Source organism: Phyllostomus discolor, chromosome 10, assembly GCF_004126475.2.
Source record: "Phyllostomus discolor isolate MPI-MPIP mPhyDis1 chromosome 10, mPhyDis1.pri.v3, whole genome shotgun sequence".
In the NCBI taxonomy this organism is placed as follows: domain Eukaryota; kingdom Metazoa; phylum Chordata; class Mammalia; order Chiroptera; family Phyllostomidae; genus Phyllostomus; species Phyllostomus discolor.
In genome coordinates, this window is record NC_040912.2 from 41,172,096 (window position 1) to 41,460,453 (window position 288,358).

Consider the following 288,358-nt stretch of genomic DNA (forward strand, 5'->3'; position numbering starts at 1 on the left):
TTGCTGGGCAAGGTAGCCTTGGTTTCAGGTCCTTGCTTTTCATCACATTGAATATTTCATACCACTCACTTCTGGCCTGAAGTGTTTCTGTTGAGTAGTCAGATGACAGTCTAATTTTTGTTCCCTTATAGGTAACTATCTGCTTTTCTCTTGTGTCATTTAGGATTCTCCTCTTGTCTTTAAGCTTTGTCATCTTAATTTTGATATATCTGGGTGTTGATCTCTTTGGATCCAACTTGTTTGGGACTCTGAGCTTCTTAGACTTGTGCATCTTTTCCCTTCACAAGATTAGGGAAATTTTCAGTCATTATTTTTTCAGATAGGTTCTTGATCCCTTGCTTGCTTTCTTCTCATGATGTGGATATTGTTATGTTTCATGTTTTCCAAAATGTTTCTTAAGCTCTCCTCATTTTTTAAAATTCTTTTTTCTTTCTGTTGCTTTGTTTACTTGTTTTTTTTTTTCTACCTTGTCTTTCAAAACACTGATTCAATCCTCAGCTTCATCTAACCTACTGTTTATTCCTTCCAGGGTATTATTTATCTCAAACATTTCATTCTTTTTTTCTTTCCACTCTAAGTGAAAAGAGTGGCCATCTTTGCCTTTTTCCTGATTTTAGAGGAAAATCTTTCAGCCTTTCATCATTGATATAATGTTAGCTGTGGGCTTGTCATATATGGCGTTTATTATATGAGAGCCTTTGTTTGAAATCTAGCTTGACTGATATCAGTATATCTACCTCAGCTTTCTTTTAGGTTTCATTTGCTTAGAATATCTTTTTCAATTCCTTCACTTTCAGTCTGTGTGTGCTCTTATATCAGAAGTGAGTCTCTTTTTTTTTAAGATTTTATTTATTTATTTTTAGAGAGGGAAGGGAGGGAGAAAGAGAGAGAGAGAGAAACATCAATGTATGGTTGCTGGGGGTCATGGCCTGCAACCCAGGCATGTACCCTGACTGGGAATTGAACCTGCAACACTTTGGTTCACATCCTGCGCTCAATCCACTGAGCTACACCAGCCAGGAGAAGTGAGTCTCTTGTTGACAGTATATGAATGTCTTATTAATACATATATGTGTGTGTGTGTGTATACACACACACACACACACACACACACACACACATTCGGTCACTCTATTTTGCTTTTAGTCCACATATTTAAATTTTGTCCATTTAAATTTAATTATTGACAAATATGTACTTATTGACATTTTATAAATTATTTTTGAATGTTTTGTGGTTCCTCTTTGTTCTTTTCTTCTCTTGCTCTCCTTTTGTGGTTTGATGACTTTCCTAAATGGTATGCTAAAATCTATTTCTCTTTATACTTTGTGTATATATTAAAGGCTTTTGCTTTGTGGTTACCATAAAGCTTACATATAACAATTTATATTTATAACAGTTTAATTAAGTTGATAACTACTTAAGTGTGAATGCATTCTAAAGTTCTATATTTTTACTCTCTCCCCCACTTTTCACATTATGTTACAGTTTACATTTTTTATCTTTTATATTCCTTAACTAATTATTGTTGTTAGTTATTTTTATTGCTTTTGTCTTTTAACCTCCATACCACCTGTATAAATCATTATTCCACTATATCCACTATGTATTTACCATTATCCATGAAATTCATACTTTGATATATGTTCTTGTTACTAATAGCACCCTTTCTTTTCAGTTTAAAGAATTCCCTTTAACGTTTCTTGTAATGCCGATTTAGTGGTGATTAACTTCTTTAGCTTTAGCTTGTCTGGAAAACTTTATCTCTCTTTCAATTCTGAACAATAACTTTGCCAGGTAGACTATTCTTGGTTGGAAGTTTTTTTTTCCTGTTTTCAGCAGTTTGAATATATTGTGTCACCCCTTTCTGTCCTGCCAAGTCTCTGCTGAAAATTCTGCTAATTTTACAGGGGGTCCACTTGTATATAACATATGTTTTTCTCTTTTTCTGTTTTTAAGATTCTTTTGTCCTTCATTTTGGCATTTTAATTATAATGTGTCTTAGTGTGGGGTTATTTTGGTTTTATCTTATTTAGACTTATCTTTGCTTACTGTAGCTTGTTGTCATCATTTCCAGGAAAGTTTTTGGTAAGTTTTTTATTCAAGTTAGTTTTCTGCCCCTCTCTCACTGTCTTCTTTTTCTGGGACTCTTATAATGTGAATGCTAGTCTGCCATGTGTTGCTACATAAGTCCCTTTAGTTATCTTCACAATGTTTAATTCTTTTTTCTTTTTGCTGTTCTGATTTGGTCAATTCTGCTACCCTGTCTTAGAGTTCATGGATGCTTTCTTCTGCTTTATACAGACTAATGTTGAACCTCTCTGGTATATTTTTCAATTCAATTACTATATTCTTGAGCTCTGTGGCTTTTATTTGGTACTTTACTATATCTTTGTTAAAGTTCTGTGTTCACTTATTCTTCTTGTGAGTTTCATGAGCAACTTTATGACTATTACTTTGAACCTTTATCAGGTAAAATACTTATCTCCATTTAGTTAAATTTTTTTCTTTCCCTGAGGTTTTATCTTATTTTTTTTTCTTTGACACAACCATTTATTTCTTCATTTTTCTTGACTCTCTGTATTGGTTTCTATGCATTGGATGAAATAACCAGCATCTCTCCCAGTCTTAAAGGAGGGTTTTGTGTAGCAGATGAAACATATCACTCAATGTTACCCTAATTCTTGTTTGCCTTGCAAAGCTTTGTTATTGTCCAATCAGCCTATTTTATTTTTAATGTCACCCAGTAATTGAGGGTGTGCTGAGGCACGTCAGTGTCCCAAAGGGGGGAATCTCTTTGAGCAACTGGATTTAGGCTAACTGGGAGCCATACTACAAGCTGTGGCTTTTAAAGTGTGCAAATATACACAGTCCTGTGGGATCACACATGTCAACCCCACTGGCCAAATGGCCAGGTGCTCTAGTGGTGTTCCCTGGGTAGCAGTGTCAAAAGTCAGGGCTCCAGACAAATGTATAAGCTCCTTTCTTGGAGATGCCAGCAAGCCGTATTGAAACAGAGGGAGAATGCAAAGGTGGTGTTCACAGGCCTTCATTTCCTGAGGGTATATTTATATTCCTCTAGATATGTACCAAACTTGAGCCTGCACCTTAGGCCAAAGCATTAGGACAAGCAAGTAGGTCTCTTTCACAAAAAGCCTGGGGGTAGGTTTCAATCTTCTGTCTGTACAATGCCCAGGGGTGGTAGTCTGCCAAGAGCTGTCACTCCGATTGGTTCAGTGCCACGGGAACACAGGCCCCCCTGGTTTCTAGAGCCCAGCAATCAAGGGAGGTCCAATGGGCAATAGCCTAAAAAACTAGGGCACCAGAAATAAGCTAGGGTTACAGATGTATGCAAAATCTCCCCTGAGAAGCTGCCAATGCTCTGTAGCACAGCACAGGAAGAACGTTAAATTGGTGCCCATAGGCTGGAGTGAAGCGGATGCAGACTATAGAGATAGTGCCAGTCCAGGGGTAAAAACAAAAGATGGAGCCTGTCATCCTCTGTCCCTGGAGAGTACCCCAGCAGGCCCCTAATGTGTGTTCAATGAGATGCCTGCCCCTCAGGCTGATATGTTAAGATTGAAAAATGAGCTTTTTTTACATAAATTCTGGATGCCTCTTGACTGGCTACTTCTGAACTGGTCTTTGGGTCAGGTGAGTCCTAGTATGCAGCCCTGAAAAGCTGTTTCTCAGTGTGCTATAACCTAGTAGGTCTTACGGATGAGATACCCACTAGCTTTTACAGCTATATGTTTTGGGAGTTCATCTCTCAGGTACAGGTCTTAAAAGCTGAAGTGTCTGATGTAGGGTTCAAACCCTTCATCATCTGGGGAGAAGCTCCAGGTGTTGAGGGCCCTCTTGAAAGTGCATCACCATGCCAAGTGGCATTTATGGCAAGTTTGGGTCTTAGCTTTTCTTGTCCTCTTCAATGTGATTTTTGTTTGTTTGCCCAAAGTGTAGGAGTTGGCTAGCTAGTTTTTTTTTCCAGAGGAAATTTTTCCATATGTAGCTATGGATCCAATATGTCTGGGGTAGAAGGTGAGTTTAGGCTGTCACCATCTTAAACTGGAACCACGGATGAATATTCCTAAATAACAGAGCAAACATAATAATACAGCAAAAGAACATATTTCAGTCCAAAGAGATTTGCAGGAGAAATTTCAAAATCCATGTGATCCAACTGTCCATTTAGTGGGTTGCTGCACTGTCATCCCTGTTTCTACTTGCAGTTCTACTAAACATGCTGCATAGTGCATTCTGGCGGCAGGGGAGGGGTGAACAGAGAGTGGGGAAAGGGAAATTACTAAATTAGTATGTGATACAGAGAACATTTTCTCAAACTTATAGGAATCATTATTTTTATCATTTATTTATTTAATTATTTTTAGAGAGAGGGAGAGAAACATTGATCGGTTTCTTCTCTCACATGCCCCATCTTGGGACTGAACACACAACCTAGGCCTGTGCCCTGACCAGAATCAAACTAGCAACCCTTCCCTCAACACCCAACCAACTGTCAGGGCAGGACCATTATTTTTAAATGATCAGTCATGAATCATTTGGGAATCCTGTTATGCTGCAGATTCTGAGTCAGTAGGTATGGCATAGAACCTGAGATTCTGCATCTTTAACAAGCCTATAGGAGATCCTGAGGCTGTTGGCTCAGATTTAGTGCAAAGGAAAATATTTTAAAACATTTGTGTTAATCCTAGCTCTGTCACAGTTTCCATTCATGAGTGTGTACAGTGGAGCATTTCTGAAGTGTGTAAACATAAGCTTACTAGCATCTGAGAACAGTTGGCAAAAGAATATAGGAGAAATATGTAAATAACCCATAAATAGATAATAACAGCTACTATAAAGTTATAGTAGCAATATTAAATAACATTGAAGTTACATATATTCAAAAATTAAAAATGAAAGCAAACTTTTTAAAATTAGAAAAGTATTTACAGGTATATCTCAGAGATATTGTGGGCTCAGTTCCAAACCATAGTTATAAAATGAGTGTTGAAATAAAAGTGACTTGTAACTTTTTTGCTGGTGGAGGGGTCTTGCCTTCAATTTATTAAAAAATGCAATTTCTGAGGAAATTCTGGCCAAGATGGGGGTATAGGGAGAAAAGCTTCCCTTCCCCACACAACCAAAAGAAGGATAACAACCAATTTAAAAACAAAAAACAACCAGAACTGCCAGAAAACCAAACTGCATGGAAGTCCCACAACCAAGGAGTTAAAGAAATAGTCATAGACTGACAGCACCAAAGGCAGTGAAGAGGGTTGCCCTACCCTGGCGAATATCTAAGACTCTGCCCTTTAGAATGTAACAGGTACACTGAGACAAAGGAATATAGCCCAAAGGAAAGGACAGACCAAAACTCCAGAAAAAGAACTAAGCAACAAGGAGATAGACAACCTATCAGATAATACAGAGTTCAAAACACTAGTAATCAGGATGCTCACAGAAATGATTGAGTTCAGTCACAAAGTGAAGGAAGAAATGAAAGCTGTATACAAAGTGAAACAAAGGAAAATATACAGGGAACCAACAGTGGAAGGAAGGAAACTGGGATTCAAATCAATAATTAGGAACAAAAGGAAGAAATAAACATCCAACAAGAACAGAATGAAGAAATAAGAATTCAAAAAAATGAGGAGAGGCTTAGGAACCTCTGGGACAACTTTTAATGTTCCAACAACCAAATCATAAGGGTGCCAGAAGGAGAAGAGGAAGGGCAAGAAATTGAAAACTTATTCGAAAACATAATGGAGAACTTCCCCAATCTGGTGAAGGAAGTAGCTGTCCAGGAGCCCAGGAAGCTCAGGGAGTCCCAAAGAATTTGGATCCAAAGAGGGACAAACCAAGACACATCATAATTTCATTAGCCAAGATTAAAGATAAGGAGAGAATCTTAAAAGCATCAAGAGAAAAGGAGACAATTACCTGCGAAGGAGTTCCATAAGGCTATCAGCTGATTTCTCAAAATAAACCTTACAGGCAAGAAGGGGCTAGAAAGAAGTTTTCAAAGTCATGAAAGGCAAGGGCCTACATCCAAGATTGCTCTATCCAGCAAAGCCATCATTTAGAATGGGAGGGCAGATAAAGTACCTCCCAGATAAGGTCAAGTTAAAGGAGTTCATCATCACCAAGCCCTTATTATATGAAATGTTAAAGGGACTTACCTAAGAAAAAGATCAAAACTATGAACAGTAAAATGACAACAAACTCATAACTATCAACAACTGAACCTAATAAACAGAAACAAAAAACAAACTAAGCAAACAACTAGAACAGGAACAGAATCATAGAAGTGGAGGTCACATGGAAGGTTATCAGCAGGGAAGGTGCAGGGAGAGAACGGGGAAAAGGTACAGGGAATAAGAAGCATACATGATAGGTATAAATTAGACAAGGGGGAATAGTATAGGATTGGGTAAGCCAAAGAACTTATGTGTATGACCCATGGACATGAACTAAGGGAGAGAATGCAGGAGAGTGGAGGTACAGGGAAGAGGGAGAAAAGGGGAGAAAATCTTGGAACAACTGTAACAGTATAATCACTAAGATATAATTTAAAAAATAAAGTATTATTGTAATATACACAAAAAATTAAAAAACACAACTTCTGTGAAGCATGTTAAAATGAGATATGCCTGTAGTTTCACAAATACTTAAATATGCAGATACCTTTGAGCTGGAAAAGGAAAAAAGCATGTATGTATTGGATACAAATATAAAACATTCATATTTCAGTTCATTAGCTCAGATCACGTCAAATAACTCAGAAAAACCAATCATAGGTAATTCTGTTGATCTGTACAGAAAAAAATGAACAGTGATTATTTAAGTACAGTTCAAAATCCATTTAGAATGGCAGATGAGCCAGAAGAAGGGGCAAATGGAGAGCAGCCACAGTGTCGCAAACATTAAACTTCCCCCAGAAACACTGAATTGTCGGTTAGAATGTACCTAAAACAACTTCAGCTAGAAAGAGATTGTATAACTCTGACACTGAAAACATGTTAAGAGATTGACAGAATATTTCACACATATGAATCCAAACACAAATATCCTGAAAGTCCAGAGTGAATATTCAGGGAAAACTGTTTTCTTCCTGACATGATACTCACTTTAGTTCTTTTTTCTGCTAAAATCCAAAAGCTTTGTTCTCTTCATGCACTTGTCAGCAACAGTAAGCAAATGTATTTGCAGGTGCTGTCGGTTCTCTAACTTATGTTAAGCCCTTTGCCCATGCTATAGATTTTCAAACTTGATATAAGCAACAATTATAGCTCGGTGATGGTTAAACATAGCTTGACATGAAAACATCACTGTCTTAGGGGGATATGTTTCTCCACTCCCAATTAAATGGGAAGATATAAGTCAGTATGCTTTGAGTACCTTTGGGTTTCCAAAACATCCATCTGAATTGGAGGTGTCTTGCTTGGGGTTTTATTATTGCTCTGTAAGCTAACATGAGAAGACAAGTAATTCTTAATTTTAATATGCAAACAAACCAGTGTCTATAAACCTCTGTATGTAAAACACAAGACAGAACACAGCCCATCTTTTCTTTCTATGAGGATCTTTTCAGGCAGACCAGTACTCTGCAATAAGTAAACTTCTGCTAAAGAAAGCAGGACTACTTAATAATGTCTGATAAAAAAGGAAGACTTTCACAGTCTAGGACTAAAGTCACGCTGCTATAAAATATGAAACCAAATCTTTTTTTGCTTTTCCTTCAGTTGACTAAAATAGCCTGGGACAAGATGTCAATATTGAATTAAAAAGAATATTGTAAAAGGAAATGTGGATTCATAAAGAAGTATGGATTCAAAGAAAATACTTCTGACAGAAAATCCAGGTAAATGTTTTGTGGCACAACAGGAACTATGCAAAGTGTAGGGGTTTAAGGAAGAACATCTTTTAATGGTTGAAATTGGTGTTTCTGAGGCGACCATAAAGACAAAAAATTACAACAAATAATTATTAATGCAGTCTCTTCTTTGTCGTGTTTCATGCAATAATTCCTTTATTCTCATTTACATCTTTTAATACCACACAGCACTCTGAAGTTGTGAAGTACAAGTTGTAGAAAGATCAAAGTTTACTCAGATTTCCAAAAGAGATGCAGAATGTGGAAAATGACAAAGTCCTTATTATGGAGAGCCAAAATTGCAAAAAATGACTTCCATTTGCATAATCGGTGACAAAATAGAAGCCCATGTTGTTATAAAGTAAAAACATAATTATAATGCTTGCTGTTTGCTATACAAAGAATTCCATAGATAAAGAAACTTAAGTAATGTATAGTAAATGACTCAGAAGCTAATAATTTATCTTCCATCCTTAAATGTCTTTCAAAAACAATGGATGTTCATGAGACGCAATGTACTGGCAGGTCCTGGGGTCTGCTGCACCTGAATGGGGACACCGCTTGAGCGGGAGAGTGTTTTCCCTTGATGAAGAAGATACGAGTTCAGGATCCAGAATTTGTTTAGAATGTCCACTTCTCTGCTGAATTTGTCACCAGGGAACCAATTAGTGAGTCAGTACCAAATAAAAATAATTGGTTTACACTTGATCCTGGTCCGTAGACACTGAAATCAATTTGACTGTACTGTACATGATACATTTTAAAAGGTGCTGGTTTCTTGCTTAGATTGTGGATTTTAATGACACTTTAATAATCCTTCAGAAATGTATTGCTGCTTATTGCAAAAATGAATAGTGCCACTATTTCTTCAACTATAAAATTAGGTATGTTTTGTAAAAATAAAGCATATTAAATCTTCATTTTGTAGGTCAGTGTTAACAAAGGTCCTGATGTTGCTGGTGCATAAATGCAAAGGCTCATTTGCTGTCTAGAAAGTAGAAGAAATGTTACTGTTTTTCAGAAAGCAGTGGGACAAGAAAACAGGTAATACTCAAATTTCATATCTCCAAGACACCACACTTTTGTTATTAAGCCCAATTCGTCAAGCTGCAGAGAAAAGTTCTCTGGTAGACTTCATAGATAAGGCAATACATGTTCCCATTCAAGAAGGACGAGCTACTCAACTCTCAAGACCTGCACATAGCCAGACAAGGAGTGCTAACTAGTTAATCTGCTCCAGGCAATCATTTCTACTCTTGGTTCTCCCTTAAGACCACCTTCCCTTGAGAGGTGTATATACTACTATTTTTGAGATAACTATTTGCTTATTCTCTTTGTGATCCATTGAATAAAACTACTCTTCAGTTCCACTGTCTAATCTTTTATTTTATTTTGTATATCTATCTCCTGTTTTTCCAATTGTTTACAAATCTTCCCAAAGGCAAAATTTTATAATATTCAAAACTGAGACTTGTTAAAGAAAATACACATCTCCTGTGATTCTTTTAAATCTAGTGAATCAAGTCATCTTCAAGGAAAAATTTTCTCTCTACTTACACAGGAAAAAAAAAGGCATGTGAGAATCCAAGGAATCTGACATTCAGGGCTCATTAGGCAGTAACAAGATTTTAATAGAAAATAGTTACTGAAAAAATTTTGTAACTACTATGCTCTCTTTTGAAAACATGCTTTCCCACTAAAACACATATTTTAAAATTGTTTAATTTTCAGTGGATTATTTTATTTCTCTATTACATAAATGGTTATATGAATACTTTGTTTAATCATAAAATTCATTACTGAGCTAATTATCTTAGAGACAATGCAATATTTCCTTCATTTATTGTAATATGAATATATTAAGTTAGCATTTTGAATATATCCTATATATGCATAATTGTTCAGTCTTCTTTATAGTGGCAGAAATGATCAGAACAAAGGATTGTGTTACTTTCCTACATGCAAGCACTCAATCTCACAAAAAAAGAGAGAAATACTCATCTGAAGATTCTACTTTACAAAAATCATCAATTTGACTGATTCACAATTTGAAAATGGACAATCCTGCACTGTTAAGTTTACAGTTTTCTAGACCTTCTGCAGAAGATAGAATGGATGCAGATGAATCCCTGGCTATTGGGATCTCATGAAATTGTATAAGGTATCAGATGTGATAGTATATGTAACATATTTGGCATAATCTTGGCACATAGTAAAAGCTTCAGAGTTAGCAGCAGCTCCAGAATCTCTGTGTAAAACAGCTTAGGATCATCAATCTGATTGAAAGTAAAATAAGAAGACATTCTGACCTGTGGTTTTTAAATAAGTGTATTGCTTTTATCTTTTTTTTTTTATGTGCCTGGGAAGGGGGGGCTGGTGAAAACTATGGGTGAAGTGAAAAATTCTCCCCCACAGGCCACATCAATGGCACCTATAATTATTTTTAAAAAGGCTTCCACTTAGGGAAGATAGGATCAGGCATTCATTCATTCCTGTTTATGTACAAGGTGACACGGACACTAATATCTAAAACACAGAGGCCTGAACCACCTCTACAGTTTTGCTAAAACTCCACTCAAACACTGTCCACAATTATATTATTTTTTCTCTATACTCTGAGTAATTTAGTTTTACTGTGGTGAACACTATTTTATTCTATTCTTTTGTGTTGTAATAAAATTTTAGCTCACAAATTTTAACTGTTCAGCTGGCTTCCATATTAAACATCCAGGGTACACACCTTGGTTTTGGACAGTACGTGTCCAGCCTGTCTATATGTAGCAATCCTGTATTTATATTACGGTTATCTTCATTTTAAATTTCATTTTACTTCAGTGTTTACTCGAAATGGCATATTTTATCTCTATCATATATTATTGGGTTTTTAGTTTCTTATTAATTTCTAGCTTGTCTTTTTATTTTCCCCAGTAAATTTTAATCTCCCCAATATCTACCACTTTCAATATTACAAAAGCTTTTCTAGTCAACATGTTAAATTATTATTTTTATTTTTTAAGTAATTAACTAGAAATTATCAAGAAATGAAATCAGTATTTTGAACAATACTGTATGTTGTAACTTTTCAAAGGTGACAATTTTATCTTTTATCTCAAATTTCATATCTCTCAGAATAAAGATATAATACAGTGATCTGCTTGATATTCATAGGTATTATTTACTCATTAGTCTTCATTTATGTCTTTGTTTATAATAAGCATCTCAAAACTTCAAGGACATATTTAAAAATGATAATTGGCTTGATGTGTCCAGAAAGAGTTACAACCTAATTTATAACCCCTCTTTGATAAAATGAAAACAAGTCATATATAAACTAACATTACAGAAGCAATATACATATATAAATATATGTATTTAGTATATACTTACTTATTTTGTTTTCTTTGATCTGCAGGCACAGTATGAAATCATGAAAGCAACAAACATCACCATACCAACACTGAGTAAGGCAATTTCTACCGCACCAAGGAGTTTTATTTTTCCAGTCACTTTGCTTCTGAACATTGCTGCCTTCTCATCACCAATGGTACCAGTCTGTAATCAAGTTAACATGATTATTAGCATTATTAGCATTATTTGTGTAGATCAGTGGAGCAAAATACTTAAAATTCTCTACTTATGTATCACTCTTTTCTCCAAACACTCATATAGTTATTAGTCATCTGTATCTATAATACAAGCCACTGAAATCCCCTTCCCTTGTTAAAGAAGACAGTAGGTGCCAAGGTAGAATACAGAGTGAAATATAATCTTCTTCCTTTTAGACATGTTCTCTGGCACTCCACAATACACTAGTCTCCACTGATCTTTAGAACTGTCTTTTTAAAATCTTTCACAATTTTCCAAAGTATATTTTCTAGTGACAGAGGAAAATGACAAGGGTCTACTATTTCATTCCCTCTAAAGACTTATGTAATGCATTTCCTAATTCTATGGCTAATCAATTTCATTTGTTTACACTAAAAATAATCTTGTCAGGCAATAGGAGAGAGACCTAAACCTGCTCTAACCTGGCTTTTTTAAGCTTGGTTGGCTTTTATTAACTATAATATTCAGTGAGTCTTGAATTATTTGGAGTTAGGTGAATTCAATGACTCTTTCCTAACACAAGTACCATGAGAAGAAAAATCTGTTTAATAGGTGCATTTTGAAATTAATCTAAAATGATAAAAAAGTGCTTCATCTTTCTAAAAGTAAACTGAAAACTAACACAAATTTGGTGCTTCCGTGTGGGTTGGTTCTCTCAAATAGCTATAATTAATAATATATAAACTCATCTATATAGCCAATGAAAACATACAACTTCAAATACTATACATATACAGCATGGGGCAAAAGTAGGTTTACAGCTGTTTGTATGGAGAACAATACAATAATTAATAAATAATAATACAAGAATAAACTCTCTGTTTCATGTACTCACAACTATAAACCTTTCTGCCTCATGCTGCATATTCAATTTTGAAAGATTAGAAGCATGTTTACATACAACAAGGTTTACTGTCTTTAATGACTCATAGATTAAAAATACCAACCTCATTAAGCCACAGAACAGGCACTATGTAGTTCCTAGTCAGATGCTTTAAAGCCCTGAAACATAAATAAAAAATAAAAGTATATTATTATATATAACAGAAATTTTAGTAGTTATCAGTGTAAAAATATTCAGAAATTAGTTGTTCTTGCAACTTGATTGAGTTCCTTGGTTTTTGTTCCCTGTAATGAGTCTTGTAAACTTTAATAAGGCTGTTTCTTAGACATATTTCTTTCTAAAAACCTTTATAACACATATTTATAATTAGGTTCACTTTTTCTAAGCACACATTTTAAACAAATTTGTTTAAAGGGGAAGTGCATGTTCTAGAAACTATTGTCACACAAATATTTGGAAAGCTAGCAAAATGAGAGGTGCCACCAAATACTTCAAATCAGCCCTGGCTGGTGTAGCTCAGTGGATTGAGCATGGGCCTGCAAACCAAAGGGTCAAGGTTCAATTCCCAGTCAGGGAACTGGTTGCAGGCCAGTTCCCAGCAGGGGGTGCATGAGAGACAACCATACATTGATATTTCTCTCCCTCTCTCCTTCCCTTCCCCTTTAAAGATAAATAAAATCTTTTTAAAAAATACTTCAAAACATTCCAAAATATACATAAATATCATTTCAGTGAACCCCATATATACTTCTAAATTACAAATGAAAGTTATAAGCATTTAATAATTATAATTCAATGGCATTCAAGCCAAAGAGAAGTTGAATTTTTTATTATTTCCACTTACTTTCATAGATTTGCTCATCATATTTTTAAAAGAAAATACTAAGAATCACCTGGCTGGCATAGCTCAGTGGACTGAGCGTGGGCTGCGAACCAAAGTGTCACAGGTTCGATTCCTAGTCAGGGTACATGCCTGGGTTGCAGGCCATGACCCCCAGCAACCCCACATTGATGTTTCTCTCTCTCTCTATCTCCCTCCCTTCCCTCTCTAAAAATAAATAAAATTTTAAAAATCCAAAAAAAAAAAAGAAAATACTAAGAATCACGTACTGATAACCTTGGTCAGGAGACTTACTCAATTTTTTTTGTTGTCTTGACCAATATGTTGACCTGCAGCCGTTTTGCAAATTGTAAAGTGAATCCAGTTATCTAAAGAAAGAACAAACTAAAATTATTATTAAGTTAACTTTAAAACATCCTTTTATAATATCCAAAATATATTTCTACTGCTATATAGAACTTAAGGTGAAACTGTTCTACTTGAAACTTGTAAAATATATTAAATAATTAGCTGGACATACTAAATATTTCCTATATAACTATCCATAATCCCATCAGCTGCATAAGCATATAGACAGGCACCTGCACACACGCGCACACAGACATGCACATACAAGTACATACACATAGAACTCCTTTGCCCAGCCTAATTTCAAGCCCTCATTTAGATTTGTAATATTTACCAGAAATGGTTTTGGGGAATCAACAACAACAATATCAGTACTGAAACATAAGAGCTTATTCAGTTTATTTAGTTCCTAAACTATGCATAGTCAAATATATATTCAGTTAGAATCCATGCATCATCAGTTTAATACTATCATTATTTCAAATAAAATATTACTACTAAAATTCTGGCCTTTCATTTAATTTTTGAAAATGGAAATATAAACGCAATTTGAAAATGGGAATATAAAAGCAATTTAAAAATTAAAACTATGTGCTCATAGGATTTTTTATATTTTGACACTAAGTATAATAATTCTTGCCCTAAATTCATACATATACCCATAAAATTTCCTTTGATCCACATAATATACTGTCTCTTCATACAAGCAATACTTGCAGTTAACTATAAAATAAGCATAAACTAACAATTTATATCAAACTGTTGTAAGCCAATTAGAATTATTACTATAAGGGGTACTAATAGGTACTTCTGACCTATTAACCATTGAAAGTGCTTAAAAAGTTCTTTAATTTTAAAAAGTAAAATTTTTTGCTGTATTTTCCTGTATATAATGTGCACCCACATTTTAGTACTACCCATGTACAATGTGCAACCTTATTTTTCCTTCAAAACTTCAGGCAAAAGAATGTGCATTATACACAGCAAAATATGGTAAATTCCCTTGATATGTTATAAAAGCAATTGAAAAAAATTAATGTAGTTTTCACTGAAATAAAGGTACTAATCAAGACTGTGATTCAATAAATGTGATTGACAAGGAATTTATTTTTTCTTTAACTTCATTTTAAAAAACAGCATTAAAGAAGGCAGATCAATGGTATATTTGCTTACAGGTTCAACATCTAAGTATGTGCTGTGATCTTCTTCAATTGGGTTGAGACCGACAATGTTTTCTGAAATTTCAGGACTTGCATGTAGGAAATGAGGAAGCGAAATGATCACAGGTTTTCCTGAAAACAAGTTTTTAAAATAATTAGAAATAAATTATTTTCCTGATTTCACATACCACTCATAAAAGATTCCTTGAAAATACAACTTTTAAAATTTTAAAAATGCATAGTTGTGTTTGAACACAAATTTCAGGGGTGAGGGTGAAGAATTATAACATCTGATTACTATTGTACAAAAGTAAAGTACAAAATTCTACATCATCCTACTAACCAGTCAGTTGATATCTGCTGTTTGTTCCTTAAGTGTTAATTTTTACTATGTAAGTTTTGGCTGATGAACACAGTTTCAACCATATATGTTCATGTTATAGGCAGTAATATTTCTATGGATTGAGAATTAATTAATTTAAGAGGTTTTTCTTTCTTTATTCACACTTCTCCAATATGAAGAAGGTGAATAAAACAAGACAGATCCCAAATTATGCATAAGTCAATTTTTGTCTTGGAGACATACTAAAATATATATTTATTATTATTTACTATTTTCAAGAAAAGAAAAATGGCAGATGCATAAATTGGGATGCTCAAAGTATTTTGGGAATTATTTTTCTTTTATTCTAAATCTAAAAAAAGCACAAGTATTCTACATAGCAAAGGAAACCATCAAAAAAAAAATAGAGAGAATGGGGAGAAAATATTTGCAGACCAGATATCTAATAAGTATATAAAATCTAAAAATCCAAGATCTACAAGGAACCCATACAACTCAAAAAGAAAAAGAGCAAATAAATGTATAAATACACAAATACATACATAAATAATTTAAAAAATGGAAAAGAGCCTAAACAACCATTTCTAAAATAGCACAGGGGTATATTCGTATGATTTTACCTAATAATTAATTTTTGCTGCACTGAAATGCAATTGGAACCTCAAACACAACATCAAAACAGAAATTGCCTACCATCACCCTTACTTTCTGTCCTTATTGCATTCTCGCCTTAAATTTTTGGTGGAAAGGGATCCTGGGTAAAGGCAATATTTTAAAGATGCTGTAAAGTATGCCATGAACTGCAATATTGAGAACATTTACTCACCTTGTTTGCATTTGCTAATGTCTAACAAACCAGAATATGTACAATTATTTGTGGTCTGTATGTCTAGGCAGAAACAATGGTTATCCGGATTTTGAACTGGAGATGCAAAGGCCTTGGGTGGAAGACCAAATCTATACACAGAAATTCCTTTCAGATCATGTTCGGCTGTGAACACAGCATAGATGGACCTAAATGCAGAGAAGACAGAGCTTCATTCCAGGGAACTGAACTACAATCTGGAGATTCACTTTATCTTATTTTCAGATTTATGTTCTTGCTTTAACTTAGCAAAATCCAATAAACTCATTAGAATTCCTTATTTCTTTTTAAGAAATTCTTATAAAATTTTAAGGCATATCAGAACCCAACACCTTAGTATGAGCTATTTTTACCTTTATTTTCAAAAGCTTCTAAAAATAGTTTTTGCTTGTGAAGTACCATGGTGTATTGATACTAAAGCCATTTCTCACAATTTATTTTCTTTATAGATTAAATACCTATATGACTGCTTCACATCATTTTTCTGTGTGCAATGAAATAAAAATAAAATGTCTGAGGCCCTGGCTGGTTTGGCTCAGCAGATTGAATGCCAGCCTCCTAACCGAAGGGTCACTGGTTCAATTCCCAGTCAGGTCACATGCCTGGGTTGCAGGCCAGGTCCCTGGGGGCCTGCGAGAGGCAACTGCATATTGATGTTTCTCTCCCTCTCTTTCTTTCTCCCTCCCCTCTCTCTATAAGTAAATTCTTAAAAAAAATAAAATGTCTTTCAAAACCATCATGGAGAGAAAGGCCATTTGCTCGCAGTGGTGTGTGCATATTAGTACTTGATATATCCTATAGTCCATCACATACCAGGTGTCCACCATAACCCAGGTAACATGCTGGGGCTCAATAAGTATTTCTTCCAATCTCCATATAACTTGATATGAAAAAAATACTGCTTTAATTTCACAGATGAGGAAAAAATTCAAAGATTGTAAATACTTGCTCACAACCACATAACCTTTGGGAACAGGGCTAGGATTCAAGCATATTACTTTGGGATCCAATGCTGTGTGGTATCTACTAGGCCCCGTCAGTTTGAAAAAGATGCTGTAGTAAAGGTGGAGCACATTAATCAACATAGTTCTATGAGTGACATCATCTTCTTTGGGCATCTTTAGAAAAACTGGGCATGGAAGGCTAGACTTGACTGTGATTAAACATAATACTAGTTTAATGAAAGAAAGAAAGAGTCCTAGCTTAGAAATGATAAGAAGAGAATGATTTATATTATGCAAAATATCCTATAATTTTTATTGTATTTTGTTGCTTATGCTATTAATAAACACATTATGATTTCCATATTGTATTTGTTCTTAATAAGTCAAGAGAAGTTTCACTAAGTGTATCTCATTTTTCTCAAGTAATATCACTAAGTATGAGATTCTTGTTCTGTATTTTGTTACCTGGAGTATAAAGTTCTGACTCAGAAATATATCAGTGTCTTTGTCTTACCTGCAAATGTCAGAGGAAAAGAATCGCAGAACCCGAGTCTTCTCCACAAAAGGAGGAAATGAGGCTGCATCTATTTAAAAATTAATCCAGTGACAAGGGGTTAGATGTAATGTGTATCTTCAAAAAATCTAGAAATCTCTATTTCATCATGAACAACTAAATAATGCAAATATTATTTGTAATTTTAAAACTCTCTAGTAGCCACATTTTTAAAAAATAAAAAGAAACAAGTATGCTTTATTTAACCCAATATATCCAAATACTGTCATTTAAACATGTAGTACAGTGGCATCATTGTTACCATGAAATTGATTTAGAACTCCTTTTTGGTTTGCATTATATGTTTTATAGTAATTCATTCATCTGCTCTAAGGGCTAATTTTTTTTAAATCATTTTTTAAGTTTCTCTCATTGAACAAAATTTTTTGCAAGTGGTTTGAAAACATATCCATCAAGTTAGAAAGGACATTTTTTTAATTTATTGAATTTCTGCTATGTTTATGCTTATGGCACACACTGGGTATATGAAGAAATAAGGAGATAACCCCTCTGATTCCTCCTTAAGAAAATATCACCAAAATCAGCCACTACTGAATGTTTTTATTTAAAATGATAAATTCTATCCTTAAATTATGAATTTCAGGTTCTTTTTCTGCTAAGTCTCCAACCTTATAATGTCATTGCTTTTCATTTATAGTCTTGAGATAAGTAAAGTATAACAAGATCACAGTGAACTTGATCCTGGCATTCAGAAAATTGGATATTAAAGATTAGCTTAAACTCCTCAGATAGGTCCCTGAATGGGCATTGTCCACAACTGCTTTCCCAACACCTAAACCGTGAAAGAAAAATAATGCACTGAAAAGCTTTAAAAATCTATCTGAAATATCACTGAAGATGATATCATAATAGTACCTGCCATTACCATTGGCCATGGCTGCCAAAGATAGCTGATATTAGAGGGCATTAAAAAACATTTAAATGTATATCAGTATTTGTATTTTATGTCTCTTCAAACTTACTGAAGAAGGTAGAGGAAGCATTTTTAAATTATGATGAAAACACATTGGAACTTCTGTTTCATTTGTCTCTTTTTCCCTAGTGCCATTACCAAGAGTCTGTCTCACAGGTATCACATCAGAGTACCCTGCACTCCCCAATTTACCTCCACTCCTGGTTTGTTTTACTTCTGTTTTCTTCTTGGATACTTTAATTTCATTCCAGTTGCTCATTTATTTATACTATTGTCATTAATGATTTCTCTAGCTTCTTTTTTAAAACTTCTCTACTTCTTAGCTTTGGACAGAAATGTTTAATGACATTTGTTTTTCTTAAAGCCAAAAAGGACCCTTTAGTATTTAGGAAAAGCACAGCATATTTCACTCTGCATCTAAGACTGGAGTATTATACTCATACAAATACAAGAGCTAGTAGTATTGGCACACTTTACAATTTGTCTGCAGAAATGCTCTACTTAGAAATTTCTTCCTTTCTTTCATTTACCCCCATGGCTCAAAGCTTTACAAACAAACCTCAGTGTTTTGGGGTTTTTTTTCCTGTTTTTCTGTAGGGAAGTGATAACAACATTAAATAAAACTGCCAAAGTCAACAATACTTAGGTATCCTTTTTTAGTCCCTATTTTCTGCATAACTTTGTATTTAATGTTCATCTTTATTATATTGTTTTCCTACAGGGTATTGCCTCATCAACTTTGTGAACATCATTCTTCTGCCTCTACTTAGTTGTGAAAAGCTTACCTCTGATTTTAATTACTCATGGTATTCAATTCCCATTGCTCTTTAAAATCTTAATTATTTTTTTAAGATTTTATTTATTTATTTTTTAGAGAGGGAAGGGAGGGAGAAAGAGAGAGAGAGAGAGAAACATCAATGTGGGGTTGCTGGGGGTCATGGCCCACAACCCAGGCATGTACCCTGACTAGGAATGGAACCTGCGACACTTTGGTTCACAGCCCTAGCTCAATCCACTGAGCTACACCAGCCAGGGCTAAAATCTTAATTCTTAAATTAATAGGCATTTGTGTGCTTTGCTTTTCTGCAAGGAGTACACTCGGCCATATTTAACCACACTATAAGTTCATAGTATTGTCTTTTTCCCAATTCTAATTCAGAGTGTCCATCTTTTCATACATTTGTCATGGCTCATAAACATTTAAACTTGTTTTGTGTCCTTTTCTCTCTTAGAATAACCACCTTATTCAAAATAGATGGCTCTGTTTCGCAACTTCATTGATTCTACCTCAGCTTGAGGTTTAAAACCTCACTTGGAATTATGATGTACCTTTTATAAGTATTTTGGTATTTTTTATATTTTTCAATGTTCAATTATTACCTATGCAGTATTTGCAAAAGATGTGAATAGTAACCAGTTGTCTAAGTTTTTTTTAACACCTTCTATCACCAAAGAGGAAATTCATTAAGTAAAGTTTCTACAAAGCAAATATTTCCCTAGTAATTCAATAAAGGTTAATCCTTGATGGTTAATCTTTAGAAATTTTATCACATTAAACAGGTATTTACTAAACCTATATAAGAATAGAGAGTCTGAAGTATATTCTGGGGATATAAAGTTAGGTAAACATGTAATCTAATCTTCAGAATCCTGTGGGTATTGATGGTGAATTTGTGGGAGAGGGACATGGGTTCATTGTGATTATTACAAAAGAAATGCTCTTACCTGTACCATTAACCATGTCACAATAACTTGACCAATAACCGAGAGTCCTTATGAATAAAAAGAAAGAAATAAACAAACATTCTCATTTCAAGAGCACTTTTCTCATGTTACTTCATCTATTATGATGCAATACTTCTGCTAAGATAAAGTTTAGGTGTGACAAATGCTAAGTTTAAGAAATGTTCTAAATCTTTCAGTCCATATTTTCTTTGAAGTCTTCATCTTATTGAAATAGATTAAGTGACTGGTACCATTAAGTAGCTAGATTATAAAATAAACTGCTTAAATAGAAACCATTTGGAATAGACAGTTCTGAAAAAAGAAAATGGAGAAATGTTGATCAGAAATTCAGATCTCTTCTTAAGAGATTTTTTTCCAATTGTAGAAATAAATTATTTGGTATTATATTGAGTGTTCAAACTGAATAGGAGGAAAATAGTAAGTGCTAACTGATGTAAGCTCTGTATGAGGGAAAACAGGGGAGTGGGTAGGAAGAAAGAAAGAGAAGCAGATGGTTGATCAATAGGGATAAGAACCATGTAGATAATCAATTTATATATTTGCCTCCTTTTAACTCTGGCATGAACTGGCATTAAAGTAGGACAGAGTTTATTAATTTATACTGAGCTGTCTAGATAAGATTGAAAGCTATATATGTATGCGTGTGTATATGTATATATATATGCAATAACAAACATAGTAGTAATAGTTTCTCTGTATCCTCAGCCACCTTTGGTGATGGAAAAATGTTTTTTTTTCTTATTCCTAACATATCAGCCAGTGAGATGTCAGTGCAAGCTGATGCTTCTTTTTAAAAACAGAATAAGCTGTCAATCATGCTCAGTGTTGCTGTGACCAGTTAAACTAACCTTATCATCATCTTAAACTGATGGAAAATTCTTCCTCCAATTAGGAGCACTTAGTAACCAGAGGGGAGGTGGGAGGCGTTAATGGGGGGAAGCAGGGAAGGGACTTTAGAAACGACTATAAAGGACAGGTGGACAAAACCAAGGAGGGGTGGAATCAGGGGAGGGAGGTGGGAATGGCTCGGGGTAGAGCGGTGGGGGGGAAATGCAGACAACTGTACTTGAACAACAATAAAATTTAAAAAAAAAAAACTACAAAAAAGGAACACTTAGCAACCCCCCTCAAAATCTTGCTGTAATATTGAAATGGAGAAAATGTTCATGTTCCTCAATATATAAACAGTGATGTGGTTTCCCCTGAAATGAACATTGAGAAGTGTTTGTTTTGCTCTACTGGACTTTTTTATAAAAATATGTGACTATGGACTCTGTAGAAGAAAAAGTACTACACTAGTGAGTATGTAACTGTTGTAGTAAATTTTTATGTAGGGACTCTGGTATGAGGAAATGATTAATATTAACAAAAATATTTAATCTCTTCCAAATTTGAATATTTTTTTCAGGAAATAAGTGATTAAAAGCATATTTATTAACTTTGAGGAGAAGAAAAGCCTTTCTTCCCTGACATTTATTAGGGTTCTTCTTATTTACACATATGATAAATAACCTATATTTCAGCTGCACAGGCAGGACTGAGGAAAAGAAAATCATGACTATAAGAACATGTCCCATTCCATTACTACTTTAAAGGAGACATGCTCTTTATTTTCAGGTTTAATATGTAAATTTTAAGACTACTTGAAATGCTAATTTTATATTGGAATTGATAAGAATTTTAAAAAACTGAGTTACCATATAAGAACTAATTTCAAGAAATTTTTGAAGGGGAAAGTTGCATGGATTCATTAAGCTTTTATCTTTATAGACACATTAGGTCATGACAATGAAATGAACAATTTTTACTTGATATGCTGAGTAAAAAAGTTAAACAACCCAGTGAAGATATTTTATACCTACTAGATGATCAGTTCATGTATTGATTTTCTCCCTTTTTGCTTTGTGGTTATCTAATTGGCTGGGTGCTCCATAGGGCTGGTTATGCAACAGAAATGGAAATAGTCCCTTTGGATTTCTTGTGTAAGAGAACCTGTGCACTAGAGTGTGACTAGCTGTCATATCTGAAGGGTTAATGCCTGGTAGAACAGGAGTTTTCGGGGCTGAGACCCAGGTAGATTTGTTTCATGGATGGGCATCTGTGCTGTGCCTTCCCAGTGAAGTGAATGCCCCTCCTGCCTTAGAGTACCTTAGCAACACACACACGCACTTAACCTGGATACTTACTTGTTACCTTTGTAAGTGTCAATTATGGCAACTTTGCTGATATCATCTTTTCCATTGAAAATTGTATAAACTCCATCTGCAGTGTCATTGTACTGAAAAGACAAGAAAAAATACCTTTAAAACAACCCATACTCTCCAAGTTATAAAATATCTAATTAACTCACTTTTGCATTTTTCAAAGACTGGTTATTCATAATTTTTATATGATTTAAAACATATATGCAATGAAGTTTCAAAATTATTGGTCTTTAACATGTTAAAAAGATAGAATATAAAATATGCCTAGAAATATGTGCTAGATGCTGAGACAAAGGAAGAAATCAATCAGAAGTTTATATAATTCAGACTCTAGTGCTCTTTGTCATAATTAAGCTAGCAAGACTATTTTGATTACTACTATTTTATTGAGGTGAGGGGGTATTGAACAAAACCTTTGAGAACAATGATAGATACTAGGGGTATTCTGAATGTTAAGATCTTGAATAAGTAGTTACCAACCAAAAAAATTAGGTATACAAAACTAAAAACAGAATTACCCAAGGAAAGAGTTATGAATATTTGAATTAAAAAATAATAACTGAGCCTGATCCCTTAAGGCTCTCTACAATGATACCTAATTTTAATTGGTAGATAATGTTGTAACCATAAATACTATTTGGATGTATAATAACAGCAATGCACTGGAGAATATAACTAATATCACATAGAGTACTAAATCATAGTCAAAATTCCAATTGAGGGGTCAGCTTGTCCTATTTATAATTCAAAACATTAAGCTGTAGGTAAGTCTATCATTAAATTTCTGTTTTCCTTAATGTACAAACTGCCATTTCATGACATTTATAGACCACTAGACGTTCTTACTAACAAACTCCATAAAGTAGGACATTTTATCAATCTAGTGTGTGCAAATTTAGGCTTTTAAATTTACATTTAAACAATTTATAATAGGTGTAGAAAAGAAGGAATGATAGAATGAATACATTTAACACAATAAAAAATATGGTATTAAACGACTTTTTTGAGGAGGTAAATTAAAACTGAAAATAGTGCTCAAAGACTTACCAGCTTATATCTAATTTTAGACAAATTTCATATTTATTAAACAATGAAAACTGATTAAATCTCAGCTTCTTAATTTTAAATTTAATAGTTAAATTTAATAGATAACTAAATTTTCTGAACTTGGAAAACTGAAGCCATGTGAGATAAAGACTTTCTAAGAATTAGAATATATATTCCAAGATAATAAATAGGGTTAGCACACTAAATTATAATATTATGAATTTCAAATGCCATTATATTTATCCAATTAAAGTACAACAATATCAAAAGGACAAGAAAAAATACCTTTAAACAACCATACTCTCCAAGTTGTAAAATATCTAATTAACACACTTTTGCATTTTTCAAAGAGTGGTTATTAATATTCATATTTGGTACTCACAGGAACGAATACACCAACTATTTTAGAAACAGCTTTCGGCACGATTTTCAAGAATGGGTCCTCGTAGCCCCACAATATTTCTCTCACAGTTCTCCTTTGAAACATACTTGACTTGGACTTTTTGATAAGTGAATTCAATAGTGATTGCATAAACAAATTTGTATAGAGATGGGGTATAGCCTATAAAAAAACACTATATAAGACATCATTTGTATTATTAAATATTTAACAGATAAATAGATTAAACACTAGAATTAAGTTTAATGAAATTTTAAAAACTGTATCTCCAAAATTACTGTCAAATCTTGCCAGAACTAAAAGTAGAATTTGTCTAATCCCTAGATGAATACATTTGAATGCAGTTTCAACCACAAGGAAAAGACATTCAAAGCCCCATTTTTTTTAATACTACACTTTAAGTGGTTGATTCAGTTGATTATTTCATTTTTTTCTAACGATCAAAATTTCATTCATATAACAATCTAGGAATAAATAAATACTATCTATTGATAGTTCTAATAATGAGATTTTAGAGTAATTTAAAAGAAATAATTCTGTTTGCCTACTCACAGCTACAGCCAAGTTGAGAACAGTGTAAGTGTCATTCTCTGTTCCAAATGACATTGACGGTACGAAGATGGCACCATTGGGCTGCATAAAAGAGACTGTGTTGTTCTCAGAATCATGGGTTACATTTTCCTTGGCTAGGTAGCGAACTCTGAGATACAAAAGTAAATAAAATTCAAAATTATTGTTTAAAGTGAACATTAGTTCTCAAATGCAACATTAGTGCAACATTTTTTTTAGTATGTAGAATATGTCAAAAATAATGCTAAACAATTAGGTTCAAATGGTAAAGATGCCAATGCTGAGTCTCTAGCAAATTAGAAAAGGGACTCTTAAATTTGCCTAGCAAGGAGAATTAATGTAAGTAAATACAGAAGTTTACACAGAGGCCATGGTAAAAAACAGAACAGATAGAAATCCAGACTTGGGACAGACTTTAGGTACAAATAAGGGTCAGTACACATTTTGTAGCAATTCCATGTAAGTGGTCTGAATTACAAAGAGAAGTTCAGTTAGGTGAAATAGGTTAGAAAGTGGAACATATAAGATAAGAAGAACATAGCATATTTTTAGAAATTTGAATGATTGAATTTGGTTGAATTATAAAGTGAGAGGAAGGATAATTTCCTTGCTCAGACCAATTTCCCTCCCATTCCCATATATTAAATACTGATTAGTTCTAAGCTCTTGGCTCTAATGTCTCTAGGCTTCAAAGTACCAACTACATTTTGTAAGTGTGTTGAAGAGTGATTATTATGGAGAAAAATATTTTAACTTACAAGATGATCACTGAGATAAAATAATGTACACATCTTTCATTGTACTAAAATAATGTATACATCATATATTTGAATGTGTATGATGTAAGGTAAGTAGATAACTAAGGTAAAGACTGAAAAAAAAACATGGGAGTGAAATGTAAAAAACAATACTCTTTGCTCAGGTATAATAAAAATGTAAATTTCGCCCTGGCTGGAGTAGCTCAGTGGATGGAGTGCGGGCTGAGAACCAAAGCATTACAGGTTCGATTCCCAGTCAGGGCACATGCCTGGGTTGCAGGCCACGGCCCCCCGCAACTGCACATTGATGTTTCTCTCTCTCCCTCTCTCTTTCTCCCTCCCTTTACTTTCTAAAAATAAGTAAATAAAATCTTTAAAAAAATGTAAATTTCTGTAGGGTGTGAGTTATGAGTGTGTTGTGACCTCAGCACAGTGCCTGGTGCATGATGAGTTCTTATTGAATACTTTGGAATGAATAAATTAATTAATGGGCCTCATTCTTTCCAAAGAGAACTGCTCCTGGCTGGTGTAGCTCAGTGGGTTGAATGTCTGCCAGCCTGTGAACCAAAGGGTCACTGGTTCAATTCCCAGTCAGGGCACATGCCTGGCTTGTGGGCCAGGTCCCCAGTAGTGGGTGTGTGACAGGCAACCATACATTGATATTTCTCTCCTTCTCTCCCTCTCTCCCTCTCTATCTAAAAATAAATAAAAATCTTAAAAAATAGAACTGCCAATTATCTAGAAATATTTTGTTTTTAATATAATGTTATCAAAACTTTATTATTTATTTTTATTTAGGTACTGAAGACAAACAAGGAATATAAAAATCTAAAATAGCACCCAGGACAGTTTATTACTAGACGATTACTATTTTACTCTTATATAACTGTATTTTAAAATTATATTACATATTATTAATATTTAGAATTGAAATACTACAATCTTCAGGAACATATATGTGTATATATTAGCTAAAATATTTTGACCTAAATGCTAGAGCTTACTTACATTGTATTTATAACATTATACCAGTAGATGGCACTCGCTGAGAGAAAATCCTTTAAACTGAAGCCTGTTTTTAGAATGTGCTTTTAAAACAAGAACATAATCAGTCATTTTTTTTTGTTTAAAAATTACAGTGTATATAGGTTTTGGAAAGTGTTGGCTAAGAAAGTCAAAGGAAGAGATTGCCCTTATATTTTGCCTGAAACTGCTTTCTTTGTATTCCTGCCAAAACAAAGTATCTAAAATAAATAAATAAATAATAAATAATAAAAGTTTGATCTGTGAATATCCTGAAGGAACTACTAAATATTCATAGAGATTATAGAAATGGTGTAGGTTGGGATATATGTAATTAAGACCTCAATCCAGAAAATTATATGCTTTGACCCATGTCATATTTGTCAACAAAATTTCATGAAAGTCACTTAAGCAGCCATCATCCAAATAAGAGAAAGAATACCCTTCTACACGTCTAATTTACATTGGATTCCGAGCATAATTTAGGAGGAGGTAGGGTCACCTCAACAGGTGGAAGATTCTCAAGCTATTAACTTTTTCTGAAACGTGGTTTTCCCATTGTTTAAGGCATCCTAACAGACACGAGTGACTCGATTTTGGTGACATGGAGACAAGATGACCCCAAGATGATCAGAAATCCCTGTAACATTATTACATAATTAGAAGATTATTGTTTATAAACGTTAACGGCAAATCCATCTTCCCTTCTTCAACCATCCCACCACTGCCTCTCCAAATGAATCTGGTATCTCTAATCTCACACTCCCCATTTTGTCCTTTAGAGACAGAGGTTAAAGTCTCTAGGAATAATAAGTACTTGTCAGCTTTCAGAGGAGGACTAGCACTAGATTCAATATTGTGATTGTTTCCCCATGTTATGAGTAAAATCTGTAAAGTAAAAAAAAAATAACGTCCCCACAAACATATAAAAATATAAACGAAAAACATAATTTTTCAAATTCTAATGATTATTCTCTTTCCTCACATGTATTCAATTCATCAGGTTATAATTTTTAAATAATATGCTTTTATGTTCATTAGGTCACATGTGAATTCTAGATTTTCAAAGGGACACATCATAGCTACAACATTTTTGTTTTGAATAAGATATTCATATAGGCTTTCGACAGTAACATAACACTATAAGCCCATGAAGAAATAAAAAGACTTTCTAAGGTAAGCTTTTGCTTTCTAACAAAAACCAAGTTTTTTTTGCAGAGTTGTAAATAGTCACAGACACGAGCACAGAGGAGACTGGGGCCCTCTCTATGTCATGTGCTACTGCAACAGGCTCCACCCTCGCTGCTCTTGTTATTCCATTAGGTTTGGAATGTGAGTTATCAGTTGAGAACCATAATGCATAGAGAGAGAAACATTATACAAACAATGTTCTAAAACAAATAATGTACTAAAATTACGAATTGTAAGAAATGATTAAGATATCTATTTTGTGGCAAGAACTGATCATGGTATATAACTAGTTGTAATCCTTGAGGAAAAATCACATATTTGTCTACCAAGTGATTCAGTGGAAATTGTGTTCCCATGTGGATCTATGAACATGCACCTGATCCTTGGTTAAGGTTAGTGATTTAGCACCTCATTCTCTCCCATTTTTTATTTTGATAGTGGGGGGAAAAAGATTGTCTATAACTTAATAAGGAGAAAATATATACAAAAATCTAGGAGTCACCAGTTTCTAGGTCTGTGTGAACACAAACAAATCAATCACATCACATCCTTTGGTGTCAGTTTTATTTAATTACATAATGAAAAGCTCTGGCTAATTGTTTCCTTTTAATTCTAATAGCCCAAGATGCCATTCAAAAGTATGCTAAACTCTTAGGAACATAGAATAAAGATACAGCATATTAAGTGTCATTACTGGAAAAATATATAATAGTGACTATATAATACTGACTATGTAATATATATTTTATATTTATATATGTAATATATGTATTTACATGTATTTATATGTTTACTTATATAATATATAAAAATATATAATACTGAATAAATAGAACCTTCCATTTGACACGGAAATTAGATTGAATAGAAATCTTTAGCATGTACTGTAGTTATGTAAAATAAATATAATGCTCTGGTTCTCAAATTTGAGTGTGTACTGGAGTCACCCAGAGGGGTTTGTAAAGATTACTACTGGTTTCCAAGCCAAGAGTCTTTGATCCATTTGGTATGGTGTAGAGTCTGAGAATATGCATTTCTACTAAGTTCCCAGGTGACTCTGATGCTACTAGCTGTGGGACCACACTTGGAGAACCTATACAATCTATACATTTAATTTAAAAATTAACAATTTTTAAATTAAAAAATTTAAAAATACTCCAGTTTTTAAAGTTCTGATAGATTTTTTTCTGATAGATTTTTTCCTATCAACCATGCACATTTCACAGGTGTAGAGAGTATATTCCACAAGTTTAAAACACCTATAACTTCTCAAATATAGGACAGTTATTAGATGGTAGTCAATTTACACTAAAATCTGTATTTCTTATAAGCATTAAATCCTTACATAAGGGTTTTATATAGACAGAAACAAAATATTCTATGTATACCATTGGCAAGATAGAATGAGTGCATTTCAAATCAATGGCATTTATTAAGTGGAAGTCTTTGTCACAGATCCATAGGATCCATGGAAGAGTGCTTGTGGGGACTTACTCACCTGTACGTGTAAGGCCCCATTTCCTTAACCTTAATATTGCTGCCGTTAAGTGCCACTTCATCTGGATTTTGCACATCATAGATCCAAAACTGTCTGTAAACATCTGTGCCAGTTTTAACCCAGTTTTTATAAGCAGTTGTACCTTCTTCAAGAACAACTTCCTATTAAAAAAGAACAAAAACAAGTTTGGGTTATTTCTTTGTAGTAAGGAAGGGCACTTCTGGGCATTTTAACCTCTAGTTAGCCAATGAAAAAACCATGATTAAGTACCATGTACATGAGAATCTTTGCAATCTTGCCACACACTTGCAATAGAGATGTTTCAACAAAGAATATTATAGCAATTTCTTTAGTTAACCTTTTACACAAAGAATCTGTGTGTAATACTACACACGTCTGTTGATCTTAAGGCCAAGTATTGGCAAGCCTTAGAGAGTGACTCTATGGCAATATTGCAACAGTTAGTAACACAATTTATTAAACAAATTTTATTAAAGCTGTTCCAAAAAGTTCTTATCTGGTAGAACATTAACTTTTCTTCTGCCCTCAGTGCATTGGATTGATGAGGCAAAACAGAAAAACAGAGAAAAATTTAGTGGTAATAGAAGCTTTTTCATTTTCTTCAAAACTTGGACACTTCAGGAGATACTCACTTAACATTATTAAATTAAGAAAACAGATGCTTCCAAATTAAAAAAAAACCACAAATATGACTCCCCCACTTCAAAATCCTGCTCAATATGGCTTTCCAAACTCTCAATATCCTTGCAGCAACCCAATGGTACCTTTTCAAAAATTATAAAAATCTAATTAATTTTTCAAATCCTCACCTTAGGACATATTTATTGATTTCAGAGAGAGAGGAAGAAAGAGAGAGAGAGAGACATCGATGTGAGAGAGAAACGTCAATTGGTTGTCTCCCATAGTTGCCCCAACCAGAGATTGAACCAGCAACCTAGGTATGTGCCCTAACAAGGAATCACACCCTCAGCTGTTTGGTGCATGAGATGATGCTCCAATCAACTGGCCCACACTGCCAAGGCTAATTCATTATTATTAGATTATTATGTTTTAAATAAGAATATTAAGGAAGCTGACCTAATATTCTTTCATGAAATCCATTAAAAATTGTCAATGACCTTTTGTAGTGGAAAAAGAATGCCAATGACAGAATCAGAAACCCTACATTGGAAATCTGTTCCTTTTTTTAGGATCTGTGGGACTGAGTGGAAAGTCATCAAATCCCTTAGGGTTAATTTCATTTTCTGTTGAATAAGGGGGTTTCATTTTTTTCTCCCAAATGCCTTCTACAGCTTTCACTCTGTGAGCCAGAAGCTATTTTACCTACTGCCAACAAAGGTGAATTTGTAGCAGGCAGTATTTCCAGTTACGAACCTTGGACAAAATGCCCAGATGGAAATCTTCAACTTACCTTAGTGTGCTAGAGGAAGAGGAAGAACACTATGTCACAGAAAATGAACCTAAAGCAGCCCATGAATACAGGAAAAATCTGATCTATTTGTTTCCTTCACCTGGAAACATCAATTCATAGAATGACAGATCAGGAAAGGACATTGGACATTATTATCACATTTTCTAAGAGAACATGCTGAGGCTCTGAGAAACCAGGTGGCTGGCCCAAAGAAAACTTAGGCACATCATAGAAGAATCACACTGAGAATCCCAGGCTCTGACCCTTAGACTAGTCCTCTTTTATACCACTCTATTACTTTTTTTTCTGTCCCCTTTGTATTTAGTTGGTAAAAGTCAAATTGACTTTCATATCTTCAGGAAACTACTTATTGCTTAAAGCAAAGAAGGGAATTCCTTAGAGAAGAACACAGCACCAATCTGGAACACCATTACAAAATCCTTCTGTTGCAATCATTTACACTGGGTATTCTGGAGTTGCTGAAGTGATGGTAGACCCTATTACTTTTACAACCAATTTTCCTTGAAAAACTTGCCATTTGGTCACAGAAAGTCTGATTCCCATACTAACAAGCCCAATATTAAGACAAAATTACCTATGGATAATGTATTATGGCTATTCTTCTAAGTGTAAAGATGTTTAATGAGGATGTTGAAGGTGAAATCTATATAGAAGCTGAGAGCTGTATTAATTTACCCATTTCAAGAGACTTACACACACACACAAACCTATTCATCTACATGTTACTCTCACACTCTAAGAATCTTAAGGACTAATATAATATCAATTGTCACGTACCTCTCAAGGCACATATTTTATTTTAGTTCTTAATGAAGGAAAATCAATAAGGGCTTACAGAATTGAAAAGAGCCTGTGATAGAATGTTCTTGGCAGGAGAGAATACATTCCTAACTGTAATGCATATGCATTTAATGTAAGAGGACATGGTAAGTGTAATATGCCTTTTCTCTAAGGGCCACAAATCACTTTGCCTTAACCGTTGATCTGATGATATTTTTTAAATGGGAACACTGAAATACAAACATTTAAAGTATATGCATCGAATTATCAACTACGAAAGTTAGCATCATCTAACCCCATCCATTTTTTCAGAAGTAGAAATGGGTCCTAGAGAAGACAGACATCTGATTCCATAACATATAACAATTTAGTAGCAGATAATATAGAAACCAGATATTTTTACTACAATTTTGTGTAGTGTCCATAGCATCATGATTTGTTTAATGACAAAGAAAGATATTGAAGCAGTCAAAATAGGAATTCATTTCCTCTGGCCCCAACACTACTCTATGTATTAGGAAATTGTATAGTCGCTCCTTGACTACCAAGACTAAATATGTCACAAGTACTTTCCAAAAGGATTGAAAGATTTTATGTCCTTTGTGAATTTAAAAGGTCTTAATTTTAAATTGGATTTGGACTATCTAGCCTATTTTGCAAATCTTCACTAAATCTGAAGTATGAAGCTGATCATTATGTGCCCAGAAAAAGAATGTAATTTAAGATCACCTCACTTGGTTGACGTGTGCATCAGTATCTGTCCCTGATTTTAAGTATACAGATGACTCAGCCCCAGAAATGGCTGGATTCCAACCTGATGACTCATGTGGCATGATCTCCAGTTGGGTTTGAAAGACATTGAAACTTCTATTCTGTTTCATTAATTTGAAGGCAGATGTTTTTGACAGTAATATCTTCTATCTAGTCACATGCTCACTTGATTATTGCTATTGTAAGGAAACAGTACTACACAACTGACATTTTAATATATGTAATTATTACAATGCCTTTGATATCTTTCTATGTGTGGAGTATTAAAGGCATAGTTATAGAAAATATATTGTTCCATTTCTCAAGGATATTGTAAAACAGTAAGAGGCAAAGAACCATGTACAGCAGATTTTAATCTATGAGTTAGATTCCCTTATCCTACCCTCACACTGACCAAGCACAGTGGCTTCTTCCCTCAAAGCATAGAGTGAAGTGGTAAAGAATGAGTCTAAGATGCTGTGAGTTTCATCCTCAGTTTCGTCATGTACTAACTATTTAAACTCAGGCAGGTAATTAAATTACTTTGTGCCTCAGTTTTCTTATCTGTAAAATGGAGACAATAATATTAAACCATATGAAATTAGTACTTCTGAAAGTCAGAATTAACTGAATATAGTTTAACTAAATAATTATCCTCATAGTTTGTTACAAGTGCTAATAAATATAAACTCTCAGAATAGTGCTGACACTGTTAGCCCATGTAGCAAGTATTCATTAAACACGTTAAGCTATTATCACTATACAAATCCTATCTATTCTTTAGAGGGAAAATGCTAATATCATTTACTCGCAAACTGTTTTAACTGATCCACTTATATTACTTACTAGCTGAACAAGTCATGTGTAAATAACTCATGTAACATCCTGTGAAACTTGTTTTTCTGCTACTTAATCATTCTACATTTGTACTCCAATGGAATCAAAACTTCCTTAAAAAGCAGAAACATACTGAAGGTAATCTTTGTCTCCACACTCACTGCCACAATTTGCTCTGTTAGGACCACTACAAGCTATTTCCCCATGTTCAAAAGTATTTCTCATTTTCACATGCACCTGTGTATGTGCACTGGGAGAAAAGAGTATGTTAGAATATTAGTGGTGCCGAATCAAAAACGGGCTTTAGTCTCAGATTATCAAGTTATCGATTAAAACCCAGGATAAAATGTACTGAATCAGATTGAATTAAGTATTTCTAAAACCCCCAAAATTAGCCTGCAAGAATGTATGTAAGAACCTAAAATGGGAGATTTGTATATTTGGCATGAAAAGTAAAGTATTTTGATATTACACTGGGCTAGAGGAAGAGAATTATATACTCTTACCTGCTATTTCTTGAAATATTGCTTTTAAGTGATTTTATTATTGTTAAAATGAAAATATTTCTAGTGTTTAATCCATTGTATACTGCTACCTTAATTTAAGTTTTGTTTTGGATTCTTTCATGTACTTATATGTTGTCATTAAATTTTTTAAAAGTCTACATTCCTTAACAACTAACACTTCAGGAATTTCTATTTAAACTTTTCAGATACTATAAAATGTACAAACTATTTTGTTATATCTAGAAATACTATAAGCATATGTTATGAAATTAATATAAAAGTAAATTATTTTATATTATTAAAATATGATGTATTAATTCAAAGGCTTAATCATTTTGTGAACATAAACAGTTATTATTGTAATATATTTTACTTGAAAGCATTTATTACAAGCTACTAAAAATTATATTTTTCAAGAACTGGAGGGAGAAAAGAATGATATAATTAAGTGATGATATAACTGAATATTAGCCTTTTAATGGATAAATAAAAAGAAAGATGTATTCCCTATTTTGTGTTCTATAGTTAATATAATAGGGAAATTAAATTAAAATTTACTTAAAATTATTTATGTTACACAATATTCACTAAGCTTTTATCAAGTGATATTAACAAAGTTGAGTGACAGATTACCTTATAAATCGTGGCAGAACTTTGACCTTTTTTAAAGTGACTTGGTAATTTCCATATGTGTGTCAGCTTAGGCCATTGACTTTTAGTTTCCCTAGCAAGGTCGCATAAACATTCTGACTCAACACAAGTCTATTAAGAACCACAGGATAGAATGTTGGTAAGAAGGTTTTCTGCTATAATCCATAAAAAAAAGCATAAAGTCCCTAGAAAACATTCCTTGGAAATAAAGAGTAAAAAATATATGCATGGCCCTGGCTGGGCGGTTCAGTTGGTTGGAGTAGCACCCTGTGCCTCCAAAGGCTGTGTGTTGTACCCCCTGTCAGACCATATCCTCGGCTGTGGGTTTGATCCCTGTTCGGGGCACATATGGGAGGCAAATGATCAATGTTTCTCTTTCACATTGATCTCTCTCTCTCTCTCTCTCTCTCAAATCAATAAACATATCCTTAGATGAAAATTAAAAAATACACACACACAGGAAGGAAAATGAGCTATTTCAGACCATTTCAAATTCTAGTATTAGAGTGACATCTTTTAGAACTGAAAGATATTATAGAATTCTGACTCTATAGTTTATAAATAACAGCAATATAAGATGATTTTCTGATATTTTGCAATTAAACACTTTAATGGTTTAATGGTGCTTGTGTACAGGTAATAACTTTTCCAATGTGCTATTAATTAAATGAAGAAAATAATCTTCAATGAGTTTTAATGGTAAACAAAAAACTGACCAGTACGAAAACTTGTGTGAGATATTCACAAAACAACGGCATTAACCTAAGTGCTCCTGAGGCTGGGGTAAGACACTTGGCTCTCTGAGTTTGTACCTAATTCAGACATTTGACTTTTACTATAGCTGAACAGATACATATGCCAGTCTCATTAAAAATATAGCTTTGTAATACTAAAGAAAATAATTTATTTAAGAAAACAGTCCCAGTATCTTTATATGATGAGTAAAATTGTCAAGCTCAACATGGATAATAGAAATGTGAGAGGAAAATCAGGCTCAGCTATAAATGGACCACAGACCCTGATCATTGAAGGGATTCTTATAATGTCTTAGTCGAAGGGTACATAGCTGGGATACAGTGTATACTATTAATAGGTTTTTGGAACTCATTCTTCTCTCAAATTTCAGTTTTGTACCTCTTCCTTCTTCCAAAGCCTAGATTCATGCTATTCCCTTTGGTCTTGTAAAAAGTTGCACAGAAAGGCCTCATTTCAAAACAAGAAGGGAAAATACTCTATTCTTTATATTTCACCCCCTCTTTTTTACCCTATCCTACTGAAATTATACTCCAAAATCTTAGTGACCATGTTTTAACTATTATTTCCTTAATTTTCTTCTGAGTACATTTTATTCTTTTTCCTGGAGGGCTGGGTTCCTATTAGCTCCAAAGTATTATACTCTTGTTTTTATCTCTTCCTATAAATTTATTTCTTTCCCTTTTCTGTTTTGTCTTCAACCACCAAATTATGCACAAATCATATAATGATTTCTCTGTTCCTTTGTCTCTACATTCAAGCTGGCAAGGAAATGTACTGTTTAGTTTTATCTGTAATCTGTATAGTAATGATAAAATCTATCTGAACTCTGACCTTTGAAATAGGCACTGATGTTCATATGAAACTGTTCATAAAATCTCTGTGTCGTAGTCTCCTAAGGTGTACATTTCTCTCAGTAACTTGACCAGATATCATGTAGTTTGTACTCCTTTCTCTCCTTGGTCCCTCCATTCAAATGGCCACTGCATCTCACCACCTGCCAGTTCTTTCTATGCACTGTATCCCACTAGAACAGAGTGGCTTTGTTACAGAGTGTGCAAAGATTAAAGGAGAGTCATATACTCTCCTTGAGAGTGGTCACACCCTACATAGTTTTTTCCTTGTTTTTCTCTTTTGGGTCTTCTTACTTTCCAACACTTTCTATTGTAGATGGAGTACAAGGCTGTGTATCATCTAGTTTCTGCCCTGAGATCACCTAGGTTTGGAAACTGATTCCTCCTCCTTTTGGCTAGGTGAGCTAGTAACTTGTTCTAAGGTCTTGTGACTATAAAATGGGTAAAATAATAATAATTTCTTATAGTTATTTATGAACATTAAGTAAATTATACACATGAACCTCTTAGCAGCACTAAATAAGTTCTAGCCATTTGACGATATTGATCTCCAACTGTAGGTTTTGTTGTACTTTACACATCTACCAGAAAACATACATCAACAATGATTGCCTATACATAATTGATTAAATATTATTCTGCCTGATGTTCAAAGCATTTTAAATCTTACCACATGATGTTGTCTCTTTAATCATCCCTTGTTAATCCCATATTTTTGGTGCATCTTCAATATTCTTCCTTTCTTCTTCACAATATTTAACTGAACTTTCACAACTTTTCCATAATGTTAATCAATCCTTTCATGCCTGTAATTGCAGCCTTCTCTGAACTTTCAAAATTCTATAGTTCTTCAAAATCCAACCCAAATCTCACCTTCTTCCTGAAGCTATTGGATACACAGAGAGTTCTCTTTCTAAATAGCACTTATGTTTCCATATTACACATTATAGAATTCAGTTTCAGAGTCTCACAGGTCTCTATATTTTTTTTACAATATGCTTTTCCCCCAGTTTAATCTTAAATTGGTTGAAAAAAATTTATTTTATCCTTCCAGTCCCTATACAAGAGCAAATTAGTTATTATGAGCATGGAAACAAATATTCAACAATTAAAATAGATGCTAAAAGCTTGTCTGCCACCTAACGGAAAGTCTATATGTACTAATATTGTTGAATGAAGAAAAAATTATGATCAATAATTAGCTACTAATCATCAATTATGTATCATAAATAAACAGTCTCAGTCTATAATGCTATGCAGTGGGAGATCATTGTGATACCTCTCTTCTGGAGACCTTTCCAAAAGAGGAGTCGTCTGTGTGTTGGTGCACACACTGAGTCTGTTCTCTCTTCATGGGAGGTCCAGAAGGGAGCACCACTTACAGAATAGTCAGCAAACACAACACCCACTCACACAGTTACATGAGCTTTATCTCACTATCGTCTGTCTATCTCTATCAAACTACATCAAGAAAGTTGGGAATTCCAAAGAAATAGATGACATTCAATTTATAATATTTTTTTCAGTGAAATTCATAGGACTGAAGATTTATGATTTGTTAGTGACAGAAAGTCTATAAATGATTGTATTATTATGGAGCAAGTATATCATGCAAGCATAAGAACTATAACCTATAAAATGTCCTCTATTTTTATCTTTATAGTAAAATGCCAGCTATAATGGTACAGTGAGATGATTTCTTTTAATTTTAAAACCATAATTTTAGCTAAAGAAAGATATATCAGAAAATAGTAACTTTTATTATGAATGACTATACTTAAAATTAATTCTTCCTATTAGTCAATTAAGTCAATGGTTCAGTGAAATATAATGGTATTTATTTATATTCCTATTAAGAGCAAGATGCCAAGTGTTAATAATGAATGGGTAAGGGAGATAAACACATTGGCAGTAAGAGAAAGTTCAGTAGGAGTTGGTGGGTGTGGCCCATTTTATGGTTTAATCCTTGTCATTCTCCATTGTGCACGCTACTTATTAACACTCTGTCTAGCCCATTGACATCTAACCAGACTGAGAGCTGAGGCCAGTGCTCAGATATGTTTTATTTGGCCAGAATTATGTTTTGAAAAAAGAAACATACCTGCCTCAGGCAGGCACACATTCTCAAGTTCACAATAGTCCCTGTTCTTCATTTTATCTTGTTCTTTGTAGCTTCCCTCTTTTATTTCTCATTTTTAATTCTGTCTCTAAACTTCTGAAGCCATTTGAACTTGCCATCTCTGGTTTAGGACTTCAGCAGTCGGTATATCCTTAACCTAGTCTTCCTTCCTCCACCAGTTAACACTGGTGAGTGTGAAGCTGAGTAAAAGGAGAGAGGGTGGGAAATAAATTCTAGTTTGTTGTGCAAACCTCTCTAGTTTAGTTACAACTACAGTCTACTTGTTGCAGAAACACTGGGACATGCCCTACATAACACTTCTGAAAGTATTTCCTAAGAGTCAAACATGAAGCTTTATAAATAGGAAATATTTGTAAAACATTTGCAAGACATGTTTTATTACAAATATTATAAAAAGCAGTGGCTTACCAAATAAAAAGTTTACCAGTTTTACCAAAAATTCCTGACTCATTTTGAAACAATTGTTTCAGTGACTATATAATATGTATTTATATATTTATATATGTTATATATTATAAATATATACTTTCTTCAGTATTAACCAAAGTACATCTACTGTTTATACTTGTACCCTCACAAAATGCACTCACCTATTTTTTTATTAAAAAGCATACCATCATACTCTTCAGACAGAAACAGTTATTTCAATAACCTGTGTACCTGTTAATAGCTTTTATCAGAATTTAAATATTTATACTTAAGACAGCAATTCATTCTTGGTAAATATGCATTATCATTTGAACATTTCTCTATCACGTACCATCATGGTGGTTCATAATCGCTATTGAAGACACAAAGTTGCCAGTTACTATGAAACATAAAACAGGTACCCAAAGCAAATAAGGGGCAGAAGATAGAAAGAATCAGAATGAGGGAAAAAAATCCTTTAGACTTCTTGTACCTTTTTAATTGTCTTCTCAATCAGCATGTCTCCGACAGGCATTAGAATGCCTCCCAGCACAGCTAGAACCGCTCCAATGACAGCACCAGTGATGAGCCCACAGTTACGATCGCAGCCCATTTTTCTTGTTGAGGAGGAAAGTTAAGGTTCAGCACCTGCTTCTTTTAAATTCCCAGGTTTCCAAGAGCTCTGGTTCTATGATTAGAAAGAGATCATAAAGCAGAAGCTTAAATATCAATACAAACAGATCAAAGTTCAAAGAAAACATATTACTGAAACAGATTATTTTCCCAGTTGTCAATAAGCACATATTTTTCTATTTTGAGAAACTGATTTCCTTGATTAGGTCCTCTCCTTTCTTGCTTTTTACTACCTACCAGTGGTAGAAATTAAAGATATCATATACAGCACTTCTTCAAAAATTCTCCTCTTTAATTTTCTTCTTAGGGATATGTAATGTCTAGGTCTTATCTCAGGACAACATGCTTACTGTACTCTCACCCTCAGCTATCTTCCCTCAGCTGGTGGTGACACTTGGTTGCATCCTCACCCTGTGTCTAGCTTCTCAGCTCAAGTAGCCATCCACACCCTGCCTGGAGATCTCCTGAAAACTAAATGAGGGGAGACTGATAACTTCTCTAAGTACTAAGCAAGTATGGTAAGACTTTTTCTTTATAATACCTTATTCGCAAATGAACAGAAAGATATGGACTTTACAGAAAGTGATCTGATGAGTCTCAGAAAAAATCAATTCTTTTAATCATTTGTCAGCTGTTAAAACAAAAAAAAGCATGGGTAAATTGGGAAAATACAATACTAGAAAATTAACACTAGAATAATTGTCATTACTATGAAAGAAAATCCCATTTCATGACTACTGACATCATGCCTAAGTTGTTTCTTAAATTGTTGAAAACACTGAAATATTTTGAAGAAATGTTCTTTACTTTAAATTTTATTATTAATAATTGACTTTTGTATAGATTAAAGGTGAAAAGAATCTAAAGAAAATATACATGTAGAGAGTACTTAATTTTAATGCTAAGCATTGCTTTGTTATTAGTCTCAAAGAATTTTTTACATATTCATTTGCAATATTCTTTATATTGTCATGGCAACTGATTCATGCCAATCCATTAAAATAAACTAGTTTCTGTCAGTATGTATTTCACTTCCTCAGTTTTTGCTATCTTTTTACTATGTGGTTATTTCATAAAGATTGGAAGAAAACAGTTGGTGGAATGAGAGAATCCTCTGGTCACAAGGTTGATAAGAGTTTATTACTTGTTACTAATACTTGAAACCACATTCATCTGAGCTTTATCACTGTAACAGCATTTTAAAAAATAGAATTGACTTGCCCCTGGCTGGCGTAACTCAGTGGATTGAGCGCGGGCTGGGAACCAAAGTGTCCCAGGTTCGATTCCCAGCCAGGGTACATTCCTGGGTTGCGGGCCATAACCCCCAGCAACCACACATTGATGTTTCTCTCTCTCTCCATCTCCCTCCCTTCCCTCCCTAAAATAAATAAATAAATAAAAATCTTTAAAAAAAATAGAATTGACTTGACATAGCCTGCTTGATAAGCAGTCAGAATGTGCATTGTAGCTTGTAAACAAACCTTCCCTACTTCAAACTGCCTACAGCTAAGGAAAACATAAATGCCAACAGGATGCAGGCTACAAAAAGAAAAGAGTCATGCACAGCATATTTTTGTCAACACTGTAAATGCAATAATAAAAATTACATTTTGTCATGGTCTCAGATTTCTCTCCCCAGTTTTGTTACATCAGTTTTACCAGTCTCACAATTTTATTAGTATTTATTTCCACTTAAGGAACCATTTAATTTTTCGAAAATATTATTTGCATAGCTAAGAAAATAATGGTAAGAAAAAGAGAAAAAATAGACTTTTTTTCCTAAAATGAAGAAAGATAAATGTTACAAAATTTTCCATGGCAATTTTAGTTATTAATTTTTGGTTCTCCTTATCTATTGTGACATGCCTCTACCCATGCCTTATACCTGGGATACTTCCACTGTAAGTCAGGATGCAACAAACTCATTCACACTGAGGTCCTGGCAGCTAAGATGCCTGCATGGCCACTGGTGTCACCTGTTTCTTTGGATGTAAAAGAAAACCACAAAAACCTAAACATGTGACTTACTTTTCCTGTGGAATTTTATCTCACTGAGCAAGTGGGGTTTGTTTTTTATTCGTTGCTTGAAGGTCATGTATGAAGAATAGCTTTCCCTTCCATCTAAATCATACAACATGCTACCTCTGACAGCTTTGGCCAGGTTTTTCATAATACAACAGACCAAATTATTTAAAGTTTATAAAAGGATTGCATCTTATCAAATAGAATTACTTTGCAAAGCATAACTGTATGGCACCTTATTTTTTTCTTAAAACATAATGTTTTAAACAACCATAGTAATTGCTAAGTACAGAATATCATCTTGCTGTTCTGTATACTATAAACAACCATATTCAAGATAGCTTATTAGGGAAAATTTACTGAAAGCCTGTTTCATAGTTAATCCTCCAACACTCATTTGCAAGTTATAATCTACAGTTGCAATCAAATACAGGGATCCAAACTGGTGTAACTGAGATTAGCAGACCAAAGATTAAACCAAAAACTGATTTGCCACTCTTGACAGGTGACCATGGGCAAATCTTTTAATCTCTCTATACCTCATTTTCCTTATGTGTACAGAAGAGAGATAAAATCAGATCAGTTTTTAACTTAAGCAGCTTAACCAGTCTTCGCTCAAATTCTTACATGGAAGACCAATAGACCGAATTTTTACAATTACAGCAGTGGTGGGAACCCAGAGAATCTGATTTCTAACTTGGTTTCTCTGACACTCTCCTTTCCACCTTTAAGATGCTCTAGGACAATCCCCATAGAGGCCTATGGCTTTACACGCCCATTTAAAAACTGAGACAGGAAAGCTAGTGTCAGTTTCCAGTTTTGTTAACATCATGAATCTTTTTTAAAAATACAACTCAAAGATTAAGTCATCCTTTTAGGAAAGTTATTTTATGTCCTACATAAACTTCACTACAAAGTATATAACATCAAGGTCATTTGCAAATCTGACAAATGGAATATACAATGATTTAAAATGTGCAATTCTGTTGTTGCTTAAAGAGATAAATTTGTGCATATATTTGCTCCTTTCCAGACTCTATGCCATACTGTAGCCGTGAATCTATCTGACTTATCCAGAATCTTCCTCTTTTAATAAAGCAGCCCCTGTAGTACAAGGAAGAGTTTCTGCAAGGAGCAAACAGTCTCAAGAGTGTCCACTTCAGGACCCAGGGAGCAGCACATGTTCTCCAATGCTTCCTTCTCTAAACCTGAAAACTCACCATTATGACCTCTAAGGACACTGGGCCCAGACATGTCAAGTAATGGGGATACCTGGGTACTGCCCAGACTCTGCCTCCCGAGAACTTAAAACTGAAGTGAAAGGTACACAACTATGCTGCTGAATCAGGTTCATTAGAAAACAGAAATGTTGGGAAATTTATTCTGTAGAATCACATGGTTAGAAAGTTATTATAGTCCAACACCAGTTTGGATGATATATATGCAAAGATGCAGGTATTAATCTGACATTGCTTCAATACTAATATTTTTGAGAAAGAAAGAAAGAAAGAAAGAAAGAAAGAAAAGAAAGAAGAAAGAAAAAGAAAGAGAAAGAAAGAAAGAGATTAAGTTTATCTCTTTCAGATTTTCTGATTGATTCACTTTTGTTAACATGTTGTAAGTTTTCAACATTGTTTTCCTAAGCATAAGCAAGATATTGGACATACTTGGGTTCATTTGTTATCCTTCAGTAACTTGATATCATCATGACTATTTAAGTATTGCTACTGTAATTACACTTTAACCTTATGCTCCATACTACAAAATTATAATTGGTTTTATTAACCAGAGGCAAAGGAGAACAAAACATATTATGTAATACATGTACTGAGAACATAAGGGAAAAGTTCAGGCTAAGAGCACATTCTATTCAATGGCTTTTCCACTCCTGTTTACTCCCAGGGGAAAAAAATGTAGTTTGTTCCCACTTTTCTTTCAAAGTTAAATATTAAGAATAAGAAAATTTTGAATCTTACACATTTGGTCTTCTTGATAACACCGCTCTTTATCTATTAAAATAGGTAGTTTATCTCACTTGCTAATTTGGGATTAATTTTTTCTTTATTATTATTTTTTCCTTCATACAGAATAGACATTTGTATCTGTAGTAATCTGCATCTTACTTAAAGTACCTACATTTAGAAAGCAAACATTAATCACATGTACCTAAAATAAAACTTACTATTGAAACTCCTGTGAGGAACAAAGAAAAGAGGAAAATAAGCTGTATCTTCTCAGTTTATAGATAATAATCCAATTCCTTCTGCAGAATTAGTGAGGGCATCTTATTCCCTTGGGATTTCCCTGAAGGAATAAAGAAGAATGGAATTTTTCTTTTTCCACCGTCAGACCCCTGGAACAATTCTGGAATGAATTTATGATTATGCCTTTCCACTATGTTGAAAACCTAGCCATAGAAACTGAGAGACCGAGCCACCAGAAGTCTTTCCAATACATATGTCAGAAAGTCAGAAGATTCCCATTCCCAGGGACTCTAATTATTCCCATGTGTAGATAAAGCTGTGTTTCCTAAGAGACTCCACCCAGAAAAACATAGCCTGGCAAAATTTCCTGGGATGTGAACTGCAAAACTTAAAAAGTTTCAAATTGCAAGAGTTCTTGTACCATGAATGAATTATCAGGACCTGAAGGTCCTTTTCTTACTCATGAGCGAGCAGTACCTCCAATTTCCTATTCTATTTGTAAGCCTTCCTTCCAAGTTCCTTAACACAGAAAACCACGCAGCTCTGTTCTTCACTACACACACAAGTATTCTTTTGACACACAGTCTTCCTCACCTAATAAATACACTATCTGCTCGCAAAACCCACTTTGAACTTTTACATAGGGGGTTGATTAGCTGAACACATTGGATATCAATGATGGAAGTTAGCTTTTAAAATTAATTAAATCCCTTTTCACACTCTTGTCCTACACCACATCTAAGTATGTCGCAAAGCCGTGATTTCTTGGTAAAGAAACTTGCTAAAGAGTCTTGGTAAAGGTTCAGATTCAAATCCAAGTGACTTGAAATGGGTTTAAGTTAATCCTTTAAATCTGGTTATGTTTTATCCTGTGGATAGATAAGAGCTTTAGATAAGTACTGCATAAACTTCTGTTTTAAAGATAGAATTCTTCTTTCAAATTAAATTTTACAAGAAAAAAAAAGACTCATGGACAAGAGTGTGGTGATTGTGGAGGGAGGAAGAGGGGTGAAGGTGAGAGAGGGGATAAGGGGGATAAGTGATAATAGGAAAATACAATAAAGTTATGAAAGAATAAATTTTATCTATGATCCCAATATATAAAGATAGTTAAAAGAAAAGCCATTCTGTTAAAAGGGTGCAGAAACTGTGACCATTTCCTGTCCCAGCCACATCTCACTTGGCCCAAGAGTCATCCCTACAGAACCATGCTCTTAGAAGTGTTCTTAAAAAACTAGATTAAGAGATCTCAAACCTCTTTTCTTATTGAAGTTACCACACAATCCTTTTCATTTCTAAGCACCATTCCATTCTATCAGAATATATGGAGATAAAAATATATAATAGAAAAGAATATAAAATATAAAATAATAATACACCTCACTAAATTGTACTTTCCAAATATTACAATATAAAACTTGTTTTGATGGTTGTCTTAAAAAATTAAAACCATTAAGCATATTGGACTTCATATATTAAAGGGCCTGTCTAGAAACAAGCCTATCTTTTGGAATACTTTTTGGAGTACTTGATTACAGGCAATACTAGAGGTTTGAAATGATTGCAATCATAGATGCTTAGGTTTAGAGCCATCCTTAAGCTTTGGGCCCTAGGCAGGAATGCTATTGTCTATTTTCCACCCCAAATTCTACTATAATAATAAGATATTGTAAGATTTGTAATGGTTAAGATTTTTGACTTTGAAGTCAAATAATTTGGTTTAATTCTGAGTCTTAATATTATAGTTTCCCTATGACTCAGCTTTCTCTATAATGGGTATATTATACATTAAATAAGGTAGCAAATATCAAATAAAATTAAATGAGAGATGTATAAAAATTCCTATTATAGCAGATGTTATTGTTATTTTGAAATGTTATAAAATGTTATATTAAACCACCATAGTGGAATGTTAGTTCATATTTACTATTATCATAAACAACAGATAAATGTATATAGTTTCCACAAATAGGAATGCTTATTTGCAAAACACTTAGGTTATAATATAATTGGATGAGATGATTTATTCTTTTTATACACAGAAACTTAGAATAGCATGCAAATGAACAGAAAGCTACTAGGTTAGAAAATGCTACTTGAAACTTTTAGCCATGATTTAAGCTGGCGAACTAAAATACATTGTAATTAAATTAGAAAACAGTTATAAAATTAGTTCCTTCAGGAACAAAAAAATCCATAAGATTCAAATGTGTTTGAGTAAACATGGCCAAATATTTTCATAAGAAATAAGGCTTGCAACTATAATTTCTGAGGTAAATTCCAAAATTCTCAGTATAGCCTTTCCAAGTCCCCCTCCAGTTATAACTGTGATTTTCTTCCCAACCTAACTTATTATATGAAGACTGTAGATCTGATATGTTGTTCTGGTTTAATAATGATTCTGATAAATGAAAAAACATCTTCATATTTCTTCTCTCATAAATTTCATTGGACACCTAGAGTCTCTATATGATGAAACTTTTTAAGAATTTCATTTTGGTTGTGAACCAATATTAAAAGCAATATTGATTTTACATTCACAAGACATTACTAACAAAATTACATAGGAGTGAATTGAAAAATACATGCAAACAATTAAAAAATATATTTCAACATGTTACTCAATTCCAATAACTGAGATTTATTCTAGAAAATGTATGCCACTTACAGTTATAAATAGATTCACTTACTGTAATTAACTTGAAACTTTTAATTTCTTCAGGATGATTTATCTTTTATTTATACTTAATATCATCACTCAATAAAAAATTTTCTGATATTTGTGATAAGCTTCCTAAATAACCCAAACCATCAATTTTGGTTTATTTTTTATTCTGCTACCAAATTTTATATAATTTACACTTGGGCTAGTGATAAAACCTAGAATCATTATTTGGAATCAATATAATTTACCATTCCCAGGGCAATTATAATGCTTGCTCATTAAAAAATATTTAATAAGAACATATCCAAATACACGCTGTATATAACCATGTAGACAAAGTCAAGTTCACCAAAATTTGTCCAATTCAGATAGAGAATTAAATAAGCTAATGACTATATAAAGTAGTAAGTAATTAACAATTGCATACTAGAGAGAAAGTTGACACAGAGTGGCAAGTAATTTATAATAACTAATCCTACTATATTGATTTTTATTCATAATTTAAATTAAAAGTCATGTTTAAATAGCCTAAGTATGCAATGAAAGTTTCACAACAATCTAATTGGATTGTAAACAATTTAAAATATTAGCAAATAAATGTTTACAGAAAAACATTTTAAGCATAAAACAGTGAAATATCTTTTACCATTAAACAAGATTTTAATATTTTTTAAACATACAATATAGACTAATAACTTGGACGACAACACAAACCTAATTTTTAATAAAGCCTAGTGACTTGAAGAAAACAGCAACTGCTTTTTGTTGTTGTTACATAACTTAAGAGTGTTTATATAGTAGTGTCATCTCTTATCATTTGGGAGATAGAAATGTTTTTATTAAAAAAAATCATACGACTTACCTTTAAAAAATCTAAGAAGTATTTTTCAATTAAATGCTCCAACATTTGAATAAATAATTCTTAGTAGGACCAAGTGGTATTCTGCAGAAAAAAATCCTACACTGAAACCCTCATTACAGAAAGTGTGTGAGTTTAAATATGCTTAAACACACACACACACACACACACACACACAATGTCAAATCCCAGTGAGTGGTTGGTTGCCAGAGGAAATTAAAAAAAAAAAAAAGAGGAAAAAAACCCACACATATCACATTACAGGCACAGCTCTTAACACATCTATTTTTGTGCCCTGGAGAAGACCTATTACCTATATCTGAGATAATCAACAGCATTTTATTATAATTTTTTTTATTTTTGGCCATTTTCCCTTCCAAGTAAGTCAGAAGCCAGGGAGGAAAAAGGACCTGAAGCTGCCTCTAATGTATTTTGTTTCACTACACAATCATTACTCCAAATGATGAATTGGGCATATGAGTGTGAAAAGTATAAATTAGAAAGGTAAATCAGAGTTCCACTTCTCTGTCATAATTATCTTGCCAAACTTATGCAGTTTAGAGAAAATACACTTCTTTATTCAGCACTACTCTGAAGTACATTGAAAATACTGATTTTGAAAGTAGTTGGAGACTCTGTCACTCAACAAGGATGACAAACAGACTTTTAAAAAGGAAATAGTCTATTGTTCTAACAAGAAGTGCTTAACTGTTTATCATTTTTTTCTGTTAATTTTATAAAAGTTTCATGACTATAGCAACATCCCCCTACAAAAATCAAAATATTAAATTTCTCTTAATGTTTTCAGCCAAAATACAACTGTTAAATAACTTTTAAATACAATTACTCCTTAGAATGACCTTGTAATATAGATAAAAGTATATTCATGAATTAATTTAAAAGAAAGTCATTAATTTTAAATCTAATCAAAATAGAAGTTCTTGTGATTTGGGATGGGAGGATACTCTATAGTAAGAATCCATATTTACAATGAAATTTTTACAATCCTACAAGCAAAATCAAAATCTTCAGGTTAAATTCTCACCTATCAGACAGGCCTCTGAATAAGTGCTTCCAAGTCAAACTTGAAATAAAAAGACTTAATGAAAACAGGCAAAAATATATTTAGCTCATTACATCATATTTAAACCAGTTCTTACCACTGGCTTGCTCTTGCTGTTCCTTCTGGACATGTGGGAAATCCTATCATATGTTAGCAGTGCAATACAACTGAAGGAAGGAATCCAAAGCACTCTTTTTTTTTTCCTCAAGCATTGCTCTTTTCCAAGGTATTTTTACTGATACATTTATTTAAAAATTAATAACATGTTATAAAATACTTTAAATATTTGGGGTTCTTCCCAAATTTCAGACCACTTAATTATGGTAAAGTAGAAATGGCCTTGCACAATCTCATCATAACTTATGCTTTTCATTTTAAAAGAATAACTTAGAGATTTTTTTGCCTTAAAAAGATAATTTCTTTATAATAGTGACTTTCTACCTTTGCTGTATTAATAAAAATATTCCATAATAAATATCATACTACTACTGTGTAGTAGTATAATAGCTAACTTTGATTAAGCATATTAATTTTATTTATTTAAACTGCTTTGATTTATTTTCTTCTTAACCTAATTCTCACATGTGTGCGTACACACATACAAAAATATGAAAGAACAAATTAAAATGAAAATATGAACAATATTAGAGAAAGGTATTTCAGAATAAATACATGCACAATATCAATAGATGCCTAATTTGACACTGAACTTATTGGATACGTATTTAATCAGAAGTCTAATGCTATCCACCCAAATCCTCTGACTGTTTCTGGAGTGGAAAATGTCACACACTCCCATGAGCAGTTCAAAGAATCAAATTTACATTCCTAGAAGCAGCTGTTAAGTGTTCCATCCTATAGACAACAGTTCCTAAGTAGCTTAGCACACAAGACCTGGAAAGCACACAGCTAAGTAAAATCTACAACCACATATTTAGACTTTAAGCAAAATACACACCTTGAACAATAAGGCAGAAAAATGCTGCATCCATTTTAGAGTAAAGAATGTTGAAGTTTTCATCTTTACATATACTTTACATATATAGTATAGCCACAGTATTTTAAAGGGATGTGTTTTATTATATGACAGTAAACTCTTGCCTTATGTAAACCTACCATAAACTTTGATATATTTAGTAGAATGAAAGATAAAATTTTCAATGTAATAAAGTCAACTTAGGCACAGTGCTTTGGGAACTCTTTTTTTGTGTGAGAGACGACATAGAGCTTGCATCAGATAGACGTGAGTTAACCCTGATGTTACCAGCACTTGTTACAATGACTGGGGATTAGGAGGTAAATAACTACTTACTCTTTTTTTTTAATTAAAAAGTAGAGAAAACTCAGTGAGAGTATAATAATAAGAACTAAATGAGGTGAGTTGTGTACAACACTTGACAGGTGCCTTATTACTAGGCACTCAAATGTACGTCCCTTCCCATTGGGCTCTTGTTCCTTTTCTCCCTTCTCTGCTTTATTTTCTGTAGATGACATAACATAGCACCATGAGACATGCACTTGACTTATTTTCTAGCCCAGCCTCTGCATCTGTTAGAATGTTGGCTTTGTGAGGAGAGTGAGGAGAGAAACACATTGTTTAATTCACTGCTGAATCCCAAGAGCCCAGACCAGGCTCAAGCTGGTTGAATGAATGAACTCACACAATGATTATGACAACCATAATAATATTTCAAAGGGAGTGAAAAATAACTAGAAACCTGGAGTTATTATGCTGCTTGTTTATACCACGATATTCAATGGTTTGACTGGGATAGAGCATTTGATGTGAAAGTGAGTGAACCTGAGTTTGAATTTGGCATTCATCACTTCCTAACTACTTTGTCTCTCTTAGTTGCAATGAAATATTTCCAGTCTGAAATTTTTGTAAAGATTGAGAGTAATAATATGAAGGACTTCATGCAGAGCCTGACACTTAATATCTGTTTAATAAATCATTGATATGGTGACCATTGGCTATTAAGTGAATTTTTATTTTAGAGTTTTATTAAAGTAACACGGACAACTAAGAAATATTAAAAATTATGGAAACTTGTAAAATAGGAAGTCTCTTTTAACCCCCAATTCTATTCCTCCAAAGTAACCAATTTTAGTTATGTTCTCTCCACCCCAGTAATTTCATGAATTTTAAACTTATATGCAATATGTATATGGGGTATTACATATACTGAATTATACTTTCTGCAACTTGCCTCTTCTCATATTATGTGCCTTGGAGATACCCTCATAACATGGATAAACTTTGTCTTTTTCCAAAATTATATAAAAATCCATAATGAATAATGTATTGTCTTTTAAATGACCAATCTCCTATTTAATGGATGTTTTTTATTGTTACTAGATCTTGATTTTACAAAAACCATGCTAAATATTCATGTACATATAGTTTTGTTTACTTCTGCTAAGATACAAGTAAATAGTGAAAGGTATAACTTCTAAGTTAAAAGTGTGTACTTTTTTCTATAAGGAGAATTTTACCAAATGTCTTTTCATGCATGTATACAATATGTGAGAAAGTGTATTTCCATTCCTCACTCACGCTGGCTTATACAGAAAGTTAAGTTTGTTAGCAAGTTCTTTTTTTATTGGTAAATACCTGAGTGAAGTTTAACCCATATTCTTAAGTATGTTAGCCATATATATTTTAAAATATTTGTGATAACATCCTTATTTATCTTTTTGTATGCTTTTTGTCCATTATTAGCTAGTAAGAAAATAGTCCTCTGACATTTGACAATTTCAAAAATTTTAAATATATTTTAACTTTATTTCTATTGTATTTTTAAATTACCAAAATTTTGAATTTTTATGCCATTAATTTTCATAGTAATTTTCTTTTAAGTATTGAAGTGTAAAGGCTTTTTTTACTTCAAGGATATAAAATAATAAATAAAACTTACTCTAACATTTTTACGATCCTTAAAAATCCTTTATAACAGTACTTTTAGATAAGCTGATTCATGGAATTTAACACTTGTGAAATAAAAGAGGAAGAGTAAAGTAAATTGAGTAAGATAAATATTGCAACATATTTGGGAAGTAGGATGATAGAAGTATTGTAAGAGTTGTACAAGAGGGCTCACATGGCTCACATGCTGATTACATCTTTACTAACAACAATAGAACTGTGAATTGGGCAATGCATAGTAATCATTTTCCTGACTTCCTCTCATTAAAGAGAATATAAGTATGGATTTACCTACTCAAGTTGAAGATTAAATTAGATGGTAGATTTAAACTGAAAGTTGTAAAGATGCATGCAGGTTCTATGTAGTAAAGATTTTTAAATAGGTAATTTTTTTGCCCAGGCCAGCGTGGCTCAATGGGTTGAGCATCATCCTGCAAAGCAAAAGGTCATTGGTTCAGTTCCTTGTCAGGGCATGTGCCTGAGTTGCCAGCCAGTCCCTGGTTGGGGCATATGAGAGGCAATCAATCAATGTTTCTCTCCCTCTTTCTCCTTCCCCTTTCCCTCTCCTAAAAATAAATAAGTATAATCTTTAAAAATATAATCAATTTCATTTTTTACAGGTCAGCAAATGAATTTTATAATAATATACATTATAATTCTAGATTTTATAAGTAAGCAAAGACATAAATTATGATGATACAAGACAGAGTTAACACATATTGGGGGCTTGCTATCTGTTAGTTGTTAAACTAAGCAGTTTACATGTGTTACCTTGTTGATCTATAATATTACCTTACTAGGCTCGTTAGACTACTATCTGAGTTCACATTGCTAAGCATGCCAAAACAAGGATTAAAACCCATAGACTAACTGAGAACCTATACTCTTTTCTGAGAGAGAAAACGAAGATAAAGTCCTTGATTGATAACTAATTTTACATGTACTTTTCAACACGTTTATACAAATTGAATAACAATTTAAAATAATTGCGCAATATTTGATGTTGTATTAAGAGAAAAAATGCTATTAAACACAGCAAACAAGGAATGAATGGTGATCATATTCTGTAAGTGGCAATTAACAGAATTGTTTTGAGATTAAATAAGGTAATTAAAATTCATTCCAAAGACCTGTAAACTATCTCAAACTATTAGTTACTGCTGTAAAACTATAAGGTAAAATTTGTTTTAGCATTTTAATTCTTGTGGATAACTAACCATGGAGATTTATACATACACATATTTATAGACATAAATAACATGCTTATGATTACATGTGTGTATATATACATGAACATACATGTGTTTTTTTCAATTGCTCTCATGTTCACTTACAGAAGTGTTAAGCCAATGGCATGTTCTACCTGCTTTGTATGGTGAGGAAGAGCTTTACACAAATAAATAAAAATAAATAAATATTACAGGATGACAGTGTTCAGAGGGGAGAGGGAAGGGAATTTCAAGGGAATTTCAGAGGAATTTCAGGGGAAAAGGGGAAGGGTTTACAGGACCAAGTATAAAGGACACATGGACAAAAACTAGGGGTGGGTAGAAAGGGGAGGGAGGTGGGAAGGGTTAGGTGGGTGGGCTGGGATGGGAATAAACGATAGAAAATTGTACTTGAACAACAATTAAAATAAAATTCAAAAAATAAGTATTAAATAATTATATATGAACATAAGAGAAAGCCAAATGCATAAGACATAATGGTATAATGTAATGCCAGTGAAAGATTGACCGTTTAATGTGTAGGTTTCTATTACCTTTAAAAGAATATTTCAAGGGCATTATTAAAGATAAAATGGAGAATATCAGAGTAGTTAAAGTTTAGATTTAAACCATGTGGTCTAACAAATTGAAACACAGGATGAAAGCAAAAATACTGCATTAAAACAAAATAAACTTACCTGTAAGTTTAAAGGGAGCCATAGTATGAAATGTGTATAAAAGAGATTAGAAAGAGACCACCTCTGTGCACAGTTCTCATGTGGGTGGTGTCAGATTAATATGCAAATTTTATAGGCTATGTAAAAATGTTGGCAGACCTAATCTTTACTTGAAAAATTTACAAAGCTTACTTAACTTTCTAAGGAAAGGAGAAAAAATAGTCAACATTTAAATGGTGCTAAAAAATAATAGTTCTGGCCAAGATGGAGAAATACGTAGATACACCTCGCTTCCTCACACAATCAAAAGACAATGAATTTAAAAACAAAACAAAACAAAAAACAGAACTGCCAGAAAATCAAACTGTATGAAAGTCCAACAACCAAAGAGTTAAAGAAGAAACATTCATCCAGACTGATAGGAGGGGTGGAGATGGGCAGCCAAGGTGGAGAGAACACAGCAAGGTGGCAGCTTGTAGACTGGTAGGGTGATGCAGTGGCTGGCAGGCCAGGTGGTCCCACATTTCCATGCAGATAAACCGGGAGGAACAACTGGGGAGTGAGGCAGACCACATAATCCAGGGTTCTAGCATGGAAAGTAAAGTTTCAACAACTCCCATTGTAAAAACCCATGGGAGTTGTGGCAGCGGGGAAACTGCCAGTCTCACAGGAGAGTCCACTGGAGGGGCCCATGGGGTCCTAGAACATATACAAACCCACTGAACCAGGAATCAGCACCAGGGCGGCACTTATAAGGGCAAAGTTTGCTCATGTGGAGGAAGTGACTGAAAGTAGTGCAAGAGCCAAGCAAGTAGTATTGTTCCCTCTCTGACCCCGCCCTACATATAGCACCACAATGCAGCAAAGTTGCTCCACCCTGACGAATATCTAAGGCTCTTTCCCTTAGAATGTAATAAGTGTACTGACAAAGAAATATGGCTCAAATGAAAGAACAGAACAAAACCCTAGAAAAAAGCACAAAGCATGGAGGAGATAACCAACCTATCAGATGCAGAATTCAAAACACTGGTAATTGGGATGCTCAGATAAATCATTGAGTACAGCTGCAAAATAAAGGAAAAAGTGAAGGCTAGGCAAAAGGAAATAAAGAAAAATATACATAGAACCAACAGTGAAAAGAAGGAAACCAGGATTCAAATCAATGATTTGGAACAAAAGGAAGAAATAAACATTCAAGCAGAAGAGAATGAAGAAACAAGAATTCAAAAAAATTAGGAGGGGCTTAGGAACCTCCAAGGCAACTTTAAATGTCCCAATATCTGAATCACAGGGGTGCCAGAAGAAAAAGAAGGAGAACAAGGAATTGAAACCTTATTTGAAAAACCAATGAAAGAAGACTTTCCAAAACTAATGAAGGAAATAGACATAGTAGTCCAGGAAGCTCAGAGAGTCCCAAAAAAGTTGGATCCAAGGAAGCACATAGCAAGGCTCATCATAGTTACATTACCCAAGAGTAAAGATAAGGAGAGAATCTTAATAGCAGCAAGAGAAAAGGAGACAGTTACCTACAAAGGAGTTCTCATAAGATTATCAGATGATTTCTGGAAAGAAACCTTGCAGGCAAGAAGGGGCTAGAAAGAAGTATTCAATGTCATGAAAGGCAAGGACCTACATCCAAGATGACTCTATCCAGCAAAGCTACCATTTATAATGGAAGGGAAGGTAAAGTGCTTCCCTGATAAGGTCAAGTTAAAGGAGTTCATCATCACCAAGCCTATAATATGTGAAATGTTAAAGGGACTTATCTAAGAAAAAGAGGAAGATCAAAAATAAAACAGTAAAATGACAACTAACTCACAACTATCATCAACAGAGCTTAAAAAAACTAAAACAAATTACGCAAACAACTAGAACAGGAACAGAGTCACAGAAATGGAGATCACATGGAGGGTTATCAGTGAGGAGGAAGTGGGGAGAAAATGAGGGAAAAGGTGCAGGGATTAAGAAGAATAATTGGTAGGTACAAAATGGACATGGGGAGGTTAAGAAAAGTATAGGAAATGGAGAAGCCAAAGAACTTACATGTACGACCCATGGACATGAACTAAGGTGGGACACATAATGCCAGAGGGATGGGGGTGCAGAGTGAACAGGGATAAAAGGGAGAAAAGAGAACGAGACTACTGTAATAGCATAATCAATAAAATATACTTAAAATATAATTTAAAAATCAATAAAGAAAAAATAAGGAAATGTTATGATGAACATAGTTGTCAGTGTAATTTGTATTCATATGGTAGATGGGAAATTATTGGTGGGAAAACAGAAATATTCAGGTAAAAGAATAACTAGGCCTCAAGACATAGTGTGGTGAAATAGTAGGAAAAAAATCAATAACAAAAACAAGCATTTAGTTAATGAAGGCTGAATAAAAAAGGTTAAGAAAAAAGTTATGCAATCAATGTATTTGAAATTCACAGAGCAGAAAATAAAAAGTTCATTAAATTGAGGGTACAACAAATTTTAATGGTGGGAAATATAATCTAGACTAGAAATATTCTCTGATGTGGGATCTTAAATAAAATATTTTTAAGAAGAGTTAGAGAAATTAATCCACATTTGCATTGGCTTATGGCTTGATAAAAATGATATGCTTTAAAATGCTAAAATAATATCAGGTTTTTATTATTCTGTTTATAAATAACATTTAAAAGTGAAAGAGCATGATGAATGTATAAAAAGAGGAAAATTTAGATAAAGAAATCAGATAAATTAACCAATGAAACAAAGTGGTTTTGATCCATTTAATAAATAGACATATTAAACATACCAGCAAGTCTGTCTTAAAAAAACTTATTTATATGGGCATTTATGCCATCTGTAAGTTCGCTAAGTTTAAAGATACCCAACACTTGGGCATCTGATTTCTGAAAGAGTTAAACACACACACACACACCAACACCACCACCAACAACACCACTTTTTGGGACTTGGAAGCATACCTAATTAGATTTCTTTGTAAAGCTGAAAAAAAGAGTTTCTAAGAACCATGTTGTATAACAACAATTTATTTAGACAATCACCACATAGGAAATAATACATTTCAGATGCCTCTGTCTCTCTATCCCTTTTTTCTTTTTTGAAATGGAGAAACCTGATCCTTTTCCCTGACACTTCTAACAAACATTTGGCACAAACCCTGAACTTGAATGACACAGCAACTTTTGCTAGGAGTTTTAAAGGAATATAAAAGTCTACCAAATCCTATAGTAAATCAAACCAACATTTTCTAAGTTGATTTTCAGTGGGCTCTTGGAAAAGCCTGAATTTTCCATAATCCAAGAGACTAACAGGTTTGTTTTAAAGTGCTACTTTGCAAATGAAGAACTTGAAACATATTCTTAAGATTTCCAAGAAGCAAATCTTTTCCCGGAAATGTCATACATTGTTTAAATTGCATTTTTACATATTTCCATGAGTATATTCTAGAAACCGTAAACACTAGAATCCAGATAGAACTACATAGTAGTGGCTGACTACTGCGCTATAATGCATAAGACAGATAACATTTAAATTCAGAATAATTCTAAAATATCAAAACCTTACAGATGTCCTCCATGTGTATGTGTGTGATACTTGGTTATCTCCTTGAATGGGAGAAATTGAATATTTGTCAGAAGTAGAGTAAAACCTTCCCTTTGGAACATGCAGTTAAATTTTGAGTAATAAAGCTTGACTTATTAAACTTCATGGTAGCCCTGATATTTCCATATTTGCATTAAAGTTTGCTTAGTACTACAGAGCACTGACAATGGACTTGATAAAGGTATTTACTTTGTGGTTAAGTAGAAAGAAATCTTCCATCCTTCTAACTGCACTGGGTAGATCTGGGCAGCATCAATCTTGTCTTTATGCAAGTTTCTGTCACCCTCATTGTTCTCCAACAAACACCACAGGACTCAAAACATGTTTATGGTAACCATCCTTTTTCATATAACTGAATGTCACCCTTCTCTTTTGTTCTGACATTGTGATTTAAATAAACAATAGGTAATGGAATCTGAATTGTTATGGAATGTCAGCCTTAAATACCTCTGCTATTCCTGCTAGTTTTACACTGTAATTACATAGATTGTAGTCTCTCAATTTATCCTGAGAGACTGCTAGGATACAACTGTTTTCTTGGCTTTTGGGGCCCAAGGTCTCTCAGTTGTATTTCGGTAAGCAAATTGTCCTACTTCACAATTACTCCAGTTCATGGGGAAAGATACAAATGTGAATTGAGATGCTTATGTCTGAATGTGTTTCAGTGTACTTCTAAAACTTCCTTTGTTACCAACACAGTGCTTTCCTGTTCAGAAGAATATCATTGTTTTCCCAAGCTGTATATACAAGGCTTGGAGCAGCACCCTCCATGTATTCCAAGGACTAAATATTTTCTGGACATGATCCAAGATTGTTGCTAGGCCTGTTTTTCCTCTCATTTTCTACAACTCCTCAGGGAAAACTGGGTAATCACAGTAGGCTAGGGGAAAGAAGGCTACAGCAAGTAAAATTTGAAGGTGAAATAAATCTGCAAAAACATGGAAATAATACCATTTCATGCAACTCAAAATTTAAAACCATTAAACATTTCCCATGTTATAAAAAAACATGTCCCAAAATGTTTTTATAAGCTTCAGTATATGCTTTTCTCTTTCACAGCTTCTCTGTGTTAAGTTTTCTTTCTGTTCTTTCTTGATCACCCGACATTTACCTGTCCTGACTGACTTCTATGTGACAACTCATTTTTATCTAATATTCTTTCAAATAATAGCTTTAGGTATGTAGATTAAAATTGTGTCCAAATTAACTTATTGTAATTGCACTTACAAAAGCACAGCTATCTGTAAATCAAGAGAAGCCTTTGTTCCTTCACTTCTCTTATGGACATGCGCACACTATCCGCAGATATTCACAGGCATTTCTGTTTTGAAAGACGTCCTGCCTCCAGTGGTAGTTCCATACACAGTCATGGGTTTCCAAATGTACCAAAAATATCTTAGTCAAAACTGGATTTATTCTGCCACTTATATTTTAACCTCATATTTACCATTCTATGTAATAGAAAGTATTTAAATTCTTTAAGCTATGAAACTCAAAAAATGACAAGTTAAACTTGTGCTATTTACTAAATTTTCATTGGTTTATCTGCCATGATATATAGGTCATGGGGAAAATACCGTGGTGATTTTCTTTTTAAGTCTTTTGGTGCAAATTAATTACTTGGAAAACCTGATTTTTCTGTGATTAAAATATTCTGCCTTTGAATATGTCACTTTCAGACAATCTTCATCTAATTCCAGTTGAATAAAATTAAAACTGAGAATAGACAATGTCTGTGTTTTAAAAAAATTCCACTATATGAGTGTTAAGGTGTGTTTGGGGGAATTGGCTTTAATTTTTAATTGAAGATGAAACCAAATGAATAAGCCTGACTAAATCCAGCCATTTTGATGGACTAAATCATAATCACAAAGAGAGGCTTCCATTTCTCCTAGGGAAAAAAAAATAGTAGTGTTTCTTTAAGAATGTAATATCCTCAGATCCTTAGTGCATCCTGTGTAGAGAAGCAGCTTGTCTTCCAGAAGCCATGAATGGCTGGCTGACTTTGCTTTCAGCAGTCCCTTTTAATACTGAGTTCAGAAGAAAAGCTTCCAAAGCTGCCTTCATATTTTGATTCATGAAACATTTAGTGGCATCAATATGGTATTGCCACTAAAATACTAACATTCTATTTAATATTTTTCTTTATTTAATTAGAAAGTGAGTGTTACAAGAATATGCATTTTCCCTCATGACTCAACATTGTTAGCAATTGATCTTTCTACTATCACCTCTTCCCCACTGTGGAGAGCAAGACCAATAAAATGGCACAGGTCCAGGCAAGACAGCATAAAGTGTATAAAATGAAATGGAATCACTCATGTCAACCAACATGACTGTCAATCAGCCACGATACATTGACTCAAGAGGGAAACTATCTAAGTCAAGCTAGACACAGCCAGCAAAGAGACACACCTAAGGTAACTGCACATGTGGTCTTAACAGCTGTGTCTGCAGAGCAGAACCACCCACAGATTCCCCACTTGCCATCATGAGTACCAAGACACTTATCAACAGACCCACAAGGATGGAGCACACCACTCCCAAAGTGTAACTGAGGTAGGCTCCAGACCACTGCTGAGACAGCAGAGCTCTGCAAGGAGAGTGCTGTTCCACACCATACTGATCTCTCTTAGTATCAGCCACTGGAGGCTGTGCCCTGCTGGACTGAGGACTTCATCTGCCCTGCTGCCCACCTGGCTCCAGAGATCCTTCCTTGAAAGATGCTGACAACTCCCTTGCCCACTGTGCTAACGGACTAATACGTGTGATCACTTGCTAACAGTTTGATTCCTTTGGGTTATTTCGTGGATTTGTTCTGGACTGCTCATTTATTTTGTCAACAAACAGTGGGTCTTTATCTGACTGCAAAATGCCCCTCTGTTGAGGGTGCCAGTGTGGCCTAGTCAGTGGAGCCTTAAATAAGGACTCTAGAAATAGCTTTTCTGTTCTGACAGCAGTTAATTCAGGAAAACCAGTTTGAGGTCTGTCTCTACCCTTGTTTCCATCTGTGAGATGAGACATAACATCATTAACCTGGGTATTGCTCAGTTCAATTGCCGTATTAGAGCATTTTAACAAGTGATTGATTGCAGAATTCTGTAGAATGAGTGAGGTATAGAGAAAAACAGGGGAAAAAATCACCAAATGTCTCCTTGTAGCATAAAAACTTGAGTTAGGCTGATTTTTTTTTTACTCCCAGCATAAACTTTAATATGATGAACTCTTAAATAGCAAAACAAAATACATAAATGCCAAAACCCAGGAGAAAAGAACAGTAACTAGAATCTTGCAGCAGTCTTGTCTCAGGAGAGGCTGCTGGTTCTACCTCTGCTATTGACTGTGATAAACATAAGAGTTGGAATCAATAAGAAGATAAGGGAAATACAATGCCAACATATTAAGAGTTACAGTTTATATATAGCAGGGATATGAAAAAAATAGAAGGTATCATTAAAATCTGAAAACATGCTTAAAATCAGAAAGGGCAAACTAATTGAAAATGTACTGCAGGAAGCAAATACTCAAACTGAGGATGAGTATATAGCCCTTAATGTCTTATCATTACTACAGAAATTAGCTTTTTGAATAAACTAATCTTCTAATATGTTTGTGTGTTGGATTACATGGTATATTATTTAGGGTATAAGATTTTAAAGAAGAATAACATGGTAATACATTTATTATACTTATATGTGTGAATAAGAAGTTTATAATGTAAAATGAAAATATTAAAATGTGCTACACAAATATGGATACATTTATAAATTATTTGTTTAGAACTATTAATAGAAGTCAGATTTATAGAACCTTTTTTATTACCACATATTTTACATATGATACTAATCTTGTTTTCCCATGCTTTTAATTTAATGCAAATTATATATAAATATATATTATATATATATATACACACACACACACATTTAGACAATGGGATAATAACCAGCAGACAATACACTTAAAATAACTAAAATTACATTGTAAATTTAAGTTTAATTTATCTATTATAAACTATAAATTACTATTTTTAAAATGTAGTAAGTTATATTATTTAGCTTATGTAAATAATAAAAATACTGATATGATAGAAGAGTTGATCTACATATTTTTACCAGCAGAATGTGAAGATTTGACACAATACCAGCTAACCAACTTTTGCATTCACTGATAAATTGGGTTGCCATAGCAAGCCCATAATCACTGAGTTTCTAAGCAACTTAAGACTCCACAGACTTCCGATACTAAGGAGTCCACTGATCTTTCATCATTCTTGAGGAGGAATATGAAAACTTGTAGTATCCTAGTCAATGAAGGATTTCCCAATTACTTAGTAAATCAGTGATGCCTATAAAATCTCTCCTGTATTGATAGCCATTTAATTACTAATACTCATACTAATATTTATACTAATATTACAGTCCTTGCCTATGTTAAACATTTTCTTCAATGCCCTATCTTCACAATGAGGCAAACAATTGCTTCCAGTGCTCCCTTTCAATTCATAAGGCTCAATTTCCAACTATTTAAGATAATCAATCACATGAAATACAGTTGAGGCATATAATACTGTTTGTCTCTATAGAACATTATACAGTGATGCAGGTCAAAATAAAATATCACTACTAGAAATGGTCATATGTCACCATAAAATAATTTTGTCTGGAACCTGTAAAATTTTACTTAATGGCAATACCTGATTATCTATGCCTCCCATGACCATTCTATGTAACTCATTATTACAAAGAAAAAATATCATAGGAATGATTTGCAAATTGAAAACTGGCTCCTCTTAATGGTTAATTTTTTAATGTTATTTCCTATATCTATTGCACCAAAGATGCCGGAACCCAAGTCAGGTTTACAATATCATGATGGAGTTTTCTAACCTTGCACTAACATAAAGTTGCAAAATCACCTTTCAAGCAGGTCTCAACAGCCACCTGTTGGCTAGAGCCATTCCAGGAATTCTAGCAGTAAAACCTGCCTGTGTCCTCTACTGTTTACTGTTGATTATAAGAAGTATGTGGGGGGGAGTGGGTAGGGGGGTGGAGATAGATTCTTCTTCATGATTGGGAAGACAACCACTCTGTCTTACAATCTTAATATAATAGAGTCCAAACCAAAAGCTACATAATGATATTTATTATAATTGCATCTTCAGGTAAAAAGCAACCATCTACAAGTTAATTGTCTTCCTGAGTATGTTCTTAAGAATAAAAAATAGCTGTACAATGAATTTTCACTTTTAGTATGGTTTTCTATTAAGATATAATTGTATTGCTCAATGTATGTAAGTACATGTATGTTGGAGGGTATGGATAATTTCAAATAATCTTGAATACCTTCTCACTACTTACTACTGTAGTTATTACTGACAAGATAATAGTAAAGTTACTCCACCTGACCAATTCCTTCCATTTTCTTTTAGATACAAGTTCTCATCTCAAAGCTTGAAACAGAAGGCCTGAAAGTCTACAATATCTCATATACTCTATTTCCTGAGAGAAGGAAAAATGCAAGTATAGTTTTAAATGGACAAGAACAAAGCAAAAATCAGATCAAAGAGATTTTAGTATTGCAGGCACAAGTTTTGAGTCCTACATTGTTAGGTAAAATAAGTTTACAATGATTCCATAGGTGTAATTACCAGTTAGAAGTCCGATGAAGAAGCGCAAAGCCCCCAATGTTAATGCACCTTCAAAAGGCTGGTTGGAAGACAACAGGATAAACACTGATGACTGGTTGTGTTATCCCCAAGTACTGGGTCAAATCACTGCTGTACATCAGTCAGTCCCGCCTCCAAGTAGCCAAGAATGGCTATGGAATTTTGATTGGCACTCCAGTGAGGCAGTGGGATTTCTAAACCAAAGCAAACCCTGCAGGCAGTGTTTGCCAAGCTCTCCAGCTTGAAAAGGAGCTGCTCTTCACCCTGGTTCGTTCTTAAAAAACAAAACAAAACAAAAAAAAACAATTACTCTGTGACATTTAAAAGAACACAGGAGTAGCTCCCTCTCCAGAGATATCCCTACTTATTTTCTCATAGCAATTCCCCTGTCTTTTTTATCCTGTGTCTTAGTTATAGGACTTTATAGTCCTAGGAGGACACACATAGCAACATGCACATGGGCATTTAAGATAAGGAACAAAAGCATCAATGGATATTCTAGCTGTGGAAATCTGGAGATCAGAGTGACATTAGGGCTCTCCAAAATGAACAAGTTCAGATTTACAATAGTTACAACATTCTTTTGCCATATAAGAGAACTAAAACTGGTAATATTTGGTGGTAATACTAATATTATGCAATTCATAAGAATAAAAAAATCAAAACAAATATAAGGACACTCTCAAAACAAGTCAAACCATTACAGTCGATGCTAAATTAGACAAAAAGGATTTTTCCTATATCATTTAAGGTGATACTGTTTGGGGATTCATGTTAATGGTGTCCATTCTCATACACACATATACTCAATGAGGATTTATGATGTGGTCACTGTGTGTCCACAACTCTACCACAAAGAGGAAGAAAGCATTATCTCTACTGTGAGGTTTTCTGTAATGTACTACAAATGCTTCCATATAAAACACAATGTGTGATTATTAAGTACTTTTAATCTGCCTTCTCAATATGGGTAGCTACCTAGTTGTGAATATTCATTCAAGTCCTGTCTACTTAGACTATAACTGAAATCTATTAGTTCTTTATCTCCTAAAATCTAGAGAATTGCATAATAAATATAGCAATGGCATTTTCACATGTGAAATTAATGGTTTCAAATACTTATGAATTAGCTATAAATATTACTGGCTAACACCTCCGCCTTACATCATAGGCTATAACAATCCACTTGCCTAAGGCTCAGTTCATAAGTGGCCCATTGTCTAGCCCTTGATTTCAGGGCATTCCTTGTTGCCTGACTAGATGATTAACTTCCAAAGTTAGAGTGTGAAGTGTGTGCCTCCGATTAATCCTCCACTGAAGAACTATCGGGACGCCTAAAAGGAAAGGGAATGGAGACTTCAAGGAGCATATGGAAGAGTTGCTATTCAACGGCTTGTCAGTCAGAAGCCAGTCAGAGAGGGCTTTTCTGTTCCTGTTTTAGAGAGATCTATAAATCTTTTCTTATTATTTATTGTAGGTGCCAATATTTACTAAGAGAACCCATGTGGCCAAACTGGCTTGAATAGTTTAGCAAACCATTTTCGAGGAGCTTGTGTACTAGAGATGAAGTTCACACATGGAGACTATTCCACAGAAAGATTCTAGCTAGAAAACCACAAAGTCTCATGGGCTCATAGGACATTCACATTTATTCAGAAATAAATATCAGTTACTCTTAGTTCAAAGAACTTTTGCCCATTTTTATGTATAATACATTTTTCTCTTCTTGTTCATGACCTTTATATTGCAGGAATTGAAAGAATCTTAAGAATCAGCAAGTCCTGATCATTTAACAGATGAGGTTTCAAAGATCTAGATAGCTGGAAATTCTTGCTCTCTATTGCCTTGATTGTGACTATGGAAGAAAAACAAGTATTTCTTCTAGAATATGACTTTCTTTTTCCTTATGTTTCCATTTTTTTCCAATGATACTCCTTTTAACAGACCTTTTTTCAGGTTGTGGACTGGTATTAGTTAAAGTATTGTTTTAATTTTTTATGTATACCATTTCTCTTCTTTGTTCTTCAATAATGCTAGTCAATTTAATATTAAGTTCCTGGATAACTGGAATAATTTACACCTGTTTTTGATTCCTATTTGCTGTACCCTGTTACTAAAGTTAATTTTTTAAACTATTCTGTTAAAATGCTCTTTTGACTTATCAAATTTTGCTTTATTTTAAATATTTATATTTTAAAGGCATTTAAATTAAATTATTACATGTAAAGATAAAAATATTTCTATTTAATGAATATATTCTGTTTCTTTCCCTTAAAGTGGGACAACTTGAAAAGTTCTAGGAAAGGATAAGGAAAAGGACAAATATTTATTAACACAACACCATTGGTCCATTGTCATGTTAAAATTCTTCCTTGTGTCATTATTTAAGTAGATAAGAAACTATAATTAGGTATTGTTAGCCACATTTTTATAGAAAATATAAATGACACAGGGGAAATTAGGTAAAGGATAAGATTTCCAGAGTTAGTATGAAGCAGGTGATCTTAAACTTATGTATCCAGGTGACAAGCAGTATCAAAGCTTAGTTGAATGACATGGTCAAGCACAAGCATTTTCTTGCCCACATCAAATCCTTACCTTCTGTCAATATAAATCTCCCAGCAGATGCATTTTGCTTTGCTACTTTGATGTTTTAGAATTATTTCCATTACTTTTATATACAGATTATAGTTAAAACAACAAATTTATTCACTTGCTTGTTTAATACACTATTCTCCCTGTATACTGAGTATTTCTAGGACCAGAGATTATGAAAATCAATAAAATAAAACCCTAACTTTATGGAGTGATGATCAGACAGCCATATAGAAAAAATATTATAAAATAGCAAACTAGACGGTATAAAGGAAGGTTTATGGTGCAGAAGACCTACAAAGAGGGGAGATTTTAGGAGCGATGATAAGCTTCACAGAAGAATGAACTGATATTCCAGCTCTTTCATTGAGAATAAGTTTGAGATAAATTTCCATGTGTTTCCCAACACAGAGAAGGGTAACGGTAGAGGATAGTTCTCTATCTTTAGAAAGACAGAGATTTGTACCAGAAGCCAGTGACTTCAAGGAAGAAAGTATAAGGAGTTCCTGAAGTAATGTCAAAATAAATAAAGTGAGAGAAAATTCATTACAAATTAGTTGAGTGCCTGCTATATTCGGGAAGTGTTGTGGAAATATATATAGAGATATATATACACACACACACATATATATATATACACATATATACACATACATGTATATAGCTATATATATAGTTTTACATTAGAACTTAATAGCAGTTTATATTAAACTGCTAAAAGTTATAACTTTGCTTGTACAAAGAAACAGAAGTGAGAACTAAAACTTCCGCTTTAAAGCATGAAAATGTTACTTAAAGATGAAAAAAGAAGAAAAACATGCTGAATGAATTTTACAAGTGTCTTTGTTTTGTTATTTGGTAATTTATAGATAAATGTTCATTTAAATCTAGAAAATTAGGGAATATATATTATTATAAAACCATTCTAACTTATTTGAAAATAATAAAGACAAAGGATATATACATAATTTGGAAGCACTTTAATAACTTTTAGATCTAAAACTAGCTAGACTAAATATATCAAAAGGTAGTTTATGACAGTTACAGATGTCTTTGTTGCATTAAGTAATATAAATTTTAAAAAGATCTTGGTATATTTGTATGTCTCCTATGGATAGTCCTGCCATCTTACCCTAAATGTAGGGGATTAGAAAAGGCAAACATTTACATTCAGGCTTAAGGAAACAAAAAACCTGACATTGTATGAATACTCATTCATGATAACATGGAAACCTAACTAATGTATTCTATGTTTAAAGAAATTAAATGCAGGGGGGAATTTATTTCCATTTGAAAGCCCAGAGGAAAAATATTTTTAAATAAAATTTCTTTGTTCTCCTATTTTTCACCCTAAAACATTATTAAAATATGGCTAGCCTGTATTGTAGCACTGTTATGGAAGTCAGCTTTTCATAAGTACTGATTTTCCTCTATTCCCCTTTATTGCCCTTACTTTAAAAGTCTTTTGACAATTCCAGATCACCCGTTTATAAATCTACCCTACAGGTGCCACCAAAGGATAATAATTTTTAGTCATATTCATTTCCAAGCTCTACTAACCTTAGCCAATGCAGCCACAACTTGAGCACAGCCGACTCTGTGTGTAACCCTTGCTCTGGCTTCTGTCAGACAGTTTGTCCTGGAGTTTTTCTCCCACTTCTCTGTTGCTCAACTGGATTAGGTAATGAGAACCCGAGTCCTGCTCTCCTCTGTCAAATACATAACTTTCAAAGTCCCTGGGGGCAGGGACTAGACTCCTCTTCTGAACTTAAATGACCTTCAACATTGAAACCCACAAATAAATGTTTAGATATATAGACAACTTCCCACAATAAGACACCAAGGCACATAATTATTTTTAATCTACTTGTAAATCCCACTTAAATGGCTATCTTGTGATGCTTTCTCCTTTAGGCTAAGTACAACCAAAGCCATTTCTGGGGAGAATTTTCAAAATTCATTGTGTTTATCTCCAGAATCCCACTGAGGAACAGGGGCCATGGTCTTGTTTTATGTTGACTAACTCTGAAAATAGTCACATCACCATTTTTGTTCCTTGTAATATCACTAGGTATTTAATTCATGAAATAGTAATCTTATCAAAAGCAAATTTTTTTGAAAAACCCAAACTGTGTCATGTTATACTAACGGCTAATACTGAGAGTAGGTACTTACTACAGGCCAGATGTCATTCTAAGAACTTTATGTGGATTATTTAAATTAAGAATCCATAACATGTCTTATAGTTGTCTTCATAACAACCATTTGAGGTAAGTATTATTGTTTCCTAATATTACAAATGACAAAAGTAGCAAAGCACTGAGAGACCGAAGGACCAGGAGGTTAAGTAAATTACTCAAGGTCAGAATGCTGAGCTTCAGTTTAATCAATTGTGATGCTTTTGTCTACAAGTAACAGAACGCTCCAATGAAATCAGTGTGATATATTAGGTAATATATGTCTATTTACCAAATAATAAATATCAATAAACATTAATATTGAGTATCAGTTTCTAAAATGCTAGCTTTTCTACAAAGTAGTCATTTAAAAATTTTGGGCTGTCTTGATAACACAATTATTTGATCAAAATTGTGTGTGTGTGTGTGTGTGTGTATGTATGTGTATGTAGTCAACTCAAAATAAAGACCACAGAAATGCCACAGGATCTCCTACTACCTAGAAGGGTATTTTTCTTTAATAGGAGAAAATGTTACATGTTAAGGCTGCAAAATCAAATCAAAGTTCAGAATAAAAATCAAGTGCAAATTTCCATCATTCCAGGAAGCATAATTGTCCATCCTGACAAGGGGAATATGAAATATAAAATTAACTAACCTAGAACAACTAATCCTGAAAGAAAGAGCACAGTTGGAAACTTTAGGAATGGCTGAATGTTAGTGAAATGGAAATAAATTTCACAGTCTCAAACTCAGGAATGAAGAAATGAAATTTAATTTTTCTAAATTTAATTTTTACTCCAAGCCTCCATTCTGTCTGATTCTGCATATTTCACATATTTAAAGTAAATATCCATTTTTTTTGTACTTCTCAGTCATTTCAAATTAAAACTCAATTATATTTTTTTCTGAACACGCATTACATTCAAAAAGGAGATAAGAACACAGAGCAAACCCTCTCAAGACCTGGACAATGGCTTTCCCTTCTCTTCTCCTGACTGTGATCACTTTGGGATGATGGCACTCTTTTTTCTTAGCTCACTTTCACAAACTTTTGGGCCTTGAGCACAATTTTAGGGTCTCAGGGGCTTCATGAATCTGCTTCTAAACATAGCTGCCTACATACCGCACACAGCCCATAATACTCTACTGCTCCACTGTCATGACTGGTGCAATGTTTTCTGAGACTTGTTCTCCCTGAGCAATATCTCAGCTCTGAGATCCCCATACTTTTCCTCTGGGGTGGAAGGCCAGGAAGCTTGCCTTCAGGAATGAGTCTGCTGCAGGCCAGATCACGTAGCTCTCTGGAATTCATTTGCATCTAGGCTCCTGTGTTCCCACTTCTATCCAAGCTTACGACCTTTTTATCTATTTTGGGATTATGTTGAGGACAATTATTTTGGGTTGATCGTAGCTGCTTTCCAAATCTTTAGTAACATATCATCAGTTTCTTTTGTCCACCAAAGTCCTTCCTCAATTTGCAGCTTCCTATCTTGCAGTCCAAAAACAGAATGAAAAGGGTGGGAGGGACAAAACCACATGGATTAATACTTCACAGTCTCCTTCTATCATATTACAAACACTATAAATTGTGTGAAACAAACACATGACAGAAGTCTAGCTGACAGATTAATGGGGGCTGAAATCCTAAGAATATGTCCACAGAACTCTTAGATACTTAATCTTCCCTAGATTAATTGAATATAAATAAGTAGGAGAAAACAGGATTCTCAGCAAATAAAATTAGGTATTTACAGAAAGGATTTATCAGTGTAACTGGTTTGGTTGAAAAAAAGACATGTGAAAAACCTAAGTCTGGTGTGACATGAAGGTACAAGGAAGTACCTCTAAACCCACTTATAGGAGGCTTAAATGACGGAGCCTAATCTGGCCAAAACATTGAAGAAGGGAATGCAAGATACTTTGAAGGTTTAAAATCACGACCAAGACCTCTGGTTAAACATGGCAGACTGAATACATTTTTTTTTTTGCATCTGAAATCTCACTGAAATTAAAGTAACAGAATTTCTAAAAGTTTTGGGACATACATGTTCCCACAGTTCTTTCTGGCCACAGATTTAAATGAGAAAGAACAGAAAATGAATCAATATTTAGAAAGCAAATGAACTTATGATAATTGCTCAGCAGATCAAAAAGTGTTAGATTCTAAACATATAAACCTAAAGCAGAAAGACAATGAGAAGCAAAAAGAATGTTGTATATAATCCTAGATAGGACCATGAACTAGTACATGGTGGGGGGTGGGGAAAGTATGAACTAGATAGGGAAATCAAGGTCTAACTTGGTTGAAACCCTTTAGAAGACTCAAACCTTAGATCTTCTCCCTATATACTCTGCATGCCTGCCTGTTTTTTCTTCATCTGTTAAAAGGTGAGGTGTTGGAGGCCCAGCTGGGTGAATGAGCTAGATCCAAGTAGAAATAAGTTTACCTAAAAATGCACATACCTTCAGTATCTTTTTCACTGCTACTTTTAGAACTCTACAAAGCAAGAAAGTATAGGATTGCTTTCTGAGTGAACTGACTGGAGCAACAGAAAAGACTAATTCATACTACTTTTTCATGGAAGTGGGGTAATGAAGGAGGACAATGAAATGGTCAGAACCTTATCTGATCATGCTAGAGCAGTAATGTCCAATAGAAGTACAACATAAGCCTCATGTTATATACATATATTTGAAATGTCCAGTAGCCATTATGATATTAAAATTATTTTTAATTAATTTCTTTTTTAAGTTTTGTTTATTTACTTTTAGAGAGAAGGGAAAAGAGAAAGAAAGAGAGGGCGAGAAACATCAGCACATGGTTGCCTCTCACATGCCTCCTACTGGGGATCTCGCCTGCAACCCAGGCATGTGCTCTGACCGAGAATTGGACCAGTGACCCTTTGGTTCACAGGCCAACACTCATCCACTGAGCCACACCAGCCAGGGCTGATATTAAATTTAACATTATATATTCCTTAGTCCAATATCATAAAAACTATTATTTCAATCAATATGAAATTATTAATAAGATGCTTTATTTTTTTGTATAAAGTCTTAGAAGTCTGGTTTTTATTTCATGTTTAAAGCTCATCTCAATTTGGACTTAGTTCATTTCAAGTTCTCAGTAGCAATCTGTGGCAGTGGCTCCATATTGGACAGTTCAGCTTTAGAATGACATTTTATTTTTCTGGCCACAGTATTAAATACATGAGCAATCACCAGACATTTCAAGAACACTTCTGACATGCAACACAAAATTTAGAAACAAATGGGCAAAAAATAAGAATGCAGATAAGGAAAAAGAATAAAAATACACTAAATATTTTTGTGGTTCATGTTCTCTGACAACTAAGAGAAGATATTGCATTCATGACACTAGGGAAACAGAAACCCATGAAGTATTTAAAATGTTAAAACAGTGATTGTAGAAACAACACAGTCAGCAGAACAGTTGGGTGGGCTGCCAGAGCAGCAGCATTACAGCACAGGGTAGCCAGGAGAGCAACACAGGCTCTTAGAATAGATCCAACATCCATGTGATGGGATTTGCATAGAACACAGTAAAAACAAAATGGGGAAGTAAGAATAGAGTACATGAATATTTTCTAGAATTGAAGGATATAAGTCGCCAGAGTTCAAGATGCCACACAGGTACAGCACAATGAGTTACAAAGGTCACAGGCCATGGCCTACCTGTCTGTCTTTAGAAAGTCACAGAGTATCAAGAATAAACAGAAAATCTTAAAAATGTCTGATTGACTTGTGAGAAAGTCTCATACAAATCAGAAAATAAAAAGAAAAAAACTTTGATAGCAACACTGGGAATTTAGAAAATCAAATGAGCAATCTTTTTTAAATATTAAGGGAAATTGATTTCCAACTATTATTCTATGTACAAAAATTTTTTTAAGAATGAGAATAAAGACATTTTAATATACATGTTTCCAAATTTTACTTCTATTTTTTCCCTTTCTTAGGAAGCTCAAGGAAGTCTCAGAATACAAACTCCAGTAAAACAAGGAAGTAAACCAAGAAATCAAAGCACAGAGAATTGAGGACATAGCTGATCTGATAACTAAAGGGAATTTCCAGGAAGAAGTGGAAAGGAAGTTTCAGGGTAACAAACATGTCATGGACCTAGGAAACAAACCACTTAGTACTGGGTCAAGAGGACAGAGGACTTAAGGAAACAACTATCACCACCAGGAAAAAAATAAATTTTACCAAACACAAAGAATTCATTACATACTTCTTGGCTCTGCTGTTCAGAAAATTTATAATAATAATGTAAACACTCAAAAATGTCAAAAAAATAATTATGTTGATTGAATTGGTAGAAGAAAAGCATTGTGGAGATAGTAGGTAAAATGGGTAAAGTGGTATTGCTGTGAAACTATAAAAACCAGATGCTTTCTCCCACAAGAAGAAATAAAAGGCTAATGTGTAAGGTAAAAGAATTTTTAAAAATCAAGGAATAGCACTATAATCATGTTATCTAGAATTCATTTAAAGTGTTTTCTCCTTGAAATATGAATTCATTCAAAAGAATTCCCATTATATGGGAATGGGAGAAAGTGGGAAAAATAAGGCAATTATCTTTAAATTTTCTTTAAACTTTAAGTCACTATTTGACTTTTTCAAATAACCCTTGATGACCCTTCTCCTTTTCTCCACTATCCCCTCCCATCTCCCCTCTGGTTACTGCCAGCTTCTTCTTTATTTCAATTTGCTTGCTTGTTTGTTGTGTTGATTAGGTTCCATTTATAGGTGAGATCATATGGTATTTGTCTTTCACCACCTGGCTTATTTCATATAGTGCTCTCAGATCCATCCATGCTGTTGCAAAGGGTAGGAGCTCTTTCTTTCTCTCTGCTGTATAGTATTCCATTGCGCAAATGTATAATAATTTTTTATATTCAAATACATTTTAAAACAAGATTTTATTTGTATTGAGCTCTGCTTAATAATTGCTTATCAATCCTTTACTTTTTTCCCTATTTTGTGACTCTCACATTTATTCATAATTTTGCTGAAATGTCTTCATTTTCTAAAGCATTTCCCTAGAAATCTGTCTTCTCAGAATATAACTTTGTTTTCTACTTTTCTGAAAATATTGAGGACATCCACTCCATAATCTCAAAATCTCTACATAAATATAATGCTTGCTTTGCCTAGCCACTATAACCTCTCACCTGCAAATCCTCAGCTCTTATGAAGATATTTTCATGCATGGATACTTGTTCAAATTGATGTTTCCAGGAGAAGATGGGTGCTAGAAACTTCCAGAACTGCCATTTTGCTGACATAATTCCTATTTAGCCTAAGCATTTTATTGAAGTCTTTATAAACAGTTGTTATATAATTCTGTACATCAGAAAATCAGCCCACAAACATTTACATCTTTTTTGGTAATTTGACTGAGATATCATAGCCAGTTGCTTACCAGCTCCCATCAGCTCCACTGAAAATCTAGAACACATTCCCCTGTTAAAATTATCTTTGTCAATATTTTTAAAAACATACTTGGGGAACTTTAGTATAATAGTATTTATAAAAGAAAGGAAATAGATTCAAATTATAGATGATCAAGTAAACTTAGATTGGTTAATTATTATAGATTATCTGCTACAACTTCCCATTTTAGCTAAGAAGCAGAGATTACATTAAAAGTTCATATTGTCACAGGTAGTAAAGAACAGCGACCAAATTCATGTGTCCTCATTCTGAAATATGAGAGGGATTTTAATGATCAGTTAATCTAAATAATCTAATTTTTAGATGAGGAAGCAGAGTTCCAAATTGTTCATACAGAGTTTGGCTTTGTGGAATTATAAATACTAAAACTGACAGGCTTAGGGGAAGCCTGAAAGGCATGCCTTACAAACCCAGAGACCAGTCATCACACCGGGAGGTCTGAATATAAAAATTCCCAACTAAAAGTGGGCTATGGTGGGTAGTCAAATCTTTGGCCTGTCCGTTCCTCAGCAAAGGCCAATCTTTCACTTTGAAATTGTATATTACCTTTGTGCATCTAAGATAACATACCTTTGGAATATCAGAGTAATCTTTTCCAGAGCACAAGGCCACATTGTTATCTTCTTGGGTCATTATCTTCTTGCCCACATACCATCTCTATGTGCTACAAATGGTCATTAGCAACTACCCACTACCCACCAATGTAAAAGAAGTGTGTATCCTCCACTTTGGTTTTTTATCCAGTCTCGGGGATTTCCTCTTTGCTTTCTCCCGTCTCCATAAACTACCACCAATGAATGGTTATGTAACACATAACCTTATGGCTCCTCCATAGACTGAAATGTATAAAGTAAGCTACAAAACTGCCATTCTTTATTTTTTCTAAGATAAAGTTTATTTAGAAAGTCACAGAGGTAGGAAAAGTAAGCCAACTACACCTAGGCTCAGAAAACACATTACACAAGGAAAAAAGTGCCCTTGGAGCTTAAAGGAAGGTAAAGGTAACACACCTGGGGGAGTAAAAGGGGTGAGGGGGAGGTGCAGGTTTGCTGTGCTCACCAAATTGACATTCTTTTGAACATTCTGTTGAGATTTTGCTTCATAGCAATCATCATCAATTTGGCTCAAATCAACTCTTGTAAGACTTTTTCTTTGGCTGGTCATTCTTTTGTCAACAGTTTTTAAAATCTTAACCATAAGCTAATCTGTACCCATTTTATTATTATTTTTTTTAAATATTTTTATTTATTTATTTTTAGGGAGGGAGGGAGAGGGAGAGAGAGAGAGACAGAGAGAGAGAGAGACAGAGAGAGAGAGAGAGAGAGAGAGAGAAAAACATCAATGTGCGGTTGCTGGGGGTTATGGCCTGCAACCCAGGAATGTACCCTGGCTGGGAATCGAACCTGGGACACTTTGGTTCCCAGCCCACGCTCAATCCACTGAGCTACGCCAGCCAGGGCTATGTACCCATTTTATAGATGGGGAAACAGACATAGAGAGGTTAATAATTTGCTCAATGTCACAAGACTAATATGTAGCACTTAAATTCAAATCTATCCAATTCTATATAGCCTATAATTTCTACATTTGGGAACTACTATCAGGAAAACTCCAAGAGTTTTCCTGAAGCTTCCTCTTTAAGGTTTTTTTTGGGGGGGGGGGGTAGAAATTATAAAGAGAAAAAGTAAAGGCAAATCTAAGCTTTGGGGTAGAAGGGGGAAAAGATGTTCAAAACTTCATTTATTTATTTAAACACTTACTAACCATTGACTATATCCAGACTTTGAGCTTGGCACTAGGATAAAAAGGTAAGTGAAATACAGTCTTTAATAAGTTTTGGTTTTATTGAGAGAAGATAGACTATAAGATAATGCAAGGGCTTCAATGGATGAATAGACACTTTCTAATCAAACAAGAGGGAGGATGTTCATACAACCAGAAAAATAACATGCATAAATGCAGTAGCAGGAGGAAATAATATATTTGGAAAATCACAAAAATTATTTTTAGGAAAGTAGCAAAGAGTGAGGAAAATGACTAAAGATCAGATTTTGAGGCCCCTTGCATGATATTCTTAAAAGCTTAAATGTATTCTATAAGCACAGTAGAATCATTATTTAAGTAGAGGAAGTGGTGGGCTAAGAGTTTTCACTTTTAAGGGGCCATTTTAAAAGCAGTAAATTGGGATGAAAGTCGACATAGGAGATTAATCAAATAATATGGAGAGACATAAGGTTTTGACCCAAAACTTACATTTTGCCTAATGAAGAAAAGGTAGGCTTATTGTGGACAGAGCTTTGATTAGTGGGAGAGCACTTGTATTTTATGGCAGTGGTCATGGCCAAGAGGCTATGAAACTGAGAAGCAATCCCTAGAGTCATTTTGATGAGTGGGAGAAATACTCTTGGAAAACTTTTTTGTGGCACTCTGGAACATAACAGCAGGGGTAGAAAGAGGAAAGGTAATGAAAACTGAAAAAGAACTGAAGCAACAGTCCCAGTAAAAGGAGATAAAACACTAAAGGCCAAAGGAAAAGATGGGGGGCTCTTAGTCTTTTTTTATATTGGCTCTTGTTGAAGTGACAACTCAAGTACAAAGGTAACAAATCGTAGAGCAGACAGCAAGGGCACAGCAAGGGAGGTACTGAAGTTCCCAATTTCTCATTCTCCTCACTTCTCATTCCAGGCTTGGGTTTGGCTTCCCAGGAAGCACAGAATCAGGACACTTCCATGTCACAGCATTGGAGAAAGAAGAAGTGGGTAAGGAGAGGGAACAAAGACAGGACTCCACCGCAACGGCCCCATAAGTGAAGAGTAATCCTTAGATTTATTGAGCTGGCCAAAAAGTTCATTTGGCTTTTTTTCATAAGACAGCTCTGGTAGCACTCAGTTGTCTTTAACTTCATTTGAAACAATTTTGTTAGATTGTATTGTGGCAGCTGTCATATCAGCATGCACTTAAAAAAACTTAACAAAATTGGTGAATTTTTTGTAGCTATTTTATATTGAAGATGGGATAAAATATACAGCATTTTTGGCATATTATGTTTTATTATTTCAAGAAAAGGTAAAATTACAACTGAAATTGTGACTGATCGAACATGTCAAAAGTGGTTTGTGAAGTTTCATCCTAGAGATTTCTTGCAGGGTGATGATGATACATGGTTGGATATACCAGTTGAAGTTGAAAGCAGTCAAATTGAGACATTAATTGAGAACAATCAATATTATACCATGTAGGAGATAGGGGACATATTCAAAATATCCAAATCACTAAAGTTACTATTGAAAATGAAAAATGTGTCTTATGTTATAGAAAAAACTAAACAGATTTCTTGATCAACCCAATACTTAGTCACTGGATTAAGTAACTGGATTCAGTTAAAGAACAACCTTTTCAGGTAGAAGCAATGAAAAAAATGACTATATGAACCTGCCTTTTGGCGAACACATTTATAATTTATCTTGTTCAGCCAGCAAGTGTATAAAACATAAATGTATTATGACAGTTTAAAGAGATCTAGAAAAAAGAGAGAAAGAGAATCCAAGCCTAAAGCCAGCAGAAAACAAGGAGACACCCCAAGAAATAATCTGGGTAATTTTTATAATTAAAAACAATCACCACTGAGAGTAGCCACTGTTTACCTTTACAGCTTAGGTGCTCTGGTGAAACATGGAATAGATGTAAGAAAAAAGAAAGAGAGAGAAAGAAAGCTGCTCTTTTATTCTGACATAAATTATACAACTGTCTCAAAAATATATGTGATATGTAAAGACTTCTTAGAAACACACAAGTACAGGAAATATTTCAGGTAAGAAAACTGATTGACCATAATCCTCTTTTATTTCTCTCACACATACGTGCCTGCTGCTAAACTGGGCACACAAAGTACTCTTGTCACCATCACAAAAAGCAGTAATGAATGCTCATCTGTAGCAAACTTTCACACAGTAATGTTAAAGAATATACCGCATATCATAACCAAAAGTATATTATGCAAATTTGACCCTAAATAAAGTGAAGAATGAACTCGAAGAATGCTAACTTCCCAAGTAACTAATGGTTATTTTAATATTATTCACATTATTCTCCTGTTATTACTGTTAACAAGGAATTAAGTCAGTTTTCAGGATTCTACTATAATTTAACACTTGAATCCTTCAGATAGAAAGATCCAAAGTGCTGCCTTTGGCTGTAAAGACGAATAAAACCATGGCCATGCTGCCTATCTATAATGTAAAAAGATTTAATCCCTGTTGTTCAATTAAAAGTTAAAATATTTAACTGAAATTTAACTTCTCTATTTCAGTTACTTCTTCAGTAAATTACTGTTCTCAGCTCATATAAAACGAAACTATATGTTTTTCTAGAAAATAGGAAAGATAAAATACAATCACACAAAAGGGTAAGCTTTAAGGAGAAAGTAAAAAGTGACCTTTTTTAAGATCATGTCTTCAAGAGTAAGTAACTAAAGGGCAAACTCAATGAAATTCAGCCAAAATAACTTCCCCTTATTAGCAAGATAATGTGATAAAGCACAGGTGGTAAACAAATGACTCTCTCTTTTGCCCTGGGTGCTGTGGCTCAGTGGATTGAGTGCCAGCCTGCAAACCAAAGGGTCTCCAGTTTGATTCCCAGTCAGGACACATGCCTTGGTTGCAGACCAGGTCCCCAGGAGATGGTGCATGAGAGGCAACCACACACTGATGCCTCTCTCCCTTTCTTTCTCCATCCTTCCTCCTCTCTCTAAAAATAAATAAATAATTTTAAACATCATTCTCTCTTTTATACTGCCTTTATTATATTTTAAGACCAAAGAAACTCAATAATAGAGAAACTTAAACTACATGTGGAACTGAAACCTTGGAGTTATTATGCAGCTCTTGTTTAAAAAACGTTTATATATAAATCAAAGAAAGTGGCATATATAACAATATTCAAAGTGTCTGAAATATTACATTATGGAAAGATTTTTTTCTATGTATGATTTACCAAATGAAGCTTAATTTATGGTTTTATCTCATTTCCTTTACAGACCTATAACATGATATAAAGTGAATTATATGCATGGGACATATGTTAATATTTCTAGTCACTTTAAATTCATGTAATAAAGAAATATTGAATATTATTGAATCATGAACTTGAATCACTTACTAGATCTTGTTTCCTTTAAATGAAACTTATGATAATGGTAGTCTATTACCAAAGGTGAGATTATCCCATTTATCCTTTATATCTAGGAAGCATCAAAAATAAGTAAAAAGTTTTGCATATATATTTTTTACTATACTTATATAACTTCAACTTAGATGCATATATCCAGAAATATGTTGATTTATAATTCCTAATTAAAAGAATCTTGATAATCTCTCATCAGAGATTATTAAAATCTTTATGTAATAAATAGAAAGAGCCTTTAACTCACATGTTACTTTCACTAAGTAAAATTAAAATTTTATTCTATATATTCATATCTACCAATAGTATATATTTCTTCATTTATATAATAAATTAGTTTTTTATGGTATAAGGGCACGAAAGCTTATCAAATCCCTAAACAATGTGTATACTTTATAGTTATTATACACAGATTAATCTCTTCTTGTGTTTCTTATTGACCATCAAATTACTAGCATAAGAGGAATGAGATTTTTGTGCTAAAATACTCAGTGTGTTCAGCGTACCATAGGTTTTGGGGAGAAGGTTACAAACAAATCTATTAGAATCTTACTATCATAGTGGTGGTAAGTGGATTTCATGACAGTATGTTTATTTACTGAGATAACTTTTTTTCCCATGAGAAAAAGAAAACAGCCCCTGACATTGAGGGCTTGGCCTGTGCTATCTGCTAGTTTTATTGTTTCAGAAACTGGCCTGGCAGTTACGGTCAGGCCTTGGTTTCCTCTCAGTGAGCATAAACAGTTTCACAGAGCGTCAGCACTACACAAGGCCACATGAGCATGGTGTTCCAAGACAAAAACACAATGCTCTGTAATTCTGTTTGAACACAAATTATGAACATTGTCTAAGCCAACGGTTCCACACATTTTTGGCTATTCTCATGCACACCCACTTTTTAAGAACTACTGTTCTAAATCTAGTCCAATTTAAACAGCTGCTAAAACTGAGCTGTGTGCTCTAAGATAAAACTTCCCATTCTCCAGTTTCCAGCATTCACTTACCAGTCTCTGTTTTCCAAAAGAAAGAAGGCTTTAAAACCAGATTAGACTATGAGTTTGGCTCGTCTATCCTAGTGCATGTCCTTCCCTAATCTTATGTTGCCCTCGACCCTTTGCCTACATAGCGAGCACCTGCTGGACAGTCATGCCAGCAACTTGATGCAACGTCTCCCTTTACCACCAGGTCACAACCCAGAAGATATGCAAACCCTTGCTACAGTCTTTTTTACTGGTTCTAACATTGGTTCATTTTCCCAATAAAACTCTCTCTCATCCTTGAGTTTTTCAAATAACTTTCGAAACTACTTTTTAAAAATCATGCTCATAGTTTGAATTATTAACTTTGTTTTGTATTTATGCTTTTATTTCTCATTAGCACTGGCAAATGTTTCATTAATCAGTAGCCCTTGCAAGAGTAAAATTAAATAAATTCCTTAAGCATTCTTAGTCTGAAATTTTAATTGGACTAAAATGACAGAATCAGTAAAATGAGAACCTGATACTTCCCTTGAAGTAGCTCACAGCTAAACTAGGAAGATAGACTCATAAAGTTATAAAACACTGGGACACCCCCGCTACAGTGAGCAGAGTGAATGCTGGATTAGGGAAGGAGGTGGAAGGGTGGTTGGGGGAGGAAGTAATAGCTTAGTTGGGATTTATAAATACAGCCCCATTTTAGAGGGAAAGCTTTCAGGTTTTCACTATTGGATATATTGCCTGAGTCATAAACAGCTTTTATTATGTTGAGGCATTTTCCTTCTATAAATATTCTATTGTGTGTTAATCATAAATGAATATTGGATCTTATTAAATGTTTTTTCTGCATCTGTTGACAAGGTCATATGATTTTTATCCCCTTGTTTTGTTAATGTGGTGTATTACATTGATCTATTTACATATGTTGAATCATCCTTGTGACCCTGGAATGAATCCCACCTGATTATGATGTATTTTTTTAATTTTTCTTTTTGACTTGCTAGCATTTTGTTTAGAATTTTTACATCCATATTTATCAGAAATGTTGGTCTATAATTTTCTTTTTTGTGTTACCATTGCCAGGTTTTGGTATCATGCTTACATTGGCCTCATAAAATGTGTTAGGAAATATTTCCTGTTCTTCAGTTTTTTGGAAGAGTTTGGGAAGGACAGGTATCAAATCCTTTTTGAATGTCTGTTAGAATTCAGAGTGAAGCCATCTGGTCCTGGATTTTATTTTTAGGGAGGTTTTTGATGCTTGTCTCAATTTCTTCACCATTGATCGGCCTGTTTAGACTTTCTTTTTCTTTCTTTTCTTTTTTTGCGACTTCTTAATCTCTTATCAAAATGACATTTATTTGTATTTCTTACAGAAACTGTAAGTGGTAGGTAATTGATGGCACTAGGTAATTTGTCCCGACATGCAAGAAGGTGTTATCAGTAAATGCCTTTTTGAAGTGTCTTCTGTCACCATTTCAAGACAGGCCTGCTCAGCAAAATCCAATACTCTTCCTTCAGTTACTTTATAAATATAGATTTTCTAATCTTTCATGATTCATATGTTTCTAGGAATTTATCCATTTTTTCTAGGTTATTGAATTTGGCGCATTTGGTCTTTCATAGTATTCTAGAATGATCTTTTGTATTTCTGTGATGTGTGTAACTTCTCTCTCATTTCTGACTATGTTTATATGAACATTTTCTTGTTTTTCCTTAGTGAGTCTAGCCAGGGGTTTGTCAATTTTATTAACCTTTTGAAAGAACTACCTCTGAGCTGTATTAATTGTTTACACACAATGCAATATACAGAACATGTATCATAGAAATGTATATACTTGAAACCCATATAATATTATCAACCAATGAAACCCCAATAAATTTGAATTTTAAAAAAGTTTTAAAAAACACAGGTCTGGGTAAAGTGAACAAAGGCATTCCCCCAAAATATAGTTCCATAAGAAAACATACAACTTGGGAAATATAGGTATTTTGGTAAGGCTTTGGTACAGGGAATGAGCTGCAGAAAGACACGACAGGGCACTGGAGAGGCAGGCACAAATGTCATAGTAAAGACCTAATACGATGCCTAGTGTATGAGAGACTGAGGTTTGTGCTTGAATACCTAGAAATTCTTTTCAAGAATGCATTTTGAAAGCAATATAGGGCAACTCAAAGGTGTTTAAGGAAGGAGTGCATTATAAAATTTGGTTTTAGGAAGATGTCTCTGGCATTATGTGGAAAACGTATTGGAGGAAAGGCCAGAGGAAATCTTCTGAAATAATCTAAGCAAGAAAATACATGGTCTGAATTAAGACAGTGGCTGAGGAAGAAGAAGTTGGGAAAGATTTCAGATATATGGGGGGAGATCATTTAGAAGGTAGTGTGAATAGCTAAGCCTCATGGCAAGTGATTACCTAGGCAGTGAGAAGTACAAATCAAGAATGTATCCTAGCTTGCAGACTGGAGTGACAAGATAAAAGAATGGGGAGTGAAAGAGTAGCAGTAGGGTTGGGAGCGGGGTCAGTTAGTTCTAGCTGGCATTTTCACTAATGAGTGGCAGCATTCTGAACTAGTTTCTTAATCTATCTGAGTCTGTCCACACATTCTTAAAAAGAGAATAACACTACCCACATTAAATCTATTATGATAATTAAATAGTAATAGTCAACCCTTTTATAGTACTTATTATGTAGAGGGCACTTACATAGTTTGTATATAGTGGCTTGCTTATTTTGAAGACTTACTCTATGAAGTAGATACTTTTTTATTATTTCTATTTTACAGATGAGGAAGCACAGGAACAGAGAAGTTAACTAACTTGCCCAAGGTCACAGAGCTGGGTAGTAAAAGATCCAAGTTTCAAACCTATGGAGTCTGGTTACAGCTATATGCATAACTCATAGACACAGACAACAGTGTGGGGATGACCAGCAGGAAAGGGGGGGGAAATGGATGGAGGTGGGCAATGGGGTGGGGAACGGGGACATCAGTGATAGTATCAATGAAAACTTAATACAAAAATAAAATAATGAAAAAATAATAAAGTGTCTTGCCTAAGGTCACTAAGGCTTTAAAATCTGGGGAAAAAATAGAAAATATACTTCAAATAATAATTTATGCTTATTAAATACCGCACACTTTGCATAATAATTATCAGAGTGCCTTGCAGGGACCCAGTAGGTGATAAAGAGCTATTATAATTACTTAACCCATCCATTTATTTAAAAAGTATTTACAGAGTATATGTATGTGCATTGAACACTAGGATCAATTCAAGCATAGTCAAGAGGCATACCTATCTTGGGGATATTTACATTGAATTTTGTACATAAAAGGCACATCATGAATCAGAACATAGCGACAAGGTTATGTGTTGAAAGAGTTTAGATCATTTCAACTCAAGATGTGGACCATCCACGTGTAGAAGGTGACCAGCAGGCACACAGATATGTGACTCTGAAACTCAGGGAAGAGATTAGGGCCATGAGATGTAGCTTTGGATCCATTCAACATATAGATTATAGGAGAAGGCATAAAAATAGGTAAGATCTCTTAGGAGGTGTTGATGGGTAGGGAGGCATAGAAAAACTTCAGAAAGGGAAACTTAGGGGATGACAATCTATCTAATGGCTAGGCAGGCATGTAAAAGCTCACTTAAATTTTATGTGCCTCATAGTATTCACTTGTAAAAATTAATGGATCTTGGTTTAAGAGTATTCTAACTATTTCTACTTCTAATATTTATAGCTTTTAGTATGAATATATGTTAATGTTGGGAGAATAGCTGAAAATAGAGTTCCAGCCTTAAACCTCAGAAAACAATAATAACAACAACAACAAAAAAAACAGCTTCATAGCTGTTGCTTTGCCATGGTAAATAATTATTAAGTAGTTTTCTTTTTTCACAAAAGACCATTCAGATTGTATCAAATGCTTTTATTTATCTACAGGATTTCAGCTTAAGACATGCTCCTGCGGTTACTATGTACAGAAGTTCTGCATGGGGGACTTTAGAGAGAAAACAAAATGGCATCTTTAACACTCAAGAGGAATATTAATGGGTTAGAGAAGATCGTGCTAATAATTATTTATAGTAAGCTTTCCTTCAGTTCACCTTACATACTAGAATTTATTTTATTTCTTGACTAATCTTGCTTTTCCTGACTACTCACAGTGAAACGGAGCATTTTAGTGAACTGTTACAATAGGACTGCAATATGAGGATGCTACTCACAGAGGTGTGGAAGACTAAAGGTGAAGAAACCTTCCAGAGGCTCTCAGTGAAGTCAGGAAGGTATTCTGGCCAAGGGATTGGGAAAGACAAGAAGTGGTGATTGCACCTCTACCATTTGCCAGCCATCACCTCCACCCTCAGAGTTGTTTTGGGGGTACGTGTAGTGACTAGCCTAGCAAAGAACAATATTACCCATGCCATTGTTCCCCATAAAGTTAGAAGTAGAGAAATCATAACCCACACCTGGAGGTAAGGTTAGCATAGTGTGAAGATGACCACTGGACCCAGAGTGGAATTGACCAAGGAAAGAGTCTTTCTCTAGCTTTATCCAAAACTTGGTACACTCAACGAAGATATCTAAGAAAGCGAACACAGAAGCAAGCACATTTAAGTTTGGCACATGGATTTGGGAAAAGGATTAGGACTCCAGAGGAGTTAGGTGAAATAAACAAGCTTCTTGTACTGACTCACTGGGAAATCATCAGTGTCTCTAAGTTTAAATACTTAGTGTAAATTGAATTACAGAATATTCCTCGATTAAATTTCATTATTGATTTTAATAGATGATTTTCCCTATATCACCAAAAAACAAACAACTCAAACACTTGGGAAGGATGAAATGGTGCTAAAGATGGTTACACTCCATAAAACTACCTACCAGAGGATTCTCACATGAAAACCCTTGAACTACACAGGTTTGAATTGCATGGGTCCACTTATATGTAAATCATTTTCAATAAATACTTGTTCTGTTTTCTTTTTCTTTTCCAGTACACATCTGGGAGTCCACAGATACAGAGGGTTAACTGTATGCATTGATCTGCATTGTGTTATGTAGGAGACTTGAGAATCCATGGGTTTTGGTATCTGTTGGGGGTGTTGGAACCAATCCCCTTTGGACACCAAGGAACAACTTAAGTTTTGGGACAGTTGAAAGTTATATGCAAATTTTCAACTGAACAGGTGGTGGATGCCCCTAACCTTCATGTTGTTCAAGGGTCAACTGTAGATGTGTCTTTTTGGATATTTCAATAAGAATGCTAAGAATAAGCCCTGGCTGGCATAGCTTAGTGGATTGAGTGTGGGCTGGGAACCAAAGTGTCCCAGGTTCGATTCCCAGCCAGGGTACATTCCTGGGTTGCAGGCTATAACCCCCAGCAACTGCACATTGATGTCTTTCTCCCTCTCTCTCTCTCTCTCTCTCTCTCTCTCTCTCTCTCCCCCTCCCTCCCTTCCCTCCTTAAAAATAAATAAATAAAATCTTTAACAAAAAAAAGAATGCTAAGAATAAGAAATTCAAGAAATAGATTTTTAAATTGTTAAAATTATGAAAAAAATTTTAGTTATAGTCCTCAGTGGTAGGTGAATGTTTTAGGTTAGAAAAGATTTACACATCATATTTTTGAATAAATGAATAAAATCTACCCATTGAGTGTTTAATATGTGTCAGACATTGGGCATTGCTGATACTAAGTTGCAAATGACCCCTGTCTTCCTGGAGTTATCAGCCCAGTGGTGGGTGCCAACTCTACATAACAGCAAAGGTCTGTGCACAGTGCCCTTATCACAGCTTGTGTTCTCCTGCACTGTAATTGCCCATCTACATGTCTGCTTAAATGTAACTTTTGACCAAGCAACTTTTAAAAAGGATAGGGCTCCTAGAAACTAGAGGTTTCCATAGAAACCAGAGGTCATCCTCTTATGAAACCAAGCTAAAGTTTAGATTAGTGTTTGTTTCCCATTTCAGGCAAGACAGTTCAAGAAAATTAATTTACAAAACTACCAACCTAAGCTTAGGATGTACACTACTTTAAGTTATTTTATTCCATGTGCTGTATGTTACTTAGCATTTTAAGAGTAAATTATGTATTTAGAAACATCATGGCAAGGAGCTAAGAACGGGCAAGGGAAGCAACTTTGTAACAGGCACTAGTCTGGCTGATTTTTTCCAGGAGACTGATGGTTCATTAAGGGTTCTGTTTGTATGCAGTGATGGGGAATGTGTCCACAAAATTCTACCTACACTATGTTTTTTATCATTTATAAACTTAACCAATTTTATTTTTAACTTTCAAAAGGTTTTATTCTATATAAGCAAAATTTAGAAAAACCACCTGTGAAACTTCCTGGATTCTAATAAAAGTTCAGCACAATCTTGTTTCTAACAATAGACAAGTGTGACACATAAGTGCACATAAATATGTTTAAACAAATGTGTTAATGAATAAATGAATCTGAATGAGAGTGACCCCAATCTGTACTCAATCAAAAACTAGTGGGTTTTTTTTTTTGCTGTTAGAGGGTTAACATTTATATTTAGAAGATTAAATAAGAATGTTTGTCAAAAAGATCCTGCTTCCTTTATAAAAATGTGTGCGTGCTGTAAACAGACACTCTCCTTAGGGTCCTTGCTGTGGGACCACCAGATGGAATAAACTAACTTGTATCATTTCTAAAACTTCCTAGAATGAGGCCAAAATTGACACCTTATAATGACATCTGTTACATTTCAAATAGAGTAATAATGAATTTCCAGCATGGAATAAAATGAGCCTTCTGTTAAAGTTCTATTATACTGTGTTCTTAATTGTTAAAAATATGACATGACTATTAACAGTCTTTCTGATTTTCTACAATTAAAATGAGAGATATATAAGATTTATATTTAGAAGATTAAATGAGAAGAAAATAACATTAACTGAGAGATGAAACTATTCTTAAAAAAAAAAAAAAAAAAAAACACTGCCCTTATTCCAGTGTCCTCCACAAGCACTGAAGGGCAAACAATGCTTTTCTATCTCAGCACACTCTGGAATCCTCGGTGAGTGTAGCCAGGCGCTCTGCTATGTCCCCTCCATCTGCCTGCCAATTTTCTGTCATTTCCTCCTTCAGATGATAGGGTTTGTGTGACAATGGTCCTTGGCTATATTTCAAAACATCTTAAACTATTTAATATTGTACCACCAAGCACCAATCTTAAAGTGTTATTTATTCTCCACAAGACTAAATCTGTCAGAAGGCACAAAGCAGCATTCACCTTAGCCTCCATAAAGAAATGGCTAGAAAGCTCATCATATGGAAAGGAGCAATGGCATACTAATTGCTCTTTGTAAAAGAAAACGAGTTTCCAGTGGCTTAGCCAACTTTTGTAGTTTGACACACAACCAACAAAAACAATAAAACTAATTATTTACTATATTTCTTTTTATATTCTCCATGCACTTTTGCTAGTTTTAGACAATTTCCTTTTCCTGATAAACAATTCATTGTGAGCTGAGAGAACCACTTTGGATTAGACTTTTTTTTTTTTTTTTCAGGATTCCAGTAACCTGATATAGAAACACAGTCACTGCTGCTCTTCTGGTACCTCCCTGAGCCTCATTCCAGACCATTCCTTTTAGGTGGTAGTAAAGTGGTGACTCACTTTACAGTTTTTACCTAAAAAGCAATGGAAAACATATAGGCAAGTAGCAATAAAAATATTTCCCCTTTTCATTCATTTTAAAGCATTTCTTTTTCATTTCATCATTTTGTGAAGTTTTTTTCAAATAATTTAACTATAAAGCTTAGTTTATAAATACTAAGAATGTTAAATTACAGTCATCTTAATTAGCAATTTCTGCCCAAAGCAAAATGAGCTATAGTCATATCTACTGCAATATATTGTGTATTTCTTCAATGTAAGAAAAACAATTTTATTTAGCCCATTCTGTAGTCTTACATGGTCTTTGTCACTGATTTTTTAGCACTTTAAATTTTTTGCCTTTTTTTCTCCTAAAAATATTTTTGTGAGTTCAGGAGCTTATTTTTTTATTCCCAGGTGGAAATTGTTTGATTATCCTCAGGTGTTTGCTTGCTTGCTTAAAAGTTCAGAACAGTTCACTGCAAAGTTGCTATTGTCCTTTACAAAAGGATCTGATTCCAAATAATTACTGTTTGTGTGTTGTGCATCATTTGACAATATTTCTCCTTTTCCCTTGTTAGGATTAGAGAAGTCTCATATATTGTCCGACAAATCCCCCTTTCATTATTCAGTCAGCTGTACCTGAATATAGGTTGCCTCTTTCTCTTCACCTGATCTAAAAAACCCACCTGAATGCTGAATCTTTCTCACAGGAATGACAAGAAGTTAGCACATGTATCCAGATCAACCCAGAAAGCTTTCCCCAGAATTCAGCCCAGCTCCAAGCAACCATTCTGCAAAGAATAAAAGGAAGCAATCCTCAAAGGTAAAGCCTATCCAATTCATTTCCAGGCTTTGTAGATAGCTAAAGAGTCAGAGGGAACTTTATTTTTGGTATCAGCATTTAATTTTTGTATTTAAATGTATATATAATTCTTAAGGAAGTTTCCTTTCAGCATAAGTCACTACCCTATCATTCTTTGCAGGGCTCCCCTTCTTTTACAGCCACACCATGTTACAAAAAATCTGTGGGGCAACAGAGTCCCTGCCCCTAAAAGAAGGTACCCTGTGCCCACAGTCCATACAACTTCTGTGATCACTAATGATCAGTCAGTTTATGTACGAGAGGAACATTGTTCTCTTCTTTCCTTGTAGGAGTCAATTTGTTAAGAGGAGTGGGTCTTTTAAATTATTTGTTAAATATATTTGTCAGTCCTGACAACACTGCAAAAACATTTTCATAGTCTTATAAACAAAGGTCATTCAACTTCTAGTCCCCCTGAAAAGGTGGTCTTTTAATTTGGAAAGAAAAATCAAATTGGTCAGATTTCTAGAGCATTGTTTTTCTTTTTAAAGAGTAATATTTTTTAAAGTCTATAAGAAGGCAAAGAAAATTTTTTGAAAAAATATAAAATCAGGCTAGATTAGTATATGTCAGATCAACTTAGAGAACCTGAATAAAAATTCAGTAAAGTTTTACTTTCTGAAATAATTGCATATTTTTCTGATACTTCTAGATAAAAGGCATGCAAATATGCAAATGGAGATTTCATAGGATGAATTTAGACTAGTAGAAATGTAAAATTTATGTGTTAAATGTTTATTTTTTATGCCAGATAATCTTTTTCTTTGTTAAAGAATTAAAAATAATTATTCTTTACTAGATGATAGTCCATTAATTATTTATAGCCACATCACTGTACAAAAATAAATCTGCTCACCAGTTTCTAGAGGATCTTGCTTGCCCAGATGTAGGATTTTAAGAGTGGCTTCAGGGAGAGTCTTGGAGGAGGAGACGCAGAAAGTAAACACATGATTTCTACAGCACAGCTGCTGAGAACTCAGAAAGGAGGCATGGGGTCCTGACCATTCATCTGTCTTTAAGGTTACTCTGACATCTCAAGGCAATTGATATCCTGAGACTTCAGCACTTCAGGCGCGGGCCTAACACAAGATAAATATAGATTCCTGACACCTGAGCCAGATGAAATTAAAGTTAACTTGAAAAATCTCACTCATTTCGTGTCTTGGTTGAGGAAAATAAAACCTTTAATCCTTTTCCTGTTAAAACCTGTTATGTCCCTTAACAGATAGCTACAGTGCTTAAGAAAAATAGTACATAATTCAAATAATCAGTCACTGATAATCAGCTTGCTTCTCTACTTGACCATTTTCTATGATAGTGTTGAGACAGGTTCAAATTTTCTTTTCTTGATTAGGTATAAGAGAAAGATAATAGTGAATATTAAGTATTTATTTGACAAATTATTTTTAGTAACTTGTGGGGAAGTCCTTGAAATGTGAATATCTTTGATAAACTTTCTAGTATTTTTCTCTTTTATATAGTTTCAGTAGTAATGATATTTTTTTTTGTTTACCTCAATTCATGTGGCAGAAAGTGTTATGTATTGTCAGGGTATTTTGATTTAAATTTTTTTTTTTTACATTTGAAAAATCAACATGTGTGTCAGTTCTTTTTGTTCTTTTTGTTTGTTTGTTCATTATAGTGCTTAACTTTATATTTATTGTTTGCACCATTGCAAATGTCCCCAAAATTTTCCCCTTTGCCCACCTCCACCCCAATACTTTTTTCATAATGAAAAGGGTTCTTAGGCAGACTGGTGCAGCACTGTGGAAAGCAGTATGGAGTTTCCTCAAACAATTAAAAATGGAACTTTCTCATGACCTAGCAATTCCACTTTTGGGAATATATCCAAAGAAACCTGAAACACTAATTCAAAAGAATATATCAATGCCTGTGTTCACTGCAGCCTTTATTTACAATAACCAAGATTTGGAAGCAATCCAAGTGCCCATTAGTAAATGAGTGGATAAAAAAGTTGTGGTACATTTACACAATGGAATACTACTCAGTCATAAAAAAGAAGAATTTACCTTGTGTGACAGCCTGGATGGACATGGAGAGTATTAGGACCCTTTTAATTATATAAAAAAAGTGTTGTTTGTGTGTATAAAAGGTTTTTTTTTATTACTTGAACTAGAAACTTGTTAAACAAATGTCTTATCAAAGAAGTGAAAAACTAAAAATTCAGTGAACACAGGATCATATATATTTTCTATGAATCATAATATATATCATAGCATTTCTCCAACATTGTAAGCACTATCATTTTTAAATATAAATTATGTCCTATAAATAAGAAGAAGACATCCTGAACTTTTTTCTATAAATTATATATCCATTATCATTAAATTGTTCACTCCCTCCTGAGCATCAACTATGAGGGGTACATGGTGAAAAAAAAGAATAGGGATGGATTGAACTGAAAAAACAAACAAATAAAAAGAATGAAAAACAAGACTGTGGCTGATAGAAAACAGTCTGGTGGGTTCTCAAAAAATTAAGAATAGAATTACAATATAACCCAGCAATCCCTCTCCTAGGCCTCCACATGAAAAACTTGAAAACATGTATTTACAAAGATACATGCACCCCTATTTTCATTGCTGCATTATTCATGGTGGCCAAGATATGGAGACAACTAGAGCCCTTCAATAGATGATTGGATAAAAAGATGTGGTATGTATATACTATGGCATACCTCTCAGCCATAAGATGAAATATTGCCAATTACTGACAACATGGATGGATTTTGAGAATATTATGGTAAGTGAAATAAGTCAGCCAGAAAAAGCTAAGAACCATATGATTTTACTCATATGTGGGATATAAAATTGAAACCCATCATGCACAAGGCAGCAGTGTGGTGGTTGCCAGAGGGAAGGAAGGGCAAAAGGGGACTTAATATATGGTGACAGAAGATGGTTTGACTTTGGGTGCTGGGTACACAGTGCGATATACAGAACTTGTATCATAGAAACGTATGTTTGAAACATATATGATCTTATTAACTAATATCACCCCAATAAATTTAACAAGAAAACCCACTTTAGCTCATATGTTGCAGATATAGCAAATTATACAAAGTATTTCAAAGAGAATATTTTCAAATCTCATGGAGTAGCAACTAAATTGAACATTTTAGCATTAAATTGAGAAACACAGCAAACAGAAAGGACTACATTATGCCAGCAATAAGTCAACATCAGATCTGAACAGGTGATTAAGTTTTAGTTGGTGTCACTAATGTTTTACACTTGATTCACCTGAGTGTTCTTTTTTAAAACAAAGTAAAAGGGCTGGTGGGGAGAGGAAATGGAGAACTATTAACTTTTTCAAAATGGAAATTCCTGGGACTTCTAGCCAAGATGGAGGTGTAGGTAGACATACTTTGCCTCCTTCCACAATCAAAAGAAGGACAACAACAAATTTAAAAACAAAAAGCAACCAGAATTGCCAGAAAATCAAACTGTATGGAAGTCCAACAACCAAGGAGTTAGAGAAGAAACATTCATCCAAACTGGTAGCAGGGGTAGAAATGGACAGCTGGGCAGAGAGGACTCTTGGCAAGGTGGCGGCTGGCAGAGCAGATGGTCCCATATTTGCGTGAAGATAAACTGGGAGGAACAACTGGGGAGTGAGACCACACAACCCAGGGTTTCATTGTGGGGAAAAAAGCCTCAAAACCTCTGACTGTGAAGGTTGAGGAGGCAGGAGAAACTCCCAGCCTCAAAGGAGAGTTCATTGGAGAGACCCACAAGGTCCTAGGATGTACACAAGCCCACTCACAGGGAATCAGCACCAGAAGGGCCCAATTTGCTTGTGGGTAGTGGAGGAAGTGACTGAAAGCCGGGGGAGAGCAGATCAAGTGGCATTGTTCCCTTTTGTACCCCTCCCCCACATACATCACCACAACTCAGTGACTGGGTTGCCCCATCCTGGGGAATACCTAGGGTTCTGCCCTTTACTACATAACTGGCACATGGAGACAACAACAACAAAAAATGGCCCAAATGAAAGAACAGATCAAAGCCCAGAAAAAAAATAGAACTAAGCAATGAAGAGATGGCTAACCTATCAGATGCAGGGTTTAAAACACTGGTAATCAGGATGCTCACAGAATTGGTTGAGTATGGTTGCAAAATAGAGGAAAAAGTGAAGGCTATGAAAGTGAAATAAAGGAAAATGCACAGGGAACCAACAATGACGGGAAGGAAACTGGGACTCAAATCAATGATTTGGAACAAAAGGAAGAAATAAACATTCAACCAGGACAGAATGAAGAAACCACAATTCCAAAAATGAGGAGAGGCTTAGGAACCTCTGGGACAACTTTGAATGTTCTAACATCAGAATCATAGAGGTGCCAGAAGGAGAAGAGAAAGAGCAAAAATAATAATGAAGGAGCACTGCCCCAGCCTAGCAAAGGAAATAGAGTTCCAGGAAGTCAAGGAAGCTCAGAGTCCCAAAGAAGTTAGACCCAAGGAAGCACACACAAAGGTACATCATAAGTACATTACCCAGGATTGAAGTTAAGGAGAGAATCTTAAAAGCAGCAAGAGAAAAGCAGAGAGTTACCTACCGAGTAGTTCCCATAAGACTATCAGCTATCAACTGATTTCTCAAAAGAAACCTTACAGGCAAGAAGGAGCTGGAAAGAAGTATTCAAAGTCATAAAAGGCAAGGACCTACATCCAAGATCACTCTATCCAGCAAGCTATCATTGCTATCCAGCAATGGAAGGGCAGTTAAAGTGCTTCCCAGATAAGGTCAAGTTAAAGCAGTTCATCATCACCAAGCCCTTATTATATGAAATATTAAAGGGATTTATCTAAGAAATAGAAAATCAAAACTATGAATAGTAAAATGACAACAAACTCATAACTATCAGAAACTGAACCTAAAAAACAAAAACCAACTAAGCAAACAACTAGAACAAGAACAGAATCATAGAAATGGAGATCATATGGAGGCTTATCAATAGGCATTGGGAGGAGGGAGAATGGGAGAAAAGATACAGGGGGTAAGAAGCATAAGTGGTAGGTACAAAATAGACAGGGAGAGGTTAAGAATAGTATGGGAAATGGAGACTCCAAAGAACTTATATGTATGACCTATGGACATGAACTAAAAGGAGAATGCTGGTGGTAGGAGGGATGCAGGACAGAGACAAATAAAGGGGAGAAAAAATGGGACAACTGTAATAGCAAATCAATAAAATATATTTAAAAAAGGACAATTGTTGAAAAACTGGCAGAAATAAATTCTAACAAAGTTAAAAAAAAGAAAATTTCTGGAGATGGGTTTCAGTTCAGTAATGCACTTCAGTAAGACCCTTAAAAATAGTTAAGATGGTAAATTTTATAACTAGGTTGAGACCCTAACCTTCTTCATCCAGAGAATAGTCACTTTCTTCTGAATTTAACTTCAGAATTAAACTTTTCATCAGAAAATTTCAATTAAACCCAGGGTTCTCGCTCCAAAAAATTGGTGGCCTTTCAAGTGTTTACAGCCCTAAAATTCTGAACTATGCAAAATCAAAACCTCATGTGGTTTTTGTTGCACAACGAATGACATAACATTAAAGCAGTAAAGCCGAATCAACCCTGCTGCTTACAGCAGCTGTTGCCAGCTGTTAATAGAATATTCTTCTCAAGGTATTGCATAACTTCCCACTTCTGTGTCAAAATGCTTTCTCAGGACAAGCACTTAAATTTACTGGTACATATGCAAAGCATCACTGATACAGTGGCAGTAGTACTCATATCTTCTCTCCTTCCCAACACCTCCCCAAATCAGTTTCTCTGTTGCTTTCAGGGAGCTATTGCTTTTTCAGAGAGCATTCTTCTCCAGTCAGCCAGCATCTAGTGTACTTTGTCGATTCCTATCAGTACTGACTACGTCCTTAAGTATGTCATGATGGATGTGTTTGGGACTTTAATAATATTATGCTGTAAAAAATTCCCTTGAGAGGCCTGACAGGTATGGCTCAGTTGAGTTAGCACTGGTCTGCCAACCAAAAGGTCACACTGGTTCGAGTCCCAGTCAGGACACACACCTGGGTTGTGGGCCAGGTCCCCAGTTGGGGGCATGTGAGAAGCAACCAATCACTGTATCTCTTACACATTGATGTTTCTCTCCCTCTCTTTTTCTCTCCCTTCCCCTCTCTCTAAAAGTAAATAAATAAAATCTTTTTTTAATTTTATTTTCATCATTGTTCAAGTACAGTTTTCTCCCTTGTACTCCCAATCCAGCCCACCTACCCAACCCTCCCCACTTCCCTCCCATTACCACCCTCCCCCTAGTTTTTGTCCATGTGTCCTTTAAATTTGTTCCTGTGAACCTTTCCCATTCTCCCCTGAAATTCCCTCTTCTTGCCCCTGTGGTCACTGTCAACCTGTCCTCTACTTCAGTGTCTTTGGTTATATTTTGCTTGTTTCTTTGTTTTGTTGTTCGGTTCCTGTTAAAGGTGAGATCATATGGTATTTGTCTTTCACTGCCTAGCTTGTTTCACTTAGCATAATGTTTTCCAGCTCCATTCAAGCTGTTGCAACAGGTAGGAGCTCCTTCTTTCTTTCTGCTGCATAGAATTCCATTGTGTAAATGTACCATAGTTTTTTGATCCATTCATTTACTGATGGGCATCTAGGTTGCTTCCAGCATCTAGCTATTGTAAATTGTGCTGCTATGAACATTGGGATGCATAGGTTCTTTTGGATTGGTGTTTTAGTATTCTTAGGATAGAGTCCCAGCAGTGGAATTGCTGGGTCAAAAGGGAGATCCATTTTTAGCTTTCTGAGGAAGTTCCATACTGCTTTCCATAGTGGCTGTACCAGTCTGCAGTCCCACCAGCAGTGCACTAGGGACCCCTTTTCTCCACAACCTCTCCAACACTTGTTGTTTGTTGCTTTGTTTATGATGGCCATTCTGACTGGTGTGAAGTGGTATCTCATTGTGGTTTTAATTTGCATCTCTCTGATAGCTAGTGATATTGAACATCATTTCATGTGTCTTCGGATTTTGTGTATGTCCTCCTTGGAGAAGTGTCTGTTCAAGTCCTTTGCCCATTTTTTAATTGGATTCCTTGTCTTCTTAGAGTGCAGTAATGTAAGTTCTTTATATACTCTGGAGATTAAACTCTTGTCTGAGGTACCATTGGCAAATATGTTTTCCCATACAGTTGGTTCTCTTTTAATTTTGATACTGTTTTCTTTAGCTGAGCAGAAGCATTTAATTTTGATGAGGTCCCATTTGTTTATTCTTTCCTTTATATCCCTTGCTCTAGGGAACAAGTCAGTAAAAAAGTTTCTTCGTGACATATCTGAGATTTTCCTACCTACATTCTCCTCTAGGACTTTAATGGTGTCATGTTTTATATTTAAGTCTTTTATCCACCTTGAATTTATTTTTGTATATGGTGTAAGTTGGTGCTCGAGTTTCATTTTTTTTTTTTTTTGCACGTGGCTGTGCAGTTCTCCCAACACCATTTGTTGAAGAGGCTATTTTTACTTCATTTTATGTTTTTGCCTCCTTTGTCAAATATTAATTGACCATAGAGACTTGGGTTTATTTCTGGGCTCTCTGTTCTGTTCCATTGGTCTATGTGCCTGTTTTTATGCTAGTCCCAGGCTGTTTTGATTACAGTGGCCTTGTAGTATAGTTTAGTGTCAGGTATTGTGATCCCTCCTACTTTACTCTTCTTTCTCAAAATTGCAGCAGCTATTCAGGGTCGTTTATGGTTCCATATAAATTTCTGAAGTGTTTGTTCTATGTCTGTGAAATATGCCAATGATACTTTAATAGGAATTGCATTGAATGTGTAAATTGCTTTGGGTAGTATGGACATTTTGATGATATTAATTCTTCCAATCCATGAACATGGTATATGTTTCCATTTGTTTGTGTTCTCCTTGATTTCTTTCCTGAGTGTTATGTAGTTTTCTCAATACAGGTCTTTTACCTCTTTGGTTAGGTTTATTCCTAGATATTTTATTTTTCTTTTTGGTATTTCAAATGTGATTTTTTCCTTGATCTCTGCTTCTGCTGTTTCATTGTTGGTGTACAGAAATGCCTTTGATTTCTGGATATTGACTTTGTATCCCACTGTTTTGCCAAATTCATTTATTAGGTCAAGCAGTTTTTTGGTGGAGGATTTTCTATGTACATAGGATTTTCTATGTACACTATCATGTCCTCTGCAAACACTGACAGTTTTGTTTCCTCCTTTCTGATTTGAATGCCTTTTATTTCTTTGGATCACTGTGTCTAAAATTTCCAGTACTATATTGAATAGAAGTGGTGAAAGTAGACAGCCTTGTCTTGTTCCTGATCTTAGTGGAAAAGATTTTAATTTTTGCCCATTCAGAATGATGTTGGCTGTAGGTCTCTCATATATGGCCTTTATTATGTTGAGGAATGCTCCCTCTATTCCCACTTTGCCAAGTGTTTTTATCATAAATGGGTGCTGTACCTTATCAAATGCTTTTTCTGCATCTATTGATATGATCATGTGGTTTTTGTCTTTGCTTTTGTTTATGTGATGTATTACATTTACTGATTTGCGAATATTGTACCATCCTTGAATCCCTGGAATGAATCCCACTTGGTCATGGTGTATGATCTTTTTAATGTATTGTTGGAGGTGGTTTGCCAGTATTTTGTAAATAAAATCTTTTAAAAAATATTCCCTTGAGAGAAATTCAAATTTTAAACAAAAGTTTTGCTCTTTATTTTACATTCCTCTCCATCATGTAAAAGTTAACAGTAAATTGTCCTTGAATCCCTGGCTCTGTAGCATAACATAACAAGGAAAGAAATAGTCTGTGGCCTTGTGGGGAAATTTGGTATAAGTGTCCGTACACACTTGGAAACTATAGAATATTCACCAAGATACTTAAACACATTAACCTGCTAACTTCTTTTAGGTAAACACATTTGGAAAACACCCTTGGATTATTATCAGTTTGCATAAAGGATATATTCAGGATCTGAAAGAACTGCTAGAGCTAGTTTATAACTGATTTATTAGCATGGACTTCTTACCAGGGTTTTCTATTTGTTTGTGTGTCTGTTTACTGTACCATTTTAGCATGGAATCAATAATTCCATACACAACCTTCTTCTTAAGGAGCATTGTCCTGCTGAATTGCTATGTCAAAGGTTTAATGTTTATTTCCTCTGCTTAACTTGCTCAACTCAAATCTATACATGTGTGAATTGTCTTTATTCTAAACATCAACTTAAGGTAAAGCTTTTATTGTCATTTATTCTCAAAACTGATTTTAGGGGAAAGGGCTAGCTCTATGTTTATTATTCAAAAGGAATGAGGATTTGTGAGAATATTTACTATTGAAAATAATCTAATGGAGTAGTGCTCTTGAGTCTCTGAGGCCTAAATTATTGCTAAATATTATATTCTTATTTTTACTTTCTTCTAATATCATCTTTATTAGTTGTAAAAGCCTTATTAAAAATTTGCAGAAAATATTATAACCCACAAAGCAACATCTTTCCCTTTTAAGGTAGATGATAAATCATTTAACCATTTATTAATTCAACAGCAACATATATTGAGATTCTATTTGTTTGTACAGCATTATGCTACTCTTTTAGGAAAAATGCTAAATAAAGGCAAAGTTTATGCTCTCAAGTATCTTTTTTGGTTAGTGAAGAGAGACTCTACTGTTATCAAATCATAACATATTACCATAAACTGGGAACAATAGAAAAAAAAGCTCCATTGTGAAAGTTTCATACCACAATGCTAAGCTGTATGGTCAGGGAGGTTTTATTCACACACACAAATGCACACATATACACACACATGAGAATATATGTATATGAGTATATATCCATAGTATGCATTTATTTACATATATACAACTGTATATATGTACAATCTGAATATTTTATGTATATGTGTATAAATGAATATATATGAGTCTTATCCACAAAGTATCCAGCCATGTAATATGAAAAATATACATTTATTAAAGAAGACACAACATGCAAGAAACATTGTACAAAGGACAATGACATCTCAGTCTCCTTCAGAGTAGGCACCTTGGGACGTCACACAGTTCTCCCAGTCTCCATCAGCTACCCCATCACATTTTTATTAATATATTATTGACAGTCTGAAATTTCTGCCCTTAAAAGGTGATTTTAGTTTTGGGAAAAGCCAGAAATCACAGGGCAACAAAGCTGGGCTGCGTGGTGTGTGTGTGTGTGGTGGGGGGGGTTCTAAATCACCTGGGTGATGATGTTTTGCCCAAAATCTTTGTAGGAGACATGATGTATGAGTGGGCACATTATTGTGATGAAGCTGCCAACCTCTTGCCCATAGCTGAAGGCTTCTGAATCATCTGTATAGTTTCTATGGACAAATGTTCAAGCTTAATGCAAAATTTGATGCAGATTTGTTACTCCACTTAGTCATTTTGAATGTGACAGCCACACAGTACACATGCTCACTCAGTGGAGTCTACTGTGTCCACTGACTAGTACATTAAAGTCATCATTATTCATGTACACACATTCCAGTCCACTCTCCTTGGCTGCCTACATCGATGTTGCATAAACCATTCTTGTTATATTAACAATGGTTGGACTTTCCCTGGAGAGACCATATGTGTATATGCATGTATATTCTAAAAATGGGTAGGTGTTAAGTGTCAAAGGATTAGGAAAGTACTCAAAGGTAAGAGACCAACAATGGTAAGAAGGCTGCCAGAGCAGGAAGGAGCATAGTGGATTCAAGTAAGTGAAAGCAGACAGCAGACCAATGTGAATGGTTAAGAGAGGACTGGGTAATGTGAAATGATGGAGTTGTGTTAGAGAAGAGCCAGATGGCATAGAGCTTTGTAGAAATTTGTCTTAAGAACAATGGGAAGACATTAAAGCTTTTTATCAAGAGAGGTATATGACTAGATCTGCATTACATTGAAAAAACAATCATTCTGATAGCAGTATGACTAATGAATTGAAGAGAGGTAAGAATGGATATGGGAAAATTAATAAGGCAACTATTACTGACTTTAATTGTAGCTTGGCCTAAAATGGATGAAGGGGAAAAAAGCACGCATTCAAGAAATACTAAGGGGGTAATATCAACAGATTTTGGTGGTAGTAGTGGTGTATGAGGAAAGTCTTTAAATTGAAGCTATTCTAGAAATCATTCTATACCCTAACACGAACATTTGTTCTTCAGATAACACATGAAAATGGATCTAGCGCAGTGACTGACACATAGCTGGTGATAAAACAACATTTCTTGAATGAAATGTGATTGAGTAGAATTGAGTACAATATGAACGAGAGTCAACAGATATATTGCAACATCGATATAGCTTTTTTGTTTGGGTTGTCACAGGAAGTTTTCACAAGGCCATGGCAGGGAGAGTAACAACACACCAAGTGATAACCTTAAAGACTGGAAGCCTGAAGAGATAATTGTTACAGAGGAAGAACCACAGGAAACTGAAAGAATCCAATACTAAATGAAAGAAAATTTGAAGTGTCTTGCAAAAATCTGTCTATGTGTATAGAGTTTATAATCTAATGGAAACTTGGGTCCCTCTGGACCAAGAGCAAATAATATCCACAGGACATAAAGTCCTTCTCCAGCACAACAAAACAACAGGCCAATAGCCAATTATGGTAGCAGCCAAGCAGATGTCCCACTGGTTTTTAAGTCAGAGAGAGCCTTGGTTTGCTGTAATTATTACTACCATGCTGCAGCACTATCTGCTTATGTCTCAATGTTATCACATAATTATCAGGCAATTCATATGTACTTTCTTGGTAAACAATTGCACAAAGCAGTGTCTAGTGCATTGTAGTTTGTGCTATTTCCCTCAAGAATTGGGAAAATTGAGTAGGACAAATCTAGGGTAAATCAAAAGATTCTAACAAAGCTCTAGAATCTCCAGCCCTTAGATTATACTTTAAATGTAATTCCTCTGTTTCTATGTATGCTTTTTTATCAGGTAAAGATCAGACACTGACCTTCTTGATTATCCTTTCCCTGTCCAGTTTTGGGTTTCCCTTGCTCTGACTGCATTCTAAATGTAGGTATCTGCTAAGGTCTAGGCTTATTCTTTCTCTTTTCTCCCTGTATCTTCTCTTCCATGGCTATTTGTGTTTCTCTTGTCCTAATTTAGCTCTTCTGTAGTTAACCCCCAAAATATTTTTACCCCTAAGTTCAATACTACTAGTAAATTTAGTTGGCATTTTTGAGAATTCTTTATATACTAGTAAAACTATACTAGTGTCTATATCATTCTTCTTAATTTTTTAAAATATCTCTGGAGATAAAACTAATATTTATAATTTTACAAGCTTAAATGGAGATTTAGTAAAATAACTTACCTCACTGTTACAATGCTCCAATGCTCTTTGGGGCCCAGGTCTTCATGGCTCTAGGTCTGGAGCCCCTACACAGTGTTATGATTGACTCCACTGTGATATTACAGCATATCAACCTTCTGTGGACATCTTCACCCAGCTGCCCTAAATACACATTTCTTCTTCCCTATCTCTAAGTTTGTGTTCTCAATTTCTATAAAATTACATCATCATACTTTGCCCAGCCTAAAACTGTTCCCCATACACCCAATTATCTTCTAATTCCTAACTACTCCACTTCACCATATCTTTGTCTCCTGTGTTTCATTTTCACTGTCTCTACCTAAGTCAGGTTTTGATTACCAGCTACCTTGACTATTGCCAGAATCTCCTAATTGATTTTCCTGCATATAGGATTACTCTTTTCTCATTTGTCCTTTCTAGTGCTTTTGGACTAATCTTCTTAAAATGCAAAGTAGATTTCATGATTTATTTATTTAAAATTAAATATTAGCACCCATTGCCTAGAATATGGATTGTAAGCTTCTTAGACCATTATTGAAAGTCTTAAACTATCATTTCTATTCTTGCATAAAGTCTATTTTTCAATGAAACTGTCCCTGTATTCTCACCTTGCATTTCCCACTGCTTCAAATATTTCTTCTGTTCATAATTTCCAGTGCTTCTTCCCAGATGTTGTCATAGGAAGACCCTGAACTCACCCTTTCTACAGACAGCAATTGTCCCTGAAGAACTGAGGGCTGACTGAATGTTCTGTACAACAAATGAGGAGATCAAATAGAAACAGGTAGGATTGATGGAGACACAGTACATGAGACCCCCTCCCTCAATGCACCAGACTGAAGTAGGAAACACTCACTGAAGGACCTGGAAGCTAACTTGCCTGCCCTGGGGCTCATGAAAACTGTAAATCTAGGGCCAAGCGTAGCTTACTCCCAGAATTCCCTGAGGCTCACACCCCTTCCAGCTTCATCTCCAGAACCCAAGCCCCCCATGCAGCTTATCTTTGGGACTTCCCACAGACCACACCCACTTCAACTACAGGTTCAACTGGCCCTTCGAGGTGGTTACAGTGTAGCTTGCCCCAGAGTAACCCTTGGCCCTTGTCCACTTCCAGGTCTGGTCCTCCATACAGCTTGTCCCCAGAACTCTCTGCAGCCTGAGCCTCCTCCAACTCCAGTTCCAGCCAGCCTGTCAAGGTGACACCACAGTGACATTGACCCTGAGATACACCATGGCCTGAGCCAGCTCCAAATAAAGCCCTAGTGACCCACCCAAGTGGCTTCTATAAGGTCTGCTCCTGGGCTACTGTATGTCTTGCACATATTCAGCTTTAACTCTGGAACCTGGTGCAGATTCCTCTTGGGACTTCCCACAGACACATCTACTTCAACTCCATCTTCAAACAACCTGCCAAGGGGGCCCTGGTGCTGCCTGTTCCCAGGACTCCCTTTGTCTTATGGCCTCTCCAGCTCAAGGTCTAGCTGGCCACCAAAGACACCTATCTCCAAAAGGTATTTAAAAACATAAAATCAATGGAAAATAATGGTGAAGGAGGAGAGATGGATTACATCAAAACCTTATCTAAGGAATGTTAATTTGCCCAAGCCCAAGCTTGGTATCTCCTGGCAGCCAGGACCACAGGGTACCATGATGATTTTCAAAGCTCTCATCATAAAAGAAAACTCAGAAGACATTCAGAAAATCTTAAATTTCTTCATACACCAAACTCTAAGATAAATTATGTAGATTTTTATGAGGTAAACATTAAAATGGAGAGGTCTTCAAAGAGTTTTAACAGAAAATATCTTCAAAAACTCAAAATCTAGAAGTCCCCATATGGTTTGTCTATTGGCCACTTTTCCATCCTTAACTCTTCCTATGTTCTCCTTCATCAACTCTGTTCAAACCACACTGGCCTTACTGAAATGTTCTGAACTACACAACACTGCTGGACCTTCTACTGGCTCTTCCCTCTACTTCAAACCTTCTTATTTATGTGCTGGTTCTGGCCCCTCTCTTCACTGAGCTTCTCTGCTGCAATGTTCTCTCTCTAGGTACCAATGTACAGTATTTAAAAGAATAATCTCTCCTTATACTCTGTATTCTTATTTCACTTTATTTTATTAATTATGCTACCTAATTTTATCACATACAGGGGTGGACAAAAGTAGGGTTATAGGTTTTCATATAGAAAAATAATTAACAATACAAATTAGTAAATAAATAATAATACAAGAATAAACTCTGTGTTATGCATACTCACAACTGTAAACCTACTTTTTCCCACCCCTGCATTTATTTGGTACTTTTAAAAATCTTTAATATCTATCTTCCATATGAACATGTAGGTTCTTTGAGGCCAAATAATTTTCACTGACTTGTTCACTTTCATATTTCACACTACTTAGAATACCCCAGCACATACAGAGCATACCAGAAATATTTGTTTACTAGTTAAATAAACTATGCATCATATATTTATTTATTGTATTAATCCCAAACTAATATATTTGAGATTTAATGTTGAAGCTTAATTATATGAAATAATTTCCCTGGGGAATGGAACATCTATAGTCCAAGTAATAGCTTTCACATTATGGGCCTTTATACAGGAAATGATAGAAATAGCAAAGTCAAAAAAGCCACCACTAATGCACTAGTTTTCTATTGCTTCATAGCAAATCACTACAAACTTCAAGGCTTAATACAAAACCCATTTATTATGTCACACTTCTATATTTCAAAGTCTGGGCATGAAGTGTCTAAATTCTTTTCTCAGGGCTTCAGGAGGCTGAAATTAAAGTTTCTATTGGGCTACATTCTCATTTGAGGTGTGGGGTCTTCTTCTAAGCTCCTGTTTTTGAAAAAATAAATCCCTTGTGGTTATACGTCTAAGTTTCCTGCTTCCTTGATTACTGTAGGCCAGCGATTGTCTGAGCTCCCAGAGGCTATCCTCAAGTCCTAGGTATATGTGACACTCTCACAACATAGCAGCTTACTTCTTGAAAACCAGCAAATGAATTTATCACACTTGAAATCTCTGTTCCCTTTTAAGGCCTCCCACCTAATTGACTTTCTGCAGTTTTGCAATATAACATACTTTAATTAATGGAGTAAAAATTGTCAGATTCACAGTCCCAGTTACACTCAAGAGCAGAGAATTATACAAGGTGTGTATGCTAGAAGCAGAAATATAGACCATCATAGAATTATGTCTACCATACCTCATATGCTGCTATTCCAAATCAAGTCCAGTCAAAGTTATTGCTATTCACATTCAGAAGAGAAGCTGGATAAATGACTGCTTACCTTTATGGAACAGACATAGCTACTTAGCTTCCTAGTCTAGGAGACTAATGTTATTTAAATTCCAATATCTATTATATATTAAAATTGTTGTGTTGTTCTTCCATCTTAAGCTGATTGTTTAATTTGAATTTAGAAATAGTAATATAAATACTGCTAGCCATAGATATTGAACATTAGCTGTTACTAATCCAACAAACCAATTTATTTTAGAGTTATTCTTTATATTTGAAACAGAAACATTCTTTTTTGTTTGTTTTTTAAAGATTTTATTTATTTATTTATCTTTTTTTTAATTTTATTTATTTATTTTTAGAGAGGGAAGGAAGGGAGATAGAGAGAGAGAAACATCAATGTGCAGTTGCTGGGGGTCATGGCCTGCAACCCAGGCATATACCCTGACTGGGATCAAACCTGCGACACTTTGGTTCACAGCCCACACTCAATCCACTGAGCTACGCCAGCCAGGGCTATTTATTTATCTTTTTTTAATTTTATTTTAATCATTGTTCAAGTAGAAACATTCTTATGTCAAGGATTTCTAAAGCAAGAATCATGCGATGCAAATCCCTGTTTCTTGTTAGGAAATAATTTTAAGATATATGTTCTCATTCGAAAGGAACTTCGGATCTGTAAAATGCCATTGTCACTATAGATATATTTTACTATTTAATAAATATATAAAAGTAATCTCAGCACATTTCTTCTTTCCATAACAGCATTGAGGAATGTTTGCTGGAAATAGTGGGGAAGCACACAATGAACTGAGACCTCTACAATCTCTAGCCCAGCCCGTAGATCTTTCTGGCTGATTCTAACACACAAAACTGGAATGGTGCCTGTTACTTTGGGATTTAGGAATAAGAAAATTGGAAAGATTTTCTGAGTTTGTGAAAAATACCTAGGTAATGATATGGAATTTCCTCCACTAATCAAATTATATAATTCTTACATTTTTATTAATTATTCATTAGATTCCCTTTTATAAAGATGTATCTTTCCCTTTTAAAAATTTGGTGCAATGTATTGTAAAAGATAGAGGTGCTGGGAGACTGTTGTTTTGCAAACTCCTGAGGAGCTTGCTGTGCTTATAATCTGAAGCCAGCTCCCGTATGTGGAGGACATGGGGAGACCAAAGAAAGAGTCAAACCACTTCTGATTTTAACGATGGCAGTTTTAACGAGCAAGGGAACTTACCTATGAGGCTTATTTTGGGGGACTGCAAGAGGAGTAGTTTTCTGCACCCCCCAAATCATAAATGTTATCTAAGTTTCATATTATCTAAGATCAATATTATTCTTAGTTTCAGGTGTATAACCTAATGATAGACATATGTATATAATTTACAAAGTGATCACCCTGATAAGTTTAGTACCCCCATTTGACACCATACATAGTTATCCTGATATTATTGACTATATTCCTATGCCATTCTTTACATCCCTGGGACTGTTTTTATAACTAACATTTTTCACATGTTAATCCCTTCCCCATTTTCACTCATACCCCCAACCTCCTTTCCATCTGGCAATCATCAAAACATTCTCCACATCTTGGAATTTCTTTCTGTTTTGTTTGCTCATTTATTTTGTTTTTTAGATTCAACATATATGTGATATCATATGTTATTTCTCTTTTTCTTATTGTAACAGATTGCAAGATTTTATTCTTTTGTACATATGTGCCATTTCTTTTTTATCCATTAGTCTATTTATGAACGCTCAGGTTGCTTCCACATCTTGGCTATTGCAAATAATGCTTCAATGAGCATAATGATACATATGTCTTCTTGAATTAGTGTTTTGGGTTTCTTTGGATAAATATCCAGAAGTCGAATTATCAGGCCTTCATTTGTCACTTATTATATAGCCTTTCAGTCTGTTTTGTCTAAGTATTGGTATCCAAGTTTATTTTTTGTTTTTATTTTGTTTTCCTTTGCACGAGGTATCTTTTTTCCTTCATCTCTCTTAACTTTTAGATTATTTGTGTCTTTCGATACAAAGTGGGTGTTTGTAAATAGCATATATATGGGTCTTGTTTTCTTATCCATTCAGCAACCCTAAGTCTTTAGATTGGAACATTTAATTCATTTACATTCTAAGTAATTATTAATAGTTATATAGTTTTTGTCATTTTATTATTCATATTTTTAAAAATTTTCTTCTTAAAGAAATCCCTTTAATATTTCTTGTAATACTGGTTTGGTGGTGATCTTTATCTGTTCTTTTATTCTAAATGACAGCCTTGCTGTGTTGAGTAATCTTGGTTGTAGGTCCTTGCTTTTCATCACTTTGAATATTTCTTGCCAACCTCTTCTGGCCTGCAAAGTATCTTAAAAAATCAGCTGGAAGTCTTATAGGAGCCACCTTGTAGGTAACTATTTTTCTCTCTCTGCTTTTAAGATTCTTCCCTTATCTTTAAATTTTGGTATTTTAATTATGATGTGGATTTTGGTGTGGGCCTCTCCAGGTTCATATTGTTTGGGACTCTCTGCCTTTTCTTGACTTATATGTCTATTTTCTTCACCAGAGTAGGGAAGTTAATCATCACTACTTTTTAAAATAGGTTTTAATCTATTGCTCTCTCTCTTCTCCTTCTAGTATCCCTATGATGTAAATGCTATGTTGTCCCCAAGGCCCTTTAACTATCCTCATTTTTTTTTTGCTATTCTGATTGGATTTTTCTGCTACCTTATTTTTCAAATTGCTAATTCAATTCTCTGCTACATCTGTTTAACTGTTGATGCCCTCTAATGTATTCTTCATGTCAGTGACTGTATTCTTTTTTTTTAGAATAGTTTTTCTTTTCTTTTTTTTTTAAAGATTTTATTTATTTATTTTTAGAGAGGGAAGGGAGGGAGAGAGGGAGAGAGAGAGAGAGAGAGAGAGAGAGAGAAACATCACTGTGCGGTTGCTGGGGGTTATGGCCTGCAACCCAGGTATGTACCCTGGCTGGGAATTGAACCTGGGACACTTTGGTTCGCAGCTCGTGCTCAATCCACTGAGCTACACCAGCCAGGGCTAGTGACTGTATTCTTTATTTATGACTGGTTCTTTGGACTTTCTTGTCCTTTTTTATGTTTTCTATTCTTTGTTGAAGTTCTCACTGAGATCATTGAACATCCTTATAACCAGTGTTTTGAACTCTGCATCTGGTAGAATGCTAGTCTCCATTTGGTTTTATTCTTTTTCTACAGTTTTGTCCTGCTGTTTTATTTGGGACTTTTTTTTTGTCTCCTTATTTTGGCTTCCTTCTCGTGTTTATTTCTGTGTATTAAATAGAACTGCTCCTAGTCTTAGTAGGTGATCTTATGTAGTAGATGTCTCTTGGGGCCCAATGGCACAGTCTTCCTGTTCATCTGAGCTAGGTGCTCCAAGTGTGTTTCTTGTATGTATTTTATGTGTCTTCTGGTTGTAGTTGAGCCTTGATGGCTTGCAGTACCTCAAACGGAGAGATTGAACCTCAGGCTGATTGGGTATGAGGATTGGTCATGCCTGTAGCAGAGGAACTGTTGTGCCAGGGCTGACCTCATGGAGCAGGATGCATTTTGATGGGATTCTAGTGCCTACCAAGTCTACCCTTCATGTGCATCTTTAGTAGAGATGGTTGGTTGGTGCTATGGTGTGGTTTGAAGCTAACTCCTAGGTGTGTTGGTTTTGGGCCTCTCATGTTGGCCCAGGTCAGCCTCTGCCTTTGCTTTGCCTGTGGCCACCTGGCATTATCTACAGATGTTTGCTTCTTGTTCAGGGCTTGGCTGTAACTGTGAGATGTTAAGCTTTGAACTGAGGCTAACTACCACTAGCGTCATGTTTGAGGCAGTTTAGTAAGGGGTACAGGGCATGCTAAGGTCAGATACTACTTGTTTGCGGTTGGTGAACCTTTGAGAGATTTTAGGAAAGTTTGCAGCATGATCCAATGCAGGCCATATGTATGGAAATTCCACTAGAAATGGCTTGGGTAGGCCCACAAGTGGGGTAGGGTGGGGTCTCAGGGTGGGATGAACAGTGTTAGCTCTCTTGAGGGAAACTCACGTAAGGCACTTGCCTACACATTCAGAGAGTAAAGGAACAATGGTGTTTTACAGAACTTTGTCTTGGAGAAAGCTGCTCCCGTCAGCCCTTGCTCTGAAGCCAAGTAATTCACTTCTTCTCTGTTTGTCCCTTATGCTTTTTGACCTGCTGCTTTAGTTCTGGAGCTCAAAGCAAGGGAGTCTGTCAGCAAGTAAGTTCATGCATGGACCCTTTAAGAGAGTTGCCTAAGAATCTGGCAACTCTCTGTCTTATTCAGCTATAATCCTCTCTGGTTTTCACAGCCAGAAGTTTTGGGGGCTTCTTTTCCCAGCACTGGAACCCTGGGTTGGGGAGTGCATGTGTGTCTGTGACTTCTCGGTCCTCAGGGAAAAACCTATGCAGCCAAGATATTCCTCCTGATTTCTAACTACCATGCACCAGTTTGTTTGCTTCGCATGTGTTCTACTAGTCTTGATGTGCCTCCTTGTTTTCATCCTTAGTTGAAGGACTTCTGTTCGTCTAGACTTCAGGTGGTTTTCAATGATGGTTGTTCTGTAGTTTAGTTGAAATTCTGATGTGGGTGTGGGGGGATGAGAACATAGTCTTTACCTACTCTGCTATCTTGATGAGATATCTCTAAAGTTTTACTTTTAAATAATTAAATAATAAAGAGCATTATTTGTTAATGCATAAATTAAAATTTTAACATGTGTTTCAATGCCATATATAATAAAATGTAAGCTGAAATTTCACTACCTTTTTGTCATTAAATGTAGACAAAACTTCTTTAACTGATATTTGAATTTTTGTATCATTTTTTGCATCTCTACTGTTAATTGCTTAATTAAAAAAAAAAGAAAGAAGGTTGCCAGCTGCTTTATGAAAACACCTATCAATAGTGCCATCTAGATGTGTCTTGTTTTTATACATAACAAAAACAAGTTAAATTCAACATATGTGACAATATATATTCTCTTTGAATTATTAAACTTGAAATCCTAAAGAAAATTCTTTCTGCTTTATTGGAATGGGAATTGACTAATGCAATTTTTAAATCTGAAAACAATGATGTTGGCACAAATTTGCAGATATATGTACATTTGCCCCCTTTATGTTCACCTCTGGTTTTTAATATCCTTTGTTTTTTTTTTAATCTTTTAAATATATATTTTTTAGATTTATTTGTTTATAGAGAGAGGGGAAGGGAGGAAGAAAGAGGTTGAAAAACATCGATATGTGAAAGAAACATGGATCAGTTTCCTCTCTCATGCCCCTAACTGGGGACCTAGCCTGCAACCCAGGTGTGTGCCCTGACTGGGCACAGTTCAGTACTTGATCCACTGAGACACATCAGCCAGGCTCCTTTGGTTTCTTAATATGATATCTTTAATCAGTGATTTATAAAATAGTTTTTACAATAAAAATGGTAGTTTAAAATTGAAAAGAGCTTTAAGAGCTTTTTTTATAGCTGGCAATTTTGATAAAAACTGTTCAGTTTTGATAAACCAAATGCATGCTCATTTAACAACCACTAATATCACAAACTATTGTTTTATTTTTAAGCAGTTATATATTAATAGCTTTAAAAAAATCAAAACAGACATATTTACCATCTTTATTATTGTTAATCCCTGAATATTTTGTTATCAGTGATTGGGAAAACTGCTTTACAATTATAGATATGTCGCATTATAGTTGAAGGTAGTTATAAAACCATAAACTATGCACAAATAGAGCCTTGTCCTTTTTTCCTCTGGAAATACACTGGTTCTAAATCTAATCATATCTTGAGAAATATAGTTTCTCAGGCAAAAACATTATCTAACCACTTGCAATGAGATTTAGATGAAATATATAACTCAGTAATTCTATGTTTGAAAAATTAAATGACAACCTGGTTGTCACTTAAATCTTATGTAGAAGACCTCTGAAAAGCTGAAAGAAAACCTAGAATATGTCTTTAAGTGATATTTTTTCTACTATTGTCAAAGAAAATATGTGTTTTTCATGTAATAGGAACAATTAACAAATAATTCTGAATCAGGAGTTCTCAAAGTGCTTGGAAGTGATAGGGCTCATTCTCCTACTTATGAGATGTGTGATGATAGGCCACTTATTTCTCTAAACTTTAGCATTAGTAAAATGCAGCAGAAAGATGATAAATTAATAGGACCTGATTAACTTGATTTTTAGAATAACCAGTACAATCCAGAATGCTTTTTCACAGTACATATTTTCTATTTAGCCATATGGAGGAAAAGTTATATTAAAAGAAATATAGTGGCCCTAGCTGGTGTGTCTCAGTGGATTGGGCATGGACCTGCGAACCAAAGGGCCACAGTCTAAGGCACATGTCTAGGTTGTGGGCCAGGTCCCCAGTAGGAGGTATGTGAGAGGCAATCACACATTCTCTCTCTCTCCCTTGCCCTCTCTAAAATAAATAAATAAAATATTTTAAAAAAAGAAACATAGTAAATAACATAGTCAGCACTTTTGTTCTTTTCATTAAATATTACATAATAGAATATTTAATGATACAATGAAAATATTAAACCATGGAAATAATGAAATTCTAAAAGACAATTATAAAATGTATACCTGAATATTAAAGTACACTAACAATGCCAATTAGAACATTTCCCTATGAGACATTTTTTGTCTATATTAAGATCATAGTTAAGTTAGAAAATCCTATTGTTTTTCTTAGCCTCATCTGGTAAAGCTATACACTTTTTTTTACTTTCCAATTTTCACTTAAAGCTTCCTTCCTTGTCCCTGAGACACTATTCCAGTTCAAGGACTCTACACTGTAATGTCCCCTCAAACAACTGTGTGGAAGCTATTAGTTTATATGTATTATAAGGACAAAAAAAGGGAAGCAACTAAGAAGCTCTAACTTGATCTAAAGGAAACATCTGGTTGCTAATGTTAGTGATGCATTAAAAGAGAAACAGACCTATGGAATTTTAAAATTAAGTTAACACAATGACTGCAACATAGGATTGGGTGAGTTTATTAGTTGTGATTTTAAGGCGTATCTCTTGTTCTAGATTTACATAAATTGCCCCATTAAGGAAACTTAGAAACTCCAGGAGACTGACATTTTTTATATGAATAACTTAAATGCACACAAAATTATAAAGCAGAAAATATTTGTGTTTTTTAATGGACAGAGGAAGCAGTTAAACCTGGTAAGTCTTTCTATAAACTTTCCTCATCCTGTAAAGTTATAAGTCAACTTTGTACTCCTCTTATTCACAGACATAGTATCTGAATATCTTTTGACTTTGTATTTTGGACTTTCAAAAGTGTAAGTAAAGATATAATGATGTTATATGACCACCCCTCAGCTTCATTATTTATTAACATTTTGTCATTTGGACAGCAAATCACATTTAGATAGTCAGTCCAAATGGCCTTGATGGCTACTAGGAAGGGAAATGTGCAGGCCACCTGAAGAATGAATGGATGTGTAAATATGGGAAGTTGGGAGCTAAATCTGAGATTTTATTAGAATAGAAAAGACCAAGGATGGGAGTTATTAGGGAAACAAGTCATGAAATTTTATGTTTGCTTTAAATGCATACCAAATCACAAGCCAGAAGAAACAGATTAGATTTATTTTACTATAATATGCTAGTTATATGATTAAGAAATCTGTAGGATTAAAGATATAATATAAATCACTGAGTCTAAAGTGTCACTTCTACTTTTCTTGATGGTACTTCAAATGAGAACTCTATTCCATTGCCTAATGTCAAATAAGGACTTTGTCACATTTCAAATACAAATTCCCTTGGAGATTTGGCTGATATTTGCCAGTCACAGCTCAATGAGTTTACCCTTGTTTGGTACAGTGCCTCTCACAATGAAGGCTTTCTGTGGAAATTAATGGGACAAATTATTCCAGTGCGCCATGTGAGGAAACCTGTTTCTGGGCACTGGAATGAACAAGTGAGAGGTTGATGTGCCACCCCATTGACAAAGAGTCATTAAAGGGAGGACTGGCACTACTCTGAGAGCAAAAGTCACCCACTGTACATTTTTGAGCCATGTCAGCTCTGTACCTATGAGAAAACTAGCTTCTCCAATGACATTAACAAAAGTTTGCACAATTTAATGAGCACCAAAAAAGCCCCAACAACAGAAAATGTAAGTGGCCAGTGACTCCCCATCATCCTTTCCTCCCTTCCTAAACTCTGCTCCATCTTTGGAGATCATTTTAGAATGAACAACTAAATGGGACTTCCAGATCCCCTTACTACTTTTGTCCATGCTGAAAATGTCACTCCCATCTTCACAGGAAGAATCTATGGAAAATTAACAATTCCTGTAGCATTCTGATCCGTAAAAAAGCTTAAATATTCTGAGGACAGTCTCAACAGTAGTCTCATCTATCTACATTTCTGAACAGCACTTAGATATCCTCTAGAGCCTAGAAGAAGCATTTAGACAGTGTACATAAGAAGCAGAAAAGATTTTTGCATTCCTGTATTATGTGAGGTATCTCAGTGTATGCCTTTGAGTAGCTTCAGGGAATTAGTAAAAATTATTGCAATCATCTAACTTCCCATTGATACTGTGATATATTTACAACCTTTCTTTTGCAGTCCTTTGAATAACCACTAGACAAACAGCATGCCACATATTTCTTAGGAAGGGGCAGTTAAATTAACTATTTTGGTGGGTTAATAAACATTTTAAGTAGAGCTGCAATGTAAGAGATAGAAACAAGACATATTATAAAAGTAACTTCTTTTTTCATTTACCAAAGGAAATGATATTAGGTATTTTGTTCATCTTAATATCAAATTTATATAGTGATGAGTCCACTGCCAATAGATGTATCCTTGCTATATCTTCACTGATTTAGTTTATCAGAAGGATTGATGTTTTTCTATTTTTCTTATAAGTCTTAGGAGTTTCCTTTTTAAGAATTTTTTTTCACATTTACAGTCATGTTATAAAGACTTCTAGTAATTTTGCATCATGGCCTAAAAGATATATTTGTTTTTAAAAGACTTAAATGAAATACGTTCAGAAAATCTACTGATGTCTCCATTATGTTTGCTGTTGCTCCCAGCCATTTATAAAATAGAAATAAAAAATAAGTTGCTTATAGCAATAATCAAGAGGAAAATTCTATGTAAAAACCGGCTAATGCAACACTAGCTATTTCTCCATGAAGAATGTACATTTAGTTGACCATTTAGTTTCCTGTGAAAGGTAGACAAATTAGTGTCAGGAGCACAGAGAGTTTATGAGCCCTTGTATTCAGAGAGATTGTTTTCTCTTACAAACTCCTGGAGAAATTTACTGTCAGTGACACTTACTTGAAAATTAAAAAATGCTGCCTTGTGTTGTTAATTATCCTTATCCACTAAATTACAGGCCCCTGGAGGGAAGTGATTATAGCTTTGCAGTTATCACTATAATGACAATTTTTTTGAGTTCATGGATTTATTAATACTTTACTGGAATAGTCAACTATCAACAAATATTTCTATTGAATCCTGATCCTCTATATTATCAGAATCAATGAATCTCTATGATGTTCAAGAATTTCCTATTGTACAATCTAGCAGTTTTAAAATTTAGCTTTAAAATCACGCTAAACTATCTTTCCTCTTGAAACCCAGAATCCTCCCAATGTCAAACCATTCTTAATGATTTCTCATGTTGGTGCTCTATAGAGTAAGCTGACTTTTGAGAAAAACTCTTCTGTTGACTGTAACGATGAAAACCAAATTGGCTAACACATACACATAAAGCAATTTATTTGATCTGAATACAAATTAATAGTGCTAAGTGAAGTCACATATATGGCAGATGAGAAAAGTTGAATGCCTTCCTTGAGGTTACATAACTATTAGTGGAGACTCCACTACAACCCCTGATCTTCACACTACACTGATTTGTCTCCAGTAATTTGGGGCTCATGTTTCCCAAGTTTACAGTTTATACCTACCCTTGTACTATTCCTACTCCTGCTACTCTACTACGCCTTACAATTTTTTAGTAGTCACACAACTAACAAATTAACCATCTCATTTAAGCTTCATTAAGGCTCTCATGTAAAGAATACTATAGTGCGTGAAATGAGGAAGACATCATATTTGTCAGCCAGGCATTATTCTTTACCATTTTGCTGCTAGAGTAGCTGCTCATCAAGTGTTAACATTTAGCTTTATCCCCATATCTTCCTTATTGGGGTAGCCAGTTGTTGCTCTTTTTACCTTTGCAACTGCAGTCCACAATGGCTAATGAATGGATTTCTTTACTGATGGATCACCCATGAATCTTTACTTTCCAAACACTGTTACCTGGATGACTTCTCATAACTCAGCTGCCTCAACTAATTATTTTTTTAAGATTAAGTACCTTCTTTTCTCAACTATGAACAAGAGGTGTCAGAATCCTGGCCCTTTGTGAATTATATGAATTCTAAAATTGGCAGTGGACTCATCACTATGTAAATTCGAAATTAAGATAAACAAAATACCTAATATCAGAATCAGAGTTTTTTCTTTTTCTATGTCTTTTATATATTTGTTGTCATAATATTTAGGAATAGTGGTCAAAATGAACTATAATAATAGGTATTTAAATATCAGGAAAATACTCCTTCAACCAAAAAAGAAAAAGTATATGAATCCAGTAGAGCCTAAATGAATGAGCACTATGTTGTCATAATGAATTTAGTAGGTGTTACTATTTTATTTCTACCATTCCTTTCATATCCTAAGTAAAAACATTGAATGTCTTAATTTTTGATGCAGTAGTTGATGTTCATTAAGTGTTGCTCTTAAGCAATAAAAAATAGCCTTTTCATTAAAAGAAAATATATGTGGAGTGGTAACATTTAGTTAGTGGAATAAATGATACATATACATGTTTTTTATTTTTAATGATTTCCCTAATTATATTTAAGAAACATTTTCATCTTTATACAGATAAAACCCAAAATGTTCATTGTAAAAAATAAAAATAATAACAAGAAAAACAACATGAAATTACAATTTGAATTTTTTTCAAGGAAATATCACTTTATACTACCTGCCAAAGTTACAGTTATATCCTTAGTTTATGTAAGAGTATAAGAAAATAAGAGTGTAAAATGTTTATTTACTTATATTAGAAATAGAACCAGCATTGCCTCATAAACAATATTCTTTCTACTCTTTTTATAACTACTTTATGAGTATTAATTCAGTCTGAAATTAGTATCCACTTAGTTTGGAGGAAGTTGATCATGCAATCAATTCCTTAAAAATTTACAAGAAATAGCATGTCAGGTCACTGCCTTCATAGCCTGTGATCCCTTTTTTACATCGTATACCTTCTTCTCCAAGTCATTCTACCAGCTATACAGCTTGGAAGAAAATCTGGTTCAAGCCCAAGGATTTTGATTGAAAGAATGAGCTGAATGATTTAAGAACAACTATCTTCCATCTAGGAATCCTATAAATGAAAAGGGATTACATTTCTTCCCTAGAGAAATCATGCTGTAAGTGAACAGAATGAGCTCATATCCGAAATTCTCTCACATCTAGAGGACCTTTATATATCCATTCCCAGAATGTTTCTTTTTGTAATATAAAAGGTATTTGAAAAAACCTGGGTACAGATAACTAGTGATGGTAAGGACTCTAACAGGAGGGGATGAATAAGATGATTTGAAAAAATATCATCTAGAGGCTCTTTTTCAAGGGGTAGGTGGAGAAAGACATTAGTGTGTTCCCCAAGCATCCCTTACAGCTTTCATTTTCTAACCTTTGCTGTACATAAAACTAGAGTGTACTTATTACCTATTTTTTGCCAAATATGTGAAAAATATTATGAAGAAATTGTTTGAGGTGAGCAGAAAATGATGGTGCCAAAAATGAGAAAATGCAAAATGAAGTAAAACTCCTTTTCTTTCAAATGTTTAAAACAATTGATATTTGCCTTGGCTGGTGTGTCTCTGTGGATTGAGTGCCAGACTGCAAACCAATGAATAGGTCACTGGTTTGATTCCCAGTCAGGGCACATGTGTGGGTTGTGGGCCAGTTCCCTAGTAGGGGGCACACAAGAGGCAACCACACATCGATGTTTCTCTACCTCTCTGTCTCCCTCCATTCCTCTCTCTCTAAAATTAAATAAATAACATCTTTAAAACAATCAAAATTTCTTAAAAACATGATTGAAAGTCTAAGACAAGATTGCACTAAAGTACATTCCAAATCTTTTTTCAATTCTCCTATAACATTTTAGGAAAAAACTTATGACAAGTTTGAGAGAAAAATGAGCTACAATGTTAGTGAGCAAACAGGCCTCCACTGTAGCTTTTTGTGTCCCAGCTCCGCCAAGGGAGACCAGCACTGAGCTGCAAAGGAAACGTCTATCTCTTGTCTTTGATCATGGATCAAGTGACCTAATAAGTGTTCACATAATTAGATTCTGGATTTTATTTAAGCCTTTTTCAATCAGTAACTCTGTGATTGTAAACAGTATGGTTGCAGAACCTAACAGCCTGTTCTGCTTCTAATGCACTGCAGTAGTAATTATGTGTTTTTTTCTTTTCCCTTTTACTCTGTCCTACTTCTTTGGCTCCCCTGCTCACTTTGCCCTGTGTCACAGTATCTGATTACATGACTAAGGCACTTATGCAATGTGCTGGCACACCTCCTGTCTCCTGGCACCTTGGCCAACATGCTTACTGAAGAGATTACCCTGGGAATCTCTGACCAAGTTTATCTAAGATAATGGAGCAACATATACAATGTCAAGGCCAAGGTGCAAAAGGTTCCTGAGAAATGGAGGAAAGGACAAGGAGAAATGGAGAATGCTACTTTGATAAGTGAAGTGAAAAAGAAATAGGTGCACAGTAAAAGAAAACATGACATTTTTATTAAAATTATGTACCTACAGCCTGGATTGTATTCATGGTCTAAACAGAACAAGGAGGAAACCCAAATTCATGGTGTGTTTCTGGCATGACCACCTCCAGAAACCTCAGGGAAGTCCCATGAGCAAGCCTTCTGGGCCCCAGTTTTATTGTATGTTGAACAGAAACAAAAAGATTTGCATTTCTGTCTTGTAGTCTTGATTTTTACAGTGCAATGGTCAAGTGCCTCTAATAAAGCCTGGCACCAAGCCATGCAGCTCAGCAATGTCCTGGACACCCAGGAAGGAACCCCTTCGAGAAAAAAGCTCTTGGGATTCCTCCTGGGCAAAAATCTGATGTAAATGGAAGTTTTCTTCTGATTCTCTGGCCTCCCATTCTTGTGAAATCCCTCTATTCTAGACTGGGCCTCTTTCTTCTCTCATGATCAGAAACCCTTGTGTCATTTTCGTTTGTCTCCTCTTTTGAAAACATACACTTACACCACTTATTTAAAATAGGCAAAACTTTATCACATGTCTCAAAGATATGAGTATTTTAAGGCTTGGTTATTTTGTTAGAAAATGAGTTCTGTTTATTTCATAGCTAGAGTCATGTTTTACCTTCATTTTATTTGTTTATTTTTAACACTTTTTAATTGTTGTTCAAGTACAGTTTTCTACCTGTTCCCCCCACCCTTCCCCATCACTCCAGCCCTCCCCACCTCCCTCCCCTGTTTCCAACCCCCTTGTTATTGTCCATGTGTCCTTTATAATTGGACATAAAGGCTAGAGCCATGTTTCGAATTAGGACTATGCTGATCAATGCAACACAAGGTAAGAGGCACTGACAGAAAGTATCCTCAGACCAGGCATCGACAGTAAAGGAAAGTGCTCAGAGAGGGTTGTGTGGAGAGAAGGTGGGGATATAAGATTCCCAAAGAGAGCAGTCTGCAGATCTGAGGTTATAGCCTACAGAAGGAGAATGGGCACAGAGAGACAAAATGTCAGTCTACACTGTCTGAAATTAGGTTTTCTTGGGTTGCCTAACATCTGAAAGCTGAGATATTCCAGGTCAAAATTCAGTCAACCTTTTTTTTAAGTTTGTACAAGTGGGGAATGGAGATAAGGCAGGAGCAGGGGTAGGAAGGCTACTTTAAATAAAAATTATATATATATATATATATATATACACACACATACACACACACACACACACACACACACACATATATATCTGCCCCACAGTTTTCAATGACATATTCCAAACTATGTATCTTTGATTTCAAGGGGGTAAAATTAATTATGTGTGGTTTAAATTTAATTCTTATTAATGTCTGTTAACAAAGAGACCCAGTCACCATTTAAGTTTAAGGTATCACTTGTATTTTAATGATTTTAATCCATACTATCCAAAGACTCACAATTTTTGAAATATTTTATATTTTAATGAAACCAGATTATTTAAAGAAATTTAGTGTTCTTCATAGATTACAAAAGTGTTCTGTTATTAATTAGGAAGAACTTGAAAAATGATTCTACTTTTATCTATAGGTTGGTTTGGCTAAATCTGCCATAAATAACTTTAACTTCATTATTTGATGAGGCATTTTCAAAGTCTATAGATCATGTTGTATTATCACCTTAATTTTTATCTTTTAAACTAAAAAAATAAAGGTGGTTAACTGAGATAAGTGAATACATCTGCAAACTCTCAAAAAATGTAACAATTTCATATCCTTATAAATGATCTCCCCAAATGGTTTGAATACATTTATTTTCTACCAAAGCTGTTTGATAGAAATGTTAGGGCCTATATGGATAACTATGCTAAAATTTAGAAGTGGTAATCCCATCTCCAATGTTAGAAGTGCTACACAGCACGTTTGTTCTTTCATGAAGGTGTGGAATTATAATCATCTAGCAAAACAGACAATATATTCATTTACTCATTTTTTCTAGAAATATTTAGCACATTTGATATTCCTGTGATGGAGAACAAAGAGGTATAATTTATTTACTTACATATATATATATATATATATATATATATAGAGAGAGAGAGAGAGAGAGAGAGAGAAAGATATATATCTATATATATAAAGAGAGAGAGATCTGCCCCTTATATGTATATATATATAAATTTCCAGCCCTTAAGAAGTTCATAGTCTAATAAGGAAGACAGGCATAGAGACAGAACAGCACTAATACCAGGTAGCATGACAAGTGCAGGACACACTGTGCACAGGGATCACTGAGGATCAGAATACCCCTGTTTTAGGGAACACAGGAAGGCTTCTTATAGGAAGTAACACTTGAGTCTAAAAGAATGGGTAGGACTAAATCCAGGAAAATAAAACCCTTTTACATGATAAAGCATTATTGGTAAAGAAAGCAAAGTAGCTAGCATATTTGCATTTTGTTTTTCAATATGAATATTATTAAACTCAAGTCTCTTCATACAACATATATTTATTGGTGGTAATTATGAGCAATAAACTATATCAGACTGTGTTTTGAGTAGTCCAACTTTCACTGTTAATACATAAATTGCTTCTTAGAAAACAGAGGGCTTCTAAGAGCTTAATTAAATAACAAAACTTTATCATAATTACATAAAGCAGTCAACAGAGTTATAGAATGTTTGCCATTTTAAGAACATAATAGAAGAAGTAGTGTAATGCATTCAAGCCAACTTAAATTTACCTTCTGGATTTTAAGTTCTTTGTTTAATAAATCTCATCTCAACCATACCTTTTGTATTACCTTGTTTTTAACATTTTCATATGTCAGCATATGGACTTCTTTGGGACTTCAGGATTATTAGTATTTTTATATTCCAGAAAAAGTTTCCAACCTCCTATTTATTAATTTTGACATCTCATTGTTCAAAATTCTCACCATTATTTATATGTCATAGGAAACTATTCTGAATTGTGAGTCACTCCTCTCTATAACTCCTCACTTTAGCGAGAGCAATAAAAGAAAAAAATACTCCTTCAGAGTCTCAATATAAACTATTTTCTAAAAATAGTTATACAAATACTAGAATGTTAGAAACAATAAAAAATTTTATAAAAGAACAACTTACCTGAATATAATGACAAGAATGATATTACTTTCCCTCAGGATTATGTGAATCTTTATTCAAATATTCCAAATCCCAAATCCTACAAAAAGAAAGATACACAATGCTTTGCTTTTCAGTTCTATGAAAATGAGTGTTTTAGCAGGATATTTCTGTTTTTAAAGAGTAATTGCTTTATGGGGGTGGTCCATTAGGAAGTAGAAGGATGGAGCAAAAAAGAAAAAGAACTCATGGACATGGATAACAGTGTGATAATGGAAAAAAATACAGTGAAGAAGAAAAAAATGAAGAGTAATGTTATCAACTTCCTTTTAAGATAAGAACAACTTTTTAAGGGATGTATTGTCAGTAGCATAACTAACATTGAGTGTGTCTCTGTGTGTTTCCCTTTGCTGTTAGGGTTTTTTTTTTTTTCTCCCCCAATTAGAAGTAAAGTCACAATCCTTTTGGAATCTAGATATGTTTTGTGTAAGACAAACATATTTTTAAATTGGCACCTAAGCACCCTCAGGCTGCACGTAATATTCTCCATCCGCTTTGAAATAACTGTGACTAGACTGATCCCCGTGGTTCTCATACCCCACCTTCCTCTAGCATTTGTGGGTGTGGCCACCCATCTCACCAGAGGCCCAGCCTCTTCTAAGGAAGGATGGGGCTCATACTTCCAGATCGAGGAGTGTCTCATTTTTGAGATCAGGAGCACTGGCTCTGAAGTAGGCCTTGCTGCTGATAGTGCTTTTACTTACCATGGCACCCTGGTTCTTGAGTCATTGAGTCCAAAATTTTGTCTTCATAATTCTTCTAGGGATTATATTCTTTACCACAAAAGCACTTGAATGAACCGATGTCCCTGAGCTGACTTTCTAATTGTGCCCTGGACAGCTGCTGTGCATATCCTCTAATACATTCTTGTGCCTAATAAATATTGATTATTTGTGTGAGGCATGAAGGTAACTACTTAGATCTATTCATTTAGAGTATTTGATTTAATCCAGTGAAATCCATTCAAAGTTTTAATGAGTGTTTCCTGTGGTATTTGGTGGTGGGGGCCTGTGCTGGACCTACAATGTGGTAGTAAGCCAACAGACTGATATCTACCAGTCAGATCTCTCTTACTCTTCAGTATGTCTGTCCCATCTAGGAACTCATCCTTCCATTGATGCCTAAATGATTTATACTATTTCACTGCTGAACGATGGTATCAGTACTGAATATATCTACTAAATTCCTATTCCTTCAACATATCCACCCCACCCTGGTTATGGATCTCAGATAAACATGAGGGATGTTGATGGACTATCAGGAGGCCTAGCCTGAAGACAACCACATGACACAGCTGCCGCCAAAAGCTGGTATCCACCCCAGTGGGCTCCTTTTGGGTTTCTTTTTGTTTTTTCAGTAATAAAAATGACAGTAAGCATTCATCAGGCTTGCTGGGGGGAATCAGGAAATATGTATAAACTAGATTTTACTATTAACCTTTTTGACTTACATAATTCCAAACCTCTAGATAATTTTTATAAGAGTTTATTTGAGCCAAATTGATGACCACACTGGGAAGCAAGATTTCAAATACTCCCCGCTCCCCCACCAAAAAAAGTTTTGCAGGTCCTTTTATACATTTGAGGTTAAGGGGGGAACATTAGAAAGATTACATGTAAGTACAAGAAAGGAGGTAAGTAGATGCCCATCAGTAAATGAATGGATCAAAAAAAACTACAGTACATTTACACAATGGAATTCTATGCAGCAGAAAGAGAGAAGGAGCTCCTACCCTTTGCAACAGCTTGGATGGAGCTGGAAAGAATTATGCTAAGCGAAATAAGTCAGGCAGTGAAAGACAAATACCATATGATCTCACCTTTAACAGGAACCTAAACAACAAAACAAAGAAACAAGCAAAATATAACCAAAGACACTGAAATAGAGGACAGACTGACAGTGACCAGAGGGGAGAGAAGAGGGAATTTCAGGGGAGAATGGGTAGGGTTTACAGGAACAAATTTAAAGGACACATGGACAAAAACTAGGGGGAGGGTGGTAATGGGAGGGAAGTTGGGAGGGTTGGGTGGGCGGGCTGGATTGGGAGTAAAAGGAAGAAAACTGTACTTGAACAATGATTAAAATAAAAAAATAGGAAAAAAAAGAAAGGAGGTAAGGATAGGATTAGAGGATAGTAACAAGATTGTGTGTGCTCCTGAGGGTGTTTTCTGAGGGCCCTGTACCAGAGGCATTTCAAGGTGTTTTAACCTAGATACAGAAAAACAATAGTCAGGGCTTACAGAGCAAGGCAAGGATAAGTCTTTCACTAAAGATATAGGCCTGGAATGCAACTACCCACCTTGACTTGGCCAGTTAGGAATTTATGATCACATCACCCTGTGAGCTTACTTTAACTTAGATTTAATACAGTGCCCCTTTTCATTCATAACCTGTACCCTTGGAATTTTTTTCATCCACCCACTATAGCACACTGTCCATATTCTGACTTTGGTTTGACGTGGTTCCTCGACCCCCAATTCTTAAAAGCACTAGCTTTAATGTTTAGACTCAGACACACAATGATACCTCGGTTTTATAAATTATCTTGGCTGATTTTTGGATAATTGCCTTTTCAAATTAGGTATGGTGCTATAAGAGACACTCTTACAGCTCTGCACCATCCCTACAGAGCTGAGAAGCTCGCCCATGCCTGGCTTGACCTCCTCGCAGGTCCAGGAAAAAGATACCATCTTCTTTCCCTGCTGATATGAAGTTTCAAATTTTGTGGCAAAAGATTTTGCTGCAATATTAATTTTTATTTGTTCTCTCAGTGTATCCTCCAGTCTTTCTTTTAAGTATTATAGATACTAAAGCCTTTGCATTTCTTTTTTGCTATTTATATTATGGGATAAAACAAAATCTGCTTGAAGCTAACTCTTCTCACTGTCTGTCTTTTGTAAAAAAAAAAAAGGTAGTGTTCATTGACAATATAAGGATAATGTTCTAGAGAAAACGTGGAAATGTAGAATCCATATTCTAAGAAGGGGGAATAGAGACTAGTAAGGTGACAGAAATCCAGAGTTCCCACAATGAAAGCGAGACACACTACTTAAGGAACGGAAGATGAAAAGAAGCACAGGAGCAGGTAGTGGTCATTCACACTGATGTGTAGTGGGAATAAGCACAGATGAAATTGAGTTTATTATCACATCCTTAGGTCCAATCACTGTGCAGTTAAAAATCTCTAAATGCCACTGAAGACTTCTGGAAAGCCAGAAGGGAGTACTGCACTTCAGGGTCTCTAAAAGCAGGATGCCAAGGTGGGGGGACCTGATTTGAAACCCAAAGATACTGCCCTGGGTCTGCCATTGATGTGAGGCCCTGGCCACATGTGTAGACTGTGTGGTTTAAAGAAGAAAACCAGATTCCTTAGAGTCTTTCTTATTAGGAGTTCAAATTATAATGTTCTACACATGATTATTAACCAATCCTACCTCAAAAAAGTAAATTAAAATAATAATAACAAACTTTAAAACTAGAAATTAATACTCACTCTTCCCAACATTCTGGTAGCTATTACTTAATGTGACATGGGGGTGTTTTCAACTTAACAGGTGACTCTCTATAAAACCAAAACACTTTAAAGATATAAGGGAAACAATAATGGTGGCATAGGTTTTATTTTAATTATTTTTTCTTTTTGTTTTATTTTATTTATTTGTTTTAAAACAAAGAGCATGCCCCTAATCATTATATATAACCTATCACAACTATTTTTGCCTATTAATAAGTACCTCGTAGAGCTCAACTTGATTTCTAAAATCATAATGTGTTGTTATTTCTAAAAAATTAAGATGATATGAAGTCAGGGAGCAGAAAATCAATGCTCTGTAAAAACAACAACAACAAAAAGAAACTCCTCTGCAATCTCTACTAAGTATACTTATATTAAGTAAAGTGCCTTTGCAGTTTGGATTCTATATTAGATGAAATTTGAAGAACTTAGAGTAGTTCAAGAGAAGATACTAAAAATCACTAAAAGAACAGTGGTATTTAGAAAAGTGAAAAAAAGTTGGAATGAAATACTAATATGTATATAGCACTCAAGAGGATATATTTGAGTGGTAACCATCAGTGACATATGGTTTGTTAAGCTAAATAACACATAGATTTGTTTTACCTATAAACATTGGTAAATAATAACATAAGGCATTAAACATGGTTTTTAAAATTTTTGGATGAGTGTTTTCTTTTTTTTTTTAATTCAAACAGAAACATCTCCTTTAATAAGTCAGCAGAATCCAACAGGCAAGTAAACTCAAGGGTCATTAACCTTTCCTAACTGAAGAGACTCACTCTATATATTTCTTTTTACTGAATTTATTAGGGTGACACTGGTTAACAAAATTATATAGGTTTTAGGTGCAGGATTCCACAGCATATCCTCTTTATGCTGTGCTGTATCCCCCCAAGGCAAGTCTCCATCCATCACCATCACCATTTATCCATTTATCCCCCCTTTACCCTCCTCCACCTCTCCCCACCCCCTGTCTTCCTGAAAATCATCATACTGTTGTCCCTCTCCATAAGTTTTTTCTCTCCTCTTTTTTTCTCAATTCCTCCACACCCACTCAGGTTCCCAACTTCTTTCCCCAAACAGTTGTCAGCCTGCTTTCTATCAGTCTGTCTCTATTTCACTTGTTAGTTCATTTTGTTCATTAGATTCCACATATGAATGAAGTCACATTGTATTTGTTTTTCTCTGATTGGCTTATTTCATTTTGCATAATTCTCTCCAGGTCCACCCATGATGTTGCAAAGGGCAAGCTTTCCTTCTTTACTTTTGTAGTTGAGTAGTATTCCATTGTGTAAATATACCAAAGCTTTTTCATCCACCATCTACTTATGGATACTTGGGTTGCTCCCAAATCTCAGGCAACACAAGTGCTAGTGAACTCTGGTCACGAAACAACAATCTTCAAGTTAACTATTGCCCACATTTCAAAACAGTGTTTCTGAAACAGTAACTGAAAACTAAACCCATCTCCATATAATATTAAAATATGACTGATGGTTAATAATGAGTCATCCACTCTTTTACAGAAAGTCAATATTACAGTTATGACACGAGGCATATGGTATGACAAGAACAGCAGCACTTTGGAAATCATGTACACCATTCTTTTCAGCTTACAAACAAAGAAAATAGGATACCCTAGGATTCAATCACCCAAATTCATGAGGTTATTTAGTAGGATTTCCTCTACTAAATGAGTAGAAATGAGGTGTTCTCATTTCTAATACAGCATGTCTATTGTTTACACAGGACATCAATAGACTCAATATGCTTATATGTAGTAGATAGAAAACCACAAATACTTATGAAGTTAGCATTATAAATAACACTTAAATATATTTTGAATTTAAAAAATTGACTGTCATTTTTAAATTATTAATGTGCCCATCAGCCTAAAAATTCCATGAAGCCAATATTTTATCATAATTTTTTGAATTTTTCATTAAAATGTCATAGGGAGTAGTTTCCAAAAAAGAATCATCATTGAATTCAGAAAATTTATTCCTTTTGTCTCTGTTTTGTAACACAGGGTTATTTTTACCAAGCACTCTAGTCAGTGTAGGGGAGAATATGGTAAGGCAGACATAGTTCCTGCTCTGTAATTGCTTACCAAGGAGTGGGGATGTGAAGTAATAAAACAGGCAATTAGAATTCAATGTAAAAATATTTTTAAGTGTTTATCATTTTTAGGCACTGTGCTAGGTTCTAAGAAATAGCAGTATAGCAGTAAAGGTGGGGACAAAAATCTCTGCCCTACACTTCTGTGGAGGGGACAGAAAGAAAAAGGGACAGAGACATGGAGAGACAAAAAGACAACGAGAAAGAAAAAAATGAACATATTTACAAATACTTTACGTGATACCACAAAGTAAAAATAAGAAAAAAATGAATTAGAGTAAATGGAACAGAGTACCTGAAGGTGAAGAACAGCATGCCCCCTTTGGAAGGCCTCTTTAAAGCAGTGCCTTGGAGCAAGGAAATGAAGGTAAAGTAGATTAGCCACAGAAAGATCTTGGAGACCATTTTAGGCAGAGGATACCTCAAGTGCTAAGGCCCAAATCATGAAACTGGTTTGGCATACTAGAGAAACACCAAAGACAGCATTGTGGGAATGGAGTAAAGGAGAGAGAAACAGATTGATAGAAGATCAGAGGAGAAGAGTCCAGATCACATTAGGAAAGTTTTTTAAGGCCATGGTAGAAATTTTGATTTTAATCTGTGTATTTTACGAAGCCATTTCTAAACAGAACATAGGGGAAAGGGTGAAAGCAAAAAAATCAGTAAGAGACTAGTGTAGAACGCTAGAGAGGTATAGGAGTAACCTGATGGAGAGTGATATTGATGACATTAAAAAAAAGGCTAAATAAAAAATATGCTAAATGAAATAAGTCAGTCAGAGAAAGACAATTACCATATGATTTCACTCATATGTGGAATCTAATGAGCAAACTGAACTAACAAGCAAAATAGAGACAGGCTCATAGAGAGCAGGATGACAGCTCTGGGGAGGAAAGGGGAATTGAGCAAAAAAGAAAAAAGGGAAAGAGCTCATGGACACCGACAACCATGTGGTGGTTGCAGGCAGAAAGGCATAGGTGGAGGGGGAAGAGAGTACAGGGGAGATAAAAGGTAACAGAAAAAATGCAATAAAAATAATTTTTAAAAATATAAATAAATATGCATAGTGAGAGTAAAGGCTGAATAATAAATAAATGTATGTAAAGTAAAATATGGTTGCTGATGGGCTGATTGGTTGTTTCATGTGAAGGAACAGGAAAAGTCATGATGAGTCCTGAATGTTTGTTTTTTAAGGTCTAATTACTTAGCCTTGGAAACAAGTCAGCTTTCCTGAATAGAGTAAGATTCTACCAGCTTTATCATATCGAAAATAGGCCTAATACTCCCCATGTATACTCCCCAAGTATATAACTAAATGCTCTCCAAATACATTAACTTAAATGGCCATTTCCAAGTTAAGTCTTCAATAACAATTAAGATAAAAACTTACAGATTCTTTCCTTTTAATTATTAACCTTGAGATATTGCTTATTAATGAAGCATGGCAAAATATTTCTGTGTTATCTTTCAAATTTCATGTGCAGCCATGAACATAGTGAAGATACTAAGGGAAAAGGCAGTATGTGCAGATGATGTTTTATTGAAATTGCTTAGGCCAGCATAGTTTTGTGAAAAGGAGAAATTTGTTAGGCAAATAAAACTAATATAATTATAAAATGTCCAAATTGGGTGGAACTCAGATATCATCTTGTTCACCCACTTCATTTTACAGATGGGAAATTAAGGATCAGAAATATTAGGTATCTCAAAGTAATTTTATAGAAGTTATCTTCCCTATTCACGTAAAAGTATGTATCATTTAGCCATCTATCTCACTCTTGATTGCCTAAGAGAATACATATCTTGAGTTTTTAAACTCAAGAAGTTTTCTAACCTATATAATTTTATTAACCAATGCCACCCCAATGAATTCAATTAAAAATACCAAAAAAGCTCATTTTTTCATATGACAAACTGAGCTCATGTTATTTTCCTCCTTTCCCCACAAACTCTAGTCAAATTATAGTAAAAATATAACAAATGTACAAACCTAATAAAATGAATGGGAGGAGAAGTGTAGTATACAGGAGAAGTACAGTGTACAGTGTTCCAACACATTTCTGGAAAATGGATAAAACAGTACTGAAAGATAGTGTAAAAACAAGGAAGCCATGGCCTAAAACACACACAGAAATGGCTGCAGTGGAGCAGCCAGATGATTCAGTTTATGTGAGTTAAATCTTTCTCTCATCAACACAAAACACTTAAAGCTGATGATTCAAAAATAGTTACATAGCTATCATATTTAAAAATGTAGAGGAATTAACAATAGCTAAAATTCTACATGCCAAACACTGTTCTAAAATACTTTAATGTAATATAATTTATAAAGTTGATATTTTATCTGTATTTTATAGATTTACAAAAAAAAAAAAAGATGCAGAAGGTTAAGCCCTAGGTCATCCTGTCAATAAGTGGGGAAGCCAAGATTGAATCCAACAGTCTAGTTCCAGATTCCACACTTTAACCACCACATGATGCTAACTGTACATACAATTGTGGATGTAACTACTTTGGAGAAACCAAAGAACTTACATGCACAACCCAAGGACATGAACTTAGTTGGGGGATCACTGGAGGGAAGGGGGGAACAAGCCAACAGGGGCCAAGGGGGGAAATTGGGATAACTGTAATACCATAATCAATAAAATATACTTAAAAAAGGAAAGGTAAAAATTCAACTGAAACATGAAGACAAGATTTGTGCAGTGTATGGAGAAGATATTGTGACTGGTCAAATGTGTCATAAGTGGTTTTTGAAGTTTCTTGGTACTATTGACATTTTGATCAAATAATTATTTGCTGTGGTGTTGTCTTATGCATGGAAAGATGTTTAGCAACACCCCGGCTTCTACCCACTAGAAGCCAATAGTGGGAGAGAGCCGACCTACTCAAAATATCCAAAGCAATAAAGTTATTGGTGAAAATGAAAAAAAAAAAAAAACTAGAAACAGTTAAAAGAGTTTATTTCAGATAAATGGGATGGAGGTAGGCAGAAATGGGACATAGATTATTCTATACTTTCTAAATTTTTAAAACATTTGCAATTCCTACTTAAAATTCAACAAAATTAAAAATAGCAAAGAGGCTAAACTCATCTGATGATATTAAATACCTTGCAGATATTGCATGGTTTGGTTCCAGACCACTGCAGTAAAGCAAGCATTGTCATAAAGCAGGTCTTGATCTTTATACTGGTGGAGCGTCTTGCCTTTCATTTGTAAAATTTGCAACATTTGTGTGGAGCAATAAAGCACAATCAAAACAGTTCTGCTTGTAATGTGAATATATGCAGATTGGCCTAACACAAAGCACACAAAGAGTATTCTCTCTTTTTTAGTTTCCACACTAGAATAACAAAGATAAAAATTAAGTAAACAATCAATGGTCCTTCAAATATCCAAGTATTTATATTTTCAAACCCCAAATAGTTCTATGACTACCCACTGTAATATTTAAAAGCATGCACAGAAGGGAAAGCCATAACTTAAAAATCAGTGTTGATACAATCCAAACCCTCTATAAGATGGACCTACAAAGATTCATGAGCCAGATCATCAGAGAGGGTCTTAGGAGCCCTGGTATGTTGATTTTTAGAATATATTCATTTTAAGACAAAAGACAGGTTATACGCTTGTATTTGCTAGCTCTGAGAAAGAGATACACAATTTGGTTAGTCTATTTGAATTTTGTAAGCAGCATATACAGTATTTGAGAATACTGCTTCAACTAATTTATCAGGCGACTTAGAAGGCTGTCTGTCAGTCTTGAGTAGAGTCCAGGATAAGGGAGAACTCTTGAGGATGTCCAGACTAAGCTGAGAAACCTGCCAAGTTTCACAGAATAAAGACTTATCCAGGGGTAAAACCTATGCCTCCAAACCAATACGAGAAGTAGAGAAAAAATAATTTTGATTTTATATTTTGTATAATGACATGTTTGTGTTCTATGTAAAAGTTTGTTTTGTACCTGTGTAGATGTACGTAATGGAATACCACTGTGTACATAGCAGGAATCCTACGTAGCAGGAATCAGATTCCCTGCTTTACTAAAAACAAGAGCGAGTAAGAATATAGTCTACTCTGAACACAGTCATAGTTAGCCACATTTATTGGTGTACTCCACCATCTTTAGGCTAACATACTAAAAACAAGGAAATGTTATAAATGGAATAGTGAGAAAAACACATTTTCTTTATTCTCTGCATGTACGTGGCTGCATAAAGAAAGAAGTGAAAAAAAATTAAACATTTTGTAAAAAATGTTTGTTAAACATTTAGTTTACTAAAAGGCAGTAAAAACATAATTGTTAATTTGACCTTTAGATATCCTCATAAACATATACACAGAGGTTAAGTGTAGTACCTGAAGTTAAATATACATGGGTTCAGATTTTGTACTACCACTAATTATGTGATATTTCATTCATATTTATTTTCCTAATGGTACCCTGTGTGTAGAATGTTATAATTTATGTAATTATGTCACTGCTAAAGAGAAAGTTTCAGTGACTAGCACTATGTGTAGAATATAACAAATGCTTAATGCATGTTAACTACAGTTATGGTAACTATTATACTTCTCATTATCTTGCAGATATAGACATACATATATATGACACAGCTTATATATGATTTTATATTTATATATTATATACATACACATATACACTCATTTATATGAATTCTTATTCATAGTGAACATACATAGCTGTAAAGGAGATACTCTTTCAGCATAGTGTAGGATGATCATCTAAATTTATCATTTACATTTTTATTCATTTAATAAATATGCTGAGTGTATTCTATATGCTAAGTTCTGACCTAAAATTAGGAATAAACAAGACCTAATTTCCACCAAAGGAAGCCTACATTTTACTTCCAAGCAAGGAAGAAAGATACCTATACCTACTACCTCATCATATTTGTAACTTTTAATATAAGTATTTTATTTTCCTCTCCCAAAGAATATTAGAAATGCACACAAAATATAGATGCAACAATTTTAGATTAGTTACCAATAATTCAATCATTATGTTCTGCTTAATTTCAGAGTTCCTGCATCTATATATTACACCAACAGTGTATGACACCTTGCATGACTGTTTTACACACTTTCAGATATCTGATCCAAGAAATCCACAGTCTCAATATCTCTTGTGTCTTTTTACATATTGTTAGAACCCAACCCTTTTTAGATACTTTTCCATGTTACAACAACCATGCAACCTAAATAAAATGCCAGCTGCTATCTAGTCCACCAAGTGTTCAGTGCCACATTCAAAGTAACACACTCTGGTAATCAAAATAATTAAAAGCAATGCACATCTTTAACTGTCTCTCTCAAAATATCAAAAGTAGATCTAATCCATAATTCCTGGCATTGAGGTGCCATTCCTTAATAACTCATTTCCCTTTTTGCTCTTGCTCTTTAACTTTTTCTCTCCCCTAAAAATTCTCCCCAATATCCAGACTATGTAGACCAACATTCTTCAGTTATTAATTGTATATTATATATTTATTAATTATAAATAAAAATAACTTGAAACAAGCCAAATCCCCATAAGAACAGGATAGATGCTTAATAGCTCATACTGAAAAGACACACATGTCCTTTAAGTTTCCACAGTTTTCTTGGAAATCAAATATGGTCATTTGATAACCAAAGAAGATATGCCATATAAAACTCATTACTGATTCCAGAAACATTTGTATTTCATTGAAGGTTTTCTGGCTAATAATATATTCATGAATATATTAGCAGTAATGTATAATATTTATTTACTAGCAGTAATTATTTATTTATTATAATTACTAAACAATTCTGATATTAGCATCTTTAGCTCAAAATGACTACTGCTTTTTAAATATAATACAGTATTATAAATTTAGTCTACTGAAGTTCAACTAAGAATCAGAATTAAGAGAAAATATGTTATAAAATCAAATGTTTATTACTTTTAATTATCTAAGTACTGTATCTAAATTTTGAGAGATTGCATGCAAATTTAAGTCCTTCTTCAATGAGGAACTTATTTCTTATGAAGTGTTTTCATTCACAAAAGTTTAAATCAAAAGGTACCTAGAAATTGAGTTATATTCAACTCTGGGGGAAAATGGTAATAGCTACTCAGCCTTTTTTGTTGTTTGTTTTATTTGTAATTTATCATTTGCTAGAAAGACTTTTCAATATGCAAATGTATTTCTTCCATGAGTCCATATTACTTCATTTTTCTTCTGGAAACTTTCTTCTGTTAGTTGTTGCATTTCTTGAAGAGTCTGGGCCATGAGAATTTTGCCTAAGTTTTGGACAGTGAATTTTCTGATGTTCTGGAAGTAAGTGTTAACCTGGCCTGCAATGAGCAGAGAATTCATCCTGGCTGGGGGGGTTAGAGTGGTTTGAAAGTCTGGACATATCCTCCTCTGGATATGGAGATTCTTAACTCAGGCGTTGCGTATTCCTCTGCTGGAGACGCTGCTGATACTGGTGTTACTGCTGTGGTTGTTCACTCATGTTCCTCAAGTATGAGTTATATTTAACTATATCTTGGCTAATTCCATCTACTCTGTCCACCAGCAACTGTAGATTCTTTCCCAATGATTGCTGTTAGCAAGACTGAACAATTCATGTTTACCTGCTATAGCTGATTTCTTCTCAACCTCCCACACTAGGATGTTGATTTTTAATTACAATAGGCACTTCAAACATGTGCTCAAAGGTGATGCTTCCTTTTTCAATGCTTCAGGAGAAGAAGTCTTTGATTTGCAAACTTCCATCAGTGTGGGTTTCAGTCTGTATGCCTTCGCTAAGAGAGAACTTTGGGCAGTTTTTATGGGATGGTAAATGAGAATGACAGATTCTTCAATGGTGTGCTGGTAACTGAACTGAGAATTCAGGAGCACCAAGTGAGGAATGAGCCATAGAATGGGGACTGGTACCAGCCCAGGTGGAGATAGTCAATGTTTCCATTGTGAAGGCTTTTCATCATTTCCATCTGATGGACTTTGTCATAATCGGCATCATCTTCTATGTGTTGGGGAAAAGGAAAGCAGCTGGTAATTTCAAGTCTATCTTCTACAATCAGGCCCCAAATCACTCCTCTGAACCACCTCAGTTCCTTGTCCTACTTGATGATGTTTGATTGTCTTTAATACCACCAAGCCATCTATTTGTGCTTGCTCTGGCTGAATCTCTGGACCTGCCCTTGTCTTTGCTTTTCCCTGTCATGCTGGTGGTGGAGCTAGAAGAGGTGGTGGTCATCTTTCCAGCAAGACAGAAAAAAAGAGCTCAGCCTCTCTTGACCAGAGTTTTCACAATATAGTCTTTTTGTTGTTGTTGTTTTGTTTTTTATATTTGACCTCTTTTTTTTAAACATTTTTTATAATCGTTCAAATACAGTTTTCTGCCTTTCCGTTCCCCACCACCCCAACCCTGCCCACCTCCCTCCCCTGTTTCCACCCGGCCTTGTTATTGTCCATGTGTCCTTTATAATTGTTCCTGCAAACCATTCACCCTTTTCACAATACAGTCTTGAACAATACCTAAACTAATTTGGAAATTTTCATTTTTAAAGCTGGAAATCATGTAATAAATATCATTTGTGTCCCAGGCATTATTCATAAGCTAGAGGATAACTAAAATTTATTTACCATTTTCTATATATTAGCTCATTTAATCTACACAGCAATTTTGAGGCAAATATTATCTTTATTTTACCAATGAGTAAAATGATTTTCAGAGAGATGGAAAAATTTTCCTGACATAAAGCTAATACATGGCATAGGTGAGATTTAATGCTAAATTTTATCTGACCTTGAAGTTCTTTTCACTTATGTGAAATACTATTATAGAAGAAATATTAACAATAGCCATATGACTAAAAATAATAATTCATCATATCTAAGATTATGAATAAAAACAATGTAAATAAAAATACAGGCATTTATACATTAAAGGCATTTATTTTACTTTTATGTAATAGAAAAAAGGATGTTTGAGAAAAAATTAAAATAAGTATATTCATATCTGATAGGATGAGATTATGCTTTCCATGGCAGAAATTCCAGTGTAATCATAATTTTAGGAACTTTATTTTCTTATTTCACAAAGGCAAGGATTCAGGCTACTTTTATCTTATTCTCTGGTTGTAGCTTCCGGTCTCATGGTACTAAAGATAAATCTTTCAGAATTCCCGCTGAAGCTTCAGCCATGACCCCTGCCTTCCATCTAGCAGGAAAAGGTGTGGGAGAGCAACATAGCTTTGTCCACTAATGACATTCCCTGGACACTGAACTTAGCATTTGCCCTACTTCCTACTGACCAGAATTTTGTCACATGTTAACACCTGTTTATAAGAGAAGCTGCAAAGTGAGTTCTTTATTCTTGACATCCCAATGTCAATTAAAAATTAGAATGTAATTTACTGTGGAAGAAGAGGAGAATGAGTATTGAAGGACAGCCAGACTTTCTGCTATACTTTCCAAACCAAGCTCATTATCAATCTTCATGTCTAGGTTTTCCTCTTGTCATTATTAATAGCATCATATTTTTTATTCACTCAGACTCAAAATCTTCTATTTTTAAATGCATTTTACAGTGGTAGAGGAGGGTGTAGTGGGATAAATAAAGATGGGCTTGATGTGGGGTGGGGAACACACAATACAGTGTACAGATGATGTGTTACAGAATTGTGCACCTAAAATCTGCATAATTTTCTTAACCAGTGTCACCCCAATAAATTAAATTTAAAATAAGGAAAATAATAAGTACCTTTTATCAAGGAATTATAGAAAAATGAGGAATTGTAGAACAATTCAAGTTTGGACTTGCAACATAGTCTTCTACTTGCAAGTTCTTTTTATTAATGTGTTCTAACTCTCTTCTCCTTCAGTTTCTTCTTTTTCAAAATAGGAAAACCCATGGTATTTGACTCTGAGGTTTATAGACATTGCAATGTAATAATTTAAGTAAGATATTTAGTGTCATGCTTGACATAAGGTAAGTTTTCAATAAAGAGTTTATTATTATTCTTTTCTTCATTTTGCCTCTTCCTTTCCCCCTGTGATCCAAATCAAGTCAGTTGACATATCACAGCAAGTTAACTTATAAAATACTCATAGTGTCTTCTCCTTCTCCATTCCCTGTGCTCCATTCCAACATCATTTCATTAGCACTCTTGTAGCTATTGGATTTAGCTCCCTAAACTGACCTCCTTGCTTTTATCTTTTTCCTTCCCTGTAAAGCCATTCAACCCAACATGCTAGAAGTTTTCTGCAAATAACAACTCTTAGAGAAAGATCTGTGTTATCTAGAGAAAAATTCAGAGAATCTTACATTAAATAGGCGTGCCACATATGATAGTGCTTTTAACAAAGTGAAGTGAAACTTCTGGTATCCAGGAGTCAGAACTGCATGATGTAGACAGGCTGTCTTTGTCTGCAAAACTCCTATAAGTTTGATAGTATTGGGATGATCACATTGCTTGAGAATTTTGTCTTTTTGTAAAAATTTTACTTTCAGTTCCTGAGGAAGATTTTCTTTACATGTTTTAACAGCAATAGCAGTTTTATCCTTTAATATGCCTTTAAATACTTCACCAAAATTTTCCTTGCCCAGTAATTTTTCCAATATGACATCTTCATGATTAAGAACCCATTTCTTATCCTTAGGAATAGGATTCAGCAGAACTACCCCTGATTTCCTAGTGATGACCTGTTTTGTTGTATAGTGATGATATATAAGTTGAGGGATGTTTGAAAAAAATAGTATCTTCAAATCAATACATATCATCACATTTTATATGAAAAAGTGTCTCTTTTGTACAACAGAATATACAGAAATGACACATGAACAGGTTTCCCATGACTCTCACACCACAAAGTCTCCTTGTTGTTTTAATAGATCTTGTGCTTCCATTCTGGGAATTACACCATGGTACCATTCCTGTTCTGCCAGGTGGTCTCATGTATGGAGGTCATATCACAGAATGTTGAAGAGCCCAGTACAGATTTTGGAGACCTAATTATTCCAATGATTGAATGACAAATAGACTCAAATTTGGATAGCCTCTTCTTTCTTTCCATAGGTATAGCCAATTGTGCATCTTCTACATACTTTATTACTGGAGGTCACTCTTTTCCATCATATTTTTGCACTTTCTACTCTATTTTCTGTGCTGTAAATTTTGCCTCAGTGCACCTCAGCTGCTGTACTGACTTATAGCTTTTCAAGTGTCTATTTTTTGGCTTATAAGAAGTACAGTATCAGACTTCTTTTCAAAGGCCTTAGAAAATTCCTCAATTCTTTTCTCTAGCTCCAGGAAAGCTTCCTTTCTCCTTGTTTAAATGTATCTGCTGTGAAAGGAGGAGCTCCTATCCTTTGCAACAGCATAGGTGGAACTGGAGAGCATTATGCTAAGTGAAATAAGCCAGACAGTGAAGGACAAATACCATATGATTTCACCTATAGATGAAACCTAATCAACACAACAAACAAGCAGGCAAAATATAACCAGAGACCTCAAAATAAACAAACTGAAAGTAACCAGAAGGGAAATGGAAGGAGATAATAGGGGAGAAAGAGGAAGGGTTTTGGGGAACAACTATGAAAGACACATGGACAAAACCAAAGGGGGTGGAATCAGAGGAGGGAGGTGGGGGTGGCTGGGAGTGAAGGGAGTGGTAGAGGGAGAAGGAAAATATCTGCACTTGAACAATAATAAAATTTTAAAAATTGGGAAAAAATAAGGTTCAAATCTGATTGTAAAGTACATGATTATCTAACTACTATGCTGTGTACCTGAAAATAGTACAAAATAACATGAGTATAAACTGTAATTGAAATGGTAAAAAAAAATGACTAAACTGTGTTTTAAGCCAAGGGACATTCAACAATCACTTCTGCCCACACTCCATTACCACATATATCACGTTTCAAACATGTGCATGTCAAAGGACTCTGAGTCGAAGTCATATGATTTGGTAAATTGAGCAAAATAAAAAGTTTATTAGAGATGTGGAAGTTGGATAGATGAAGAGATATGATTGCATAGAAAAAGGAATAAATCACTGAGTATATAAGAATATATTTGATCTCATAAATAAGTAATTATTGAGAAATAGTATCTAGAAGTTGAGTTAGAACTTCCACATAGTTTTGCAACATGCATAAAAAGTATTTCTGTAAGTTCTATTAATGTCTTACTTCACACTAAGTGTTTAGTCACCTGTAACAAATGATTTTGAGCCCTTTAATTACTCCCAAATTAGGCATGCTGTGACAGCTATGCGATCAATTCGTTCAAGAATTGTAGCCCAGCATTGATAAAAGCAAGAAAAACAGACAACTTAGTATATTATACAGCAGTATTGATTTTGTAGTCTTATAAATGTTTTATGTCCTGATAAATTATGTAGCATGAAGCTATTCAAAGTAATCATTTTAGAAGAGTGTCTTGAGAAATGTCAATATAAGTAGCCTTGATTCAATTCAATTTCTACAGGAAAAATTAATACTGACTTATTCTTGGTGAAAAACTTATCAGGAAAGGTTATCTCTGGGTCATTAGGATGAAGGCTAATGCTAAGGGAACAGGAAGAGTAACGTAATGGAAGGCCTGTCTATATTCCTAATTGAAAGGCAGGAAATAGCTGGGTGAGTTTTCCTCTTGATTTTTATCCCAATAATTATATGTTTACAAGTTTTAATCAAAAGACAGTAGGTTCTCTTAAAGTAGAGACCCTATATCTGCATTATCATGATTGAAATGAATACTCAACATTCTTTTCCTCCCAAATTTCTTCCTGTCTTATAGATTCTTGACTAAGACATTTACTTTTATTCCATCTGGTTTTACGTACAAAGAGTACATGAAGCATAAAGAAGTTAAATAAAATATTTTTCTGACAGCTGTTTTGTGAAGGGATCAGCATTTCCTTCTCATTGCAGCAAAATGTTATTTGATCCCATGAACTTTACTCACACACACGTCATTGGTGTTTTATTTCTTCAATGCAAATTCACACAGTTTCTTAAGAGAGTCTATCTTAATCTCTTGAGTCATTCATTTATTCCTAACCACTTTTTAAAATTGCAAATTAAAATTAGGAAAGGTTTTGGGGTAATTGAAGCAAGTATTGTGCCACTCCTGCTGATCACTGAGAAGTTGTGGGAGAAAAGAGAAATCCAATTATTTATCAAAGTAAAGTAACCATTAAAAATATTAAAACTTCCTTCTTTTACATTGAGAATGCTTTTCCTCTCTTAGGTTTAATAATGAAAATTTGGATTTTTAATTCTGATGTCAATAAAATTTAGAACCATTAATTATGAACATTATAGGGGATAAATATTTCTCTAGGCAATTCCATTTCCATTATGTATTGTTTGATACATAACCAGTATCAAACAATTGATATTTAATAATTTTTGGTTTTCAAAAAGATAATTAGATTTTCCAAAAGATCTTAAGATTTATAGATTTTAACAAGAACTTCTTTCTTTCACCTCCCCTGCCTCCCTGGAAGCAGGAGCTATGGTTCAGAAAAAGCAGTAGTTTTTTAATAATCCTGTTTATTTCTCTTTTAAATTTTACACCTTGATAATTGTTCAAAATACATTCTGTAATAATAGTTTCAGTGTTTTGACAACTATATACACAATGCTCTGTTAATTCTATATCTCTTTTTAATAATTGTTTTTTCTTTCTGTGTTATATGCGAGCTGATTTTAAACAGCTCTTTGACACAAGCTTTCTTATACAAATTTGAGATGCAAGTCCTGTGAATAGTTTGGGGCTAATGTTTGGTCTTTTGGCTCTTTATCTTAGAAATAGTTGTCCTCTACTTGGTAAGAATACCTGCCAAGTTTTTCTTAGGGAGTCAATCAGATTAAAAATTTGCAGTTCAGGGCAACCATCTGGAACCTGACTATCACTGGGGAAAGGGAGGAGATCACTCCCATTGTGCAGTGGAGACAAAAAGTGTTTATTTCCTTTCACACTGATTCAATATTCAAGGGAAAGGTTAAAATGAAGAATATGAAAAACAGAACTCTTGTCCCATATGTTCTCATTGCCTACCCATGTAAATTTGAAAGCACTGTGTGAACTGGCAGCTCTTAAGACTGCCAATAGCAGGAACTGAAACAAACTAAAATTAGATGTTAATGAGAAAAGTCTCTCGGGACATTTAAAAATGTTCTTTTGTTTGTTTTCTTTTGTGTAATTAAGTAAATATTGTAAATCATAGGTCAAATTTTCTGAAATACTTTCAAAAGTAAATTTCTTTTTACACCAAGCACAAATACCAAGAGAATTATTATTATAATACACTATGAAAGAGAAATACTCATAAATATAATAATAAACTAGTTATATTAAACAAAAGGCACAACTACCAATTCAGATGAAGTTGAGCTTTCAAAACACATAAGGGGTAGATAGTAACAAACAACAGTTAAGAAATTAGTGAAAAATATTTACAAGGGAGGCACCCCCGAAAACAGAATTTATTTATAAAAAATTGTGTATTTATTCTTACATGTTTAAACTTAAGTCATCTTCAAAATACTCTCCATTTGATGCAATATACCTTTCAAGACTTTTTTCCCACTGCTCAGAACAACTTTGACACCTTTTAGTGCTTCTATTGTTTTTTGTTTCACCTCTTCCACATCAACAAAATATTTTCCTTTGAGGAATTTTTTCATCCAGAGAAACGAAAAAGTCACTCAGAGAGAGCTAGGATGAATAGGGAGTGTAGGACATTGGGATCATCCTGTTTTTAGTCAAAAACTGCTGGCAACTCACAGTGTGGGTGGTTGCACTCACAAATCACCCATCATGAAATAGTCAAATGCATTGAAAGAGTCATCAAAAAAAATTCACTGAAGCCAAATGCAGTTTCTCACAACAATGCCAACTGGTGCCCTGATGCAAATGGGTTCCTAGAACACTCACCATCAGGGGAAGCTGGTACTACAAGGGGCCCTCCCTCTAGAAGAGACCTCCTGGTTTTTTGGGTCCAACCCCCCCATATTTATGATGTGTCATTTTGAGAGAAGCAAAAAATGTATAGCAAGATATAGAAAGTAGAGAATGAGTGAGAGAGAACGAGATATAAAGCTATAGAATCTAAGTCAGCCTTTACCTATGGAGAAAACTCCTAACCTTCAATTATAAACTCAACCCCTGACTTGCCCCCAGTTGAATGAAGTCTTAAAAATTATAGGGTCTTGGTAAGTGCCAGTGAATGGTCCTGCCACTGGGGATTTTATTAGCTATAGGTGGAGACAGATAATAAACAAATAAATTTGTGAAGAAGTGGCTTAGAAAATTTATTAATTTGACAAACTTGGTTCATCATTTCAGATCGAGATAGCAAAGATGGGGACAGTTTAGAATATGTAATGTGTTAATGACAGTGATGGGAGTGGAATGAGGCTAGTGGAGAGAAGGTGACAGACACCACACTGAAGTGATGAGCTGACTCAAAGGGCCTTTCAGGCGGTGCCTAGGAGTTCAGACCTGATTTTCTATCAGGAATCTCAATTAATAAAGACTCAAGAATTTACATTTTAACAAGCTTCCAGGATGATTCTTACGCTAAATCATCAGGTCTAATCAGATAAAATAGGCTTTTGAGTATTATCAGAGATCATTAACATGGCTGATAAATTGTTTTTCCAAAATAATATAGAATTATTATTATTTTATTATATTTTTCCATTACCATTTGTATCCACAATCACTATGCTGTTGTCCATGTCCATGAGTTATTTTCCATTTTTGCTTCACCCTGTAACTACCTCCCAAAGAGTTGTTCTCTATCTGTGAGTCTGTCTCTGTTTAGCTCGTTAGTACAATTTATTCATTAGATAACACATACAAGTGAAATTATATGGTATTTGTCTTTCTCTGGCTGGCTTACTTCACTTAGCATTATGTTCTCCAGATCCATCTACACTGTCACAAGGGTAAAATTTTCTTCCTTTTTATGACTGAGTAGTATTCCATTATATAAATGTCCCATAATTATATTATCCACTCATCTACTGATGGACACTTTGGCTGCTCCCATATCTTGGTGATTGTAAATAATGATGCAATGAACATAGGGGTGCTTATGTTCTTTCCAATTAGTGTTTTGGGTTTCTTCAAATAAATTCCCAGAAGTAGAATCTCTGGGTTCCATTTTCAATTCTGGAAAGGCAGTTCCATTTTCAATCTTTGAGGTATCTCCATACTGCTTTCCATACTGGCTGTATCAATCTGCATTCTCACCAACAGTGCAAAAGAATTCCTCTTTCTCCAGATTCTCACCAACACTTGTTGTTTATTGATTTATTGATGATAGTCATCCTGACAGGTATAAGGTAATATACCACTGTGGTTTTAACTTGCATTTCTCTGATGATTAGTGATGTTTTGTTTCTTTTCACATTTAGAACCTTTGCTGATTTTTTAAATTGGATTATATGTTTATTTGGTGTTGAGTTTTATAAGTTCTTATAAATTTTGGATACTAATCCCTGATCAGATATATCAGTGAATATGTTCTCCCATCCAAGTACTAACCAGGCCCGACCCTGCTTAGCTTCCGAGATCAGACAAGATCGGGCGCGTTCAGGGTGGTATGGCCGTAGACATATCAGTGAATATGTTCTATTCAATGGGTTGTCTTTTTATTTTGTTGATGGTTTCCTTTGCCATGCAAAACCTTTTTAGTTTTATGTAGTCCCATTTGTTTATTTTTTTCTTTTGTTTCCCTTGCCTGGTGAGATATATCAGATAAGAAAACTTTTATGAGCAATGTCTGAAATTTTCCTGCCTATGTTTTCTTCTAGGAATTTTATGATTTCTGGTCTAACAGTTAAGTCTTTAATACACTTTGAATTTATACTTGTGTATAGTATAAGAAGGTGGTCTAGTTTCATTTTTTATCTTTATTTGTTTTTAATTTTTAGAATTATACAATATTTAACTTATGTCAATAGTTTTTAAATTGAAGCACATAATCACCATGTTTATAGGTAAAAATATTCAAATATCAGTATTTATATACAATTCAAATTATCTACAAAAATTTACAAATATTAAAGAAAAATATCAAATAGTTTAGGACATTTTTATATCTTGAACCTTATTATTTAACACAGAGGTTTTGTTACAAACATGTCAAACACTACATCTACATGAATCAGTGTGTTCAGTACATGTCATGTCTCCCACAAACAGTGAGAGCATACCATAGTCAGGCATTATTTTAAATCCTGCAGATACCACAGTAGAGAAAGAAAAACATTTTCTTCTCTGAGAGCTTTTATTAATAAATTAAACAAAGTTTTTAAAGTCATGCTAGAACTTGGCTTAAAGTAGGAAAAACTGAGCTCTAATTTTTGTCTTGGTCCTGAACTGACTAAATAACTTTCAAATAAATATCCAGGTCTCTTAATCCATGGCATAAAAATTTACTATACATACTACCCAAAGCAGTTTATAGATTCAACTTAATCCCTATTAAAATACCAGTGACATGTTTCACAGATATAAAACAAGCATTTCAAAAATCTATACGGAACCATAAAAGACCCTGAATAGCCATGGCAATTTTGAGAAAGAAGAACAAAGTAGGAGGATCACAAAACCTGATATCAAAACTGTGTTACAAGGCCACTGTAATCAAAACAGCCTGGTACTGGCATAAAAACAGGCACATGGACCAATGGAACAGAACAGAGAGCCCAGAAATAAACCCAAGTCTCTATGATCAATTAATATTTGACAAAGGGGGCAGCAACATACAATGGAGTAAAAATAGCCTCATCAATAAATGGTGTTGAGAGACCTGGACAGCTACATGCAAAAAACAATGAAACTAGAGCACCAACTTATACCATACACAAAAATAAATGCAAGGTGCATAAAAGACTTAAATATAAATTGTGACACCATAAAAGTCCTAGAGGAGAACATAGGCAGGAAAATCTCAGGTATCACATGCAGCAATATTTTCACTGATATGTTCCCTAGAGCAAGAGACATAAAGAAAAGAATAAGCAAATGGGACTTTATCAAATTAAAAAGCTTCTACATGGCTAAAGAAAACATCAGCAAAATGAAAAAGGAGACATCCATATGGGAAAATATATTTGCCAGTGATACCTCAAACAAGGGATTGATCTTTGAAGTATATAAAGAACTCACGTGATTCCACACCAGGAAGACAAACAATCCAGTTAAAAAATGGGCAAAGGACTGGACTTGTCTAAGGAGGATATATAGAGGGCCCAAAGACATATGAAAGGATTCTCAGCATCACTAGCCATCAGAGAGATGGAAATTAAAACCACAATGAGATATTACTTCACATATGTCAGAATGCTTATCATAAACAAATTAACAAACAGCAGGTGCTGGTGAGGTTGTGGAGAAAAGAGCACCCTAGTACACTGTAAGTTGGAATGCAGACTGGTGCAGCCACTGTGGAAAACAGTATGGAATTTCCTCAAAAATCTAAAAATGGAACTGCCTTTTGACCTGACAATTACACTGCAAGGATTATACCCTAGGAATCCTAAACACTAATCAAAAGAACCTATGCACCTCAATGTTCACAGCAGTGTTATTTACAATAGCCAAGTTCTGGAAATAGCCTAAATGCCCATCAGTAAATGAGTGGATCAAAAAACTGTGGCACATTTACATGATGGAATACTATGTAGCAGAAAGAAAGAAATTCCTACCCTTCGCAACAGCCTGCATAGAAAAAGAGAGCGTTATGCTAAGTGAAATAAGATAGTTGGTGAAAGACAAATACCATATGATCTTACCTATAAGTGGAACCTAAGAAACAAAACAAAAAAATGAGCAAAATATAACGAGAGACCTGGAAATAAAGAACAAACTGACAGTAACCAGAGGGGAAGGTGGAGGAGGATAATGGGGAAAAATGGGGAAGTGTCATCAAGGAACATGTGTAAAGGACCCATGCACAAAGACAACCCGGAGGCCATGGGATTGAATGTAGGAGGTGGGGGTGCATAGGGCAGGGGAGAGTAATGGGGGTAAAATGGGATATCTGTAATTGAACAACAATTAATAAAAGAGAGGGACCACATGCTGTGGAGAAGCCATCAGGTTGTTCTAGATTGAAATCTCAGTGCTGCCACTTAGCTGTGTGACTAGACAAGAGTCTTAGTTTCTCTGAGCCCTAGATTCATCTGTACCAGGAGGAAACCAGTCTCTATCTCATGAGGATTATTATGGAAAGTAAGTCTGATAAGACAAGGTGCCCAATACATAATGAATAGCTATCCTCACACTGCATGAGGAGGACAATGATTTGGGAAAGTTTGGATTTGGAACTAATAAACTAGATCCAATTTGAAAAAAAAAGTTAATATATAATCTCTTCATACTACCCAGTAATAAAAGTTTAAGCCTCTGTTTCTCTCCAGATATCATAAACTTTTATGCTTTTCTTAGATGTTATGTCATAATTTATTAATATCTTACTTTATAATATACTTTATTTACATTTTGATCAATCTCTATTTCATTTATTGCTTCCTTTTCACTTTCATGTTGTTTGCACCTCTGACAGGTATTTTTTTTCTTCTTTAGTTTCTTATTATTATTCATAGAGTCATAAACTAGTTTGAGACAGCAGGCAAAACAAAGTATTGTCCAGTTAAGGACAAAGTATTGTCCTTAAGGATAACACATTCTGGATGCTACATTTTGAAAACCTTTAAGGAAAAGATAAAGTATCAAAAGTAAGTGGCCTATATTTCCTCTGAGAAACATCTCCTTGACTTGAACAAACTGTGCTTTTCATGGGTTTGATGTTTCCAATATAAAAAGAAAAGAAGAGAAAACAAAAAATAAAACAATATTGGATTCAAATATTTAAAGGACAAACTAGTTTTATATAATAATTTGCTCTTAAATTTGAGGCATTTAAAATAAATAGTAGGGTTTAAACCAAAATAATGTTAAAGATTTAAAACATTCAAAATATAGTGAAAAATAAGATAATTATAGTGACTGTTCCCTTAAAGACTTGAAAGAATAAGAGGAAGAGCAAAGTAGGAAAGTATCTGCAATAGTAACTATGATTATTCATTTATTCTTTCATTTACATGGACATTTAGTCAGTAAAGCAGTCAGAAACCAAGACATATATTTTAAGTGTTTTCTACACCTCAGGGACTATAGAGGAAACAAAAATTTAAAAAAGAAGTTCAACATGTTCCCTGCTCAGCAGGATCTTTCAGTTAGGTTCCTGAATTTCCAGGAAATTGAGAAGGAAGCAGAAAAGGCATTGTGGTCCATGGGGTGTGATGAGAATGAGGGGCAGGGGAAGGTTCTAACAAGGATTAGGGAACCTCAGAACCACAAAAATTCAAAACCCCAAATATCCACATTTTTCACTCCATACATTTTTCTAGGTGGGATATTAAACTAAAATCAAAATAACAAAAGCTGGGAAATGCTTTTCCAGGAGTACAGCAAAAACTGAATGTGCCTTTTTCCTTTGTGTTAACCTTGAAATTCCTTCTGGCTGGTTGTCAAGATAATTGAGTCAGTAGGTAGAAAGTATTCAAGGAATCAGGCTGTGGGCAAATTGCGGATGCAGTCAAGGAAAAAAATATATTTTAGAGATTCTTATCAGTCCAGTGAGACCTCAGTATGTCCTCTGCACTTGATCACCTCTAAGAGAATCAATGCAAGAAAGTTTTTTTTCACGGAGTATTTTAAAGGATATAAATGAAAAACTTCGGGTTTCTTTGTCCAATTTTCAAAGTCTATGGATATTACTATAAAACAGTATAGCATACAACTTGCATGATGTAAGCTAGAAAATTAGCATATGAATTAGGAAAACAGTTCCCTAAGGTCTTGGGATTTGATGAGCTCTAAATCTAAAAAATAAAACCTGAAAAAATGTAGTAACATGCAAACAACTCACAAACTGTCTTTAAAGTCTTCTGCAAGAAACATTTTCATTTTTGTTAATTCATGCATCTAAAAAGAAAATATCCTTTCATGTGTGTTCATTCTGGAGTATTACTGGACAATTTTAAAAAACTAATCACTTTTAGAAAAATAGTCATATAATTCAAAATACAAATTCCTCACTTTCATATGAAAATTTGAGAGCAAATCATGTCAGAGGGAGCAGTTTGTGCAAAATCCCTGGAGTCCAGAGAAATAATGTCATATCTGCGGGGCTGGGACACTTAGTATGGCTAGAGTGGGGGTGTGGTGCAGTGTGGTGTGGTGTAATGTGGTGTAGCGTGGGTGGGGTGGTAACAAGAACGGCAGATGGGGAGTTAAGGAAGAACTGAGTCATTAAGGGCCCAGTGCACTGTAGCAAGGCAAACTGCTGCTTACTGGATTTAGCAGCTGAGTCAATTAAGCTTTCTCTCTAGCAGATAATGAGGAAGTGAGAGGGTTTGAGTGAGTATGTGTGGGTATGTTCTTCTTCCCCAGAAGTAATATATGTTGAACATGTACAGTTACTTTATTTCTCACCAGTGATTTTTTTTGAATAATTGTTACCCCAGCAAAGCCATGTGCATTTATTCTCAAAGCACACTCCTAGTGTTATAGGTGAAGGAAGATGATGAGAACGAGTAATCACCTTAGTAAGGTCACTTATGTTCAGAAGCAAATGAGCTATAGGAAGACCACTCCTCTGTAAATGAAATTTACTGTTCTAGTTTGTGCCTCCAGTTTATTTATTCTGTCCAGTTTCTTCCATTTGGTGTCATGCTTTCCACACCCTTCTGATGCTAAGTGCTCATGGTCTTCCCTAATTCCCATCAAGATCTGGTTACAACCTTCCTTGGAAAATCATTCTAAAGTTATTTAAAAAGTTTATATTTCTGGATTACTTTATTCTTGTGTGTGTGGAGAAAGTGTTAACCCTTTCAACAATCTAAGAATTTTCTGTCCTCAGATTCATAACAAATCACAAGTGTGTCTACATGTGATCTAGGGAAATCACTGAATGTTCTGTACGTGAATCTATACTAACATATTTTAATACATAGAGGAAGAACTATAAGAAAAGTATGGCACCAATTAGTATGCTAACAAAATAAATCAGAGGAGAAGTAAATGAATGAAAGTAGTGAAAATATGAATAAGAAGGAGTCATAGGTTTGGGAAAAATTTTAGAGTTAAAAATGAAGACTCAACTTCAAATTTCTGGTTCACATGTGAGGACTTGGAAGTCACCCCTGCATCCTAGCAACAAGTAAAAAGCTGAACAAACTAAAAAATCTACAACTCTTTTTAGATCACTAAGAGAAAGTCATAGGGGAAGCCGTTGCCCCCAAATTGATGAAATGTAAAGGCAAATACAGAGAATCACAACTTACCAGAGCAGAAACCTCTGCAGGAACCACAGCCAGGGTAGGAAAACCTAAACTATAATCAACACGTTGCTGGAGGCTCCATATGGACACATCTGAGATGTAAAAACTCCAAGGAAAGCCAGTGATGGAAGGGCCCTCTACTTTGATGAGTTTTACCTCCCAGAACTTAACCCACAGTGAGTATCAGAAAAATCCCCTCATGCTTCCTGCCTGGGGAGGGGAAAGGAAATTCTGAAAGCTAACAGAGCACTTTGTTCTTCTTATAAGTTTTGTCCTCAGCAGAACCCACTTAACCACAGCCTAATGTGCTGGGTATCACAGAATCTGACTAAACTAGAGAAAGGTGAGTGCACAACCCCAGCTCCCTTCAGACATCCTGTTCCACCTCAAGGAGAGTGAGGGAGAACTGAGGAGCCGTCATGAAGTTCACAGCCCAGGGGCACATACTCTCTAAACTGACAGGAGTATAGAATACTTTATCCTTCCCCACCACACCTTACCACTACTTTATTAAAGGCCTATTTACAGCAGTTTCTTTTACCCAGTACAATTACAAGGCATACTAAAAGGAAAAAAGAAAAAAAGCCAGTTTGAAGAGACAAAGCAAGCATCAGAACTAGATTCAGAGATATGGCAGGGATGTTAGGATTATCACCATGGGAATTTAAAACAACTAGAACTAAGATGCTAAGGAATCTAATAAATAAAGCAGAATGCATGCAAGAACAGGTGGTCAATGTAAGCAGAGAAAGAGAAATTCTAAGAAAAAAAAACAAAAATAAGTGCAGGAGATTTAAAAAAAAGCACTAACGGAAATGAAAAATGCCTTTGATGGACTTATTAGTAGACTGGACAACAAAAGAAAGAATTTCTGAGCTTGAGGATATTTTAATAGAAATCTCCAAAAACTGAAAAGCAAAGAGTAAAAAGAAATTTTTTTAAAAAGCAGAATAGAATATGCAAGAAATATGGGACAAGTACAGAAGTTGTAACATATTGTTCAGATCTGTGTTTTCTCTTCTTAATCCCCTCCCCTTTTTTACCCAGTCCCCCAGTTCACTCCCCTCTGACAGCTGTCAGTCTATTTTATGTATCTATAATTCTGTTTCTATATTGTTTGTTAGTTTATTTTGTTCATTAAATTCCAGATAGAAGTGAGATCATATAGTACTTGTCTTTCTCTGACTAGCTTATTTCACTTAGCATAATATTCTCCAAGGGCATCCATGCTGTCACAAAAGGTAAGATTTCCTTCTTTTTGATGACTAAGTAGCATTCCATTGTGTAAATGGATCACAGTTTTTATATCTACTCATCTACTTGTGGGCATTTGTGCTGCTCCCAGACCTTGGCAAAGTAGGGGACAAATGGTGGCAGAAAGACTTTGGTTGGTGAGTGTAGAAAGCAGTATGTGGATGGTGTGTTATAGAGTTGTACACTTGAAACCTGTACAGATTTATTAACCAATATCATCCCAATAAATTTGATTTAAAAAGAATTATGTAGGTATAAATTCTAACTATATATTCTCATATTATGAGTATAAGCATATTTTTTTTACCTGAGAATATGTACATAAACACTTGGGGAGAAAGAAACTGGAGTGGAAGAAAAGATAGTCTTTGATTTCATTTATTATTTTTATTATAATTTCAATTTGTTTTACATATAAATATGTTACTTTTATTTAAAAACAAATGAAATAATGAAGGTAAAATTATTTTAAAACAATTTATATATATGTAGGTATATATATATATATAAGGGGAAACATAAAATTAACAAACAACTTTAGAAAAGAAAGTTATAATGCACATGTAATGGGAATACCAGGAGAAGGAAAAAGGAACAGAGGGAATATTTGAAAGAACAATAACTGAGAATTTTCTAAATAAATGTCTGATAACAAACCACAGATTCAGAAAGCTCAGAGAACACCAGGCAGGATAAATGGAAACAAACAAACAAACACACAAAACACAATAAAACAAAATGACATCTAGACATATTATATTCAAATTACAAAAGATCAATTCTGAAAATCAGTCTTGAAAAAAATCACCTTACCTAATAGAGCAGTAAAGATAAGAATTTCATCTGTGCCTTTGTTAGAAAACATGCAAGCAAGAAGAGAGTGGAGTGAAGTATTTAAAATATCAAGAGAAATAACCACCCACCTAGAATTTTGTACTCTAAGAAATTGAAAGAGAAATAATCATAAAGACAGCCATTACATAATGGTAAAGGATTGTGTCTTTACACAATCCTTACACAAAGGTAAAGGTAAAGGTAATGGTAAATTATCTTTACACAATGGTAAAGGTAATGGTAAGGATTGTGTCTTTACACAATCCTTAAGGTGTAAGTGCCTAGCAACAAAATGAGGCAAGGATTGACAGAATTGAAAGGAGAAATAAATGAATTCACTCTCATAGTCACAGACTTTAACACTGCTCTATCTGAAATGGACAGATCCAGCAGGCAGGAAATGAGTACAGACATATTTGAATGAATAACATCATCAATCAACATGATATAATAGAGATCTATAGACTATTGTCTATAGACATCAATAGAAAAATATCAGTGAAACTAATAGCTGATTCTTTGGATAGATCAAAAAAAGAGAAGCGAGAGAGAGAGAAAGAGAGAGTTGCTAATATTCGAAATGAAAGAAAGGACATCATCCCAGAACCCATGGACATTAAAATGAATAGCAGTTCTATGCTCACAAACTTGATAATTTAGGTGAATTTGATAACTTAGGCCAACTTCTTGTAAGACACCAAAGAAGATATACAGATGACAAATAAGCATATGAAAAGATGCTTCACATCATGCCACCAAATACTGGGAAGGATGTGGAGTAACAAGAATTCTCACTCATTGCCTGTGGGAATGCAAAATGGTCCAGCCATTTTGAAAGACATTTAGCATTTTCTCACAAAGCTAAACATACTCTTATGATGTAATTCAGCAATTGCACTCACTGGTCTTATCCAAAGAAGTTCAAAACTTACGTCCATAGAAAAACCTACACATAGATGTTATACCAGCTTTATTTGTAATTGCCAAAATTAGGAAGTGATCAAAATATCCCTCAGTGGGTGATTGAAATATTAACTATGGTAAATCTAGACAATGGAATATTGGTTATTCAGTGATATAAAAAGAAACAAACTCTCTAGTCATAAAAAGACATGGAGAAAATTTAAATACATATTGCTAAGTGTATATCCAAATCCATAGACTGTACAATACCAAGAGGGAACCCTAATGTAAGCAATGAATTTTGGGTGCTGATGGTCTATAAATACAAGTTCATCAGTTGTAAGAAAATGTACCGTTCTTGTGGGGAGACTATGCATGTATAGGGACGAGACTATATGAGAAATCTCTATAGCTTCTGCTCAATTTTGCACTAAACCTGTAAGTGATTTAAAAGATAAAATCTACTTAAAAATGAATTTACTAAGTGTTTCCACAGATATGGGAATGAAGTGAGAGTGAGTAATGAGGATACTGTGGGAGACTAAGTCAAAATAGTGCTGTTCAGTGCAAAAAATGCAGGGACAGTTGCAGTTTGCTGGTGGTTGTGGTGGTGGTGCTGGTGGTGGTAGTGGTAGTGGTCTATTTTGGCTTGGAGCATATTGCTTGGCACAGTTCCCTGGGAAGCCAACTATGAGAACAAATTATTGGAAAGAAGGCTTATCAGGGTGTGTGCTAGGATCCATGCCCGTGAGGGAAGTGTAAGTAGCAGAATTAGGCAAAGGAAGAAGCTGGACTTCAGTGCAGTAGTAAGACCTCAGCCAACACCACAGGGAATTCTGAAGCTTGGGTGGCCCTTCATATTTCTCCTGACTTGTGCACCAATCACTGAATATAGACCAGCCCCCTTGGAGATGTGTGACCTTGGATTGGGCAGACATGTGTGACTCAGGGAAATTTCTGGGGAGAACTGACAGCTCATAGCTATCAGGCAGGACATTCTAGCAAGTAGGGAGAAGTCCTTCAGTCCTGAAAAAGGGTGTGGGTGGCTAGGCACAGCAGCTACGGTATAATATATTTGGGAAATCCCAGTAAACATGTCCATTAGGCCACCCACAGGATAAGGAACTGTGCTGGAGATGTAATTATTACTGGTTATCTAGGTGAGTGCTAGCAAAACATCTTGTTTTGAATAGGATCAGGAAGAATATCACTTTTGTTTAAACTGCCATGTGCAAGGCCTGTTGAACATTCTCTCGTGTGCTAGTTCACTAATTTGTGACAATAGGTCAAATTTAACATCATTTTAGAGAAGATTTAAGCTCAGTGAGATCTGCTTGACTTTCCATTTTCCTATATTGTTTACTTAAAGGCTTTGATACATTGATCTTTAGAGGATAGAATAGGTCTGAATTATGAAGCTCTGTTTCGTGAGAAAGTTTGGAGAAAAGGTGCCATTCAAAAAATGGGAGGTTTGGGGAATCCTCTGAGCTTTTAAGGAAGAATATAACAAGATGCAAGAGAATAGATAAACTGTCTAAAGTGTATAGGATGGTGAAAATAACTATTTCACTCACTTTTTAGCTCCAGCCAAATATAGTTAAGCCAGTGGTTATTCAGCAATGTCAGCTGTCCTTTCCAGGCAAACACCATGGTGGATAATGAAGCCTTTCCTGCTAATGGTCTATTGCTACTCACAATAAGAAATGGTTGGGTTTACATTCTTTTTTAAAGCTAAAAAAGAGAATAAATACAACCTGAATCTTACTTATTCTGCATCTGACCCACACTGAGTCAACACATAGCACAAGTCCAATATTCTGACTACTAACTTGTGCTTACCTAAAAGAAATTTCCTAATTTACATAGAGCACATTTTCAAGTTTAAAATGAACACAACCCTGAATTCCTGGATGTGTGAGGAATTCCTGATGACAATTCATGTAGAAATAACTTCAGGGCACAAAGAGTTTGTTTTAAAGGACACAAAAATCCTGGGGGATTTTGCTGTGAGCAGCATAGAACTGATGTGACTGTGATCAAAGATATGAAATTAAAAGAGTATGTTGGAGCCATACAGCAAAGAGAAGAGAATTTCAAAACTCCAAAATCAATGAAGGTTTTTTAATGGACCTTAGGAAACTATATTTAGCCGTATTTTGGAGACTGAAAGAGAGAGATGAGAGTATAAGGTGAGGAAAGTTATTACCACAGTTAAGATTTCATCACGGTTTGAACTTAGGGAAGGATATTTTATATTCACAAACCTCACAATTTTGTGTCATCCTAGGCCTTGAGTTCCTCAGCAAAATTCTAAAATATATTCCATTTTCAAAATAAATAAATAATGGTCTTTGTCTTGAGCACTAATCATGAATTTTTAAATGCTTATTATATGTTTCCTCAAGAACATCCTGCTGTTATATCAAATTAAACAAAATGTTAGTCTTATTATTTGTTTTAAGTGTTTTTCTTCTTCCCAATTTCAGTTCATTTATAATATCATCATCCCAATTCAAAATAAAAAAGTGGTTTACTATTTCATCATATTATTGTCACATGGTAAATTAACTGGCATCACTTTTATTTTACAGATGAGCTAACTGAGCTTCAGAAAGATTGGGCATATGATTCAATTAACAAAAGGCATGCAGGCGGGGCTGGAGCCCAAGACTCTCTGACTCCAAAAATGTGTCCCTTTCACTGCACCAAACATTCATTCCATGTTTCTCTTTTAATCAAGAACTTATTCCCCTTCCTAGGTATTATTTCTTGTATTTGTACATTATTTTATAATTACTTTCACATATTTCATACCCTAATGCTCATCTTTATTTTCTAATGTTTCAATTACTGTGCTATACTTCTGATTTGGTTCTCTATTTCTATTTTCCTTTCTTCCAAGCCAGCCAGCAAGTCATTGGTGGTTTTTCTATTCTTAAAACCCTGTTTCTAACTGGATACTTCCTTATTCAAAAATATTTACTGACTCCTTCCAACTTTTACAATAAGCTCATTACCTTGGAACACAATGCCCTTCATAATCTGTTTCAATCTGTTTTTCTAAACTGTCTCTCACTGTTCCCAAATACAAACAGTACCCAAGTGAAACCAATCTATTCATGGTAAGTCACAAACTGTCTCTTGAACTCACCAGTAAACATTGAAATTCCTGTCTCTGGTTTTCATACATGTAGTTTCCTTCATCTGGAAAAGTCATTAATGCTACCCTGTAATGAATTCCTGTGATCTTCCAGGCACTGAGCTAGGCTTTTTACAGATATGATTTCTAATTTTCAAAACAACTTCCTAAGTCTCTCATTTTACAAGGGAAAAAATAAGTCTTTGACTATTAAGAAATTTGTACCAGGTGACACAACTACCAAGAGAACAGTGTGCCTGCCTGGGGTGCCTGCCCACAGATTCCACAACGCTTCAGTATTCTATTCTGTGTTCTGAATGCCTTTTCTTTCATCTGTTTGAATTTTTACCTATGACTCAAAAAGTCTAACTGAAATCATAACTTCTTCATATAAATATTTTTATGTATAAAAGTAACAGGTCTCTCCTTTGAATTCCTTAGATCTTGTTTGTGTTCATGTTGTATGTGTGCGCACAATTCATTTGGCATTGACCACGATCCTTTTGAGCCACAATGCTTTTTTCATGTGATCTTGAATTATTGACTTAACTTTTTTTGTATTTGTGAGGAGTGCCACCTTCTCCTCAGAATTTTAGTAGAGTTGTAAGTTGGGGTTGAATAGGCAAAGCTATCCTTTAAGAATTTGCTAGGAAAAAGATAATTCAATGAAGAGATGAATTTATTCTTTAGCAAACACCATAAATGGAGAGAAAAATGCAGTTATTATAATATAATAATTTCTCATCAAGTAGGCAGTAACATCTCTCAGACCCATAGATGAATAGAAAATGGAAACAAGGACAAAAATAGAGTGAAAATACTGGCACATGAGCTAGTATCCGGAGAGTAATGGCTTTATGATTGTTTTCAGTCTCGTGTTTTGGACAGTGTGGGAAAATGGGCAAAAGAGCCAGGTAGCATGAGTCATAGATAGAAAGCCAAATTGGGAAGTTCAGCCACGGCATGGTGAGGTCCCAACCTAGTAGCAGTATTCATAGCAAAGCTGTGCATGGGAGGAGATGAAGGGTTTTGCAGATGTAGTTTACCCAGGAAATTTCAGTGTCCATTTGCAGACCCAACATGTACTATCTAATAGTCACTTACTCCTTGAAGCTATTTAAATTTATATACTAAATCATTAAAATTAAATAAAATTTAAAATTTTGTTCCTTAATGACAGTAGCCACACTCTAAGTGTTCAGGAGCCACATGTAGCTTGCGGATATGTATCGACTATGCAGATCCAGAAAATCTTGATCATTGCAGAAGATTTTTTTGCACATTTCTGAATAAAGTACAAGTAATGTATAGCATTTTTTCCATTTTTGCTGTCTCCAAAGCCTATAGCTTATCAATTAGTATGGTTAATAAACCAGATATATAAGTTGATGAGGATACCAGCCAGCAGTATCCATCTCAGCTGCGGATGTTCATTGAAACACGAGAAAAACATACACAGAGACAACCAGGTCCTGTGAGGGAATAGGGACAGAAGGGCCACTCCTCATGTGGGGAGCGCCTTCGGCCACCCTCTCTCCTGGAGGGTTCCCTGTGTCCATACCCAAGCAGATTTTTATTGAGAAAACAGACTTAGTTTGTGGATTCACAGTTTGGCAGAAAAGATCAAAAGATGTAGGCAACTTACAAAGGTTGGGACAGAGCTCCTGCTGAGATTATGGGCAAGGTTTGTGGTCATTAACATATGAAAGGGCTACAGGTTCCAAAAGTTCCCTGCCTGTGCTTTTAAATTCCAAGTTAATAACATTCTCCAGCAAACAGATCTCACAGGATCTTGCATATTCTATGTCCCAGGCCTGATCACCCAGGGGGTCCACCATTTCTGGTCTGGGCCCTCCCTGCAGGCAGAAGACAGAGGCAGCCAGGAGACTTGGATTTCTCACATCTAAGAACAAAGACTCAGACTTTGACAAAGCTGAGGGGGCAGGAGTTAATGTCCATCACCCCTTCATTTCCACAGCCCCGAGTATCTTCCTAGAAGCCTCCATGTGATCATGCCTGTCTTAGATGATTCCCTCTGTGGGAAATCTTACCCATCATTGGCTAACTGATCAAGCTTAGGAGGTTTAGGCACAGAACAGGCAGCATTCAATCCAGGGAAATAAGATTTGTCTCCTCAGTGGCTCCTGGTCCGGAGGTCTTTCACTCAGCCTAAGTCATGGGGGGTTACAGCTTCCTGAGACCAGGCAGGGCGGTCCCCAACAATAAGTAACTTTTCAAAACTTGCAGTAAGTTTACTGGGTATTATAGAAGTGGTCTCCATAAAATTTTTCTTTAGAGAATATATAAATAGCCTTCAGGGTTTGGGTGGGATTTAAGGAAGCAGATGCAGCACCACTTGAATTGGACATTAATACATCTTTTGAGATGAGAAAGGGCATTCAGGTACCAAGCATAGCACAAGGTTAATGATGAAAGGCAGGACAGCTGACAAAAATGTGTGGAAAATAGTAAATGATTCACATTGGTGAGGATTTAAAATAAATATTGGAGAGAAATGTAAGATTCAGGAGAAAGGTGGATTGGAATCAAGTAGTGTAGGCTTAAAAGTTTGTTTTTAATTTAAACAAAGAACTTGGTATAAGGGATATTGGCATTTGTTCTTTGGGAAGATAAATCTTCCATCCCTATGATGTTAGATTAAATAAGAGTGTCACTGAAAGAAAAAAGTAAATGAAATTCTTTAGGATACTTCTCCAGTAATTATGGACAGAGGAAGAGAGAAATATGTGCTACAGAACCTATATAAATGCAGAAAAAAGGGGGGGGGATCAGAAATGACTCAGATTTCAAGTGGGAGGGATAAAGAACATTACATGCTGCACAGGGTCATAAAAAATATAGTGAGTTCAGTTTCAAACATGTTTATTTCAAACAGTCACAAACTGAGGGGGTCTCAGTGGAGGGAAACATTTGGACTTCATCCTGTAATAGTTGGGCCCTAAAATGAAAATGAGATGATGGAACCATGAAAGATTCCATCTTCAGAAGAGAGCAACAGGGGAAGAATTTATTGAAGAAGGAAGACAAGGTGAACTCAGAAAAGGATAATAACCATGGCATGAAAGACCCTGTGAAAGAGAAGCTTCAGAGGAGTGAGTGGTGAGCAATCTCCAAATTTAAAAAGAATTCAAGGACAATCCCTAAAGGGAAAAGTTTGTGGGGATTTAGAGAACAGAAAAGATAGTTGAGACATTTTCAGTGGAGCTGGACAGATGGGGTTATATGCCTGATTATAAAGGATTATTTAGGTAAGGAGCTGGTAAGGAAGTTGGTAACTAATCCATTTTTTCCCTTTTCTTCGAATATCTCCTTCGCTTACTTTTACTGTTGCTTCCTTTTTCAGTGTGAGAATTAAAACACTCAGAAGAGACATTTTTAAACCCTTCTGCAATTGCATTTAGCCTCTATCTGCTTCTGTATCTATTTCCTTTTCCTTCTCTTTTGTTACTGTAGATGAACTGTCGGGTCTTCTAATAGAAAACAACCATCCAGTTTGCTCTGTATCCTGTTCCTTCCCACCTACTTACCTTGCTACCACTTCAACAATAAAGTTCCTTCCCTGTTACGCATTATCAAATTTTACCATTTTTCCTCTCCACAGTATCTTTCTCATCAGTACATATGAAAGCATTATTTTTTGATGAACTTTTCCTGCCAGTTGCCATATCAGTTCTCTTTCTTTCTTTACAGGAAAGAACCTTGAAAGTGAGGTTCAATTCAATATCTATTTTCTCTGCCCCCTACTCCATATTTTTTTACTCAACACTGCCTTAAGATCACTATTATCAAGGTCAATATTTCTAAATTATGTGCCACATCTAGACTCAGTCAAGAGAGGACCCTTTCCTAGGCCCCACAACTTGGAAATCTCTGCTCTAGCTTTCACTGGCTGAGCACCTCACCCACAAAGTGAATTGTTTTCTCTGGCAGGAAACCAGAACCCCAAATTTCCTATTAAAATCATTTAAGACCACTTCAGAATCTACACCAGCCTCGTCCTTGGGTTTGACCCTCAAGAGTAGATTACACCACTGGTATAATTATCCCTGGTCCACAAGGATTGCCAAAAACCAGCTGTTTGCAGGGTGTTAACAGCTTGTCCACAGCTTGCCTATGCAATAGTTCTGTCATGGCAGAGCGTAGAGTTTATAATGGGAAGAAAACAGGGGCAGGATTCTTATACTTTCATATTTCAATATTGAAAAGGAACCAGAGTATGCTAAATTTTAGTGTGTCTTTTCACAACATTGAAAAAAAACTGTTAGAAGAAAAACTTTTTTAAATAGTTAGCTTGATTTACAACACAAACATCTAGATGTATAGTATGAGCAACACATACTAAAAATGTTAGATAGCATTGGCCAGTGTAGATCAGTTGGTTGAGTGTCATCCTGCATACTGAAAGGCTATGTGTTGGATTCCTGGTCACAGCACATACCTAGGTTGCAGGTTTGACTCCTGGTTGGGAGCATATGAGAGGCAACCAATCGATGTTTCTCTCTCACATTGATGTTTCTCTCTCCCACCCCCACCCCCATCCACTCTCCTCCTTCCTCTCTCTCTCTAAAAGCAATGAAAAAATGTCCTCAGGTGAGGTGGAAAAAAGGTGTTAGAAGTAGGCATGACTAGATTTAATGTTTAAATCCTAAAATACTGTTTACTTAGCTAAGCAGCAGCATTTGAGAGAATAAATCACTCCCTCTTCATAAGACTCTTTCTTCCCTTGGCCTTCCACATTAGCATCAACTTCTCAGACTTCTTTCAATTACCTTGGACACATTACCTGAATATCTTTTCCATCTTTATACATTACCTTGCTTAGATCATCTATGTTTGTAGCTTTAAATGCCATCATCTGCTGATGATACCTAAATTATATTGTAGCCAGAACTCTGATCTCTAGACTCATATGTGGGTGGCCTGCTTGAACACTCAATTTGACTGTCTAATAATTATTTCAAAATATGACAGTCAAATTGACTATTTGATCTTTCTCCTCCAAATCTGCTTGTTCCCCATCTCAACACCAGGTGGGCCAAAAGTAAGTTACAGTTATGAGTACATAAAACATAGAGTTTATTCTTGTATTATTATTAATTATTGTATTATTTTCCATATGAACAACTGTAAAACTTTTGCCTCATCCTCTATATAACAACTTCATTCTCACAACTGCTCAGGCTTCTCTCTTTCTCTCAAACCCTGCATCTGTCATACCCTGCCAGTTCTACCCATAACATGTATCCAAAATGTGATCATTTGTTACCTAAATCATGTTGCCTTTCATCTGGATTATTACAAGATTTTTCTAGTTAGTTTTCAATATGTTATACAGAATTCTCCTGTTATCATGTTGGTGATAGCAATTCACCTGACTGCTCAAAACCCTGCAATATTTTAAAATTTGTTACAGAGTAAAAGCCAAAGTCTTGAGCTAACCTAGGAGGCACTCAGTGATCTGAACAACCCATCTGTGTGCCCGCTGACTCTCTGCTTTCTTCTTCTGCTACTGTTCCTGCACTCACTCTATTCCAGCCACCCCAGTCCCCTTACAGTTCTTTTCAATCACACTAGGTAAGTACCTGTCACACATACCATTCCCTTTGCTCAGATTTGTCTTTCTCCAGGTGTTCGTGTTTTTCATTCCTCACCTCTTTGATATCTCTGCCCAAATGTGGCTGAAGTGAACATTCGACCACACATCTCAGAACTCCTTCCATGACTAAGATACTCATTCTGGACCTGTTACCAGAACAAACAGCCTGCAGATGGACCAAGCAACAGAAACTAAGCAATATGTACTTGCAGGAGCTGGAAGAGCGTGTATGTTTATATAATTGGATTCTAATGATGCTAGATCAAAGAAAGATGGAACATAAAGTTGAAAAGGTAGAGATACTGTATAAAAGCCCTTACCTATGACACAGAGTGCCAATACCCTTGGAGACTGTATTAACATGATTTCTAGGATGTCTCTAGTAAGCCTGGCTATAGTTGGTCCATGGCAAATGATAGACAAAGGCAGAAAAAGGCAAAGGGAAGTTGACATCCTAGACTGAGAAACCAATCAGACTTTAGAAAATGACCACATAGCTTTCCATATATTAAAATAATAAGAAATGCACTAGTGAGAGGGGATTTTGGCATTATTGAGATAGTTTTATAGGCAGGGACTGATGGCAGAAAATGCAGTTACAGACCTAGGCTTCTTCAGAACAATGTAAATAAGGTTCCAAAACAATAGAGACCAGGAGCTAGCACTTAATTATGAGAAGCAAAGTAGGTATAATATTGTAATGATAGTCAAGGTAAGAGTGGTAGCCTGGAGAATCTGATATACAGAGCTCTGTGGAAGTAGTTAATAAACAGAATGCTTCAAAAGTCAAAATAAATGGACAAGCAATATGAGTATTGCTCAATTTAAACAACCAGAAAAGTCAAGGATAATCATTAGGAGGATAGTGTCAAAAAATGCCATCTTTTTTTTTAAGATTTTATTTATTTATTTTTAGAGAGGGAAGGGAGGGAGGGAGAGAGAGAGACAGAGACAGACAGACAGAGAGAGAGAGAGAGAGAGAGAAACGTCAATGTGCGGGTGCTGGGGGTTATGGCCTGCAACCCAGGCATGTACCCTGGCTAGGAATCAAACCTGGGACACTTTGGTTCCCAGCCCGCACTCAATCCACTGAGCTACGCCAGCCAGGGCTAAAAAATGCCATCTTGCTTGTCCTATTCCCAGACCTGAGATACTTCTCAAGCCTTAACCCAAGTACTGAAAGTTCCCTACAAAGGAAAAGTTTTCAACACTAAGACAAATGTGTAGTGAAGATTCACTAAAGATGTTGTATGGGATCTGAGTGGACCTTGATGCTTGGGGACCAACAGTAGCATCATGGCGCTCATGTTAAAGTAGAGACATTTGGTTGTCAGGTAATGAATAGTATCTTCAACCATAGAAAGGTTACAGTGGGCCCAGTCGATTCACAGACCCAGTCAGTAGTTATTTCTCCAGTTCTGGAGTGTATAGGTGAAATGAATATTCCCAGCAGTGACATGGCAGTGAGCAGAATTCCCCATAATCACTCTTTTGACATGTATGGTAAGAGTTAGCATGGTGCATCATACTAAATAGGAGCGTCTGATATTGTCCCCAGTCCCCAACTGTTATGATCCTTAAAGGGGATATTTCAGTATACATATATAAGGAAATGTCTCAGCTTTGAATCTCTCATAGGATAGGCTGAGTTCTCTGTTGCAACTTCTTGCAATTCCATTTCTCCTTCTGCCAATATTGTTTCATTCACTTGTTTCAAAGGATACTCACCAGTAAACTTTCTGCATGCATTTTTTTGTCTTAAACTCAGTTTCAAGTAACTTGATTTAAAATAATGACCTTTTTAGTTAGGCCTTTCCTAGACATATTACATAAAATTGTAATCTCTCATCATCTCTACCACCCCCATACTCCTTATGCCCATTCTGTTTTTATTTCCTTAACATCACCATCTATAAATTTTATGTACTTTAAATAAATTTTTATCATGTTTATTGTCTGTATGAACCAACACTAGAATTTAAGTCCTATGAAAAAAGGTATCTGACTATTCTCTTTACTGCTGAATCTTCCACGCATGGTACATGACAATTGTTGAATATGACAATTGTTTAATATATCAATTGTTGAATAACTAAATTCCTGCAGTTCTAGAGGTAGTATTTCACACTTGCAGTCACTTGCTAAGCAGAATCATGTCCTTCCAAAATGGAGCAAAGAACTGTCAAATGACATATATTTATTGAGAGCTCACTATTCACTACTTATTTCCATAAATAATATTTTCTTCTATGTACTCTCAGTTTAGAAGCAGCATACAGTAGAGAGGAACCAGAGAGCACAATCAGTGAAAAGTATCCTGACTAGTTAATGAGGAAGGACAAATTTCCTGGCAGAAGTTTCCTCATGGGAATTTGGAAAGTGATGTGAAGCGTAATGGAGAATATATATATTCCGTTCTTTCTTAAAGAATGGGTGCTATGGAAAAAGTCAGCAATGGAAGAGCAAGATATTCCTAGTGAGAAAAAGAAGCATGAGTGAAAGCTAAGCTGGGACACCTAATTAGAAAAGGGACAATAGCCCAGCTAAAGGGAATATGTTTAGGAAAAGTCATGGGAAATATATTTACATGGTTGGGTTCTGCTAACTAGATTATTGAGTGTGTGGTAGCAGGACTAAGATAGGAGTTAGTAGGAAATAAGGACCTCTTTATTTTTTTAACAAAAAAAGCATTATAATAAAACTTGGTTTTAGAGAATTTAAGCCAGAATGTTCAGGTTAGACAGAAGTAGGGTACAGAAACCTAAGTGGGAGGTCGTTGCAATAATCAGGACTGAAATTACTGAGAAATAAGGTTAAGTGAATATATAGTAGAAATGTATTAAAGAGACATAAAAAGTCTTGAAAGAGATAATTTGGGAATTTGTGGCAAAAAAAAGAGGCCCCTTGGGAAGTGATTATGACTCTCATCTTCCTTGTCAATTAGGCCTACAGCATTATTTATTCCCCACAATCATTATATATAATAATATCTTATCTATAAAGAAGAGTATGGAGCATAAGGTAGAAATCAAGTCCAATAAATAAAAATACATATTTATATTACCTCAAGACACAAGAGCTGCTTAACGTTGGCATTGTAAACTTATTGCACTATCTGAATGTGCTAATTTGAAACAAAGTTTTGTAGCCTTGGCTGGTGTTTTGTGTGGCTATTCCCTCAAGGTCCAAAAGACTTCTCTCAGAAGTCTCCAAAGGCATGAACTGTCTGGAGGAAATACCATACACAGAGCTCTCAGAAGTGCATATTTGAGTACCATTAGCAAAGGAGGGAGAGTTTGCCTCAAATTTCATGGGAATATGCAAGGATAAAGGTCATTGCTAAGGCAACTAGGACTCAAACCACTCAGGGACCCAATGCTTAAAGTCAACAACTTCTGTACGAAATGAAAACAAAATAAAAATGATACAGAGAGCAGCCTGTATTGATCATTTCCAGAGGAAATTGAGCCTTTGGAGCCACTCATTGTAGTCAGCCACATGCCATATGCTCAGGGGAAATCAAGCCCCATGACTGCAGAAGCCCAGGTGATACTGACAAAAGAGACATTTGAAAAAGCATAGGCTAAAATATCAATATTAAAGCTGGGTGGGAAATAATTGCCTGTCATCCCAAGTTAGGCATTGAATTATACATTTAAAATAGTGAGTATTTATAGTTTTCAAAAGTTAATGTCTCCTTCTGAAGATTTCATAGACAGCCTGCCCCAAAGTGGCATGAGGAAAAATAGCTCATTCCATGCAGGTGTGTGGTTTTTTCAGTGACCTTTAGAGCTGAGGGTTTATTCTCTGTGTTTTACTTTAAGTCAGTGTTTCCTTCTTGCACCTCCTGGTGCCAAAAGACAATATTCCCAATCATGCAATGATGTGATTCCAAAAAACAAACAAAACAAATAAGCAAAAAGCCAATAAGTTTCTTAAAAGTTATTCTCAGTAATTATTCTAGCTCTAGCTGGTGTGGCTCAGTGGATTGGGCCACAACAGCAAACCAAAAGTTCTCTGAATCAATTGTCTGTCAGGACACATGCCTGGGTTGCAGCCAGGTCCACCTCTGGGGCGTGCAAGAGGCAAATGACGTTTCTCCTCCTCTCTTTCTTTCTCCCTGTCCTCTAAGAAAAATAAACATTGAAAAAATAATTATTCTAAAAAATCATGCTATTCCAACACAATGTCTCCTGCTCCTTATGCATGTGTACAGTTGTGCATGCCAGTGTGTGCACACGTGCACCTGCACAGAGCAATCTGTCTCTCAGCTGGCTAATATTTGGAACCCTTTCATGACAGTGTCTGAGACAGCTTCTTGCATTCAAGAAAAACAAAATTTATGGTCACATATTTCCCTGAATAAAAAGCACCTAATTTTCCTGTTGTCATCTATGAATTTTCACTCACTATAGAATAAGGTTTATGGTTAGAAAACGAGTGTGCTGTTGTTAATTTTATGGCTGATAGAAGGTATAAATGTTGGGTTAACAGTTGTAGTTGCATATATTGACATTATTTCAGACTAACAATGTACATTTTCATTGAATTTTTAAAAATATTGCATTTATTTATTTTTAGAGAGGGGGAAGGGAGGGAGAAAGAGAGGGAAAGAAACATCAATGTGTGGTTGCCTCTCATGTGCCCCCTATGGGGGACCTGGCCTGCAACCCTTTGGTTTGCAAGCCCATGCTCAATCCACTGAGCTACACCAGCCAGGGCTTTTTCACTGAATTTTTAACCACTCTAAAATTTCTAGAGTATTAAGAGACCTACGACATTAATCTTTGGAAAGAACCCCTAACTATACTGTCACCTCAGCATAGCACAATAAGAATAAAAGACTCTAGATCTTATCAATTCATTAGCAAGAAATAGGTTTTTTAGCATTTTCTGTGGCTAGTCCTATGCCAAATAATATAGAGGACATCTAAGCTAAAAAGATATTGTTACCACTCTAGTAAAATTCATTATTTTATTTTCATCATTTTTAAGTCCAAAAAGCTATAATCCTAAGTGAAACAACATGGACTAACAACTTCAGTTTATTAGTGAAGCTGTGTCCTAGGCACCCATGGGAGAGGGCTGAGAAAGGGCCTTTCTCTTCCTGGTTCACTCCAAACTCCCTTCCTTAGATGTAGACACATCTGAATTTTATGTCAACAGTTTTTAGTCACTGATGAAAAAAACCACACCATAGCCCTGGCTGGCGTAGCTCAGTGGATGGAGCGCGGGCTGAGAACCAAAGTGTCGCAGGTTCGATTCCCAGTCAGGCCACATGCCTGAGTTGCAGGCCACGGCCCCCAGCAACCACACATTGATGTTTCTCTCTCTCTCTCCCCCCCTCACTTCCCTCTCTAAAAATAAATAAATAAAATCTTAAAAAAAACACACACACCATAATCTCATAAAGTTGATGATTAAATATTCTTGGTTACACTGAAAAATGTTATTTCATAATTTTATACAATGAAGAATATGTACACTTCTACCCCTGAAATGTCTGGTCAGTTTTAGTCAGTAACCCTCTTAGGAACTCTTAGTAAAATGCATATCCTTTCAAAGCCAGGGTATGTCCCCACCAAAATGCTATGGGGTATATTTACTTGAGTGCAAATACAGAAAGCATCTAGTCAGTTTCATAATTGCTATGGAACACCCAAGAATTTTGTACATTCAGGGTACTAAAAATATATGTATATTCAATTTTGATATAAGAACAACAGGCAAAAAGAGATTTACTTTAATGTTTGTGTTTTTTTGTGTTTCTATCAGAGTGGACTCTGTTCATGCATGAACATAGATAAACTAGTTTGTGCAAATCTTGCTCGTTTGGGGCAGGCCCTTTATATTGTAAATGCAACACCACATATTTTCACAAACTCTTGCATACCTACTTTTCCACAGCTTTACACTATCATAACATGGCTTTGGAGGGATAAAATCCAGAAAGTTTTGACTATGCTTATGTATCTGCAGTTTAATACATGTTTTTTTGTGAAAAATAAACAAAGCAGGTATATGTATTCAATTTGACAGCCTATTTTCTTCTTGTATGAATATGCAAAAACCCACCTGTTCAAACTTTGCAGTGACCCACAAGGTAAACAGTACTACGCGTGTTGATGGACTGACTATATTCCAGCACTTTCAGGGTAGGCCATTTAAATCCCAAAATGTCCATTGAAAGATTTGCCTGCTGCCTCAGGTAGTCAAATCTGTTTCTAAGAAAAACTGATTGGCTTGCTAAGAAGAACTTTATGTACAACAAAAACATTGTGCAGCATAATCTCCGTCTCCAAGCTTTCAGATCTTCAAGAAGTACATGGTATCTATTGTGGTAGCTGAAAGGCATGGGATATATTTGAATATATTTACTGTTCTTACTTTTCTGTTTCAAAGAACATTGCTTTTTATCCCCTGGGTACCAAATCAACAAAAGTCCTTCCAGAAGAGCAGCTGCTGCTTAATTGCCCCAAAGAATTAATGCACTACCTAAATTGAACACAGTTCAGTGTCTGCACCAAGTGGGTCCTCAATTAAAGTTGATGGATTGGCTTTCTCATGAGCAGTAAAAATTCAGTTTATAGAGATGCATCCTGTGAGACTAAAATCAATAATTTAAGAACACTGTGCATTTAATTCTTTGTGGCAATACAACAATATGTATAAACATAAAAACTACATGTTTCCATTTTTTAAAGTTGTTTTCTAGTTAACTGACAAATACTGAGATTCTCAACAATGCTTAATCATAATCTAATCATAGTGAGACTATAAATTTGGATGATTCAATACAGGTATTCTGACTGCAATATTAATTATAAGGAATTTGAAGACTCAAACATCTGAAAATAATATATAAACTTGTTGTTTAGTGATAAGAGGTTAAAATCACAGTGTTAAAGATTGCCTATTAGTGTGAAACATTCATTTGAACTGTTCATTGCATATTCTTTAGAATATAGATTTTGACAACTTTCTATATTACCATATGCCATTATTTAAGGAAGATGAGCAGGTTTGGAAAGATGTACCAGAATCAACTATTTAATTTGATCAGGTGACACCCTTTGATCAGGTGAGAGCTCAGAAATCATCTACTTAGTCAAAGCAGAATCTTAGACCCTGAGGGAATGGGCTGCTGGGTACTTTAGCAGAGGATTGCTTTTGCATCCTGCACTCAAGCCAGAGCTGCGCTCTACATCTGAAAAAGTTTGAGCAAATAAACTGACGCGCATCTAACACCAAAAGATGGGAAGTGGAATTAGTTCAGAGAGTAAGGAGTCAGCCAAAAGATCAAAAGAACTGGAGAAAAAGCTTCAGGAGGATGCTGAACGAGATGCAAGAACTGTAAAGTTGCTGTTATTAGGTAGTATTTTATTTCTTTTTGCTTTCAACCCCTAATGTTGTCTTTGATTGTGTTGTATTCACTTTTTCAAATTTTAAGTGTATTACCATATGGAATATTTATTATGAAAATGTGTTTGAAAACAAATGGACTTTCTGTGCACTTTATAAATATTTACTATTTTTTAGTATTTATTACATGATCTTTTGTTAAGTAGAGAGACAAATCTTTATTAGATGACTCAATTTCTCTGTCAATAATACAATTTATTATTAATCAAAAACTCATAAATGTTTATTATTTTATTGCACCCTAATAATTTCTTAATGTCATATTTATAATACTGAAAACAATCCCTTAATTGCAAGCTATAAAGGTTTATAATGTTTTGTTTGAGCAGAAATATGTTATTTGTTATCTGAGTTAATGTTATTGAATTACTTATGCTGTTAAAACCAATTAGTCCAAAGTTATTTTACAAGTAACTATAAGGGACTTTAAATTATATTAATAGTATTATTCATGTTTCTGAACACTACCTGTGATATCGTCTGCATACTTGAAAAATACTCCATTTAAATACTTTTAGAATATTTATAACTCATTCAGGTAAGGAATTATGTCTTTTTTGCCTTCTCATTCCCTCAAAACACAGCACAGTATTTTACCACAACTATAAATTTGATAAATTTTTAATGAAATAAAATATAGAAAATAATCTATATGGCACATATTTGTCTAAACATAAAGATATTTCACAGCAAAATAAGCCAGGCAGTGAAAGACAAATACTATATGATCTCACCTTTAATAGGAACCTAAACAACAAAGAAACAAGCAAAATATAGTCAAAGACACTGAAACTGAGAACAGACTGACAGTGACCAGAGGGGAGAGAAGAGGGAATTTCAGGGGAGAATGGGAAGGGTTTATAGGAGCAAATATGAAGGACACATGGACAAAAACTAAGGGGGGTGGGTAATGGGAGGGAGGTGGGGAGGGATGCGTGGGTCGGCTGGAATTGAAGTAAAAGGCAGAAAACTGTACTTGACCAATGATTAAAATAAAATAAAATAAATGATTTAGAAAAAGATATTTCACATGTAGCAGTCACTGGAAGAGAAATGTTTTTGAAATAAAAATAAAGACAGAAAAAGAATACAAAACAAGAGTTTTAATTTAATCATAGCTGTATGTTCTCCCTCCTCCTAGTTATATGCAAAAGGACTTCATTGAGAATTGTGAGATTTCTCTAACAAAATATCCCCATTTCTTTCTTTTTTTTAAAAGATTTATTTATTTATTTATTTTTAGAGAGGGAAGGGAGGTAGAGAGAGAGAGAGAGAGAGAGAAACATCAATGTGCGGTTGCTGGGGGTTATGGCCTGCAACCCAGGAATGTACCCTGGCTGGGAATCGAACCTGGGACACTTTGGTTCCCAGCCCACGCTCAATCCACTGAGCTATGCCAGCCAGGGCCCCATTTCTTAAAGTGTCCTTTTGTTCCCAGTGACAAGTGTCTCAGATGCTAACTGTGGGATTTCCTGCACTTGCTTCTCAAAGGAAAAGATGTTTTCTCCCTTCATTCACAGATCCTATGGGCACACACTTGTCCTTGGCAAACCAGCCAATATACTTTCCATAAGACTCCAAAGTATTCTAGGAGGTTTTGATCAAGAGTGAAAGTAATGTGGACACAGGAAAAGCAAATAAAATGTGAAAAGGGAAAGCCAAACACTCATACAAATGCATTCTGTGTGCCTCTTGTGCTAAGAACAGTGGTATAGAAGTAGTGATAAAATATATTAAAATTCATGTTTCAATAAAATTTCAAAGAATAGACACATTTTATACACTGATTATTATTATTTGTATTAAAGTGATAGGTTAGAGCAGAAGAAAAGGTAACTTTTGGTACCACGCATATAAAAGAATCATTAGTGGTATTATGGCATCTTTTATTTTCCCAAGACAATAACAATTTTACGAATTCACTTCCAATGTTACCATACAATTTGCTTGGATTTATTGGGTTTCAACAATACATGCACTGAACTCAGTTACATCTCATTTATGCAAAATTAGTCAAATTCTCTTAGGCTTGTCCTGTTTCAATAATATTCCAAACACTTGACTAAGCTTTTCTTTCTGGACTATATTTGAACTCTTTACAGTGATTAAATTGTTACATTTCAAAACAACAAAGTGTTGTAACAACACTGCTTCAATTTTCATATTTCTAATCAAACGAATTTAATTGAACTCAAATATTCAATTTGGCCTCATTAATACATCATACAAGTGTTCAGTGGAACTAAACTGAACCTCCTCATCCACCCTCAAATATCCTCATCAATGAAAGGTGTGTATTTTTTCTTGTCATTGAAACAATGATTCTCATTCATCAGTGTGGCCTGAATAACAGTATTTTTAAGTTTATCAATGAGTATGTAATGTGGTACTAACCAGTTCATATTTCTAGTAATCAGATCCTGAGACTAACTCTGTTTTTATAAGAAGTAGAAATCTAAAACATTTTGATAGAATTTATTCCTTATGGTGCTCCTCTTATTACCCAATTAATTTCTAGGTGCTCAAACAGATAGCATAGCTTTTCAAATTTAACACATACTGTGTAGTAGATGTACCATTTGGTATTACTGGACACAATACATCACTGAATCTAAAGAGTTATCAAAGCACTATATTATAAATAAAGGATCCCCTAGCAGACACATTTATTTTTTTATTACACCTTTCAGACATTTAGTAAAATTAGAGAAGAGACTCCAGATCTGTTTCTTTAGCCAAAAGCAGGCTTCTAGGAAACACTGGAGATGACTCATATATTCTTCATTTCATAGCTGCTATGAAGACAACAACGTTGCATGCTTTAAAAGTTAGCCTGTAAAGTTAGCCTGTAAAGATGCCCCCAAGAGAGTACATTTTAATAAGTAAAACAAATTCTAATGAATAAAATGTTCTCCTTTGTAGACTTCTGTTAGGTTTTTTATCTTTACTTTAGATGTTTGAGTAAACTTTAATTCTATTCAAAACAGATACCTATCATTTAACAGTAGGATTGGTATGAATCATGTTTCCATTTTTTCTGTCTCCTCTCTTTTTTTAAGTTTCTGTTAAGATTGATATATTTTGCCATGTTACTTTCTTTTTTCTCTTTTGTAAATTTCCATCACAAGCGCTCATTAGATTCAGAGCTCCATGGGAGGAAGAGGAAAAAAATGAGCTCTCTTTCCTTCATATTTGAAATTCTGCCATGTACACTCTATAATTCTCCATTATGATACTGTAATTAGCTGCTAGCCAGTGATTTCCAACTTTATCATGGACTGTTCATATCGGTGTTCCTTTCGTTCAATTCTAAAATCTTTAATTCCTTTTCTATGTACTTCACACTGTATACATCACACTGTATATCTTAAATGGTGCCATCTGAGTTGTATTGTTTTAAAATTTAATTACTATTTCAATTATCTGGCTCATTGCATTTATTTATACAGAATGGCAGATGGCAGCACCTAATAGCTTGCTGTAATGTCCCTTTTCCCAAAAGGCAAAAGCACTTAGACTGTTTTGCTTATATCTGGTTTTTTAGATTAATTTATCTCTACTATTCAGGACACCTTTAACATAGACTCACAAGTCTATCACATAAAAGATTCAAACCGTTTATCAAGGTATTCCATATTTAGTCAAAGGACAACACTTGTTAATGAGATTGAGTATCCTGTCCTGCTGAGAATGAGTCTTGTTAATTTAACAGAACCTCTCTATCTCATTATATCAGACAACATTTTTATATATACTTTTTCATTCAAGCACTGAACTATTGATTGAAGGACAATACAGTACATTTTAAAACGTTTATATAAGCAGCATGAGCAGTTAGGAGAGAAGGAGTATAGTGAAACCTTTGTTGGTGTAGAAACCCCAAGTTTTATAGAAAATAAAATAAAATATCCCTCCAGTTAAGATTTTGGATGCAAATTCAGAATCCATCCTCTTATTTAAGGTTCCTCCAAATGTTAATACATAAATACATCAAATAGGATTTGAAACCAAAGAAGCATTTAGGATTCAAGGTGAAACTGAGGGTGAGACTCATCAAGGTACAATAGTATTCATTCTATTTATTAGATCCTGAAGCAAATAAAGTAGAAGACATGGGTTTAATTCCAGCCTCAATATTTTATATTCAAGTGAAATAAACTTGTTATTTAGAATTGTTCCTCTTTTAAGATATCTGGAAATGTCACTCTCTGACCCTTATTTTGTATTCTATTATCTGTAATACTTTTCCACACTTAATGACTTAGTTATTTGACTCATTATATTTCCTTCAGTCAGAGTCAACCATATTAGCTATGTTCATTCTAAAATTTTGAAATATTCTGTCCCCTTAAACCTCTACCTTAATTAATATCATAACCTCAACCCTGCATAATCCCTCAAGGCTCTCCATTTACTGTTGTTCTGAGACACTATTCCCAGTGATTTCCACCAAGTGATGCTATTTAATACCTTTTCATCCCATATAAACTCCTAATTCTCTATAGAATAAAATGATAGACCAGTTTCAGTTTTCTGGCTGACAAATTCCTGATTTTTAATTTTAGTTGGGCTGATCATTATTTTGCTTATTCCTACTTTTCTACTAAGATACTGAAAAAGGCAGAAGTATCTGCATTCCCAGCTTCACTTTTATGCAGAATCTCCTCCCCTCCAACCTCAACCTAGGTGACTTCTCATGTACAAGGTAGTGATTGATCACCTAATGCAACCAGTTTTAACAAAGCAGTGCTATTCCATTTTCATTTAAGGCTAATTTCAGCCTTTGTGCTATAAATTTTGTCTCCTTCCATACTTAATAAATTTTGTTTTATGAATTATTTTGTCTCTTTGCCATTTCAAAATTCTTCTCTACTGGGTCTTTCCTCCTGGCACCTCTCTCCATTAGCCTAAAAATCTTTGACTCCATAAACCCCTTGAATTCACCTTACATGGGCATCTTTTTAAACGTTAAAATTGAAATACTTCCCAAGTAGTTCACACTTTACTGCCTCTATTTTTTATTATCCTCTGCAGTCTCTTCAGTTAATTATTATCTAATTTTTATACTTTTCTCTCAATTCACAAAACTCAGACCTCAATAATTTTGAATTTCTCTTTTTTCTTAACTCCCATTACACTGCAATACCTTCTCATTTTTCATATCCCTTCACTTTCCACTTCACTGATGCTGCTTGTCTCCATTTGTAAGTGGTTTCACTCATCAAGGTTTGTTTTTGGACCTTTTAGGTTTCCAGTTTGTACTTTCTCTTAGGCACCTCATATCAGTGCTCAACTATCACTTCTGAAAGAGTGATTCTAACACCCTTTCTTTTGCCCAGCTTCTTGATCTACAACTGCAAATTTCTGTTATTTATCAATGACCTGACGAGTTTGGAGATGTCAAAATAATTTTCTAAGTTTATCTTAGTGCCCATTCATCCCCAAACTTTATGTTTTTATGAGTTCCCCAGTAATATTTTTTCTCATTATATCAAATCAATATTTCAGTCTTCTTCCACTCTTCTCTTCTTGATCCTTTGCCACAAAGTTTAGTCATAGCTCTCTCTCTCTCTGATAAAATGAATCTCATATGTCTGTTTTTTTCCCCACTGGTTCTTATTGTCTTCACTCTAAAAGAAAATCCTGTAAATTAGATATTGTTATTGTGATTATTTAGAGAAAAAGAAAATGAGAACTCAGGAAGGTAATTTACTTTCTAAGATCACAAATTAGTTTACAGAACAAATACTTTAATTTTTATTTGTGTGAGATTTAATTTAGTACCTGGATTCTAAGTACTGTGAAAACAGAGAACATGTCTGCTCCTGCACTTCACTGAAGTCCTACTTAGAACAGCCTGCTTAGCACCAGGAAAGCATGAATGCATAAGTATGAAAGAATGACAGAGTCAGAATATAAAATATTTCTATAAGTTGTTCATAGTGGTTAAAGAATATACATACATTTGGCACATGAAAATAGAGCTAGAAAAGAACCATATATGTCATCCCATCAGGATTTTTATTTTTAAGGCAGTAGGAAGATGTTGATAATTTTTAAGAATGTGAGGATAACACTTGAATTTTTTTGTCAAAGTTCATCCTGGCTATTACATTATGAAGATGACTGAGGTAGGTAGGTAATTAGGAAATTGTGATTATTGATCAAATACTTGATGAGATTGTGAATTAAGGCAGAAACTACAAGTTTGGAAGATTTGAAGGATATTATGAAACAAAATCAGAATTTCATAGCTAACTGAAGTGAGAGAAATAATTAAGGGAAGAATTAGGTATGGTTAGTATTTTATTCATCACTACATGAAATACGGGATAAAGTTTAGGTTGTGGAAAAAATAAAAGAAGTAATAATAATTTGGGATATTCAAATCTGCAAGGTTTGTAGAACAATCAAGTAAAGATATCTATTCAGTAGATGAATATATATGGGCCTGGAAATTAGAAGGGGTAACTAGAGTGAGAGCTATAGATTCGATATACTCAATTAGCTGTTGTCCCTCTTCCAGATAGCCATTGTGTGTAGGATAACCATGTAACTAACCAAGGCCTTTTTTCAGAGGCACTGATTTATACAAAAACCTGTATGTGTGACTACTCCAACAATTAATGGACATATTTACAAATATCTATCATGTATGTGTCTGTTATCTGTTCCTATCTAAAATAGGTCTATGTAGGAAAAATGACATACTTCTATATTTTAGTTCTTTTTTAGCCTAAAAGATAGACTAATAAGATAAGAAAGATGACATTTTAGAAAGATACTTTAAAATCCAAGAATGCTCAAACACTGTTTTAAATACAGGGTAAGGCAAAAGTAGCTTTACAGTTGTGAGTATGCAAAACTGTAAATCTACATTTGCCCACTTCTGTATTGTCAGATATTTTTAAAACCAATATAAAATTGAAAGTATTCAAATAAAACTTCATTAGAAAAAAAATGTAGTACATAGCCACAACATTCTTTCTCAAACAAATATATCTAACATCATAATCTTACTGATGTGATACACTGAAAAAAACAATGTTATAGCATACTTTTGCTAAAATATTTATATTGACTTGAATCATCAGACAGATATAGATTATTGGGTATTATATTGAAGTTTATTGGGCATCATATTGAAGTTTATGTGAAGTATTGCCAAACTGATGACAATTGCCAGCAAGTAAGATTTCAAATGCTCCTGAAAATAAGTTTTGTAGTTTATTTTATGCATTTGAGATAAAGGAGGGAATGTAAGGAAGGATACATGCAGGTAGGAAAAAGCAAGGTGTGGATTGGATCACAGGACAGTTAAGAAGCTCTCTTGGGGGTGTTTCCACATTTCAAAGGTGTGTTAACATAAAACAATGTACAAAAACAATGGACAGATCTTGCTTAAGACAAAGATAAGTCATTTACTAAAGAAGGTATATGACTAGGGCACAACTACCCACTATGATATGCCCAGATAGGAATTAATTATTAGATCACCCTGTGAGGTTACTTTGCATAGAACCCCTTTTTCTTCCATAATAAAATATTTTTTTAAATGGTGTTGTGGGAAGTTATGTCAAGAATGCCCGGTTGAAATATTATTATAACATTAGTTAATATCATTCACCACATTATCAAATTAAAGAAGAAAAATCAACATTACTATAAAAGGGTATGCAAACACACAATCACATACACTATAGATAAACTTATTTCATTCATTTTCATTAAAACATCTTATTAAACTAGAAAGAGAAGGCAATTGTCTTAACCAGAGAAACAGCATGTACAAAAACCTACAGCAACTATCAAACTTAATGGGAAGCATTTAACATTGTTGACTACTGATAGTGAACGAGGAGTTATGATGATTAATAGGAATTACATAGTTTCTTGCCCTTGATCTTTTCCTTTTCAATGCTTTTTCAAAGAGTTGAGTGAAAGTGGGTAAGACAGCATTTCACACTTGTGTAAGATCCAGAGTTTGGAAGAAAGGATGTAGTGACAGACAAGTGCTAAATTCCAAGTGATCTCAATAAGCAGAAATATTTGGCCCAAATGATTAAAGTAGAATTTAACTGATATCTTTAATTGGGATTCAAAATCAATTATACACATACATTATGTGGAAGAATCTATTTGTTAAGAGGTGATGTAAAAAACAAATTAGAAATATTTAACTGCTACAAACTCAGTATGAGAGTCTCATAAACAATGTGATTAAATTACAAAGAAAAGGATAAAGAAAGCAAACTGGTCATGATCCCTATTAAGAAAAGTGATCTATTTATTTTTTTCCAAATTTTATTTATTTTATTTTCTTAACATTTTTTATTGTTCAAGTATAGTTTTCTGCCTTTCCCCCAACCTTCTCCACCACCCCAGCACTCCCCACCTCCCTCCCCTGTTTCCACCCCCCCTTACTGTTCATGTGTCCTTTATAATAATTCCTGCAAACTCTTCACCCTTTTACCCTATAATCCCCTCTCTTTTCCCCTCTGGTCACTGTCAGCCTGTTCTCAATTTTAGTGTCTTTGGTTATATTTTGCTTGCTTGTTCATTTTGTTAATTAGGTTCCTGTTAAAAATGAGATCATATGGTATTTGTCTTTCACTACCTGGCTTATTTCACTTAGCATAATACTCTCCAGTTCCATCCATGCTGTTGCAAAGGGTAGGAGCTCTTTCTTTCTTTCTACTGCAAAGAATTCTATTGTGCAAATGTACCATAGTTTTTTGATCCATTCATTTACTGATGGACACTTAGGTTGCTTCCAACACTTGGCTATTGTAAATTGTGTGCTATGAACATTGGGGTACATAAGTTCTTTTGGATTGGGGTTTCAGGATTCTTAGAATATAATCCTAGCAGTGGAATTGCTGGGTCAGAAAGCAGTTCCATTTTTAGTTTTCTGAGGAAATTCCATACTGTTTTCCATAGTGGCTGCAACAGTCTGCAAGCCTGCCAACAGTGCACTAAGGTTCCCATTTCTCCACAACCTCTCCAACATTTGTTGTTTGTTGCTTTGTTTATGATGGCCATTCTGACTGGTGTGAGGTGATAGCTCATTGTGGTTTTAATTTGCATCTCCCTAACAGCTAGCAATCACTAGCTACTTATTTATTTTTTGAGAGGGGGGGAGGGAGAGGAAAAGGGAGAGAGGGAGATGTTAGATCAGTTGCCTCTTATACACACTCTCAACATGCCCCCACCAGGGGCCAAACCTAGAAGCCAGGCCTGTGCCTCGACCAGGAATCAAGCCAGCAACATTGTGTCCTGTGTAATGATGCCCTACTAACTGAATTACTGTGGTCAGGGTAAAAGTGTTATATTAGGTTGGCCAAAAAATTCATTTAGTTATTTCCCATAGGATGGCTTTAGCAGTGCTTGCTTGTCATTAACTTATTATGCTTTATTATTTCAAGAAAGGTAAAAACACAACTTAAATGCAAAAAAAATTTGTGCAATTTATGGAGAGTACCATGACTGATCAAACATGTCAAAAGTGATTTGAGAAGTTTCTTGGTACTATACATTTTGGCCAAATAATTTTTTGCTGGGGGGCTGTCTTATGCACTGGAAGATGTTTAGCAGCACCCCTGGCCTCTACCCACTAAAGCCAATAGTAGGAGATAGCCAACATACTCAAAATATCCAAATCAATAAACTTACTGGTGAAAATGAAAAATGTGTGTTTTGTTTTATGGAAAAAACTGAATGGGCTTTTCAGCCAACCCAATATTTAAACACAAGTACCATGAGCAAGGCAGAACTAGGCTCTATCCCTGTTGTACTACATCAGAATATCAGTGCTGTTGATGAATGTCCTGATATCAACAGCAAAATTTCAGTGCCAGTGTTTCAAAAGGGCATTAACTTTTGCACAGAGTGCGTTTCAGAGGGTAAGGGTATAAATACATGTGCTAGAAGAAAGGGTTAAAAGAATGGACCATTTTATACTCAAACTTATCTTAATAAAGGGAGTTTGCTTCAAATACAGGAAACTGTTGAAAGTTCACTACATGTTAGTATGTTCTAGGTATTTTATATCTGTAATTTAATCTTTTCAAATTCTAAGAGGCAGACATTAATAATCCTTTTATTTAAAAAAGATACTGACTCTCAGATTAAATATGATCAAAGCACCCAGTCTATGTAAGAAATGAATGCAAGTTCATATTTATGTAATTCAAAAACATGAGTATTTTTCTACCCTAAGCCACTTGTCATATTGCAGAGACAAATACTTTTGTCGCTGTGCCATGAAAAAGAGTAGAAAAAATTAAATTGATTAAAAAAAGACTACCTTATGAATCTTAAGTGTCAACAGTTACAAACAGGTGACAGACACTGCATATCAATATGTCTATGAAAGTACACTGCTTTCATGTTGATTTAAAATAATTTATGTTTCTAAGTCATTTTAATTTGACATTAGTAGTGCATAGTTAAAAAGAAAGCAACATTAAGGCAGTAATATAGGAGTTAGGAGACCTAATTTCTTTGCCTTAAATTAAATCTGGGATATTGGATGAGTATCATAATATCTGCTGGACTCACTTTTCTCATGCTAGAATGAAAACATGCACATAGTTAGCTGATTTGTAAGGTTTCTTTATACTGTCCCATTAGTGATTTTAAAACTGCCTACAAAATATTTTATGCATGACAGTAAGAAGTCAATGTGTTTATTTTCACTTTTCCTCTTTTAACAAGTTGTATCAGAGCATTCAAGCCTTGAGTGTGTTCAGTTGAAGTTCAGTTATAGGTATAGATATCATGAGGCTTTAAAATTGTTTTGACATTTGTAAATAGAATGAGGCACAAAATTCCTAATTTATTCTTTCTAAGAATAATTTATGACCATTAAATTATGAATTAAGTATAAATTTAAATATTTAATTAATTAAAACTTATAATTAAAGAAATATATGCATATTTTGTTAAAAGTCCATTGTACTCCTGGACCCAGAATATAATTTTAGTGATTACTACAGTTTGGAAGGAAGAGGTTTTTTCAGGATGTCCTCAGCCTATCTGAACATGCTGTTTGGTATCTATATTTGGCACTGTAACATGATCTAATATTATAAAAATGGAAGGGTTATTGTGCACTAAGACCTAGAATCACTGTGAGAATGGGACTCAATAATTTATTTCTGAAAAGTTTTGCAATAGAGTTCCAATAATAAATGAGATCTTGGAGAAGTTGGCTTTTCTTCAGGAATTTTGTTATGTTAGACCATGAAATCACTGCCAGAAAACAAGGAATAATTCAGATACCTTTTGTAAAAACTTCCCATGGAAATATTAATGTTTACATATAGTTTTACAAGAAAACTATGAGCTATTAAAAAGGGTCAAGTCAAGAAACATGTATAAATGACTCGTGGACAAAGACAACAGGATAGCAGGTGGGAGGATTGGAAGTGGAAGGTGGGGGTGGGTAAGCAGGGGAGAGCAATGGGGGAAATGAGAACAACTGTAATTGCACAACAATAAAAAAATGCTTACTTATTCTGCTGACATGAGATACATCATGAATGATCAGCTAAATTATAAAGAATCCTTAATAATAATATGCCACCTAGCCTCAGAAATATCTTTGGAATCTTGACAGGTAGCATCAGTATGATTACCTGTAGACCATATTTATAAAGTATAGAAAATCATTCTGAATGTACCTTAATTCTCTGACACAGTCAAAAAGTCACCTTGCCCCACAACAAGTTATGATAAAATCTGATTAGTCAGTCATACAGAATGAATATAATAAACTTTGGTTGTGATTATTTAGAATTTTTTTAAGAGATTTTATTTAATTATTTTTAGAGAGAAGGGAAGGGAGGGAGAGAAGCATCAATGTGTGGTTGCCTCTCACATGCCCCCGGTGGGGACCTGGCCCACAACCCAGGCATATGCCCTAACTAGGAATTGAACTGATGACCCTTTGATTCACAGACTAGCACTCAATCCACTGAGCAATGCCAGCCAGGGCAATTATTTAGAATTTTTTAATGTATTCATGGTGTTTCTTAATTGATCCTGTGTTTGTCCATGACACACATACTAGTACAATTCTGGAAAATCATTTTAGAAATGTTTTTTTTATTCTCAAGGTAGATAATTTATTTAAATACAAATTATCTGAATTACTTTCACTTCACTTAGAAATCATAGGTATTATAACATTTAAGAAAATGTATTTGATAGTCAGAAATAAGACATTCTTTCTCAGTCTTGGAGTTACTCCAAAATTTTTTTCTTAATATTTATATTCTGATAGAAGAAAATACAATATTAAATGCACTGGCATGGACAAGTTCTGGAGTTTTTATTGGGCCCATTGGTTTTCCTCCCATGTGCCTATAACTCTGCATTTTGTAATATAACGAAATTGAAAGTTATAAGAAGATAAGATATTATTTAAATATGTCACCTGCATAGGGTGATGCTACAATTTCTAATATCAACATCTATTGTTAAAGGGTTTAAAGGACAGTTTTATAATCTTCATTAATAACTTTTCTTTCAAAGTGGTACACAGCCTGGAGCAAAATAGCAAATCATCTAAAGCCAGCAAACCAAGATATTGTACAAAGCTCGTTGATTTGTTCTTAACACTCTCACAAACAAGTAATGCTCAGCCATGTAAAAGAATGTAGCCAGTTCTCTTATGAAAACTGACAAGTTCATATTATAATGTGATTTTTATTTTATTCTGAAATGTTTCTGTCTTGGACAAAGTAACATCTATCAAATGAGATGGTTATGCCTGACCTGTCATCATGTGTTTGATCAGGTTAACAAAATGTGATATGTGATTAAGTTAACAGAATGTGGTTAATTTTGGATTAATCAACTTTGTTGTCAAATTGCACAATGTGTGGTACAGACCACAGTACCATAAAGTCATAAAGACAAGAATGCTAGAGGTTTACCCAAGAGGAAAGATCTGTGTATCAGCACCAGATAATGAAATATTATTTCCCATACCTTCACCACTCTGATTTTTTTAATGTTTTATATGGCAGACATCTATTTTAGATAACTGCAGAAACTAGATACATTTAGATATGCTTGAGAAAAAACAAATTTGCTATGAAGCATAGTTACAGCATTAATCACAGCTTTAAAAAATTGCAAATAAGGAAGAAACCTTTCAATGTGAAAAATGGTATGTAATACAGAGGGCAAGATGCTATTTTTTAAGTGTAAATTTAAAAGTTTCATTTCTTTCATTGAGATTCTACTATTAGATATTCTTTTAGGTGTTTCAGATGCATCGGTGAAAAAAACGACAAAGGCTTGGTGGAATTTTCCATGTAGTGATGGAAGATATACAGAAAAAATTTAAAGTGATATGTGAATAATTTGTAAGTTAGTAGAATAAAAGAAATTCAGGAAAAATATGGAGTAGGAAAAGAAGGACAAATTGAAAGACAGTGGGGGAAGATTTGACTTGGGGAAGTGGGTATAATGCAATATACAGATGTGTGTCATGGAATTGTACATTTGAAACCTATATAATCTTATTAACCAATGTCATCACAATAATTTAATTAAAATTTTTTTGTTTCAAAAACCTAAATAGGATAGTCAGAGTCCTCTTCTTCAATATATATTCTGATATCATTTAAATGAAATTCACATCAGTTTTGCTTACATAAAATCATACTCAGTTTGGTAAAACAAGGCAGTTGACCACTATGCTGGTGTGTTATATATTTCTATGTCTATTAGTTTTTCTGAATTTGGATTTTTCCTAGGATATTTTTAAATTGCCTTAATTGTGCTTTTTAATATCTGTCCAATATCAACTGGCCAGCTGGGACTTAAAAAATGTCCTGTGACCCAGTTTTTGAAATTTCCAGTAACATATCAGGCTTTCACTTCTCTAAAAAATACAGACTTTACTATGAGATGACTAAAAACTTACTCATTAGCATTTTAGACCAGGACCTTGGTCAATACATTTTAATATCATATTTTTATTGATAATTGTAATCTGAGGACACATTCTAAGACACATGATTTTGTATCAGTTGCAAAATCCTGAGTTATCCTCAATATTTCAGAGATTTGTTGGAAATTCCATCTAAACATTCTATAAACAAATTTGTGTTATAAGACTTCACCAACTCTTGTTGACTGCTTGCTTTTCTCCTCTCTGTAAAACCAGAACTTTCGAACTTAAAGAAGTTGTCTGAATTGGCTCCTCCACACCTCACCCCTAACATGTCTAGGACTCACAAATAAATAAAAACTAAAAAGTTTGTTTTTATACTCAATATCCTATATATTGTAATAATTTTTATCAAATTCTCTCATTTTCACTCTCAGGAGTAATATTCAGTTTTAGTATCTTTTCATATGTCAGCCATCCTTATACTGTTAATGATTTTGAACATCCTTATATGAAACCTCTTGAGTCCTATTGCATTTATCTAATTGTTTAAAATATAACTGCTTTATAGGATCTTTAGGTTTGTTTACTGTTATTAGCAACTTTCCTTTGTTTAAACAGAATAGAAAATGCCTGCGTAGCAACACAAATATGATGATGAAGACAAGAGTTCCTACTTCAATCCTAATAGGTTTTGAATAGTTCTGGAAATAAAAAGTTATTGCTTAGATTTTGTATGTGGTTTATTGTTGCTGTTTAATCCAATAGGATATATGCAGAAGCATCCTGGAAGAATGAGAGTTATCTAGAAACTTTAATGTTTGGACCATTTCCTTAGTGATACAAATCCAGGAGATATAATCTTTGCAAAATATGTTCAAATAACAATACCAGGATTTTTTCCTGATGACATGTAATTCTAGCTTCAGAATATATACTCTACCTTAAGTCCAACCCATGTCTGATAAGGTAGGTGGATTTTATTTACTTCTGCTACACTGGAAAGTAAACACCTAATACCTTTCAAGACTTGACAGAAAAATTATTCTCCTGCTTTACATAGGAGAGCTGTCTATTAAAGGTTTACCCATGAGAAAGCGATGCCACAGTTTTAATACCTATGTGAATTTGGTGCATATCAGTTGATAACACTACCATTTTTCATTTGCAGGAGCAGGAGAATCTGGAAAAAGTACTATTGTTAAACAAATGAAGTAAGTATATATGATTTTAAATGTTTAATATTTAATATCTATACATCTTAATCTGATCATTCTTAAAATAAATACCTCTGGGAAATGTGACTGATAGTCTAAATCTGTGATTTTCAACTGGTGTGCCATGGGAATTGTTTTTTTAATCTTCAGCCAAGGACATTTTTTTATTGCTTATAGAGAGAGAAAGAGGAAGGCAGGAGAGAGAGAGGGAGAGAGAAAGAAAGAGAGAGGGAGGGAGAAAGACAGAGAAAGAGAGAGAGAAATATCATTGAGAAAGCGAAACATCAATATGAAAGAGAAACATCAATTGGTTGCCTTCCTTATACACCACAACTTAGGTGTGTGCCCTGACCTGGAAAGAAACCCTCAACCTTTTAGTGTAAGCAGTGATGTCCAACATTTTGGTGTCTCTGGACCACACTGGAGGAAGAAGAGTTGTCATGGGTCACATGTTAAATACATTGTGACACATAACTACAAAAGTTCTTATAATATTTTAGGTAAATTTATGATTTCTCATCAGGCTACATTCATAGCCATCCTGGGATGCAAGTGGCCCATGGACCACAGGTTGGACAACCCTGGTACAGGATGATGCTCCAACTGACTGAGAAACCAGGCCAGGGCACACAAGAATTTTTAAAACATGCAGCACCTGACTATTTAGTCGGGAGTATTGACCTCTTTTCCCTTAGATTGCCAAATTTAAAAAATGACAACTGCCAACACAACAATAGCTGTCCAATGTGCATGCCCTGTGTTGAACTGTAAGTACAGGGTGGAGCAAAAAAGGTTTACAGTTGTTAGTGTATAAAACATAGTTTACTCATATTTTCATTTATTAATTATTATGTTATTTCCATATGAATAACTGTGAACCTACTTTTGTCCCACCCTGTATATAGGTCCTCTGCCTACTAAAGTTGCATCTTATTGGTCACATCAAATAATTGGATTACATCTGATTGGTTAATTCTTAGTATCATAAATTCTTGCATACAAAAAAAGGTACATTATTTTTTAAAAGATTTTATTTATTTATTTTTTAGAGAGAGAAGGGAGGGAGAAAGAGAGAGAGAGAGAAACATCAATGTGCGGTTGCTAGGGGTTATGGCCTGCAACCCAGGCATGTACCCTGACTGGGAATCAAACCTGTGACACTTTGGTTCTCAGCTTCTGCTCAATCCACTGAGCTACGCCAGCCCAAGGCATTATTATTTTTTTAAAGTCACTCTGGGGCAAAAACAGCAGCCAATTATTATTATTTTGGTAAATTAATAAACTATACCTATTTTTCTGTCAGACCAGCAAAATATATATATTTTTGGTGTGACCCAGAATTTTAACAATTAGTTTATGAGCACCATGAGATAAAAGGGTTGAAAATTGCTGATCTAAATCACACAGAGCAGCAGAGCTGCCACAATTCCTATTCAAACATTTCTCCTATTTTTTAGCAGAAAGCATAGAATATGAGAAATATTATAATTTGCAGTTTTAAATTTTGCCTCTTTATAAGATGGATACTAAAAACAGTTATAAATATATTGATCTGAGTATAAACAGAGCTTTAACATTGTGGTTATAGGCCATTATATTTTAAAATATGTCAATAAATGATCCATTTTGAATTTAGGACAAAATATTTTTAACCTAACTGGTATTTTGGAGGACTCAGAATAAAATGTATTTTAAAGTTATGACTATCATGAATTTAAATTCATTTTTGCATTTATTTTCTCTATTTGCTTCTTTTTAGGGAATAAGTAGACATGCATTTTCTGAGATAACACAAAAGTGCTAGAATTCCAGAATACAACTCCTAAAGGAATAAAATGGCAATTGATAAGTGGAAATAAATATGGCTCTATCACCACTAGAGAATTTTGAAGGACAACTGTTGCTACAGGAGATGATGATAATCATTTTTTAGCTTATTTTTAATTGTATGTTCAAGGGTCTTGTTCTTTGGCACATATCATATGAGGGAATGATTCCAGTTAATGGTGAAATTGTCTATAATCTAAATCATAGCTTTTTTCTTCTTTCTAGGTAATGTCATGTGTGCCACATATCAACTAATATTTAAACCCCACTTTTGAATTGTCACCTATATCTGTAACTACCCTCATTTTAATAATCCATTTTTAATTAATTAATTAATTAATTAATTTACTTTTAGAGAGAAGGGAAGGGAGGGAGAAAGAGAGGGAGAGAAACATTGATGTGCAAGAGATGCATCAATTGGTTGCCTCTCACACACCCCTAACTGGGAACCTGGCCCAAAACCCAGGCTTGTGCCCTGACTGGGAATCAAAGTGGCAGCACTTCAGTTTGCAGACCAGGATTCAGTCCACTGAGACATACCACGCAGGGCTGTAACTAAATTTTTAAACTTTCCTCCTGTCTTTGAAAAGTACAACCCCTTTATCCAGATCATTGGTCATCTTGCTCTCGGGTTCTCAGCTCCATTTTTGCACCCAAGTCATCTCGTATTTTTCTAATGACATTACCACTGTGTTCACTTGTTCTTTTCTTGCAAGTTATAATCATGCACAAATCCCTCTTATCCTTCTTATTTCTCCATTTTCTATGAGGTTAAATGACATAAGAAAATAAATGACCAATTATTTGGCTATATAAAAATAAAAACTTTTTAACATATTATATCATAAAAAATAAACAAACGTGAAAAATTTGAAAAAATCTATAATAAATATGATAGATAAATTACTGAGTATCATAATATGTAAAGACCTATAGATTGTTAGGAAAAACCATAAGCTGCCCAATGTATGCAAATGTGAAGAGACTATTAACAGACAGTTCACAAAAGACAAAATTCACATATCTATAAAATGTATATATTTTAGTTTAATTTCACTAATATAAAAGTTAAAACAATAATGGGCTGTTTTTCATCTTAATAGATTAGCAAATAATAATATCAAAATAATATTACACAATAATGGTGATGTTTTGAGAAATGAATATTTCTCATTACTACTTGTAAAATTATGTCATAGCATGTTTATAAAAATAATTTTGGCAATTATGCACAGTAATCTGGTAAAATAATTATTAACATTTTAAATATATTTTTAGAATTTTTAATAATAAACTAATTTAAATATGAAAGGTTATGAAAATAAAATAATACATATATGAAATGTATGTACAAAGAAACTTCCATCTTATTTAAAATATTAAAATATAAGACAGAATAAAACACCCTAAATTAAAATAAAACATAAGCAAATGGATTGTGAAATTGTGAGATTATTTGCCTTTAAGGCACAATATTTTGCCTCCATTACAAGTTATATGTATACAAGAAAATTTTAATGGAAGAAAGTACTAATGTTAACTGAAAAAAACAAAATACAAAATTACATAAATATCTTTATCTCAACTATGACAAAATAGATAATGTTTCTAAAATCAAAGAACATATACCAATAGTGGGATTTAAAGTTACATTGTATCTACATTTTGAATATTGCTGGGTTGTTTACACTATCTTCAATGAGCAAGTATTACTTCTATTACTTCTATTAGTAAAAAAAATTGTCTTCTGGTTCTGCCCCATCTCTCCTTCCTTTTCTCAGAGTTATTAAGAAATAGATAATGCTAGCTTTCTCAACTCTTCCAGTTCCATTTACTCTTCAACCGTTTCCATTATTCTTGCCCCTGGTGTGTCACAAAGATTACCCTTATAAATGTCAATTATAATTTCCTAATTGCCATTTTTATGAAGTGTTCATATATCTTTATTTTAATTCCATTTGACTTCATTTGGCTTTTCCATCCTAACACTTTAGCCTGGCTTCTCAGATAACTCTCTTCCCCAGTTCACCTCCCAATTCTGTATGCTTTAGTCCCTGATTCTTTAACTAAATCTTAAATGTTGCTGTCACTAATGTACTAGGTCCTCTTCTCTGCTTACTCTACATCTTCATCAAAATTAAAACTGCTAGAATCCAATGATTTTTACTATCATCTTCAAGCAGACTGTCTAGAATATTTCCTTCAAACTCAGGCACTTTGTCAAAACTAGGAAAGTAGATATATCTACCCCTATACTCTATGTATAGGTCCAAATCAGAATAAGCAACACACTCCAAATAAAATTTATCATTTTCTTTTCTAGTTCACTGTACTACATGCAGATGCTGTTGCTATACATTATCACACTGCACAAAAGTCAGATATGCTTTACTTTCCTATAATCCAGTACTATCCAATAGCCACAGCTAATATTAAGCACTTCACTGGGGTTAGTGTGAGTAAGGAATAACATTTTTAATTTCTTTTAATTTTAACTGATGTGTCTAGTGGCTACTGCATTAGAAAGTGGAGCTCTGGTCTCTGTTTTGGGGGAAGAGGTTCTCATTCTTTTCATTGCATAATGTGATGGGTCACAGAAAATGCCCAGCTTATTAACAGCTTATTAATTGAACAGAGCTAGGCATCAACTTGCAAGTAAAGATCTCTATCTCACAGAAATACTTTATGTATCTTATAGAGAAACAAGTTGCTTAAAGTCCCTCTACAACTGGCCTTTCTAAATTCTGCCTTTATTATCTTACTTTATGATAAATGTTTCCTTACCCAATGGTGAAAAGAGAAGGATCAGAACTTGTGACAGGAAGAAAATCTAAATGCCCCCAAGTCTATTTGTAACTGGAATTTTGATGCAATACTGTAATCAATATACCCATATATAACAAGCATCCTTATTTTTCCCTCAAATATTTGGCCAAAAAAGTGTGTGTTATACATGGCAAAATATGGTAATTAAAATTATTTTTCCCATTTTAATTTTGGAAAAGAACTGGAATTTATTTAATAAACTTTTCCCTGATCTATCTATAAAGACATTTTACTGCATTTTTCCATAGCCTTTAATTGACTAATTTATTCTAAGTTATTTGTTTAATATAGAAAGATAAACATGGCTTTATAGTATAAATGCAACAATTATTGGCAATAAAATATTAAAATTAAAGAATAGATATAGGTACTGGCTTTACTCCTTTCACTGCAGAATCCCTTTACTTGAAAGTTTTAATATCTTGGGAAATATTGTGTTCTTTTTCCCCCTAAGCTAAAATTTCTATGTGTATGGATACAACACAGATCCTTAGTAATATGACATCCAAAATAATGCCTACTGAACACAAAGGGTTTCAAAAGCAACAAAAAGAAATGAGCACATTATGCAATAAAGATAGAATAATTAGCATATGCAAAGATTTTAGTTTTTAATAGGTAAATCTTTTAATTTATTATTCTAAAACTATTAGTTAAAACACCTGAGTTCTGATTGAATAAGTGGAAGGAAAAGAAAAGTTCAGCCAAATTAAATGTCTGGGGATTTCAACTTTGAGTACTTAGTGTGACGCACACAAATGGAATATTATGAGGAATTTAATAGCCGGTAGCCCTTAATTACCTACATTAAAAAAATGCCTTTGTTTCTGCTATTAATAGAAAGCAGACACTCCTATTTTCTAGCATGTCTTAAGTGAGAGGAAAAGACATGCATTTTAGAGTAAATTACTTCTCTTCCTCTAGACATGTAAAAACTACACAGTTTCAGAACTATGTATGCAACTTTGTCCTGGGAATCTGGAAATTTTTCTCTTGACAAGAAAAGTAAACTTTCTAAGTAAAATGCTCATAATTTACCTGGTTTTAATAGTGGTTTATCTAGAGTAAACCCTAAGTGCTCTTTGTATTTAGCGTGAGGAGTAAGCGGTGGTGGGGTTTGGAGGGGAAATATGGGCCAGCTATAAATAGTGTCAACAATTAAAAAAAAAAAAAGAAAAAAGAAACAGAAATGCATCAGACCAAAAATCCAAATGCTAAGGTTTACCATTTCAGGCACACATTATTCTCAGCTGGTCTGATTATTTTTTTTTATTTTAAGTGAACAATGACACAAAGAAAATATATCTTTATTTGTTTATTTTCAACCTAAGCAACATTAAACTTCTAAAATTCAAAAAAAGATAAAATAGTGTATTAAACCCCAATTATAATAAAATTCTAAAAATGATAAATGTTCTTTGGTTAATCCATTCATAAAAATAAATAAATTAAAAATCTAAAAACCATAAAGTTGTTCATATTTAGCACATATATATGAACAAAATTCTTCCTTTTTAAACAAATATATAATGTAATTTTATTCAAGCAAGTTATTATTGATGTGTTTTAATATTACAAAATAATCAATTGTTCAACTCACAAAAGCATTTCATGTTTACATTATAGGATCATCCATAAGAACGGTTACAGTGAGCAAGAATGCATGGAGTTCAAAGCAGTAGTTTACAGTAATACATTACAATCCATCCTATCTATTGTGAAAGCCATGGCTACCCTTGGGATTGATTATGTCAATCCTAGAAGTGCAGTAAGTATGCAAATAATTACAGTTTTAGGTTCTACGGTGGAGTTTGAGCAATAGAATATGACAATAAATTTGTAGTACTAATCTATACCAAAATTTAAGAATATGAAACATTAATTTTATTTAGGGTAAGATTTCCTATTTTCCTTTAAAGGAAGCCTTTTTTTGATTGTATGCTATAATCTTATTTAACGTTGACTGTTCCTAGGAGTCAAACTTAGTGTAAAACAATATATTACATTAGAGAAAAATAATGGTTATATTTGCTAAATATGGAAGAGTTTAATCCATAAAAATCAAACTGCAGTATCTCTATATTTTCTTAGTTTGTGAGTCATTTCATGAAGTTTTTAAAAAATAAAAACACTACAATTATTATTGTTTAGTGATGATAACAAAGACTATTGGCACAGGGAAACAATTATTTTATAAAGTATTTTTTAAAAAAGAATTCAAGTTGTATGATTAATTAAAATGTTTTTATAATAAATATACTCAAGTAGTCATAGTTTTGTTAATAAAATAGCAACTAAGTAGTTTCATTTTTCTTCTGTTTTATGTTTTGCAATAAAATTATTTTGTTAAAATACATTTAAAATGCACTTGCTTTAAAACAGTTTATGTGCAAGCATATAAAACCATCTTAGTTGACAAATGAAACATAGTACTATCCAAAGAACAATAATAGTTAGCCACATCCAAAAAAAAAGAGGAATTGTGTACAATTCATAGTAAGAACTCACCTATTTCCTTTTACCTTCCAGGAGCAGCTGGCTGCATCTAGATATTAATTTAACTGTTCCCAGTCTAATTCTTAGATACTTTGTTATGTAAAAATAAAAACCACAGAGGCACAGTATAGTAAATATGGAGAAAAAGGCGATGTTTGTTCTTTCTTCTCTCACACTCATAGTTTAGACCATGTAAATTACCATTGGAAGCCATTAGGAAGAAAAAGAAATATTTCATGATGCTAAAGTTGTTCTTTTTTTTTCCTTAAAGCATAGTTGATATACAAATTATATTAGTTTTAAGCATACAATGTAGTCATCCAACATTTGTAAAGTGATCAGTACAATTTATATAGTAACCACCCATCATGATACAAAGTTATTTTGATATTATGGATTATATTTATTTTATTTATTTTTTATTATTTTTAATTTTTGATTTAATCTTTATTGTATTTTTCCATTAACATTTAGTCTGCTTATACTATCCCCCACTGCCCAGCAATCACACTATTGTCCATGTCCATGAGTCCTTTTTCATTTTGTTCAACCCCTCCACCCATTCACCTCCTCCACCACTAGTGGTCAACCTGCTCTCCATTTATGAGTCTGTCCCCATTTCCCTTGTTAGTTCAGTCTGTTCATTAGATTTCACATATGAGTGAATCATATGGTATTTGTCTTTCTTTGACTGGCATACTTCACTTAGCATAATGTTCTCCAGGTCCATCACAAAGGGTAAAATCTTCTTTTCATATAGCCAAGTAGTATTCCATGGTGTCAATGCCCCATAGATGTATTATCCACTCATTTACTGATGGACACTTGGACTACTTCCATATCTTGACAATTGTAAATAGCACTGCAATGAACATAGGGTGCTTATGTTCTTTCAGATTAGTGTTTTTGGTTTTTTCAAATAAATTCCCAGAAGTCTGACCTATTCTATGTAGCATAATACCCTCTAGGTCCACCAATATTATTTCAAATGGTAACAAGTGGAATCTCTGGGTCATAAGGAAGTACCATTTTTAATTTTTGAGGTATCTCCATACTGCTTTCCACAGTGGCTGCACCAACCTGGATTCTCACAAACAGTGCGAAAGGATTCCCCTTTCTCCACATTATTGCCATCACTTGATTATTTATGATAGCCATCCTGACAGGTGTGAAGTGATTTCCTATTGATGTTTTAATTTGCATTTCTCTGATGGTTAGTGATGTTGAGCATCTTTTCACATGTCTATTGGCCATGTGTGTGTGTTTTTTTGGAGGTGTCTATTCAGGTCCTTGCTGATTTTTTAATTAGATTGTATGGTTTTTTGGTGTTGAGTTTTATAAGTTTTTTATAAATTTTGGATATTAACCCCTTATCAGATGTATCAGCAAATATGTTCTCCCATTCTGTGGGTTGTCTTTTTATTCCGTTGATGGTTTCCTTGGCCATACAAAACTTTATAGTTTGATATAGTCCGATTTGTTTAATTTTTCTTTTGTTTCCCTTACCTGAGGAGATACGTCGGATAAAATATTGTTACAAATAATGTCCAAATTTTTGCTGCCTATGTTTTCTTCTATGATTATTATGATTTTGGGTCTACATTTAAGTCTGTAATCCACTTTGAATTTATTCTTGTGTGTGGTATAAGAAAGTAGTCCAGTTTCATTTTTTGCATGTGTCTGTCTAATTTTCCCAGCACCATTTATTGAATAAACCATCTTGAGCCCATCATATGTGCTTGCTTCTTCTGTTGAATATTAGTTGACTACAAAGATGTGGGCTTATTTCTGGTCTCTCTAGTCCATTCCATTGATCTATGTGTCTGTTTTTATGCCAGTACCATGTTGTTTTGATTACTATGGCCTTATAGTGTAGTTTGATATTAGATAGCATGATTCCTCCAACCTTGTTCTTCTTTCTCAGGATCACTGTTGCTATGAGGGGCCTTTTGTGGGTCCATATACATTTTTGAAATATTTGTTCTAGTTCTGTGATATATGTCATTGGAATCTTGATAGGAATTGCATTGAATTTATAGATTGCTTTGGATAGTAAGGACATTTTTAATTATGTTAATTCTTCCTATCCAGAAACATGGTATGTGCTTCTACTTTTTTACATCTTCTCCTATTTCTTTCTTCAGTGACATAATTTTCCAGGTCTTTTACATCCTTAGGTTTATTTCTAGGTATTTTATTCTTTTTGTAGCAATTGTAAATGAGATTGTTTTTGTGATTTGCCCTTCTATTCATTATTGGCATATAAAAATGCAACTGATTTCTCATTATTAATTTTTTATCCTCCAACTTTGTTGAATTCATTTATCAGTTCTAGTAGTTCCTTGATCAAATCTTTGGGGTTCCCTATGTACTGTATTATGCCTTTTATTTCTTCTTCTTGTCTTATTGCTGTGGCTAGGACTTCCGGTACTATGTTGAATAAGAGAGGTCAAAGTAGACCTCCCTGTCTTTTTCTTGATCTTAAGGGGAATGCTTGTAGTTTTTTGCCCATTGCATATGATGCTGGCAGTGGGTTTGTCATATATGGCCTTTATTATGTTTGTTTATGTTTCCTCTAATCTGACTGTGCCGAGAGTTTTTATCATAAATGGGTGCTGGACTTTATCAATTGCTTTTTCTGCTTCTATTGATATGATCAGGTAGTTTTTATCCTTCATTTTGTGTACATAGTACATTGTATTTATTGCTTTGTGAATGTTGTACCAACCTTGCATACCTGGAATAAATCCCACTTGGTCATAGTGTATGATCTTTTCAATGCATTACTGTATTCAGTTTGCTAATATTTTGTTGAGGATTTTCACATCTATGTTCATCAGAGATATTGGCCTATAATTTTCTTTTTTTATAGAGCCTTTATCTAGTTTTGAAATTAGGATAATGCTGGCCTCATAAAATTTGGGAGACTTCCCTCCTCTTTAATTTTATGAAACAGTTTGAGAAGGAGAGGTGTTAGTTCTTCTCAGAATGTTTGGTAAAATTCACCTGAGCCGACATCCAGTCCAGGGCTTTTGTTTATTGGGGGTGTTTTTATTATTGCTGTACATTACATCCCTGTGATTTACTTATTTCATAGCTGGAAGTTTGTACCTTTTTTCTACTTCACTTTTTTTACTCCTCCCCACATAAAAGTGAACTCATAAGCTATTTGTCTTTCTCTGTCTGACTTATTCTATGCAGCATAATACCCTCTAGGTCCACCATATTGTTTCAAATGGTAAGGTTTTGTTCTTTTTTTGTGGCTGAGTGATATTCTATTGTTTGTATAGGTGTGTATATGTGTTTATAGATAGAGAGACAGATAGATATATGTGCTTGTATATATAAAAAAATGTTATCCATTCTTCTGCCTATGGATACTTATGTTGTTTCCATATCTTGGCTATTTTGAATAACACTGCAGTGCACATAAAGATCCATATATCTTTTTGAATTAGTGTTTTGTTTTCTTCTGATAGCTACCCAGAAGTGGAACTGCTGGATCATACAGTAGTTCAATTTTTATTTTTTTGAGGAAATGGTAAATTTCATTTAGTTCTGCCACTTTTTAAAAAATATTTTTTTAATATTTTATTTATTTATTTTTAGGGAGGGAAGGAAGGGAGTGGGGTGGGGAGAGAGAGAGAGAGAGATATCAATGTGCGGTTGCTGGGGGTTATGGCTTGCAACCCAGGAATGTACCCTGGCTGGGAATCGAACCTGGGACACTTTGGTTCCCAGCCCATGCTCAATCCACTGAGCTACGCCAGCCAGGGCTTAGTTCTGCCACTTTTTGATAAAGAGCATGGAAATGTCCTTAGGGCACATAGTTTGTAAAGCAGAGTCAGGAGTTCTGCTAGGCTCTCCTTCCATTTTTAGCTCACCCCACAACTTCTTTCCAGTAAGGAACATACTTCTCTAGCTTACAGTTTTTTCTTTCACATGGAAAAAGGGGAACTTGTGAGAAATGAACTCCAGTATCCTTTCATTTTTTATCATTCTATTATGTTTTTATTCATGGGTAGTTCATTTATCACTCTGACCCTAGCATTTCCTTTGAACCTAGGATTTTGAACTGGCTCTTGAAAAACAACCTGGTACAACCACTTTACTTATAAAGAAGTAAAAAATAAGCACCACAAAAGATTAGCAATTTGGCCTCCTTTAAATTGCTGGAGTTTAGAGCAAAACCCACTTCCCCTGGTTTCTATTAGAGTACTTCTTCCTATACAAAGTATTTTGTAAAAATATTTGTAATAATTATTTTCTTTCCTCTTTACAGTAATAATACCTGAAACACGTGTTCCTTCTGCATTTACTTGACAATGATTTAATGCTTTAATTTGCATGTGTAATATGCCATGTATTTGCATCATTGAAGTTGGAAATCACAACCTTGCCTATTGCTACTTATTTAAATACATTGTGTACTTCGTACAGCCCAATGTTTGCAAATAAATGATTCCAGTAATTACTAAAGACCTGAAACCTGTTGGTTGAGAGTCTTAATGATCTGGCATTCACATGAAGTGAAGATAATAGACTCTGTACAGTGCTGCCATTATGCTGACAAAAACATAAAAGCAAAGTAATTTATTCAAACTGTATGTTGAATGGAATAAGCAGATTAAGCAGCACTTAGCAATTAGCACAACTCAGGAGTACCTATGTTCTCAAATATCATACATCACCATTGTCAAGTATGACATAGCTCATATTTTTATTTAAACTAATATAAATGATGGCAGTTTCAATCACATTCTCTACTATTTGATTTTAAGATTAATACATTAATTAAGATTAATACATTAAGCCATACCTGGCTTAAAATGCATATTCAACAGATCAATTTCTAAATACTTGTCCTATGTGTAGCATTCGGAGTTCTGATTTTCTATGGCTTTGTGTTTAAATGTGGTTTGTTTACTTATGGTTCTCACATAACCCTTTGTACATTATTACACAGATTGCCCTTTAGAGAGACAAAGAATCTTGACAGAACGTTTACATGAGCTTTTTGGTCACTGGTTCTGTAAGTTTGGACAAGTTACTTAATGTCTCTAATTTCAGTCTCTTTATCCAAAACTGTTAACACTTTTCTCACTGAATTACAATGACTATTATAGAACAAAGCAGAAATATAAGAAATCTAAATACAAAGTATTGCAGGATGTAACTCCCAGTAAATATTAAGTATTAATATTTTTAGTAATCAGTCTGAATATAGGCAAGTGAAAATTTATGTATTGAAGTCTGCATATCTGACATTACTTGAAAAAATAATTTTCATTAAACTATCAATATTTTTATATGGAAGACATCTGTCTGTGCACTAGGGATATGCTGAAAAATATGCAGTAAAACATGCAAAAATATTCAGTAAAGAAGATGGAAATAGTACTAGCCCTCAAAAGAAGAAAGACATATTTAACAAGTAATTACAAAGTGTCAGCTATCTCAAAAGGGCAGCACAGCTGGATGTGGAGGTATTCAGGAGTTCCTCCTCATTCTTTGACAGAATTACTGAGAAAGGGAATACTATTTCTAGTGGGGATGGAGGAGGACTAATTAGTCTTGAGTTTGTATAAGTTCTGTGAGATCTCTACATGTGCAAGCAGTTGAAAATGTGCGTTTGAAGTTCAAAAGATTTTTTGGGTAGACATCTAAATCTTGCTGTCATTGGCATACCTTTACATTTCAGTGTATAATCAATTACACTGAGGAAGTGGATGGGATAACAGAGGACAAGTGCTTAATTTAGGAAGGGCTTTAAAGAGAATAGAGACATGGGTAAAAGTACTAAAAAAACTGTAGTATTTTCTGGTCATTTGAGAGGAACAGGAAACCATATAGGAGAGGATGGAATAGTTAGAGGAAAACCAGGAGTTTGTGGAATCACAGAATTCAAGACAAGGTTTCTGAAGAAAGGTTATCTACATTGAAAGGCCATGAATGAAGTATATGTAAAAGGAACCTATTGGGTTTGATAATATACAGGTCATTGGGTATTTAATGAGAGGTTTCAGAAAAGTTTTGGACACAGAATGCATTGAAGTATGTTGAGAAATGAGAAGAGGATATGGGAACAGTTTAAATACAATTTCTGGAGCAATAGCTGAGAAGTAAGGGAGGGATAAGATTTACAGAAAAAAGGAATTATTCTTGTTTTCGTTTAATATTTAATAGAATAATGTCATTAACATAAAGCTTACAAAGAGAAAAAAGCTGAAGAAACAAAAGGGATCATAACAAAGGCATTTAGCAATTTCTATTTACACTTTCTGACTTTTATTATATTTATAACATCTAGAACATCCACTAGTCCAACATATAAGAATGCTGAAAGTTCTAACACTTTTATCACACAATCTGGGTGGTTTTCTGACCATTTTTGACAAAGTACCCTACAAAGTGAACCCTACAATCTGAACAAAGAATATTGATTCCTGAAGATGCTCTATGATAAAAGTTCTGTGATCAAATAAGTTTGACATATATACATAGTACTCAATATTACAATTCTTAGAAATTTGCAAGTGATATTAGTGATAAAAGGCTCTGAAAATCTGTAGCAATAAACCTGGCATTTTAAAACTGGCATTCCCCTAAGTTACTAGATTATGATATTCTTTCCTTCCTTTGATAGATACTTTCTGCAATTTTTGGAAATATGAGGCTTGGGTTCTGAGTGAGTTTCATAAAATTTAAGGACCAACTGAGGTCTCTAATTTTGATGAGGAAATTCTGGGTAACCTGTAGAGAAAATATATATTTTGCTTTCTAGCAACAGTTCCAGAACTATGTAAACTTGAATGAGCCATTCTAGAACCACCATAATTCTCATGCTTTTCCAAATAAATCATAAGGAAATAAACTTTCTTCAGGATGCCATTCATCCCCACTTTGAGCCTTAGGAAAAAAATGTGGGAAATTGAGATCCCTTAAAGTTTCTCAAGAGCACATGGTCTGAGTTAATTAGCATATTTAATTGATTTATTCATTCAACAATATTTCAGGGGCATATACTATGTTTTAGGTTCTGTTCTTAGTCTTAACAGTAATGAACAAAATAATAAAATCTCTGCCTTCAAGTGCTTACAGCCTAATGTAAAATATACATTTGCTTTGTATATTTTTGTAAAAAACAAGTTTTGTTTTTTAAAGCATTTCCTCTATGGCAATATTATAATGAAAACATGGAACAGACTGACAGCTGCCAGAGGGGAGGGAGAAGGAGGGGAATGATGGGAAGGAGAAACAATTAGTCAAGGACCATGTGTGAATGACCCCTCAACATGCGCAACAGGGTGGAGATGGACAGTAGGGGTGGGGTGGGGGGACAGGGGTGCATGGGGGTAAAAATTGGGACAACTGTAATAGAATAAATAAGAGGTTTTTTTAAATGAGCTGAGAGAAGAAATAAAAATAAAAGAATAAAACATAAAAACTGTTAAAATAAAAAAAAATAAAGAAATATGTACTATATAAGTATTAATAAGTACTATGAAAAATCAAGGAGTGTAAGGGGCTAGAAAGTAATAAAAGAATGGAAGAAAGGGTCACCCTGGATGGCATCCTTAAGGGACTGGTGTTTGGAAAGACACCTGAATGAATGAGCAACAAGGAGGACATGAAAGGAGCTCTGAAATCGGGGCTGGGGAGAGCAGGAACAGTAAGGAATCCAGTGGATCTTGAGGAATGGGGAAAGGAAGGGAGGGGAGAAAGAGACAGAGACAGAGACACAGAGAGAGAGGAAGGGGGGAGGGAGAGATAAAGAAATAGTGATGAAAGGAAACACATGGGTCAAAACATGTGGAGCCTTGTGAGCAATACTAATGGATTTGGTTTTATTTTCAGTTTAATGGGAAAGTACTGGTGTTTTTAGAATAGGGCAGTAAGATAAGCAGTAGGAGTTCAGTTTTTAATCAATTTGGCTGTTTGTACAAGACAACTTCTTATAATACCTGTTAATTTTGATGTTACATATTTTTAAAATTCAAATTTGTTTGGTGGGTCCTATCCCTTAAACATATGAATTTTGATTCTTTAAATCAGAGCTTCCCAACCTTTTTGGCACCAGGGACTGGTTTCATGGAAGACAATTTTCCCACAGACTGCAAAGAGGAAGAAATGGCTTTATAGCCTGCCACCAGATGTAGCTTAATTGTCACTTGCCACTTGCTAGTAGGGTTTTGATATAAATCTGCAAGCAATTGATTCATTATTGTCTCCATGTAGTCAAACCTCTCTGCTAATGATAATCTGTATTTGCAGCCGCTCCTCAGTGCTAATAGCATCACCACCTCAGCTCTAGGTCAGATCATCAGGCATTGGATTCTCATAGGGACTATGCAACCTAGATCCCCCACATGCACAGTTCACATTAGGGTTCCTGCTCCTGTGAGAATCTAATGCACCACAGATCTGGCAGGACGCAGAGCTCAGGTGGTAATGTCAGAGATCAGGAGCGGCTGTAAATACAAATGAAGATTTGCTTGCTTCTGTTCTTAGTCTTGTCCAGTCTTAGTTCTTTGCTTGCTGCTGTTCATCTCCCGCTGTGCAGCCTGGTTCCTGACAGGCCACAGACTGGTACTGGTCCTTGGCTCTCGGACCTGGAGAATGGGGACCCTGCCTTAAATTATTGTGTGAGAACTTTAAGTAGCTGGAGAACAACTTCAACAATAGAAATGTAGTATGTCTAATAAGAACTTTCTTATGTTTTTTTAAACTGTACATGTCCAGGGATTCCCAACTCAGGCTGCACATTGTGTCACTTGAAGGATTTAAAAAATATATATCTTTGCGGAAACTGACACCCAGAAATTCTGACTTATTTTGTTTGGGTAAAGGTCCTGGTATCAGTATTTTTAAGAAGTGCCCCACAGGTTTAAAACAGTGCCATCAACTTCAGCTATGAATTCAATAAAGTAAAAAACAAAAATCTAGAAAGACAAATTGATAGGATTGCTTGCTCTTGGCGAAGGTTCTAGGATTGATATGATCATCAAAAAGGATTTTCTGACATTTAAATGTTCCAGGTGAGACTATGTTCATGACATCTATATAAACAAATTATATTTAAATTAAAAATGGAAATTTCAAAAGAGAAACAAATGAGTTTATTAGCTTGGTTTGTAAAGGTGTGCTAACTTGTAGGAGACCGTTCTGCATGGTGTGGGCCCAGCTCCCATTCAGACATGCACAGGACCCACACCCACAGATAGGTTCTCCCGTGGGGAATCAGGCCTGCAATGTGCCTAGGCCGCATTTAGTCTTGCTCTTGCTAAAAAAACTCCCTCACCCTGAATTGAGGACATTTACTGCAAAGTAACTTCCTAAAATCCATGCTAAACCTTCCAAGAATGAGTGTAACAGGTTCAACCACTTTGCCTTTTCATTTGCAAATATCCCTTTCTGTGATGTGATTAGCAGCATTGGCTCCTTTGTTTTCTGTAAAAGGTAACCAACCAAAGCAAACCTGTGCATAGTAAATGAGGACCATCATGTAATAGGCAGAGAAACCCAATAAAGGCTGGTCAGGGCAAGGGCCAAGGCTTTTGCTCCCCTTGAGAGAAAAGCCATGCTGTCCCTTTTCCTCCACTGGACTAGGTAGTCCATGCGAATGTCTCATTGCACCCATAATGACTCAGACACTGCAGACTGGTGTCTGCATCACTAACTGGGTATGTAATTTTTTTCCCTGTAGGGACAAAGTTGTTTGAGCAACTTTCATCGCATCATTTCTCCTAAATGACATTTTCATAGTGGAAAGAGCTACATAAGTTGATTCCAGCATAAGTGCCTGTATCATATTTTGCTGACTTTGCAGTTCTCTCTCTGATCCAAATAGTCAAGAAGAAGGATTTAAATCTTACCCTGTGCTGATGCAAGAAAATGGGGTCAAGCCTTTGATTTGGGTCATTTGAAGTTGTTGGCTTAATGGTCACTTAATCAGTTTGGTTTGACAATAAAATCTCAATGGGAAGAAAGACAAAAATAAGATTTTTAGTCTCAACAGAGCCTCTCTCTAATATTAGGAAACATACCTTTAGTTTTTCATGTAAAGAGTAGAGTTTTAATAAAGCAGTGAAATAAACTTGGAATCAATTTAAAATAATAATAATTTAAAATGCATCAGAAAACCAGCAAATACTTATTGGACATACTCCTGACATTGCACAAAATATATCTGGGTTTGACTCTTTTTCTGATGCTTGTTGTCTTTACTGATTCATAAAATTAACCACCTAGCTTTCGAGTCCTTATTTGTAAAATGGAAAAAAGAGTGTCTATATAACCGTTGTGAGAATTGTGTAAAATATTACATGTGCTGGCTGTCTTGAGAATATAATAACATGTGCAGGATAAAGTATAAGATTTGGAGTCTGACAACCAGAATCTGACCCCCTTCTTCTTCTCTTGCCTGGTCTATAATGGTCAGTAATTAGTTTGAAACTCAAATTCTTATTCTTAAAAAATATTTTTCTCACAAAATAAATTTGATAAGTAGTTTAGATAAACTGTGGGCCATATTATTTACTCATTTTATTTCTTTCTGCTCCTGTCAGCTCCAAATCTCATCAAGAGTAACATAGTGCATGCTTACTTTTCTTTTTTTCTTTTCTTTTCTTTTATTAAATTTATTCAGGTAACATTGGTTAATAGGGTCACATAGGTTTCAAATGTACATTTCTATGATACGTGATCTGTATATTGCATTGTTTACCCACCACCTAAGTCAAATGATCTTCTGTCACCGTATGTTTGGTCTTCTTTTCCTTCTACCACCCTCCCACCCCCTTCTCTGGGGTAACCACCATACTGTTGTCTGTCTGTATTTGTGAGTTCCAGTTTTATATTCCACATATAAGTGGAATTATATGGTTCTTAGCTTTTTCTGACTGACCTGTTTTACTTAGCATAATATTCTCAAGGTCTATCCATGTTTTCCCAAATGCCCTTCTCTTCTCTTTTTTCTTTTTCATGAAGTCTGACCCCTACCCTATTAACTTGCCTCAAATGAACAACACCACATAAATGTTTAAAACTTTGAATGGATCAAAGTATTTATCATTACTCATTTATATGGTTAATCTAAATAAGTACATGATGACAAATAGTATATATCAATTTTTAAGTGTAATTTTAGAAAATTGAGTTTTATTTTCCATTTTTGTTCTAAATTTTACATTGTGTTTTTATTTCCTAGGAAAACAATGGCTAAGATAAAAGAAAAGCCAATTTAGATCACATCCATTACCCTTTTAGAACATTTTGAGAATCTGAGATCTCAATGGATTTACACTAAAGTATTATTATCCCTTTTTACATCATATTCAAAAGTTAATTATCTATACCAAAATATCCTATTTTTAAAATTATAACATTTAAATATATTAGTTTTGCAATGGAGAACTCTTCTGGGTATCAGCCAATGATTATTAGGAACTTTAGTTTTATTAACCTTAAGATATATAGAATAGATGTTCAATAGAATTATTACCTAAAGAAGTAACATAAAATCATACTATTGAAATGCTCTTTTTAAAAAAAATAGAATGTTATTTAAAATAACAAAATGCTTTTGTTCTTTTCATAAAAACATTGCCATAGGAAGACCAACGACAACTCTGTGCGACAGCACACACCCTGGAAGATGGTGGAATGACGCCTGAGCTGGCTGAGGTGATAAAACGACTATGGAGGGATCCGGGAATCCAGGCCTGCTTTGAGAGGTCATCTGAATATCAGCTCAATGACTCAGCAGCTTAGTAAGTGAACACATTGTGATGAGAATTGTAGTTAAAATATTTCAAATTAAGAATTATAACTGTATACTCTGCATTCACAATCACAAGTGAGCTAAGTAAATGGCTTTACATTGTATTATACTAAAATAAATGTAATTCAGGAGAAACAAAAAAGATCAAAATGAGATGTAAAAAAATATAACCAGGGCAGCACTTTAAATAATTAATTTTGAAACTATTTACCTGAGATCTATATGTTTTAAATATATTCTCTGAGTTAAAAAGAATCAATCATTTTCATCATGCTCAATGTAAATGCAGATTGGTGACATGCACAGTAAGTTTGGGGCTATTCATTTCATCTCTATCCATGTTACTAAAGTCATGTTCTAAAGTAGTCTTATTACTGGCACATACTTTGGGTTTCCTTTGATTCCAGGAGCACGATACAGAGTTCTAGAAGTAAGAAATTGATATCCACAACATTTGAATATTTTGGAATTCTTTTTGAGTCTCAAGAAAGATTATATAATTTCTATAGCTATCATTCAGGTAGCAATTACTAGCCAAAAGCAAATTAGGAAGTGACATTATTTATAATTTCACTATCAATTTTGTTTCTATTTTAGTAAATGGTTCTTATTCCATTGTCATATCCCTACAATATGTGTATATATGTCTATATATGTAATCATAGTTTAGTTATTAATTCTATATTTCCATCTATGCTTATGGATATGTAAAAAAGGATAGAGTCTTTTTAATGAACCCCCAACACAACAGAACACTCCATCAGCCCTTAAAAGAAAAAAACATAATGTAAAAGTGAAAAAAATGCAAGATTATTTTAGAATAAAACAATAAAGCTTGCATGATACTTCAGATTTTTAATCATGATGGGCAGAAGGACTATGGAGAGAAAACAAGCCATATAAATTCTAGGAAAAGATAAGTCTTCTGTGATTACTCTTTCACATGCATTTTAAATTCCAAACCCAAAGGACGCATCACCCTTGACCAGCTCTTGTGTCAGTGATGAAGTAGAGAATGAATATCATCCTGTGATTATATAAACTTAAAAAACTTTTTATAAGTACTTCAGTACCTAGTCACATTTTAATACTAAGAGGATTCTTTGAAGTATAGAAAACATTGCTTTTCTATATAAATCATTAATAAAAGCAGTCACAGTAAGAAATTGAAATATATAATATTTTCATAAAAAGTTGCTTAGAAAGTTCTGGAAAGATGAAAAATATTAGATAAATTAGATGATAGAAAGCTGTAATTAGTTTTAGGTACACATTATATTAAACATGATTTTTTCTTAAAATACAATAAGAAACATATTTACAGTTATATTATCATATGGTTACCCAACACTTTGCTCTTTGATAGCAAAAAAATGTACATAATGTAGTCAAAATGGGCAGATAAAATGACATTTTATTGTATTTTCTAGACTTATAATATTTGGTTTTATTTTTTTTTATTTGTTTGGACACATAAAATATATTTTATACTGGCACTATCATATAGATTCATATTAAGAGCAATTTATCTGTTTTTCAAGTTAAACACATGGACACAATATCTATTTGCACCCATCTTGCAAATGTTCCTGATAATGTAATGGGTTTTAATATCCAGATTTATTGTCATGGAAGTAGAATAACAACAGTAAAGTTAATTCCCCCCGACACTCCCATGTCTAAAAAAAGACTTCACATAAAATAAAAAACATTAAATGTTAACTTTTTGTTTTTATAGATCCTTAAAAGGAAATAGTAAGTAAAGGCTTGTTAAGAAAAAAATAACTGAATGGCTAATTTTTCCTCCAAAAATTAACAGCAGCTTTTTCTCAAGTACTGAGTAATATTTACATTTTAAAACTAGAAAATATAATATCAGGTCGATACCAATCTATGTCTATTTCACAGGGATTATATAAAGCAATGGCTTCTTTTCTTTCCTTCCTCTCTTTTCCTCTCCCTTTCTCTCCCTTCTCCTTCTTCTCTTGTCTTTCTTTTCTTTTCCTCCTATTTTCTCTTTTCCTTTCTTCTGCTTTCTGGCATTTTTTTTTTTTTTTGGTGAAAGTGAGATATTTGTTCATCTCTCAAACATAGAGGCCCTTCATGGTGAAGCTAACAGAGACGAAGTACTAAACAGTATAAGAAAAAATAATATTGTTGGTAACATAACGCCTCCCGCACATAGCTACTAGCAAACTGAAGGAAACGAGTCATGACAGTGGCAAACAGGGGAAGGAATTTAGTTAATACTTGGTGGTTGACTCATTGGGGCTGTCCAGTATGCTGTTGAAATTCCATATGCCTTCAGACTTAACACAGATTTGACCAGGAAAAATAGTGTTTTTACATGAATAGAAAAAGAATCAGATATTTTTAAGTTATTTGAGATCACACACACACACACACACACACACACACACACACACATACTTAGGGCATCTGATTTGGTTTAAGTTTGAGCCCACAGGCTTGAGCACCCAAATCCTGTATTTGTTTTTAAAAACAAATGTTTTAAATGCAAATATGTCACTCTACTAACACTTCTGCTTTGTTTGAAATGATTTATATACGCAAATAAAATACATTAAAATGTGTCTTTCTTTACCAAAGCATTCATTTGGCTGTTATTAAAATGAACTTAATATCTATCATGGCAAGTATGTTTTTGTTTTGTTTTTGCCCCTCCATGAACCAGTTAACCAGGTAGGTGGTATACCTACCACCTATGTAGACTTTGTCCAAAGGAATTTGATTAACAAAATAAAAAATAGATGAGCTAGAAAAATCTTTCAATATTTTCTTATGATATATTTATATCTTTTCCTTTTTTAAGAAAATTGAACTTTATTAGACTAAAACATGGTGATATATTTCATATTATACACATATGTATTTCTGAAGTGTGATTGTCTCTTTGTCCTTGGCCAAAATCCCTTTGAAGTACTTACCTATTCTAAGTTTATTTCATCTTAAAAGAAGAAAGATCCAGCCCTGGCTGGTGTAGCTCAGTGGATTGAATGCGGGCTGTGAACCAAAGTGTCACAGGTTCGATTTCCAGTCAGGGGACATGCCTGGGTTGCAGGCCATAACCCCCAGCAACCACACATTGATGTTTCTCTATCTCTCTCTATCTCCCTCCCTTCCCTCTCTAAAAATAAATAAATAAAATCTTAAAAAAAGAAGAAAGATCCTTTAAGAATAAATTATCTATGTTGCTGTTGAACTTATTTTTTAACAAATGATAAAACAGCTTTGCTTTTTTGAGGCATTGTGCTAAGGCATAAACAACTATTCAACTTAGTCTCTGAAAAATTCAAATTTAAATAATAATATTCAGTTGGATTCTACCTCTCAAATTCTGTCTATAGGGATGTAAGCCTATAATCATCTTCCTATTTAAGCTACGCGTGTAAACTTGGTTCAATATAATGGCAAATTTGATCATTAAAAACCTTACCAGTCTATTACTATATCTATATAACATTTCCCCAGAAATAGCCATGTTGCTAAGCTACTAAAGCTTTTGTATCAAAAGTCTATAGCAGTGGTTTTCAACTGTTTTTAAAGTAATAAAACATTTATTTTAGTCTATAAACATTCTCTGGTTTCAAGGATGAAGTTAAAAGCTGTTTCTTTCCTCTAATCTAATAGACTCTTCTCATACAGCACACAGCTTAATCGGGCCTCTTCCTATCTCTCATCATTCCTAGATCCTGTAAGCAGAAAGAGGATAGTATTCAGCCTGGTAACAGCAGGGTTTTTAAGTATGGCCTCCAGGGAAGAGTGGGACACACTGATGCACTGATGGAAGAGTAGAAGAGGCAGGCGTGGGTACAAAGTGTAGACTCAATTTTCCATCCACAAGAATGCTGGCTCGGGGGTAGATGAACAATTTCATGAATTAGTTCCAGTGTGAACCAACAAGAAAGTCAAAATTTTATTTCTTAAAATTCAAAGTGCCTAAATACATACTATAACATTTTGAGATTAATTTAGTGATCATTAAACAAGTGATAATTAAACAAGTGATCACTATTACATCATTTGGATGATGTAAGTCTAATAAAAAGAACTTTTCTCTCAAATATCTATGATTACACCATCTAATCTACCACATATGCCTCATAAAATGCAAGCTAATGCAGCATTTCTCTGTGTACTTTTAAAAGGGGCCCCCACTCCCATGGGTCAGCTGTGTATCACTCTCACTGCTCTGCCACATCCCTCCTAATAAGCTCTTGTAATGGTCATAAGCAGAGTTTGAAAATTACCAGTCTGGAGCTTCATACTTTTAATAGACCCTAAACAAAAACCATCATTTGTTATATATCCTGGTATCTTCAAATGCAAAGTTAAAAATATATATGTTATTTTATTGTTTTTTAATTAGCTACCTTAATGATTTGGACAGAATAACGGCTCCTGGATATGTCCCAAATGAGCAGGATGTTCTACATTCTCGAGTAAAAACAACTGGAATCATTGAAACTCAATTCTCCTTTAAAGATCTTCATTTCAGGTATAAGCAAATGTCTTCCCTATCAACAGAAAAATCTGTCATGCTCAATAATTCTGTGCAGAGAAAAGTTCTAACTCATTTTCAAGTGCAGCGAGTCCCTGGGAATGCTCACTAGGACTAGTTTGCTTTCAGTACAACCGACCTTTACTGCCCTTTTTTCAGCCTCACATGTGGACCCTCATCCTGAGCCCCATCCTTCCCTCCAAGAGCAAGTGGGAGCTAGATTTTATTTTTCTTACACCTGAAACTGATATCTTACTTTAAAAAGGAAATATATTTAAATAACACTTAAGCAACAGGTGCCAGAGGTCCTATTTCCTTTGCCTTCCAACCCTCCCATTTGCTTGAAATAGTCTTATTAATTTGTTTCCTTAATTTAAAAATGCAAATAATTGAGAAGAGAATTATTTGAATATGATGCTACTTACTGCAGTAGCAAAACCTAATTTAGAAGTATGATTTGGTTATAAAAATGAGGCCATTATTTCTGTTGCCTTTCCATTCTCGAGACCTTCATAGAAATTCAGTCACACAATTACCCCTTTACTATACCAAGAAATGCCTATAGAAATCCGTATTGTTTTGTTAGAAAGTGTCCCTTGACACTTAAGTACCTCTTCCTATCAATTGTGGATAAGAAGGAATATTAAACATTAAAACCATGTTCTATATGTATCCTTTAAAATGAAAAAAGTCACTAAAGTATAATTAATAAGGTCATTCACACATGCAATAAGAAAAGTAATTTTTGAATAGTATAAAAACTAGAAAAGAGGTGGCAATTTATTTGTATCAATATGTAAAGAAAATTTTATTTTAGTGGGATAAATGTTTTTAGTTTTTTTAAGTATTAAAATTGGTGAGACACAATATCTAATTAGAATTAGATATTAGGTTATTTACATAGATGGCTGGGATATTTTACAAGTTGATATGGAAGAAAACTCTTCAAAATTTATACCTAAATTTCAAGCCCAGAGATAGTTTTTAAAAACTCAAACCAGTAAAAAAGGACCACAAAAACTGGGGTCAACATCCCCTGTTGGCAATGTAAGCACAGTTTGTCTTCAGTACTGTCATCACTGTGGTGCCCTTCCTCCTCGGCAACCCCTTTCTCCAGCCTCCTGATCTTTGATCCAGTTTCCGTGGTTTTCCTCTGGAAGCTCAAGTCCAATTGCTTCTCTCTCCTCTGCCTCCCCTAAGCCTATCTAAGCATTTTTGGCACACTTGTCTTTTTTTTTCTTACTCTCCTTTCTTCTCTCCAAATTTCTCACTGAAACTCAGACCAGAAACTAGGTGTAGGCCTTGAGTCTAGTCCTTCCAAGATTCCAAACCACGTTCTCCATTAACTAGCAGCAGTTGTCAAGGAACAAAGATACCTTTTCTTTACTTATCTAGTAAGTTTGTTGTAAAGTCCTAGCAGAAAGTTATAATTTGAGTTAATGTATCTTACACAAGCTAATAGAATTTCCAAGATCCTAGATTGTCTTGATCATGTCAGTTTTGGAAATTAACGACACATTTTGAACACATAGAAGCTCACAACCCTGGGCATTCTTTACGTCACCAACCAATTCTCAGATACAAGCACCATTATAAATTATCTTTTTTTATACAGCTGTTCCTTGAACATGCAAGGCATAGAGCTGTTGTACATGCTGTTCTCTTCATCTAAAATGTTCTGACCTTGGATCTCTGCAAAAGCTGGCTTCTTTTTATCTTAAGTCCTCAAATCAATGGTCTTTCCTCAGGGAGCTTTGACCATCCTATTGATTATTCGTACACATCCCTTGTCAGTTCTACAAGCAACAACAGCATGATAGTAAATGTATAAGAATGAGCTCACGGGGACAAAGGGAGGGGAAAGGCTGATTTATGGCCCTTGATGATTTCCTTGGTGTAAACACCCTGACACAATGGCCAACCTCCCAACACGATGGGAGGTCACTAATGTAGAATTGGGGAGAAATACAAAGAAACAGCTCTTACTAGCTGTGCCAAGTGAGCAAGTATCAGTATACCATTGATATATGATTCTATTTTCTTCTCTTTTTAAAAACTTATCAGTATATGAAATCACCTTTTTTCTTCTTCAGTTTACTCTTTTTTGTTCTGCTTCTGCCTCATATGCTCTGAGCTCCAGGAGGCCAGGGGCCATGCCTGTTTACAGCTCTGTCTTCTGTGATTATCAGTGTGGCTAGCATAGAGTCTATGCATATAGTTGATTCTTGCTGGATGAATAAATGTACATTTCACTCTGTGTACACTATCTTTACTATACTCAGTTACACCCTGTAACTGTACATAGTGAACTAGACATCGCTGTCCTTATAAAGATTAAAGAATGAAGAAATGAAGACTAAAACTAGGTCAAAGATTTCCCCAAGTTCAAATATAGTAGTGCTAGAAATATGATTAGAGTGCACAAATTTCTAACTTCAAAAACCACACTTGTTATGCTGTATATCACTGGTGGGCTATGAGTAAGTTGGGGTGGAAACAATTCTTTTTTTTATAAAGTAAGCACTTCTTCTAATGTTGTTGGTTATTCATAATTCCCTTCAGAGAGAAAAGGGGGAATACAATTAAATGACAGCCTGTTCAGGAGATATCTTTGAGTTGACAGGCATCTATGGTGATTCCCAAGCCTGTGATTCTAAAACTAGGATACAGGATGATTGCCAATGAGCATATAAAGCCTCAGAAATCATGTTGATTTTCTGGAATATTTATTTCACTCAGTACTAAATATTAAAATATTCAGAAATTTATAAAACAAATATTCTTAGTATACTACATTAGCATAAAATTTTTAAAAACCAGTATTTTAAAGATATATTTTACTCATAATAAGCCTCTTCAGATTAGACCTCTAGACCTCTCCATTGGTACATGATGCTTATTTTAGTATTTGTGTGCCTTTGTAGTTCTGTGGTTAATTTTGTACACATTGTCTTACATGTCTCCTAGTCTACATTCATATACTTCTAGTTCTTATGGAGGAATGAGAAAGGTTTTGCCAATTCTTCATTACAGTATAAATGGCAAAATGTAAAATGTTTGTGAATTGGATTATGAAGCACAGTTAGTGCTTATTTTGACATAACATTTTCTGTACTATGCAACCACTACCTCTTTGCTATCCACTGAAATAAATTTTCAGCTCTTTTCTTTCTTTGATAGGTTTTGCTTCGCAACTCAAGAAAGTAAGTTATTAAAGGCATCTTCTATAAGAAGAGAATGCAGGGAATTTCTCTACAAAATATTTTAAACAATAAAATTTTTTAAAGTATTTAAATTCTATTATAAAATATTAAAAATACAAATACTTGTCTTCTTATGGAATTACTTAAAATCATTTAAATACGGAATTAACAATTATGGGAATTTAGAGACCCTGGCTCCCTTATGGTTGTAAGTCCTTTTGATTCTGTTTTTTAATCATGAACAATTGAAGAATTTAGAATGACTTCTGTGCATATACTTTATGTCTGCGAGGACCCAAATTTTTAGAACTGGACACCAGAGCATTTGGTTAGACCATTTGGCTCTGGCTGTGCAATGAAGGCACAGATCCCTCTGTGGTCCCTGTCATATATGGAGCCATCTTAAGAAGTTATATCAGTTGTGATATAACCAAATCTCTTTAATAAATCTCATTCAACAGAAGAGTTTAAAATAAATTTCAGCTCAAATTAGATCTTATTTTTCTGTGGTCAAATATATAGATATCAATAATTATAATTTCTCCAAGAGAATCACATACTTATAGGATATCAAAAACATCTAACAAATAAATTAGCTGCAGTAGCATTATTGACTTTTGGCTATCCTATGTTATATAATGATTTTGCAAGCACTGTAATGAGCAGGTTAATAACAATGTATTCTGATACGAAGTATGAATAATCTTGTGAGGTAAATATTTAGCCAATTGTTATATAAGTCTACAAAATTCAAAAGCTTCCTGATTATTTAAAATAGACTATAAATTCAACTGATTATTGAACTGTTTAGTATAAAGCCATAAAACTCCGATAACTTGCCCTACATGAATGCTATGGGCAATTTAACAAATTATTGGTGTTCAGTTGTCAATCAAAAGTCTGGCCGGTCAATTTTTAGATACATCATATATTTCAAGCATTTAAAAAATTAAAAAATGTAATAAAGATCAAATAAAACACACAAAAAAGGAGGAATGCTACCTTAAGTATCTTACTTAATAAGAAAATATGTATTATCAAGACAAAAACAAAAACCTTTACCCAAAATGAGAACTGCAAGTTCCCTTCAATATCATTATGTCACTCTGGTTGCCTTAACTTATTTAGGGAATTAAGGGTATTAAAGCTGCATTACATGCCATTCACCCCATTTATTTTCTGTATAGATTGGCCTAAACTAAATGAAAAGCATAATATAACTTTTCTTAAAGGTAACATAATATCCAGAAGAATCAATATAAAGACCAAAATGCCAGCTATTGGTCTGATTTGTTAATGAGCATTTCAAGCCAACAATGTTTTCATTACTAGGAACTCTAAATATTTTTTCAAAATTTAAAAAACATCAGCATGAAAGAAAGAAGATTATTCTCTCTGAGGTAACATATTTGGTTGTCATGTGAGGAATCTGAGCAGTTATCCAAAGTCACCTTAAGATTTGCAAGATTTGAATATACCTAATTAAAAATATGAATGTGATTAAATAAAGAAAGTTTTCACCAGAATAAATGGAAATAAGTTAGTTGTCTATTAAAGCAGAGAAAAAGAGGCTTAAAACAAATGCTAACTGGACTAACCCAAGCCCTGTTTTGTGAGGAAAACTTAAGATGTCTTGTGAATTGGCTCCTACAACGTCATCATTCTTACTGTGGAATTTGAACATTGAGCTCTCAGTACAAATATCCCTTTCATCCAGTGACTTTTGTCCTGGTGCCATGATTAGTTAGTTCTCTATTATAGGATACCCACCATGGAAGCAAACCCTGTGGAGAGGATTAAAGCCAAAAAGAAAAGAAGAATTATAGAATTTCTCACGTATTAAAATCTAGTGGATGGGAATGCAAGGAGTGGTTTTAGTTTGAAAAAGCCCACCATAATAAACCTAGTGATCCTAGTGATGTATACTCCATCCTCAGTTCACCAAGTTAATCTACAAGTTAATGCACATTCATCCAATCACAGTATCACATTTTGTTGCCAACAAATGATCCGTCATATATTTATATATGATTGAATAGACAATATGTGTAACACCTAGAATCCAGACTGCCTATACTATCTCCATTAGAAAAGTAGAAAAAAAAAACACCTGAAAAGGGGAGAATTTGCCCAGTAACCTGTTGACAACACATGGAACTGCCATCTAAACTGGGGAAGGAAGATAGGCTACCCAGAAAAGATAATTTCAATTTTCTTGATGAAGTTTTGAAAATTCAACCCTCATCAAGTAAATTGCAGACAGTATGTCCTATTCAGGGACTTCTGGTCTAAATAAATGTATTTAAACTTAATGAGATTCACAACAAAACTTAACAACTTTCCCAGCATAACTACCATTCCCACAGAACCTATCATGGTGCCAGTTACATAGCAGCTTCAACAAATATTAGTTGAATTAATAAGCCTTGGGCTAATTGCTTAAAGGGCTCATATGAAAAATAGAAATAATAATTGTACCTGCCTTGTAAGTTTATGGTGAAGTTTAATGGGTTAACTGTTGTAGAATGCTTATGCCTGGCAAAGAGTAAATTATTCATAGCCATGTTATATTAGGATTAAAATATTACAGTTGGTAATGTAGGGATTTACAGAGGAAATGATCTGAACTATTTTTATTTATCCCACATTTTATACTTCATTTCAATATATGTAATTTTAATAAAACAATAGATAAAACTTTATTTTTCAAAGTTTGAAAAGAGACTAAGATTACTTTTAGGGGCTAACAAATCATTTGACTAAAAATTTAAAGGTCTGAATGCATATTTATTATCCTTGCTTTAATAAGAATATTGACTGATTTTTTGAAAAATAAATGTGTTGGTTCATTTTCACATAATGGAACCTTAAAGTCAAAATCTTGTTCTCTTCCTCCATTTATATTGCAAAACTGATACTGCAGAGGTTTTGGTAATTGGTAGCACATATAATAGTCTTTATTAACACAATTCAAACTTCCAAGCCATATGACTATTAAACTCTTAATATTAATGAGCATCATTAATATTTCTCTTTCAACCTACTGTTGAATGGAGTGATTTTACATTGGTGTACATCTATCTGCCTATTAACCTATCTATCCACATACAGGGTGGGGTAAAAGTAGGTTTACAGTTGTTTGTATAAAAAATAACACAATAATTATTAAATAATAATACAAGAAAGAACTCTGTGTTTTGTAAACCTACTTTTTCCCCACCCTGTATGTACACAGGGTATATATTTGAGGAGTTTCAGTTCTATATATTTGTTCTATACTTGGTTCACATGTGCAGGTTGAGGTAGTAGAGACATACAAATGTACAATATTTTCAATTATCATCAGTAAGTCATCTGATTGACACTTACTATTCCAAGTATAATTATTACCTTTGAAATCTCTGTAGAGTTGAACACTTCTTGATAATATCTTCATTGGGACTATTACAAATGTCCCATAGTTTATTTCTTTGCCTCAAGTCAAAGTGACTGAAACATAACAACAGAAACAAAAGCAAAAAAAAATGTGAATTCCCTATGCAAAACTCTCTGTCCCCCATTGGCTGCAATATAAAGTATCATCTTCTCCTGTAATATAAAAGACCCTGTAAGTGTATTTCTACCCTAACACTTCAGGCTTATTTTTGCCTGCTTAAATCCTTTGTTCTTGCTATTTCCTCTGTTACATTCTTCCCCAGGCATCTGTTTGGCTCAATCCCTCAAACTGAATTTTCTTAGATTTTTACATAAGTATCATCTTCTGCATGTCTAATCACTCCATTTAAAATTACAACCCACCCCCTATATGCCCCATTGTTTATGGGTACCCTAAGTCTATTCAAAAACACACACACATACCCCTTCCCCACTACCACCACCACTACCGCCAGATTAGAAGCTTCTTGAGGTTGAACCTCTAATGCCCAGTATGACCAATAAATATGTGTTGAATAAATGAATAATTATGAGGTCATATATCTCAATGGTTTTACCTTAATCTTTACATCCCCAAAATATAAATTACTTGTTTATCACAAACACACCATATTCTCTCATTCCTCGACTTGCATGTGCACTTTACATGAAAATACCCTCTCCATCCCATTAAAATGGAATATACTCATTTATTTAGCAGATATTTATTGCATGTCTATTATATAACAGTCAGAGTGCCTGGCACTGAGGATATAGCTGTCATTAATATAGGTAAGGTCCCTGCCCTCTTGAGGCCACTATCTAGTAGGGGCATAACAGATATTAAGCATGTAAAAAAGTAATGACTGATTGTAACAATTACTATAACTGAAATAAAGAGACTGATGTCACAGAAAGTAAATGAGGGATAAAGAGAGCGTTCTTTGTGGAGGAAATATTAACACTGACACCTGTTGAGAAAGAAGTGTTACATAAGAAAAAAGGCAATCATGTCATATGGAAAGTATGTAGACAGCAAAAATCCTGAAATATCAAAAAGTTAGGTTTATACTAAAGGAGTTGAAAGAATAGCCTTATGATTGAACTGTATTAAGAAAAGGAAAGTTGCATGAACTAAGCTTGGATAGGTAAACAAGAACTAACAGAGTTAGAGCCTTTGTGGTCATTAAACTAATTTGTATTTGATTCTAAGGGAGGAAAGAAGCCATTGAAAAGGAGAGCTCTTGCAGTGGCCCTGGCCAGGGTGTTGGTATCATATACAAGAGGAAAGGAGTTGGAAAGAAGTGGTTGAATTAGGAACTGCCATTTGGATGTGTTCCATATGGATGTTAAGGAAAAGAAAGGCATTAAAAATTTAGCTCCTGGTTTCTGTATTGATTTGCTAGGTCCACAATGGTGCCTTTATCAAAATACAAATTTTCTTTTTTATATATATATATATTTTATTTATTTATTTTTAGAGAGGGAAGCGAGGGAGATAGAGAGAGAGAGAGAGAAACATCAATGTGCGGTTGCTGGGGGTTATGGCCTGCAACCCAGGAATGTACCCTGGCTGGAAATCGAACCCGGGACACTTTGGTTCCCAGCCTGTGCTCAATCCACTGAGCCATGCCAGCCAGGGCCTGAAATACAAATTTTCAAACACCTCCTATGAGTAAATTTCATGATCTCCCAAGCTGACTTAAATCTTCCTCTAGGCTTACATTCCATATTGTATATTAGGATATTTATCAAATATACTGTAATAATATATTTGATTCCCTGTCTACCAAACAGAGGGCTCTTTGAAGATAGTGACAGTATCTTTCATCTTTGTGTCACTAGGTCTAGCACAATGTCTGGCAGGGGGGTCCAAACCGTGGCCTGTGGGCTGCACACAGTCCAGGATGGCTATGAATGTGTCCCAACAGAAAACTGTATATTTACTTAAAACATTATGGATTTTTGGTTTTCATTAGTGTTTGTGTATTTAATGTGTGGCTCCAGACAACTCTTCTTCCGTGGTGACTCAAGAGACACCAAAAGGTTGGACACCCTGGTAGTACATGGATCTATTTCTGGGTTCTCTATTCTGTTTCATTGTATCCATGTGTATGTTTTTATGCCAATATCATACTCTTATAATTAATATAGATTTGTAGTATAGTTTGAAATCAGGGATCGTGATGTCTCCAGCTTTATTCTTCTTCCTCTAGATTACTTTGGCTATTTGGGTCTTTTGTGGTTCCATACAAATTTTCGGATTATTTGTTCTATTTCTTTGAAAAATACCATTGGAGTTTTGACAGGGATTGCATTGAGTCAATAGCATGGCCATTTTAATAATATTAATCCTTCCAATCCATGATCAAGATCAATAGTCATTTGAGTAAATGAATAAATGAATGTAGGAAGGGCTGAGGAAATAGCCAAGATTCATAGTATCTGGACTATGATAGCTTTCAATTTTCTTGTGGATTATGTTAATGTAAGACTATATATAAACTTTAATCAAAATGTCTTAAGACTAATAAATATCTTACTAAAACCCTAAACTACTTTAAATTTTCCACATGTTCAAAGTCAGTATGTGAATTATTTTACTATCATTTGCATGAATTAAAAAAGTATACAATGAAATTTCTTTCTTAGTCTTTGAGCTGCAAATTGGCCAAATAAGACATTTTATAATCAATAAAAATGAGGAGCATACGTTTTAGAGATACAAAAAGTATCCATTTATAACTCCCAATGTTAATTTTAATGTGGAGTTTGGAGGAGAATTGTAATTCTATTATTTTTGTTTTTTTTTTAAAGAATGTTTGATGTAGGTGGACAGAGATCTGAGAGAAAGAAATGGATTCACTGCTTTGAAGGAGTCACATGCATTATATTCTGTGCTGCACTCAGTGCCTATGACATGGTCCTGGTGGAAGACGAAGAAGTGGTAAGTCTAGAAGGAAAATAAGGCCAGCGTGAAAAACAAGCATTTTGTTCCAATATTACTACCACATTTTCCAACTTAAGGTCTTTCAAAGATGTTACTTCTAGATCATTGTTTATAGTACCCAACAATATTTTACAAATAATAATTCTGCACATTCTCATCTTTTAAACTGAACAGAACAGAATGCATGAAAGTCTTCACTTGTTCAACAGTATCTGTAATCACAAGTACTTTGCAACCACCTCCATTGTCCTGTTTCTCAATAAAAAAGATCTCTTTCAAGAAAAAGTGACCAAAGTACATCTTAGTGTCTGCTTTCCAGAGTACACTGGTAAGATTCTTTTCATTTAATTACAGAGTAGTAAATTCTTGTATGTACCTTTATATCCCTGTCTGGATCTTGACATGTAATATTTATTAGATTGAGACGTGTGATAATTTTTGAGTCATGTGTATAATCCTAACTGTAAAGAATCTTATAAAGAGGAAACCTCTCTGCATTGTCTGCATTAAAGCAAAGCCCAAATGAATAAATTAAAGGTAGTTAGATAGATGGGGGTTGCTACTCCACACAATGTATCAAACAACATAGCAAACTATTATCCCAGACATTATAGTAGGAATATAAGCTTTATTTCAATTGGATTTTTTAAAAGATTTTTAAAAGTTTATTTATTTCTAGAGAGTTGGGAAGGGAGGGAGAAGGAGATGGAAAGAAACATTCATGAGTGAGAGAAACATTGACCAGTTGCCTCTCACATGTACCTCGAACTGGAGACTTGGCCCACAATCCAGGCATATGCCCTCACTGGGAATCGAACCAGCAGCTTTTCACTTTACAGGTAGACACTCAGCCAACTGAGCCACCCCAGTCAGGGTGCAAATTGAATTTTTTCTTTCTTTTTTTTTAAATATATGTTGTTGATTATGCTATTACAGTTGTCCCATTTCCTCCCTTCACGCCCCACTACCCTGTACACCCTCTCCCACCCACTTCCCCCCCTTTAGTTCATGTCCATATGTCATACTGATAAGTTCTTTAGCTTCTACACTTCTCATACTATTCTTACCCTCCCCCTGTCTATTTTCTACCTACCATCTATGCTACTTATTCTCTGTACCTTTTCCCCCTCTCTCCTCCTCCCACTCCCCTGTTGCTAACCCTCCATGTGATCTCCATTTCTGTGGTTCTGTTCCTGTTCTAGTTGTTTGCTTAGTTTGCTTTTGTTTTTGTTTTAGGTGTGGTTGTTAATAACTGAGTTTGCTGTCTTTTTACTGTTCATATTTTTTATCTTTTTCTTAGATAAGTCCCTTTAACATTTCATAAAATAAGGGCTTGGTGATGATGAACTCCTTTAACTTGACCTTATCTGAGAAGCACTTTATCTGTCCTTCCATTCTAAATGAGAGCTTTGCTGGATAGAACAATTTGGGATATAGGTCCTTGTCTTTCATGACTTGGAATACTTCTTTCCAGCCTCTTCTTGCCTGCAAGATCTCTTTTGAGAAATCAGCTGACAGTCTGATGGGAACTCCTTTGTAGGTGACTGCCCCCTTATCTCTTGATGCTTCTAGGATTCTCCCTTTCATTTTAATCTTGGGTAATGTAATTATGATGTGCCTTGGTGTGGTCCTCCTTAGGTCCAACTTCTTGGGAACTCTCTGAGCTTCCTGGACTTCCTAGAAGTCTATTTCCTTTGCCAGTTTGGGGAAGTTCTTTATTATTTGTTCAAATAACTTTTCTACTTGTTGCTCTTCATCTTCTCCTTGTACTGCTCCTATAATTTGGATGTTGTTACATTTTAAGACGTCCTGGAAGTTCCTAAGCATCTCCTCATTTTTTTGAATTCTTATTTCTTCATTCTTTTCTGATTGTATGTTTTTTTCTTCCTTCTGGTTCACCCCATTGATTTGAGACCCAGTTTTCTTTCCATCACTATTAGTTCCCTGTGCATTTTTCTTCATCTCACTTAGTGTAGCCTTCATTTTTTCATCTAATTTGCAACCAAAATCAACCAGTTCTGTGAGCATCCTGATCATCAGTGCTTTGAACTGTGCATCTGATAGGTTGGCTATCTCTTGGTCATTTAAAAGTACTGACTCTGAGGCTTTGATTTGTTCTTCCATTTGAGCCTTTTTTGAGGGGGCGGTCTGGTCATGCCTCTTATGTATGAGGGGTGGAGTCTTAGGTGTTCACCAGGGTGGGGCAACCCAGTTGCTGGGTTGTAATGCCGTACATGGGGGTGGGGTCAGAGAGGGAACAATGGTGCTTGCTCTGCTCTCTGTCAGACTTCAGTCCCTTCCTCTGCTTCCCCCAAGCAAACTGGGCCTTTCTGGTGCTGATTCCTGGGTGGGTGGGCTTGTGTATGTTCTAGGACCCCATGAGTCTCTCCAATGAACTTTCCTGTGTGGCTGGGAGTTTCTCCTGGCACCTCAACCCCCACAGGTGTTTTCAATCAGTGCTTTTAGGCTTTAGTTCCTGGTGCTGGGTCCCTGGGTTGCGAGGTCTATCTCAATGCCCATTTTCACCTGGTTTATCTGCACGTGAATATGTGACTGGGGATAGTCAGCTGCCTTGCGTGCCTCATTGGTCTGCTCATTGCCTCCCCGTGCCCAGGGTCTGCTAGCCACAGCCTATGTGCCTGAGGTCTGCCAACTGATCCTGTAGTACTCCAGCCACTGCTTTTTCCTGCCATGACCCCTCTCCACCAGCCACCAACTCTGCCCCTCTTACCAGTCTGGATGAATGGTTGTCAGACTTTTGTACAATTCAATTTACAATTCAATTTTCTGTCTGTTCTGGTTGTTTTCTTGTTTCTAAATTTTTGTTGTGCAAGGAGGTACAGTGTATCCACGTATGCCTCTATCTTGAGCGGAAGTCTCTGGAATTTTTAATGTTTCCCAATGAAGCCTTGGTATGTTGCTTTAGATCTCAGGGGTTTTTCTTTTTTCTTTTTTTTTTAATTTCGTTTTTTTAAAGATTTTATTTATTTATTTTTAGAGAGGGGAAGAGAGAGAGAGAATCAATGTGTGGTTGCCTTTCACATGGTCCCCCTGGGGACCTGGCCTGCAATCCAGGCATGTGACTGACTGGGAATTGAACCTGCGATGCTTTGGTTCACGGCCTGCGCTCAATCTACTGAGCTACGCTAGCCAGTGATCTCAGGGGTTTTTCAAAGTCTGAATTAAGTTTCCTGACAAACAGCATATGAATTTGAGAGCAGTGACACCTCTTTTTCCAGTTTTCTTAGACCCTAGAGTTTTAGTGCTGATCCTGTTAATCAATGATTATAAATGTCAGGTTCTATAGAGGGTTATTTTCCCTTTGGAGACTTTTTGTAACTATATGCTCTTAGGTAATGAAATTAGGTAAAATGAAAATATTTATACTTTAAACACAAATACAAGCCTGATTTCACCACCTGATACATGGGTAGCCTAGGTACTAAGTGGAATCATATTAGGAGTATGACATTCTGTCATACTAGCTACATCACTAGCCTATAATCAGTACTAATATCTTTCTTCTGTATTTATAAATAGTAATTATATGTCCACACATTTATCATGTTATTAAACATAATTCTATATTGAATATACAAATTACATATGGATTCAGTACTTTCTTTTCACTACTAGAATTTACTTCTCAGAGCGGTTTTTAGTTTAGAACAGAAAATAAGAGTACCCATATACTCCTCCTTTCTGGTTAGCTCCCACAGTTTTCTCTATTAACATCTTGCATCACTGAGGTACATTTGTTATAACTGATGAACAGATGACACATTATTGACTAAAGTCAATAGTTTGCATTAGCCTTAGGTCTTTGTGTTGTACAGATCTATGGGTTTGCCAAATGCATGTCATGTATCCACCATTACAGCATTACACAGAGTACTTTCACTGCCCTACAAATCCTTGTGCTCCACCCATTCAAGATGCTCCCCTCCCCCCCCACCCTTGGGAACTGCTGACCTTTTCACTGTTTCTATAGTTTTTCCCTTTTCTGAATGTCATATAGCTGTAATTAAACAGTATGTGGCATGTTCTAACTTTTTTCAATTTTAAAAGCAATATTCATTTATATTTCCTCCATATCTTTTCATGGGTTGATAGTCTATTTGTTTGTTTTTATTGCAGAGTAATATTTAATTTAATAAACAAACCGGTATCTTTATCATTTCATCTACTAAAGGACATCTTGGTTGCTTCCAGTTTGGGGCAATTTTGGATAAAGACACTATAAACATCCACATGCAGGTGTTTGTATGCACAAAAGTTTTTGTGTCCATGCCAAGCAGTACTGTTTATAGATTGTATGATAAGATGGTGTTTAATTTTATAAGAAATTGCCAAACTGCCTTTCAAAGTGGCCATACCATTTTGCATTCCCACCAGCAATAAATGAAAGTTCCTGTGGCTTCACATCATTGGCAGCATTTGGTGCTGTTGGTGTTTTGGACTTTAAGTATGTTACATTGTTTTAAAGAATGTCCCTCAAGGAATTTTCTTCCTGGTAACAATAAAGTGGGGAACAAATCTCACTGCCTTGGAAAATCTTTATGCTACTGCTCTATCCTGCACTAGGTCTCCGGAAGCATACTCTGTTATAACCCTATCAGCATGTCCTTTTTAGGTGTTCTGTATTTGTTGGCCTTTTTCTTTATTATTGCCTTTTCCCAATGAATTCACTTTGTGTCCTGCTACTAGTCCAAACTTTCTCAAGCACAGCTTTCATTGGCTTTTTATTTAACTGTACTAAACCATCAGTCAAGAATAGTTCTCTATAATCTTGTGTTTCTCATTTTAGCTCCTTTGTTTAGTTAGCAACATAATTCATACTTTGGCCCCTACCACCTATTCTTCTTGATTCACTGCAATCCTTCTATAAAGTCTTTCATTTTTATCCAACCATATTCTCCAAAATGTACATTTACTTCTCAACCCTACTTTCAAGTCTAGTGGTACAGTCCATTCTCACTCTCACTTTTGTTTTTCACTCATAAAATTTTTCTTTGCTCTTCTAGGTATTCCTCAAGGTCCAGCTCAAACACTACCTTATTATGTAGTTTACTCTACAATTTCTATGTTTCTTCATTTAGTTCATATTAAAACATGCATACATATACACACACTGCCTTTGACATATATTTAGACTTTATTACTCACTTGGTTGTGTAAATATATTAGTACTTCTATTATATTGTTAACTTTTAGATGTAGCAGTTAAATTTTAGCCACTGGAATCCCCCAGTGAGTAAGCATAGTTCCAAGCACAACATAGGTATTTCAGGAATCCCAGATAATTGCCGCTGCTAATATTGATTGTTTAAATACAGAGTTAATCAAATAGAAGCACACAAAGTAAAATCCTAAAACTTACTGATACTTATAATTTTATTTTAATGCAATTAATATTTACTTATTTTCTTTTTAACAAGGGCCAAATACATTTGAAGATGCAGGGAACTACATCAAGAACCAGTTTCTAGACCTGAATTTAAGAAAAGAAGATAAGGAAATTTATTCCCACATGACCTGTGCTACAGACACTCAAAATGTCAAGTTTGTGTTTGATGCAGTTACAGATATAATAATCAAAGAGAACCTGAAAGACTGTGGACTTTTCTAATCAATCTTTTTTTCTTCCATCTGGCTCATGTATGTTTTTCAAGATATAAAAGGAATGGTGCTGGTGCTGTGTGATATGTTTAGTTTTAATAGATAATCTAGAAATATAAGTAGCGTTATAAAGCATAGAGGTTTCACACAAAGTTTTAATGTATTGTCACCTGTATCTGGATCAGTTTAAATTTCTCTAGGACACTGAGGAGGGGTTGTCTTTGATATCCTCAGCTCTAAAAACTCATACGTTTTTGTAGTTCTATATCAGTACGTACCACTGATACCAAATTTGCTTGGAAATTAATTTCTGCATTGTGACTTATTTTTAATCACTGACCAATAAAAAACACAAGGCAATCCACATTATTTTCATTGGCCAAATTTTGGCAGGCATTTACTTTAGTTGATAATGTAATTGTTCCTGTACTACAGACTATTTGAAGATGATATATGTGGCATTTTATTGCCCATTATTCTATTCAGTCAGATGCCAATAAAATGTTCATTTGTTGATGGGAAATTACATATGCAAAAGGAATGCATGCAATTTTATGTTACTTTTTTCCTTAGAAAATATTATTAATGCTGAATTTATCCCTAGAAGTGAGGATTTCAATAATCTATCTCTTTGCACCAAGCTGATTGAAAACAAGAGACAATGTATGATCAAGTACAGTGTAAAGCTTTTTAGGCTGAACAAGAACTCTGATTGGGGCACTCATTTCCCACATTTTATTCCAGGACAGCAAGGAACATTATTACAGTTGATGGTTTGGGGTCAATTCTAGACTGCCAGAGAGAAGAGTAATTCAATGTTTTAGCATTATTATGCTTTGGTTTTGTGAATAAGAAGTAGGAAGAAAGAACAAGTAAGTCATTAGGAAATTGTTTTTAGAAGAGAAAGACTCAGTTTCTCTATGAGGACTGTATGATCCATTCTAAATATTGCATGTTATTCTAATAGTCAAAGCCTGCTTTTAAAAAGATAATTTGGTGCCTTACAATCCAAATCACATTATTTATGAACAGAAAAAATGAATTTTCTAAGTGTGTACCATTTACAACATATAATTTTCAAGCATGTCTCAATATTCTATACTCTCAACACTTACATCGATAGAAGAAGGTGATATAGGTCAGAATAGTAGGCCAATGCATGAGATTTAGAACTACTCTGAAGAGAATTCTAATTAGGTTTTTACATTCTAGATGAGATGAAAGAAGCATAAATTGAATAATTTGCCGATCTATAACTCAGGTTGACTTAGTTGCCCAGTTTCTACTCCATTGTTCTGTCATACATATCCTTCCTAAAACCATAAGGCTGGTCACTACTCAGTTACCTAGGTACAGCAACTCTGGCTTTGTCTTCAAACACAGGAGTCATAAATAAATTTGTCAAATAAAAAATGTTATAAGAAAATCTATTTTGAAATTCTTTGGCTGAATATATATTGTTAAGGAGTATAAGATACCAAGGACAAGAAAACCATGACAAAATATTTAGTTCAGGCACTCAATAAAATTTTCCAGTTAAGAAACAATATCTATATAAGAATAACTCAACATTTTGCTAGGATATATTCAATGCTATGAGACTCTAAGATTACAAATGCTATCTTTCCATCCATTGTGCTTTGTCATTTTTTTCCCCTTCTACTCTAACTTATTTTTTTTTCTCCTCAGTGTAAGGGTAATTTTCCAGGAAGGACTAAGATATTTTCTGAAATATTACTGTAATTGTTTTTTAGGTTTTAACTCTGACTTACCATTAGGAATCATCCTCTTTTGGGTAATATAGGTATAAAGGGTGGGGTGCAAAATGGTTCAATTTGTCTTTTAAAAATACACAATTCATGTCAATCTGTGCAAAAATTTGACAGGTACCAATATTTATTTATAAAATGTTGTTATCTGAGAACTTGAAAAATATGTTAAATGACGAAACTAACATTAGAGGTAAGTTTGGATTATTAAAACAAACCAAAAAAAAGACACACATATATACCAATCTTGTGAATGAAAATAAAAAACTTCTTCAGAATCAAAAGTAGTTGCTATGCTAAATGATAAATTTTGATTAAAGAGATGATTAATAGAGAAAATATAGATGTTTGTATTATTTATTTATTACACTCCTTAAATTTAAATTTGAGTCTATTTCTGAGTTTACTTTTAAAAGTTTTAATAAAAATGGTTGGTGTAAGTGCACAGCATTTGGAGCTAATTTGTAAAGAATAACAAAATGAAAAATATGGAAGCTATGTTTTAACTGAAAGAAATTCACTCTGAGACTAGCAATGTTAAATTGCTTAGAACTGAAACACCTGTTTCAATTAAAACTTCAATGTTTTAACTGTACGGTTAAGGTTTTTGCTTTTATAGTATCTCAAAAAAGCAGTCTTAACCTTTTTCATTTAAAGTTCAAATGTCATTATACTGATATTTTCCTATTTTCCTTTTCTGTTATTTGGGATTTCTTTTCCTGACCCCAAATGTTTCTGAATCTGACTTACCTTAGATTTTTAACATTCCCAACTCATTCATTTCTAAGATTTGTTCAATTGTAGCCACAATACACTACCATACCTCAAGGATCTGGTGCAGGCTTATATACAATGGGCTCATTAACAACTATTCCTTGTTAGAAGTGTTTTCCAGAAGTATGAACTGGTCAATAGATAAGTCTTTATATCATGGGACTAGTGACTAGAGTTTTAAATGAAGAGTATTAGGATATAATCCTAGCAGTGGAATTGTTGGGTCAAAAGGAAGATCCATTTTTAGTTTTCTGAGAAAATTCCATACTGTTTTCCAGCAATTCCACTGCTAGGATTATATCCTAAGAACCCTAAAACACCAATCCAAAAGAACCTATGCACCCCAATGTTCATAACAGCACAATTTACAATAGCCAAGTGTTGGAAGCAACCTAGGTGCCCATCAGTAAATGAATGGAACAAAAAAAAAAAAAACTATGGTATATTTATACAATGGAATTCTATGCAGCAGAAAGAAAGAAGGAGCTTCTACCCTTTGCAACAGCATGGATGCAACTGGAAAGTATTATGCTAAGCAAATAAGCCAGGCAGTGAAAGACAAATACCATATGATCTCACCTTTAACAGGAACCTAAACAACAAAACAAAGAAACAAGTAAAATATAACCAAAGACACTGAAATAAAGGACAGACTGACAGAGTTCAGAGGGGAGAGGGAGGGAATTTCAGGGGAAAAAGGTAAGGGTTTACAGGAAGAAGTATAAAGGACACATGGATAAAAACTTGGGGTGGGTGGAAATGGGAGGGAGGAGGGGAGGGCTGGATGGGTGGGTTGGGATGGAAGTAAAAGATAGAAAATTGTACTGCAACAACAATTTAAATAAAATTTAAAAATAAATAAATAAATGAAGAGTATTAACTAGGTAATACTGTTATGCCAAAATAAAATTGTTGGTAACTCTACAAAACACCCTGAAAGGGGCTTTCAAATTCTGTGAAATATACAATATACATTATAGAGATCCAATATTTTGTTGATTGACAAAATTTATTTAAAATATTAGTAGTTTTCATATACATCACACAAACAGGTAAACTACCTTCTCGGGCCATGGAACCACCCTACTAAAGTTTTTTTCTTAATCTATTATCCTATTTAATCACAAAGTGCATTTTAAAATACTTGCAGAGAATCACTCAGGCTTGACCTTTAACAATATAAATACAAGGAGAGTAAGTGTTTTGTGTTGATTTATGTGTTTTTACTGTTACACTACTCCTCAAAGGTAGATGTGTTGATTAACATACACAGCTACTAAAAATAAAAACATTTGTAAGAACTATAAGAGATATCATGAATCTTCCAACTTTAAAAATAGGAGAGACAACCCTCTGCCTGCAGTGGAGTAAGCACTCACAAAAGCAGTTGAGGCTCTCTTTCCATTTAGGTCTTTTCTCACATTCTTACAAACATTTATAGCCACATGGGGGCACACTTACATCGTGTGTTTTTCTACTCAAATGTTGCAAAAGTAATAAACTTGGATCACCAATAACTTTAATTAAACATATAATCAAAATCCTATTAAGAAACATAGTTCATTTTGTGCTTCTAGTTCAGTAGTAAATGACCTGATAATCATAATAGGCACTATTTTAGTCAAATCTGTGAATAACAAAGCTATTGAAACATCTCCAAATTTGTTTAGTATTATGAAGTCATCTAATTTTTTCTCATTCTCTATTTTTTTGCTATTTTGAAACTGCTGTTTAAATCTAAGCCACCATTAATTTTGTAAAGCATGTTTTTCACTAATCTGTATTGTGCCTGAAATCTCAATTAGCTTGCAGTGACAGGTAGAAGAAAACTAATTTGATGCCTAATTACTATTTTGTAAGAGTAATCAATTGGTTGCTTATTAATGTGTATTTTTTTAGTAAATCAAAGTAAAATTTTACTCTGCTGTAGCATTAACCATTCCATTATTCTGTTTATTACAACTTTTTGCACAATCACCACCCCAGAAAATCAAGAGGAAAATGAGTGCTGTGACATTTTGCTATTATAGAAGCTGCCAACACAGTATTCATTAGTACAATCTCTCCCTCTCTCTCTCTCTCTCTCTCTCTCTCTCTCTCTCTCTATATATATATATATATATATATATATATATATATATATATATAGCCTCTTGAGACATATACAGACAAATGAACTCAACATTTTAAAAGTTAAACTCATGGTTTAATGAGTTAATTAAATTTAAACTCACCAAATCTATGTCATCTCCCCAGATCTCTCTCAGTTCTTCAATCCAGACTTAATAGAGAAAATATAGATGTTTGTATTATTTATTTATTACACTCCTTAAATTTAAATTTGAGTCTATTTCTGAGTTTACTTTTAAAAGTTTTAATAAAAATGGTTGGTGTAAGTGCACAGCATTTGGAGCTAATTTGTAAAGAATAACAAAATGAAAAATATGGAAGCTATGTTTTAACTGAAAGAAATTCACTCTGAGACTAGCAATGTTAAATTGCTTAGAACTGAAACACCTGTTTCAATTAAAACTTCAATGTTTTAACTGTACGGTTAAACTTAGGTTTAAACCCTTCTTTTATCATGTTTCCTATCCCAAATTACTCAACAAGTTCTATTGATTCTACATGCTAAGTTTTGTCTTCTTGCTGTGAAATATCTCATTCTTCATGAAGAACTAAAACACCTTCACTAAATATAGTTTAAAAAGTGTTTTTGAACTAATGAAACCTGACAGTTACTTAATCCTTGAACTCAAAAATTTAAGTCCAGTCATTTGTGAGTTTTAACTTTTTAAATATAATTTGTGGGACCTCTTAAATGAAAAATTGAATAAAAATTTTTAAGAAAGTTTCAATAAATGTCTACTGTTCATGAATTCAGTCTGAACCATCTCTCAGTTATGTTTCAATTGTGACATTATAACTAGCATCAGTTTCACTTTTTAAAGAGATTTTGAGACAAATTTTTCCTGATGCATAAAAATGACCAGACCAAATTACAACCAGCTTGCAATCTATTAAATTCACACAGTGAGAATGGTGAATGTATACAATTTGACTCTCTGGTGGTCATATAATAGTTGATAAAATTTGTTGTGATATTTACCTGCTGAAAATAATATTTTCACTTTAAAAGTCTATTTCCTTTTTAAACTGAATCAAGTCTTACTCTATGAAAGGCCTATCATCAAACCCCATTCCAGCTTGGCAGGTATCTGTTTATGTTATTTTTATGAGCCATGAGAACAAAAAGCCCATCTGAGCATGTAGCAGTTTACCAGTGTTCCAACCCCAGGAGGTTGGCATATCAAACATTTACATAGTAATTGTGACATTAATCTCCAACCATCAACTGACTAAGGCTGTTAGAGCTATACTGGAAATGTGTTGCAGTTTTAAATCACTTTATCAAGTAACTCAGGTGGTTACTTGATATTTTTTTACTATTTCAACAAGGAGTAACAAGAAGCAAGAACGGTATAGCTGATACCTAGGTTATGTTAGCTGAATATAATAAAACTACCATCTGGTACTCAAAGGGCATAAGTTATTTTTGATCATATGTCTATATGAGGGATTTCCTACTAAATAGAATGTTTTCAAACTAGCAGAAAATTTGCTCCTTTTAAACCCTAGTATCTTAAACCATAAAGAGTACTTCAATATTATTATACTTTATCTATCAGAGGTAGAATATATTCAACATATTTTATCCTTTCATTAATGATCATAATCACAATGATGAATAATTATTATATTGTAATGCAATGATACTCTGAGCATGAGTATCATTTCATTTAGGCCTGTGGGTTTTATTTTATTCATTGTCATAGGGACTCATATGTATGAAGAGCTAATGTAAGTTATTGGGAGAAAAACCTCTTGCCTTTAAAGACAAACAAGCAAGATAAACCTCCTCTGTAGTGTGAAGAAAATACATGTAAGTAGGAGTGAACAGTATCAAGTAAGAGTTGTTCATGCCATTTATATTTTAATAGGAATTGTGTTGAATCTATAGATTGCTTTGGGTAATATGAACATTTTAATGATGTTAATTCTTCCCATCCATGAACAGGGTATATGGTTCCATTTATTTGTATGTTCCTCAATTTCTTTCTTCAGTGTTCTATAGTTTTCTGAGTATAGGTCTTTTACTTCCTTGGTTAAATTTATTCCTAGGTACTTTATTTTTTTGTTGCTATAGTAAGTGTTTTGCTTTTCTTCTTAAGATTCTCTTTCTTATAGTTCACTGGTGTAAAAAATGACATAGATTTCTGAATATTGACTTTGTATCCCACTACTTTACTGAATTCACTTGTTAATTAGTTTGAGTAGTTTTTTGGTGGAGCCTATAGAGTTTCATGTGTTAGACACATGAGCTGATATGTCAGCTCTTTCACTGATTAGTTGCATAGCCTTGAGCACCTTAACTGCTCCATATCCATATACATAAAATGAGGAAAATAATAACAGCTACAGGTTGGAGCCAAGGAGTAAATTAGATAATGTGTATGGAGTGCTTAGAAGAGTTCCTATTCATAATATTACTGGTTATTAATGGAGGGGGCAGAAAAGTAATATTCAATTGTAATGTATATTGAAATATGAAGAGGGTTTGTAATATAAAAGAAGACATGACTGGGTAGACAGAAGGGATCTCAGGAAGGTGGAGGTAAAAGAGGAAGAGATTTAGAAGAAGCATCCTCTAAAAGGTTAATACATTGATTTAAAGGATGGTATTAGAGGATTTCCTATGTATGTGTTACAAATATTGATAGCCTCAAACTTTAACAACCCTTTTCTCTTCTTTGCCATAACTATGTTTAGTCATTATATTCATTGTGTTAGGCCTAAGAATTATTTTTATTCATTTATTCCATTGTTAATCCTTCTGTCTGTCTGTTCATCCATCCACTAACCCATTCATTTATTCACTCAATTTTTCAACAAACAACTAGTACTATAAATAGGCATTTTGAAAGTTACTATGGAATCATTAAAGTTTAATATTAGGATTCTTTCACCAAGATAATTTCAGATTAATGGAACAATTTCCTACCTTAGACTAATTCAGCAAAAATAAGAGTTGGGAGATTAATTTTGTTAAATTTTTGACATAGAAAGTTAAGTAAAGTTAAATGTTTCTTTAATGCTATATATCTTTGAGAAAAAGAGACATTATAAGAACTTCTTTTGGAATCTTTATCTTTGCAGCTACTGATTTGGGAAATATGGCCTGGAAAATGTTAGATAACAAGTTAACAATAATATCATAATTGTATGGACCTTGTGACTTTTTTTAAGGCAAATGCCTTTTCTACTTACTTCCTGGTGGTCAGTGAAGTAAAAAGTGATGTGATCCAAAACAAAAGTTCAAAGAAATAAGGGACTATTTGTATTCCTTTAGACCATACACATGGGCAACATGCCTTAGCAGAGTAAAGGGCTGCTTTGATGATGGACAAGTCCAAGTCTTGGGAGAGGAAGCAATGTCCTGGGCCTGATGAAGCTATCTGGTGGATAATGATTTTGTGCCAGGAGTTAGCCCTACTTTTTTCCGAATAAAGCTTAGATACTGTTTTGTGCAGCAATTTCCTTAAAAAAAAAAAAAAAAAAAAAAAAAAAGCTCTGGATGAAGAGAGCCCCTTGGATTTCTCCAGAGTCTTAACTTATATTCTGACTCTCTAAAGTGAAATAAACAGCCATATTGAAGTTATTAAATTGTAATGCTCAAACCCAAATTATACCCTAGTAGAAATCTTAATTGTTCCAAGATAGAAACCATTAGAATGTCAGTATTCTGATTTATTATCACTTTAAAATCCTGAACCAAAGACAAGGTTCTCTCTCACTTCCCCTAGAAAACCACTTGCTCCTTAGTATAAAATCCTTATGAGGTCATTCATTTGAGTACAACTCTTCTTTGACACTCTAACTTTTCACTAAATTGCTCTTGTAATAATCTCAACAAGGTTTTCTCAGCCTAGCTATTTTCTAGACAATTTAACCCACACAATTGAACCTAGAAAAATGTTAGCATGTAGGTTGAGATTTCCCAAAAGAATACTCAATAAGATGTATGAGATATAATTGCACCATTGTGGATTAGGGTACACAACATACTATTAGGTATGCCTTACTATCAGCATCCAATCTTAACCAATATACCTCCAACCTGAAGATATAAGTAATACCGTCTTTATCATGCAGGAGGACAACGTATTTCTGTTCTTAGCAAAAAATTTTCAGATGAAATTCAAAAACTACTTTGTGAATCAGAAAAAAGAAAACAAAGTATGTAAATCTATTATAAATAAACTTGACTTTGAACCATATCAATATAAATATATAAATGGAAGAAAGGAACGTAGAAGAATAGAAAGATGAATATATATTTCATTAAGATATGCAAAATGATATAGTTATTTTCTTATCATTATGTCTATTATAAATATAAATATATTAACTATATTACATTGGTGTTTCTCAAAATTGCCTTACTAACACCAAGAACGATTATTTAAAAATGTAGGTTAATGGATTCCTACTCTGATTCTGTCACTTTGAAGACCACCTGAGAATTTGTGACTCTTATGATAGGCAGTAGGGGAAACACTTACTAAAATATCAAATATAACACACAAATTTGAATTGCTTAATTTTCATTTTTTAATTTTAAATGTTAACATTGCACTTACTAAATGCCAACTTACACATTTGAGGGGAATGTGAGTCTATAAGTTAGTATCTTACTTTCAAAACAGACTGTTCTAGGGAGAGAAGCTGTGTATCTCAAGGGGAATATATAAGAAAGGTAATGTTTCTAATCATTCACTTGTTCTTTCATTCACTTAGTGAATATATATTTACCAGTTATAGAATAGGCATTGTGTCAAATTGGGGGGGCTACAATAGCAAGCAAAAATAAGCACAGTTTTACCTTCTTGGAATTTATAGTCTAGAAAGGAGAAAGTCATTACACAAATTTACCTGACATTTATAAGTATAAATGTAGTATGTGTTAAGAAAGCAGTGAATATGATTCCATTAGCACATGCCATGAATATGGTGATTTAGTCAGAGAGGCTGAGAAGTTCTTTTTCTGAGTAAATAAATTTGAGCTGAGGATGAGGATGCAGTGATGAGATGAAAGGGAAGGGAACTATTCCAGGTCGCAGAAAGTACATGTGCAAAAGTCCTGGGGTAGAGAAACCACGGTGCACATAAAAGACTGTGGTGCTCTAGGAGGAAAGAGAATAGAATGAGTTCAGGTTGAAAAGATCAGATTTCTCTCTTAAGGGCCTCTGAAGATCATGCATTTTTTGTCTTTATTTTAAAAACAAGTGTTCAGAAAAGGGATGGCTTGATAAGATCTGCAACTTGAAAAGGTTACTTTGCAGTGTGGAAAAAACGACTGAAGGAAGAAGACTAAATTTGTACAGATGAGTGGGCAGCTTCAAAATGTTCCAAAAGGAGATCAGAATAACCTGAACTAGGACAATAGAGAGAAAAACAGCAGACAGACAGAATGTATCTGGAGGCCAAGCAACAGACCTTGGTGATTAATTCATCACTATCAGATGTGGTAGGAGTTAGTGAGCAGGCGGAGAAAATTTCAGGGATGGTGGTGATTTACTGAGGCAGGGAGTGGTAAGAGAGGGCCAGGCCAGGTTTGAGGAATAAAGAGGAAGGACAAAAGAATAATTTGAATATTATAAATTTGAGGTGCCTTGGCAATATTCCAGTAGAGTTGGGTAGGTAAGTGGAAATTCTGGGCCAGAGGTCAGAGAAATCATCAATAAATAGATAGTAATAGAAACTGCGGTGCATATGAGATTGTCTAAGGATGTAGGGTAGTAAAAAAAGAGACAGAGAGAGATCTTGGTATACAGCTTTGAAGAACTGTAACAGGTAGTTAGCAAAGAGGAGGAGATTGCAAAGGAGACTGAAAAGGAAAAGAAGTGAGATTCCGACGGGGGAGTGTGCAGGACAACACAACATGGGATGAGAGCATTGTTCTCATCCCTGAGATATCCTTCTCTTTTACAGTGGGCAACACTCAGTCAACCCTGCCCAAGGACTCCCCATTGGGATGTCATTTGAAAGCTCTGGGATTTGCCAACCTCGAGCCCAGGCACTTGATAATCTATTGCAACACAGCCTGGCCTCAAAACAAACTGAGTAACCAGAAGGTCTGGCCCACGGACAGATCTCTTAACTACAATACTATCTCCTCCAACTTGACCTTTACTGTCACTTGCCGGATCCCCTCCTTAGGCTTAGTTCTTGGAGGAGGGGACATTTTAACTTGCAGCAGGGATTCCAGGCCTCTATCTCCTAACTATGCCTCTTCATTCCAATTTGCCTCACTCTACCACCCCTCCCTCCAGTCTTGTTTGTCTTGCTACAGAGTAAGGGCAGTATGTGTTTTCCAGCTGAGGTGCACTCTAATCCCTTAAAGCCATGCTCTTGTAATCAATATTACTCAGCAAGGGGGTGACACTATTCCTTACCAGCCTAACACAAGTTTTGCATTCAACTTCAGTTTAGAATTAGGCTTGGCTCCACTGCAGAAGAAGAAAAATCTCACCCCACTCCCAGACTGTAAAACACTCCATATTCTCCTCCTGGAGACCAGGGAGGGGCTAAATCAGGGGAAAACCGGGTCTGCCTCTCAATGAAGAGAAAAAGCGGCATTTTAAACTCAAGCCACTTTGCCACCTTCTTCACCTGGTGAAACCAATGTCCTTCTAAGAGAAGCTTGCTTTTCTTTCCCTACATTTTTGAAATGCAAATACCTGTTCTTCATGAATTCATTCTAGGCCATCTTTTAAAATACAATTTTGAGGAGATAATTCTTATCAAAAGGGGAAAATCTTTGCTATATCTGAGCAAATCAATTTAATTTATTTCAGCTATTCCTTTCTAAACTGGTAAATTCTGATAAAAATTATTGAATGTCTAGGTATTTTAAAACAACATAAAATACTGAAACATAGATGTCTAGACCTGCTTTTGGCTCTTTAGCACAAAGAGGCTGTGGAGTGGATTTGGAGTTATAGATAAACACACCTTTACTGCAGGTGTGTTTCTTGAAGGTGAGAGTGTGTTTGCCAGTAGAGGAACCTATGTTAAGGCCATGAGATGCGTTCATAAGTCAATCTAGGAAATGCTTACGTTGTGATCATTATTTGAAATTAAAGTTTCTAAAAGTTAAGTTCATATTAAGTTTGAAAGACAGTGTGTGGTTTTAATAATAGAAGTCGTAAAGCATGGAGATGCAATTCTGAAGAACAGGGATTGAAAGTGATTTATCCTAAAAATGGTTATTTCTAAAGGGGTAAGAAAGTTTGTGAAAGATCTGTGAAGGTTGTAAAAGTTTTTAATTTGTAAAGAAAGACACTTCAGGTTTCAGTACCCCTTCCTCCACCTAATTTCTCTCTGGTGACTTTCTTTGATGACTCTAGTGGTAATGAGTTGTTTTCATTACTCTTTCTCTTGCTCTCATCAGTGTGGGAAAACCTATCTGTCAGCTATGGAATAAATCCTTCATCAAGATGTGTTTCATCAATGCTGAAATAGAGGTTAAGGCTGCCATCTGGACATGGAGTCACCCTATATGACCATCCCTAGGTGGCACCTGGGACATGGGGTCCTGTGAGTCAGGAACTGATGACCTCTGATGTTTGAAGGGGCCCATTCCTTCTCTTTTGTTTGGTGCTCTGGTCATTGGTAAGGTCACCCTCAGGGCATGGGGTAAACTCATCCATGGATCAAATGAGTCTTCTGTCTCAAACATGCTTTCTCTCTTTGCCAACGTGGCTCTCTCTCAAGTGGGCTTTTCTTGCTTGGTGTTTAAGAATTTCCTCCCCAACCCCCACAAGTTCTTCCCTGCTGCTAGACTCCTTGAAGTCTATTTATTGGACTTTATTTCCACCACTCATTAACAGTCCTTAAAGCTTTTAGTGAGAGTCTCAACAGGCTTTCTTGCTTGGTATTTAGGACCTTCCATCCTCTTTCCAGTCTTCCTAAAAGTTGTCAAAACCAAATAAAAGAAATCTTATATTTTCTCTACAAGAATTAGTAATTCAAAGTCTGTCTATGGTCTTTATGTGTGCAGGCTTCATGTGTGTGGGCTTTACATTATATGTACTTGTCTATATGTTATATGAGGTGCCTTTTCTGCCTCCAGATGGCATAACTATGGTGTAATGTTTTATTGGACTAAAGCACAGGTGGCACACACAAGGCCCTCCACCTTGTTTTATCCAGACTGGCACCTTGTTTCTACCCAGAAGCAGTGCTGAGTTCCTTGTCCCTAGTTAAGGAGTAGTTACATTTATACAGTCCTAAAATTACATTCGGCCCTTTGGAGGCAACCAACAGGCTGATGTGACCCCAGTGAAAATGAGTTTGACACCCCTGGCCTAAAGATATTAAATACTTATATAAATTAAGCAGAATCCTATGTTATAAACAAAATATTTGATATTAAACCCAGTTTTGAATTGAATTAATGTCTTACAATAAGTGTTTTACAAAAAGCTTATATTATAATATATTGGCTAAGTATATTTGACAACTTTCCCAAAGTTTAAATTTTAAAAACTGAGAAATGACTTTGAGTTATTCCAGTGGGACCCTGGAATACCTCAAGAATTTATTCGCTCTCCTTATAAGAGTTTTTTTAACTAGTTAGGCATCTTTAATATGCTTGATATTACATGGGAAGCTTGGTCAATCAAAATAATAATAACTATTTTATTTGTATGCATATATTTTTATCAAAATAGATTTTCTAGAAGTTTCAACCTGCCCAGGGAAGAACTTGCCAAGTTCATAATCAAGTTCAAACAGGAAGCTTTCAGAGGTAACAGGTGCCCTGTCAATCAATGACACTGGAGAACCCAAGAGCAACGGTTCCCTGTGGCGACATCAAGCCATGGTATTCTGGGCATTTGTAATTTACACATTGCGAACTTATGAATTGTGGCCAATGCTCAATGCACACTTCCAATAATCCCTGTACAGCATTTTAAAGCCTTGCATACTGTCTAGTCTTTACATATTAAGGTTGTGTGTTAAATCTAAAAATATAGGTTTTATATTATTCTTTTATGTCATTCCATAGTAATTATTACTTATCAACACATTGTTGTCTTGAAATAAGTCTTACAAAGAAGCAAAGTCTTTTGTCAATTGCATTTTAATCAAATCTACAACCATGTCATTTTTAAATGTTGTCACTTAAAACAGTCACTATTTTATTCTAATGCACTGGCAAATGTATCTTTGAATAGATTCATAAAAAAGACTCAGACTTACTCAAAATTACAGGTATTTAAGTAGGTCATATCTTTAAAGTAAGTGAAGATTTATAGAACCTTAAAGAATAACTGGATTCCTGGAAATACTGAGAAATAATCAAAACAAACAAAATTAGTTATATGGGACTAAATAAGATAAGGTAACTGTTATTCTTATGACTTTGTTCAAAATATTGCTAATTTTAAATCGTTTTGTTTTTCAGATATAAGGAAACTTTCTTCTCTAGAACAATTTGTAAATTATACCCACATAAGCAATATTGAAACATTTATATTTTTCTCATTACCTAATCTCTCTAGAATTCAGCAACTCCTAATGAGTTTTCATGGCAATATGTTTGTTTGCATAAACCCAATAAGAATCTATTCTCTTTATAGTAGCACCAGTTTCCAAATGTGGTTTTATTAACCAAGTCTTTGTATGGAGTGTCATGATCAAAAGCCATATCTGTACTCTGGATACCACCGGAATGCCTTAAGTAATTAAGATTGACTTTTGAAGCCAACAAAAGCCCCTTGGAGAAATGGCCTGGTACCTTGCTTTGTCACATGGTTCATGGTAATCTTTCCAGATAAGGGGCAAATGTTGCTTTCCCAAATGATGGCAAGAAAGGAAACTCAAGACATTTTGGGGATCTCAGTAACTTGAGAAATCCACCCAAGCCTATAGGTATTGCAGGCAAAACCAAATGGTAACTATGTAGTTTGGCTTCTGCACCCTGAAGGACTGACTAAGCTCAAACTGAAGGTTCCTTGTGAAAATTCCAGCAAAGCAGATTTGAAAGAGCCTATGTAATTAATTGCTATTCTTGTTGAGTTCATGCAAATAATCAGGCCAAATTGAAAATGGACTTAATGCAGTCTCTTTGATAAAATTAGGGTGATTTTAGGGAGAGAAATTGTGTTTCAATGGAAACCACAATGTCCAACTGTCACCCACAAACTGATTGAATCCTAATTTCTCTAGTTTTCTTCCAAGCTAATATTTCATTTTTCCTTTCATTCTTTGACTTGTAATTATTGAGAACTGCTGATTCAGTGTCAGCCATGCAGAATTTACCTACTATTCCACCTCTTCTTTTTTGAGATTTTAAGGACAATATCTGGTCCTGCTTGTTCTGGCTAAATCACTTCCTAGGACCTATAGCAGTATTTTTTTTATTCTTGTTTTTAGGCCTCAAATATCCTCAGATATCTCATATCCTTTATTCACCAGAGCATCCAGACTCTGAGAGATTCCTTCCACTAATGGCCTCTGACCACAGCTCTCTCTTTTCAGTCTGTCCAATTCCACCCTTTTTTCCTTAATGACCCATACCCTGACCCACAGACAGGGTCACCTATACCCCTAGCCCACCTGAAATAGCTACAATAGAAGGAACCTTTGTCCCTACTCACCAAAACCCAAACTGGGCCAGGTCATTAAAAATAAAGCCATTTTAAACCAGAGGGAATGAAAGGACAAAGCCAGAGCCATTTGCTTTGTGGTGTGATTTGCTGAGCAGGCCTGTGACCTTATTAAGTGTGACTGCCATTTTACTCTTCTGAGCTTGTTCCCAGGGCTGGAAATTAGTGGAGAGCAAGAATAAAAAGTGACTAAGCATTCCCTACAGCCACAGGCAGAAGATAACATTGAAAAAAATTTTAGTCTCCTGTTACAACACCCTCAGCAGCACAGGGACTTCACAATAGCACTCTCCACCCTTTTTTAATCCAATTATAATTAAATGAAAGCTCAAAGCCCCCACCCCTCAATGTTGGTGTACCTCTCCACACCATGCCCCTCTTCTTTCTTTGAGAATGAATAAAAACTTGACTCTCTACACTTTCTTCTATTTGTGAATTCTTTTACAGCCCACATCACTGACCACCCTAGCAACTAACACACACAGAAAAGTCAAAATACAATTTTCTGGTAGTGTTCAAAGAGTGAAATGTAAAGACAAAAATTATGTCAAGAATTGTTATCAACTATTAGCTCAACAACAATTTAAAAATAACTTAATGCTAAATAATTCACTACTTGATCTTTTACTTTTTATTCTTTTTATTCAGAATATATATATATTTTTATCATATTATTGTTATTCCAAAGACCATGCAGCATCCCTCCCTGGTCTCAATCCATTTCACCATCTTTGTGAGCTTTATTACTGTTGTGGTACAATTATTTGCTCTCATGCTACACTGACTTCCTATCCCTTAATCTCACTATTGCTTCTCCATCTAACCTTGCATAAGTGCTCCTCTTTCTTAAGTAAACATACATTCTTCTCCCCCACTGATGAGTCATGTTTCTTTTCCTCTTTATATAAATAGTGGCTGGTTAGGCAAAATACCACAGTTATTGTATTGCTCAAACTGATTTCATAGTTGTTTACTATCTGTTGGTTCTTTAAACTTCATAGAAAACCCTCCCCCTGTCTTACTTGATTTTGCCTTCCCCTTGCCCCTAATCAGTAGGGTGAGGAATCTTATTTAATTTTTTTATTCTTTTTATTTGTTTCATTTCCCTCTCTCTCAACCTGGGCTTTACTCCTTATACTTATTAGTTTGCTTCCCTTATCCTCTTAAAATCATTTGCTTTACAGTAGACATTTTGTATCCAGTTTTTGCTTTAGTATAAGATTCTTATTCCATTTCCACCTTTACAAAACTTATTCCAGTTATCATTGCTACTGACCCTCCTGTGTTGTTTTTTTTCCAATTTTGCTCCCAGTGGTCCAATACCTTTTTCATTGTACCTCATAGTACACTTCTCCCTTTGCATACCCAATTGTTCCTATCACCCTTACATGTTTCACTTATGTTTATAATTTTGTTCCCTCCTTATCTTTGCCTCAGCTCTATCCCCACTCTGATCAATTCTCCTCTCTCTTACTGCTCAATAACACTTTCCCCTTTCTCGATCATCTCATATTCCCTTTGTCATATCTTTTAATATCCATAATCTCTCTTTACCTTTATCTATATTTGCTCAAGTGCAGCTGAGATTGCTGATGCAGTAGGGTGGTTCCATTTGCTGGCATAGGTTTGCTGCCTAGTAATAATGCTTTGTTAACCAATACCTATACAAGAGCATACAATAAAAGATGGGAGGTGTTACTACCAGTAAACCCACTAGAGGGGAGAACCCATCAACATGGAAGCCACCAGCAAGTAAGACCTAAGTACAACAAGAGCGTCCACACAAAAGGAAGAAAGGGCAATCCAAGACTATCCAGACAAGGAGATGACATAGATTGCACTACCAAGTCACACAGAACATCTACCACAGAAGACTACCCCATGAAGACAGCTTACAAAGCAGAATGTCCTGGATCATAGAAATAACCAACAACAGCCACCTAAAATGGGAAGACAAAGAAAGAGCTTCCAATCAAAAGGAAAGGAAGAACCCCCAGGAAAAGGGCTAAATGAATTTCAAGCAAGCAATCTATCAGACATAGAATTTAAAAAAAAAAAAAAATGGTTATAAGGATGCTCAAGGAAGTCACAGACAGCTACAAGGAACTGAATGGCAATGACAACAACATAAAAAAGTAAATAGAAAATATAAACAAGAACCAGGAAGCAATGAATAATATAATATCTGAAATAAAAAATATATACTAGAAGGAATTACAATCAGGCTGGATGAAGCAGAGGACCAAATTGGTGAGCTGCAAGACAAGGTAGAAACAAATACCTAGGTAGAGCAGCAGCATGAAAAAAGACACAAAAAGTATGAGGAGAGCTTAAGGAACCTGCAGGACATGAAATATAACATTTGAATCATAGGAATATCAGAAGGGGAATAAAAAGAGCAAGGGATAGAAAATCTGTTTGAAAAAATAGTGACAGAAAACCTCCCTAACTTGGAGAGGGGAAAAAACATGCAAATGCAGGAAGCACAGAAGTTTCTAAGGAAGATGAATCCAAAGAGGTCTACTCCAAGACACATCATAATTAAAATGCCAAATTTTAAAAACAAAGAGAGACTCTTAAAAACAGCAAGAGAGAAACAGTAACATGCAAGAGAACTCTGATAAGGCCAGCAGCTGACTTCTCAAAACAACAACAACAACAACAACAAAAACACTACAAGCCAGAGGGAATGGCAAAAGATATTCCAAGTAATAAAAAGCAAAGGCCTGCAACCGAGGTTATTCTATCAAGCAAGGCTCTCAACTAAAATGGAACATGAAATAAGGAGTTTCCCAGACAAAAGAAGGATCAAAGAGTACCTTCACCAAACCAGCACTGCAACACATGCTAAAGGGACTGCTTTAAAAAGATGAAGAAAATAGTGAGAGAGAGGTACAAAGGGGAAAATTGTTGATAAATAAATACTTATCAATAAAAACCATAAATGTAAAGGGATTAAATGTTCCAATCAAAAGGCATAGGGTAGTGGAATGGGTAAGAAAATATAATCCACACATATGCTGCCTACAAGAGACTCACCTCAGAACAAAAGAGCTACACAGACTAAAAGTGAAGGGTTGGGAAAAAAATATTCCAAGCAATGGACAGGAAAAAAAGAAAAAAGCTGGGGTATAAGTAGTTATATCAGACAGAATAGACTTCAAAACAAAGGTGATAAAAAGAGACCTAGAAGGACACTACATAATTTTTAAGGGAAGAATCCATCAAGAAGACATAAACATTGTAAACATATATGTACCCAGTATAGGAGCACCCAAATATATAAAGAAAATCTTGGAGGACTTCAAGAAAGGTATGGAGAGCAACACACTTATAGTAGGGGATTTTAACATCCCGCTGTCAACAATGGATGGATCTACCAAACATATATCAACAAGGATATAAAGGCTGTAATCCCAACGAAGCAAAATACATGTTTTTTTTCAAATACATATGGAACATTTTCAAAAATGCTCCATACAATACAGCAAAAAACAAGCCTCAGCAAATTCAAGAAAATTGAAATCACATCAAGCATTTTCTCTGACCACAAGGGCTTGAAACTAGAAACCAACCTCAAGGATAAAACTCAAAAACATTCAAATTCATAGTGACTGAATAGCATGCAATTAAACAATGAATGGATTAATAATGAGATCAAGGAAGAAGTAAAAAAAAATGGAAACAAATGAAAATGAACACACAACAGTCTAAACCCTATAGGATACAACAGAAGCAGGCAGTCCTGAGAGAGAAGTTTATAGCAACACGGGCCTACCTAAAAAAGATAGAAACATTTCAAGCAAGCAACCTAAACCTATATCTACAAGAACTGGAGGAACAACCACAAACAAAGCCCAGAGAAAATAGAAGAAAGGAAATAATCAAGATCAGAGCAGAATTAAATGACATAGAGACTAAAAGAACAATTCAAAGGATCAATAAATCCAGGAGATGGTTCTTTGAAAAGATAAACAAAATCAATAAGCCCCTATCCAGGCTCATTAAGAAAACAGAGAGAGGACCCAAATAAACAAAATCAGAAATGAAAAAAGGAGATATTACAACTTATACAATAGAAATATAAAGGTCTGTAAGAACTTACTATGAACAACTACATGCCAACAAATTTGAAAACCTGGATTAAATGGACAAATTCCTATAAACATATAATCTTCTGAAACTGAACCAAGAAGTAGTAGAAAGACTGAATGGATGAATAACAGCTGGTGAAATTGAAGCAGTAGCCAAAGAACTCCAAAGGGCACACAAAAGCCCTGGGTCAGAGGGTTTCACAGGAGAATTTTACAAAACATTTAAGGAAGAGCTAACCCCTATCCTCTCAAACTATTCCAAAAAATCAAAGAAAAGGAAAGGTTTCCAAACTCTTTTTGCCCTAATCCTCAAACCAGAAAAAGATACAATAAAGAGAAAAACTACAGGATAATATTGCTGATGGACATAGACACTAAAATCCTCAACAAAATATTGGCAAACTGCATCTATTATAAAGATCATATACCGTAATCAAGTGGGATTCATCCTGGGGATGCGAGGATGGTACAAAATTCTCAAATCAATAAACATAATACATCACATAAATAAAAGGAAAGATGAAAATCACGTGATCATATCAATAAATATGGGAAAGCATCTGGTAAGGTACAGCACCCATTTACGATAAAAAACACTCAGCAAAATGAGAGTAGAGGGAGCATACCTCAACATAATAAAGGCCATATATGAGAAACTTACAGCCAATGTCATACTCAATGGGAAAAAACTAAAAGCTTTCCCAATCAGATCAGGAACAAGATAAGGGTATTCACTTCCACCACCATTGTTCAACACAGTGTTGGAAGTTCTAGCCACAGCAGTCAGACAAGAAAAAGAAATAAAAGACATCCAAATTGGAAAGCAGGAAGTAAAACAGTCATTGTTTGTAGATGACATGATAGCATACATAGAAAATGCTATAGACTCCACCAAAAAACTACTCAACCTAATAAGTGAATTTGGAAAAACAACAGGATACAAAGTCAATATCCAAAAATCGAAGGCATTTCTGTACAACTAACAATGAAATATCAGAAACAGAAATCAGGGAAAAAATTCCATTTGCTATAGCAACGAGAAAAATAAAATACCTAGGAATAAACCTAACCAAGGAGATAATAAATATGCACTCAGAAAACTATACAACATGAAGAAAGAAATTAAGGAAGACATAAATAAATAGAAGCCCATACTTTGTTCATGGATTGGAAGAATTAACATCATCAAAATCACATTCTACCCAAAGCAATTTATAGACTCAACACAAACTCTATTAAAATATCAATGACATATTTCACAGATATAAAGCAAACATATCGAAAATTTATATGGAACCATAAATAACCCTGAATGACCTAAGCTATTTTAAGAAAGAAGAACAAAGTAAGAGGGATCACAATACCTAATATCAAACTATATTACAAGGTCACTCTAATCAAAATAGTCTGGTACTGACATAAGAACAGACACATAGATCCATGGAACAGAATAGAGAGCCCAGAAATAAACCCTTATCACTATGGTCAATTACTATTTGACAAAAGGGGCAGGAACATAAAATAGAATAAAAATAGCCTCTTCAACAAAGGGTGTTGGGAGACCTGGACAGCTACATGCAAAAAAAATGAAACTAGACCACCAACTTACACCACACACAAAAATAAACTCAAGATGGATAAAAGACTTAAATATAAGTCTCAGTACAATAAGAATCTTAGAGGAGAACATAGGCAGAAAAATCCCAGACATTCCATGCAGCAATATTTTTACTGACATGTCCCCTAGAGCAAGGGATATGACTGAAAGAATAAAAAATGAGACTACATCAAGTGGCAAGCTTCTGCACAGCTAAAGAAAATGTCAGCCAAAATCAAAAGGGAAACATCTTATGGGGAAATGAATTTGCCAATGATATCTCAGACAAGAGTTTAATCTCCAAAATACATAAAGAACCCATGTGAGTCCGTGCCAGAAAGACAAACAATCCAAATAAGAACCGTGCAAAGGACCTGAACTGACACTTTTCTAAGGAAAGCATACAGAAGGCCCAGAGACATATGAAAGGATGCTCAATATCACTAGCCATCAGAGAAATGCAAATTAATACCACAATAAGATACCACTTCTTTCTGGTCAGAATGACCATAATCAACAAATCAACAAACAACAAATGCTGGAGAGGATGTGAAGAAAAGGGAACCCAAGTACACTGTTGGTGAGAATGCAGACTGGTGCAACCTCTGTGGAAAACTGTAGGTAATTTCTTCAAAAAACTAAAAATGGAAGTACCCTTTGATCTAGCAATACCACTGCTGAGATTATACCCTAAGAATCCTGAAACACCAATTCAGAAGAACCTATGCACCCCAATGTTCATAGCAACATTATTTACAATAACAATGTACTGGGAACAGCCTAAATGTCCATCAGTAAACAAACTGATCAAAAAACAGTGGTACATTTACACAATGGAAGGTGATACATCTACACAGCAGAAAGAAAGGAGAAACTCCTACCGTTCATGACAGCATGGATGGAACTGAAGAGCATTATGCTAAGTGAAATAAGCCAGGCAGTGAAATACAAATACTATATAATCTCACCTATATGTGGAGCCTAAACAAACATTCGAGAAAAATAGAAGCAGGGACATGGAAATAAAAAAACAAACTGACAGTGACCAGAGGGAGCAGGAAGGGATACAATGGGGGAACGTAGGGGAAATGTCAAGGACCATGTATAAAGAAGACATGAACAAAGACAACAGAGTGAGGAAAGGATTGAATGTGGAAGATTGGGGAGGGTAGGATGGAGAGAATAATGGTGGAAATAAATGAGGACAACAGTAACTGAACAATTAAATAAATAAATAAATAATAATGCTAATGAGTGTTGCAAAATGTGATAATATAAATTCATACTAACTTTTTACATACAATAACTCAAGAAAAATAAATATGTCTATATTTTAATACAGTTGTATAAAAACCAGACTTATGCATATAAGAAAGGCAAAAGAAGGAAAAACTTATGGTTGTAAAAGGCTCAATACAACATATAACATATGAAATATATTTTGAAATATACTAGGTATACAACAGTAGAGAAATGGCTAAACAAATTATCATAGCTCAATTTGATATAGTAACATGTTCTGATTAAAAATCATAGTAATGAGGAGATTGAAGATGGTGGTGAAGTAGGAAGAAGGTACACTCACTGCCTCCTAGGACCAAATTCGAATTAAAACTAAAATACAGAATAATTAACCTGAATAACCAACAGAAGACTAGCTGAACAGAAGTCTTATAACCAAGGATTTACATAAGTGAAAATGAAACTAGTAGGAAAGGCAGAGATCAGAAAAGGGCTGACCCCAATCCCATAGGCAGCAGAAGGGATATCTCAGCTGCAAAGGTTCACTTTGAGGAGCATGGGGTCTCAACATCATGATGAGCTCCACAGCCCAGTTCAGTACTGGGAAGAGATACCCACATAACACCTGGCTGTGAAAATCAGCAGGGATTCTGTCTGCCAGGGAACAAAGGGCAACTGCTAGAGACATAGACACCTCCTTAAGGGGCCAAGGCACAAAATCTCACCCTTAGTGCCACTCACTTTAGGTTCCAGTGAAGAGGGCACAGCAAACTAGAGTCACATGAGGAGGGTTTGTAGCTCTGAAGAGAGAGCTGAAGGTAGAGCTAGAAGAAAAGATCCCTATTCTGAGTTCCTCTCCCACACCACAAACATCATCTTTCTTGGGTGGAGTGTTCTCCCTTTCACAGCACTAGTCTGAAGAAATGCAATAGTCCTGACCTCTAGATTCTGTCACCACACCCTGTGAAGCTAATGTCCTGCTGAAGAAGCACTGCCCTGTACAGGGTGTAGAGACATGGGCTGTGTGGCTTTGGGGCAGGTGCACATTTCCCCAATTTCCTGTGAACCTGACATCTCCTCCAACTCATTGGAGATCCACTAGCCCCACCTTCTAGACTTTCAGCAGCCCCAACTTCCCAACTCTCAGAAGCACTACCATGCTGAGCTGTAGCTCTGGGAGAATCTGGGACAGAGTAGTGTGGCTCTAGAATGAGACCATTTTTCCTTCACACACCCCATTGATGCAGAACTTTGTTTTCACATAGCCAAATCTTGGTCTGTGTTTATTAGGTTCAGACCTGATAAACTCTGTTGGCCTCATCCTGACAAGTTCTTGAGATTCTACCACAGAGTTCTGTGGGCACTCAGCTGGGGACAACTAGACTTGGTATAACCTGTGACTTTTGTTGAGTGGCCTCAAACACAGTGCTGGCGTCAGATTTGAATCTTGTTCAATCTGGTGAAAACCATTTGCCTTTATCTGGTGGCTCATGGAGAACCTGCCTTATGCAATTTGAATACTACAAGAGGCTCTTCCACTGACTGAGACTAACAGGCAGCTAGTGGGTGGAGACAGATAGAGGTGGATCTTAGAGGTGGATCTTGGTGGATCTTGGAGTGTCTTTGGCTGACCTCCTTTGAGTTCAGTGCTGGTGGAAGCTAGCCTTGGTATATAGCATGGTCCTGCCGAAGCACACCAAGGCCCAGCAGAGGCAGCCACAAATTGTGGATCACTTTGTAGCTCCCAAAATTGTCCAAGAATGATGCACATGGGTCACCGGCCAGCAGTGACCATGGAACGCTGTGGATGGCTTGACAATAACACGTGAGAAAAAACATGCACAGAGACAAGACTAGTTTCTGTGGGGAAGTAGGGATGAAATGGCCACCCCCCCTAGGGGGAGCGCGCCGATTTACCATCCATACCTGCTTTTATTGGGCTCATTTTGCATAATAATTCAGGTAAAGTACAGTACTCATTAGGGGGAAGTAAGGAACCATAGAAAACAAGGAACTCTGCTGGTCTATTGAGTCGGGGTCAAAGAGCTGTAAGACTTTGGGGAACAAACTAACTTCCTCCTTGGACCCCTCTCATTCAACTGAGAGCATTCTAAACAAAGAAGGTTTCACAGTAATTTACATATTCTTTCTTAGGCCTGATCACCCTGGGAATCTGCCCTTTTCAGCACAGAGCTGTACCACCCTGTCATTGTTTCAGGCTTAGGTGGAGCAGGGGAACTAAGGCAACCAAGAGATAAGGAGATTTTCTCCCAGACGATGAGAACTCAGGCTATGTCAAAGCCAAGGAGTGAGGGTCCATCACCCCTTTTTGCTGCAGCCCCCAAAGTCCTTTTGGGGGGCCTCCCAAAGTGATCGTGCCTGTCTTAGGTCATTCCCCCTGTGGGGAATCTTACCTATCTTTGGCTAACCGACCAAGCTTTTTGGGGTTCAGTTATGAATAAAGCAGCAGAAGCGGCATTCCTGCCAGGGAGATAAGCTTTTGTCTCTGCTGGCTTACGGTTCCAAGGGCGTTCCCTTAGCTTTAGCCTAGGTGGGGGTTTCAGCTTCTGATACCAGTCAGGGTAGTTCCCAACACAAGAACAGTCACAGATAGCATCTGACATTGATCTACACCAGAGTCTCTCCCAAGAGGCCCCAGAATAGACATATCCAGAGGCCAGTTTTAGACAAATCAGAGCAGGAATCAATTAGTTTCAAAAATGGCATATCAAGAGAGATCTTGGCAGGCACCAGACAGTTCTGAGGTGAAATCCATTTTGTGTGGTCAGCACCTGCACAGCAGGTCACGCACAGCAGGTCACACCCAGTGGTCAGGGTTGATCCTCAGAGTCAGCAATAAGGTCGACCCCACACACAAACAATCCAATAGCAATCAAGATACGATTACAACAGGAGGGCTCACATAACCTACACAGGGAAAATTTCTGGAGCACTCAACTCAGGTAATTAAGGAGACTGAACCACTGGGTGCCAAGGTCAATACTACATAAGGTCACCCTATCAAAACTAGCAAGTATAGCAGATTTACCTAATATACAGAAACAAACACAAAAAGACAGCCAAAATGGGGAGATTTAAAAAATGCCCCAAATGAGAGACCAGGACAAATCTCTAGGAAAAAAGGCTAAATGAAAGGGAGGAAAGCAATTTACCAGATACAGAGTTGAAAAATGTAATTATAAGGGTGCTCAAGGAACTCAGCAAGAATTTAATAGAACTTAGTGAGAATTTCAACAGCATGGAAAAGAACACAGAAACCATGAATAAGAACCAGTCAGAAGTGAAGAATACAATCCCTGAGATAAAAAAATACACTAGAAGGAATAAACAATAGGTTGAATGAAGTAGAGGATCAAATCAGTGATTTGGAACATAAGGTAGCTGAACACACCCAATTAGAGGAAAAAAATTAAAAATAAATTTTAAAAATGGGAGTAGGTTAATGGACCTTTAGGACAACAAAATTGTCACAACATCCACCTCATAGTTGTACTGGAAGGAGAAGGGAAAGACCAGAGATTGAGAACCTACTTGAAAATTTAATGACTTAAAACTTCTCTAACCTGGTGAAGGAAAAATATATACAAGTCCAGAAATTGCATAGTCCCAAATGAGATGAATCCAATAAGACCTACACCAACACACATCACAATTAAAAAGGCAAAAGATGAAGACAAAGAGAGAATCTTAAAAGTCACAAGAGAATGACGGTTTGTTACCTACAAGGGAGGTCCCATAAGACTGTCAGCTAATTTCTCAACAGAAATATTTCAAACCAAAAGGTATTTGCATGCAATATCCAAGGTAATGAAAAGCAAGAACCTACAACGAAGACTGATTTACCCAGTTAGGCTATCATTTAAAATTGAAGTAGAAATAACTTCCCAGACCAAAAACAAAAAAACAAAAAAACAAAAAAAAACAAACTAAAGGAGTTCATTACCACCAAAGTAATACTGCAAGAAATGCTAAAGAGTCTTTTTGAAGAAAGAAGAAGAAGGAGAAGAAAAAGGAGGAGGAGGAGAAACTAGTATTATAGTTATAAAGTAGAAAATTGAAATAAATGCATACCTATTAATAATCACTTTAAATGTAAATGGCTTAAATGCTCCAATAAAAAGTCATAGAGCAGCTGAATGGATAAGAAAACAAGACTTATATATGTGCTATCTACAAGAGATCCACATTAGAAGAAGAGATACACACATACTAAAAGTAAAAGGGTGGAAAATATTTCATGCAAATAGAAATTAAAAAATAAAGCTTGGGTAGTGCCCTTGCCAGTGTGGCTCAGTTGGATGAAGTGTTGTGCCACAACTGAAGGGTTGCAGGTTTGATTCCTGGTCAGAGCACATACTTAGGTTGCAGGTGTGCCCAACCTTGGCTTGGGCACATATGATCCTCCACATGTACTGGAAGCAACAAATCAATATTTCTTTCACATTAATGTTTCTTTCACATAGATGTTTCTCTCCCTTCCTCTCTCCCTTTGTCTCTTTTTTCATCTGTCTCTAAAAGCAATGAAAAAAATCTTTTTGAATGAGGATAAAAAAGCATTTAAAAAACCTAGGGTAGCAATACTTGTATGTGACATAGACTTTTTACAAAAGGCTATAAAAGAGACAAAGAAGGATACTATGTAATGATAAAGAGATAAGTCCAACAAGAGGATATAACCCTTGTCAACATTTATATACCCAACATAGGAGCACTAAAATGTATAAAGCAAATCTTGATGGTTATAAAGGGAGAGCTCAATCATAATACAGTCATAGTATGCAGTTTTAATGCACCATTGGCATTAATTGATAGATGTTCCAGACAGAAAATTAATAAGGAAACAGCAGTCTTAAATGACACACTAGATCAAATGGATATAATTGATATCTTCAAAGCATTTTACCCAAAGTATCAGACTATACATTTTTCTAAGTGCACACGGGAAATTTTCTAGGATAGACCACATGTTAGGACACAAAACAAATCTCAGTAAATTTAAGTGGACTGAAATTATATCAAGCATTTTCTCTGACCAGTTCAGGATCATCTGAGGAAAAATAAAACAGGACCTTACTTCAAACCCGTGCAGAATTGTACACCTATAACAAAAGCTATGGTAATATCTTAACCTTAAGATATAAGGATGTTTTCCAGTTGATTTACAAGCATAATCTATTCAGTTCTATCAAGGATAAAATGGATTTATTAATGGATTTTGATTCCGAGAAAGCTGTCAACATGCTTTTGGACAATGAAGATAAAATTTCAATGAAAAATGTAATGGAAGAATTAGAAGACAGACAAGAATTATAGCATATGTATCTGCATAAGCTTTTCAAGAGAGACCATCATAAGGGGCAGTGCTACCATGAAAAACAGATCAGCCTTTATGCTGAATATGATCAACCAAACTTACTTCCATTTCTCTGAGATAGTATGTACTGTCCACTTGAAAAGACTCTTGAGATATACTGACAGAGAAACTGCACAAGAGACGGTTTATCTTCTGAGCAGAATGGGTAATAGCTGAAGTGCCCTGAGATAATCATAGAGGAATTACATGATGCTGATAAAGTGATTGAATTTGCCAAGGAGCAGGACAATGGAGAGATTTGGGAAGATCTGATTTTATACTCTGTTGACAAACCACCATTTATTACTGGCCTGTTAACACTGGCACACATGTTGACCCAATTCTACTGATTCACTACATCAAGGAAGGAATGGAGATTCCCAGTTTGAGAGATTCCTTGGTTAAAACTCTGCAAGACTACAATTTGCAAATTCTGCTTCATGAATGCTGCAAGAGGATTCTCATAGCTGACTCTGTCTTTATTCAAGAAAATGCATCAAATTCAAATGAAAGGCATTCTGGTTGATGAGGAGAATATTTGTGAATCATGCTCTTCCCCTATTCTTCCATCAGATGCAGCTAAGCCCTTCAGTGTGGTGGTCTTCCACTGCTGGCATATGTTCCACAAGGAGTGCCTGCCCATGCCCAGCATGACCTCTCCTGCGCAGTTCTGCCAACATCTGCAGTGCTAAGCACCGTGGACCAGGAAGTGCCATTTTGGAGATGAAAAAATAGCTCTGTTCTGTTGTCAGTCTCTTCCTCACCATGCTTTTGAAGATGGTATTTGCAACAACAGAAGCATTTGCTGATTTCAGTTCTGTTAAGAGTTTTGTACATTTATGTTATGCTCAAAAAAACTTTTGTCATCTGTAGGAGACCATTCCTCTTAGCATGGGCCCAGCTCCCACTCAGAGATGCACAGGACCCACACCCACGGATAGGTTCTCATTTGGGAATCAGGCCTACAATGTATCTAGGCCACTTTGAGACTTGCTTTTGCTAAAACTCCCTCACCCTGAATGGAGACAGCAGGTGCTTACTGTAACTTCCTAAAATCCAAGCTAAAACTCCCCAGTATGGAGTGTAACTGATTCAACTACTTTTCCCTTTTCATTTTCAAATGTCCTTCTGTGACATGATTAGCGGCATCAGCTCCTTTGTTTTCTGTAAAAGGTAACCACCTAAAGCAAACCCGTGCATAGTTAATGAGGACCATCATGTAATGTGCCCATAAAAAAGAAATAAAGGCTTGTCATGATGGAGGCTGTGGGTTTTGCTCCCCTTGACAGAGAGGCCACCTGCCCTTTTCCTCTACAGGATTCGGTAGCCTGTGTGAATGTCTCTCCCCGATCCAAAATGTTGCAGACCCCATGGGCTAGGGTCTGCATCAGTCATCTTCACCTGTCTACTAGAATTTTCTCTTTGTGGTTTATAAAGATGTTAGGTTTTTCCCCATCCAGGCCTTGAAATAGTTAGGCTCACAGTCAATATTTCATCATTTTTTTGTTTGGCTCACTATCGAGGAATGGAAACATAAGTTTGAGTTAGAGATGAATTTTTAGATCCTAGTAAAATTGCTCATCCCTAAAGTGGACTGCGAAGGGTCATCCCCAGCTGTCTGAGCATTGCCCATGTTGCTGTCCATCCAGCTTCTGACACATTGGACCTTTGTCTGTATGTTCTGTAATCCTTGCATCCTGAGTTTGGCTTTTTGTGATGTCATCAGCTGTTGTTATTATGTTAGTAGGTGTTTAATGAAACATTGTAAACACGGTAACTTATTCAGTGATGTGTGGGTGACATGAGCAGGCTGATGTCATGCAACTTCATGTTGACTGATCACATGTTCTATGTGTCCCAATAACTAGCAGTGTGTGGCCCTGGCAGGTGCTCAGCATTTGTTGATTGAATAAATGTTAGCTCTCCCCCCTAAAAAAATAACTGGGTATGAAACTAGAAATCAATCACAAGAAAAAAACTGAAAAACACACAAAAATATGGAAACTAAATCATGTTACTAAACAATGAATGGCTTAACAATGAGATCAGAAAGAAATCAAAAGTCACCTTGAAACAAATGAGAACACAACACCTCCAAAAATGGGACACAGCAAAAGTACTCATAAGAGGGAAAGTCATGGCAACTCAGGCCTACCTCAAGAAACAAGAAAAATCTCAAATAAACATGTAACTTTAAACTTAAAGGTACTAGAAAAAGAACAACAAACAAAACCCAAAGTGAGCAGAAGAAATGAAGTAATAAAGATCAGAGCAGAAATAAACAAAATAGTGTCTAAAAAGTCAATGAAAGCAAGAGCTAATTTCTTTGAAAAAGTAAACAGGAATGACACACTATTAGTCAGACTCATCAAGAGCAAAAAAGAGAAACCAAATAGTAAAATCAGAAATGAAAGAGGGAAAGTAACAACTGACACTATAGAAATATAAAGAACTGTAAGACAATATTAAAAACTGTATATGCCATCAAATAGGACAATATGGATGAAATGGATAAATTCTTAGAAACACACAATCTTTCAAAACTTAATCAAAAAGAAACAGAAAATTTAAATAAACTGATAACAAGCAACAAAATTAAAGCAGTAATCAAAAATCTCTCAACAAACAAAAAAGTCCTGTACTGGAAGGCTTCACAGACGAATTTTACCAAATATTCAAGAAAGAACTAATACTTCCCCTTCTCAAACTATTCCAAAAATTTTAAGAAGAGGGAAGACTCTCAAACTAGTTGTACAAGGCCAGTATTATCAAAAAACAGATAAAGACACTACAAAGAAAAAAAATTATACGCCAATATACCTGATGAACATAGTTGCTAAAATCCTTAACAAAATATTAGCAAACTGAATCCAGCAATGCATTAAAAAGATCATATACCATGACCAAGTGGGGTTTACTCCAGGGATGCAAGGTTGGTACAACATACACAAATCAACAAATGTGATATACCACATAAACAAAATAAAGAATAAAAAAATCACATGTTATATCAATACATGCAGAAAAAGCAATTGATAAAGTTTAGCACCCATTTATGATAAAAGCTCTCAGCAAAGGGGTAATAAAGGGAACATACCTCAACATAATAAAGGCCAATATCATACTTAATAGGCAAAAAATAAGAATTTCCTTTAAGGAAACAAGGCAAGGAACAACACAAGGATGTCTGCTTTCACCTCTCTTACTCAACATAGTACTAGAAGTCCTAACCACAGCAATCATATAAGAAGAAATATAAAGAATCCAAATTGTAAAGCAGGAAGTAAAATTGTCATTATTTGGAGATGATAGGATAGTGTATATAGAGCCCTAAAATTCCATCACAAAACTACTAGTACTGATCAATGAAATCAGTAAAGTAGCAGAATACAAAATAAATATCCAGATACAAGTCCTATTTTTATATACCAATTATGAACTCTCTGAAAGAGAAAGTGAAAAAAGTCCAATTCATAATTGTTTCAAAAAACATAAAATATCTTGAAATAAATTTAATGAAGAATGAAAAGTCCTTTACTTAAAACGTTATAAGACACTAAAGAAATTGAAGAAGATACAAATAAATGGAAGCATATAATGTGTTTATGAATATGAAGATTAAACAACATTAAAATATCCTTACTATCAAAGCAATCTATAGAGTCAATGAAATTTCTATCAAGATAACAATGGCATATTTCACAGAACCAGAACAAATATTCCAAAAATTTATATGTGTATTGTGATCATTCAAGGCCAGACAGGTTCATGGTATTTGGCCAGACAGAAGAATATTCTTGGAGCTGTGGGGATGCTGGGCATGCATTTATTCAAGGGTAGGTAAGCCATGCACACTGCAAGCTGCATGCTCCCATGCATGACACCTGTCCCCCTATGTGGCACCCCAATGTGGCCCTGCATGGCACCTAGCAGGGAGCCCCTACCCCCTTAAATACTAGAATGCAAAGTTGGCAAAGTGCCAACAGATCTTATGCAACAGAACTTCATACTACTCATGCAAGCCCACTCAAGGCTATTGGAACAGTTTTGTAAGACTCAGTCTCAAGACTATGAGATCACTACTTATCAGGCCCATTGTCAAGGTTACAGGAAAACTGCTTCCCCTAGTTGCCCAGACACCTGGGTGAGGAAACCAGCCTACTCCATTTACCCCACGATATGGAACTACAAAGGACCCCAAATAGCCACAGAGGTGGCTCTCATGAGGTGGCTCTCTCTCCGACTATGAATCGGGCTGTGGCTCTCGGGCTGGCTCTCTGGCTCTTCTTCCTTGAGGATAGCTGACTATTATCTTACTGCAGCTGCCTGCATTTCCCAACTGATGGTATTTTGTATGGGAAAGAACTCCAGGCCAGCCTGGAGATAGAACAGGCTCTGAGGCAAAAGCCTGCCATTCTTCCCAAATTGTGTAGTTTTTGTATATTATGTTGTTTTTAATTTATAAACGAACCCGATAGAAACAAGTTAACTAAAAACTAACAGGAAAAAAATAAAACTCAGGTGTTAGAGTTTTGCCTTAATTGATAGGCTTAAGTTATTAAAGCTGTGACTTAATAGTTTTAAGTAACTGCTTTTGAATAAAGACTCTTTTCCTTTATCACTAAACCTTTGCCTCTGGAATTTTTGCCTAGAGGGTGGTATTGGGCAGCAGAATCCCAAGTATTGTTTGATAACAATACTACTATCATTCCTGAAATTCCCCTGCAGAAAGAGAAACAGGGGGAGACAAAAAAAGGGGCTGTTAACATTTTAAATTCTCTACCATCCCCTAAATGATACACTCTACGGAAGCTATTTCATGTGGATATTAGGGGAAAGATATTCAAATGATAACAATAATGCTAGATCTCCCTTCTTTTATTTTTCCCCTCTCATTAACAACCCCTTAAAGGTAGACAGTGGCTTTAAATATGTAAGCACCTTGAGATTCAGCCGTATTGTTGCACATGTCAGTACTTCATTCTTTTTATTGCTGAGTAAGATTTCATTGTATTGATAAAATTTGTTTATCCATACACATATTGATAGACATTTGTTTTTCAAGTTTCGAGCTCTTACAAATAAAGCTGCTATAAGTATCCATACATAACTCTTTGTGTGGACATACACTTCATTTTTGTTACATACATACCTAGAGTGGAACACCTAGAACATATAGTATGTAGAGTTTAACTTGTTAAACAATTGTTGTTTTACCAAAGTGGCTATATTCTTTTTACATCCCTGTGTCAGTGTATAAGAGTTCCAGTTGCTTTATACTTTTTGTCAACACTTGGAAAGGTAAATCTTCTTAATTTTAACCAATAAAGTACGTGCCCATATTTCATTGTAGTTTTAACTTATTTTCCTGAAGACTAAACATGTTCAACATATGTTCATGTATTTATTGACCATTCATATGGTATCCACATATTATATGATTTTATTTATATAAATTCAAGATTTTGTAAACAAATCTATAATGGCCAAAAGCAGGTCAGGTTCAGTGATTTCCTGAGAATAAGAATGAAATAATAGATGGAATGCAAGGGTTGAAAAAAACACTCTGTTTTCTGTCTACTCACTATTCTATTACTAATCTCAGTATTTCGTTTCTGACACCAGATGTGTGGAGTTGCATTCTTTTTTTTGCCACGTCAAGCAATTTTCTGATTCTCTGAACACCTCCAAGTGTCCTATAATTTAACTTATTTCTGAATATATCTATCTAAAGATAGCATGGGATTCTGTAGGTTCAGGGCTCAGTCCCACAAGACTTCCCCACTTCAGATGCTCCACAGATTGTCACCTGTGCTTCTGACCAACCTTCTATAAGTCAGACATTCCCAACCCCCCCGCTCTTCCTTTTCCATCATCTGCTAGAATAGCTTACAGAACTTAATTAAACAGTTTACATGTTAGACTATGAGCTTATTACAAAAGGACACAATTCAGGAACAGCCATATGGAATAGATGCACAGGGCAAAGTATGTGGGGAAATGGTATAGAGCTCATGCCCTCTCCAAGTATGCCCCCTTCCAGCACTTCCACATGTATACCACCCTGAAGATCTCAGAGCCCACTCTTCAGGATCTTAGGAAGGTTTCATAACATAGGCACAATTAACTGAATTATTGACTATTGTTGATTAGTTCAGCTTCTGGAAAGTTAGGAATAGGGTTGAAATATCATCCCTCTAATTCCATATTTTGTTCTTTTGGTAATCAGGCCAAATTCTGTGCTTAAATAGGGGCTTTACAAAAATCACCTCATTTACACAAACTCAGAGTAGTTGAAAGGGCTTGCTATGAATATAAAAGACCTTTATTGCTCTTATTACCTAGGAAATTACAAGGGTTTCAAGAGCTCTGTGCCAGAAATAGGAACAAAGATCAAATGTATATTTCTATTATAAATCACAGCATCACAAAGGGGCACAAGGAAACTTTTTGGATTATGGAGGTATTTGTTACCTGTATTAATGTAATGGTGTTACAAGAATATATATAAATTTAAATACTAGCCAAGTTGCATACTTTAACTATATGAAGTTGACTGTATTTTAATTATGCCACAATTAGGTTGTTAAAAACATAAAAATTTTATTACAAGGCACAGCCACTATTAAATGTACTTCACAGATTAATTATATTTCCCATGGTAGAGCCTTACATTTTGATGATTTGCAGATTCTTCAAAAGGTCAGGAATAGACTACAAATCAGAAAAGGAAGCCCAGCACAGTACATCAAAGATAGTAATCCAGAAGAAGAGGGTGGAAGAAAACTGGCTACCTAAGGAGACGGAGAGTGTTCCAGGGAAGAGAGACAGGAATCAGACGAGGAGGTTTCCTTTCTGACAGGGCTATTTCACCCTTTTTCTGGTGAAAACACTGTCTATAACTAGAGCTGCTCCTTTTATCCCAAACTCACTTTTAGATTTAGAAAATGTCTTCCGAGGTACTCTGATAGAACAATGGAAAAGGAAATTTGGGGGAAACACATTTTTTACTGGTTCTTCTGAGGCATCTTGATCTCAATCATTTTTTAGGATTCTTTATTATTTTTAAGTTATCTTGTCTTTTTTAAAGAATTTTATTTATTTATTTTTAGAGACAGGGGAAGGGAAAGAGCCAGAAAGGGAGAGAAATATCGTTGTGTGAGAGAGAATCAGTTGCCTCTCAGTCACCCCCTACCAGGGACCTGGCCTTCAACCCAAACATGTGCCCTGACTAGGAACTGAACCAGCGACCATTCAGTTCACTGGCTGGTGCTCAATCCACTGAGCCATACAAACCAGGGCATTTTTTAGGATTCATAATTCATAAGAGAGCATTCCATATGGTAGATTAAAATAGTTACACTAGGATTTTGGGAATGAGTTGGTATTGTAATGGGATAGGTTGGACCAAAGATCCCTAGAAAACCTGTGATTAATAAATTGTGATTAATTAAGATATCCCATAAAATTGTTGTTCAAATTAAATTCCATGCTTAAAGTTTAAGATAAAATATACTTTTAATAAATGTCCAAGAAGTGATAATCATTCAATGAGCTACTTAATAATTTCTACAACTAAAATAAAAATTTCTCCAAAAGCAACTTCCCTCCCTATCCCAATATGTATGTATTAAGAAGGTTTTTTTTTCTTTCAAAGTTTCTACCCTGTTCTTCTGTTGTCTTATTCCTATCACCTCACTTGCTGCTTTTCCTGATTAACAATTCCTTCTCTTAGAGTTCCTTTTCTTTGTGCTGACTTTCCTTCTCTGCTTACAAACATATTTCCTATTTTGAGCTATATCCCTATCACAGTATTTCTTTTAAAATCAAAATTGCTAAGCACCACTCTATAGTGACCACTTCTCTGTCTCCTACTCCTTAAAACCTTTGTTTTTTATTCCTACATTTTTATTTGCTAAGTATTTCTACTTTTTCCAGTCTACCCAAACTGTTCTCTCCAAGATCAGTAATGTTTGATCTCCTTTTTTGCCGTGTTTAGAAGCCATGTCTTCATTACTGCTCTTCATGAATGACTTACAGCAGTGACATGGCTTCCTTATTCAGTTTCAGAACACAGCCCTGTTTTCTTCCCCTCTTCAATTTCACCTTTCCATCAAATGATTAAATTTGGACATGCCTTGAATGAGCATATTGCCTCTTTCCTATTTGCGCTGCACTGCTAATGATCTTATCTTTATTTTTATATTATCTTACCATTTATTATCCATCTGTGAATGAGTGTCAGCATCACCAATCTCAGCAATATTTCATCACACATACCACATAACACAGCAATTCCACTCCTATTTACTTATCCAGAGGAGGAGAAAAAACAAGCCCACACAAAAACTGGAACATAAATATTTGTAGCAGCATTATTCATAATAGCTAAAAAATGGAATGAAAGCCAAAGCCTATCAGTTGAGGAATGGGTAAGTAAAATGTGGTATATTTATATAATGGAGCCCTATTTCATAATAAAAAGGGCCAATACAAGCAACAACTTAGACTAATCTTGAAAACATAATGGTAATTAAAAGAAACTAATCAAAAAAAGCCACATACTATATGATTCCTTATATATGAGATATTTAGACTAAGGAAATCTATGGAGACAGAATGTAGATTAACAGGTGACCAGAGTTGGAGGGTGGGAAGGCTGATTGCTAATCAGTGCATAATTTCTTTTAAGAGAGAAAAAATGTATGCTCAAATTAGATTGTGGTTATGGTTGCATAATTATTTGAGTATACTAAAAATATTGAATTATACATTTTAAATGGGTGAATTGTACGGTATGTAAATTATTTCTCAATGAAGCTATTAAAATTGAATTAAATACACAAAGAAATCACTAATATACACCCAAGTAACCTTTTAGAAAATTGTCTTTACTTAAAATAAAACACTTCATTTTGAAAGTGTTTCTGGATTAATTTCATTTTCATTTCCAAAGTTCAACTTCATCACTTTTATAATTTCCTGTGTTTTATGTAAGTAATGTTTCTTAGATAGTTTATCAGGCAGTTTTTAAGCCTAGAGAACATAGAGAAAGGATTCCACCCTCTTTACTTTTTTTTCTAATAAAAACAGAGACTGAGGAAACTAATAGAATACCAGATCTATTTTATATTTAATATGGAAACATGCACACATCTTTTTAAAATCTGTACTTAGCTGCGCCCGGCTAGCTCAGTCGATAGAGCATGAGACTCTTAAAATCTGCACTGACAACTCAAAGCCTATAACCTTTGCAAGTTTTCTGTCTTTCTAATTTGAAAGTGGAAAAATTGAAGTTTTGGATGTCTATGACTATGTACATATAACAGAGTGTTCATATGTCTCCTAACAAGGTTATGTATGTATTTGTTGAAGAAGAGATGATACCAACCAAGGACAGATTTTTAGCTGTGGATGCCAGTTAGTCGATAGAAAATTGTCCTCTTAGAAAGCAATGTCAGTTTTACTTATTCATTATTTTTACTAATGTCATATATGACCTTTGTTTCACCAAGCTTTTTTACTCTGATGATAAAATGAAAGTAAATCATAGGATAATGGGACTACATTTTTCTCAAAGTGAGTGATCTGTCAAATACAGATGCTCAGTGTCAAACCTAGCTTGTTTTTAATATCTTATATATACACTGCTGAAGTTAACTCAGCATCACCCAAAATATAGAGGACAGGTTTGGAGTTTTATTAATGGTACAAATTATTTTCCATAGAAAACCCAGGTATTGATTTCTGTCAATGTAAGTCATAGATCTTGATTAATCTATGAGTTGATCAGAACTAAGAGTGTTATGTATTCTGAAATATACATTTGAAGATGAAAATGCAAAGAAATTGGAAAGACAAAATTAAGATAAGCTTATCAGATGGAGAATACCTGAATAACATTTTTTAAAAAGATAACAATACTTTTTTTAAAAGATAAAAAGATATACCATGTCAATGGAAACATGTGACATCTCAGAATAATAGGATGTACTCTTTGTTCCCAGACATACTTGGTTATGTAAACAATTTCAATTTTTATTTTCTTTTATACAGTTGAATGGTTGAATAATTTTTAAAAGCATTTTGTGTGTTGCTAATGCTTAAACTTCTCCTGTCTAGTCTAAATATTTATTCTTTCTTATTCAAAAATGTTTTGTTAATTTATTTAACTACAGAGTTATTTATAATATACTGTACAAATAAAAAATACTTTTATGGTTTCAAAAAGTATTCTTATGCTTTATTTCAGTTCCTCCAACAAAATCCCCAGATCTTGGATAGGGCAAATATTGTTATATATAATTCACAAATGAAGGGAGTAAGGTTCAGAAAGCTTTAGTAAATTGTCTAAGTTATGTAATTAGTAAGTAACATAATCAAGTATATCAGTCTTTTTGACCCTAAATTCATATGTTCTTTCTCTCTCTCTTTTTAAAATATTTTATTTATTTTTAGAGAGAGGGGAAGGGAAGGAGAAAACGAGGGAGAGAAACATCGATGTGTGGTTGCCTCTCATGCCCCCTACTGGGGCCTGGTCCAAAATCCAGGCATGTGCCCTTTCCTGACTGGAAATTGAACCGGTGACCCTTTGGTTTGTAGGCCAGCACTTAATCCACTGAGCCACACCAGCCAGGGCCATATGTTCTTTCTAAAAATTTAATTCTAATTTTCTTGTCATGTAAAAGTATGTTTTTAATCTGAAGGATAATACATGCATTAGAAAGTATTTATACATTGTGAAAATTTATAGTGTTAAAAATGAGAACCTGAATTTTAAATTCTAGTGCTGAATACTGTTAAATGTTTGCTGTTTAGTCCCCCATTTTCTTTCCTTAATGTATACACATTAGGAATTTTAAGAAAATTGATTCATATAACTACCTTAGTTCAGGCTATTATCACTAAACACCATAAGAATTTATTTCTCACATGTCTGGAGGATGGGAAGTCTTACATCAAGAAGCCAGTTAGTTAAGTTTCTGAGGTCTCTTGTGCTTTGTAGGCAGCCACCATCTCATTATGTCCTCATAAGACCTCTACTTTGGGTGCTCATGGAGAGAGGGGAAAAGAGGGGGAGAGAGGGGGAGAGAGGGGGAGAGAGGGGGAGAGAGGGGGGAAGGCGGGGAGAGATGGAAGGGAATGAGAAACAAGCTCTCTGGTATCTCTTTTTATAAGGGCATAACCCCATCATGAGGGCCTCAACCTCCTGACCTCATTTAACCTTAATTACCTCCTAAAGGCTACATCTGTTAAGTACCATCTGGGTTAAGACCTCAACATATGATTTTTGAAGGGGGGCAGCAAACATTCAGCTTGTAACAATAACATATACTTTTCTATAAACTATTTTTATAAACTATATTTGTAAAGTTCTCCATGAGTATACACATATGTTACATTATTAATTGAATGGCTATATATTACTCTACCACATGGATGCAATAAAACATAATTTGTTTATTTGTGGCTACATACTAAACCTGACAAGCTCAGTGGAGACCTGCATGGTGGGTTTTACAAGCTCAGAGACAGAAAGTAACCACATAGGATGGTCTGAAATTAAGACTTTCTAACTAAAACCTGTTTGTGGCCTGCAGTCATGTCCTAGTGCAGTATTTTCCCCAAATGCCAATCTTTGTCTTATTGAACCTGACAAGATAAAGACATCTGTTGTCTTTTTGCATCTAGTATAACATACCTGATAACAGGTCTTTGAAATAACAAAGTAATTTCCTTTTTCCAGAACCCTCAAAGCACAACCACCTTACCAGAGACCACAGATCCCCTCATTATTATTGTTATTGTATTGATTACTGACTATTAACTATCCTGTACCCACTTATGTAAAAGAAGTATGTGTCTAATCATTTTGCTTTTTACCCAATCCCAGAGGTTTCCCACTTTGCTTTCTCCCATCTCCCTAATCTATTACCAATGAATTTCAAGTAATCCCCTTACATCTTCCACTTTGATTTTGATGTATAAAACAAGTAGTAAAACTGCCATTTCCAGAACATTTTCTCAAACCGTTGAGATTTTGTTTCCAAGCGATTGTCATCAGTTTGGCTCAAATAAATTCATAAAAATTCTTACAAGTTTGGACATTTCCTACAAACATATTGTAGTACTACAAAAATAAATATCTTATGTGTAGTACTGTGTGCTTGAGTCAGCAGTATATACATATATATATAACTATAGTTGCAATTATGGTTATTTAATTTAAATAGTATGGCTGTTAATATTTGTTTCTTGAGAAAAAATTCTATGATGGGATGATAACCTTGGGCTTAAATAAATAAGTAGCATAGAGAAGCTTCACATCTATCATCCTATTTGATTTTTCCAAACACTAATAAACAGAGCAAACATATTTAACCATATTTTTACACATTAGGAAGTCAAGATATGGAGACAGACATTACTTATCTATATTCACATTCAAATAAGTACCAGAATTAGAATTTAAGCCCAGGTCTGTAGGAATTGGTGGTTAACATTCTTGTTTTCTCTGATGCACTCACAGAAACAAGAAGGGACCATGGGAAAAGTGTGTCCTGTTTGTTTTGAACACAGAGCTCTCTTGCTTCTTGCGTTCTCTGTAGACTAATGCTGCATCTGTTTGTCCAGTCACATATTTTTCTCTATGCAGCATCGTTCCTCAGATGCACTTCTGATGAGGGAACTCAAGAGTTGGAAAATTTTAGTTTTAAGTAATAGTTAATAAGCTTAGTAATTAGTGCATGTAAAAAGCTATTGTTCCAGGAACTGAAGGTATAACCCACAATGACTCCAAGTGACTACAAGCAATTTGACCTTTGTGCCCCAGGGGGTTCTACAGCAATCAAGACGGTATCTGAGCCACTGTGTTCCAGGGAGAGACATCCCACCTGGACAAAGATAAAGAATCACCAGTCAACAGATGAAAGGATGGATGCTAGGGAAACTGTCGGATTGTAGCTTTTATCTGATTAATCTTTTCCTGAATTCCAAACCCATTACCTACATTTTCTTTCCTCCTTATAAAAATGTTGGCTTGAAATGAAATATAAAATGGTTTTTTAGGGTACGTAGTCTACCATCTTATCAGATTACCCATCTGAAAAAAGGACCCATAAAAATTCAATCCCTGTCTCTATTTATTGTTTCTGGTGATGACAGGCAGAAGGAATGCTGGGCTTTTTGGTTTCACTTTAAATTCAGATGTAATAACTTCCCAATTGTGTGTCCATTTTCTTGCACTCAATAGTCTAGACCAGGGGTGTCAAACTCATTTTCACCGGAGCCCACATCAAACTCGAGGTTGCCTTGAAAGGGCCAAATGTAATTTCAACTCACAGTTAAGGAGTAGTTACATTTATACAGTCCTAAAATTCTCTTGGCCCTTTGAAGGCAACCGTGAAGCTGATGTGGCCCATGGTGAAAGAGTCTGACACCCATGATCTAGGCTATGCCTTCACATGCAGCGAAACAAGACAAACTTGGAGAATAAGAAATTCCAGCAGAAAACTGTTGGGAATAAGGAAATTAAGAACTAAATTTCCTCTAATAGACAAGAACCACATTGTAGCTAAAAGGAAATGATAAGGGAGACACAGGGCAGTTAAGCAAACATCCTGTGTCTAGCAGACGCTCTCCCCTGAGTAGGCTAGATAAGCAGTGCTTTGTAGTTTTTAATGAGAAAATAGAAAACTAGCTAGCTAGAGTCAGGAGATTACTAGGTTAATGAACAAACAGCCTGCCTTCCCGCCTTATGCAAAAATGCTTGGTTTGAAATTCCCGCGCGCGAGGTCTCTGTAAGCGAATTGCTAACTGCCATGTCTGCTTCTGTATAACGCTTGCTTGCCCGCCCCTATATAGGAAAGTAGTTGTACGCGCTTGCACGTGGCTCTCGTTTGCAGCTCCTTGTGGGCACTGTGTTGCTGGACACTTTGAGAGTTCGCCCCTGCACAGGTTAAACTTGGCCAATAAAATAACATCTTTGAACCCCTGAAAGTCTCTGATGCTGGTTCTCGAGTGTGCTGGATGCTACAAAAACATAGAAGGCTCATATCCTAGTTCTGCTGTATACATATGGTTTCTCCAAAATTTAATGATGTTCAAGGTATGGAAAAGAGTAGGGATGAATCTGTGTGTTAAATATTTGTACATCATAACCTTTGGTCAATGGAAGATATATAAGAATACCTCTTTGTGAGTATGCTGCTAGTTCTTTTGATTTTTTGTTATTGCTGTTTTATCTATGCATGCCATCTTTGTTTACAGCTGCCTACTTTACAAAATTAAACTTATTCTAAAAAAAAAAAAACAAGAAAAAACCTCACTTTAATGTGTAGAAATTCAATTATTATGGCCTGGAAAAAAACAAGCATGACAAGCATTATACTCATAATTCATGTTGCTCAAAGACACCAAAAACTTCACCAAGGAAATAACCAAGACAAATTTTGTACCTAAAACACTGCATTAATTAATATGGACAAAAATGGGTAAAAATCACAGAAAATATATCATTGATATGTATTAATCAGCAAATATCAGCATTTCAAAAATGGGATTTGGAGATAAAGTACATAACTTATATTGCACACCTTACAAGTTATTAAATATACCCCTCCTCCCATCAAACTTTCTCACAATCCCTGATATTTTTTGCCTTTTTTTACTTTCTAATAGTGACTGAATTTTCATCAATTGAATATTTATTAAGATCAAAGTGTTGTATTTTAAAATGCAAATTTTTCTCAAAGGATTTGGAAGTAGGTGTGGACTGTCAGCTATTCATACTTTTGGTATCAATTAGTATAATTTAATTGCTTCCCTTTTAGATCTGACTGACATCTGATTCAGCATAGGACAGCCAGTCTGAATGGTGAGAAAAGGCTTAGAGTGCAGAGTGCTTTAAAAGCATCAGAGAAGACAGCCGTCTATGGATTCTTGGTGAATCGGGAGCCTTTGGAGAGCAGGAGGAGCCCAGGAGCCAGGAAGGGGAGCATTTCCTAAGCTGCCTGGGCTAATGACAAAGCCAGACCCAGTCCTCACTGATGTCTTTCCAGGGGACTGGTCCTCAAAGGGACACAAAATGTGTAAAATAAGCATCTTAATCTGACATCTTTTGACTTTTATAAAACACTATAGACATTTTCCAGTTACCAGCTCAAGGATCTATGCCTCTCAGGTTTCAGACATCTCACTCCAGGCCCTTCACAATGGCACGAGCTTCTTCCCCTGTGAGTCACTCTGCTGGTTCCCTTGTTGTCTTTCAGATTTCTACTGTCTTATGTGTGGACAGATTAATGCAGACACTAAGAGCTCACAGAGACTCATCACCCTACCATCTCAAGGCTGTTTGTCTTATCATTCTTAATTACTAAACTCCAAACAAAAGGCTAAATATGGAATTCAAAAATTACTGAGCAAGTCTCTTCTTTTCTTTCTCCAAAAAAGGATATCACACCAATATGAAGACCAAACATACCTTAACTTTAAAAGGCCAGGTCTTAATAAAATTGTTCAGCTATCTAATTTACAGTTTAATATTCTGGTTCTTGAAGATTAATCTCTTGAATTCCAAAGCATATTCACAAAGAAATATTCCCAAACTGAGTTTATCTTGACATGGATAATCTTATGTACATACTTCAGCTTACAATAAAATGGAAATGTTTTTCTTTCCACCTAGCAGAAACAAATAATTCATGTTTATTAATCTCTCAAGTATAGAGAGATAAGTGCATTCAGTTGATGTAGACTGGTTTCTTCTTTCATGGAATCATTAAATTCTGCTGTAATTTTTTTTTATTGCCATACTAAGCTTATGCCATTGTCTTTGTGGATCCACACCAGAGCATTGTCAGGGCCTCACACTTCTTGATAGAATTCAGATTAATGTATTGATACGGTTTAGTTCTTTTGTCTTGATTTATGACATTTCCACTGCTTTTAGCACTTTTCATTTTATTATCCAGTTATCTAATTATTGTTAACATTTTCTTTTAGTTTTTCTTCATCATGTTTATTGTTGTGTTTTTTATACTGTAATCTACATCCAATATTTTTATTCCTTAATTCTTACTCTCATTCTATAGTCCTCCCTATTTACATGTTTATAATATTTTATGAGTTATTTTATGTGGGTTTTTACATATTATCATCTATCTTTTAGCATTTTCTTTTATTTATACTGTTTACCATTTTTCTTTCATCTTGTATTTAATTTTAGCTCTATTTTTTACAGTTAAATTTTTTTTCTGATTTATAATTCTTTTATGTTTGAAATCACATATTACTTCTTTAAACACTCTTACTGATTAGTACCTATTTTTTTCTCAGTTTTGATCCCTTAACTGTCTATTCCATTTATTAATTTACTTCATTTTTTCATATTTTTCCTATTTTAATACTTTTAGAAATTATTTAATGATAGTCACAATAATTATGGCCATGGATTAGGTATGTGGATAAAGTCAACACCATGAGCCAGGGAATTAGGAAGCTTCTGACTCAGATACCCATGCAGCTCCGACTAGAACTCTCTCAATGGATATCCTAAAGGAGAGCATTCCACACATCCTTATGTATACCCAGCCCCTAAAAATAAAAGGTTATTTCTCATAGGGGAAATTATTCCCTTGATATAGATGTTATTCTTAAAAAACTATTGGATGCCATACACCTTGTTCTTTAAATGATGAGCTTGTGTTTATTAGTATTTACTTTTTTTTTTGGTGCCTGCTGTGTGACATACCAGAATATTAGGCTTGGAGAAAATGTGGCAACTGTCTGTTTTGAAACTAAGAAACTGATGTCTAAATAATGAGGAGCCAGGTACACATTCTCCCAGTAGACATTCATGTCAGACAGTATAGGAAACTGCTACATTTCAATATTTTCTGTATGCTAACATATTTATTAGCAGTTTGGTCCTCCTCCCTTTTCCTTAGGACCAGGGAGAATTTGCTTGGTGCATCACCCCTGCCCCTCCCCCCCATTCATTTTGCTGATCTGGGAGAAGCTGGACAGACAGGAGGTTATTCTGAAGGTTTCCATGGGTCACTGGTAAACCTATTCAGTGGCTCCTATCAATTTTTAAAAACTGTCAGTGGGCCTGGCCCCACTGAGATAGATGCTAAGAAAAGAGGAAACATATTTGATTTGTTACAAGTATTTCTTGGGATATGGAGAGACAGATGGCTCTCTCTTTCTTTCTTTTTATTTTTAAGCATTTTTCCCCTACAAGTAGAATAAGAGAAAGGCATTTTCAAAGCTGAAATTATGGTTACTCTCAGAAAATTCACTCAAACTAATCCTGATCAAGGAGGCAAGACTGGGAAGTATAAATGAAGAAGCTCTTTTATTTGTAAATTATTTTTCTCTGTCTGAAGTAAAAACTGTTTCTACAAGAAGAAAATTGTTTAAAACCATCTACAAAAAAAAACAAACAGAGAAAACTGATACTGTATTTCCAGAATTATCCAGGGGTGCCTAGACCCATAGACACATGTTCTGTGCAGCAGATATATCAATATAAATATCTGTGGTGAAAGTGTAGCATTGAGTACCATGGTTAAATGAAGCATTAAAACCATCCAAAGGAGACTGTGTTTTCATTATTTGCATGCCTATGGTCAATTTCATCATATGTGAAGTATCTACCTTATACTGTGAGGTTTAAATAATAAAATGTAACCATGTCTCCTAGAACATAGTAAGTGATAGGTAATAATGTGATATTTTTAGTATAATTACACATGATCAAATAAGGATCTGTAACTACCATAACAAATATTACAAGATTCTTGCAGACACATGGTAGAAACACATATAATAAGCATAGTATTTTAGAGACTTTGTTAAATATGGTAGTAACATTATGAAAGATGTTTTTTGTCCTATAATTGTAAGAAAATATTCTAATTATTGTCTGTGGCTATTGTCTAGTTAAGTGCAATTCATAATGACCAACTTGTTCAATGTGCCAGCAGATCTTCCATCAAAACACTAATTATGAAGTGCTATATTAATTAGCTTGGTCAGGGTTCAGTTTCTGGTGAAAGCTGTCTTTCTGTTTTGCAGATAGCTGGTTTCCTCTGTGTCTTTGTGTCTGCATATGACAGAGAGAGAGAGAGAAAGAGAGAGAGAGAGAAATTTCTTCCTCCTTTTGTAAGGCCATAGTCCTACAACCTCATTTAACATTGAGTACTTCCTAAAGATTCCATCTGCAGATATTGTCACATTAGAAATTAGGGCTTCAACATATGAATTTTGCAGGGACACAATCAATCCATAGTAGCTGTACTGTCCAATTAGAGAATTGGCATTGTATTTTGAAAAACAGGCAGCATGATTTCAGAGTATGCCAGTGAGCAGAAATCTAGGATAATGCACATGGCATGTTCTTTTCTTTAATGAGAATAGTTGGGTGGTGGGTTAGACAGACATGAGCAGAGCAAAGACGATGGGCCAGGCACAGAAGGTATGAAGGGTGGAAAACCCTGGGTACCAGGCAATGGGCAGAACTGGGAAAATAAGCACCTCACCTGACAGGGTAACCTTTCCTCCCCTAACATTTTGATGATCATGCAATTTAGAATCCCTGCCCTTTCATATCACTGGTCATGTGGTTTGGACCCTCCCCTGACCTGTCCTCCACTGCCATGTCACTAGTCTAGTGGTAGAACCTGTTGGAGGAGGAACAAGGGGCTGACAGGTAGCCTCAGGTAACTCCCTTGCAAGGCCTTGCATAACCACTTCCTTAAGCATTAACCCCTGGGCACAACATCTACACCTCAGTTATGTTTCAGCTCCAGCCCAGCAAAGCAGAAAAACCAGATGAAGCGATGCCCTGGCTTCCTCGGGACCAGCTGCATTGACTAATGACCTCCTGCCCTGGTGCCGACCAGTCAATGGAGACCATGGCCTTGAAAGGACACTCTTGGAAAGCTGATGAATTATTCTACTGGGGTCCTCCCCTGGGAACTCTGATAAATATCCTCAAGATGGAGAGCCCAGAGTGACTCTGTCTAGGGAGCACACCCCTGCCTTTTCCCACTCCCTGTCCTCCATTTTCCTTGCCTTTTTCTTTCTTCTAAGTTCCAAGGGCCCTTCTTTTGCCTCTGTAACCTATTTCCTGTGCCTATTTCCTCCACAGCTCACTTCCTTTACTTCTGAGACTTCCTAAATACACTTTCTGTTATATTTTGAGTCTTGGCTCTGAATTCTTACTGAGCTAGACCTCAAGTACCAACATTGCTGGACCAAGGTCCAGTCTGACTCCACCAGTCTAACACCTGGTGCCATTCTAACTGCCAACACCCACAATCATATATTAGAATGAGAAAATATTCATTTACATTGACCTAGATATTTATTTTCAAACTATGAGAGAAAGAATAGATTGGAAGAAGGAAGATATCTGTTATGTTGGAATGTTTACTATCATAGATCTACCTAAAACATTTATGAGAGAAACTTCTTCATTGTTTAAAAACTGCAATAAATCCATTTTGTTTACAAACACTATTAAAAGACAGGCAACCAAGAAGATGAATTAACTATGTTACATCTTAGAAGGATGATGCTAATTGAAAGGGTAAAGCCAGAGCCATTTACTATTGTGGCGCCATTTGCTGAGCAGGCCTGTGACCTTGTTAAACATAACTGCCATTTTACTCTTCCAAGCTTGTTCCCAGGACTGGAAATTACTGGAAAGTGAGAAGAGAACTAACCACCCACTACAGTCACAGGCGGAAGATAACATTGGAACAAACAATGCCCCCAACAGTCCAGGGGCCATAGAACAGCAACCCTTCATGCTTTTTTAATCCAGTTATAATTCAATAAAAGCTCAAAGTTCCCACCCCTCAATGCTGGTGTATCTCTCTATACCACACCCCTCTCCTTTCTTGGAGAGTGAATAAAAACTTTATTCTCTACACTTTCTTCTATTTGTGAATTCTTTCACAGCCCACATCACCTACCATCCTAACACTAATCCTTTATAAAGTCATTTTATCTCCATTTTATTTGGGGTCTTTATGCTTTAAATAAGATGTGCTCATTGAAGTTAGGTTTCACTTGGTCACTAACCCTGAAAAAGTCATTCTAAATCCCATATATATTTTATTGTTATTGATCAATATTAATGAGCACAAGGTAACTGCTGGTGTGGTAATCCTTATCTATCAACAAAAAGGCCAGTGTGGTTTACTCACCTATAATGACATCATTTCATATGCATAGAACAATCTATCAAGTCATAAAATTTAGTAGATAGCCAATTTCAGATGTTATGTAAGTACATGTACTTTATATATATTAAACATGCATAAATTCTATGGACAAAAAGTAGAAGACTCTTTACAAGAAATACAGATCTTTCCAGTATTATTGTCTATGAAAGAGAGGATTTTGTATGGACACATGCTACAAAGGATTTACTAATAATTGGTCAAATAGAATTAGAAAACTATTATGTTCATGTTATCTTTAAATTCTGAGGTTTCTAAGGTTCTATACAGTAAGAATCAGCATTTCACAGGATGAAAGATCAGCTGTTACTACAAGTAAGTAATGACAACTTTAGATCAGCTACATAGAGTATCAGAATGAAGCATCAGTCACATGAGAAATACCTCCTTCTTCAGGACTGAAAAAACAAGTGCTGGGGTTTGATCTTTTATCTGACCCTCTTTAGAATGTTATACAAATTAATTCAATAACTGATTATTTTGTTTTTTACTTTCACATATACAGATAAAAATAAAATATAAAAGATCATATCTTTCTAGGACTTTTGTTTATAGTATTATTGCATAATTTATGTTTTTCCTTCACATATTCTTACTTTACTCATACTGTATTTATTAGAATTTGCTCTTCTTTGTTTAAGCATTTGGAAAACAGTTTATAAAATAATAATTCATCTTAAACAACTTAAGTAATGACTGAGGTTATAATTGTTTATGAAATTTTATAGATTGGTATGCATCTTATTTCTATTCTATGCATCAAAGGGTGGTTGGCCACAAGAGTAATGCAACAGAATTTTGTTCTGGGTGTGTGTTTTTTTTTTTGGTTAAATAGAAATAGCTACTTTTTAAAAATCTTAAAGACTCAACACTTTAGAATATAATACTTAGCTTTTTCTTAAGTGGAAAATAAGCAAAATTGATATACTAGTTAGATCTCTCAACTTAGAAGCAGTTTTTGGTGACTTGAAACATAATTTGCTAACCTGCAAATGTCTAGTACAATTGGATCTTTACATATTAAAAACATATAAAACTAAATACCTCACTAGTTTTTCTGGAGGTAAGTAAAAAATTCCTTAGTCAGTCCAATGGCACAGCTTGAACTAATAATGGACACTTAGGATTATCTGACTAGGAAGCTCATTTGGGACTGAGACAAGCATTTCCTAATTCTAGTCTCCTGGGCCATCATTCAAATATATTATTATTCAAATAGCTAATGAGACAGGAAGCACTCCACCAGTAATTGACTTGTATTCTCCGGGGAAGTCAGCTCTGAGAGTAGATCTACATAAATTCCCCAAGTGCACTGTAGACAGAAAGTATTGTAATTAATTTACTAGTCAGGCCCAAAGCATTATGAGTGAAAGAATTGCCTAATTCCTCCTTTACCAACTGCTAGATTCCAACCTCTCTAGGAAAAAAATATAAACCTACTTGCACATATTCTAAAATAGATACAGATGTGATTTGAAACATGGGATATGTAACACATAACATATATTCTCTACTTTTCCAAAGAATGTGATAAAATCAAAATGAAAGCACCTACATATGGTGCAATGCAGTTCTGGGTGTCACAGAAATCCAATTATGCTAAATATTGTAATATTTATATTAACGACTATCTCTACTACTACTATATTATATATGCTCTGTATAATAAAAATTAATTTAGAGGGTTTTAAAAACTTAATTGTAAGATTTTAGATATGACTAAAATTATTTCTTCTCAAATTCCTGTAAAATAAAAATAATATTTTATATATGTGTATATATATACACATATATAAAAATATATTCATATATATACATATGTGTGTGCATGTATATATGTATATATACATCTATCTTATCCCCACAGTTACAGAAAAGGAAAGAAAAGGACAAAATACACATGAGAAATTTCCACACAATTTGGAAGATTCAAAGCATACAGTTGAGTGATAACTGACTTTAGATTTGATAAAAAAAACTAAAAACCTGGGCACCTGTAGAGGAATGTTCTTGTAAAAAAAAAAAAAGGCCTAATTTCTTCACAGAACTTGGCAGTTCAAAGTATTAAAAAAATAATGTGAGATATAGAGAATATACAGATTTATTGAAAGTATACATTAATGGCATTTAGTCTCTAGATCTGGTCCTCAAATGCTAGTTTTCCACTGATCCCAAAAGAGCATAAGGTTCTATTGTTTGGCATAATTGAATCTGATAGTTTGCAGACCAGGAGGGGAAAAAGCTAAGACTAGGAGAATTAATTAAATGGTGAAACTCTTAAGGCCCTGTTTGCACACCATTTCTAGGATGAGCTTTAACAAATTAAACACTACCTGAATGTCTTCTACAAGCAGGAAATTATAGATTCTTTAGGAAAATGGAATGTCCCCAGACAACATAATATATAACTACTGGGATTAGTTAGCCCAAATAAAAATACTATTTTCTGAAATCCAAGAGTCAACAAATACTATGAACATACAGATCCAAATTCACTCACAAATGAGGAGATAGCCAAGGATCACCAGAAATTTGAAGACTTTCAACATGGAAAAAAAAATGTCAAACTAAACAAGCAGAAGAAAAGGAACTAGAGAAGCCAGAGATAATGTAAAAAACTCTAAAGGTAGTAACCTCAGTGTAGGAAAATAGAATATTGCATGCATACAAAAATAGAATATAATACAAATACAGCCAAGAACAGGAAGAAAAGCTATTGCAAATTAGTACTAGGATATCAGATATGTTAAAATTGCAACAAAACATTTTACAAAATTTAAAGAACTCCTCCATCCCCACCCCTACACACAGATAGGAAAAAACAACAAAAAGACAAAGTAACATCATGGGATAAAAGAGGAAGGAAAATTAGAGGATCAACCTAGGTGAGCCAACACAGAATAAAAAGTTTCAGAGAGAAGAGAGAGAATAAATTATTCTCCAGAATTGGAAGTCTCGTGTTCTGGTTATTATTGCTGCATAACAAAATATTCTAAAATTAAGCTGCTTTGAATAATCATTTAATCTTGCAAATGGCTTCAGGGGACAGGTATTCAGACAGGGAACAGTGAGCATGGCTTGTCTATGCTCCACAACTTTTGGGCCCTTACCTGGGAATACTTGACAGCTAGGGGTGACTGACTGATAGTAGGGAGTTAGAGTTATTTGGAGCCATTTTCACTCACATATCTGGCAATTGATGCTAGCTTGCAGCTGACCTCATCTGAATCCATGTGAACTATGTCTGGCTTCTCCATGTGACCTGGCCTTCCACATAGAATGGAAGTTACAACGTAGTCAAATTTCTTAGTGCTTCAGCAAACAATATCGAAGATGTGTCACCTTTCATTACTAAGTATTGGAAGGGCATACATTATTTCAAATCCATCTATTGGTTTTAAATAAGAATTAAATCTAGCCCATTTTTTTTATTGTGTTGTTTGTCTTCCTAGAGTGGAGTTGTGTGAGTTATTTATATATTTTGGAGATCAAACCTTTGTCTGAGATGTCATTGGCAAATATGTTTTTCCATATAATTGGTTCTCTTTTAATTTTAATGGTGTTTTCTCTAGCTGTGCAGAAGCTTTTTATTTTGATGAGATCCCATTTGTTTATTCTTTCCTTTATGTCCCTTGCTCTTAGGGACATATCAGTGAAAATATTGCTGTGTGAATATCTGAGATTTTCCTGCCTATGTTCTCCTATAGGACTTTTATGGTGCCATGACTTATATTTAAGTCTTTTATCCATCTTGAATTTATTTTTGTGTATGGTATAAGTTGGTGATCAAGTTTCATTTTTTTTTTTTGCATGTAGCTGTCCAGTTCGCCCAACACCATTTGTTGAAGAGGCTATTTTTGCTCCATTTTATGTTGCTGCCCTCTTTGTCAAATATTAGTTGACCATAGAGAGTTAGGTTTATTTCTGGGTTCTCTGTTCTGTTCCACTGATCTATGTGTCTGTTCTTATGCCAGTACCAGGCTGTTTTGATTATAGTGGCCTTGTAATACAGTTTGGTATCAGGTATTGTGATCCTTCCTACTTTGTTCCTCATTCTCAAAATTGCTGCAGTTATTCAGGCGAGAATGGCCATCATAAACAAGTCAACAAACAAATGTTGGAGAAGATGTGGAGAAAAGGGAACCCTAGTGTACTGTTGGTGGAATTGCAGACTGATGCAGCCACTATGGAAAACAGTATGGAATTTCCTCAGAAAACTGAAAATGGAACTGCCTTTTGACCTGGCAATTCCACTTCTAGGATTATATCCTAAGGACCCTGAAACACCAATCCAAAAGAACCTATGCACCCCAATGTTCATAGCAGCACAATTTACAATAGCCAAGTGCTGGAAGCAATCTAAGTGCCCATCAGTAAATGAGTGGATCAAAAAACTATGGTACATTTACACAATGGAATTCTATGCAGCAGAAAGAAAGAAGGAGCTCCTACCCTTTGCAACAGCATGGATGCAACTGGAGAGCATTATGCTAAGTGAAATAATCCAGGCAGTGAAAGACAAATACCATATGATTTCGCTTTTAACTGGAATCTGATCAACAAAACAAACAAGCAAGAAAAATATTATCAGATACATTGAAATTAAGAACAAACAGACAGTAACCAGAGGGGAGATAGGAGGGAGTAATGAGAGGAAAATGGTAAAAGGTTTTCAGGAACAACTATAGAGGACACATGGACAAAACCAAGGCAGGTGGAATCAGGGGGAAGTGGTGGGAATGGCTGGGGTGGGGGAAAAGGCAGAAAACTATATTTGAACAACAATAGTTTTTTGTTTTTTTTTTTAAAAAAAGAAGGACTTAATCTAGCTCATATTCAAGCAGATGAGATGTAGTCCCCCAACATTCTATTGGAGAAATGTCAAAGACTTGCAGGTTTTAAAGGTGCCACAGCCTGAATGTCAGAATAAAGGGATAGGAATATAAAATTTCTTTTAAAAAATATTTTATTTATTTGTTTTTAGATAGAGGGGAAGGAGAGAAAGAGAGGAAGAGAAACATCAATATGTGGTTGCCTCTTGCATGTCCCCTCCTGGAGACCTGGCCCACAACCCAGGCATGTGCCCTGACTGGGAATCAAACCTGCCACCCTTTGGTTCTCAGAACAGTATTCAATATGCTAAGCCACACCAGCTAGGGCAGGAATATAAAATATCTTACATCAAAGCATTGATAGTAAAATTTAAAAACATTTAAAATGAGTATATCTTGTTAGAAGCTATCAGAAATGGCAAAACAACTAAATATAAAGGATAAAATATAAAAGTTTTACAGGATTTCCAAGGTTATACTAAAACCTAAAATGCTATATCATGCCTTCAAATTTTTACAGATTCAATTTTTGATAAAGAGGCAAAGAAAGTTCAATGGAAAAATAATCTTTACAACAAATGGTGTGAAGATAACAAGAGAGCCATAAGCAAAAGAATAAAGGTGTATCTCTATCTCACACTAAATGTGAAAATTCACTCAAAATAGATCAGGTACCTAAATGGTTTTTCTTACATCTTCAAAACTCTTAAAAGAAAGTGTAGGTATAAATCTTTGAGGGCTTGGATTAGGCAATGTTTTCTTAAATATGGCACCGAAAGCACAAGCACACAAGTTTATTGTAAACTGTACTTTATCAAATTTAAAAACTCTTATTTAGCACAAGAAACTATCAAGAAAGTGAAAGAACTAATCTCAAAATAGAAGAAAGTATTTCTACATTACGTATCTGATATGAGTTCTGTATCTAGTATACATAAGGTGTTCTTACAATCCAACCATAAAACAAATAATTTTAAAAAATGAGTAAAGAAGTGAATATATAGTTCCCCAAAGAGCTGATAAGCACATGAAAAGAAATGTTCCACACTGTTAGTATAACCTGGTAAACTGGGGCCCATGCATGTGGTGCCTTAATGTATGACCCAACAAGTAGTGTTGGAGGAAACAGATTTTTATTTTCAGGGGTGAAACCTCAGGGGGCTGGGAGCACTCCTGCTCAGAACTCTGTTCTTCCACAAGACCCGGCATTTCCCTTGCTCCCTACTGGGCTATAAGCTAAAACCAAGCCCAGTAGTTTCCCATATCCTTATCTGTTTTAAGCCAGCTGTGCAAATTGTTCTCCAGCCCCTCTGAAATGTACACTTGTGGATTTCAAAGTCACCATCCTCTTGCAGCAGCTCTTTTCTTCAGGATCTGGGATATGTTGTCCTCAGTCTCTATGTAATAGTCCAGGAAAACATGTGCTGTGTTGCACTGGCTCATGGTGAAGCCCAGGAAGGCCTAAGTCCCAAGAGAATGGCCTCTCCATTTGTCTCTCAGAGAAGTAGGAGCCTACAGTCTCTGGTCACAGTTCAGCATTCCAGGCATCTCCTGATAACTGTGCTTGGTTAGGCAGGTTCCTACAGCGTCATCAGCTCTACCAGGTCCTTGCAGAACTCCATCAGCTCTTTCCTTACACTCTTTTCTCCTTCATGGCTACTATTTCACTACAGACCACATGCCTGCTTCCTTACTACATGAAGCCATATGACCAAATCCTCGGAGGAGCAGACATAGCTCCTCCCTCATTAAAGGCAGCATGGCAGAATCTCTCCTGGCTCACTGGTCCTTCCTCATGGCTACCTTGTCTTTCTCTTTCCTCATAGCCAGGCTTCAGGGCTGCCTCCTGCTACAGCCTGCATGGCTCCTATCTCACTATAGACCTCATGGTGAACAAAATCCCCTTCTCTTTCAGACTGCACTTATTTTAAATGCTGACCCCAGAACTCCCTGTGTGACCTTATATCTGGCCCTTCCTACAGTGGGCCTCTTTGCTAGTTGCCCTTATCTTTACCTTCATTTGGCTGCCATTGTTTGTCAGGGCAAGAGTGATTCAGTGATGCAGGGGCCTCTGCCTCCCCTGGCTATGTCATGAGTCAGAATACATCCTGAAAGTAAGGTACACCTTTGACCTGGGGCAGTAGCATAGCTATTTTCTTGCTTTTTCTAATGCAAAATACCTTAAATGCTGTATCATTTCCTTCCCCCATCCCCTAACCATGGGTTGTGGGGACTTTGGGGACCCTTTGCTCTATACCCCATTACATTAGTAATTATGAAAACACAAATCAAAATCACATGAGATACCACCTTACATCCAGTAGTATGATTAAAATCAAACAACAGAAAACAACGACAACAAAACAAAACATCAGCAAGGATTTAGAGAAATGTGAACCCCTATACTGGTAGGAATGTAAAATGGTGCAATCACTATGAAAAACAGCTCAGCAGTTCCGTGATTCCTCAAAAAGTTAAACCTAGATGTCCATGTGACCCAGTAATTCTACTCTTAGGTACATACCCAAGAGAACTGAAAATATGTGCTCATACAGATACTTGTATCTGAATTTTCAAAGCAGCATTATTCATAATAGCCCTAAAGTAGAAACAACCCAAATCAACTGCTGAACAGGTAAACAAAATGTGATAGATCCATAATATGAATTATTCTTATTTGGCTATAAAAAGCAATGAAGTATCATGCTACAGCATGAATAAACTTTGAAAACATGCTAAGTGAAAGAAGCCAGACACAAAAAGTTACATATTATATAATTCCATTTAAATGAAATATCTAGAATAGGTAAACTCACAGAAAGTAGATTGGTGGTTGCTGGAGGCTGCTGTGTAGGAGAGATAATTGTTTAATAAGTATGGAATTTTTCTGGGGGGGGGTCATTGAAAATGTCCTAGAATTAGATCAAGGTGATGGTTTCATCTTGTGATTGACATAAACGGACTGAAAACACCCCAAATTGTAAACTTTAGATTGGTAAATTTTGTCACATATAAATTATATCTCCCTAGGAATATGTACTTATGTGTTTTAAGACAAAATAAAATGTTTAATGTGCATCTCTCTCATCTCATTAATTGCCTCAGAGGAATGATACTAGATGGTGGGAACTAAGGCAGGACTATTGTACAAGGTAAGCTTTTGAACACTATGAATTTTAAAACTATTTGTATACTTTTTAAACTTTCACTAAACTTTTACCATTATAATCACTTTAGTCTTATGATTTTAAAACTAAATGTCTTTTTATATTTTTTACATAAACTTTTATATAGAATCCAAAATTTTACTCATTTTACAAATATCATTTTACTTAATATGAGCAGTGAAAGAATAATCTCCACTCTGTGTTCTGTGCTAATTGTAACATTTCAATATTTCTAAAATTTAATTATAAAGTATTTTCTGAACCATACATTTTATTATTTTATAGTTCCAATCATATTTCCAAGTTCACATTGATTTACCATGCAGAGGACCAAACACTTAACTGTTGGCACTCAGAATGCCTGAAAATACCTTCTACTGCCCATCAAAGTGAATAATAATCAGTTGTTTTTTTCATGAAAATAATCTAAAATATGGCCAGGCGGCCTCTGGGAAGCTGAGCTAACTCATCCCCCTCCACATAATACTGAACTTTTGAACTGGGTTAAATCAAAGGGCTGCATCCTGATACAGATCCCAGAACTGGCTCTGCATCCCTGAATTGTCCAGTAGAAAAAATTTTTCATCTAGGAATAGACATAAGCAATTAATGTTGTATACTATAGCGTAAGTCTGCTTGCTAGTCCCAATTACACCTCTTTCAAAGCACTTATGTGATTCGCTTTTGAAAGCCCCCTCCCCATTTTCTATCTTTATCAACTATCTTTTTCTTTCTCCCTCAGAACACAGTTCGGGTTTCTACCCAAATCCGCCTCCCAGGTGCAATTCCTAAAAACATTCCAAATAAAGCTTCAGTTTACCTTGCAGCTCTTTGTCAAAACTGATTGACAAAGCTATAATAAGAACATTACCCTAATTCTAGGATTTCTTATAGAAACTAGGAAAAAGGATAATCTTTGAAATGTAGAACGAGCCTAATTTGGATTACTGTGCTTTGTTTTATCCAACATAATGAATTATCCAGGAAAACACCTGTAGGTTTTAAGTATATCCAAGGAATTTTTGGTATCACAAGGAAGCATGTAAATCAAATAATCACAGAAACCCAACAGTGAAACTCAAAGTAACTGCTTTCCAGGGGACAGGGATGATCCATAAGATCCTTGTAGTTTTCATAAAGTGGAGATTAGTTTACTCTATTTGTTGGGCTGCCTTACTTGTAGTTAGTATTTAAGCAGTCATATTACATTGTTAACTAAAAAGCAATGATTTCATCCTGTTTACTACTTGATTGGGTTTGTCATTGTTATTGTTTGTTCTTTTGGGACAAATGAAATTTGGTTTAAGACCAAGATAATATGGATCTGGCTTACTTCTCATTTTAGCTCCCTCCTTACTGAGAACTCTCTTACAAAGAATCTCAGAATCCATCTGTTTAACTACAGAGCCCTTGTGCCCAGCTTGAGACCAAATGCATGCATTTAAATCCAGAACTTCCAAATAACACAGGAAATGATAAGAAAGGAAGAAAAAAATGATATACACCCACAGCAAAACTAATAACAGGAAGTGGGGCTTCAGCAGATGAGAGTTTACAACAAAATGCAAAAATCAGAAGGCAGAGACAAGAATATTAACTGATGCAGTAGAGAGAAGGAAACCTCCACTTAAAACAGTCTAAGTAAGAGCTGCAACTGGATAGAGTCTATATGGTAAATCCAGGCTCCAGAGAAACTCAGAACTCAGAGACTATAAGTTGAAAAAGAACCAGAGTGGGGATGGGTAAGGCACTAAAAATTAAGCTAACAGAAAGGAAGCCCCTTGCCTCCCATAATATCTCAATACATTACCAACAGTTACATGTTTAAGTCCAAATAAAAAAGTATCGGGTATCTCAGTTTTTTAAAAAGTGTCTGGAAAGTACCAGGGAAACTTATATGGAAGTTAGTTTCAACTATAAAGTTAAAACTCTCTTTTTTTGGCATTTAGGAGAAAACTGTCAAGATTTATGGCTCTGTACCATTCACTTTAAAGTGTAGTTATCTGCTACTAAACCCCAAGTACTCCCTAGAGCTCCCAGTCACACTCTCCATTGTTAAGTATGGACACACAACACAAAGGTCTTATGACATTTGAAGAAAGCTTTGGTATGAAAGCATAGACAAATGGAAAACAAAGGAAAAAGTGATCATTAGGAAACTGATAACTCAAGAAATAATGAAAAAATAAATGTTCTGATTGATATCCTTGAACACGTATACAATATTATACACTATAAAATATGAGAAAGATATGAAAAAGAATAATAGCAAGGTTTTATAACATATATTTGTAGAAAATGTTTTAATAATAGATAAAAACAGTAGTAAAGGAAATATTCCAGAACATAAAACAAAAAAGAAATAGTAGCAGCAGAGGACTAATCCAACAAAGCTAGTACTTAATTAATGGAAATTCAAAAAACAGGAATGAAAAATATAGAAGGAAAGAAATTATCAAAGAAATAATGCAAGAAAATCTCCTATGACTGAAGAGAGTCATGGGTGTTTAGTAACAAAGGGTCCATAGCACTGAAAGAATGAATAATGACCTATGTCTAGGCATATACAAATTTTATAACATAAGGAACCATGTCTTTATCCCATGTCTCTTCTTGTTTCTAAATATATTTTATTGATTTTGCTATACCAGTTGTCCAAATTTTTCCCCTTTGCCCCCTTCCACCTGGTACCCCCATTCCCTTCAATAATCCCTCCCCTTAGTTCATGTTCCTGGGTCATACACATAAGTTCTTTGGATATTCTATTTCCTGCACTGTTCTTAACACCCTCCTATCTACTCCATACCTATCAATTTGTATTTCTTAAGCCCTGCACCTTTTCCACCATTGTCCCTCTCCTTCCTCCCAGCTTATAACCATCCAATTAATCTCCATATCTATGATTCTGTTCCTGTTCTGGTTGTTTACTTAGTTTGTTTTTTAGATTCAGCTGTTGATAGTAGTGCATTTGTTGCCATTTTAATGTTCATAGTTTTCATCTTCTTTTTCTTATATAGTTCCCTTTAACGTTTCATGTAATAATGATGTGGTGATGATGAACTCCTTTAGTTTTACCTTGTCTGGGAAGCCTTTCATCTACCCTTGTATTCTAAATGATAGCTTTGCTGGATAGAGTAATCTAGGTTGCAGGTCCTTGCTTTTCACCACTTTGAATACTTCATGCTAGTCCCTTCCAGCCTGCAAAACATCTTTTCAGAAATCAGCTGACAGTCTTATGGGAACTCCTTTGTAGGTAACTCTCTGCTTTTCTCTTGCTGCTTTTAAGATTCTCTCTTTATCTTTAAAATTTGACACTTTAATTATGATGTGTTTTGGTGTGGTTACCTTTGGGTACAACTTGTTTGGGACACTCTGTGCTTCCTAGACTTGTATATCCATTTCCTTCACCAAATTTGAAAGAAGAAAGTTTTCTTTCATTATCTTTTCAAATAAGTTTTCAATTTCTTGCTCATTTTCTTCTCCTGGCACCCCTATATTTTGGATGTTGGTACATTTGAAGATGTCTCAGAGGCTCTGTGGCCTATTCTCAGTTTTTTTTAATTCTTTTTTCTTCTTGCTGTTCTGATTGAATGCTTTTTACTCTCTTTATGTCCCAAATCATTTTTTGACTCACAGCTTCATGCCCTCCTCTATTGGTCCCCTGTAGATTTTTCTTTATTTCACTTAATGCAACCTTCATTTCTGCCAGGGTCATTTTACACTGTTGCAATACCCAATGATTTCTTTGAACATCCTAATAACCAGTGTTTGGAACTCTAAATCTGATAGAATTTAGTTATTTTCCTGGAAGTTTGTTCTATTTTTTACATTTGTGCCATATTTCTTTGTTTCCTAAATCTGGCAGCATCCCTGTGTTTGTTTTTGTGTATTAGGTAGAGCTACTTTGACTCCCTGTCTTAGTAACATGGCTTATTGTAGAAGAAGCACCCCTCTAGATGAATGTGGCTTCTTTAAATCATTTGTTTTGGACTTCCATATAGTTTGCTTCTCTGATGAATTTGGGTGATGTTTATTTTGAAGTTTAGTTATAATTGTTACTGTAGTTGTACACAGAGATGAAGCATTGTTTACCTATGCCTCCATCTTGGCCAGAAGTCTCTTCATCTGATATCAGTGGATTCAAGGAAAAGCAGATGGCCATCCCAAAAAGTAGGAAGAGCACAATAATGAACAATCCAAGCAGATGTTTCTCAGAAACCAAATGGCTGCTTCTAGGAAGCCTATATGCAGCCTAAGTGAGGTATTCTTTCCCTGAGGTCCATGGGCTCCCAAACTATCTTCTAACTGAAGATTTTCACTAATTTCTAATTGAAATTCAGCACTTTCTTCTATTTCCTTGCATCCAGCATTGGTCCATGTGTGAAAACCCTAACACAAGCAAAGCCAATCTTCAGAGAAATTATATTAACACTTGAAGGGAGGAGGTCCACCTCTTTCTTTCCCAAGACCGTTCAGCAGCCGGCCAGGTGGTCAAAGTGGCATATGCTCCCACATGCCATGTCACAGCTCCGCTTTTGCTTTTTGATAGTACCGTTTTCAACTTTGTGCATTTTCTTAAAAACTGTTTTCCATATCATGAATCAAAGCTCCTCTTAGCAGTTTCTACACAAGATGTTGACCTCTGTTAGTATTCTGGTCTAGGATCCATCCCTTGACACCATTCAGGTTATGTTGCAAGTATGTCACATATCAGGTAGTCACTCCAGCTTACATCCTGCCTAAGTTATGAACATGGACATCTGCAGATCACCTATTAGTTGATTCTCCTCCTTGCTTCTCTTACAATGCCCAGCCTCTTCCAATGACCTCTTTTTAAGAGAACCATAAATAAGTATTGTGCATAAAGAGAAGAGATTTTTGTGTTTCTTGAGGTTTCAAATGAATTTTGCTGAAACTTGGGATGCTTCACTAACAGCAGGGCTTGAGAGTTGATTGACAGCTGTACAGATGAAGGGTTAAAGGGATTCTGAGAATCTTCCCTGTTTATGCCTGAGCTGTGACCTTCACTGGAAAAGCAAACTATAGTGTTGTCTCTCAGGGAGAACTGGCCCTTCTGCCATAGAGATTAGTACCTTTGGTCTTTACCTGTTCCCTTGAGAGAATTGGCCCTTCTCCCAGGGAGAACATTTAGTTAGCCAAAATCACACAAGGCCCTTGGCAGGTAGCCACCTTTGTCTAAAACATATTTAATCGTAGCCTCCAAAGTGAGACTATGGAATCTCACCCAAAGGATGCTTTGCTCAGACCTTTTCCCAGACGAACCTCAGCTGCTGCTATCTCTGGGATTCCCCAGCACCTGTATTCTGGTGTAAGTGATTTCCCATCTGGTGATGTATGCTCTTGATTCTTGATTTTCTCTTTGCTTTCACTTAATAAAGTACTTAACTATTCACCTTTGACTTGGAATTTTATTGTCTGTGAATATGAACCTCCAAATTAAGTGGCCACAATCTCAAACATGTCCCGTAACAGCACAATGGGTGGTGAGAGGACTCCAAAGATATTGACCTAACTCTAGAGGCACATATTTATATTTCAGGAGAAAATGTGGCCTAGAAACTTGAAGACATCCCCAGTCATAAAACCTATAAACACTGGGTTTCATGTGGCCCTTGGAGTGATAGATTTACATTATAAACAATTTGAATGAGGACACAGGATACTTTTTATGCATCTTCAAGAAACAAAAATAAAAAACAAATACAGTTTTTTTGAAGGTTAGGAAAAAGCAATTGCCTCTGTCTTCTGTACATTAGCAGAGAAAATATTTTTTTCCTGTTTCTCTCCTATAATCCATATTTTGAAATGTGCATTTATGGGACATTATACATAGCTTTCATCTCATTGCCCAGGGATAAAAATAAGTGTGTGGGGAATTACACAATTATTATTTGATTTTAAGTAAATAATGATAATCTATCTTTAATCCAGAAAACTTTATGTGTACATTAAGAATTAAACTAATAAAGATGAATATTTCAAGCCCAGCTACCCTGCTCTAACTCATAACTGAATACCAGTCTTCACAGAAGCCCCAGAGGTCTAAAATCAAAACTCTCAAGTGTTACCTTTAGAAGGATAGAAACAGGTATGCCTTTTCTATTTGTAATCTATGATGATTCCATAACACATTTCATAATAGTGTAAGATAACCAACAAAGAAAGTTAATGCATTTTTCTCACCAAAATATACAAAATATTAATCAATTTGTGGTAATTTATTTATAAATAACATTGAATTAAACATAAAGCAATGGCTAAAGCTGGAAAATAACATTTCCAGCTGGATGTAAGCCATATTTAAGGCTAAAATAAGCTGTATATTTTTAAGTCATCTTATCTCACTACTTCTTCTCAGCCTCCCTAAGTAAAAATAAAATAATCTACTGTGGAAAAACAAAATACATCAAGTATTTGTACCTTGAACCAAGAATAACAAGCTTTTGTATTCAGGGTGGGGGTAGTGATTAGTACAGAGTTTCATTTTAATAAAATTTCATTGTAATTTTATTAAACTTTGCATTCTATTTGTGAATATGTATATGATGAAGTTCCATCTAAGTTATTACTTTATTTTTTCACTTTTCAAAATTTTTTATTTTGGAAAATTTGAAAACTACAAAATAAATTAGAAGAATAGAATAGGGACACCCTTATATGTACCTAGATACACCAATTGTTAGTATTTTGCCTCATTTTCTCTCTGTCCCTCTCCCTTTCTGCCTGTCTTTCCTCCCATCCCTATACAAACAATTTCCTGAGCCATCCGGGAGTTATTTGCAGACATCTCGACACTTTGTCCCTGTGAGTCAGTACTTTATATCAGCCCACAATTGGGTAGGCAAAAAAGTCCATATGGTTTCTTCCACAAAACAAAAGACACATCTTTTATTTTCACCAATAACTTTATATATTTGGATATTTTGAGTGCGTCAGCTATCTTCTGTTATTGGCTTCTAATGGCTGAAGGCAGGGGTGCTGCTCAACATCTTCCAATGTGTAGACAGCCCCACAGCAAAAAATTATTTGGCCAAAATGTCAACAGTACCAAGAAACTTCACAAACCACTCTTGACATGTTTGATCAGTCACAGCACCTCCTCCATACTTTGCACACATTTGTTTTTTGCATTTTGGTTGCAATTTTACCTTTCTTAAAATAATAAAGCATAATACACCAAAAATGTTGCTTATTTTCTTCCATCTTCAATATTAAAATGGCTACACAAAAATTCACCAATTTTGATTTTTTAAAATGCATGCTGATATGACAGCTTTCCCAATACAATATAACAAAATTGTTTTTGCGTGAAGTTAAAGACAATTAAGCACTACTGGAACCATCATATGAGAAAAACTAAACAAAATTTTTTACCAACCCAATGAATCAAATAGAAAAAGTTTTGAGCTGTTGATGTCATTTTGAGATTGATATTTTTTATTCCCTTTGGCCTGTGTTTACAGAAAACAAATAGAACTGATGTCTTTGAGTCAAGGCATTCAGCTTAGTACTGTTAGGTGCTTGACAGAGGTCTACCTACACCAGAAAGAAAGTTGGGAGCAACACCATTTGTTCTAAAGGTTTTGATACGGGGGATCTGGTGAGATTGCTGGGGATGGGGGAAGGACCCAGAGGTGGCATGGGAGAGGCCAGACCCTGGAGTGAATGATGGGTTCCAGGAAATGAAGCTGCTGTGTGGGGCATTAGAGGCTTCCATACCCCTGGGTAAATGGTAAACAAACCAGCATACCAGTGTTGCGTTGCCCTGAGCACATGTTGCCCTGCCTTGAGTGAAGACACTGCACACTCCTAGAAATCCTCCTACCCTCTTCCAGAACATGATGGCAAGGGGAGGGGCAGGCCTACCAGCCTAGCTTATGAGATTGGCTAGAAAGCAGGCACTTCCAGAGAGCATGAAACTTTGGGGCTAAAGATTTAAACATAGGGCAGGAAGAGTCTTGCCCCTCCTGATTTCCCTTACTTGACCAGTCAAGGCCATGTCCAGTCTCATGTGCTGGGCCACACTCCAGGGATGTGTGCTCTGGGGACTGCCCATGGTACACCATAGCTCTGTGTCGCATGGAAGGTCCCAGATTGTGCCTTTCTCTGCCTCTGAGACCAACAGAGGGTGCACAGGCCAGAGTGCTTATTGGCCCCAGGAGCACAAGTCTCAGGCACCAGGCCCTATGGACGAAGCCCGGTATGACTAGTATGACGTGATTGGCAGTGGCCCCAGGCCCTGGTATGGAAAGTTGCAGTGAGGCGATGCCAGCACTGGCCCTTATAAGCATGCCCTCTAGGGAGAGAGCCCAAAGCCAGACTGCAACCAGGAAACAGCTAAGCCACCTGGGTGACCGTGTTGTAGCCACCTGCATTTCTTGAAAGATGGTATTTTAAATGGAAGAAGGAATTCCAGGCACAGCTTTGAACTAATCTGGTAAAGGCTGGTAGGTTATTTTTCTTTGGGTTTTAGAGTGAATGGGCTCTGAGGCAGAAGCCTGTTTTTCTTCCAAAAATTGTGTAGCTTTTGAATTAAGACTCCTTTCCTTTTTCACCAAACATCTGCCTCCAAAACTTGTGGGCAGTGGGCAGCAGGACCCCACCTTTGTTTGATAACAGTTTCCCAAATCAACCTTTAGTTTGGCATCATAATACTTGTACTTTCAGTCACATGGTCCCAAGAGCCTCATTTCTCCAGTTCAAAAAAAACTCCTTGGTCTCTTTGCCTTTTTACCACAGCTGTCCTGATAATCTCATCTCTTGAGAAATCTAACCATCTCCTTCCTCCACTCCAAATCTTTGGTTGCCAAGGAGAATCAGCCTTATAGCTGTGCATCACTACAAATATAGGCATACCTTGGAGATATTGCAAGTTCAGATCCAGACCCCTATAATAAGGTGAGCATTGCAGCAAAGTGAGTTGTAATCATTTTGCTGGTGGAGGGTCTTGCTTTTGATTTATACAAAATACCCTTTCTGTGAAGCACAGCAAAGTACAATAAATGAGGTATGTCTGTATGTGCTTTTCTTTTGAATAATCCCATAATCTGTTCATAATTCTATCTTTTACTATAATCAACCCTAAATCCCTTTTCACAAAACAATTATTCACAATCTTGAGTACTACCTGCCAATTTTATTTTTTTCTTACTTTAATTACCTTCATCATAGTTAATTTTATAAAATATTCTTTAAAAAATCTTTCCCTCCGCTTTCATACTTTCCTTTATATTCAAGTGTCCTTGTGTTGCACCTTCAGATTTGAATGGGAGAGGTGTTCCTTCTATTTTCCTAGGTTAGCTCCTTCATGTATGATATCGATGCTATCCTCCCCCTCCACATTCCTAGCCCTTGCCCCCTCATGCATCTTTTCTAACTAACTTTTGTTACTGCATAAATCTATCTCCTTTGGAGACTTCAAATATTTTCTACTCTTTTGTCTCAATTCTACCCTGGATCCCATTTAACCAATTCTGTCTTGCACAAACCTCTTTGAAGACTAGGGACTTCCCCACATTTCATGTGGTATTAAATGCACCACAGTCTGGTTTTCTTCTGTCAAAGATGAGGTCAATAGTAACATCCCAATTATCTAAATAATGGCTAACCTTCTGTTTAATCCTATTTGTTGCCTCTTTAACGTTTTATATTTGAGGCAGTCCCTGCCTGAAATAATTTTTACTCCTCAGTACAAGGTACTGTTTTCTACTGGTATGCATGTTGCCCATGTGACTTCTTCTAAGCACCTGTCTCATCTTTCCCTTGAATAGTCTCATCAAACTAAGTTCTCATAGCACCTGTGAATGATAGCTCTTTTTCTTCATCCCTCCCCTCTACTTGGCTCACATCCTAGTAGAGATACAGTGACTTCTATGCAGGGATTTACCCTTGTTAGAGGTTTAATTTCTGTAAGAAGCCAATCCTCCGTTATGTAACTACATACCTCAATATATGAACTGCACTTAACTAACTGGAAAGTGGTACTCTATGTACTAGCCAGTGAGAAAAAAAATATATTACTATTTAATGTTTTTCAATATTAAATTTTTGGTCAGTTGAGCAAAGCAATATTTATGAAGTATTGACTAAGAGATATGTAGAATTCCTGTAGGTGCTCAAAATGTATCCTTGGATTAAGTCAGATCATTAAGGATTCTGATAGACTCCTGAATTGTTTACTATTGTCCCTCTTCCAAATTCATTTTAGTGAACCATCTTTGGCATGATAGGTTAGTCAGCACTGAGAGATAGTATAAGAAGCAGTTCCAGGATACTCGTCACAGTATTATTTTAAAGATATTGAGAATGAGAAATATATGGTTTTAAGAATTAGGACAGAAAATGATGTCAGCATCATGTCAGCACAAGTCATTGCTTTTTTTCTCTCCCCTTTGACATATGTCTAATGGAACATTCATAACAAGAACAACTAAGTGCCTCTGCACAGCACAGCAAATCACATCAGAGAGACCCATCCATATGTGAACACAAAGTGGATGGAATCGACCTTGGAGGAAGTTGCAGAGTGAGGGGATTGTCAGAGGCAGCAGAGGAGGTGGCAGTAGCAAAGGCAGGTGGCAGGTCCACTAGCAGTGGGCACAACTTTTCTGCAAACGGAGGTGAAGGATGAAGGTGGGGAATAGAGGAGTGTGCTGGCCATGCATGCTACAGCTGGAAGGCCTCACTGCTCTCTGAGGAGAGACCACAGTGACTAGGGGAGGGAAAGGAAAGGGAAGAAGGCTGATAGGAACTGAAGGAAAGCATTTTCTGCTGTCCACCCTGGAATTATGGCATGAGGACTACCCATGGGAGGATTCCCCTACTGGACTGTAGACATACCCCAAACCCTAGATGCTAAACACACACCTCCCCTACTCTGTCATCACCTTGTTTTTATCTGCCAGCTTTTCTTTTTCTTTCCCTTTTCCTTTTTATTGAATTTATTGGTGACACTAGTTAACAGAATTATACAGGTTTCTGGTACACAATACCACACACATCATATGTACACTGTACCGTGTGTTCTCAGCCCGAATTCAAGCCTCTGTCCGTCACCATTTTCCCCTTTTATACCCTCAACCACCTCCCCACACCACCTCCCTTCCCAGAAATCACCACACTGTTATCCATGTCCATGAGTTTTTGTTTGTTTGTTTCTTTTTTTGCTCAATCCTTCCACTACCCCCTTGCACAGCCCACTGAAGGGGAGAACATATTTGAAAATGATACATCTGATAAGGGGTAATATTCAAAAATTTTAAAGAACTTATATAAAACTCAATACCAAAAAAAGAATCCAATTTAAAAAAAAAAACTATGGTACATTTACACAATAGAATTCTATGCAGCAGAAAGAGAGGAGTTCCTACCCTTTGCAACAGCATGGATGCAACTGGAAAGCATTATGCTAAGCAAAATAAGCCAGGCAGTGAAAGGCAAATACCATATGATCTCAGCTTTAACAGGAACTTAAACAACAAAACAAAGAAACAAGCAAAATATAACCAAAGACACTGAAATAGAGAACAGACTGACAGAGTTCAGAGGGGAGAGGAGAGGGAATTTCAGGGGAAACCCAAGGGAAATCCAGGGGGAAAGGGGAAGGGTTTACAGGAAGAAGTATAAAGGATACATGGATAAAAACTAGGGGTGGGTGGAAATGGGAGGGAGGAGGGGAGGGCTGGGTGGGTGGGTTGGGATGGGAGTAAAAGATAGAAAATTGTACTGCAACAACAGTTTAAATTAAATTAGAAAAAAGAAAAAAAATGGGCAAAGAACCTAAACAGAAACTTCTCCATAAAGGACATACAGAGATGAAAAGATGCTCAATGTCACTAATCATCAGAGAAATGCAAATTAAACCCACAATGAGATATTACCTCATACCTGTCAGAGTGGCCATCATCAATTAATCAACAAACAACAAATGCTGGTGAGGGTGTGGAGTAAAGGAAACCTTCATGTGCTGTTGGTGGGAATGCAGATGGGTGCAGCCACTGTGGAAAACAGTATGCAATTCTCTCAAAAAAATAAAAATAGAACTTTCTTGTGATTCAGTCATTCCACTTCTGGGAATATATGTGAAGAAACAAACCCAAACAACAATTCAAAAGAGTATATGCACCTCTATGTTTATTACAGTGTTATTTACAATAGTCAAGATTTGGAAGTAGCCCAAATGCCCATCAACAGATGATTGTACATTTATCCAATGAAATACTACTTGGCCATAAAAAAGAAGACAATTTTAGCATTTGCGACAGCATGGATGAACCTTGAGAGCATTAGGATAAGTGAAATAAATCAGAGAAAGACAAGTACCATATAATTTCACTGATATGTGGAATTTAATGAATAAAATGAAGAAACAAGCAAAAGAGAGACAGAGTCATAGATAGAGAGCAGGCTGACAGCAGGAGTTGGGAGAGGGAGGTTGGTGGTCTGCCAGCTTTTTCATGGCCCACTCCTAGCCTTGGAAATGAGTAGACATTAGTGAGATAAACCAAAAAAACTTATGCTACAGCACCACCTTCTGGAAAACAAGAGGAAAGCTTTTAATTACCAACTTGCTAACTGCACAAAATCAGCCCTATGTAAATAAAAATTGTATTCATTATTTCAAATGCAAAAGTAGAGGCTTTTTAAACTAAACATTATAAAAATCATAGTAACATAGTATCACTAAACAAAAATGAGGGTTTTCTAGCAACCAAACACAAAGACACAGAATATTACAATCTGATGCATAGAGAATTCAGAATAGTTATTATGGGGAAGTTCAAGGAGCTACAAGAACACTCAGAAAGGCAATAAAATAATCTCAGGCATAAAGTTAACAAACTTAAGGAGCACTTTACCAAAGAGATTGAAATTCTAAAGTAGACCCAAACAGAAATTTGGGGGCTGAATAACTCAACAAATGATATGAAGGGTAAATTACAAAACATTGGAAATGAGATCAAATGGAAGAGAGCATAAATTCAAGGGTAGAGATATAGAGATGATTCAGGTGCAAAAGCAGAGGGGATTGAGATTTTTTTTAAAAAAAGGAAAAGCCTTATGAGAACAATCAGAGTCAACTGGGAAAGACGACATAAGATTAACGGGTATGCCAGAAGGAGAAGAGAGCAAGAAGCAAGCAGACAGTATATTTAAAGAAATGGCTGAGAACTTCTCAAACTTGGGAAAGAACTGGGTAGGTAAGTCCACAAAGCAAAAGAATATCTTTATTATCTCAATGCAAAAAGACCTTTACCAAGCCACCTTATATTAAAGTTTTCAAAAGTCAATGAGAAAGAAAGAATTTTATAGGCAGCCAAAGAAAGAAGAGACAGTAGTCTAAAAAGATACCCCTATTAGGCGATTAGCAGATTTCTCAGCAGAAACCCTACAGTCGAGGAGACAGTGAAGTTACATATTTAAAATATTGAAAGATAAAAATGCCAGTCAAAGTTTTACTTAAGATATGAAGGAAAAATAAAGGCTTTTCTAGGCAAAAAAGAAATTTGTCACCACTAGACCTGCCTTATAAACAATGTTGAAAGGAGCTCTTCAATCTCAAACAAAAAAACAAAATTAAACAATACTCTGATTAAGGTGATAACTATACAATCAGAACTAGAAATCTGTAATTTTTTTTCAGAGTAGTATATTAAATTTGTAAATGTAGCATAAAGGTTAAAGGAAAAGAGTGTTAAATTAACTATAGCTCCTACAACTTTGTAACAAAACCACAACCTAAAAAGTGATCATTTGTGACACAGAAAATAGAAGAGGGGAAAGGTAAAAGAATGGTATCCTTATAAATAAATGAAGATATATTGTTATCAGAAAAAAATGATATTTTTGTAAACCACAAAGCAGAAATCTAGAGTAGAGACATGAAAAATTAATAAGGGGGGTGGTAGGGAGGGACAGAACAAATCACCATGGAAAACCACTGACTTAACAGACAGAAGCAGAAGAAAAAGAAACAATGGAGAGACAAAATAACCCAAAGGAGAGAAACCCTCACAAATCAATGATCACCCTAATATAAATGAACCAAATTCACCGGTCCCCCGATCAAAAGGCACAGAACGACTGTGTAGATCGAAAAACAAGACAAAACTATATGCTGTCTACAGGAGATTGTTTCAGTTCTAAAGACACACCTAAACTCAAGGTGAAAGGAAGAAGGATGATACTCCAAGCAAATGGAAGCCAAAAAAGAATGCAGGAGTAGCCATACTTGTGTCACACAAAAAGGGTAACAGAACATCAAACCAAATAGGTAACAAGAGACAAAGAAAGGTCATTATGTAATGATTAAGGAGTCAGTACATCAAGAAGATATAACAATCGCAAATATTTATATGCTTCCAACACCTGAGCACCTAAATTTATTAAGCAACTACTAACATCTCGAGGGAAAAGTAGATAAGAATACTTAATAGCAGGGGACTTTAAAACCATGTTATCAGCAATGGACAGATTTTCTAGACAGAAAATCAACAAAATATTGGAACTGAACCACACTTTAGGAAAATGCACTTAGATATCTACAGAAC

At 35.0% G+C, this 288,358-nt stretch overlaps 2 protein-coding genes and 1 pseudogene across 9 annotated transcripts; 1 reads left to right on the plus strand and 2 right to left on the minus strand.

Moving 5' to 3' along the window:
• Positions 1-7,908: 7,908 nt before the first annotated feature.
• On the minus strand, positions 7,909-87,338 carry CD36 (CD36 molecule). Of its 7 annotated transcripts, none has more exons than XM_036010699.1 (16): positions 87,184-87,338; positions 81,121-81,124; positions 39,058-39,147; positions 38,377-38,571; positions 28,752-28,912; positions 24,264-24,411; positions 23,694-23,873; positions 22,247-22,338; positions 20,040-20,086; positions 17,342-17,411; positions 15,845-16,032; positions 14,689-14,807; positions 13,462-13,535; positions 12,430-12,484; positions 11,264-11,428; positions 7,909-8,864 (listed from the first exon to the last, which is right to left on the minus strand). In XM_036010699.1, the coding sequence occupies exons 4-15, from the start codon at positions 38,494-38,496 to the stop codon at positions 11,264-11,266; spliced, it is 1,419 nt and encodes a 472-aa protein (XP_035866592.1). In that variant the 5' UTR covers positions 38,497-38,571; positions 39,058-39,147; positions 81,121-81,124; positions 87,184-87,338; the 3' UTR covers positions 7,909-8,864. The 7 variants fall into 7 exon arrangements, with proteins under 7 accessions (XP_035866592.1, XP_035866595.1, XP_035866590.1 ...); XM_036010702.1 differs by lacking the exons at positions 81,121-81,124; positions 87,184-87,338 and adding exons at positions 61,397-61,688; positions 65,570-65,680 and having other exon boundaries at positions 7,909-8,860; positions 39,058-39,151; XM_036010697.1 differs by lacking the exons at positions 81,121-81,124; positions 87,184-87,338 and adding an exon at positions 61,397-61,688 and having other exon boundaries at positions 39,058-39,151.
• GNAT3 (G protein subunit alpha transducin 3) lies at positions 85,518-218,314 on the plus strand. 2 transcript variants are annotated; one of them, XM_036010703.1, is made up of 9 exons: positions 85,518-86,288; positions 99,350-100,204; positions 179,266-179,308; positions 185,591-185,732; positions 198,074-198,231; positions 202,633-202,761; positions 212,199-212,328; positions 212,506-212,659; positions 217,770-218,314. In XM_036010703.1, the coding sequence occupies exons 2-9, from the start codon at positions 100,003-100,005 to the stop codon at positions 217,958-217,960; spliced, it is 1,149 nt and encodes a 382-aa protein (XP_035866596.1). In that variant the 5' UTR covers positions 85,518-86,288; positions 99,350-100,002; the 3' UTR covers positions 217,961-218,314. The 2 variants fall into 2 exon arrangements, with proteins under 2 accessions (XP_035866596.1, XP_028381559.1); XM_028525758.2 differs by lacking the exons at positions 85,518-86,288; positions 99,350-100,204 and adding an exon at positions 162,861-164,138.
• On the minus strand, positions 129,785-131,008 carry LOC114508018 (annotated as a pseudogene).
• Positions 218,315-288,358: the final 70,044 nt, after the last annotated feature.

Bases quoted from the DNA above. Each gene is read 5' to 3' on its own strand.
- CD36 (XM_036010699.1), bottom strand. From the start codon at position 38,496: ATGGGCTGCGATCGTAACTGTGGGCTCATCACTGGTGCTGTCATTGGA. The intron at 24,412-28,751 runs GTGAGTAAGTCC...TTTGTATCTCAG, and splicing joins ATGGGGCCTTACACGTACAG to AGTTCGCTACCTAGCCAAGG. The intron at 12,485-13,461 runs GTAAGTCTCCTG...TTTATGTTTCAG, and splicing joins AAGACAACAAAAAAAATTGA to GGCTTTAAAGCATCTGACTA.
- GNAT3 (XM_036010703.1), top strand. From the start codon at position 100,003: ATGTCTTGCACATATTCAGCTTTAACTCTGGAACCTGGTGCAGATTCC. The intron at 185,733-198,073 runs GTAAGTATGCAA...ACATTGCCATAG, and splicing joins ATGTCAATCCTAGAAGTGCA to GAAGACCAACGACAACTCTG. The intron at 198,232-202,632 runs GTAAGTGAACAC...TTTTTTAATTAG, and splicing joins CTCAATGACTCAGCAGCTTA to CTACCTTAATGATTTGGACA.